Source organism: Camponotus vicinus, unplaced genomic scaffold (assembly GCF_025532165.1).
Source record: "Camponotus vicinus isolate PSW18456_S1 unplaced genomic scaffold, iyCamVici1.0 SCAF_5, whole genome shotgun sequence".
Classification (NCBI taxonomy): Eukaryota; Metazoa; Arthropoda; class Insecta; order Hymenoptera; family Formicidae; genus Camponotus; species Camponotus vicinus.
Genome location: NW_028141977.1, coordinates 2701651 through 2990008, shown reverse-complemented (window position 1 = coordinate 2990008; position 288358 = coordinate 2701651). Strand labels below are relative to the sequence as shown.

The following is a 288358-nucleotide window of genomic DNA, read 5'->3' as shown; positions in this document are numbered from 1 at the left end:
ATGTAGGGACACAGTTATGAGCTCTTACTGTTTCGAGAAACCTCCAAGGACTAACAACACTTGATACACGACATTATAATAAATACGTATGTCATATAAACACACAACTTCTGAGATCGTTAATAGACACCTTGATCGCGAGAAAACGTTATACATATAATCACACATATATACACAAAATTTGAAATATAAAATTTAAGAAACTTTTATTTCGGGCGGGCAAATGAAAATTGACTTCTTTTTTTAAGAAAGTTATCTCTTTGCTGATTGTGTGTGTTCGTGTGTGCATATAGATACATTTCTGTAATGCATATATGTATAGAGTATAAATAATATTCGACTTATAAATAATTGAACAGAATTATTAAAATTAAAATTAAAATTAAAATTAAAATTAAAATTTATACATATTGAAATGAATTCCATTAAAAATGGATTCTGAGAATATTTTTTTGAAAATTAAGATTATTATTATATTCCTTGTAAATACAAAATACACACTGAAGGAAAATTTAAAATCAAATTAAATTTTTTATATACAGGATGTTCGGAAATTCTATCGACAAATTTTCAGAGATTGTCGGGGGCACCATAAGAATCATTTTTTGCAAATGAACCTGGGATCGGAAAAGTGTCGTCAACATCGCTACGGCATACGGAGTGTTCGAAAGAGTCGGGACCTCGAAATATCACAAAAAATAGAAGTTTTACAAAAAATTGTTTCAAACAAAAGTTGTAAGGTGTAAAAAGGTCTATTTACTGGCGCCATGTGTTTGACCTTGAATGGCGTCGCCAAGGTCTCGAGAAGGGCTACAAGAATATGCAATAAAAAGTGGAGGATTCCATTTCAAAAATTCAAGTTGGCCTTGTGATCGGTGTATGCTTGCACTCGCATGTCCGCTCAGCTGTAGTTGCGTGTTGCTGGCGTATGCACTCTGGCAACAGCCTGCGAGAGCTAAGACGGTTTTAGTAAAAATCTTGTGTTCGCGTAGTAAATTAACAGTGAAAATGAAGTATACTCTGCATGAATATACGGATATGATTGTGGAATACGGGCTAGCGGGTGAAAATGCTTATCGTGCGGTCGCAATTTACGTGGAATGATTTTCCGGGCGTGCGAAAACCAAGTGGACATACAATTTTACGTGTTGTGCAATAATTATGTGAAACTGGGTGTCGTGCATAATATCGGGATAACCGGTCCAGCAGTGCGTCTTCGTGTACGAGATGAAGAAAGGATTCTTGAAGCATTTTATGAAAATCCTGGAACTAGCGTGCGTCGTGTGGCACATGAATTTGGTTTTTCGCGATACGCGGTACATCACGCTTTACGTGTAACGGATTACGCCCGTATCATTACTAACGTGTGCAACACATTTTATTGAGGGATTTTAAACCACGGATCAATTTTTGTGAAGGTACTGTCATCATTAATTTTTTACATTTACGATACATTCAGCGTACAGTAACGGCATTTTGAACAATTTTCACATTAAATTGAGAGTGGAATAGGCCTATGGGGGAAACCACTATAAAAAAAGCGCACCATGCTATCTACCGCAAGGTGGTGTGGAAATGATAGCGCATCATTTTCTCGCCACTAAAAGGACGGGTCATTTTTCGGCGCGGTATTGCGATATATCGCACATCACCATCATGTCTCGGAGAGCGATCCGCCCACCGCTTCGCCGCGCGTCTAGTATAAGATTACAGTGGGACAACTCTCGTCGCCGCGCGCTTCTACTCACGCAGATTGGCCGATATTCTTTATTTAATTTTTCGTTAATTATTGCGAATATCACAAAACAGTAGAGGTCCTTCCTTCTTAATTTGAGCCAATCTACCTTAATTTTTTAAAATGTCTGACACGGTGGGCCGTGCTATAGCTCGAGCGGTGGAGCGCTTCTTTCATTCGTCTGATTTCAATAATTAATATTTCTATTATTGTTGCAAAAATCGTTACATGGAATAGGACTTCTTTATTTAATTTACTGCGCTCTACCTCCTCACAAGTGCGTGAGGTAGTGCTCAGGGACACCCTGTATATCAATCTAATAAAAAGTAGCGATTTTTATATGATATCATATGAATTAAATTTGATAATTTTTATATTGTTATAAATATAGAAAAAATTGTTCATGATTATATAATTTATGTTTTATTCGAAAATATCGTTAATTGCTTATATAGTATATAGGCGCAAATTAATTTGTATGCGTGCGTATGTGAAAATAAATCGTGCACGCGCGCAAGTGTATATATGTTACATTTTAAATATATATAAATGTAAAAGAAGCATACAACAGAAATGTACATAGTATAAGAAAATTGTGAAATGTATTTATAATAAATCAATGATTATACAAAGTTTACAAAAATCATGAGTCAATCTCAAACAAATAATGATATTTAAAATATCATGAATAACATATTAAACATAATAACAATGTATTATATATATATATATATATATATATATATATATATATATGTTATATATATACAGAGTGAGTTTTAATGGTTGTGTCAATCTTTTTATCATGCTATAATTATAAACTTAATCAACTCTCCTTGCATTACTCCATGCTTATAAAAAAATGTAAACATCGGTGAATTGCAAGCTATAAATTATATCTCAATATACACGTAAAAGCACACAAATGCCTCGAATATTCTTAATGCAGCTAAGCATAAATAATAAATCAATAAGTATAAATCTTTAAAAAACTATTTGCAAGATAGATAGATATGTATCCGCGCGTTATAATTGTTACATTTATTAATCGGTTACTACAAAACTCTGAAAGTAGTTCATTTGACTTTCGATTTCGAAGGAGCGTATTCGTACCTTGCTCTGAATAATGAAAATATGTTTCTTCATATTGTTGAACTCTTCGCTAATTCTATACAATTCGCTCATCTAAAACAAATTATATCGATATTAATTATTAGTAAATAGTAAATAATCAATTATCAATAAATATTATTTGTCGTATTATAATTTGATATAATTTAATTTCAAATAGTACAACGAAAACAAAACACTATTTTATTGCGCACGAGATTTTTTATTGAGAAAGAAAGTTACCTATATTATATAATGAAATAATAATATAGTCGAAGTTGCTACTTTTATTACTATTATGTGTATACAGGGTGTACCTGAGTACCGCGCCGGCAGACAATGTCTGATACGGTGGGCCGTGCTACAGCTCGAGCGATCGACCGCTTCTCTCATTCGTCCGATTTTAATAATTAATATTTCTATTATTATTGCAAAAATCGTTACATGGAATAGGACTTCTATATTTAATTTATTGCACTCTACCTTCTCACAAGTGCGTGAGGTACACCCTGTATATGTATCTGTACATACACATATGTTTACATGTATGTATACATATATACATATATATACATATGTATACATACATATAAAATTGGTAATAACAACTTATTTATTTAGTGTAATAATAATCTTAAATATAATTGACATGAAAAGTAATTATAGATTATGATAATTACGGACTATTTTTTCAGTCTCAGAGTCAAAATTTAGTTGCCTCGAAAAAAAACAGGTTTATAAATTTGTAAACATTTAAAATCAATTATATAATGTCGATTTCTATACAAGTTTCGCATCTTCATTTGTCAGCTTCAAACTGACAAAATTTGTCAGCAATCGAATAAAGTGACATGAATTTTAAAAAATTGATATAGCTCTAATTGTGTGTGAAACATAAATTTAAATTTTTCGTAATTAGTGACAGAGCCAAATGCGGATAAAATAGTGTTTCAGTTTCAGAGGAAATTAATTTTCCCTTCAAATTAAGTCGTTGTACAGGGAATACATTTTTTCCTCGATGCCATACCAAATAACTAAGTAAATTTCAATTCAAGATTTTTAAAATAAATTATCCCTAGTCCGTTTAAGGAAGCATAGGCGAAAAAACTATCGAGGCGAAGTTGAATCGAGAATATCATTGTTCTACTCTATACTATGTGTTCTATTATATTATGTGCATAAACTTACACTATACCTTACTTCATAATTCTTTTATACCTTAATAATACTTTACTTAATAATTCTGCAGGGAATGTTTATAAATAATATTTTGTTAATAATCTGACAAATAAAAATTCACAGAAATTATAGTGATTTTAAAAGTAAAATTAGATATGTGTATGAGCTACGGTTACCATAGAAAAAATATCGCTGTATTATAATAATTGTTATATCTAGTATGCCAGTGCATTAATTCGTCTTAACTTATCCATCATCATTAAATTTTTAGTTTAATATATAGATATATAATATTAAAATATGCTAATCGCGTGATAACACCCACGATCATATTGAAAAATATTTAAATTTAGAATTAAAGAGCTATTTAAACATTTAAAACTTATAAATTCTATCTTTAAATCTTATAAATCGGTTTTTATTAAGATCACTGAAATTTCTAAGTAAAGAAGTTTTCTATCTCTTTTGCTTTTGCTTGCTCGGTCTCACTTTCCCATGCACTAAAAATTACAATATTCTAAAAACACTTTATTTTCGGAAATTAGTAATAAAAATATGTTTATTTTATAAAAACAGAATAATGTGACATTAATTTTTGTCTTTGAGATACTCTGAGACTGTAGCACTAATATACTCTATATAAAAACAATATAATAAAATCAATGATTAATAATTAAAAATGAGTATATATTGATATAATAACATATATAAAATATATATTTACTTTCACATCTCTTCCTGTCCTACGTGTAAATATCTTCTTATATTCATTTAATTCATCTTCTATTGCATTAGTAAGTTTATCTGTCAGGAAATTGCTTATCTAAAATAGATTAATTTGATATTCAACAACAATAATTAAATCATAAATTTATGTCACATCATAGTAATTTATTTTACATATATGGATATAAGTACATGCAATTTTTACCTTTTCAAGTTGTTCCGTAGAAGACACATGATTAATAATAATAGTAAATGCTACATACTCGCTAATTTGTCTAAAACAATAAAACAATAAATTTATTGATACACGCATAAACTGTTGAATAATAGGTATATACTTATGGAGAAAATTGTATTACTTGGGTTTTATATTCTCAAGATTTTGTAATATAAAGTCGAGTATTACAGGATTACTCGCATGCTTCGCGATAGTGAAAAGAAAATAATTAATATAATCTTGATCGGAAAAATCTTTTAAAAACATAATCGATGTTGTAGTATCATTTTTTATTAGATTTAAATAATCTTTGATAAATTGTGAATCCTCAGGGCAAGCCAGAAATTTCAAAAATTTAGTTTTAAATTTTTCTTTTCCCAGATAATATACTCCCCACCAAGGAGAATCTTCATTGCTAAGAGAATAAAACAATACTTTTAAACCTTGACAGTATGTCCATTCTTTCCACCATGGCAAGAGTCTACGAGATTCAACAAAAAATAAATTGTGTTATAAGTTAAAGTTTTGCACATATTAATCTTCTATTTTGATCACATAATTTATTAAACATTGCATATACAGTACCGGTCAAAAATATATCACCTTTTTTTGAGGATAACTTAATTCAAAGTGTATATATTTAATTAATTTTTCTTAAGTTGCCGTGTTTATTATTTAATAAAAAGCCTATTGTTAAGCAATCTATATACCTGCTATTAAAACATGTATGACTAGGCAGAAATATATACACTTTGAATTAAGTTATTCACTTTGAGTTGTTATTCTCAAAAAACATAAAGGTGATATATTTTTGGCTGGTACTGTATATATCTACAAAACAATTAAATTAAAGTAACCGAATATACAAGAAAAATTACTTGTTTTTCTTGGAATCTGCGAGATGTTGATTTAAATTATGACCGGCTCTTTCTATGCACGTGCGATCATCCAGAGAACATGCCCATTTTGCAGCCTCCAGTCTTAAACTAGACTGGTTCGAAGGAACTTCGTTGTATCCAAATTCTTCAAGCATTTTGTATAATAAGTTTTGTATTTTTATCTAAACATGTATATATATTTTTATTTTACATATAAATTTGAAAATTTTCGATTCACGGCTTTCATATTTTGCTACGTAGAAAGATATCTTGTGCAACAATATTTTACATAACATTATGTAATTTGTATTTTCTATCTTCGTAAATATCTCAATTTTTTTCTTACAATATCTATTATATGTATAACCACATTTATACATATTTACACACAGATTTGCACTTTTGTTACGTGCATATATACACATGCTCTCTAAAAGCGAATCAGTGTATTATCACTGATTTACAGTGCTGTACTTATAACTGCTTTTCAGTGTTAAACGGTAAATAGTCACTGATTACAAGCAGTTATAAGTACAGTATTGTAAATCAGTGATAATACACTGATTCACATTTAGACAGTGCTTAATACACACATATCCATATCACATATAAACATACAAAAGTGCATACATGTATATGTCATACATGTAGATACTATGTAACGTAATTTAATAACTTTTTAACTGCTTGTGTATTGTACATAGATTAATATATTCCTACTTTTTTTCTATATCAAAATTAATCATATTTAAACTGTGATTAATATATTGGGCTGTTCTTCCGAAAACGATCATGCTCCGATTTGTGTCAAATTTTGTAAATAGATTCCTTTTAGGTACAAAAGAAGTATACGAGAAAAATTTTTGGCGACTCGAAAAGGTTAAGGCACTTTTTAAGCCCTTTTTCGTAAAAGTGAATATTACCTTTAGACAGCTTGTTCGAAATGACTTTGCTATATATTGTCAGGGTTATATTCTTGATTATTTTGATTACTACATATATATTGTATTATATTGTGTACATTACGCGAAGCGAGGTCTACACCACATCACCTTCGGCCCCCCCTCCCGCAACCACCTCGCTGGTAGGCAAGGTGGACCTCGCTTTACAACTTACAGCATATATCCATTGTGATTGAACTCTTCGCAATGTGGCCCCTACCGGCGGGGTGGTTGCGGGAGGGGGGGTCAAAAGCCCCCCTTGCAGCCCCCGCGTGTGTGTGTGTGTGTGTGTATAAACATACATTTGTGAAATTATTAAAAATTTTTTTGTCTATAACTTTTTCATAAACAATGATCGACGACTAGAACTTTTGGAATGTTACCCAGGAGGATGACCTTGACAACATATGTCAAGGTCAAAGTCATACGAGCAGGGTCTCCTTTTATGCAGGTTTACCGGTTCTACATAGGTTTATAACTTTCCACGCGAAGCGAGGTCCACACCACATCACCGCTGAGTCAGCGCGAAACGAGATCTATTATTGTACGGTTTCATATAGGTTATTATTAAGTAATTATAATTAAGGTTATTATTAAGTAAGGTTTTACATAGGTTTGCACCACCAATTAAAACTTATTGAAGGTTACTCAGAGTCATGATTTTGACCACATATATCAAGGCCAAGGTAATTGGTGAGGTTGCCGTTTTTCTAGATATTTACCGTTTCGAACAAGCTGTCTTATCTAAAGGTAATATTCACTTTTACGAAAAAGGGCTTAAAAAGTGTCTTAATTATCGAGTCGCCAAAAATCCTTTTTGTATACTTCTTTTGTACCTAAAAGGAACCTATTTACAAAATTTGACTCAATTCGGAGCATGATCGTTTTCGGAATAATCGCCATATATTGTGCTGTGATTAAAAATGATAATATATATAATAAGAAATATGTTTAAAGAGTTTTAATATATTTAACATCATTGTTGACGTTATTATTTGTAATATTTACCTTGATATTAAAAAATCTTGTTTCCTGAAATAGAAAGACATTAGACAGATATTCCAAGGCTTTGAATGTAGGATGCCATGGTATGTAATCTGTTTCTCGTTTTAGATATTTCGCAATATTCCAGAATACAGTGGAATTAAGTTGGTATGTTATCATTAAGTGAAAAGCGTCATCGATAATTTGTGCACGATTAAGAACATGTATTTTCATGTAATTTTCAGAATCTAGATAACTCGCAATTCTTCGCCAGTTCTCAATATCGTAATTGACTCGATAATATCCTACCGAAAACAAATAAATTATATCGACCATAATTTTTTCAAACGGATCTATCAATATAAGTATCTGTTTATATTTTTATATTATACAGACACATACACATACACACACACATTAATACAGATAAAAATATATTAAAAATTATAAATGAATAAAAAATCAGATTGCAAAATATTATATATATGAAATTTTTTTGCATTAAAATTGAGTAAGTATAATAATTATACAAAAAATTTTATATAAATATCAATTTTTTAATTATGCAAATAATGATCAAATTGCATTATATAATAGAATCTTATATGGTATTATCTATATATTCATGAAAATATAATTTAAAACTATAATAAAAAAAGCCATTTTATAATCATTCATTATATTTTGTCTTATGATGGGTTATAAACAAAGTTTACCCAGTAAGCATTATTGAGAGGAAGAAGTCTTTAAGAGGACTTTTCGAAGACTTCATTAATTTTTTTTTAAAATGACATCAATAAGTCATCTTTTTGTAAGATGTCTTTCAAAAAAGCTCTTTATGATATCTACTTATAGATGTCTTTAGAGTTCGCTTACTAGAAACTCTAAAGACATCTATAAGTATACATAATAAAGAGTTTTTTAGAACATAATTTAGGTTATTATATATTAATTTGGCGGATTATCTTGAAAGAAAAATAAAGAGGAAATTATAAAAAATAAAAATAGAAAAGAAATAAAAATAAAAGGAAGGAAAAAAGAGCACACTAGGATAAGTATAAAATAATTTATTAAAAGTTGTTTTATACATTATAAAAATATATTATATATTATAAACGAATATCCGATCTCCCGCATGCTGTAGCATATGAGTAAAGGTTACTTCTTATTTATAATTTGAGTTAAGGTTACTTCTTGTTTATAATTTTTATAATATACAGGGTGTCCCATTTAACTTGAGACATCGAAATATCTCGTAAAGTCTAAAAGATACGAAAAAATGTTTCAAACAAAAGTTATAGGATTTCGAGAGTGACATCTGATGGTGACTTTGAATTTGACCTAGAAGTCGAATATAGTGGTCATTTGAAGGTCAACTTAATTTTTTTAAATGGAACTTCTTATTTTTTATTACATATTCTTGTAGCTTATCTCAAGAACTTTCCAAAACACTATAATTAAGTTAGTTTTCATTAAATACTTTCCGAGTTATGAGGTTTGAAATCATTTCTTAATTTTACATAAACCGTAAAATATCTTGTAAAATATTCATTTTTCGATTATTTTATCTTAATACTTTTATGTACAAAATAATGAGAAGAATCAATTGGTGTAAAGAAAACACATAGTTATTTTTAAGAAAAAATATGTAATTGTTAATTGCAAATTACGTATTTTTTCTTCGAAACAACTATGTGTTTTCTTTACACCAATTGATTCCTCTCATTATTTTGTACATAAAAGTATTAAGGTAAGATAATCGAAAAATGAATATTTTACAAGATATTTTACGGTTTATGTAAAATTAAGAAATGATTTCAAGCCTCATAACTCGGAAAGTACTTAATGGAAACTAATTTAATTATAGTGTTTTGGAAAGCTCTTGAGATGAGCTATAAGAATATGTAATAAAAAATAAGAAGTTCCATTAAAATAAATTAAGTTAACCTTTAAATGACCACTAAATTCGACCTCTAGGTCAAAATCAAAGTCATCATCAGATGTTCTCTTCGAAATCCTACAACTTTTGTTTGAAACATTGTATATAACCTGTATAAAACAACTTTTAATAAATTATTTTATACTAATTCTAATGTGAACTTTTCTCTTTTCTTCTATTTTTGCTTCCTTTTAATTTTTATTTTATTTTCGATTTATAAGAAATCAGATTATAATATTCTTTTAGATGTCATTTATGTGATGTCTTTTCTTCCTCTAAAATCAACGCATTAGAGAACTTATTGACATCATTATGTTATCTTCCAGATAGCATTGTCGCATGTTTATATATTAAATCTGAATACATTAAGAACTCTTTTTGGTAACTTCTTGCTCACTAGGTAAAATCATGTAGTTTGATATCATATATAATTTAGTAAAAAATATTCGTAACCATTGAAAAATTACACAATACGCACATGTGCACACAGACAATGCTATTTAATTTAATAATACAAAATATAATTTATTATAATAATAAAATGCATGTATGATTAAAATAACAAAATTTATCTGCAAAAATTAACATGGTAGATAAGTCGATTAAATTATCAAATAATAAATTTATTAATCAAATAAAATAAATTCTTATTCTTACATATATAAATATATATGAATATACATATATTGATTATTTCTAATTTTAAAGAATTTGATAAATGTTTACTTTATGTTACACAGCTCAAAAAATTTTTATTTTCACATATGTTGTACAGGATACATTCCTAAGTAACACACCGTTTGAATTTTGCGGTAGTCTCTCTTCGTTCCTGAGATATGCGATTTTGAAATTTTATACTTACTTGTATCATCTTTTCATTACGTTCTAAATATGTTTATATTTTTCTGTTTACATTTACCGAGGTCATCTTTCTGAATAACTTTCAAAAGGTTTTAGCCGTTTGTTATTTATTAAATAGTTATTTAAAAAAAGATTTCATGCATAAAAAGGGCTCAACAATTTAAATTTATATAAAATTTAATACAATTTAATGCAATTAAAAAATATCACATATGTATGTGTACACACACACACACATGCGGTGCAAGGGGCTTTCGGCCACCCCTCCCGCAACCACCCCGCCGATAGGGGACGCATTGCGAAAAGTTCAATCACAATGGATATATGCTGTAAGTTGTAAAGCGAGGTCCACCTTGCCAACCGGCGGAGTGGTTGCGGGAGGGGGGGCCGAAGGCTCTGCCTTGCACCCCCCGCGTGTGTGTGTGTGTGTGTGTGTGTGTGTGTGTGTGTGTACACATACATTTGTGATATTTTTTAATTGTATTAAATTGTATTAAATTCTATATAAATTTAAAATGTTTACCTTTTTTTTATTAGAATATTTATATTAGAATATTAATTAGAGATAGCAAACGTAAACAAAAAAATATAAACATACAAGTAAAATGTAATATGAAACCGTGATAAACTAATGTAAACAAAAATGTAAATATATAAATAGGATATAACGAAAAGATGACATAAAAGTATGAAACTTCAAAAGTGCATATCTCAGAAACGAAGAGACCGCCGCAAAATTCAAACGGTGTATTACTTAGGAATGTATCCTCTACACATATGTGAAAATAAAAATTTTTCGATCTGTGTAACCTAAAATAAATATTTACCAAGAATTTTATTGTGCATTTTAAAAAACTATTTAACAAAATGAAAAGAAAGTTTCAGTTAAATATTTAATAAAATAACCATGCCCAATAATAATGTATCAAAATAAAAAACACAATTTTATTGAATATTTCAAATGCATTGTAGACATATTATGAAATTGTAAAATTACATTACAATTAAATTTAACACGGAAGATATTAAATTTACTAGACATTTGTAAAAATTAATAACTTTGTTAATCAATATTGCATAAGAAGCTGTATTTATTTTAATTACACAGGCCTGCGAGATTCAGTTACAAAAAGCAGAGTAGGTGAATCTGATATATTTTGTGACGCTGAAAACGAATCTGGCCACAGAATTTCCTCAGCACGTTAGGTTTTTGAATAATTTGTGGTTGAATAATCCAAAAATCGCTATTTTGGCCAATTTCGTAAACTTATTGTGAGAAAACCAAATTTTTTGAAATATTTCTGTCAATGGCATCGTATAATACTCACTTTCATCTTTCAAATCCACTTTCGATTACCGCCGCACGATTTTTGGGCCATTCAACTACAAATAACTCAAAAACTTGACGTACTGGGGAAATTCTGCGGCCAGATTTGTTTTCAGCGTCACAAAATCCATCAGATTCACCTACTCTGCTTTTTGTAACTTACAGAAGCTCAAATTTCGCAGGCCTGTGTTATTAAAAATATCGCAAAATATTTATTATTTTTCAGTAAATTATTTTGAATATGTAACGAGTGAAAGATCTTTTAATAAATAATATAGAAGCTTACATAATCAATAAAATAATATAAAATTTCCAATATGTACGATAAATAGTGTAAAGTGTAATAAATTTGTTGTATATTTACCAGTTTGTTGTATGTTGAATAATATCCAACCATTCTCTTTAAAATTTAATTTCAATATAGAATACCGATTCAAGAATATAGTACTTTCATAAGTAAAATTGCGATATGTCTGTGTAGTATATGTTACGAGCAAGTAGTAATTCGGCGATGTATGTGCATCAAAATTTACTATCCGCATTTTTATCGAAAATATAGGATCATCATAATCTCGTATTACTTCCACTACAGGACAATATTTGTAATTTATCCAATAATTCATTAGCTGTTCCATAGTAGTTCCAAGTGCAATCATTTCAAACAAATCATTTGCTGTTTTATTCTTCATAAGGTTCTCCACAACTTCATGAAAATAATCTGGAGACGGATCGCTAAATTCAAAGTTAGTGGAAAATTTAATGTTATAAAGTACAAATGATAAGTATTATAAGGATTGTTAAAATAGAACGAACGAAATTTACTACATATATATATATATATATATATATATATATATATATATATGTGCGTATATATATAGGGAAGACCAGGGACAAAAGTAACAATTTTTGTATTATAGATCACTAATTAATTATCGTTATAGATATAAAAAAAATATTAGGTATATTTAAATTAATTAATTATATTATAAAAATAATAGAACATAATGTAGTTTTAATAAATATTTGAGATGTTTTAATTTATTTAAATTATAATTTAATTAGGAATATATGACAAAACTTAACAATTTTGAAAAAATATGTGTAAATGGCAGAACTAAATTATTTTTAAAAGTATGTGCGTAAATGGAAAGTATATCTTGAATATTTAATAACATTGGTAAAAAGGTAAAAAGAATTGTATATCGTTAGATAATAAAGTATGAAAGAGACAATGTACGTTTAAATAAAAATAACCGTAAGATTTGGAGCTTTTATGAAATCTATGATCTATAATCAATCATTCATCATGTTTAGTTTTCTATAGTAATTATAGTTGTAAATTATAGTTGTAAATTATAGTTGTACAGAATATTACTTACTTGCCCTGTACATATATACGGATACTTTCCCAAAATATCTCTTCAGTAATCGTGTTTTGTAACATACGCAATACACTGGATGCTACAATCACATAATTTATAACAGAATATAAATAAGATAACAGTTAACAATTATATTTATACATATAATTAAATATATTCAGAAAGATTATCATATAAATATAAATATATATATTCAGGGTGTCTGCAATCTCTTAGGAAAAAAAAAGATAAGTAGATCTCGTTAAATCGAACTAGAAAGTCATATACTATTTTAAAATGCACCACGTAAAATTCGAGATAATAATTAAAAAAGATCGGCCAATGCGCGTGGCTAGAAGCGCGCGTCGCCATCATGTTTCGGAGAATCCGTCTACCTGCTCACTGACCTCTTCGCCGCGCGCCAACACACTCATCGGGCCTCCCCTTCCCAATCTCCGCTTTGCCGCGCGCCGCCATTATGTTACAGTAAGACCGCCTTCGCCGTCGTGGACTTCTAGCCACGCGCATTGGCTGGTCTTTTTTAATTAATTTTTCGTTAATTATTGCAAATACCGTAAAACAGTAAAGGACCTTCTTTTTTAATTTATACCAATCTACCTTCTCACTTCGAGACTGTAAAAAGAATCAGACAGCCTGTATAATGCCCTGCATTATAAAATTAAATTTTTTGTCAGTTATTTTGTGTATCTTTTTAAGTATTTATATTCAAAAATTTTTATGCATTATCAATTCTTAATTATATTACCATACCTCTAATGTAAAGGGGACTTTCAAAAGAACTTAGCGATGTATCATAAAGTGATGTATTATATTTTGTATCGAAATGAAGTGATTCGTGTTGAATTTGCACCACAAATAAATTTATCATCTGGGTATCTGGGATTGCCTACAGAAAATAATTTTAATGTATTTAATTAGTTAATATAAGATTTCGTACACAATTATGCACTAGAATTGCTATTTTCTACGCTTATCTAAAAAAATTTGTTGCTCATCTCATGTTCTCTCTACCTTCCTCTCTTTCTACATTTCTCTCCCTCTACCTTCCTCTCTCTCTCTCTCTCTCTCTCTCTCTCTCTCTCTCTCTCTCTCTCTCGTCTCTCCCTCCCTTCCCTCCTCTTTTCTCTACCCTTCTCTCTCAATCTCTCTTTTCCCCCTTCTCTCACTCTCCCTCTCTCAGACTCTTTTAAAATATAGAATAAATAATTAAAAAATAATATTAATAATAACAAAACTGTATACACAATATAACATTTAAGTTGAAAATTTTTAAAAATAAAGCATTATTCATAATATATTATATAACGGAATTATCTTATTACACAATTTCTATATTTATATATATATATATATATATATGTAACTTTATAATAATTTCATATACAATATACATACAATCTGAACATGATTTATATAGAATATAATTTCCCTTTTATTTTATATGATAATTTGAAAATGTAATAATTGTAATTGACTTTTACAAATAGAAAAGATATAAAAATATTTTATATTGTGTGTGTATGTTGCAGATTTATTTGAAAAATTAGCATTTAAAAAAACTATATTCTTTGTAAATATAAAATCTTTATAATATTCTGAAAAAATTTGTAATATTCTAAAAAATTTATGCGTTCTGATAAAACTAAAATTATAAAGAGTTTTTGTAATATAGAATAGGTATAAAGATGTATGTACCACATTGTATATTATATTGTATATATGTATTATATATATATATATATATATATATTTTAATTATTATATTATTTGCGAGTGAAATGGTGTGAGTGAAATGGTGGCGAGTGAGCAGGTTTTGTCCTGAAGAATGTTTAAAATAACCTCATTGATGGTATAATATTCCAAAAATGTGACAATAGCCTTGTTGAACCAAGAGGATGACGACCAAAGCGGATTTTCATAATAAAAACATTCCTGTACTGCTTTATCTGCTACGAAGAGGGTTACTTGGACACTCTTTGCAATAGGATCTAAATTCTCATGGAAGATAATATCTGTTTCTCTAAAAAAAAAAAATGTTTTATAGAATGCTTATACTATATATGTTGAAAGTAGTGTTTTCAAATTTTTAACTAAATAATTCTGAATGAATTAACATATTAGATATATATTAATGTTTCATTTATAATATTTGCGCGTAGGAATATTCACTACGAAACAATACGATACTTGCTTCCAATATGTATAAAAAAAATTTATTAAATTTGGTCTATAAAAAATATGGAAACCTTAATATAACATCTTATTTAATTTATATTTTTTTTACAATTTATAATATATATGATAATTAATATGATATATTATTATTTTTCATATAAGTATACAGTAAAGATAAGTAAACCTTTAGATATGTTTGTTTGATTCTCTTATATAATTTTATATATTTTCTAAAATATATTTAAATAATTAAATAATAATATAAATATTCTAAAAATAATATTCTAGAAATGAACAAAGAATATGTAGATAATATTTTAAATAGAATTATTATCATTTCTTTAATTCAAAAAAATATATTAATTTCTTTATATTTTATTCTTTTTATTATACAGGTTGTCAGGCAATTTTTGACCTTCACGAAGTAAGAAGGTAGATTGGCTCAAATTAAGAAAGAAGGAGCTATACTATTTTGCGATATTCGCAATAATTAACGAAAAATTAATTAAAGAAGATCGGCCAATGCGCGTGGCTAGAAGCACACGACGGCGAAGGCGGTCTGACTGTAACATAATGGCGGCGCTCGGCGAAACGGTGACTGGGGAGGGGAGGAGCCTTCGCCACGCGCTTACACACTCATCGCTCCTCCCCTCCCCAATCACCGCTTCGCCACGCACCGCCATTATGTTACAGTCAGACCGCCTTCGCCGTCGTGTGCTTCTAGCCACGCGCGTTGGCCGATCTTCTTTAATTAATTTTATAGTATAGCAAAATAGTATAGTACCTTCCTTCTTAATTTGAGCCAATCTACCTTCTTACTTCGTGAAGGTCAAAAATTGCCTGACACCCTGTATAGTTACCTATAAATGATGAGATTCTCATTTATAATATCTTCGTCTTGAAAATCCATAAATGCAACATGATTTATTTCCCAAGTTTTATTCAGGCGTTTCAATTTATTAAACAAATACGGCGTGATATTTTTAGCAACTTTATGTACAAGTACGCAGTACGTTCTACACCCCGTATTAACCATGATATTTTCATTTATATCAGACTGGAAGTGTATATTATTCAGAAATAGAAGATATTTAGGCATATCAAGCGTAGTTTCATAATGTATGATCATGTATTCATCACTTATTTTCATCACTTTTTGTATCGGCAAATGTGATAAAACTGCATAGCGAAATAATGGACTGGCGATAGATATCTTAAAAGGGACTGTTGAAGTTCCGAGAAAATGTGGAAACAGGTTTGAAGTTCCAATTGCATCAAAATACATCGCCAACCTATTATATATCGAAGTAAATTAAAGGCTAATAAATTTTTGCCAATTATATAGAAATAAAAATTGAAACAAACAGAAGGTACGAATTGTAAGGAAAAATAAAATATATATATACAGTGAAAAAAAATAATGTTAAATCAATAACATCAGTGTAATTGGAATTTAGTTTATTATTTCAATAATATTATTAATTAAATGAATACGCCATGTATTGAATTAATAAAATAAATTCTAATTACACTGATGTTGATTCAATATTATTTTTTTCTCAGTATATATAATATTTGTTTATACAATACTTTTTACTTCTTTGCTACTTGTATAATATTATACAGTATATAAGATATTTTTGTAATATTTTGACATAACGTGAGTACAAAATGTTTATTGTAAAAGATACGAAATGAACAATTAATATTTTAATATCAAAAATATAATGTGCTTATATTCCATAAAACTGAAAAAATTTCAATGTTAAAAGAATACTATAATAGGAACTTAATTTTAATTCATTTAATAATCCAACTATTCAATGCATAATTTTATGTACGTTAAAGAAATTATATATTTTAGTGATGATTTATTAGATGAAGTACAAATATATATTTTTAATTATTAACGAATATTATAACAAAAATAGTGTGTTGCTTTTAAATTTCAAATTATAGGTTTCTTAAAATATTAGTAATGAATTTCCTAAAGTATAATATTATGAAAATAAACAGTATAAGAAGAGAGACGAAAAGAGATAGAAGAAAGAGTTGAATGTTAACATTTCAAATTTGAAATTAACAATTTTTATAAGAACGTAAACACAAAAAAATTCTTGTTATTGTTCTTGTGATACATAACTCCTTGTTAATCATATTATTCAGAGCTTGAAAATATTTCGAAATACGGTTAGAATATTTGAGTTTGCCGAATTGTTAACGACGAGATTGTAGGGCATATTATTGAAAAAAATTATTTTACTTATTTTAATTAAATTAATTTTTTTGCAATTTATTGCAATATTTGTAATAATAATGGTAATAATAAATAGCAAAATTTACAAAACTCGTTACTAATATCTTAAAAACGTATAATTTTAAACGAAAATTTTTCAAATAGGTATCTATACAAATGTCTTTTTAGAAAATTTTTTGATCAGCAGAATGCAACATACCAAGATTTGACTAGATTTTTAACAAACGCGTTGAAATTGCTATATATTTAATATTTTAACAGTTACTTACCATTGTTCATTTCTGTCGTAAAAGATTCTTAAGTTTGTAATATTAGTTATGATATTGACAAATGTTAATTTCAAGGTGTAATTTCCTGATGGTAACTCATCGTTGAAAAGATACTCAACAATATTTCCACATATAGATTTATCTATTGACTTATAACCTGCTTCGTCAACTATCTTAGGTGGATCGTTAAACACTATTACCTCAGTTATATTTGTTTCCTTCGAATACAAGTTAATGCGTCGCGTTGGTTTAGAAATCTCAATATTGATACTACATGTACCGAAAAAAGTATGATTTTCAATGTATGATGTAAGCATGATGTTATAATATTTTGATACTATGTGTGATTGAGGGAAGAAGTCAATCATATCATCATCGATAAGAATTCCTACGGCGATGATTGCTAAACCGCTACTTAATATTAGTTTCAGGAACATGATATTATACTTTTTATCTTAGATATCTGTAAAAATATTATTCTGTTAGAAAGAATAAACGGATAAATTAATCGTTGTCTTTATTATAGTTTAACGGAAAAAAGAAATTAAAATAAATATATAGAAGTACTGAATTTTTAATGACTTACTCTCTATATGAAGATATATCACAAATTATATAAATGTATGTTCCCTTATAATAATATTAACTTCAATAAATCGGTGTTTTATCCACTCTGTGTAACGTGGAGAAGTAATGTAGGGATACAGTTATGAGCTCTTACTGTTTCGAGAAACCTCCAAGGACTAACAACACTTGATACACGACCTTATAATAAATACGTATGTCATATAAACACACAATTTCTGAGATCGTTAATAGACATCTTAATCGTTATACATATAAAATCACACATATATATTCACATATATATATACAAAATTTGAAATATAAAATTTAAGAAATTTTTATTTCGGGCGAGCAAATCAAAGTTAATTTCTTTTTTTAAATAAGATTTTAAGAATTGTTTCTTTGCCGTTTGTGTGTGTTCCTGTGTGCATATAGATACATTTCTGTAATACATATCCCAGGTAGCACACATAGTCTTATTGACGTCAATTTAAGGTCATATTTCGTCCAATACGTCATGTCTTTTATATAACGTTTATTTGACGTTCTATTATGGACAAAATTATGACGTTATGAAAAAGACGTGAATTAGACGTCCTTTTAAAGCTAAATTTAGTATATTACAATTTTATTTTCATTTTTTAACAATTTTTTTTAACTACAATCGCTTGGACAACAACTAACAGCTCTGTTCTTTTTAGCTGAACTGATCGCACTAGTTAAGAATTTATCTTTTTTCACCACATTGGAAGGAAAAAGAAACTTTGAACTAATGCAGCCAGTTAAACTAAAAAGATCTTTAGACACGAACGCACGCACGCACGCGCGCACCACACACACATGCGAGTCAGGAGAAATATTATAAAAATACATATTACAGAAATAAAACAGAAATATCAATGACCGGTCTTTTAAAAATTGAAACTCGCGTAAATATTTTATTGTGAATTAAGAGAAAAAAAGATATAGAAAAAAATAGAATATTATTTTCGGACATGCTCAATTCGATTTGAATCTAGGGATTAGCCTATCTAATGACACAGTTCAATTTGTAATTTTTACATTGGGATAGTGGATTGTAGGCAATTTTTATACATGCATAATCTTTATTTTAAAAATTTATTGTAAAAGCGATGCATGTGAATGTTTGGAAATCGATTTTCATATTCATATTTGTTTGAACTTTGTTTAGGAGGAAACAATTAGAAGCAATAATTGGCAATGTATTAAAAGTCGAATATGGAGATATACGTATATTTTGATGTATTACATTTATAATTTTATACAGTGTTATATAAGGCATGTACTTCCTAAAAGCCCATACCTTCGAATTTTTTGAAATTACGTATACTTACGTATTTTGACGTGCTGATTACTAATATGATAGTGAAAATTGGCGCAACTTTCATTTTTATGGTAAAAACCATAAAAAATCGTCAAAAATTGACGTTTTTTGGGTTTATTTTATCAAATACTGGAAAATTCAAAAGTATTTTATATAAAATATCGAAAATGTATGTAACAGATAAGTAATATATATAATATGTCGTAAACATTATTTTTTCTTTTATTTTAAGCATAATTTACAATGACATCCAATGCAAAATGTTCTCTTGCGATCTATTTATAATCATTATTTAAATGATTGAGTTCGCTGCGCTTAGAATGAGAAAAGGCAACAATGGGCGGATTCATTTAATAAAAATAATTCACGCTTTGATGATAAATGTCTAAACAATGGAATATGCGGCTCTGAAAAAACTTTTATCTATTAAATCCCTCTCTCTCTCTCTTTCAGCGCAATGTTAGAGAATGTTTGTGACATTTTTTAAATAAACAATTTTTTTTCTTCAAAAAAAAATAAAATTTTTTCTTTGTTTATTGCACTGACATTATTGAAATATCAATTTCAAAAAGATTGATTTTAAACGAAAATTTAGTATCAAATTAATTATTTAAATATTTTGAATTGCGAATCAATTTTGTTGATTTACATGGTTTCGCAATTGTTCTATATTTTCTTACATAAATATAATCTTATTTGGACTTGAACTAAAATAACGTTATTCAACTATGTGATTCTCAAGATATGAAACTTCACTCTGACTGTCAACATGTTTTTGAATTAAAAAAATGACTAAATAAATATCGATAAATCTTAATACACTGTTAATCTGGGGAATTTATTTTACTAGCACATATTCTTGTGTACTATTTGAAAAGATTTGCGATTCATTTTTAAATTATAATAATAATAAGTTTATCAGATTTATATATATAGTTTTCTGTAGTTATTAATTATAGTAAATGAATATTTATCGCATTTTATTTTGTTTACGATTAATAACATATTTAGGATAAAGCAAATATCATTTATTTCGTGATCTATGAACCGAGAATTAAAGAAATGCTAAGCAGAGCAAGCTGAAGAAAATTGAGTTTAATCAAACGGTTCATCATATCAAGGATAATGTTCATTATTATATTGCTATTATCTATTCTTACTTAATTGCTGTATAATTATTATATGCATCATAGGAGAAGCGGGCGACTCATTAATCTGATGTCAGAACCACTGAGTTCCCTGATCTCTGGCAACATATTGGAATTCATTAAGATTAAGATAAAGAGAGAGAGAGAGAGAGAGAGAGAGAGAGAGAGAGAGAGAGAGAGAGGATAAAATAGAGAAAATATTGAAAATACATTATTAACCATGAATTAAACGTCGCACAGTGTACATCCATATAAACTATCAACAACTCACGAATATATATATATATATATATATATATATATATATATATATATACATATATATATATCAATCTAATAAAAAGTAGCGATTTTTATATGATATCAAATGAATTAAATTTGACAATTTCTATATTGTTATAAATTACAGAAAAAATTGTTCATGATTATATAATTTAGTTTTTATTCAGAAATATGGCTAATTGCTTATATAGTACTCGCAAATTAATTTGTATACGTGCGTATGTGTGTAAATAAATCGCGCATGCGGCAAGTGTATACAGGGTGGACCATTTAAGTAGATAATGCGAAATATCTCAAAAACGAAGCGTTGGAGAAAGAAATGTTTTAAATAAAAGTTAATTGACTTTAAGGGGGAAAGTAAATTGCATGACTTATGTTTTATTTGGAGGACGTTTTCAAGATCATTTGAAGGTCAATCTAAATTTTTTAAATGAAAACCTACATTTTTTATTTTGTATTCTTATTTCTCGTAAAAAAATAAACAACTTTTGTAGGAACCATTTTTTAATTTAGCACATACTGTAAGTTTCACAGATATTTAAAAATTGAAAATTGATGAAAAAAAGTTATACCTTACTGTACAGTACTATTTTATAATCATTTACTGTACATTTGTATTATCTGTCAAAACAAAAAAACATAATTCACATAATTCAATTAAATTGTAATTAATGTTCAAAGTGATGCCCTTCTACCTCAATGCATTTTCCAATTCTTTGTAGAAAAGATTGATGTGTACGTAAAAGTACGTCTCTTTTAATATTTGCACAAGCATTTTGTATGCGCTCCTACATGTTTTCTGGAGACGTTGTACATCGATATAAACTTTGTCTTTGAGATAACCTCATAAGAAAAAATCTGAAGATGTAAGGTCAGGAGATCGAGCTGGCCAATGTACTGGACCTTCGCGTCCTATCCAACGACCATTGTAATTGTAATTTAAAACATCTCTAGCAGTACGTAATTTTCACTTTTCAAATATCTGTGAAATTTACAGTATGTGCTAAATTGAAAAATGGTTCCTACAAAAGTTGTTTATTTTTTACGAGGAATAAGAGTACAAAATAAAAAATGTAGGTTTTTATTTAAAAAAATTAGATTGACCTTCAAATGATTTTGAAAACGTCCTCCAAATAAAACATAAGTCATGCAATTTACTTTCTCCCTTAAAGTCAATTAACTTTTATTTAAAACATTTCTTTCTTCAACGCTTCGATTTTGAGATATTTCGCATTATCAGCTTAAATGGTCCACCCTGTATATGTTACATTTTAAATATATATAAATATAAAAAGAAGTATATAACAGAAATATACATGTAGATAGTATAAGAAAATTGAGCCATGTATTTATTATGAATCAATGATTATACAAAGTTTACAAAAATCATGAGTCTCAAACAAGTGATATTAGTGATATTTAATATAACATATATGAATAACATATTAAATATAAAATAAATACATATTAAATATAAATACATATAAATACATATTAAATATAATAACGATTTATTATATATATATATATATATATATATATATATATATATATATATATATATATATATATATATATATATACATATGCTTTATATATATTAAAAATTTATAAAACATTTTGCAATTCTTTAATATATATATTTATATATTATATTATATTATTATATATTATAGTATATTATATTATAATATTATATATATATGTAAATATTAAAGAATTGCAAAATGTTTTATAAATTTTTAATATATATAAAGCATATGTATATATATATATATATATATATATATATATATATATATATATATAATAAATCGTTATTATATTTAATATGTATTTATATGTATTTATATGTATTTATATTTAATATGTATTTATTTTATATTTAATATGTTATTCATATATGTTATATTAAATATCACTAATATCACTTGTTTGAGACTCGTGATTTTTGTAAACTTTGTATAATCATTGATTCATAATAAATACATGGCACAATTTTCTTATACTATCTACATGTATATTTCTGTTATATACTTCTTTTTATATTTATATATATTTAAAATGTAACATATACAGGGTGGACCATTTAAGTTGATAATGCGAAATATCATATCTCAAAATCGAAGCGTTGAAGAAAGAAATGTTTTAAATAAAAGTTAATTGACTTTAAGGGAGAAAGTAAATTGCATGACTTATGTTTTATTTGGAGGACGTTTTCAAAATCATTTGAAGGTCAATCTAATTTTTTTAAATAAAAACCTACATTTTTTATTTTGTACTCTTATTCCTCGTAAAAAATAAACAACTTTTGTAGGAACCATTTTTCAATTTAGCACATACTGTAAATTTCACAGATATTTGAAAAGTGAAAATTACGTACTGCTAGAGATGTTTTAAATTACAATTACAATGGTCGTTGGATAGGACGCGAAGGTCCAGTACATTGGCCAGCTCGATCTCCTGACCTTACATCTTCAGATTTTTTCTTATGAGGTTATCTCAAAGACAAAGTTTATATCGATGTACAACGTCTCCAGAAAACATGTAGGAACGCATACAAAATGCTTGTGCAAATATTAAAAGAGACGTACTTTTACGTACACATCAATCTTTTCTACAAAGAATTGGAAAATGCATTGAGGTAGAAGGGCATCACTTTGAACATTAATTACAATTTAATTGAATTATGTGAATTATGTTTTTTTGTTTTGACAGATAATACAAATGTACAGTAAATGATTATAAAATAGTACTGTACAGTAAGGTATAACTTTTTTTCATCAATTTTCAATTTTTAAATATCTGTGAAACTTACAGTATGTGTTAAATTAAAAAATAATTCCTACAAAAGTTGTTTATTTTTTACGAGGAATAAGAGTACAAAATAAAAAATGTAGGTTTTTATTTAAAAAAATTAGATTGACCTTCAAATGATTTTGAAAACGTCCTCCAAATAAAACATAAGTCATGCAATTTACTTTCTCCCTTAAAGTCAATTAACTTTTATTTAAAACATTTCTTTCTTCAACGCTTCGATTTTGAGATATTTCGCATTATCAGCTTAAATGGTCCACCCTGTATATGTTACATTTTAAATATATATAAATATAAAAAGAAGTATATAACAGAAATATACATGTAGATAGTATAAGAAAATTGAGCCATGTATTTATTATGAATCAATGATTATACAAAGTTTACAAAAATCATGAGTCTCAAACAAGTGATATTAGTGATATTTAATATAACATATATGAATAACATATTAAATATAAAATAAATACATATTAAATATAAATACATATAAATACATATTAAATATAATAACGATTTATTATATATATATATATATATATATATATATATATATATATATATATATATATATATATATACATATGCTTTATATATATTAAAAATTTATAAAACATTTTGCAATTCTTTAATATATATATTTATATATTATATTATATTATTATATATTATAGTATATTATATTATAATATTATATATATATGTAAATATTAAAGAATTGCAAAATGTTTTATAAATTTTTAATTTAAATGTCATTTAAATATTAATATGTATTACTAATCTTTATATGTATATTAAAAATTTGATTCAAGATAATAAAATTAATAGATGTTAAGAGAAAAGTTACAAATATAAAGTTACAAATATAGAAAAAAATAAATAATAAATTAAAACACAATATAAAATAAATATTACATTTTTTAGTGCATAATAATATAATAATGCAAAAAGCAAATACATACTTTCTTATTTGATATATTTATAATTATTAATATATAATATAATTTAATTTAATTTATTCATATATTATAATTAAAAACTTAATCAACTCTCTTTGCATTACTTTGCATTACATGCTTATAAAGAAATGTAACATCGGTGAATTGCAAGCCATAAATTATATATATCTTAATATACACGTAAAAGCACACAAATGCATCGAATATTTTTAATGCAGCTAAGCATAAATAATAAATGAATAAATATAAATCTAAAAAACTATTTGTAAGATAGATATGTATCAACGTTATAATTGTTACATTTATTAATCGGTTACTACAAAACTCTGAAAGTAATTCATTTGACTTTCGATTTTAAAGAAGCGTATTTGTAATTTGCTCTGAATAATCAAAATATGTTCCTTCATATTGTTGAACTTTTCTCTAATTTTATACAATTCGTTCATCTAAAACAGATTATATCGATATTAACAATTAGTAAATAGCAAATAATCAATTATCAAGAAATATTATTTCTCGTATTATAATTTGATACGATTTAATTTTAAATTTTTAGTATAATTAAAAGAAAACACTTTTTTATCACACACACACGCACACACACATATAAACGAAATATATCGATAAGCAAAAATTATATCATCATATTTATCGAAAACATATGCATATGCGATCATTTGCGAAATTTTAGTAATTCTCTTTACACTGTTATCAGGACGTTTCTTTGAATAAATTCAAAAGTGTAAACAAGATGAGATTCTTTATTGAGAAAGACAGTTACCTATAATTATATAATAAAATAATAATATAATCGAAGTTGCTACTTTTATTACTGCTATATGTATATGTATATGTGTACATACACATATGTACATATATTGTATATACAATATATATATATATATATATATATATACATATATATATATATACAAGATGTTTTCGGACATTTACGACAAACTTAAAAAGGGGTGATAAATGTCGATAAATGGAACAATTTTTGTTAAGACAACCCGTGTCTGGCCGTGATACCTCCTTAAGGAGCCAGGCTGCGATGAATGCTGTTTGATTTCTATATGATTAGATTAAAATTTAAAAAATCATACGTTTTTCAAATTTTATTTTATTTTATTACAATAAATGTTCAAAATGGCGATCTGCAACCTCAATACAATCATTGCATCTACGGTTCATTGACTGACATACCCTCTGAAAAATTGTAAGATATTATTGCAAATTGTATCGCATGCGTTTATAATCCTGTCAATGAGTTCATTTCGGGTATTAGGGGTTAGGGACATTGTATCAGGGGCAAGAAATACGTAACCGTAAATGTTCATCAGCCTGGCGTCTTGAGGAGACATCGCCGGTTTGCTTAACAAAAATTGTTCCATTTATCGAAATCTATCACCCCTTTAAGTATGTCGCAAATATTCGGAAACATCCTGTATATATATGTGTGTGTGTGTATGTGTGTGTGTGTGTGACATACATATAAAATTGGGGTAATAACAACTTATTTACTTATTTAGAGTATTAATAATCTTAAATATAATTGGCATAAAAATAATTATATATTATGATAATTACGACTATTTTTTTCTCTCAGAGTCAAAATTTTAGATGCTTTGAAAAAACCGGTTTGTAAGTTTGTAAACATTTGAAATCAATTATATAATGTCGACTTCTATACAAGTATCGCATCTTCATACAAAATTTGTATCACAGCAATCAAATAAAGTGACATGAATTTTAAGAAATCAGTAAAGTTTTAATTGTGAAAAATAAATTTAAATTTTTTGAATTAATAAGGCAGCCAGATGCGGATAATAGTGCCTCAGTTTCAGAGAAAATTAATTTTTCCTCCAAATTAAGTCGTAGAGAATACATTTTTTTCTCGACGCTATATCAAATAACTAAATAAATTCAAGATTTTTAAAATAAATCATCCCTGATCCCTCTTTAGGCGAAAAAAATATCGAAGCGAAGTCGTTGAATCCAGAATAAAATCATTGTTCAATTATACTATATGTTTTGTTATATTATGTGCATAGTGTTTATTACTATACCTTTACTTAATAATTCTTTTGTCTGCAGGGAATGTTTATAATTAATATTTTGTAAATAATCTGACAAATAAAAATACACAGAAATTAGTGATTTTAAAAGTAAAGTTAGAAATATGCATGAGTTACAGTTACCACAAAAAAAATTCATTGTACTATAATAATTGTTATATCTATTAGGCTAGTGCATTAATTCGTGTTAATTTATCCATCGTCATTAAATTTTTAGTTTAATATATGTACAAATGGCTCGAATAATATTAAAATATGCTAATCGCATTACGTGATAACCCTCACGATCATATAGAAAAATATTTAAGTTTATTCAACTAAGAGTTATTTAAACATTTAAAAGCTTATAAATTCTATCTTTAAAACTTATATATCGGTTTTTATTGAGATCACTAAAATTTCTAAATAAAAATGTTGTCTTTCTCTTTTGCTTTTGCTTGCTCGCTCTCATTTTCTCATCCACTAAAAATTACAATATTCGAAAAAGACTTTATTTTCGGAAATTAGTAATAAAAATATGCTTATTTTATAAAAAGAATAATGTGACATTAATTTTTGCTTATCTCTGAGGTACTCTGAGACTGCACTACTAATATATTCTATATGAAAAATATAATAAAATCAATGATTAATAATTAAAAGTGAATATAAAATTATATTATATATATATATATATATATATATATATATATTAATACATATATATATATATATATATATATAATATTGATATAATAATATATATAAAATATGTATTTACTTTCATATTTCTTCCTGTCAAATGAATAAAAATTTTTTTATATTCATTTAATTCAACTTCCATTGCATTAGTAAGTTTATCTGTCAGGAAGTCGTTTATCTAAAATAGATTAATTTGATATTCAACAACAATAAATGAATTTATGTCGCATTATAATTATTTATTTTACATATATGTATACAAACGCATGCAATTTTTACCTTTTTGAGTTGTTCCTTGAAAGACACATGATTAATAATAACAGTAAATGCTACATACTCGCTAATTTGTCTAGAACAGTAAAACAATAAATTTATTAATACACGCATAAACTGTTAAATGATAGGTATATATTTATGGAGAAAACTGTATTACTTGGGTTTTATATTCTCAAGATTTTGTAATGTAAAGTCGAGTACTACAGGATTCCTCGCATGCTTCGCGATAGTAAGAAGAAAATAATTAATATAATCTTGATCGGAAAAATCTTTTAAAAACATAATCGATGTTGTACTATCATTTTTTATTAGATTTAAATAGTCTTTGATAAATTCTGAATTCTCAGGGCAAGCCAGAAATTTCAAAAATTTAGTTTTAAATTTTTCTTTTCCCAGATAATATACTCCCCACCAAGGAGAATCTTCATTGCTAAGAGAATGGAACAATACTTTTAAACCTTGACAATATGTCCATTCTTTCCACCATGGCAAGAGTCTACGAGATTCAACAAAAAATAAATTGTGTTATAAAAGTTTTGCACATATTAATCTTCTATTTTAATCAAATAATTTATTAAACATTGCATATAAAGTATCGGTCAAAAATATATCACCTTTTTTTGAGGATAACTTAATTCAAAGTGTACATATTTAATTAATTTTTCTTAAGTTGCTGTGTTTATTATTTAATAATAAGCCTATTGTTAAGCAATCTATATACCCTATTAAAACATGTGTGACTAGACAGAAATATATACACTTTGAATTAAGTTATTCACTTTGAGTTGTTATTCTCAAAAAGCATAAAGGTGATATATTTTTGCCTGGTACTGTATATATCTACAAAACAATTAAATTAAAGTAACCGAATATACAAGAAAAATTACTTGTTTTTCTTGGAATCTGCGAGATGTTGTTCTAAATTATGACCGACTCTTGCTATGCACGTGCGATCATCAAGAGAACATGCCCATTTTGCAGCCTCCAGTCTTAAACTAGACTGGTTCGAAGGAACTTCGTTGTATCCAAATTCTTCAAGCTTTTTGTATAATAAGCGTCGTATTTTAATCTAAACATGTATGTATATAATAAATATATATACATATATATATGTTTACATATAAATATAAATATATAAATATATATATATATATATATATATATATATATATACATACATATATATGTATATATATTTTTATTTTACATATAAATTTGAAAATTTTCGATTCATGGCTTTCATATTTTGCTACGTAGAAAGATATCTTGTACAACGATATTTTGCATAACATTATGTAATTTGTATTCTCTATCTCCGTAAATATCTCAATTTTTTTCTAACAATATCTATTATATGTATAACCACATTTATACATATTTACACACAGATTTGCATTCTTCTTACGTGCATATACACACATGCTCTATAAAAGTGAATCAGTGTATTATCACTGATTTACAGTGATGTACTTATAACTGCTTTTCAGTGTTAAACTGTAAATAGTCACTGATTACAAGCAGTTATAAGTGCAGCATTGTAAATCAGTGATAATACACTGATTCACTTTTAGAGAGTGCTTCATACACACATATCCATATCACATATAAACATACAAAAGTGCCTACATATATATGTCATACATGTAGATACTATGTAACGTAATTTAATAACTTTTTAACTGCTTGTGTATTGTACATAGATTAATATATTTTTACTAATTTTCTATATCAAAATTAATCATATTTAAACTGTGATTAATACATTGGGCTGTTCTTCCAAAAACGATCATGCTCCGATTTGTGTCAAATTTTGTAAATAGATTCTTTTGAGGTACAAAAGAAGTATACGAGAAGGATTTTTGGCGACTCGAAAATTAGGGCACTTCTTAAGTCCTTTTCGTAAAAGTGAATATTACCTTTAGACAGCTTGTTCGAAATGACTTTGCTATATATTGTCACGGTCATATTCTTGATTATTTTGGTTACTACATATATATTGTATTATATTGTTTACATTACGCGAAGCGAGGTCTACACCACATCACATTTGACCCCCCCTCCCAACCACACCACTGGTAGACAAGATGGACCTCGCTTTACAACTTACAGCATATATCCATTGTGATTGAACTCTTCGCAATGCGGCCCCTACCGGCAGAGTGGTTGCGGAAGGGGGAGTCGAAGGCCCCCCCTTGCACCCCTCGCGCGCGCGCGCGTGTGTGTGTGTAAACATACATTTGTAAAATAATTAAAAATTTTTTTGTATATAACTTTTTAATAAACAATGATCGACGGCCAAAACTTTTGGAATGTTACCCAGGTGGATGACCTTGACAACATAAGTCAAGGTCAAAGTCATACGAGCAGGGTACCCTTTTACCTTCCACGCGAAGCGAGATCCACATCACCGCTGAGTCAGCGCGAAACGAGGTCTATTATTGTACAGTTTCATATAGGTTATTATTAAGTAATTATAATTAAGATTATTATTAAGTAAGGTTTTACATAGGTTTGCACCACCAATTAAAACTTATTGAAGGTTATTCAAGGTCATGATCTTGATCACATATATCAAGGCCAAGGTCATTGGTGAGGTTGCCGTCTTTCTAGATATTTACCGTTTCGAACAAGCTGTCCAAAGGTAATATTCACTTTTACGAAAAAGGGCTTAAAAAGTGCCTTAATTATCGAGTCGCCAAAAATTTTTTTCGTATACTTCTTTTGTACCTAAAAGGAACCTATTTACAAAATTTGACTCAAATCGGAGCATGAACGTTTTCGGAAGAATCGCCATATATTGTGCTGTTATTAAAAATGATAATATATATAATAAGAAATATGTTTAAAGAGTTTTAATATATTTAACATCATTGTTGACGTTACTATTTGTAATATTTACCTTGATATTAAAAAATCTTGCTTCCCGAAATAGAAAGACATTAGACGGATATTCCAAGGCTTTGAATGTAGGATGCCATGGTATGTAGTCTGTTTCTCGTTTTAGATATTTCGTAATATTCCAGAATACAGTGGAATTAAGTTGGTATGTTATCATTAAGTGAAAAGCGTCATCGATAATTTGTGCACGATTAAGAACATGTATTTTCGTGTAATTTTCAGAATCTAGATAACTCGCAATTCTTCGCCAGTTCTCAATATCGTAATTGACTCGATAATTTCCTACCGAAAACAAATAAATTATATCGACCATAATTTTTTCAAACGGATTTATCAATATAAGTATCTGTTTATATTTTCATATTTTACAGACATATACACATACACACACATTAACACAGATAAAAATATATTAAAAATTATAAATAAATAAAAAATCATATTGCAAAATATTATAAATATGAAATTTTTTTGCACTAAAATTAAGTAAGTATAATAATTATACAAAAAATTTTATATAAATATCACTTTTTTAATTATTCAAATAATGATCAAATTGCATTATATAATAGAATCTTATATGGTATTATCTATATATTCATGAAAATATAATTTAGAACTATAATAAAAAAAGCCTTTTTATAATCATTCATTATATTTTGTCTTATGGTGGGTTATAAACATAGTTTACCCAGTAAACATTATAGAGAAGAAGAAGTCTTTAATAGGACTTTTCGAAGACTTCATTAATTTTTTTTGAAAATGACATCAATAAGTCATCTTTTTGTAAGATGTCTTTCAAAAAAGCTCTTTATGATATCTACTTATAGATGTCTTTAGAGTTCGCTTACTAGAAACTCTAAAGACATCTATAAGTATACATAATAAAGAGTTTCTTAGAACATAATTTAGGTTATTATATATTAATTTGGCGGATTATCTTGAAAGAAAAATAAAGAGGAAAATACAAAAAATAAAAATAGAAAAGAAGTAAAAATAAAAGGAAGGAAAGAAGAGCACATTAGGATAAGCATAAAATAATTTATTAAAAGTTGTTTTATACATTATAAAAATATATTATATATTATAAACGAATATCCGATCTCCCGCATGCTGTATGAGTTAAGGTTACTTCTTGTTTATAATTTTTATAATATACAGGGTGTTCCATTTAACTTGAGACATCGAAATATCTCGTAAAGTCTAAAAGATACGAAAAAATGTTTCAAACAAAAGTTATAGGATTTCGAGAGTGACATCTGATGGTGACTTTGAATTTGACCTAGAGGTCGAATATAGTGGTCATTTGAAGGTCAACTTAATTTTTTTAAATGGAACTGCCTATTTTTTATTACATATTCTTGTAGCTTATCTCAAGAACTTTCCAAAACACTATAATTAAGTCAGTTTTCATTAAGTAGTTTCCGAGTTATGAGGCTTGAAATCATTTCTTAATTTTACATAAACCGTAAAATATCTTGTAAAATATTCATTTTTCGATTATTTTATCTTAATACTTTTATGTACAAAATAATGAGAAGAATCAATTGGTGTAAAGAAAACACATAGTTATTTTTAAGAAAAAATATGTAATTGTTAATTGCAAATTACATATTTTTTCTTCGAAACAACTATGAGTTTTCTTTAGGCTAATTGATTCCTCTCATTATTTTGTACATAAAAGTATTAAGGTAAAATAATCGAAAAATGAATATTTTACAAGATATTTTACAGTTTATGTAAAATTAAGAAATGACTTCAAGCCTCATAACTCGGAAAGTACTTAATGGAAACTAATTTAATTATAGTGTTTTGGAAAGCTCTTGAGATGAGTTACAAGAATATGTAATAAAATATAGGAAGTTCCATTTAAAAAAATTAAGTTGAACTTTAAATGACCACTAAATTCGACATCTAGGTCAAAATCAAAGTCATCATCAGATGGCCTCCTCGAAATTCTACAACTTTTGTTTGAAACATTTTTTCGTATCTTTTAGACTTTACGAGATATTTCGATGTCTCATGTTAAATGGGACACGCTGTATAAAACAACTTTTAATAAATTATTTTATACTAATCTTAGTGTGCACTTTTCTCCTTTCTTCTATTTTTGCTTCCTTTTTATTTTTATTTTATTTTCGATTTATAAGAAATCAGATTATAATATTCTTTTAGATGTCATTTATGTGATGTCTTTTCTTCCTCTAAAATCAACGCATTAGAGAACTTATTGACATCATTATGTTATCTTCCAGATAGCATTGTCGGATGTTTATTTCTTAAACCTGAATACTTTAAGAACTCTTTTTGGTAACTTATTGCTCACTAGGTAAAATCATGTAGTTTGATATCATATATAATTTAGTAAAATATATTCGTAACCATTGAAAAATTACACAATACGCACATGTGCACACAGACAATGCTATTTAATTTAATAATACAAAATATAATTTATTATAATAATAAAATGCATGTATGATTAAAATAACAAAATTTATCTGCAAAAATTAACATGTTAGATAAGTCGATTAAATTATCAAATAATAAATTTATTAATCAAATAAAATAAATTCTTATTCTTACATATATGAATATATATGAATGTACATATATTAATTATTTCTAATTTTAAAGAATTTGGTAAATGTTTACTTTATGTTACACAGCTCGAAAAATTTTTATTTTCACATATGCAGGATACATTCCAAAGTAATACACCGTTTGAATTTTGCGGCGGTCTCTCTTCGTTTCTAAGATATGCGATTTTGAAATTTTATACTTACATGTATCATCTTTTCATTACATTCTAAATATGTTTATATTTTTCTGTTTACATTTACCGAGGTCATCTTTCTGAATAACTTTTAAAAAGTTTTAGCCGTTTGTTATTTAGTAAATAGTTATTAAAAAAAAATTTCATGAATAGAATATAATTTCATCACATCATGTATGTTTAAGGGGATGCCGGAGTCCTGTTTTACCGATAAAATGTCATATTTCATTTTTGTCCGAAATCATTTTATTAATTGTACAGAATAATAAATGCTCCTCCACGATTAAAGTACATACAGAAACAAAGCGGAAACCTCCTGGTTTTATATTAAAAATTAAGAAAAAATTAAAAAATTACAGTTTTTTATCGGCTTCTGGGGTCAAATCGTAACAATATTTGCTTTGTATGTACAAAATAAGATAGGTTCCCGCAAGAGATTGTATGAAGAAATATAAACTAACTTTTAGAAATGAATTCAGAAGCCTAATGATAAATTCGGTAAATAAACCGAAATCTTTTTCATTAGGCTTGTAAACTCATTTCTAAAAGTTCGTTTATATTCCTTCATACAATCTCTAGCGGGAACATATCTTATTTTATGCATACAAACTGCAAAACTTTTATATTAAGCAAATATTGTTATGACCTTTTTATGATTTTCAATTTTTTTTAATTTTTAATATAAAATCAGGAGGTACTTGCTTTGTTTCTGTATGTACTTTAATCGTGGAGGAGCATTTATTATTTTGTGCAACTAATAAAAAGATTTCGGACAAAAATGAAATATAACATTTTATCGGTAAAACAGAACTCCGGCATCCCCTTAAGAAGAAATATTGGTAATTATGCATAAAAAGGGCTCAAAAATTTAAATTTATATAGAATTTAATACAATTTAATACAATTAAAAAATATCACAAATGTATGTGTACACACACACACACACACACACACACACACAGATGCGGGGAGTGCAAGGGAGGCCTTCGGCCACCCCTTCCGCAACCACCCCACCGGTAGGGGACGCATTGCGAAAAGTTCAATCACAATGGATATATGCTGTAAGTTGTAAAGCGAGGTTCACCTTGCCTACCGGCGGGGTGGTTGCGGTTGGGGAGGCCGATGGCCCCCCTCGCACCCCCAGCGCGCGCGCGCGCGTGTGTGTGTGTGTGTATGTGTACACATACATTTGTGATATTTTTTAATTGTATTAAATTCTATATAAATTTAAATTGTTTACCTTTTTTTTATTAGAATATTTATATTAGAATATTAATTAGAGATAGCAAACGTAAACAAAACAATATAAACATACAAGTAAAATATAATATGAAACCGTGATAAACAAATGTAAACAAAAAATGTAAATATATAAATAGGATATAACGAAAAGATGACATAAAAGTATGAAACTTCAAAAGTGCATATCTCAGAAACGAAGAGACCGCCGCAAAATTCAAACGGTGTATTACTTAGGAATGTATCCTCTACAACATATGTAAAAATAAAAATTTTTCGAGCTGTGTAACCTAAAGTAAACATTTATCAAGAATTTTATTGTGCATTTTAAAAAAAAGCTATTTAGCAAAATGAAAAAAAAGTTTTAGTTAAATATTTAATAATATAACCATGCCCAATAATGTATCAAAATAAAAAACACAATTTTATTGAATATTTCAAATGCATTGTAGACATATTATGAAATTGTAAAATTACATTACAATTAAATTTAACACGGAAGATATTAAATTTACTAGACATTTGTAAAAATTAATAACTTTGTTAATCAATATTGCGTAAGAAGCTGTATTTATTTTAATTACACAGGTCTGCGAGATTCAGTTACAAAAAGCAGAGTAGGTGAATCTGATAGATTTTGTGACGCTGAAAACGAATCTGGCCACAGAATTTCCTCAGCACGTTAGGTTTTTGAATAATTTGTGGTTGAATAATCCAAAAATCGCTATTTTGGCCAATTTCGTAAACTTATTGTGAGTAAACCAAATTTTTTGAAATATTTCTGTCAATGGCATCGTATAATACTCACTTTCATCTTTCAAATCCACTTTCGATTACCGCCGCACGATTTTTGGGCCATTCAACTACAAATTACTCAAAAACGTGACGTGCTGGTGAAATTCTGCTGCCAGATTTGTTTTCAGCGTCACAAAATCTATCAGATTCATCTACTCTGCTTTTTGTAACTGACAGAAGATCAAATTTCGCAGGCCTGTGTTATCATTAAAAATATTGCAAAATATTTATTATTTTACAGTAAATTATTTTGAATATGTGACGAGTGAAAGATCTTTTAATAAATAATATAGAAGCTTACATAATCAATAAAATAATATAAAATTTCCAATATGTACGATAAATAGTGTAAAGTGTAATAAATTTGTTGTATATTTACCAGTTTGTTGTATGTTGAATAATATCCAACCTTTCTCTTTAAAATTAAATTTCGTTTCAAAATACCGATTCAAGAATATATTACTTGTATAAGTAAAATTGTGATATGTCTGTGTAGTATATGTTACAGGTACGAGTAAGTAGTCATTCAGCGATGTATGTGCATCAAAATTTACTATCCGCATTTTTATCGATAATATAGGATCATCATAAACTCGTATTACTTCCACTATAGGACAATATTTGTAATTTATCCAATAATTCATTAGCTGTTTCATAGTAAATGAAATAATTTCAAACAAATCATTTACTGTTTCAGAGGTCATATTTGTTTTAGAGAGCATAAGGTTCTTCACAACTTCATGAAAATAATCTGGAGACGGATCGCTAAATTCAAAGTTAGTGGAAAATTTAATGTTATAAAATACAAACGAAAAGTATTATAAGGATTGTTAAAACAGAACGAACGAAATTTACTATATATATATATATATATATATATATATATATGGTATATGTATATATAGGGGAGACCAGGGACAAAAGTAACATTTTTTGTATTATAGGTCACTAATTAATTAATTATATTATAAAAATAATAGAGCATAATGTATAGTTTTAATAAATATTTGAGATGTTTTAATTTATTTAAATTATAATTTAATTAGGAATATATGGCAAAACTTAACAATTTTGACAACACATGTGTAAATGGCAGAACTAAATTATTTTTAAAAGTATGTGCGTAAATGGAAAGTATATCTTGAATATTTAATAACATTGGTAAAAAGGTAAAAAGAATTGTATATCGTTAGATAATAAAGTATGAAAGAGACAATGTACGTTTAAATAAAAATAACCGTAAGATTTGGAGCTTCTATGAAATCTATGATCCATAATCAATCATTCATCTTGTTTAGTTTTCTATAGTAATTATAGTTGTAAATTATAGTTGGAAATTATAGTTGTACAGAATATTACTTACTTTCCCTGTACATATATACGGATACTTTCCCAAAATATCTCTTCAGTAATCATGTTTTGTAACATACGCAATACACTGGATGCTACAATCACATAATTTATAACAGAATATAAATAAGATAATAGTTAACAATAATATTTATACATATAATTAAATATATTCAGAAAGATTATCATATAAATATAAATATATATATTCAGGGTGTCTGCAATCTCTTAGGAAAAAAAAACATAAGTAGATCTCGTTAAATCGAACTAGAAAGTCATATACTATTTTAAAATGCACCACGTAAAATTCGAGATAATAATTAAAAAAGATCGGCCAATGCGCGTGGCTAGAAGCGCGTGCCATCATGTTTCGGAGAATCGTCTACTTGCCCACTGACCTCTTCGCCGCGCGCCAACACACTCATCGCTCCTCCCCTCCCCAATCACCGCTTTGCCGCGCGCCGCCATTATGTTACAGTGAGACCGCCTTCGCCGTCGCGCACTTCTAGCCACGCTCTTTTTTAATTAATTTTTTGTTAATTATTGCATATATCGTAAAACAGTAAAGGACCTTCCTTTTTAATTTATACCAATCTACCTCCACACTTCGGGACTGTAAAAAGAATCAGACACCCTGTATAATACCCTGTATAAAATTAAATTTTTTGTCAGTTATTTTGCGTATCTTTTTAAGTATTTATATTAAAAAATTTATGCATAATCAATTCTTAAATATATTTTCATACCTCTAATGTAACGGGGACTTTCAAAAGAACTTAGCGATGTATTATATTTTGTATCGAAATGAAGTGATTCGTGTTGAATTTGCACCACAAACAAATTTATCATCTGGGTATCTGGGATTGCCTACAGAAAATAATTTTAATGTATTTAATTAGTTAATATAAGATTTCGTACACAGTTATGCACTAGAATTGCTATTTTCTACGCTTATCTAATAAAATTTGTTCCTCATCTTATACTCTCTCACCCTCTCTCTCTCTCTCTCTCTCTCTCTCTCTCTCTCTCTCTCTCTCTCTCTCGTCTCTCCCCTTCCCTCCCCTCCTCCTTTCTCTATCCTTCTCTCTCAATCCCTCTTTTCCCTCTTCTCTCTCTCTCCCTCTCTCAGTCTCTTTTAAAATATAGAATAAATAATTAAAAAATAATATTAATAATAACAAAACTGTATACACAATATAACATTTAAGTTGAAAATTTTTAAAAATAAAGCATTATTCATAATATATTATATAACGGAATTATCTTATTACACAATTTCTATATTTATATATATATATATATATATATATATATATATATATATATATATACATATATATGTAACTTTATAATAATTTCATATACAATATACGTACAATCTGAACATGATTTATATAGAATATAATTTCCCTTTTATTTTATATGAAAATTTGAAAATGTAATAATTGTAATTGACTTTTACAAATAGAAAAGATATAAAAATATTTTATATTGTGTGTGTATGTTGCAGATTTATTTGAAAAATTAGCATTTAAAAAAACTATATTCTTTGTAAATATAAAATCTTTATAATATTCTGAAAAAATGTGTAATATTCTAAAAAATTTATGCGTTCTGATAAAATTATAAAGACTAAAATTATAAACTAAAATTATAAAGAGTTTTTGTAATATAGAATAGGTATAAAGATGTATGTACCACATTGTATATTATATTGTATATATGTATTGTATATATATATATATATATATATACATTTTTTTTTTTTTTTAATTATTATATTATTTGCGAGTGAAATGGTGTGAGTGAAATGGTGGCGAGTGAGCAGGTTTTGTCCTGAAGAATGTTTAAAATAACCTCATTGATAGTATAATATTTCAAAAATGTGACAATAGCCTCGTTGAACCAAGAGGATGACGACCAAAACGGATTTTCATAATAAAAACATTCCTGTACTGCTTTATCTGCTACGAAGAGGGTTACTTGGACACTCTTTGCAATAGGATCTAAATTCTCATGGAAGATAATATCTGTTTCTCTAAAAATAAAAAAAATGGTTTATAGAATGCTTATACTATATATGTTGAAAGTAGTGTTTTCAAATTTGTAACTAAATAATTCTGAATGAATTAACATGTTAGATATATATTAATGTTTTATTTATCATATTTGCGAGTAGGAATATTCACTATGAAACTATACGATACTTGCTTCCAATATGTATAAAAAAAAATTATTAAATTTGGTCTATAAAGAATATGGAAACCTTAATATAACGTCTTATTTAATTTATATTTTTTTTACAATTTATAATATATGATAATTAATATGACATATTATTATTATTTTTCATATAAGTATACAATAAAGATAAGTAAACCGTTAGATATGTTTCTTTCATTCTCTTATATATTATAATTTTATATATTTTTTAAAATGTATTTAAATAATTAAATAATATTCTAAATATTCTAAAAATAATATTCTAAAAATGAACAAAGAATATGTAGATAATATTTTAAATAGAATTATTATAATTTTTTTAATTTTAAAAAATATATTAATTTTTTTATATTTTATTCTTTTTATTATATAGTTACCTATAAACGACAAGATTCTCATTTATAATATCTTCGTCTTGAAAATCCATAATTACAACATGATTTATTGCCCAAGTTTTATTCAGGCGTTTCAATTTATTAAACAAATACGGCGTGATATTTTTAGCAACTTCATGTACAAGTTCGCAGTACGTTCTATACCCCGTATTAACCTTGACACTTTCATTTATATCAGACTGGAAGAATATATTATTCAGAAATAGAAGATATTTAGGCATATCAAGCGTAGTTTCATAATGTATGATCATCATGTTTTTATCATTTATTTCCACTTTTTGTATCGGCCTATTTGATAAAACTGCATGGCGCGATAATTTTCTGGCGATAGATATCTTAAAAGGGACTGTTGAAGTTTCGAGAAAATGTGGAAACAGGTTTGAGGTTCCAATTGCATCAAAATACGTTGCCAACCTATCATATATCGAAGTAAATTGAAGGCTAATAAATTTTTGCCAATTATATAGAAATAAAAATTGAAACAAACAGAAGGTACGAATTGTAAGGAAAAAGAAAATATATATATACAGTGAAAAAAAATAATGTTAAATCAATAACATCAGTGTAATTGGAATTTAGTTTATTATTTCAATAATATTATTAATTAAATGAATACGCCATGTATTGAATTAATAAAATAAATTCTAATTACACTGATGTTGATTCAATATTATTTTTTTCTCAGTATATATAATATTTGTTTATACAATACTTTTTACTTCTTTGCTACTTGTATAATATTATACAGTAAATAAGATATTTTTGTAATATTTTGACATAACGTGAGTACAAAATGTTTATTGTAGAAGATACGAACTGAACAATTAATATTTTAATATCAAAAATATAATGTGCTTATATTCCATAAAACTGAAAAAATTTCAATGTTAAAAGAATACTATAATAGGAACTTAATTTTAATTCATTTAATAATCCAACTATTCAATGCATAATTTTATGTACGTTAAAGAAATTATATATTTTAGTGATGATTTATTAGATGAAGTACAAATATATATTTTTAATTATTAACGAATATTATAACAAAAACAGTGTGTTGCTTTTAAATTTCGAATTATAGGTTTCTTAAAATATTAGTAATGAATTTCCTAAAGTATAATATTATGAAAATAAACAGTATAAGAAGAGAGACGAAAAGAGATAGAAGAAAGAGTTGAAAGTTAACATTTCAAATTTGAAATAAACAATTTTTATAAGAACGTAAACACAAAAAATTCTTGTTATAGTTCTTGTGATACATAACTCCTTGTTAATCATATTATTCAGAGCTTGAAAATATTTCGAAATACGGTTGGAATATTTGAGTTTGCCGAATTGTTAACGACGAGATTGTAGGGCATATTATTGAAAAAAATTATTTTACTTATTTTAATTAAATTAATTTTTTTGCAATTTATTGCAATAATTGTAATAATAATGGTAATAATAAATAGCAAAATTTACAAAACTCGTTACTAATATCTTAAAAACGTATAATTATAAACGAAAATTTTTCAAATAGGTATCTATACAAATGTCTTTTTAGAAAATTTTTTGATCAGCAGAATGCAACATACCAAGATTTGATTAGATCTTTAACAAACGCGTTGAAATTGCTATATATTTAATATTTTAACAGTTACTTACTATTTTTCATTTCTGTCGTAAAAGATTCTTACATAAGTCTTTAATACTAGTTATGATATTGACAAATGTTAATTTCAAAGTGTAATTTCCTGATGGTAGCTCATCCTTGAAAAGATACTCGATAATCATATGTTTATATGTAGATTTATTTGTTGGTTTATAAGCGATCCCTTCTTCGTAATAGATCTTAGGTGGATCGCTAAACAGCATTACCTCAGTTATATTTGTTACCTTCGAATACAGTTTAATGCGTCGCGTTGGTTTAAAAATCTCAATATTGATACTGCATGTACCGAAAAAAGCATAATTTCCAATGTATGATGTAAGCATGATGTTATAATGTTTTGGTACTACATAGCTTGATTGATTGGAGAGTTGAATTGTCTGATTATCGATAAAAGTTGCAACGGCGATGAATGCTAAACCGCTACATAATATTAGTTTTAGAAACATGATATTATACTTTTTATCTTAGATATCTACAAAAATATTATTCTGTTAGAAAGAATAAACGGATAAATTAACACACCGCGTTGTCTTTACCATAGATTAATGGAAAAGAAGAAATTAAGACAAATATATAGAAGTACTGAATTGTTAATGACTTACGCTTTATATGGAGATATATCACAAATTATATATAAATGTATGTTCCCTTATAATAATATTAACTTCAATAAATCGGTGTTTTATCCACTCTGTGTAACGTGGAGAAGTAATGTGGGGATACAGTTATGATCTCTTACTGTTTCGAGAAACCTCCAAGGACTAACCACACTTGATACACGACATTATAATAAATACGTATGTCATATAAACACACAACTTCTGAGATCGTTAATAGACACCTTGATCGCGAGAAAACGTTATACATATAATCACACATATATACACAAAATTTGAAATATAAAATTTAAGAAACTTTTATTTCGGGCGGGCAAATGAAAATTGACTTCTTTTTTTAAGAAAGTTATCTCTTTGCTGATTGTGTGTGTTCGTGTGTGCATATAGATACATTTCTGTAATGCATATATGTATAGAGTATAAATAATATTCGACTTATAAATAATTAAACAGAATTATTAATATTAAAATTAAAATTAAAATTAAAATTAAAATTTATACATATTGAAATGAATTCCATTGAAAATATAAAAATGGATTCTGAGAATATTTTTTTGAAAATTAAGATTATTATTATATTCCTAGTAAATACAAAATACACATTGAAAGAAAATTTAAAATCAAATTAAATTTTTTATATACAGGATGTTCGGAAATTCTATCGACAAATTTTCAGAGATTGTCGGGGGCACCATAAGAATCATTTTTTGCAAATGAACCTGGGGTCGGAAACGTGTCATTACATCGCTACGGCATACGGAGTGTTCGAAAGAGTCGGGACCTCGAAATATCACAAAAAATAGAAGTTTTACAAAAAATTGTTTCAAACAAAAGTTGTAAGGTGTAAAAAGGTCTATTTACTGGCGCCATGTGTTTGACCTTGAATGGCGTCGCCAAGGTCTCGAGAAGGGCTACAAGAATATGCAATAAAAAGTGGAGGGTTCCATTTCAAAAATTCAAGGTGGCCTTGTGATCGGTGTATGCTTGCACTCGCATGTCCGCTCAGCTGTAGTTGCGTGTTGCTGGCGTATGCACTCTGGCAAAAAGGTCTATTTACTGGCGCCATGTGTTTGACCTTGGATGGCGTCGCCAAAGTCACGACAAGGCCACCTTGAATTTTTGAAATGGAACCCTCCACTTTTTATTGCATATTCTTGTAGCCCTTCTCGAGACCTTGGCGACGCCAAGATACAGTGGGACGACTCTCGTCGCCGCGCGCTTCTACTCACGCAGATTGGCCGATATTCTTTATTTAATTTTTCGTTAATTATTGCGAATATCACAAAACAGTATAGGTCCTTCCTTCTTAATTTGAGCCAATCTACCTTAATTTTTTTAAATTATGATCACTTTCATGACACCCTATATATGCCGGCGCGCAACAAAATGTGAAAATGGCGATGATGATAACCACGGGTAGCGCGCTGTCCCTCCCCTTGCCGCGCGCCGGCAGGCAATGTCTGACACGGTGAGCCGTGCTATAGCTCGAGCGGTCGAGCGCTTCTCTCATTCGTCTGATTTCAATAATTAATATTTCTATTATTATTGCAAAAATCGTTACATGTAATAGGACTTTTTTATTTAATTTACTGCGCTCTACCTCCTCACAAGTGCGTGAGGTAGTGCTCAGGGACACCTTGTATATCAATCTAATAAAAAGTAGCGATTTTTATATGATATCAAATGAATTAAAATTAATAATTTTTATATTGTTATAAATATAGAAAAAATTGTTCATGATTATATAATTTATGTTTTATTCGAAAATATGGTTAATTGCTTATATAGTATATAGGCGCAAATTAATTTGTATGCGTGCGTATGTGAAAATAAATCGCGCACACGCGCAAGTATATATATGTTACATTTTAAATATATATAAATGTAAAAGAAGTATATAACAGAAATGTAGATAGTATAAGAAAATTGTGAAATGTATTTATAATAAATCAATGATTATACAAAGTTTACAAAAATCATGAGTCAATCTCAAACAAATAATGATATTTAAAATATCATAAATAACATATTAAACATAATAACAATGTATTATATATATATATATATATATATATATATATATATATATATGTTACATATATACAGGGTCAGTTTTAATGGTTCTGTCAATCTTTTTATCATGCTATAATTATAAACTTAATCAACTCTCTTTTTGCATTACTCCATGCTTATAAAAAAATGTAAACATCGGTGAATTGCAAGCTATAAATTATATCTCAATATACACGTAAAAGCACACAAATGCCTCGAATATTCTTAATGCAGCTAAGCATAAATAATAAATCAATAAGTATAAATCTTTAAAAAACTATTTGCAAGATAGATAGATATGTATCCGCGCGTTATAATTGTTACATTTATTAATCGGTTACTACAAAACTCTGAAAGTAGTTCATTTGGCTTTCGATTTCGAAGGAGCGTATTCGTACCTTGCTCTGAATAATGAAAATATGTTTCTTCATATTGTTGAACTCTTCGCTAATTCTATACAATTCGCTTATCTAAAACAGATTATATCGATATTAATTATTAGTAAATAGTAAATAATCAATTATCAATAAATATTATTTGTCGTATTATAATTTGATATAATTTAATTTCAAATAGTATAACGAAAACAAAACACTATTTTATTGCGCACGAGATTTTTTATTGAGAAAGAAAGTTACCTATATTATATAATGAAATAATAACATAGTCGAAGTTGCTACTTTTATTACTATTATATGTATACAGGGTGTACCTGAGTACCGCGCCGGCAGACAATGTCTGATACGGTGGGCCGTGCTATAGCTCGAGCGATCGAGCGCTTCTCTCATTCGTCCGATTTTAATAATTAATATTTCTATTATTATTGCAAAAATCGTTACATGGAATAGGACTTCTTTATTTAATTTATTGCACTCTACCTCCTCACAAGTGCGTGAGGTAGTGCTCAGGTACACCCTGTATATGTATCTGTACATACACATATGTTTACATGTATGTATACATATATATATATATACATATGTATACATACATATAAAATTGGTAATAACAACTTATTTATTTGGAATTTAGTGGAATAATAATCTTAAATATAATTGACATGAAAAGTAATTATAGATTATGATAATTACGACTATTTTTTCAGTCTGAGAGTCAAAATTTTAGTTGCCTCGAAAAAAAACCGATTTATAAATTTGTAAACATTTAAAATCAATTATATAATGTCGATTTCTATACAAATTTCGCATCTTCATACAAAATTTGTCAGCAATCGAATAAAGTGACATGAATTTTAAAAAATTGATATAGCTCTAATTGTGTGTGAAACATAAATTTAAATTTTTCGTAATTAGTGATAGAGCCAAATGCGAATAAAATAGTGTTTCAGTTTCAGAGGAAATTAATTTTCCCTTCAAATTAAGTCATTGTACAGGGAATACATTTTTTCCTCGATGTCATACCAAATAAATAAGTAAATTTCAATTCAAGATTTTTAAAATAAATTATCCTTAGTCCGTTTAAGGAAGCATAAGCGAAAAAACTATTGAGGCGAAGTTGAATCGAGAATATCATTGTTCTACTCTATACTATGTGTTCTATTATATTATGTGCATAAACTTACACTATATCTTACTTAATAATTCTTTTATACTTAATAATACTTTACTTAATAATTCTGCAAGGAATGTTTATAAATAATATTTTGTAAATAATCTGACAAATAAAAATTCACAGAAATTATAGTGATTTTAAAAGTAAAATTAGATATGTGTATGAGCTACGGTTACCATAGAAAGTATTATAATAATTGTTATATCTAGTATGCCAGTGCATTAATTCGTCTTAACTTATCCGTCATCATTAAATTTTTAGTTTAATATATAGATATATAATATTAAAATATGCTAATCGCGTGATAACCCCCACGATCATATTGAAAAATATTTAAATTTAGAATTAAAGAGCTATTTAAACATTTAAAACTTATAAATTCTATCTTTAAATCTTATAGATCGGTTTTTATTAAGATCACTGAAATTTCTAAGTAAAGAAATTTTTTGTCTCTTTTGCTTTTGCTTGCTCGCTCTCACTTTCTCATCCACTAAAAGTTACAATATTTGAAAAATATTTTATTTTCGGAAATTAGTAATAAAAATATGTTTATTTTATAAAAAGAATAATGTGACATTAATTTTTGCTTGTCTGTAAAATACTCTGAGACTGTAACATTAACATATTCTATATGAAAATCAATATGAAAATATGAAAATATAATAAAATCAATATAAAAATGTGAAAATATAATAAAATCAATGATTGATAATTAAAAGTATATATTGATATAATAATATATATAAAATATATATTTACTTTCATATCTCTTGCTGTCATACGTGTAAATATCTTCTTATATTTATTTAATTCAACTTCCATTGCATTAGTAAGTTTATCTGTCAGGAAATCGTTTATCTAAAATAGATTAATTTGATATTCAACAACAATAATTAAATAGTAAATTTATGTCGCATCATAGATATTTATTTTACATATATGTATACAAGCACATGTAATTTTTACCTTTTCGAGTTGTTCCAAAGAAGACACATGATTAATAATAACAATAAATGCTACATATTCGCTGATTTGTCTAGAACAGTAAAACAATAAATTTATTGAAAACATACATAAACTGTTGAATGATAGGTATATATTTATGGAGAAAACTGTACTTGGGTTTTATATTCTCAAGATTTTGTAATGTAAAGTCGAGTACTGAAGCATTTCTCGCGTGCTTCGCGATAGTAAAAAGAAAATAATTAATATAATCTTGATCGGAAAAATCTTTTAAAAACATAATCGATGTTGTACTATCATTTTTTATTAGATTTAAATAGTCTTTAATAAATTCTGAATTCTCAGGGCAAGCCAGAAATTTCAAAAATTTAGTTTTAAATTTTTCTTTTCCCAGATAATATACTCCCCACCAAGGAGAATCTTCATTGCTAAGAGAATGGAACAATGCTTTTAAACCTTGACAGTATGTCCATTCTTTCCACCATGGCAAGAGTCTACGAGATTCAACAAAAAATAAATTGTGTTATAAGTTAAAGTTTTGCACATATTAATCTTCTATTTTGATCAAATAATTTATTAAACATTGCATATACAGTACCGGTCAAAAATATATCACCTTTTTTTGAGGATAACTTAATTCAAAGTGTATATATTTAATTAATTTTTCTTAAGTTGCCGTGTTTATTATTTAATAAAAAGCCTATTGTTAAGCAATCTATATACCTGCTATTAAAACATGTGTGACTAGGCAAAAATATATACACTTTGAATTAAGTTATTCACTTTGAGTTGTTATTCTCAAAAAACATAAAGGTGATATATTTTTGGCTGGTATTGTATATATCTACAAAACAATTAAATTAAAGTAACCGAATATACAAGAAAAATTATATACTTGTTTTCCTTGGAATCTGCGAGATGTTGTTTTAAATTATGACCGGCTCTTTCTATGCACGTGCGATCATCAAGAGAACATGCCCATTTTGCAGCCTCCAGTCTTAAACTAGACTGGTTCGAAGGAACTTCGTTGTATCCAAATTCTTCAAGCATTTTGTATAATAAGTTTCGTATTTTTATCTAAACATGTATATATATTTTTGTTTTACATATAAATTTGAAAATTTTCGATTCATGGCTTTCATATTTTGCTACGTAGAAAGATATCTTGTGCAACAATATTTTACATAACTTTATGTAATTTGTATTTTCTATCTTCTTAAATATCTCAATTTTTTTCTTACAATATCTATTATATGTATAACCACATTTATACATATTTACACACAGATTTGCATTTTTGTTACGTGCATATATACACATGCTCTCTAAAAGTGAATCAGTGTATTATCACTGATTTACAGTGCTGTACTTATAACTGCTTTTCAGTGTTAAACAGTAAATAGTCACTGATTACAAGCAGTTATAAATGCAGCATTGTAAATCAGTGATAATACACTGATTCACTTTTAAACAGTGCTTAATACACACATATCCATATCACATATAAACATACAAAAGTGCATACATGTATATGTCATACATGTAGATACTATGTAACGTAATTTAATAACTTTTTAACTGCTTGTGTATTGTACATAGATTAATATATTCCTACTTTTTGTCTATATCAAAATTAATCATATTTAAACTGTCATTAATATATTGGGCTGTTCTTCCGAAAACGATCATGCTCCGATTTGTGTCAAATTTTGTAAATAGATTCCTTTTAGGTACAAAAGAAGTATACGAGAAGGATTTTTGGCGTCTCGAAAAGGTTAAGGCACTTTTTAAGCCCTTTTTCGTAAAAGTGAATATTACCTTTAGACAGCTTGTTCGAAATGACTTTGCTATATATTGTCATGGTCATATTCTTGATTATTTTGATTACTACATATATATTGTATTATATTGTGTACATTACGCGAAGCGAGGTCTACACCACATCACCTTCGGCCCCCCCTCCCGCAACCACCTCGCTGGTAGGCAAGGTGGACCTCGCTTTACAACTTACAGCATGTATCCATTGTGATTGAACTCTTCGCAATGTGGCCCCTATCGGCGGGGTGGTTGCGGGAGGGGGGGTCGAAGGCCCTTGCAGCCCCCGGGTGTGTGTGTGTGTAAACATACATTTGTGAAATAATTAAAAATTTTTTTGTCTATAACTTTTTAATAAACAATGATCGACGACTAGAACTTTTGGAATGTTACCCAGGAGGATGACCTTGACAACATATGTCAAGGTCAAAGTCATACGAGCAGGGTCTCCTTTTATGCAGGTTTACCGGTTCTACATAGGTTTATAACTTTCCACGCGAAGCGAGATCCATATCACATCACCGCTGAGTCAGCGCGAAACGAGGTCTATTATTAAGTAAGGTTTTACATAGGTTTGCAACTTTCCACGAAAAGCGAGGTCCACACCACATCACCACTGAGTCAGCGCGAAACGAGGTCTATTATTGTACGGTTTCATATAGGTTATTATTAAGTAATTATAATTAAGGTTATTATTAAGTAAGGTTTTACATAGGTTTGCACCACCAATTAAAACTTATTGAAGGTTACTCAGAGTCATGATTTTGATCACATATATCAAGGCCAAGGTAATTGGTGAGGTTGCCGTTTTTCTAGATATTTACCGTTTCGAACAAGCTGTCTTATCTAAAGTTAATATTCACTTTTACGAAAAAGGGCTTAAAAAGTGTCTTAATTATCGAGTCGCCAAAAATCCTTTTCGTATACTTCTTTTGTACCTAAAAGGAACCTATTTACAAAATTTGACTCAATTCGGAGCATGATCGTTTTCGGAAGAATCGCCATATATTGTGCTGTGATTAAGAATGATAATATACATATATAATAAGAAATATGTTTAAAGAGTTTTAATATATTTAACATCATTGTTGACGTTATTATTTGTAATATTTACCTTGATATTAAAAAATCTTGTTTCCCGAAATAGAAAGACATTAGACAGATATTCCAAGGCTTTGAATGTAGGATGCCATGGTATGTAATCTGTTTCTCGTTTTAGATATTTCGTAATATTCCAGAATACAGTGGAATTAAGGTGGTATGTTATCATTAAGTGAAAAGCGTCATCGATAATTTGTGCACGATTAAGAACATGTATTTTCATGTAATTTTCAGAATCTAGATAACTCGCAATTCTTCGCCAGTTCTCAATATCGTAATTGACTCGATAATATCCTACCGAAAACAAATAAATTATATCGACCATAATTTTTTCAAACGGATTTATCAATATAAGTATCTGTTTATATTTTTATATTTTACAGACACATACACATACACACACACATTAATACAGATAAAAATATATTAAAAATTATAAATGAATAAAAAATCAGATTGCAAAATATTATATATATGAAATTTTTTTGCACTAAAATTGAGTAAGTATAATAATTATACAAAAAATTTTATATAAATATCAATTTTTTAATTATTCAAATAATGATCAAATTGCATTATATAATAGAATCTTATATGGTATTATCTATATATTCATGAAAATATAATTTAAAACTAAAATAAAAAAAGCCTTTTTATAATCATTCATTATATTTTGTCTTATGATGGGTTATAAACATAATTTACCCTGTAAGCATTATTGAGAGGAAGAAGTCTTTAAGAGGACTTTTCGAAGACGTCATTAATTTTCTTTGAATTTAATTTTTTTTGAAAATGACATCAATAAGTCATCTTTTTGTAAGATGTCTTTCAAAAAAGCTCTTTATGATATCTACTTATAGATGTCTTTAGAGTTCGCTTATTAGAAACTCTAAAGACATCTATAAGTATACAAAATAAAGAGTTTTTTAGAACATAATTTAGGTTATTATATATTAATTTGGCGGATTATCTTGAAAGAAAAATAAAGAGGAAAATACAAAAAATAAAAATAGAAAAGAAGTAAAAATAAAAGGAAGGAAAAGAGAGCACACTAGGATAAGTATAAAATAATTTATTAAAAGTTGTTTTATATATTATAAAAATATATTATATATTATAAACGAATATCCGATCTCCCGCATGCTGTAGCATATGAGTTAAGGTTACTTCTTGTTTATAATTTTTATAATATACAGGGTGTCCCATTTAACTTGAGACATCGAAATATCTCGTAAAGTCTAAAAGATACGAAAAAATGTTTCAAACAAAAGTTGTAGGATTTCGAGGGTGACATCTGATGATGACTTTGAGTTTGACCTAGAGGTCGAATATAGTGGCCATTTGAAGGTCAACTAAATTTTTCTAAATGGAACTGCCTATTTTTTATTACATATTCTTGTAGCTCATCTCAAGAACTTTCCAAAACACTATAATTAAGTTAGTTTTCATTAAGTACTTTCCGAGTTATGAGGCTTGAAATCATTTCTTAATTTTACATAAACCGTAAAATATCTTGTAAAATATTCATTTTTCGATTATTTTATCTTAATACTTTTATGTACAAAATAATGAGAAGAATCAATTGGTGTAAAGAAAACACATAGTTATTTTTAAGAAAAAATATGTAATTGTTAATTGCAAATTACATATTTTTTCTTCGAAACAACTATGTGTTTTCTTTACACCAATTGATTCCTCTCATTATTTTGTACATAAAAGTATTAAGGTAAGATAATCGAAAAATGAATATTTTACAAGATATTTTACGGTTTATGTAAAATTAAGAAATGATTTCAAGCCTCATAACTCGGAAAGTACTTAATGGAAACTAATTTAATTATAGTGTTTTGGAAAGCTCTTGAGATGAGCTATAAGAATATGTAATAAAAAATAAGAAGTTCCATTAAAAAAAATTAAGTTAACCTTTAAATGACCACTAAATTCGACCTCTAGGTCAAAATCAAAGTCATCATCAGATGTTCTCTTCGAAATCCTACAACTTTTGTTTGAAACATTGTATATAACCTGTATAAAACAACTTTTAATAAATTATTTTATACTAATTCTAATGTGAACTTTTCTCTTTTCTTCTATTTTTGCTTCCTTTTTATTTTTATTTTATTTTCGATTTATAAGAAATCAGATTATAATATTCTTTTAGATGTCATTTATGTGATGTCTTTTCTTCCTCTAAAATCAACGCATTAGAGAACTTATTGACATCATTATGTTATCTTCCAGATAGCATTGTCGCATGTTTATATATTAAATCTGAATACATTAAGAACTCTTTTTGGTAACTTCTTGCTCACTAGGTAAAATCATGTAGTTTGATATCATATATAATTTAGTAAAAAATATTCGTAACCATTGAAAAATTACACAATACGCACATGTGCACACAGACAATGCTATTTAATTTAATAATACAAAATATAATTTATTATAATAATAAAATGCATGTATGATTAAAATAACAAAATTTATCTGCAAAAATTAACATGGTAGATAAGTCGATTAAATTATCAAATAATAAATTTATTAATCAAATAAAATAAATTCTTATTCTTACATATATAAATATATATGAATATACATATATTGATTATTTCTAATTTTAAAGAATTTGATAAATGTTTACTTTATGTTACACAGCTCAAAAAATTTTTATTTTCACATATGTTGTACAGGATACATTCCTAAGTAACACACCGTTTGAATTTTGCGGTAGTCTCTCTTCGTTCCTGAGATATGCGATTTTGAAATTTTATACTTAATTGTATCATCTTTTCATTACGTTCTAAATATGTTTATATTTTTCTGTTTACATTTACCGAGGTCATCTTTCTGAATAACTTTCAAAAGGTTTTAGCCGTTTGTTATTTATTAAATAGTTATTTAAAAAAAGATTTCATGCATAAAAAGGGCTCAACAATTTAAATTTATATAAAATTTAATACAATTTAATGCAATTAAAAAATATCACAAATGTATGTGTACACTCACACACACACATGCGGTGCAAGGGGCTTTCGGCCACCCCTCCCGCAACCACCCCGCCGATAGGGGACGCATTGCGAAAAGTTCAATCACAATGGATATATGCTGTAAGTTGTAAAGCGAGGTCCACCTTGCCAACCGGCGGAGTGGTTGCGGGAGGGGGGGCCGAAGGCTCCGCCTTGCACCCCCGGCGTGTGTGTGTGTGTGTGTGTGTGCGTGTGTGTGTGTGTGTGTGTGTACACATACATTTGTGATATTTTTTAATTGTATTAAATTGTATTAAATTCTATATAAATTTAAAATGTTTACCTTTTTTTTATTAGAATATTTATATTAGAATATTAATTAGAGATAGCAAACGTAAACAAAAAAATATAAACATACAAGTAAAATGTAATATGAAACCGTGATAAACTAATGTAAACAAAAATGTAAATATATAAATAGGATATAACGAAAAGATGACATAAAAGTATGAAACTTCAAAAGTGCATATCTCAGAAACGAAGAGACCGCCGCAAAATTCAAACGGTGTATTACTTAGGAATGTATCCTCTACACATATGTGAAAATAAAAATTTTTCGATCTGTGTAACCTAAAATAAATATTTACCAAGAAATTTATTGTGCATTTTAAAAAAGCTATTTAACAAAATGAAAAGAAAGTTTCAGTTAAATATTTAATAAAATAACCATGCCCAATAATAATGTATCAAAATAAAAAACACAATTTTATTGAATATTTCAAATGCATTGTAGACATATTATGAAATTGTAAAATTACATTACAATTATATTTAACCCGGAAGATATTAAATTTACTAGACATTTGTAAAAATTAATAACTTTGTTAATCAATATTGCATAAGAAGCTGTATTTATTTTAATTACACAGGCCTGCGAGATTCAGTTACAAAAAGCAGAGTAGGTGAATCTGATAGATTTTGTGACGCTGAAAACGAATCTGGCCACAGAATTTCCTCAGCACGTTAGGTTTTTGAATAATTTGTGGTTGAATAATCCAAAAATCGCTATTTTGGCCAATTTCGTAAACTTATTGTGAGGAAACCAAATTTTTTGAAATATTTCTGTCAATGGCATCGTATAATACTCACTTTCATCTTTCAAATCCACTTTCGATTACCGCCGCACGATTTTTGGGCCATTCAACTACAAATTACTCAAAAACGTGACGTGCTGGTGAAATTCTGCTGCCAGATTTGTTTTCAGCGTCACAAAATCTATCAGATTCATCTACTCTGCTTTTTGTAACTGACAGAAGATCAAATTTCGCAGGCCTGTGTTATCATTAAAAATATTGCAAAATATTTATTATTTTACAGTAAATTATTTTGAATATGTGACGAGTGAAAGATCTTTTAATAAATAATATAGAAGCTTACATAATCAATAAAATAATATAAAATTTCCAATATGTACGATAAATAGTGTAAAGTGTAATAAATTTGTTGTATATTTACCAGTTTGTTGTATGTTGAATAATATCCAACCTTTCTCTTGAAAATAAAATTTCGTTTCAAAATACCAATTCAAGACTATATTACTTGTATAAGTAAAATTGTGATATGTCTGTGTAGTATATGTTACAGGTACGAGTAAGTAGTCATTCAGCGATGTATGTGCATCAAAATTTACTATCCGCATTTTTATCGAAAATATAGGATCATCATAATCTCGTATTACTTCCACTACAGGACAATATTTGTAATTTATCCAATAATTCATTAGCTGTTTCATAGTAAATGCAATCATATCAAACACATCATTTGCTGTTTTAGGCTTCATAAGGTTCTTCACAACTTCATGAAAATAATCTGGAGACGGATCGCTAAATTCAAAGTTAGTGTAAAATTTAATGTTATAAAGTACAAATGATAAGTATTATAAGGATTGTTAAAATAGAACGAACGAAATTTACTACATATATATATATATATATATATATATATATATATATATGTGTATATATATAGGGAAGACCAGGGACAAAAGTAACAATTTTTGTATTATAGATCACTAATTAATTATCGTTATAGATATAAAAAAAATATTAGGTATATTTAAATTAATTAATTATATTATAAAAATAATAGAACATAATGTAGTTTTAATAAATATTTGAGATGTTTTAATTTATTTAAATTATAATTTAATTAGGAATATATGACAAAACTTAACAATTTTGAAAAAACATGTATAAATGGCAGAACTAAATTATTTTTAAAAGTATGTGCGTAAATGGAAAGTATATCTTGAATATTTAATAACATTGGTAAAAAGGTAAAAAGAATTGTATATCGTTAGATAATAAAGTATGAAAGAGACAATTTACGTTTAAATAAAAATAACCGTAAGATTTGGAGCTTTTATGAAATCTATGATCTATAATCAATCATTCATCATGTTTAGTTTTCTATAGTAATTATAGTTGTAAATTATAGTTGTAAATTATAGTTGTACAGAATATTACTTACTTGCCCTGTACATATATACGGATACTTTCCCAAAATATCTCTTCAGTAATCATGTTTTGTAACATACGCAATACACTGGATGCTACAATCACATAATTTATAACAGAATATAAATAAGATAACAGTTAACAATTATATTTATACATATAATTAAATATATTCAGAAAGGTTATCATATAAATATAAATATATATATTCAGGGTGTCTGCAATCTCTTAGGAAAAAAAACATAAGTAGATCTCGTTAAATCGAACTAGAAAGTCATATACTATTTTAAAATGCACCACGTAAAATTCGAGATAATAATTAAAAAAGATCGGCCAATGCGCGTGGCTAGAAGCGCGCGTCGCCATCATGTTTCGGAGAATCCGTCTACCTGCTCACTGACCTCTTCGCCGCGCGCCAACACACTCATCGCGCCTCCCCTTCCCAATCTCCGCTTTGCCGCGCGCCGCCATTATGTTACAGTGAGACCGCCTTCGCCGTCGTGGACTTCTAGCCACGCGCATTGGCTGGTCTTTTTTAATTAATTTTTCGTTAATTATTGCAAATACCGTAAAACAGTAAAGGACCTTCTTTTTTAATTTATACCAATCTACCTTCTCACTTCGAGACTGTAAAAAGAATCAGACAGCCTGTATAATGCCCTGCATTATAAAATTAAATTTTTTGTCAGTTATTTTGTGTATCTTTTTAAGTATTTATATTCATAAATTTATGCATAATCAATTCTTAATTATATTACCATACCTCTAATGTAAAGGGGACTTTCAAAAGAACTTAGCGATGTATCATAAAGTGATGTATTATATTTTGTATCGAAATGAAGTGATTCGTGTTGAATTTGCACCACAAATAAATTTATCATCTGGGTATCTGGGATTGCCTACAGAAAATAATTTTAATGTATTTAATTAGTTAATATAAGATTTCGTACACAATTATGCACTAGAATTGCTATTTTCTACGCTTATCTAAAAAAATTTGTTGCTCATCTCATGTTCTCTCTACCTTCCTCTCTTTCTACATTTCTCTCCCTCTACCTTCCTCTCTCTCTCTCTCTCTCTCTCTCTCTCTCTCTCGTCTCTCCCTCCCTTCCCTCCTCTTTTCTTTACCCTTCTCTCTCAATCCCTCTTTTCCCCCTTCTCTCTCTCTCCCTCTCTCAGACTCTTTTAAAATATAGAATAAATAATTAAAAAATAATATTAATAATAACAAAACTGTATACACAATATAACATTTAAGTTGAAAATGTTTAAAAATAAAGCATTATTCATAATATATTATATAACGGAATTATCTTATTACACAATTTCTATATTTATATATATATATATATATATATATATATATATATATATATATGTAACTTTATAACAATTTCATATACAATATACATACAATCTGAACATGATTTATATAGAATATAATTTCCCTTTTATTTTATATGATAATTTGAAAATGTAATAATTGTAATTGACTTTTATAAATAGAAAAGATATAAAAATATTTTATATTGTGTGTGTATGTTGCAGATTTATTTGAAAAATTAGCATTTTAAAAAACTATATTCTTTGTAAATATAAAATCTTTATAATATTCTGAAAAAATTTGTAATATTCTAAAAAATTTATGCGTTCTGATAAAACTAAAATTATAAAGAGTTTTTGTAATATAGAATAGGTATAAAGATGTATGTACCACATTGTATATTATATTGTATATATGTATTATATATATATATATATATATATATATATATATATATTTTAATTATTATATTATTTGCGAGTGAAATGGTGTGAGTGAAATGGTGGCGAGTGAGCAGGTTTTGTCCTGAAGAATGTTTAAAATAACCTCATTGATGGTATAATATTCCAAAAATGTGACAATAGCCTTGTTGAACCAAGAGGATGACGACCAAAGCGGATTTTCATAATAAAAACATTCCTGTACTGCTTTATCTGCTACGAAGAGGGTTACTTGGACACTCTTTGCAATAGGATCTAAATTCTCATGGAAGATAATATCTGTTTCTCTAAAAAAAAAAAAATGTTTTATAGAATGCTTATACTATATATGTTGAAAGTAGTGTTTTCAAATTTTTAACTAAATAATTCTGAATGAATTAACATATTAGATATATATTAATGTTTCATTTATAATATTTGCGCGTAGGAATATTCACTACGAAACAATACGATACTTGCTTCCAATATGTATAAAAAAAATTTATTAAATTTGGTCTATAAAAAATATGGAAACCTTAATATAACGTCTTATTTAATTTATATTTTTTTTACAATTTATAATATATATGATAATTAATATGATATATTATTATTTTTCATATAAGTATACAGTAAAGATAAGTAAACCTTTAGATATGTTTGTTTGATTCTCTTATATAATTTTATATATTTTCTAAAATATATTTAAATAATTAAATAATAATATAAATATTCTAAAAATAATATTCTAGAAATGAACAAAGAATATGTAGATAATATTTTAAATAGAATTATTATCATTTCTTTAATTCAAAAAAATATATTAATTTCTTTATATTTTATTCTTTTTATTATACAGGTTGTCAGGCAATTTTTGACCTTCACGAAGTAAGAAGGTAGATTGGCTCAAATTAAGAAAGAAGGTGCTATACTATTTTGCGATATTCGCAATAATTAACGAAAAATTAATTAAAAAAGACCAGCCAATGCGCGTGGCTAGAAGTCCACGACGGCGAAGGCGGTCTGACTGTAACATAATGGCGGCGCTCGGCGAAGCGGTGATTGGGGAGGGGAGGAGCCTTCGCCACGCGCTTACACACTCATCGCTCCTCCCCTCCCCAATCGCCGCTTCGCCGCGCGCCGCCATTATGTTACAGTCAGACCGCCTTCGCCGTCGTGTGCTTCTAGCCACGCGCGTTGGCCGATCTTCTTTAATTAATTTTATAGTATAGCAAAATAGTATAGTACCTTCCTTCTTAATTTGAGCCAATCTACCTTCTTACTTCGTGAAGGACAAAAATTGCCTGACACCCTGTATAGTTACCTATAAATGATGAGATTCTCATTTATAATATCTTCGTCTTGAAAATCCATAAATGCAACATGATTTATTTCCCAAGTTTTATTCAGGCGTTTCAATTTATTAAACAAATACGGCGTGATATTTTTAGCAACTTTATGTACAAGTACGCAGTACGTTCTACACCCCGTATTAACCTTGATATTTTCATTTATATCAGACTGGAAGTGTATATTATTCAGAAATAGAAGATATTTAGGCATATCAAGCGTAGTTTCATAATGTATGATGATGTATTCATCACTTATTTTCACTTTTTGTATCGGCAAATGTGATAAAACTGCATGGCGAAATAATGGACTGGCGATAGATATCTTAAAAGGGACTGTTGAAGTTCCGAGAAAATGTGGAAACAGGTTTGAAGTTCCAATTGCATCAAAATACATCGCCAACCTATTATATATCAAAGTAAATTAAAGGCTAATAAATTTTTGGCAATTATATAGAAATAAAAATTGAAACAAACAGAAGGTACGAATTGTAAGGAAAAAGAAAATATATATATACAGTGAAAAAAAATAATGTTAAATCAATAACATCAGTGTAATTGGAATTTAGTTTATTATTTCAATAATATTATTAATTAAATGAATACGCCATGTATTGAATTAATAAAATAAATTCTAATTATACTGATGTTTATTCAATATTATTTTTTTCTCAGTATATATAATATTTGTTTATACAATACTTTTTACTTCTTTGCTACTTGTATAATATTATACAGTATATAAGATATTTTTGTAATATTTTGACATAACGTGAGTCCAAAATGTTTATTGTAGAAGATACGAAATGAACAATTAATATTTTAATATCAAAAATATAATGTGCTTATATTCCATAAAACTGAAAAAATTTCAATGTTAAAAGAATACTATAATAGGAACTTAATTTTAATTCATTTAATAATCCAACTATTCAATGCATAATTTTATGTACGATAAAGAAATTATATATTTTAGTGATGATTTATTAGATGAAGTACAAATATATATTTTTAATTATTAACGAATATTATAACAAAAATAGTGTGTTGCTTTTAAATTTCGAATTATAGGTTTCTTAAAATATTAGTAATGAATTTCCTAAAGTATAATATTATGAAAATAAACAGTATAAGAAGAGAGACGAAAAGAGATAGAAGAAAGAGTTGAATGTTAACATTTCAAATTTGAAATTAACAATTTTTATAAGAACGCCTTGTTAATCATATTATTCAGAGCTTGAAAATATTTCGAAATACGGTTAGAATATTTGAGTTTGCCGAATTGTTAACGACGAGATTGTAGGACATATTATTGAAAAAAATTATTTTACTTATTTTAATTAAATTAATTTTTTTGCAATTTATTGCAATAATTGTAATAATAATGGTAATAATAAATAGAAAAATTTACAAAACTCGTTACTAATATCTTAAAAACGTATAATTTTAAACGAAAATTTTTCAAATAGGTATCTATACAAATGTCTTTTTAGAAAATTTTTTGATTAGCAGAATGCAACATACCAAGATTTGACTAGATCTTTAACAAACGCGTTGAAATTGCTATATATTTAATATTTTAACAGTTACTTACCATTGTTCATTTCTGTCGTAAAAGATTCTTAAGTTTGTAATATTAGTTATGATATTGACAAATGTTAATTTCAAGGTGTAATTTCCTGATGGTAACTCATCGTTGAAAAGATACTCAACAATATTTCCATATATAGATTTATCTATTGACTTATAACCTGCTTCGTCAACTATCTTAGGTGGATCGTTAAACACTATTACCTCAGTTATATTTGTTTCCTTCGAATACAAGTTAATGCGTCGCGTTGGTTTAGAAATCTCAATATTGATACTACATGTACCGAAAAAAGTATGATTTTCAATGTATGATGTAAGCATGATGTTATAATATTTTGATACTATGTGTGATTGAGGGAAGAAGTCAATCATATCATCATCGATAAAAATTCCTACGGCGATGATTGCTAAACCGCTACTTAATATTAGTTTCAGGAACATGATATTATACTTTTTATCTTAGATATCTGTAAAAATATTATTCTGTTAGAAAGAATAAACGGATAAATTAATCGTTGTCTTTATTATAGTTTAACGGAAAAAAGAAATTAAAATAAATATATAGAAGTACTGAATTTTTAATGACTTACTCTCTATATGAAGATATATCACAAATTATATAAATGTATGTTCCCTTATAATAATATTAACTTCAATAAATCGGTGTTTTATCCACTCTGTGTAACGTGGAGAAGTAATGTAGGGATACACTTATGAGCTCTTACTGTTTCGAGAAACCTCCAAGGACTAACAACACTTGATACACGACCTTATAATAAATACGTATGTCATATAAGCACACAATTTCTGAGATCGTTAATAGACATCTTAATCGTTATACATATAAAATCACACATATATATTCACATATATATATACAAAATTTGAAATATAAAATTTAAGAAATTTTTATTTCGGGCGAGCAAATCAAAGTTAATTTCTTTTTTTAAATAAGATTTTAAGAATTGTTTCTTTGCCGATTGTGTGTGTTCCTGTGTGCATATAGATACATTTCTGTAATACATATCCCAGGTAGCACACATAGTCTTATTGACGTCAATTTAAGGTCATATTTCGTCCAATACGTCATGTCTTTTATATAACATTTATTTGACGTTCTATTATGGACGAAATTATGACGTTATGAAAAAGACGTGAATTAGACGTCCTTTTAAAGCTAAATTTAGTATATTACAATTTTATTTTCATTTTTTAACAATTTTTTTTAACTACAATCGCTTGGACAACAACTAACAGCTCTGTTCTTTTTAGCTGAACTGATCGCACTAGTTAAGAATTTATCTTTTTTCACCACATTGGAAGGAAAAAGAAACTTTGAACTAATGCAGCCAGTTAAACTAAAAAGATCTTTAGACACGAACGCACGCACGCACGCGCGCACCACACACACATGCGAGTCAGGAGAAATATTATAAAAATACATATTACAGAAATAAAACAGAAATATCAATGACCGGTCTTTTAAAAATTGAAACTCGCGTAAATATTTTATTGTGAATTAAGAGAAAAAAAGATATAGAAAAAAATAGAATATTATTTTCGGACATGCTCAATTCGATTTGAATCTAGGGCTTAGCCTATCTAATGACACAGTTCAATTTGTAATTTTTACATTGGGATAGTGGATTGTAGGCAATTTTTATACATGCATAATCTTTATTTTAAAAATTTATTGTAAAAGCGATGCATGTGAATGTTTGGAAATCGATTTTCATATTCATATTTGTTTGAACTTTGTTTAGGAGGAAACAATTAGAAGCAATAATTGGCAATGTATTAAAAGTCGAATATGGAGATATACGTATATTTTGATGTATTACATTGATAATTTTATACAGTGTTATATAAGGCGTGTACTTCCGAAAAGCCCATACCTTCGAATTTTTTGAAATTACGTATACTTACGTATTTTGACGTGCTGATTACTAATATGATAGTGAAAATTGGCGCAACTTTCATTTTTATGGTAAAAACCATAAAAAATCGTCAAAAATTGACGTTTTTTGGGTTTATTTTATCAAATACTGGAAAATTCAAAAGTATTTTATATAAAATATCGAAAATGTATGTAACAGATAAGTAATATATATAATATGTCGTAAACATTATTTTTTCTTTTATTTTAAGCATAATTTACAATGACATCCAATGCAAAATGTTCTCTTGCGATCTATTTATAATCATTATTTAAATGATTGAGTTCGCTGCGCTTAGAATGAGAAAAGGCAACAATGGGCGGATTCATTTAATAAAAATAATTCACGCTTTGATGATAAATGTCTAAACAATGGAATATGCGGCTCTGAAAAAACTTTTATCTATTAAATCCCTCTCTCTCTCTCTTTCAGCGCAATGTTAGAGATTGTTTGTGACATTTTTTAAATAAACAATTTTTTTTCTTCAAAAAAAAATAAAATTTTTTCTTTGTTTATTGCACTGACATTATTGAAATATCAATTTCAAAAAGATTGATTTTAAACGAAAATTTAGTATCAAATTAATTATTTAAATATTTTAAATTGCGAATCAATTTTGTTGATTTATATGGTTTCGCAATTGTTCTATATTTTCTTACATAAATATAATCTTATTTGGACTTGAACTAAAATAACGTTATTCAACTGTGTGATTCTCAAGATATGAAACTTCACTCTGACTGTCAACATGTTTTTGAATTAAAAAAATGACTAAATAAATATCGATAAATCTTAATACACTGTTAATCTGGGGAATTTATTTTACTAACACATATTCTTGTGTACTATTTGAAAAGATTTGCGATTCATTTTTAAATTATAATAATAATAAGTTTATCAGATTTATATATATAGTTTTCTGTAGTTATTAATTATAGTAAATGAATATTTATCGCATTTTATTTTGTTTACGATTAATAACATATTTAGGATAAAGCAAATATCATTTACTTCGTGATCTATGAACCGAGAATTAAAGAAATGCTAAGCAGAGCAAGCTGAAGAAAATTGAGTTTAATCAAACGGTTCATCATATCAAGGATAATGTTCATTATTATATTGCTATTATCTATTTTTACTTAATTGCTGTATAATTATTATATGCATCATAGGAGAAGCGGGCGACTCATTAATCTGATGTCAGAACCACTGAGTTCCCTGATCTCTGGCAACATATTGGAATTCATTAAGATTAAGATAAAGAGAGAGAGAGAGAGAGAGAGAGAGAGAGAGAGAGAGAGAGAGAGAGAGAGAGAGAGGATAAAATAGAGAAAATATTGAAAATACATTATTAACCATGAATTAAACGTCGCACAGTGTACATCCATATAAACTATCAACAACTCACGAATATATATATATACAGGGTGAGCCATTTTAATTAACGCACGCAATTAATTCGGAAACGAAACATTTTAGAGAAAAATGTTTCAGACAAAAGTTTTATGGTTTCGAGGGGGCCATAAGATGGTATCATTGGTTTGATCTTGAAGAGTTATTTAAAGGTCACATGAAGGTCACTTTCAATTTCTTAAATGGAACCTACTATTTGTCATTGCATATTCTTGTAGCTTATCTCGAGAGCTTTCCAAAACACTATAATTAAGTACCTTTTCGTTAAGTACTTTTTGAGTTATGAGGCTTGAAATAATTTCTTAATTTTACATAAACCGTAAAATATCTTGTAAAATATTCATTTTTCGATTATCTTATCTTAATACTTTTATGTACAAAATAATGAGAGGAATCAATTGGTGTAAAGAAAACACATAGTTGTTTTTAAGAAAAGATATGGAATTGTTAATTGCAAATTATATTTTTTCTTCAAAACAACTATGTGTTTTCTTTACACCAGTTGATTTCTCTCATTATTTTGTACGTAAAAGTATTAAGGTAAGATTATCGAAAAATGAATATTTTACAAGATATTTTACGGTTTATGTAAAATTAAGAAATTATTTCAAGCCTCATAACTCAAAAAGTACTTAACGAAAAGGTACTTAATTATAGTGTTTTGGAAAGCTCTCGAGATAAGCTACAAGAATATGCAATGACAAATAGTAGGTTCCATTTAAGAAATTGAAGGTGACTTTCATGTGACCAAATAACTCTTCAAGGTCAAACCAATGATACCATCTTATGGCCCCCTCGAAACCATAAAACTTTTGTCTGAAACATTTTTCTCTAAAATGCTTTGTTTCCGAAATAATTGCGTGCGTTAATTAAAATGGCTCACCCTGTATATATATATATATATATATATATATATATATATATATATATATCAATCTAATAAAAAGTAGCGATTTTTATATGATATCAAATGAATTAAATTTGATAATTTCTATATTGTTATAAATTACAGAAAAAATTGTTCATAATTATATAATTTAGTTTTTATTCAGAAATATAGCTAATTGCTTATATAGTACTCGCAAATTAATTTGTATACGTGCGTATGTGTGTAAATAAATCGCGCATGCGGCAAGTGTATACAGGGTGGACCATTTAAGTAGATAATGCGAAATATCTCAAAAACGAAGCGTTGGAGAAAGAAATGTTTTAAATAAAAGTTAATTGACTTTAAGGGGGAAAGTAAATTGCATGACTTATGTTTTATTTGGAGGACGTTTTCAAGATCATTTGAAGGTCAATCTAAATTTTTTAAATGAAAACCTACATTTTTTATTTCGTATTCTTATTCCTCGTAAAAAAATGAACAACTTTTGTAGGAACCATTTTTTAATTTAGCACATACTGTAAGTTTCACAGATATTTAAAAATTGAAAATTGATGAAAAAAAGTTATACCTTACTGTACAGTACTATTTTATAATCATTTACTGTACATTTGTATTATCTGTCAAAACAAAAAAACATAATTCACATAATTCAATTAAATTATAATTAATGTTCAAAGTGATGCCCTTCTACCTCAATGCACTTTCCAATTCTTTGTAGAAAAGATTGATGTGTACGTAAAAGTACGTCTCTTTTAATATTTGCACAAGCATTTTGTATGCACTCCTACATGTTTTCTGGAGACGTTATACATCGATATAAACTTTGTCTTTGAGATAACCTCATAAGAAAAAATCTGAAGATGTAAGGTCAGGAGATCGAGCTGGCCAATGTACTGGACCTTCGCGTCCTATCCAACGACCATTGTAATTGTAATTTAAAACATCTCAAGCAGTACGTAATTTTCACTTTTCAAATATCTGTGAAATTTACAGTATGTGCTAAATTGAAAAATGGTTCCTACAAAAGTTGTTTATTTTTTACGAATAAGAGTACAAAATAAAAAATGTAGGTTTTTATTTAAAAAAATTAGATTGACCTTCAAATGATTTTGAAAACGTCCTCCAAATAAAACATAAGTCATGCAATTTACTTTCCCCCTTAAAGTCAATTAACTTTTATTTAAAACATTTCTTTCTTCAACGCTTCGTTTTTGAGATATTTCGCATTATCAACTTAAATGATCCACCCTGTATATGTTACATTTTAAATATATATAAATATAAAAAGAAGTATATAACAGAAATATACATGTAGATAGTATAAGAAAATTGTGCCATGTATTTATTATGAATCAATGATTATACAAAGTTTACAAAAATCACGAGTCTCAAACAAGTGATATTAGTGATATTTAATATAACATATATGAATAACATATTAAATATAAAATAAATACATATTAAATATAAATACATATAAATACATATAAATACATATTAAATATAATAACGATTTATTATATATATATATATATATATATATATATATATATATATATATACATATGCTTTATATATATTAAAAATTTATAAAACATTTTGCAATTCTTTAATATATATATTTATATATTATATTATGTTATTATATATTATAATATATTATATTATAATATTATATATATGTAAATATTAAAGAATTGCAAAATGTTTTATAAATTTTTAATTTAAATGTCATTTAAATATTAATATGTATTACTAATCTTTATATGTATATTAAAAATTTGATTCAAGATAATAAAATTAATAGATGTTAAGAGAAAAGTTACAAATATAAAGTTACAAATATAGAAAAAAATAAATAATTAATTAAAATACAATATAAAATAAATAATACATTTTTTAGTGCATAATAATATAATAATGCAAAAAGCAAATACATACTTTCTTATTTAATATATTTATAATTATTAATATATAATATAATTTAATTTAATTTATTCATATATTATAATTATAAACTTAATCAACTCTCTTTGCATTACTTTGCATTACATGCTTATAAAGAAATGTAACATCGGTGAATTGTAAGCCATAAATTATATATATCTTAATATACACGTAAAAGCACACAAATGCATCGAATATTTTTAATGCAGCTAAGCATAAATAATAAATGAATAAATATAAATCTAAAAAACTATTTGTAAGATAGATAGATATGTATCAACGTTATAATTGTTACATTTATTAATCGGTTACTACAAAACTCTGAAAGTAATTAATTTGACTTTCGATTTCAAAGAAGCGTATTTGTAATTTGCTCTGAATAATCAAAATATGTTCCTTCATATTGTTGAACTTTTCTCTAATTTTATACAATTCGTTCATCTAAAACAGATTATATCGATATTAACAATTAGTAAATAGCAAATAATCAATTATCAAGAAATATTATTTCTCGTATTATAATTTGATACGATTTAATTTTAAATTTTTAGTATAATTAAAAGAAAACACTATTTTATCACACACACACGCACACACACATATAAAAGAAATATATCGATAAGCAAAAATTATATCATCATATTTATCGAAAACATATGCATATGCGATCATTTGCGAAATTTTAGTAATTCTCTTTACACTGTTATCAGGACGTTTCTTTGAATAAATTCAAAAGTGTAAACAAGATGAGATTCTTTATTGAGAAAGACAGTTACCTATAATTATATAATAAAATAATAATATAATCGAAGTTGCTACTTTTATTACTGCTATATGTATATGTATATGTGTACATACACATATGTACATATATTGTATATACAATATATATATATATATATATATATATATATATACATATATATATATATATACAAGATGTTTTCGGACATTTACGACAAACTTAAAAAGGGGTGATAAATGTCGATAAATGGAACAATTTTTGTTAAGACAACCCGTGTCTGGCCGTGATACCTCCTTAAGGAGCCAGGCTGCGATGAATGCTGTTTGATTTCTATATGATTAGATTAAAATTTAAAAAATCATACGTTTTTTAAATTTTATTTTATTACAATAAATGTTCAAAATGGCGATCTGCAACCTCAATACAATCATTGCATCTACGGTTCATTGACTGACATACCCTCTGAAAAATTCTAAGATATTATTGTAAATTGTATCGCATGCGTTTATAATCCTGTCAATGAGTTCATTTCGGGTATTAGGGGTTAGGGACATTGTATCAGGGGCAAGAAATACGTAACCGTAAATGTTCATCAGCCTGGCGTCTTGAGGAGACATCGCCGGTTTGCTTAACAAAAATTGTTCCATTTATCGAAATCTATCACCCCTTTAAGTATATCGCAAATAATCGGAAACATCCTGTATATATGTGTGTGTGTGTGTGTGTGTGTGTGTGTGTGTGTGTGTGTGTGTGTGTGTGTGTGTGTGTGACATACATATAAAATTGGGGTAATAACAACTTATTTACTTATTTAGAGTATTAATAATCTTAAATATAATTGGCATAAAAAATAATTATATATTATGATAATTACGACTATTTTTTTCTCTCAGAGTCAAAATTTTAGATGCTTTGAAAAAACCGGTTTATAAGTTTGTAAACATTTGAAATCAATTATATAATGTCGACTTCTATACAAGTATCGCATCTTCATACAAAATTTGTATCACAGCAATCAAATAAAGTGACATGAATTTTAAGAAATCAGTAAAGTTTTAATTGTGAAAAATAAATTTAAATTTTTTGAATTAATAAGGCAGCCAGATGCGGATAAGAGTGCCTCAGTTTCAGAGAAAATTAATTTTTCCTCCAAATTAAGTCGTAGAGAATACATTTTTTTCTCGACGCCATATCAAATAACTAAATAAATTTTCAAGATTTTTAAAATAAATCATCCCTGATCCCTCTTTAGGCGAAAAAAATATCGAAGCGAAGTCGTTGAATCCAGAATAAAATCATTGTTCAATTATACTATATGTTTTGTTATATTATGTGCATAGTGTTTATTACTATACCTTTACTTAATAATTCTTTTGTCTGCAGGGAATGTTTATAATTAATATTTTGTAAATAATCTGACAAATAAAAATACACAGAAATTAGTGATTTTAAAAGTAAAGTTAGAAATATGCATGAGTTACAGTTACCACAAAAAAAAAATTCATTGTACTATAATAATTGTTATATCTATTAGGCTAGTGCATTAATTCGTGTTAACTTATCCATCGTCATTAAATTTTTAGTTTAATATATGTACAAATGGCTCGTATAATATTAAAATATGCTAATCGTATTACGTGATAACCCTCACGATCATATAGAAAAATATTTAAGTTTATTCAACTAAGAGTTATTTAAACATTTAAAAGCTTATAAATTCTATCTTTAAAACTTATATATCGGTTTTTATTGAGATCACTAAAATTTCTAAATAAAAAAGTTGCCTTTCTCTTTTGCTTTTGCTTGCTCGCTCTCATTTTCTCATCCACTAAAAATTACAATATTCGAAAAAGACTTTATTTTCGGAAATTAGTAATAAAAATATGCTTATTTTATAAGAAGAATAATGTGACATTAATTTTTGCTTATCTCTGAGGTACTCTGAGACTGCACTACTAATATATTCTATATGAAAAATATAATAAAATCAATGATTAATAATTAAAAGTGAATATATAATTATATTATATATATATATATATATATATATATATATATATATAATATTGATATAATAATATATATAAAATATGTATTTACTTTCATATTTCTTCCTGTCAAATGAATAAAAATTTTTTTATATTCATTTAATTCAACTTCCATTGCATTAGTAAGTTTATCTGTCAGAAAGTCGTTTATCTAAAATAGATTAATTTGATATTCAACAACAATAAATGAATTTATGTCGCATTATAATTATTTATTTTACATATATGTATACAAACGCATGCAATTTTTACCTTTTTGAGTTGTTCCTTGAAAGACACATGATTAATAATAACAGTAAATGCTACATACTCGCTAATTTGTCTAGAACAGTAAAACAATAAATTTATTAATACACGCATAAACTGTTCAATGATAGGTATATATTTATGGAGAAAACTGTATTACTTGGGTTTTATATTCTCAAGATTTTGTAATGTAAAGTCGAGTACTACAGGATTCCTCGCATGCTTCGCGATAGTAAGAAGAAAATAATTAATATAATCTTGATCGGAAAAATCTTTTAAAAACATAATCGATGTTGTACTATCATTTTTTATTAGATTTAAATAGTCTTTGATAAATTCTGAATTCTCAGGGCAAGCCAGAAATTTCAAAAATTTAGTTTTAAATTTTTCTTTTCCCAGATAATATACTCCCCACCAAGGAGAATCTTCATTGCTAAGAGAATGGAACAATACTTTTAAACCTTGACAGTATGTCCATTCTTTCCACCATGGCAAGAGTCTACGAGATTCAACAAAAAATAAATTGTGTTATAAAAGTTTTGCACATATTAATCTTCTATTTTAATCAAATAATTTATTAAACATTGAATATACAGTATCGGTCAAAAATATATCACCTTTTTTTGAGGATAACTTAATTCAAAGTGTACATATTTAATTAATTTTTCTTAAGTTGCTGTGTTTATTATTTAATAATAAGCCTATTGTTAAGCAATCTATATACCCTATTAAAACATGTGTGACTAGACAGAAATATATACACTTTGAATTAAGTTATTCACTTTGAGTTGTTATTGTCAAAAAACATAAAGGTGATATATTTTTGCCTGGTACTGTATATATCTACAAAACAATTAAATTAAAGTAACCGAATATACAAGAAAAATTACTTGTTTTTCTTGGAATCTGCGAGATGTTGTTCTAAATTATGACCGGCTCTTGCTATGCACGTGCGATCATCAAGAGAACATGCCCATTTTGCAGCCTCCAGTCTTAAACTAGACTGGTTCGAAGGAACTTCGTTGTATCCAAATTCTTCAAGCTTTTTGTGTAATAAGCGTCGTATTTTAGTCTAAACATGTATGTATATAATAAATATATATACATATATATATATTTACATATAAATATAAATATATAAATATATATATATATATATATATATGTATATATATACATACATATATATGTATATATATTTTTATTTTACATATAAATTTGAAAATTTTCGATTCATGGCTTTCATATTTTGCTACGTAGAAAGATATCTTGTGCAACGATATTTTGCATAACATTATGTAATTTGTATTCTCTATCTCCGTAAATATCTCAATTTTTTTCTAACAATATCTATTATATGTATAACCACATTTATACATATTTACACACAGATTTGCATTCTTCTTACGTGCATATACACACATGCTCTCTAAAAGTGAATCAGTGTATTATCACTGATTTACAGTGCTGTACTTATAACTGCTTTTCAGTGTTAAACTGTAAATAGTCACTGATTACAAGCAGTTATAAGTGCAGCATTGTAAATCAGTGATAATACACTGATTCACTTTTAGAGAGTGCTTCATACACACATATCCATATCACATATAAACATACAAAAGTGCCTACATATATATGTCATACATGTAGATACTATGTAACGTAATTTAATAACTTTTTAACTGCTTGTGTATTGTACATAGATTAATATATTTTTACTAATTTTCTATATCAAAATTAATCATATTTAAACTGTGATTAATACATTGGGCTGTTCTTCCAAAAACGATCATGCTCCGATTTGTGTCAAATTTTGTAAATAGATTCTTTTGAGGTACAAAAGAAGTATACGAGAATTATTTTTGGCGACTCGAAAATTAAGGCACTTCTTAAGTCCTTTTTCGTAAAAGTGAATATTACCTTTAGACAGCTTGTTCGAAATGACTTTGCTATATATTGTCACGGTCATATTCTTGATTATTTTGGTTACTACATATATATTGTATTATATTGTTTACATTACGCGAAGCGAGGTCTACACCACATCACCTTCGACCCTCCCTCCCGCAACCACACCGCTGGTAGACAAGATGGACCTCGCTTTACAACTTACAGCATATATCCATTGTGATTGAACTCTTCGCAATGCGGCCCCTACCGGCAGAGTGGTTGCGGAAGGGGGGGTCGAAGGCCCCCCCTTGCACCCCTCGCGCGCGCGCGCGCGTGTGTGTGTAAACATTTGTAAAATAATTGAAAATTTTTTTGTATATAACTTTTTAATAAACAATGATCGACGGCCAAAACTTTTGGAATGTTACCCAGGAGGATGACCTTGACAACATAAGTCAAGATCAAAGTCATACGAGCAGGGTCCCCTTTTACCTTCCACGCGAAGCGAGATCCACATCACCGCTGAGTCAGCGCGAAACGAGGTCTATTATTGTACAGTTTCATATAGGTTATTATTAAGTAATTATAATTAAGATTATTATTAAGTAAGGTTTTACATAGGTTTGCACCACCAATTAAAACTTATTGAAGGTTATTCAGGGTCATGATCTTGATCACATATATCAAGGCCAAGGTCATTGGTGAGGTTGCCGTCTTTCTAGATATTTACCGTTTCGAACAAGCTGTCCAAAGGTAATATTCACTTTTACGAAAAAGGGCTTAAAAAGTGCCTTAATTATCGGGTCGCCAAAAATCCTTTTCGTATACTTCTTTTGTACCTAAAAGGAACCTATTTACAAAATTTGACTCAAATCGGAGCATGAACGTTTTCGGAAGAATCGCCATATATTGTGCTGTTATTAAAAATGATAATATATATAATAAGAAATATGTTTAAAGAGTTTTAATATATTTAACATCATTGTTGACGTTATTATTTGTAATATTTACCTTGATATTAAAAAATCTTGCTTCCCGAAATAGAAAGACATTAGACAGATATTCCAAGGCTTTGAATGTAGGATGCCATGGTATGTAGTCTGTTTCTCGTTTTAGATATTTCGTAATATTCCAGAATACAGTGGAATTAAGTTGGTATGTTATCATTAAGTGAAAAGCGTCATCGATAATTTGTGCACGATTAAGAACATGTATTTTCGTGTAATTTTCAGAATCTAGATAACTCGCAATTCTTCGCCAGTTCTCAATATCGTAATTGACTCGATAATTTCCTACCGAAAACAAATAAATTATATCGACCATAATTTTTTCAAACGGATTTATCAATATAAGTATCTGTTTATATTTTTATATTTTACAGACACATACACATACACACACATTAACACAGATAAAAATATATTAAAAATTATAAATAAATAAAAAATCAGATTGCAAAATATTATAAATATGAAATTTTTTTGCACTAAAATTAAGTAAGTATAATAATTATACAAAAAATTTTATATAAATATCACTTTTTTAATTATGCAAATAATGATCAAATTGCATTATATAATAGAATCTTATATGGTATTATCTATATATTCATGAAAATATAATTTAGAACTATAATAAAAAAAGCCTTTTTATAATCATTCATTATATTTTGTCTTATGGTGGGTTATAAACATAGTTTACCCAGTAAACATTATTGAGAGGAAGAAGTCTTTAAGAGGACTTTTCGAAGACTTCATTAATTTTTTTTGAAAATGACATCAATAAGTCATCTTTTTGTAAGATGTCTTTCAAAAAAGCTCTTTATGATATCTACTTATGGATGTCTTTAGAGTTCGCTTACTAGAAACTCTAAAGACATCTATAAGTATACATAATAAAGAGTTTTTTAGAACATAATTTAGGTTATTATATATTAATTTGACGGATTATCTTGAAAGAAAAATAAAGAGGAAAATACAAAAAATAAAAATAGAAAAGAAGTAAAAATAAAAGGAAGGAAAGAAGAGCACATTAGGATAAGCATAAAATAATTTATTAAAAGTTGTTTTATACATTATAAAAATATATTATATATTATAAACGAATATCCGATCTCCCGCATGCTGTAGCATATGAGTTAAGGTTACTTCTTGTTTATAATTTTTATAATATACAGGGTGTCCCATTTAACTTGAGACATCGAAATATCTCGTAAAGTCTAAAAGATACGACAAAATGTTTCAAACAAAAGTTATAGGATTTCGAGAGTGACATCTGATGGTGACTTTGAATTTGACCTAGAGGTCGAATATAGTGGTCATTTGAAGGTCAACTTAATTTTTTTAAATGGAATTGCCTATTTTTTATTACATATTTTTGTAGCTTATCTCAAGAACTTTCCAAAACACTATAATTAAGTCAGTTTTCATTAAGTAGTTTCCGATTTTTGAGGCTTGAAATCATTTCTTAATTTTACATAAACCGTAAAATATCTTGTAAAATATTCATTTTTCGATTATTTTATCTTAATACTTTTATGTACAAAATAATGAGAAGAATCAATTGGTGTAAAGAAAACACATAGTTATTTTTAAGAAAAAATATGTAATTGTTAATTGCAAATTACATATTTTTTCTTCGAAACAACTATGTGTTTTCTTTAGGCTAATTGATTCCTCTCATTATTTTGTACATAAAAGTATTAAGGTAAGATAATCGAAAAATGAATATTTTACAAGATATTTTACAGTTTATGTAAAATTAAGAAATGACTTCAAGCCTCATAACTCGGAAAGTACTTAATGGAAACTAATTTAATTATAGTGTTTTGGAAAGCTCTTGAGATGAGCTACAAGAATATATAATAAAATATAGGAAGTTCCATTTAAAAAAATTAAGTTGAACTTTAAATGACCACTAAATTCGACATCTAGTTCAAAATCAAAGTCATCATCAGATGTCCTCCTCGAAATTCTACAACTTTTATTTGAAACATTTTTTCGTATCTTTTAGACTTTACGAGATATTTCGATGTCTCAAGTTAAATGGGACACGTTGTATAAAACAACTTTTAATAAATTATTTTATACTAATCTTAGTGTGCACTTTTCTCCTTTCTTCTATTTTTGCTTCCTTTTTATTTTTATTTTATTTTCGATTTATAAGAAATCAGATTATAATATTCTTTTAGATGTCATTTATGTGATGTCTTTTCTTCCTCTAAAATCAACGCATTAGAGAACTTATTGACATCATTATGTTATCTTCCAGATAGCATTGTCGGATGTTTATTTCTTAAACCTGAATACTTTAAGAACTCTTTTTGGTAACTTATTGCTCACTAGGTAAAATCATGTAGCTTGATATCATATATAATTTAGTAAAATATATTCGTAACCATTGAGAAATTACACAATACGCACATATGCACACAGACAATGCTATTTAATTTAATAATACAAAATATAATTTATTATAATAATAAAATGCATGTATGATTAAAATAACAAAATTTATCTGCAAAAATTAACATGTTAGATAAGTCGATTAAATTATCAAATAATAAATTTATTAATCAAATAAAATAAATTCTTATTCTTACATATATGAATATATATGAATGTACATATATTAATTATTTCTAATTTTAAAGAATTTGGTAAATGTTTACTTTATGTTACACAGCTCGAAAAATTTTTATTTTCACATATGCAGGATACATTCAAAAGTAATACACCGTTTGAATTTTGCGGCGGTCTCTCTTCGTTCCTAAGATATGCGATTTTGAAATTTTATACTTACTTGTATCATCTTTTCATTACATTCTAAATATGTTTATATTTTTCTGTTTACATTTACCGAGGTCATCTTTCTGAATAACTTTTAAAAAGTTTTAGCCGTTTGTTATTTATTAAATAATTATTAAAAAAAAAAATTTCATTAATAGAATATAATTTCATCACATCATGTATGTTTAAGGGGATGCCGGAGTCCTGTTTTACCGATAAAATGTCATATTTCATTTTTGTCCGAAATCATTTTATTAATTGTACAGAATAATAAATGCTCCTCCACGATTAAAGTACATACAGAAACAAATCGGAAACCTCCTGGTTTTATATTAAAAATTAAGAAAAAATTAAAAATTTACAGTTTTTTATCGGCTTCTGGGGTCAAATCGTAACAATATTTGCTTTGTATGTACAAAATAAGATAGGTTCCCGCAATAGATTGTATGAAGGAATATAAACTAACTTTTAGAAATGAATTCAGAAGCCTAATGGTAAATTCGGTAAATAAACCGAAATCTTTTTCATTAGGCTTGTAAACTCATTTCTAAAAGTTCGTTTATATTCCTTCATACAATCTCTAGCGGGAACCTATCTTATTTTATGCATACAAACTGCAAAACTTTCATATTAAGCAAATATTGTTATGACCTTTTTATGATTTTCAATTTTTTTTAATTTTTAATATAAAATCAGGAGGTACTTGCTTTGTTTCTGTATGTACTTTAATCGTGGAGGAGCATTTATTATTTTGTGCAACTAATAAAAAGATTTCGGACAAAAATGAAATATAACTTTTTATCGGTAAAACAGGACTCCGGCATCCCCTTAAGAAGAAATATAGGTAATTATGCATAAAAAGGGTTCAAAAATTTAAATTTATATAGAATTTAATACAATTTAATACAATTAAAAAATATCACAAATGTATGTGTACACACACACATACACACACACACACACACACATGCGGTGAGTGCATGGGTGGCCCCCCTTGCAACCCTTGCGCGCGCGCGCGCGCGTGTGTGTGTGTGTATGTGTACACATACATTTGTGATATTTTTTAATTGTATTAAATTCTATATAAATTTAAATTGTTTACCTTTTTTTTATTAGAATATTTATATTAGAATATTAATTAGAGATAGCAAACGTAAACAAAAAAATATAAACATACAAGTAAAATATAATATGAAACCGTGATAAACAAATGTAAACAAAAAATGTAAATATATAAATAGGATATAACGAAAAGATGACATAAAAGTATGAAACTTCAAAAGTGCATATCTCAGAAACGAAGAGACCGCCGCAAAATTCAAACGGTGTATTACTTAGGAATGTATCCTCTACAACATATGTAAAAATAAAAATTTTTCGATCTGTGTAAACTAAAGTAAACATTTATCAAGAATTTTATTGTGCATTTTAAAAAAAAGCTATTTAGCAAAATGAAAAGAAAGTTTTAGTTAAATATTTAATAATATAACCATGCCCAATAATGTATCAAAATAAAAAACACAATTTTATTGAATATTTCAAATGCATTGTAGACATATTATGAAATTGTAAAATTACATTACAATTAAATTTAACACGGAAGATATTAAATTTACTAGACATTTGTAAAAATTAATAACTTTGTTAATCAATATTGCGTAAGAAGCTGTATTTATTTTAATTACACAGGTCTGCGAGATTCAGTTACAAAAAGCAGAGTAGGTGAATCTGATAGATTTTGTGACGCTGAAAACGAATCTGGCCACAGAATTTCCTCAGCACGTTAGGTTTTTGAATAATTTGTGGTTGAATAATCCAAAAATCGCTATTTTGGCCAATTTCGTAAACTTATTGTGAGGAAACCAAATTTTTTGAAATATTTCTGTCAATGGCATCGTATAATACTCACTTTCATCTTTCAAATCCACTTTCGATTACCGCCGCACGATTTTTGGGCCATTCAACTACAAATTACTCAAAAACGTGACGTGCTGGTGAAATTCTGCTGCCAGATTTGTTTTCAGCGTCACAAAATCTATCAGATTCATCTACTCTGCTTTTTGTAACAGACAGAAGATCAAATTTCGCAGGTCTGTGTTATCATTAAAAATATTGCAAAATATTTATTATTTTACAGTAAATTATTTTGAATATGTGACGAGTGAAAGATCTTTTAATAAATAATATAGAAGCTTACATAATCAATAAAATAATATAAAATTTCCAATATGTACGATAAATAGTGTAAAGTGTAATAAATTTGTTGTATATTTACCAGTTTGTTGTATGTTGAATAATATCCAACCTTTCTCTTGAAAATAAAATTTCGTTTCAAAATACCAATTCAAGACTATATTACTTGTATAAGTAAAATTGTGATATGTCTGTGTAGTATATGTTACAGGTACGAGTAAGTAGTCATTCAGCGATGTATGTGCATCAAAATTTACTATCCGCATTTTTATCGATAATATAGGATCATCATAAACTCGTATTACTTCCACTATAGGACAATATTTGTAATTTATCCAATAATTCATTAGCTGTTTCATAGTAAATGAAATAATTTCAAACAAATCATTTGCTGTTTCACAGTTCATATTTGTTTTAGAGAGCATAAGGTTCTTCACAACTTCATGAAAATAATCTGGAGACGGATCGCTAAATTCAAAGTTAGTGGAAAATTTAATGTTATAAAATACAAACGAAAAGTATTATAAGGATTGTTAAAACAGAACGAACGAAATTTACTATATATATATATATATATATATATATATATATATATATATATATATGGTATATGTATATATAGGGGAGACCAGGGACAAAAGTAACATTTTTTGTATTATAGGTCACTAATTAATTAATTATATTACAAAAATAATAGAGCATAATGTATAGTTTTAATAAATATTTGAGATGTTTTAATCTATTTAAATTATAATTTAATTAGGAATATATGACAAAACTTAACAATTTTGAAAAAACATGTGTAAATGGCAGAACTAAATTATTTTTAAAAGTATGTGCGTAAATGGAAAGTATATCTTGAATATTTAATAACATTGGTAAAAAGGTAAAAAGGATTGTATATCGTTAGATAATAAAGTATGAAAGAGACAATGTACGTTTAAATAAAAATAACCGTAAGATTTGGAGCTTCTATGAAATCTATGATCCATAATCAATCATTCATCTTGTTTAGTGTTCTATAGTAATTATAGTTGTAAATTATAGTTGGAAATTATAGTTGTACAGAATATTACTTACTTTCCCTGTACATATATACGGATACTTTCCCAAAATATCTCTTCAGTAATCATGTTTTGTAACATACGCAATACACTGGATGCTACAATCACATAATTTATAACAGAATATAAATAAGATAATAGTTAACAATTATATTTATACATATAATTAAATATATTCAGAAAGATTATCATATAAATATAAATATATATATTCAGGGTGTCTGCAATCTCTTAGGAAAAAAAAACATAAGTAGATCTCGTTAAATCGAACTAGAAAGTCATATACTATTTTAAAATGCACCACGTAAAATTCGAGATAATAATTAAAAAAGATCGGCCAATGCGCGTGGCTAGAAGCGCGTGCCATCATGTTTCGGAGAATCGTCTACTTGCCCACTGACCTCTTCGCCGCGCGCCAACACACTCATCGCTCCTCCCCTCCCCAATCACCGCTTTGCCGCGCGCCGCCATTATGTTACAGTGAGACCGCCTTCGCCGTCGCGCACTTCTAGCCACGCTCTTTTTTAATTAATTTTTTGTTAATTATTGCATATATCGTAAAACAGTAAAGGACCTTCCTTTTTAATTTATACCAATCTACCTCCACACTTCGGGACTGTAAAAAGAATCAGACACCCTGTATAATGCCCTGTATAAAATTAAATTTTTTGTCAGTTATTTTGCGTATCTTTTTAAGTATTTATATTAAAAAATTTATGCATAATCAATTCTTAAATATATTTTCATACCTCTAATGTAACGGGGACTTTCAAAAGAACTTAGCGATGTATTATAAAGTGATGTATTATATTTTGTATCGAAATGAAGTGATTCGTGTTGAATTTGCACCACAAACAAATTTATCATCTGGGTATCTGGGATTGCCTACAGAAAATAATTTTAATGTATTTAATTAGTTAATATAAGATTTCGTACACAGTTATGCACTAGAATTGCTATTTTCTACGCTTATCTAATAAAATTTGTTCCTCATCTTATACTCTCTCACCCTCTCTCTCTCTCTCTCTCTCTCTCTCTCTCTCTCTCTCTCTCTCTCTCTCGTCTCTCCCCTTCCCTCCCCTCCTCCTTTCTCTATCCTTCTCTCTCAATCCCTCTTTTCCCTCTTCTCTCTCTCTCCCTCTCTCAGTCTCTTTTAAAATATAGAATAAATAATTAAAAAATTATATTAATAATAACAAAACTATATACACAATATAACATATAAGTTGAAAATTTTTAAAAATAAAGCATTATTCATAATATATTATATAACGGAATTATCTTATTACACAATTTCTATATTTATATATATGTAGCTTACTAGCTAATTATTTATAATAATTTCATATACAATATACATACAATCTGAACATGATTTATAAATAATATAATTTCCCTTTTACTCTATATAATAATTTAAAAATGTAATAATTGTAATTGACTTTTACAAATAGAAAAGAAATAAAAATATTTTATATTGTGTGTGTATGTTGCAGATTTATTTAAAAAATTAGCATTTAAAAAAACTATATTCTTTGTAAATATAAAATCTTTATAATATTCTAAAAAAAATTTGTAATATTCTAAAAAATTTATGCGTTTTGATAAAACTAAAATTATAAAGAGTTTTTGAAATATAGGATAGGTATAAAGATGTATGTACCACATTGTATATTATATTGTATATATTGTATATATACAGGGTGAGCCATTTTAATTAACGCACGCAATTATTTCGGAAACAAAGCATTTTAGAGAAAAATGTTTCAGACAAAAATTTTATAGTTTCGAGGGGGCCATAAGATGGTATCATTGGTTTGACCTTGAAGAGTTATTTGAAGGTCACATGAAGGTCACCTTCAATTTCTTAAATGGAACCTACTATTTGTCATTGCATATTCTTGTAGCTTATCTCGAGGGCTTTCCAAAACACTATAATTAAGTACCTTTTCGTTAAGTACTTTTTGAGTTATGAGGCTTGAAGTAATTTCTTAATTTTACATAAACCGTAAAATATCTTGTAAAATATTCATTTTTCGATTATCTTACCTTAATACTTTTACGTACAAAATGATGAGAGGAATCAACTGGTGTAAAGAAAACACATAGTTGTTTTGAAGAAAAAATATGTAATTTGCAATTAACATTTACATATTTTATCTTAAAAACAACTGTGTGTTTTCTTTACACCAATTGATTCCTCTCATTATTTTGTACCTAAAAGTATTAAGGTAAGATAATCGAAAAATGAATATTTTACTAGACATTTTATGGTTTATATAAAATTAAGAAATTATTTCAAGCCTCATATCTCGAATAGTACTAAATGAAGAAATACTTTATTATAGTGTTTTGGAAAACTCTCGAGAGAAGCTACAAGAATATGCAAAAGTATATAGGGTGTTTCATTTAAAAAGTTGGAGGTGACCTTCACGTGATCTTCAGGTGACTCTTCAAGGTCAAACTAATGGCACCCTCTTATGTCCCCCTTCAAGTCATAGAACTTTTGTCTGAAACATTATTTTATATCTCGCTTCGTTTTCAAAAAAATTGCTTGTGTCACTATAAATGCCCCACCATGTATATATAGATATATTTTTTTTAATTATTATATTATTTGCGAGTGAAATGGTGTGAGTGAAATGGTGACGAGTGAGCAGGTTTTGTCCTGAAGAATGTTTAAAATAACCTCATTGATGGTATAATATTCCAAAAATGTGACAATAGCCTTGTTGAACCAAAAGGATGACGACCAAAGCGGATTTTCATAATAAAAACATTCCTGTACTACTTTATCTGCTACGAAGAGGGCTACTTGGACATTCTTTGCAATAGGATCTAAATTCTCATGGAAGATAATATCTGTTTCTCTAAAAATAAAAAATAATGCTTTATAGAATGCTTATATATGTTGAAAGTAGTGTTTGCAAATTTATAACTAAATAATTCTGAATGAATTAACATATTAGATATATATTAATGTTTTATTTATAATATTTGCGCGTAGCAATATTCACTATGAAACAATATGATACTTGCTTCCAATATGTATAAAAAAAATTTATTAAATTTGGTCTATAAAAAATATAAAAACCTTAGTATAACGTCTTATTTAATTTATATTTTTTTTACAATTCATAATATATATGATAATTAATATGATATATTATTATTATTTTTCATATAAGTATACAATAAAGATAAGTAAACCGTTAGATATGTTTCTTTCATTCTCTTATATAATTTTGTATATTTTCTAAAATATATTTAAATAATTAAATAATATTCTAAATATTTTAAAAATAATATTCTAAAAATGAACAAAGAATATGTAGATAATATTTTAAATAGAATTATCATTTTCTTAATTTTAAAAAATATATTAATTTTTTTATATTTTATTCTTTTTATTATATAGTTACCTATAAATGACGAGATTCTCATTTATAATATCTTCGTCTTGAAAATCCATAATTACAACATGATTTATTTCCCAAGTTTTATTCAGGCGTTTCAATTTATTAAACAAATACGGCGTGATATTTTTAGCAACTTTATGTACAAGTACGCAGTACGTTCTACACCCCGTATTAACCTTGACACTTTCATTTATATCAGAATGGAATAATATATCATTCAGAAATAGAAGATATTTAGGCATATCAAGCGTAGTTTCAAAATGTATGGTCATCATGTTTTTATCAATTATTTCTATTTCTTGTATCGGCATATTTGATAAAATAGCATGGCGATAATGTTCTGGCGATAATGTTTTGGCGATAGATATCTTAAAAGGGACTGTTGAAGTTTCGAGAAAATGTGGAAACAGGTTTGAGGTTCCAATTGCATCAACATACGTTGCCAACCTATCATATATCGAAGTAAATTAAAGGCTAATAAATTTTTGCCAATTACATAGAAATAAAAATTGAAACAAACAGAAGGTACGAATTGTAAGGAAAAAGAAAATATATATACACAATGAAAAAGAATAATGTTAAATCAATAACATCATTGTAATTGGAATTTAGTTTATTATTTCAATAATATTTTATTAATTAAATGAATACGCCATGTATTGAAGTAATAAAATAAATTCTAATTACACTGATGTTGATTCAATATTATTTTTTTCTCAGTATATATAATATTTGTTTACAATACTTCTTTGCTACTTGTATATTATACAGTAAATAAGATATTTTTGTAATATTTTAACACAACGTGAGTACAAAATGTTTATTGTAGATGATACAAAATCAACAATTAATATTTTAATATCAAAAATTTAATGTGCTTATATTCCATAAAACTGAAAAAATTTCAATGTAAAAAGAATACTATAATAGGAACTTAATTTTAATTCATTTATTAATCCAACTATTCAATGCATAATTTTATGTACGTTAAAGAAATTATATATTTTAGTGATGATTTATTACATGAAGTACAAATATATGTTTTTAATTATTAACGAATATTATTGCATAAATAGTGTGTTGTTTTTACATTTTGAGTTATAGGTTTCTTAAAATATTAGTAATAAATTTCCTAAAGTATAATATTACGAAAATAAACGGTATAAGAAGAGAGACGAAAAAAGATGGAAGAAAGAATTGAATGTTAACATTTCAAATTTGAAATAAACAATTTTTATAAGAACGTAAACACAAAAAAATTCTTGTTATAGTTCATGTGATACCTAACTCCTTGTTAATCATATTATTCAGAGCTTGAAAATATTTCGAAATACTGTTGGAATATTTGAGTTTGCCGAATTATTAACGACGAGATTGTAGGGCATATTATTGAAAAAAATTATTTTACTTATTTTAATTAAATTAATTTTTTTGCAATTTATTGCAATAATTGTAATAATAATGGTAATAATAAATAAAGCAAAATTTACAAAACTCGTTACTAATATCTTAAAAACGTATAATTATAAACGAAAATTTTTCAAATAGGTATCTATACAAATGTCTTTTTAGAAAATTTTTTGATCAGCAGGATGCAACATACCAAGATTTGACTAGATCTTTAACAAACGCGTTGAAATTGCTATATATTTAATATCTTACCAGTTACTTACCATTGTTCATTTCTGTCGTAAAAGATTCTTAAGTCTTTAATACTAGTTATGATATTGACAAATGTTAATTTCAAGATGTAATTTCCTGATGGTAGCTCATCGTTGAAAAGATACTCGACAATCATATGTTTATATGTAGATTTATTTGTTGGTTTATAAGCGATCCCTTTTTCGTAATTGATCTTAGGTGGATCGTTAAACAGCATTACTTCAGTTATATTTGTTACCTTCGAATACAGTTTAATGCGTCGCGTTGGTTTAAAAATCTCAATATTGATACTGCATGTACCGAAAAAAGTATAATTTCCAATGTATGATGTAAGCATGATGTTATAATGTTTTGGTACTACATATCTTGATTGATTGGAGAGTTGAATTGTCTGATTATCGATAAAAGTTGCAACGGCGATGAATGCTAAACCGCTACATAATATTAGTTTTAGAAACATGATATTATACTTTTTATCTTAGATATCTGTAAAAATATTATTCTGTTAGAAAGAATAAACGGATAAATTAATCGTTGTCTTTATTATAGTTTAACGGAAAAAAGAAATTAAAATAAATATATAGAAGTGAATTGTTAATGACTTACGCTTTATTGGAGATATATCACAAATTATATAAATGTATGTTCCCTTATAATAATATTAACTTCAATAAATCGGTGTTTTATCCACTCTGTGTAACGTGGAGAAGTAATGTAGGGACACAGTTATGAGCTCTTACTGTTTCGAGAAACCTCCAAGGACTAACAACACTTGATACACGACATTATAATAAATACGTATGTCATATAAACACACAACTTCTGAGATCGTTAATAGACACCTTGATCGCGAGAAAACGTTATACATATAATCACACATATATACACAAAATTTGAAATATAAAATTTAAGAAACTTTTATTTCGGGCGGGCAAATGAAAATTGACTTCTTTTTTTAAGAAAGTTATCTCTTTGCTGATTGTGTGTGTTCGTGTGTGCATATAGATACATTTCTGTAATGCATATATGTATAGAGTATAAATAATATTCGACTTATAAATAATTGAACAGAATTATTAAAATTAAAATTAAAATTAAAATTAAAATTAAAATTTATACATATTGAAATGAATTCCATTGAAAATATAAAAATGGATTCTGAGAATATTTTTTTGAAAATTAAGATTATTATTATATTCCTTGTAAATACAAAATACACATTGAAGAAAAATTTAAAATCAAATTAAATTTTTTATGTACAGGATGTTCGGAAATTCTATCCACAAATTTTCAGAGATTGTCGGGGGCACCATAAGAATCATTTTTTGCAAATGAACCTGGGATCGGAAACGTGTCATTACATCGCTACGGCATACGGAGTGTTCGAAAGAGTCGGGACCTCGAAATATCACAAAAAATAGAAGTTTTACAAAAAATTGTTTCAAACAAAAGTTGTAAGGTGTAAATAGGTCTATTTACTGGCGCCATGTGTTTGACCTTGAATGGCGTCGCCAAGGTCTCGAGAAGGGCTACAAGAATATGCAATAAAAAGTGGAGGGTTCCATTTCAAAAATTCAAGTTGGCCTTGTGATCGGTGTATGCTTGCACTCGCATGTCCGCTCAGCTGTAGTTGCGTGTTGCTGGCGTATGCACTCTGGCAACAGCCTGCGAGAGCTAAGACGGTTTTAGTAAAAATCTTGTGTTCGCGTAGTAAATTAACAGTGAAAATGAAGTATACTCTGCATGAATATACGGATATGATTGTGGAATACGGGCTAGCGGGTGAAAATGCTTATCGTGCGGTCGCAATTTACGTGGAATGATTTTCCGGGCGTGCGAAAACTAAGTGGACATACAATTTTACGTGTTGTGCAATAATTATGTGAAACTGGGTGTCGTGCATAATATCGGAATAACCGGTCCAGCAGTGCGTCTTCGTGTACGAGATGAAGAAAGGATTCTTGAAGCATTTTATGAAAATCCTGGAACTAGCGTGCGTCGTGTGGCACATGAATTTGGTTTTTCGCGATACATCACGCTTTACGTGTAACGGATTACGCCCGTATCATTACCAACGTGTGCAACACATTTTATTGAGGGATTTTAAACCACGGATCAATTTTTGTGAAGGTACTGTCATCATTAATTTTTTACATTTACGATACATTCAGCGTACAGTAACGGCATTTTGAACAATTTTCACATTAAATTGAGAGTGGAATAGGCCTATGGGGGAAACCACTATAAAAAAAGCGCACCATGCTATCTACCGCAAGGTGGTGTGGAAATGATAGTGCATCATTTTCTCGCCACTAAAAGGACGGGTCATTTTTCGGCGCGGTATTGCGATATATCGCACATCACCATCATGTCTCGGAGAGCGATCCGCCCACCGCTTCGCCGCGCGTCTAGTATAAGATTACAGTGGGACAACTCTCGTCGCCGCGCGCTTCTACTCACGCAGATTGGCTGATATTCTTTATTTAATTTTTCGTTAATTATTGCGAATATCACAAAACAGTAGAGGTCCTTCCTTCTTAATTTGAGCCAATCTACCTTAATTTTTTAAAATGTCTGACACGGTGTGGCCGTGCTATAGCTCGAGCGGTTGAGCGCTTCTTTCATTCGTCTGATTTCAATAATTAATATTTCTATTATTGTTGCAAAAATCGTTACATGGAATAGGACTTCTTTATTTAATTTACTGCGCTCTACCTCCTCACAAGTGCGTGAGGTAGTGCTCAGGGACACCCTGTATATCAATCTAATAAAAAGTAGCGATTTTTATATGATATCAAATGAATTAAATTTGATAATTTTTATATTGTTATAAATATAGAAAAAATTGTTCATGATTATATAATTTATGTTTTATTCGAAAATATCGTTAATTGCTTATATAGTATATAGGCGCAAATTAATTTGTATGCGTGCGTATGTGAAAATAAATCGCGCATTCGCGCAAGTGTATATATGTTACATTTTAAATATATATAAATGTAAAAGAAGCATACAACAGAAATGTACATAGTATAAGAAAATTGTGAAATGTATTTATAATAAATCAATGATTATACAAAGTTTACAAAAATCATGAGTCAATCTCAAACAAATAATGATATTTAAAATATCATGAATAACATATTAAACATAATAACAATGTATTATATATATATATATATATATATATATATATATATATATATATGTTATATATATACAGAGTGAGTTTTAATGGTTGTGTCAATCTTTTTATCATGCTATAATTATAAACTTAATCAACTCTCCTTGCATTACTCCATGCTTATAAAAAAATGTAAACATCGGTGAATTGCAAGCTATAAATTATATCTCAATATACACGTAAAAGCACACAAATGCCTCGAATATTCTTAATGCAGCTAAGCATAAATAATAAATCAATAAGTATAAATCTTTAAAAAACTATTTGCAAGATAGATAGATATGTATCCGCGCGTTATAATTGTTACATTTATTAATCGGTTACTACAAAACTCTGAAAGTAGTTCATTTGACTTTCGATTTCGAAGGAGCGTATTCGTACCTTGCTCTGAATAATGAAAATATGTTTCTTCATATTGTTGAACTCTTCGCTAATTCTATACAATACGCTCATCTAAAACAAATTATATCGATATTAATTATTAGTAAATAGTAAATAATCAATTATCAATAAATATTATTTGTCGTATTATAATTTGATATAATTTAATTTCAAATAGTACAACGAAAACAAAACACTATTTTATTGCGCACGAGATTTTTTATTGAGAAAGAAAGTTACCTATACTATATAATGAAATAATAATATAGTCGAAGTTGCTACTTTTATTACTATTATGTGTATACAGGGTGTACCTGAGTACCGCGCCGGCAGACAATGTCTGATACGGTGGGCCGTGCTACAGCTCGAGCGATCGAGCGCTTCTCTCATTCGTCCGATTTTAATAATTAATATTTCTATTATTATTGCAAAAATCGTTACATGGAATAGGACTTCTATATTTAATTTATTGCACTCTACCTCCTCACAAGTGCGTGAGGTACACCCTGTATATGTATCTGTACATACACATATGTTTACATGTATGTATACATATATACATATATATACATATGTATACATACATATAAAATTGGTAATAACAACTTATTTATTTAGTGTAATAATAATCTTAAATATAATTGACATGAAAAGTAATTATAGATTATGATAATTACGACTATTTTTTCAGTCTCAGAGTCAAAATTTAGTTGCCTCGAAAAAAAACCGGTTTATAAATTTGTAAACATTTAAAATCAATTATATAATGTCGATTTCTATACAAGTTTCGCATCTTCATTTGTCAGCTTCAAACTGACAAAATTTGTCAGCAATCGAATAAAGTGACATGAATTTTAAAAAATTGATATAGCTCTAATTGTGTGTGAAACATAAATTTAAATTTTTCGTAATTAGTGACAGAGCCAAATGCGGATAAAATAGTGTTTCAGTTTCAGAGGAAATTAATTTTCCCTTCAAATTAAGTCGTTGTACAGGGAATACATTTTTTCCTCGATGCCATACCAAATAACTAAGTAAATTTCAATTCAAGATTTTTAAAATAAATTATCCCTAGTCCGTTTAAGGAAGCATAGGCGAAAAAACTATCGAGGCGAAGTTGAATCGAGAATATCATTGTTCTACTCTATACTATGTGTTCTATTATATTATGTGCATAAACTTACACTATACCTTACTTCATAATTCTTTTATACTTAATAATACTTTACTTAATAATTCTGCAGGGAATGTTTATAAATAATATTTTGTTAATAATCTGACAAATAAAAATTCACAGAAATTATAGTGATTTTAAAAGTAAAATTAGATATGTGTATGAGCTACGGTTACCATAGAAAAAATATCGCTGTATTATAATAATTGTTATATCTAGTATGCCAGTGCATTAATTCGTCTTAACTTATCCATCATCATTAAATTTTTAGTTTAATATATAGATATATAATATTAAAATATGCTAATCGCATGATAACCCCCACGATCATATTGAAAAATATTTAAATTTAGAATTAAAGAGCTATTTAAACATTTAAAACTTATAAATTCTATCTTTAAATCTTATAAATCGGTTTTTATTAAGATCACTGAAATTTCTAAGTAAAGAAGTTTTCTGTCTCTTTTGCTTTTGCTTGCTCGGTCTCACTTTCCCATGCACTAAAAATTACAATATTCTAAAAACACTTTATTTTCGGAAATTAGTAATAAAAATATGTTTATTTTATAAAAACAGAATAATGTGACATTAATTTTTGTCTTTGAGATACTCTGAGACTGTAGCACTAATATACTCTATATAAAAACAATATAATAAAATCAATGATTAATAATTAAAAATGAGTATATATTGATATAATAACATATATAAAATATATATTTACTTTCACATCTCTTCCTGTCCTACGTGTAAATATCTTCTTATATTCATTTAATTCATCTTCTATTGCATTAGTAAGTTTATCTGTCAGGAAATTGCTTATCTAAAATAGATTAATTTGATATTCAACAACAATAATTAAATCATAAATTTATGTCACATCATAGTAATTTATTTTACATATATGGATATAAGTACATGCAATTTTTACCTTTTCGAGTTGTTCCGTAGAAGACACATGATTAATAATAATAGTAAATGCTACATACTCGCTAATTTGTCTAAAATAATAAAACAATAAATTTATTGATACACGCATAAACTGTTGAATAATAGGTATATACTTATGGAGAAAACTGTATTACTTGGGATTTATATTCTCAAGATTTTGTAATATAAAGTCGAGTACTACAGGATTACTCGCATGCTTCGCGATAGTGAAAAGAAAATAATTAATATAATCTTGATCGGAAAAATCTTTTAAAAACATAATCGATGTTGTAGTATCATTTTTTATTAGATTTAAATAATCTTTGATAAATTGTGAATCCTCAGGGCAAGCCAGAAATTTCAAAAATTTAGTTTTAAATTTTTCTTTTCCCAGATAATATACTCCCCACCAAGGAGAATCTTCATTGCTAAGAGAATAGAACAATACTTTTAAACCTTGACAGTATGTCCATTCTTTCCACCATGGCAAGAGTCTACGAGATTCAACAAAAAATAAATTGTGTTATAAGTTAAAGTTTTGCACATATTAATCTTCTATTTTGATCACATAATTTATTAAACATTGCATATACAGTACCGGTCAAAAATATATCACCTTTTTTTGAGGATAACTTAATTCAAAGTGTATATATTTAATTAATTTTTCTTAAGTTGCCGTGTTTATTATTTAATAAAAAGCCTATTGTTAAGCAATCTATATACCTGCTATTAAAACATGTGTGACTAGGCAGAAATATATACACTTTGAATTAAGTTATTCACTTTGAGTTGTTATTCTCAAAAAACATAAAGGTGATATATTTTTGGCTGGTACTGTATATATCTACAAAACAATTAAATTAAAGTAACCGAATATACAAGAAAAATTACTTGTTTTTCTTGGAATCTGCGAGATGTTGATTTAAATTATGACCGGCTCTTTCTATGCACGTGCGATCATCCAGAGAACATGCCCATTTTGCAGCCTCCAGTCTTAAACTAGACTGGTTCGAAGGAACTTCGTTGTATCCAAATTCTTCAAGCATTTTGTATAATAAGTTTTGTATTTTTATCTAAACATGTATATATATTTTTATTTTACATATAAATTTGAAAATTTTCGATTCACGGCTTTCATATTTTGCTACGTAGAAAGATATCTTGTGCAACAATATTTTACATAACTTTATGTAATTTGTATTTTCTATCTTCGTAAATATCTCAATTTTTTTCTTACAATATCTATTATATGTATAACCACATTTATATATATTTAGACACAGATTTGCATTTTTGTTACGTGCACATATACACATGCTCTCTAAAAGTGAATCAGTGTATTATCACAGATTTACAGTGCTGTACTTATAACTGCTTTTCAATGTTAAACGGTAAATAGTCACTGATTACAAGCAGTTATAAGTACAGCATTGTAAATCAGTGATAATACACTGATTCACATTTAGACAGTGCTTAATACACACATATCCATATCACATATAAACATACAAAAGTGCATACATGTATATGTCATACATGTAGATACTATGTAACGTAATTTAATAACTTTTTAACTGCTTGTGTATTGTACATAGATTAATATATTCCTACTTTTTTTCTATATCAAAATTAATCATATTTAAACTGTGATTAATATATTGGGCTGTTCTTCTGAAAACGATCATGCTCCGATTTGTGTCAAATTTTGTAAATAGATTCCTTTTAGGTACAAAAGAAGTATACGAGAAGGATTTTTGGCGACTCGAAAAGGTTAAGGCACTTTTTAAGCCCTTTTTCGTAAAAGTGAATATTACCTTTAGACAGCTTGTTCGAAATGACTTTGCTATATATTGTCAGGGTCATATTCTTGATTATTTTGATTACTACATATATATTGTATTATATTGTGTACATTACGCGAAGCGAGGTCTACACCACATCACCTTCGGCCCCCCCTCCCGCAACCACCTCGCTGGTAGGCAAGGTGGACCTCGCTTTACAACTTACAGCATGTATCCATTGTGATTGAACTCTTCGCAATGTGGCCCCTACCGGCGCGGTGGATGGGGGAGGGGGGGTCAAAAGCCCCCCTTGCAGCCCCCGCTCGTGTGTGTGTGTGTGTGTGTAAACATACATTTGTGAAATTATTAAAAATTTTTTTGTCTATAACTTTTTAATAAACAATGATCGACGACTAGAACTTTTGGAATGTTACCCAGGAAGATGACCTTGACAACATATGTCAAGGTCAAAGTCATACGAGCAGGGTCTCCTTTTATGCAGGTTTACCGGTTCTACATAGGTTTATAACTTTCCACGCGAAGCGAGATCCATATCACATCACCGCTGAGTCAGCGCGAAACGAGATCTATTATTAAGTAAGGTTTTACATAGGTTTGCAACTTTCCACGAAAAGCGAGGTCCACACCACATCACCACTGAGTCAGCGCGAAACGAGGTCTATTATTGTACGGTTTCATATAGGTTATTATTAAGTAATTATAATTAAGGTTATTATTAAGTAAGGTTTTACATAGGCTTGCACCACCAATTAAAACTTATTGAAGGTTACTCAGAGTCATGATTTTGATCACATATATCAAGGCCAAGGTAATTGGTGAGGTTGCCGTTTTTCTAGATATTTACCGTTTCAAACAAGCTGTCTTATCTAAAGTTAATATTCACTTTTACGAAAAAGGGCTTAAAAAGTGTCTTAATTATCGAGTCGCCAAAAATCCTTTTCGTATACTTCTTTTGTACCTAAAAGGAACCTATTTACAAAATTTGACTCAATTTGGAGCATGATCGTTTTCGGAAGAATCGCCATATATTGTGCTGTGATTAAGAATGATAATATACATATATAATAAGAAATATGTTTAAAGAGTTTTAATATATTTAACATCATTGTTGATGTTATTATTTGTAATATTTACCTTGATATTAAAAAATCTTGTTTCCCGAAATAGAAAGACATTAGACAGATATTCCAAGGCTTTGAATGTAGGATGCCATGGTATGTAATCTGTTTCTCGTTTTAGATATTTCGCAATATTCCAGAATACAGTGGAATTAAGTTGGTATGTTATCATTAAGTGAAAAGCGTCATCGATAATTTGTGCACGATTAAGAACATGTATTTTCATGTAATTTTCAGAATCTAGATAACTCGCAATTCTTCGCCAGTTCTCAATATCGTAATTGACTCGATAATATCCTACCGAAAACAAATAAATTATATCGACCATAATTTTTTCAAACGGATTTATCAATATAAGTATCTGTTTATATTTTTATATTTTACAGACACATACACATACACACACACATTAATACAAATAAAAATATATTAAAAATTATAAATGAATAAAAAATCAGATTGCAAAATATTATATATATGAAATTTTTTTGCACTAAAATTGAGTAAGTATAATAATTATACAAAAAATTTTATATAAATATCAATTTTTTAATTATTCAAATAATGATCAAATTGCATTATATAATAGAATCTTATATGGTATTATCTATATATTCATGAAAATATAATTTAAAACTAAAATAAAAAAAGCCTTTTTATAATCATTCATTATATTTTGTCTTATGATGGGTTATAAACATAATTTACCCTGTAAGCATTATTGAGAGGAAGAAGTCTTTAAGAGGACTTTTCGAAGACGTCATTAATTTTCTTTGAATTTAATTTTTTTTTAAAATGACATCAATAAGTCATCTTTTTGTAAGATGTCTTTCAAAAAAGCTCTTTATGATATCTACTTATAGATGTCTTTAGAGTTCGCTTACTAGAAACTCTAAAGACATCTATAAGTATACATAATAAAGAGTTTTTTAGAACATAATTTAGGTTATTATATATTAATTTGGCGGATTATCTTGAAAGAAAAATAAAGAGGAAAATACAAAAAATAAAAATAGAAAAGAAGTAAAAATAAAAGGAAGGAAAGAAGAGCACATTAGGATAAGCATAAAATAATTTATTAAAAGTTGTTTTATACATTATAAAAATATATTATATATTATAAACGAATATCCGATCTCCCGCATGCTGTAGCATATGAGTTAAGGTTACTTCTTGTTTATAATTTTTATAATATACAGGGTGTCCCATTTAACTTGAGACATCGAAATATCTCGTAAAGTCTAAAAGATACGAAAAAATGTTTCAAACAAAATATGAAAAATTAAGAAAAAATATGTAATTGTTAATTGCAAATTACATATTTTTTCTTCGAAACAACTATGTGTTTTCTTTACACCAATTGATTCCTCTCATTATTTTGTACATAAAAGTATTAAGGTAAGATAATCGAAAAATGAATATTTTACAAGATATTTTACGGTTTATGTAAAATTAAGAAATGATTTCAAGCCTCATAACTCGGAAAGTACTTAATGGAAACTAATTTAATTATAGTGTTTTGGAAAGCTCTTGAGATGAGCTATAAGAATATGTAATAAAAAATAAGAAGTTCCATTTAAAAAAATTAAGTTAACCTTTAAATGACCACTAAATTCGACCTCTAGGTCAAAATCAAAGTCATCATCAGATGTTCTCTTCGAAATCCTACAACTTTTGTTTGAAACATTGTATATAACCTGTATAACACAACTTTTAATAAATTATTTTATACTAATTCTAATGTGAACTTTTCTCTTTTCTTCTATTTTTGCTTCCTTTTTATTTTTATTTTATTTTCGATTTATAAGAAATCAGATTATAATATTCTTTTAGATGTCATTTATGTGATGTCTTTTCTTCCTCTAAAATCAACGCATTAGAGAACTTATTGACATCATTATGTTATCTTCCAGATAGCATTGTCGCATGTTTATATATTAAATCTGAATACTTTAAGAACTCTTTTTGGTAACTTATTGCTCACTAGGTAAAATCATGTAGTTTGATATCATATATAATTTAGTAAAAAATATTCGTAACCATTGAAAAATTACACAATACGCACATGTGCACACAGACAATGCTATTTAATTTAATAATACAAAATATAATTTATTATAATAATAAGATGCATGTATGATTAAAATAACAAAATTTATCTGCAAAAATTAACATGGTAGATAAGTCGATTAAATTATCAAATAATAAATTTATTAATCAAATAAAATAAATTCTTATTCTTACATATATAAATATATATGAATATACATATATTAATTATTTCTATTAGGTGCGCAACTAAGTTCCCGCTGTTTGTCAATAGATTGCGCCATCAATAAGTGTTGGTCGATTTCGACATCTCCAAAACGTCATGAACCAAGCTTAGACATATGGTAAACAAACCGTTTTGACACAGTAGTGATTTTGTTTTGGCGTCATATACTTTTGGTTGTGTGAAAATGTCTGATTTTGTGTTAAATAATCGTCATTTGCGGGAAGTGTTGATTTTCTTCTTTCATTCAAAGAAAACGGCGGCTGAAGCGCATCGAGAGCTCCACAAAGTTTACAGAGATGCTGCTCTAAGTGAAACAACGTGCCGTGATTGGTTCCGTCGCTTCAAAGACGGTGATTTCGATGTTGACGACCGTCCGCGTGAAGGAAGGTTAAAAACCTTCGAAGATGCTGAATTGGAGGCATTGCTCGATGAGGATCCATGCCAAACGCAACAAGAGCTTTCATCAGCATTAGGAGTTACCCGCCAAGCCATTTCCAAGCGATTGCATGCGTTGGGAATGATTCGAAAGCAAGGAACTTGGGTTCCTTATGATTTGAAGCCAAGGGACGTTGAGCGTCGTTTTTTCGCCTGTGAACAACTGCTCCAGCGGCAAAAAAGGAAGGGTTTTCTTCATCGCATCGTGACGAGTGATGAAAAATGGATTCATTACAGCAACCCAAAGAAAAGAAAGTCATGGGGACTGCCCGGTCATGCTTCTACGTCGTCGGCTCGGCCGAATATTCACGCTGCGAAGGTTATGCTGTGTATTTGGTGGGACCAGGTCGGTGTTATTTATTATGAGCTGTTGAAACCGAACGAAACCATCACTGGGGAACGGTATCGACTTCAATTGATGCGATTGAGCCGAACACTGCGCGAAAAACGGCCACAATACGAGCAGAGGCACGAAAAAGTGATTCTACAGCATGACAACGCTCGGCCTCACGTTGCCAAACCCGTTAAAACCTACCTGGAAACGCTCAAATGGGAAGTCCTACCCCACCCGCCATATTCCCCAGATATTGCGCCGTCCGATTATTACTTGTTCCGTTCGATGGCACATGGTCTGGCTGATCAGCAGTTCCGCTCATATGAAGACATCAAAAAATGGCTTGATTCGTGGATAGCCTCAAAAGATGAACACTTTTACCGTAACGGTATTCGAGCTCTGCCAGAAAGATGGGAAAAAGTTGTAGCTAGCGATGGGCAATACTTTGAATGATTCATTTGTAACCATTTTTTCACAATAAAGTTGCATTTTCATAAAAAAAACAGCGAGAACTTAGTTGCGCACCTAATAATTTTAAAGAATTTGATAAATGTTTACTTTATGTTACACAGCTCAAAAAATTTTTATTTTCACATATGTTGTACAGGATACATTCCTAAGTAACACACCGTTTGAATTTTGCGGTAGTCTCTCTTCGTTCCTGAGATATGCGATTTCGAAATTTTATACTTACTTGTATCATCTTTTCATTACGTTTTAAATATATTTATATTTTTCTGTTTACATTTACCGAGGTCATCTTTCTGAATAACTTTCAAAAGGTTTTAGCCGTTTGTTATTTATTAAATAGTTATTTAAAAAAAGATTTCATGCATAAAAAGGGCTCAACAATTTAAATTTATATAAAATTTAATACAATTTAATGCAATTAAAAAATATCACAAATGTATGTGTACACACACACACACACATGCGGTGCAAGGGGCTTTCGGCCACCCCTCCCGCAACCACCCCGCCGGTAGGGGACGCATTGCGAAAAGTTCAATCACAATGGATATATGCTGTAAGTTGTAAAGCGAGGTCCACCTTGCCAACCGGTGGAGTGGTTGCGGGAGGGGGGGCCGAAGGCTCCGCCTTGCACCCCCCGCGTGTGTGTGTGTGTGTGTGTGTGTGTGTGTGTGTGTACACATACATTTGTGATATTTTTAATTGTATTAAATTGTATTAAATTCTATATAAATTTAAATTGTTTACCTTTTTTTTATTAGAATATTTATATTAGAATATTAATTAGAGATAGCAAACGTAAACAAAAAAATATAAACATACAAGTAAAATGTAATATGAAACCGTGATAAACTAATGTAAACAAAAATGTAAATATATAAATAGGATATAACGAAAAGATGACATAAAAGTATGAAACTTCAAAAGTGCATATCTCAGAAACGAAGAGACCGCCGCAAAATTCAAACGGTGTAAGTAGATATGGGCCACTATGGTGCGTCAAAACAAACCCCCACCACTCGGCCCCTGGCGCCGTGGGCGTGGCCAGGTGAAGTGGAGGGAGGCGTTCTGATTGGTGGAAACAATGCCCCACCTCCCGAAGTCTCGATTTTGATTGGCTTGCACCATAGTGGCCCAGAGTTTGATTGGCTTGCACCATAGTGGTCCAGAGTTTGATTGGCTCGCACCATAGTGGCCCAGAGCTGCGATTGGTCGACGCCGGCTGTGTCGCCGATTTATCAAATTTTTATTTCCCTACCTCCGCGGTACTAGACTCGAAGAAGCAATCCTCCTCCCACTCCAGCCCTGGCCCACCTGTATAGGGTTCCGAGTCAAATTCCCGTTACCTAGCCCTTAGTCGCTCTCGCTACGTCTTGGCAGAACGAACCCCCCCCACCTACCGACTTTCGGAGGGTAGCCGGCGGTATACCATATGTCTCGAGGAAACAATCCTTACCTCCCCACTCCGTCTCGGCGCCCGCTATGAATATCGAAACAAGCCCCCTCCGCTCGAACGGTTCATGACGCACTTTATCGGAAAAAGAGACAAAGCATCTCAGTAGGAGACAATAATTATTATAATTATTATAATTATTATAATTAGACTACATTGCACTACAGAGGTAAAAAGATGAACATGCGGATGATTGAACGCGAGGCGGGGGTGTTATAAAGGAAGAAGGGAAAAGTTAAAAGTATTAAACACGAATTAAGATAAAAAATTTTTACATTTATTAATATTTTTCAAAACCAGCCATTTTTTAATAAAATTTTTGCTTATTATTAATATACAGAAATATATACAAAGAAGAATTATATTTATATTGTTATAAATTTTACATTTTTCTTATGCTACTTACAATATTTATAATTCTATTTTTTAAAATAAAATCGGAAAATGCGCGACTTTTATTTAAAAAAGAAAAAGTCACCCAAGAAATAAGAATATTGTTATACCGACACATATCCGTATGGTAGCGAATATCTGCTATTGATAAATCTATGCTTTACTAATACCGGCGCACATATTTTTGTTTCACTTCGCGTAACAATTTCATGAAACGCAGTACGTCGAATCGCAAAGCGTAGATTTATCGAAGTTTCGTTATTTTCTTCTTCTTCGTTTTCCTGTGTGTCTTTTTCTCTCGCTAATAGTAGCTTTTTTATAGCATTAAAATTAATTCGTCGCGAGTTCTCGTAATTGAGAGTAATACCCTTAACTTTACAAGTTTCGTGAGTATTACCCTCCGGTGTTCGCACGATATAGGCGTAAAATTTCGGGCCCCCGGACACGAACGCCTCGATATAGCTACCGCGGCCGTAGCTTTCGAGTTCATCCGTCATGTCGCCTAGAAAATTTCCCGTAGGCGGCATGTATTCGTTCGAATCACCGGTGCTTATAAAAATACACGAATCCGTATCGTAATATAATACACGACGATCTAAACGTTCTAGGTACTCGTACAATTTTAAACGCGCTAGTGCAGTCGTATACGCTGCTATCATGACGTTTGTTATCGGCGAGGGAACGAGAGCCTCTTGTCGCAGTCGCCACGAAACATACATTACCTCGTCATTCACGAGTAATATGTCGGTTATCTCGTATTCGGCGCTCGTTAGTAATGTCGCGAAACGTTGTTGTGTTTTTACGATTTCGGTAGTCGGCAAATTGGATCGTTGGCCGAATTTTCCCCAGAATGAATTTAAGCATAGTTTCGCAACCGAGCGTAAACCAGGATTCCGCGCGATGTTTCGCTTATCAAGAACGATACCCTCAGTTTTTTCATATTCCCTCAAGTATCGCTCTTTTGCCTCATCGTCGTTTTCCCCGCATTCGCTCGGCCAACCACTAGCTTCCTGTTTAAGCTGTAAAAACGTATTAATATATTCGGCGAACAATCCACCTTGCCGCGACGCGCGATCGTATTGGCTAACTCTATATTGCCAAATTTCGCGCACCAACGTTACGAGATAACCTTTCTCGACGGCCTTGCGTAATTCGCAGGTTACCCAGGTACCCTCGAATTCACGCTCGCTATCATTATGAGTGCACGGTGTCTGAGAAAATGTTTCGCAGCAACTACGACATAACGCGAAGAGTAATTTTCCTCGTACGCGATGCGGAAGTACGGGGTGAAATAAATCACGAGGAGGGAGTACTCTACAGCGTATGAGGCCTTCGAGCGAGTCGAAATTATAATTCGGTGACCTTCCGACTAACGCGCTACATTCATCGCCGACGTAAATTTCCGGATGACCGATCGGAAAAGCGCCCGTCTTCAATACAAACGGGTATAATGAGCATACGTCGACGTAGCGTATTTTCTCCGTACCTGTGACTTCGTATTGAGTTGCGATATTTCCCGTACGCCCACCGAAAAACGCGTCGCGAGGATCGAGCGGTGGTGTTTCTACCATCGGATGGTTCGCGAGAAAATCATACATTACGCGATTGTCGCGCATTTCTTGGTCGAAGGCGCACTCCCACTTTTCCGACACTATGTATCGCCGCTGACGAAGGCGCCATGAAACTGCGAGAGTTCGTTCATATCGCGAATTTAATGTATCTCCGCGATCCTCCCCCGACGAAAGCGCTTTATCGCGATTTACAGGGAAACAAGTTGGACATCCGTGCCAAAAGCAACCGTGAAATTGCAACACGTGACGCTGCGTCTTTCCCGCAACAGACGTTTCGAAATAACCATCGACGAGCGTACCCTCGATCGTGCGATATTCCCGCGCACGCCCCGCGTGATTTATACGGCGGTCGAGTTCGCGCTCCATCCATATCAGCCATTGTAAGGCTTTACGCGAATGATTGCTCGCGCATCTGTATCCCCCTGTAGGAATAATGCCTATCGTATCGGCTTGCAAAAAGTTTTTCCGGAAAACCGTCATGCAGGTCGAAGCAATAGTTGTACATTCCTCGAACGGGCATACATTTCCGCGATCTAGGAAAATTTTTCTAAACGCTACGCACGCTCGTCGAAGAATATCAACATCGTTACGACAATAACGCACTATCTCACGTTGGAAGTCGAACACGGTATTTTTTTCCCTCATTTCGGTATGCCATGTGAGAAAGCGTTCGCGCTCTTGCGATTTCATGTTATCCGGAGAATAATATTGTACATCGGGTAACGGTCCGACGTACGTTTGATTTTCGATAGTATTAAATAAATGCGGAAAAATGCCCTTATCCTCAGTATCCTTTAGCCCGAAAGCCTTAGGTAATTCGGATAAGCGCATCGGCATATAATTAACGCTATCGATGAATTTTGTATGTCCCGCGGTTAAAAGAATAATTTTTGTGCCGTTTAAAATTACTTTCGGTTCAATATCCCTACAATTTTCCACGATATATTTCAAAATAAATTGCGCGTCGAACGCTTTCGCATTATGCGCTATACAAATTATGTGTTTAAAATATTTTACCGGACGCGTAACGAAATCTACAAACTGTTTAACCGGATCGCGTTGAAATACGAACTCTCGCACTCCGCACCAACGGCACCACACGGGCATGTTATTTTCCCCCACGCATGCTTCACAAATCTGTTGCGCGATGCATAACGTCGGAATATGTTTTTTTATATTTCCCGTTCCTTCGACCGTCTCGTCCTGCCGCGTTTCGAAATCGTAAAATACGAAAGCCACACGTCCCTTTCCGCGTTCATATGCACGTTCGTTCTTTTCCGCGTTATCACATATGTTCCGTGCTTCTTCTTCTCTCGTGGTAGATATATCTACCTCATCCGGTACCATCGCTGATGAAGATGGCCCGGCAGAGGAAATATCGACACGTTGTCGAAGAGGTTGCATATAACACATATGATTGCGCGGTTGTTGTGAACGGCATAATTTGCAATAAGAAACGCCGCATTCGTGTTTTAAATTCGATTTAACGTTACGCCCGCAACTATCGCAAAATCGCACGATGCTACAAACATTAGCGCGTGTTCTACCGTCGTACGATTTCTCGCTACGATGACGCTCGAAACACCTTGCACCGTAAAATAGCCGATTGCACGCGTCGCATTTTATTTCGGCGTAAGTAGAATCGCACGGTGGTGCGGATAAGCATCGCGGGCATTTATTTAAGCACCGGTGACTATTGGGTCTATCGTTTCGGAAGCCTACATTACACGCTACGCAATAATCGCGAGTACCAGCGGCGGCTTTTAAATTTAAAATAGGATTATAATGTCGCGAATCCTCGTAATACATGATATTTAATCGCCGCGAGGACTCGCGTCCGAGAGACGCGAGTATTTCGGCACCGTCATACATCGGTTTTTCGCCGCGACCGAAAATATTAAAATTATACACAATAATCGCGATATTGTCGGCGGCGAAATAACGCTGGAAACGTTCGATTTCACGAATTCCACAACCCTCTTCCGGTATTGCGACACCGGCATTTCTCGTTAATTGCAATGCACATTCGCGTTGTAACGAAGAATGCTGATATCTTATCGCGTTCCATTTCTCATGCAGCTCACCCGTACGGATATTACCGCGCTCGCTATAAGTTTGAGCTACTACGAGAGCTCGAGGGAAGCACAGGTTATCGGAATTATTAATTTCGACTATCGAACGTTTCGCGACATCCTCCCGTGTTAACGTGACGCGACCGCGACCCGAAGACATCGAGACATTATAAACCCGTATGTTAAATTGGTCGGCGATATCGAGACCACCGGCGCTCTGTGCTAACGAACTCACAAGTCTCCAAATGTCCTCGTAACTCAAATCACGCGCCGGACGTAAAGATATACCCGCAGGACCATGCGATAAATTCGGCGAATCAAACGATAATCCTACGTAATCGCCCGGTTCACATGAATTTAACGCATACGCGTGAATTTCGCGAAACGCGTTTTCTAACAAGTGATATATATCGTTGCCTTCAGTCAACGGACGTATCGCGAAACTCGCTTCTCTACCGATTACCCGGAATCTTCTAAATTGTCGCACATTTTCCGATATTAAATTTACAAAATTAAAATTATTATTTCCGACCTGTTGATGAAGTTGTTGCTGCTGCTGCTGATGTTGCTGTTGTTGTTGCTGTTGTTGTTGTTGCTGTTGCTGTTGGTACTCATGCTCCTCCTCCTCGTCCTCTTCACCCTCCTCGGTCTCGGATGAAATATTTTCCGAGCGGGGTAACTCGGCTACCTCCCCCTCAGTCTCATCCTCTTCCGCTTCTTCTTCCTCATTGGTGTGGGAGAGCGCAGAATTTTGTTGGCCGTCAACACCACCTCCGTATTGTACTGTTAAAAAACCATATAAATTATAAATACTATTTTTGTTATTTTTATTATTTTAATATTTTTATACTCGAATGTAATCCGTACTATAAATATTATAATACAACGAAATAATCTCACCTTTTTAGCAATATTTGTTGTTTTTTATTCCGCTACTAATATTCTGGGGAATAGCTAATCCCCCAGCGACGAGTTTCTAAAGAAAAATTAAGAATTTGGATTAAATTCGAGCATAAAAATATATCGAGAAATAAATTATTAAAGTTACCTTCTCTGGAGGGAGCGTATATATTTTCCTCTTCTTCCTCTCTCACAGTCTCTTCTTCTTCTTCTTCTTCTTCTTCCAGCACTATCACTTCTTCCTCTTCCTGCACTTCTTCTTCTTCCCCACTCTCTTCTGGCTCTTCTTCGTTAATCTCCACTCTCCCGCGCTCCTCCATCTCTCGCGGAAATTCTAATAATATTTCAAGATTCGAATATTTAATATTATAGAAACAAAATTTAAAACAGTTCTAAAATTATTTTTATATTTGAATTTTCGTTTTAGCCTATTTTTTACATAATCATCATCTTTACCCGGCGAGAACACTTCGCTATCAGGGCTACTGATTGCATATGTGATGTCGTCAGCATTCATGTTTTCCTCGTCGTCGTCGTCGTCGTCGTCGTCAAGAACGACAACGGGAATCGCCGGATTTTCCTCGAGTAATCGCGGTCTTCCTGAAATGTAGAATATTTTTTATTAGTATTGATTATTTTTATTACTACCGAACATTCTATCCGAGAAAAATTAGCACTCGTTTTCATTACGTGCAAAACTTACGCGAAGGACCTGCCTCGGGTTCTTCCTCTGCGCGGCGTCTACGTGAAGGTCGCACTATCGCTGTTCTCGCGAGATTATTGTTTCCTGTGATTAATTAGTAATTAAATATTTAACTTTATAATCGCGATTTTTCGTATTTTTTCTTTGAAAGCAAAAATAAATAAAATAAGTAAAATAATTACCCGTCGACTGGATCCTACTGTAGTTTTGAAGTAGGTAGGTTATATGTCCACCTACATCTTCCTCTTCTTCATATTTTTCATCTTCGCTCAAGGCTCTTCGTGCACTAATTATTTCGCCGGCAATATTTAGTAATTTCGCGTCGCCGCCGAAATGCCCGAAATTTATATAAAATTGCAAGCAATGTATCGGAGCAGGCACACGCGAAATTCGAAAATACGCTGTAATTATGTTCACTTGTTTCCGTTAATTTGGAAATGTAGCTCGCGGAATTTATCTTTGGAGATAAACTCGCAGCCAACTTTGCACAACTCGATATCAAATTTTTATTACACGCCATTTTTTTTTCTTAAAGGAATAACACGCGAGTGAAAATCGTACAAGTTTCCTCGGGCAAAGAAAATCTCGAAAATGCTTATATTCGGTTAAGCGTTGTCCATTTTATATATTTTCCTCCCCACTCAAAAAGGAAAATCAAACAAACCTTTATCAGCGCACGGAGAAGTCCATAAAAAATGTAGAAGTTTGAAATTTCTTGTAGACGTATATACCGTATTGTAATTATATTTTTCACCGTAGCGCGAATAATCTATTTCATTTCTTATTTTGTTTTTCGAGAAAGCAATTGACGCTAAACATTTTGCTAATTACCTTAATTAAGTAATGGTTTACGCATATGATTTCTTAAAAACTAGGCGTAATAAAAAAAAATTTGTAATTATTTTATTTGTCAAAGATTTTTATTTTGCGTCGACCATAGCTATTGCTCGAATATAATAAATTTTTAAAATTATTTGTTTCTTTATAAGAAAAAATACACGTTTAATGCTAATAATAATAATAATACACGACGTGTTGCTGCGTGTTCGCAGTAAAGGATAGAAGGAGATATCGGGAAATATGTTGAAAACGTAGTAAAAAGTACTCTGTGAATTTTTTTTTTAAGAAAAACTGTTATGTTATTTATTATAGTTTATCGATGTACATTTATTTATTGGTTTTCATAAAATTTTCGTTTTTGTAAAATCGCACGAGAAATTTCATTAAATTTAAGCGAAAGTATCTCTACAAATATAATGCTGAAATATACATCTAAAAATGTTAAATTATTAATTTGAGTTCGAACACTTTGTTCGATTTGTTCATAATTTCCTTTAATTGTGAGTTTTATAATTTCGCAATCTATGTACGATGAGGGAAGTTTTAATTCTATTTCGTTTATTATATAGTTAGCACATGTATTGACAGTATCAACGATATTAATTAATTGCGACAAATGCGTATCTATGCATTTTATAATATTTTCCAAGCCGAGGAAAGTAACTTTCTGCATCACGATAGCGGTGTTATAAGTTTTTCGTTTCTTCGACGGAGGTTGTTCTTCCTTCTCGACATTACTCGCGGAATATTCGTTGGTTTCCTTGTATGCCACTAGAATAGCCCTCGAGCCATAAGCGCTGGTAAAGTTGATGGTGATATTGTTAATAATAATCGGATTTATTCCTCCCGTTCTTTTTTGATCGTCGTTCAAATACTGTCTCATATGTTCCATGCAGGATTGAAATTGCTGCCACGTGTCGGAGTCGAGACAAATCCCATCGGCATTATTGCTCGTTAATTTAACAATTGGAACAAAACAGTCTTCCTTCGTCGATTGCAATCCCACTTGTATCTTCTTAGTGAAGGATGAATTAAGTCCGTATGTTGTTGATAGCAACAAATGTCGGTTTCTTCCACCGTTGCCGATTTTATTGTCTCCATTTCCCAGCTCCTTAATATCGCAAACATGCGAGGATTTCACAAAACTGGCTATTTCGGTCGTTCCAGCCATTACTATTAACCACTCGAAACAAACTCGAAAAATGTACTGTGCAAAAAATAATCACAACAATAACGTTAGCGTATTTGCGTAGAATTTTTCTTCTTCGCTCGAGACTTAACTTCTGTTAACGACGAAATTCGAATGAATACACGGTTTGTCCTCGCGCTTATATTACTGCTTCTCCCACCTAAAAAAAATCTAAGCAAAAAGAGTGGGGGGAAATAATATGGGCAGAAGTGAGCATAAATGCGTATTCAAACAAAATATTTTACAATAATCAAAGAAAAATACCGAGAAACTTCTATAAACGTTTCTAGAAACTTCTAAAAATTTTCTCTAAGCTATATCTCGAGTGATTCACCACGGGAAAAATATTTAGGGGATGTTTTATTAAGGAAGATTCGAATGATAAATTTATAGATATTACGGGCGGGGGTATATCTGAATGTTTAATTTAAAAAAAAATGTGAAATCTTATCAGATTTCTTAGTCAATACGGTATATATGCTGTTTCAGCATGAGAAAAAAATAGGTTGAGGATTTAGGATGAGGGTTTCGCTAGGGTAGATTCAAGGTGAGAAAGATTTTCCATATCTTCCTAAATTATTTGGAAACAGAATTGTTTTCTTAATCACTATTGCAAATATAGCGGGGCTATTTTAAAATGAAAACCATTGACGGTTATCTTAAGATGAGATTATTTTATTGAATGTCTCTAGTTTTTTAACGTGTGTTTAGGGTTTTAAGAATCTCTAGATATTATTATTATATCACGGGGGGATAGTGTTTGTCTGAGTCAGCTATCGGTTGATTCATAAAATACGAGTATGTACAGGTATTTTGTAATTTAGGCGATACATCGATTTAAAATATATTTTCCAGAATTTAAGCATTTTATTTTTACTATAAGCGTATATGGAGAATCAATTATAAGCTCATTAGCGTTGGTGCTCGCGAAAGTCGCCGATGCGAGCCTACCCTCGCGCGAATACGCTTACTCGCGGTCGCGCGTCGTGTATCATCTAATCAGCGGTGCTTTCCGCTCGCACGCGTAACAGAGAACGCTAGCGCGAGCACGTGGCCGGCGCGGATGGGGCCCCACGCGAATAAGCTTATTTTCTTCTTACATTCCTGTATAATATTCGAGGAGCATGCGCATTTTTTTCTTTCTTAGATTATTGTTGTTAAATATCGTCGTTTACTTTTTTATTTATGAGATTGTTCCTAAACGCGAAATCGATTATTTTGTGTAATGGACGTGCGCTGGAAACATCCTTGGACGTCGATCGTCTGCGGTCCTACGGGATGCGGGAAAACAATTTTCGTGAAAACATTTCTTCGACATTTATCCCGCATGTCCGATGTCCGATTCGAGAGAATTTTATTTTATTACGCCGAGTGGCAAGATGCGTATCAGTGCTTACATTGCGACACGGGAGAGAGAGAAGAAGAGAAAAGCGAGAGCAAATATAGCGATAATGTTTTAATAAAATCGAGGAAAAACATAATCGAATTTCGCGAAGGGTTACCGCGTCCGGAGGATTATTCTAACGATGCGCTTTCTCCGAAATTGGTGATAATCGACGATCTTATGAGGGAATCGTCTTCGTGCGACGCTATCGTGGATCTATTTACGAAAGGAAGTCATCATAAGAATCTCAGCGTTATACTCATTTCGCAAAATCTTTTCCATCAGGGACGTGGACAGCGCGACATATCTCTCAACGCGAATTATATAGTAGTTTTCAAAAATCCGCGCGATCGTGCGCAAATTCGTCATTTAGCGCGTCAGGTATATCCCGACGATCCAAAATTTATGGAAGAAGCGTACTACGACGCTACCTCGAAGCCGCATGGATATTTATTGCTCGATTTGAAACAATCGACTCCAGACGAATACCGATTTCGCACGTGTATCTTTCCGGAGGATACTCTACATTACGTCTACATACCACGTAGAGAAAAGAGGAGGGAAGGGAGGGAGAGACGAGAGAGAGAGAGAGAGAGAGAGAGAGAGAGAGAGAGGAAGGTAGAGGGAGAGAAATGTAGAAAGAGAGGAAGGTAGAGAGAACATGAGATGAGCAACAAATTTTTTTAGATGAACGTAGAAAATAGCAATCTTAGTGAATAATTGTGTGTGAAATCATATATTAACTAATTAGGTACATTACAATTATTTTCTATAGGTAATGCCAGATACTGAGATGATACATTTATTTGTGGTGCAAATTCAACACGAATCACTTCATTTCGATACAAAATATAATACATCACTTTATGATACATCGCTAAGTTCTTTTGAAAGTCCCCTTTACATTAGAGGTATGGTAATATAATTAAGAATTGATTATGCATAAATTTTTGAATATAAATACTTAAAAAGATACACAAAATAACTGACAAAAAATTTAATTTTATAATACAGGGCATTATACAGGCTGTCTGATTCTTTTTACAGTCTCGAAGTGAGAAGGTAGATTGGTATAAATTAAAAAAGAAGGTCCTTTACTGTTTTACGGTATTTGCAATAATTAACGAAAAATTAATTAAAAAAGACCAGCCAATGCGCGTGGCTAGAAGTCCGCGACGGCGAAGGCGGTCTCACTGTAACATAATGGCGGCGCGCGGCAAAGCGGAGATTGGGAAGGGGAGGCGCGATGAGTGTGTTGGCGCGCGGCGAAGAGGTCAGTGAGCAGGTAGACGGATTCTCCGAAACATGATGGCGACGCGCGCTTCTAGCCACGCGCATTGGCCGATCTTTTTTAATTATTATCTCGAATTTTACGTGGTGCATTTTAAAATAGTATATGACTTTCTAGTTCGATTTAACGAGATCTACTTATGTTTTTTTTTCCTAAGAGATTGCAGACACCCTGAATATATATATTTATATTTATATGATAATCTTTCTGAATATATTTAATTATATGTATAAATATAATTGTTAACTGTTATCTTATTTATATTCTGTTATAAATTATGTGATTGTAGCATCCAGTGTATTGCGTATGTTACAAAACATGATTACTGAAGAGATATTTTGGGAAAGTATCCGTATATATGTACAGGGCAAGTAAGTAATATTCTGTACAACTATAATTTACAAATATAATTTACAACTATAATTACTATAGAAAACTAAACATGATGAATGATTGATTATAGATCATAGATTTCATAAAAGCTCCAAATCTTACGGTTATTTTTATTTAAACGTACATTGTCTCTTTCATACTTTATTATCTAACGATATACAATTCTTTTTACCTTTTTACCAATGTTATTAAATATTCAAGATATACTTTCCATTTACGCACATACTTTTAAAAATAATTTAGTTCTGCCATTTACACATGTTTTTTCAAAATTGTTAAGTTTTGTCATATATTCCTAATTAAATTATAATTTAAATAAATTAAAACATCTCAAATATTTATTAAAACTATACATTATGCTCTATTATTTTTATAATATAATTAATTAATTAGTGACCTATAATACAAAAAATGTTACTTTTGTCCCTGGTCTCCCCTATATATACATATACCATATATATATATATATATATATATATATATATATATATATATATATATAGTAAATTTCGTTCGTTCTGTTTTAACAATCCTTATAATACTTTTCGTTTGTATTTTATAACATTAAATTTTCCACTAACTTTGAATTTAGCGATCCGTCTCCAGATTATTTTCATGAAGTTGTGAAGAACCTTATGCTCTCTAAAACAAATATGACCTCTGAAACAGCAAATGATTTGTTTGAAATTATTTCATTTACTATGAAACAGCTAATGAATTATTGGATAAATTACAAATATTGTCCTATAGTGGAAGTAATACGAGTTTATGATGATCCTATATTATCGATAAAAATGCGGATAGTAAATTTTGATGCACATACATCGCTGAATGACTACTTACTCGTACCTGTAACATATACTACACAGACATATCACAATTTTACTTATACAAGTAATATATTCTTGAATCGGTATTTTGAAACGAAATTTAATTTTAAAGAGAAAGGTTGGATATTATTCAACATACAACAAACTGGTAAATATACAACAAATTTATTACACTTTACACTATTTATCGTACATATTGGAAATTTTATATTATTTTATTGATTATGTAAGCTTCTATATTATTTATTAAAAGATCTTTCACTCGTCACATATTCAAAATAATTTACTGAAAAATAATAAATATTTTGCGATATTTTTAATAACACAGGCCTGCGAAATTTGAGCTTCTGTAAGTTACAAAAAGCAGAGTAGGTGAATCTGATGGATTTTGTGACGCTGAAAACAAATCTGGCCGCAGAATTTCCCCAGTACGTCAAGTTTTTGAGTAATTTGTAGTTGAATGGCCCAAAAATCGTGCGGCGGTAATCGAAAGTGGATTTGAAAGATGAAAGTGAGTATTATACGATGCCATTGACAGAAATACTTCAAAAAATTTGGTTTCCTCACAATAAATTTACGAAATAGCGATTTTTGGATTATTCAACCACAAATTATTCAAAAACCTAACGTGCTGAGGAAATTCTGTGGCCAGATTCGTTTTCAGCGTCACAAAATCTATTAGATTCACCTACTCTGCTTTTTGTAACTGAATCTCGCAGACCTGTGTAATTAAAATAAATACAGCTTCTTACGCAATATTGATTAACAAAGTTATTAATTTTTACAAATGTCTAGTAAATTTAATATCTTCCGTGTTAAATTTAATTGTAATGTAATTTTACAATTTCATAATATGTCTACAATGCATTTGAAATATTCAATAAAATTGTGTTTTTTATTTTGATACATTATTATTGGGCATGGTTATTTTATTAAATATTTAACTGAAACTTTCTTTTCATTTTGTTAAATAGCTTTTTTAAAATGCACAATAAAATTCTTGGTAAATATTTATTTTAGGTTACACAGATCGAAAAATTTTTATTTTCACATATGTGTAGAGGATACATTCCTAAGTAATACACCAGTAGATATGGGCCACTATGGTGCGTCAAAACAAACCCCCACCACTCGGCCCCTGGCGCCGTGGGCGTGGCCAGGTGAAGTGGAGGGAGGCGTTCTGATTGGTGGAAACAATGCCCCACCTCCCGAAGTCTCGATTTTGATTGGCTTGCACCATAGTGGCCCAGAGTTTGATTGGCTTGCACCATAGTGGTCCAGAGTTTGATTGGCTCGCACCATAGTGGCCCAGAGCTGCGATTGGTCGACGCCGGCTGTGTCGCCGATTTATCAAATTTTTATTTCCCTACCTCCGCGGTACTGGACTCGAAGAAGCAATCCACTCCAGCCCTGGCCCACCTGTATAGGGTTCCGAGTCAAATTCCCGTTACCTAGCCCTTAGTCGCTCTCGCTACGTCTTGGCAGAACGAACCTCCCCACCTACCGACTTTCGGAGGGTAGCCGGCGGTATATGTCTCGAGGAAACAATCCTTACCTCCCCACTCCGTCTCGGGGCCCGCTATGGAATATCGAAACAAGCCCCCTCCGCTCGAACGGTTCATGACGCACTTTATCGGAAAAAGAGACAAAGCATCTCAGTACGAAACAATAATTATTATAATTATTATAATTATTATAATTAGACTACATTGCACTACAGAGGTAAAAAGATGAACATGCGGATGATTGAACGCGAGGCGGGGATGTTATAAAGGAAGAAGGGAAAAGTTAAAAGCATTAAACACGAATTAAGATAAAAAATTTTCACATTTATTAATATACCCGCATACAATTCGTAGTACTTCGCAAAAATTTTTTTTATATCTTCTTACAATTAAACACGCTATTAATTAACATTATATTTTTCATGTTTTTTTTCGCGAAGAAAAATTTTATGAAATAATTCTACGATTAAATGATCGTTATATTTGCAATTTTCGGAAAAAAGACTAAGAAATCCATCGAGATCGTAACCGCTGCACATATAATATAAAAATACACAACTGTAGAGTCCGCAGGTTTGAGAGAAAAGCCCTTGTAGTTGTTCGGTATTCCATCGATAAATGTTGGAATTTCGCCGGAGACGTAGGAAAAAACCCGGATACAAGGGCGGTATTCCGTAGCTATCGAAGTATGTCCCTGTACCGTCTTCGTCGAGGAAGAAAGCGATCCAGTGTTCTCCAGGGCGATTATGATTGTCCGTATTAGCGACGATTTCCGTCGACCTCGTCCACGCCATCGGCAATCTGTCGGCAGGATAGACTCCCACATGTTTGACATCTAGCTGACGCAATGCTTGCAGAATTTCGCGAGAGTCCATTTGTTTGCAGCGAAGACGAGCGAACAAGCGGTATTATTTGAATAATTTCTTTTGGTGGCTTGTTTTCGGGTTGTACAGCTAACGGATTTTCTGTTTGCGCGGGGCGGTTAATAGCCGCACGTTCGATTTTTTGCAGATTTTTCTTCTCTATTTTATTATTTGATTGTGCTTTAATATTTTCATTTTCATCGTCGTCGTCGTCGTCGTCGCTTACTATCAAAATTTCGGGAGAACTGCAAGTCGTTCGAGTAATGCTGTCTCCGTCGCTGCTGAAATTATTTTGCGCAACAATCCAGCTTTTTAATTTGTAAGCGTTGCGTAATGCACAATGAAAGATTCCGAATTTTCGAAATCCGTGATGTCCGCACTCTTCTTCTACCGTCAGATTTTTGAATGCCGGTGAGATGCCTTCCAAATTATATATATTTCTAGAAAGTAGATTCCTCAAATAACTCGCTTTCTCGTTTCCTCTAACATAAATGTGACGCACGCATCTTGTAATTTGCCGCAGTTGCGATGTAAAATATTTCGGATTAGTTTCGCCATCGAACCATTCAATGCCGTGATGATTTCGCGTGAGCCAGTTGTTTTCTTGTCTTATTTTTTCAGGTAATTCGGCAAACGAATGCGTCGGTATCATAATCCAATGATCGACGATTGGAGCGTCAATCGCTACAATAGCAACCTCCTTAGGGATAAACTTTTTCTTCGCATCGCGGAAACCCTGAATATCGACGACTATATCCATCTTACGAAAAAAACTTATGTGATTCGACGCGAGGCTCTATGTAAAACAACGACGCCGAGCGTGTCTCCAACGAAACTGAATATTTTTCGAAACGTTGCTCACTGATGTCGGAGTTTTGAGCGAAGTAGAGGGGGAACAATTTTAAGCGTCTATAAAAAATTTACCCCGAAAAATCGACGATGACCTGACGAGACGAGTCGATTTCTATGACATTATCGAATTCGGCATAGATAATACAATTAATCGTCTCGGAAAGTGCTCTTACGAATCGCACTTCTAATCGTAAACTACCATGTTTGACGAGATTCCAATGTCCAGCGCAATCAGCGGATAGATCGGGAGTAAGATCAAAAGCGAATAAAGTATATCCTTTGAAATAGTCGTCTCTGCTTATAGAATTTCCCTCGTTCAAAAAATGAATACCTGTTCCCGAGAAAAGCGTTTGATAAGCTTCGATGTAAAGCGGTTCCTCCTCGGAGAAAGCTGGTTGCAAAGGCCTACTGGGGATTTGCGTGCCATCGACGTACAGCGAGAAGAAATTTATTCCGTAGTTCTTGAAATTAAACGGATTTAATTTTCTGTCACCGTTAAACGCTTTATTACTAACGAAACCGACTATTACTCGCTTCGGTAATTGACCGAGTATTACATTATCTAACGATTCACCCATAACGCCGCTATGAATCGTGAATGTTTTAACCTCGACTCTCGTGAGCGGATACTTGGCTGTAACTTTACTCATCATTCTAGCATGCGCGAGTAACAAACCCGAGCTTATTTTCGCCCTTCTAACGAGCAAGGTAGCGTCGAGAATGTGAATTTTCGATGTTCCGCTACTTTCCATGAGACAGAACGAATCTTTCGAACGAACGAATCTCAACCGTACTTCTACACCGTTAATTAAAAATTTGTCTTGATTGAAAACGTCGCAATGGAGATGTCCTACGAGATCTAACGCCTTTCCTCCGGAAATGTAACGAGCGCGTCTCGCGAGAGCGGGATTGCCGGGATTTGTTTCCAACAGATCGTCCATGTGTCCGGGTGCATCCATGTCCCATAGACAGGAAGTTAGATGGGAAGTTTTTGCGGGTGAAGAATAATTTAACAACGCCTCTATGTACGCTCGGTACGCGTAAGCGTTGTTTGGAGGCGACACGAGCTTTTGATTGAAATACACGTCGATTTGATTGAAGATAGAATGAAGCAAATGATTTACAGGGCCTACGGCTATTCTTTCGGCGCTTGTTCCTGAAGCCTGTCTCGCGGAATCGGCGCTTGTTTCTACACGTAGACGAAGACTCAGCATGGTGTGCGTGAGATCTAAATATTCTTCTCCGTGTCCGGGGATGACGAATTCTATCGGCGAGTCGTCCGAGAGAGAGGTCACGGGTTTGTAATGAATCCATTGCGAATTTTCGATGCTAGTTTGCGTAGGTGGTAGAGAGAAGAGATCTAGTTCGCTCTTTAAACACTCGCTCGAATGCGTGTGAAGAAAAGACATATTTCTTTATCGCAAATTGCTCGCTGTCGTCCGTCGCTCGCCACCGTCGTTAAATTAGAATGCTCCGAATATAACCGCTTAAGAAAATATATCGGATACGGTACGTTTTTTACCGATTTTACGTCGTTTCGCAGACGTCTTAAGTCTTTTTTTCACAAGCGTACGACTTTTCTTCTTCTTTTTATTTCTCTGCGCTTTTGTACTCGTTCTTTTTTTCCCAACCGCTTTGATTTTCTTACTCGTCCGTCGTCGCTTGCGAGCCGATGTTATTGCGGATCGTGCGATGTGATTATCAAGCCCGACAAAAGGGAACTGAGCTACATGCATTTTCGCATCAGACTTATATCCCGAACCCTTTATTAGACTACTTATTTTTTCTTTGGCTTTTCTCTTGAGTTTGTCTCGCGATTCTTCAAAACGGTGTTTGGCCGCTACCTTAAATGGCGTATTGTTTTCGACGTCTTCGATTACATTAACGCCAGCCCGTAAAGCTTCTTTTCCCACAGCTCGCGCGGCTTTACCTAAATATGGTAGTACGCGTCTGAATAATCCCCCGAGAAAACTGCCGATTCCGTGACCGCGCTGATAGGGCGATCCGACGAAAACTCGCGGGATTCCGCCGCCGCGACCGCCTCCGTTCTGTAATTCGTCGCGATATACCGAGTAATAGTCCATTAATAATAATAATAATAATGAACGGTCAAATGCGTTTTTCTCTTTCGCGGATTCCGTGTATTTTATAATATCTAATCGATACACCTAAAATGCAAAGTTACCGTCAACGTTCCGAATTCGAATGGTATGCTCTTCCCCAGCTGATCTCTTATATCTATTTCGATCGTACGGAAACTCGTTCGCCGCAGCGCGATGTATTGCGCGGGCGAAAAATGCTTTATCTGAGTGAATGCAAACGGATAATCGTTTCGTGCATCGTGCGCGACTATTCGAAGAAGAGGCGATTGTACATCGCCCGTAATATAAGGTTCGCAAATGTCGCAGTAGACGAAAAGTTGTCTGGAATACCTCGCAACAAACTAGCTGGTATGTCGGCTATTATATAGTCGTCACCCGTGAGTACAAAAGGAAATTTTGGAAAAGCAATGCTCGAAGAAGGAGGAATGTCAGGATTGTAGTAGATCGGTAGTAGATCGTTCGAACTTTCACAGCGTGAATCAAAACCGAGCATACGACAAAGCTTGTCGGAAAAATGCACATGATGTTCCATATCGCATTTCCTCTCTTTGCAGGAAAGTCTCATAACAACTTTACCACCAGCTTTTAATTCCCAAACGACATGGGCTTTTACGGGTTTGCACGCGTCATTCATTGTCTCTATAATATCGCGTACGCTCGAATAAACGCCTGGTGATACTTCGACATCCGCATGAGAAAACGCATCGATGCTCTTATTAATATCGATAAATTTTATTGTTCCTTCTCCAGGGCGTATATGTAAAAAGCTACACGGAAACTGGATCTCCGTGAGCGCTACTTCCCAACGACCGCTTAAGTCTATACGCTGAGGTAATTCGGTGGTGAAACACGTTGTTTTATTTTCCGGAAAGTAGCGCATGCTACTATTACTCGGGAGGATTATGTGAAATTCTTCCCCTCTCATTTTGATATTAAACTCGAGGCTGATATCCAAGAATCGAATTTAGAAGGATATCCCCGCCAACTAACTAGTAATTGTTTATTGTCGCCCCGTCCCTTGGTTTTTATCACGTGGTCTACGATAAATTCTCCCTCTCGTAAGTCTTTAATAACTTGCGTTAATTCCTGCTCGTAAAAAATCCCGTCTATAACCTCGCCCTGTAAATCGCTTAGTTCGTATACAGGAGGTCTTCTCCATTCGAGAACGCGATGAATTCGAAATATTTCTTCACTCCATCCCGCCTCGTATCCTTTCTCAAACGCTGCTTTTGCTCTACTAATGCGTACGAGCTCGCCCGCTCTGTATTTACACTTTTGTTTGCGCCCGCGATTTTTTCTTCCTTCAGCATCTTCGGCATTGATATTCCAACGTCGATTCATATTTTCTCGCGCGATACGCGCATTTTCCAACGTAACGATCGCTGGTTGCATTTTAATGCTAGAATGACGAGTATGATTGTAAGCGTGAACAATATCCTGCAAAATATCGATATAACGGCGAGTATTTTTATGTGTAAAATAGCGCCACATCCTCTCCTTAAGTGTTCTATTGAAACGTTCGACTATAGCTGCTTTGATATCGGGATTTCGCGCTACACGAAATCGGATGTTTTTTTCTTTTAAGAATTTTTGTACAGCGCTCGCGATAAATTCTTTACCTTTGTCGGTTTGTAGGTAAACGGGTAAACGTTTTTTGTTTCTCGAGAATATGTTTTGAAAGGCCTTTATCACGCACGCCGAAGTTTTATCGCGCAAAGGTTCTACCCAAGCAAATTTGCTAAGTACATCGATAACCACCAGTAGATAGGAATATCCGTCGTTATAACTCTTAAGATTACGAAGATCGATTAAATCAGCCTCCCATAAATCATCGATATTTGTCACGTTATAATGTAAACGCGGAAATTTTCGTCGTACTGGACGATGCAGCGTGTACGCGTCTTGCGATTTAAGCCAGTCGACAACCTCGTTACGCGAGAAATTCGGCTTAGCCGCTCGTGATAAATTGACTGTCGCTGAATAACCCGCGTAGTGCGAAGGATCGTAATATAATTTTTCGAGTTCCATCTTATTAGAATTTGCTCCAACCGAATAAACCTCTTGCTTTCTTCGTCGGGGAATTCTCGTCTTTACTTGCTAATGTTTTATCGGCCTCATCCTCATCCTCATCGGCAGATATAAATACCGTATCTCCTTCGGATACAACTGTCTCGTTTAACCTGCTGCGTGAACGACGAGTTTTCGGAGTGGAAGTAACAGCTGCTAATTCGCTGCTTTTAATACGACGAGCTATTTTGCCCGCGTGTAAAAAACTACGATTTCCTATGAGACTGGAGGGCGTGTTTATGTCCTGCAGTAATCGCGCAAACTGAACTCTTCCGATTGCTTTTACTGTTTTTCTCTCGCGTATCGCGTCATTTATGAGATCGCTAATATTCGAACCCGTTACAACCGCACCGTTTATAGTCACGAGTCCTTGTCTATCCCAACCGATCTTCGACGACGGGGCATCGAGTAAATATTTCAATAGCGTGTGAGCTTTGTAGCGATAAGTTTTCGGCACACTTTCGATTATATTTTTAATCATTTCCGCCGATTGATCGCGTTTTTTTCCGAAACTATTAGCGTCACCTCTTCCTCCATCTTCAACGCTACTAATTAAAGTACGCGTAAATTCTTCGGTATCGTCATCTTCCAAATACATGTCCTCGTCTTGCTCAGTTTTATCATCGGCGTCGCCGTTTAAAGCCCCACGCGAATCTTTGCGAAAACGCTTTTTTGCATCCCGAACAAAGTAAAGATAACGTTGAAGTACTTCTTTATACATTTTCCATCTTTCACCCTCGTCGGCGGGAGTCGAGAGATTGAGAATACGACACATCTCCGCATCGAGTCGCGATAAAGGGGTTCCCGGTGTCCGTACAGATTTATTATTATCATTTTCCGTATTATTAACATTTTCCGACTGTTGATTTTGCTGCTGCTGCTGCTGCATTCGTTGCATTTTTTCGAGATTTTCCGTAGAAATTAAAACCATTTTTTTAGCCTTTTCCATTTTTAATACTTTTCCAAATATTATTATTTTTCCTCACAAAGAATATAAAGAATTGTATTTCTTTTCACTCGCCGATAATCCGTGATAATAAAGCTCCGAGTATAGGACCGATAATATAGGGTAAAAATCCTCCGCGTTGTACCAATAGTTTTCTTTTAGTCTTCAAATTACCCCGCTTTGCCGCGATGCGCCGTAAAGTCGTTTTATGCTTGGACAAGCGCTTTTTTTCGCTAGATTCGAGCGGTACGTTACCTTCGAGCGTATTGAAAATACACTCCTGAATACACTTTACAAATTTATTGTCGGCATCGCGTAAGAACGCCGCTCTTTGATTTTTTTTCAAATAGCATAGAGTTTTTAAGAGACACAGGTTCCTCTCTCCGATGCAACGTTTTGCAGTCTTTATTGCGCTATTCGATAAATTTATCCTCGATGTCGCTGTCGATGATGTTTTGTTAGGGTCTGCTTTTTTCACCATTGCGTCGTAATCGCACAACTACAACTCGCGGCTGCGAATACCTTTCTTTTATACGCTTCCGGCTCTAATGACAGACTCCCCTTCTCTCTCAATCCCTCTTTTCCCCCTTCTCTCTCTCACCCTCTCTCAGACTCTTTTAAAATATAGAATAAATAATTAAAAAATAATATTAATAATAACAAAACTGTATACACAATATAACATTTAAGTTGAAAATTTTTAAAAATAAAGCATTATTCATAATATATTATATAACGGAATTATCTTATTACACAATTTCTATATTTATATATATATATATATATATATATATATGTAACTTTATAATAATTTCATATACAATATACATACAATCTGAACATGATTTATATAGAATATAATTTCCCTTTTATTTTATATGATAATTTGAAAATGTAATAATTGTAATTGACTTTTACAAATAGAAAAGATATAAAAATATTTTATATTGTGTGTGTATGTTGCAGATTTATTTGAAAAATTAGCATTTAAAAAAACTATATTCTTTGTAAATATAAAATCTTTATAATATTCTGAAAAAATTTGTAATATTCTAAAAAATTTATGCGTTCTGATAAAACTAAAATTATAAAGAGTTTTTGTAATATAGAATAGGTATAAAGATGTATATACCACATTGTATATTATATTGTATATATGTATTGTATATATATATATATATATATATATATTTTAATTATTATATTATTTGCGAGTGAAATGGTGTGAGTGAAATGGTGGCGAGTGAGCAGGTTTTGTCCTGAAGAATGTTTAAAATAACCTCATTGATGGTATAATATTCCAAAAATGTGACAATAGCCTTGTTGAACCAAGAGGATGACGACCAAAGCGGATTTTCATAATAAAAACATTCCTGTACTGCTTTATCTGCTACGAAGAGGGTTACTTGGACACTCTTTGCAATAGGATCTAAATTCTCATGGAAGATAATATCTGTTTCTCTAAAAATAAAAAAAATGTTTTATAGAATGCTTATACTATGTATATGTTGAAAGTAGTGTTTTCAAATTTATAACTAAATAATTCTGAATGAATTAACATATTAGATATATATTAATGTTTCATTTATAATATTTGCGCGTAGGAATATTCACTACGAAACAATACGATACTTGCTTCCAATATGTATAAAAAAAATTTATTAAATTTGGTCTATAAAAAATATGGAAACCTTAATATAACGTCTTATTTAATTTATATTTTTTTTACAATTTATAATATATATGATAATTAATATGATATATTATTATTTTTCATATAAGTATACAGTAAAGATAAGTAAACCTTTAGATATGTTTGTTTGATTCTCTTATATAATTTTATATATTTTCTAAAATATATTTAAATAATTAAATAATAATATAAATATTCTAAAAATAATATTCTAGAAATGAACAAAGAATATGTAGATAATATTTTAAATAGAATTATTATCATTTCTTTAATTCAAAAAAATATATTAATTTCTTTATATTTTATTCTTTTTATTATACAGGTTGTCAGGCAATTTTTGACCTTCACGAAGTAAGAAGGTAGATTGGCTCAAATTAAGAAAGAAGGTGCTATACTATTTTGCGATATTCGCAATAATTAACGAAAAATTAATTAAAGAAGATCGGCCAATGCGCGTGGCTAGAAGCACACGACGGCGAAGGCGGTCTGACTGTAACATAATGGCGGCGCTCGGCGAAGCGGTGATTGGGGAGGGGAGGAGCCTTCGCCACGCGCTGACACACTCATCGCTCCTCCCCTCCCCAATCACCGCTTCGCCGCGCGCCGCCATTATGTTACAGTCAGACCGCCTTCGCCGTCGTGTGCTTCTAGCCACGCGCGTTGGCCGATCTTCTTTAATTAATTTTATAGTATAGCAAAATAGTATAGTACCTTCCTTCTTAATTTGAGTCAATCTACCTTTTTACTTCGTGAAGGTCAAAAATTGCCTGACACCCTGTAAGTTACCTATAAATGATGAGATTCTCATTTATAATATCTTCGTCTTGAAAATCCATAAATGCAACATGATTTATTTCCCAAGTTTTATTCAGGCGTTTCAATTTATTAAACAAATACGGCGTGATATTTTTAGCAACTTTATGTACAAGTACGCAGTACGTTCTACACCCCGTATTAACCTTGATATTTTCATTTATATCAGACTGGAAGTGTATATTATTCAGAAATAGAAGATATTTAGGCATATCAAGCGTAGTTTCATAATGTATGATCATGTATTCATCACTTATTTTCACTTTTTGTATCGGCAAATGTGATAAAACTTCATGGCGAAATAATGGACTGGCGATAGATATCTTAAAAGGGACTGTTGAAGTTCCGAGAAAATGTGGAAACAGGTTTGAGGTTCCAATTGCATCAAAATACATCGCCAACCTATTATATATCGAAGTAAATTAAAGACTAATAAATTTTTGCCAATTATATAGAAATAAAAATTGAAACAAACAGAAGGTACGAATTGTAAGGAAAAAGAAAATATATATATACAGTGAAAAAAAATAATGTTAAATCAATAACATCAGTGTAATTGGAATTTAGTTTATTATTTCAATAATATTATTAATTAAATGAATACGCCATGTATTGAATTAATAAAATAAATTCTAATTACACTGATGTTGATTCAATATTATTTTTTTCTCAGTATATATAATATTTGTTTATACAATACTTTTTACTTCTTTGCTACTTGTATAATATTATACAGTAAATAAGATATTTTTGTAATATTTTGACATAACGTGAGTACAAAATGTTTATTGTAGAAGATACGAAATGAACAATTAATATTTTAATATCAAAAATATAATGTGCTTATATTCCATAAAACTGAAAAAATTTCAATGTTAAAAGAATACTATAATAGGAACTTAATTTTAATTCATTTAATAATCCAACTATTCAATGCATAATTTTATGTACGTTAAAGAAATTATATATTTTAGTGATGATTTATTAGATGAAGTACAAATATATATTTTTAATTATTAACGAATATTATAACAAAAATAGTGTGTTGCTTTTAAATTTCGAATTATAGGTTTCTTAAAATATTAGTAATGAATTTCCTAAAGTATAATATTATGAAAATAAACAGTATAAGAAGAGAGACGAAAAGAGATAGAAGAAAGAGTTGAATGTTAACATTTCAAATTTGAAATTAACAATTTTTATAAGAACGCCTTGTTAATCATATTATTCAGAGCTTGAAAATATTTCGAAATACGGTTAGAATATTTGAGTTTGCCGAATTGTTAACGACGAGATTGTAGGACATATTATTGAAAAAAATTATTTTACTTATTTTAATTAAATTAATTTTTTTGCAATTTATTGCAATAATTGTAATAATAATGGTAATAATAAATAGCAAAATTTACAAAACTCGTTACTAATATCTTAAAAACGTATAATTTTAAACGAAAATTTTTCAAATAGGTATCTATACAAATGTCTTTTTAGAAAATTTTTTGATCAGCAGAATGCAACATACCAAGATTTGACTAGATCTTTAACAAACGCGTTGAAATTGCTATATATTTAATATTTTAACAGTTACTTACCATTGTTCATTTCTGTCGTGAAAGATTCTTAAGTTTGTAATATTAGTTATGATATTGACAAATGTTAATTTCAAGGTGTAATTTCCTGATGGTAACTCATCGTTGAAAAGATACTCAACAATATTTCCATATATAGATTTATCTATTGACTTATAACCTGCTTCGTCAACTATCTTAGGTGGATCGTTAAACACTATTACCTCAGTTATATTTGTTTCCTTCGAAAACAAGTTAATGCGTCGCGTTGGTTTAGAAATCTCAATATTGATACTACATGTACCGAAAAAAGTATGATTTTCAATGTATGATGTAAGCATGATGTTATAATATTTTGATACTATGTGTGATTGAGGGAAGAAGTCAATCATATCATCATCGATAAAAATTCCTACGGCGATGATTGCTAAACCGCTACTTAATATTAGTTTCAGGAACATGATATTATACTTTTTATCTTAGATATCTGTAAAAATATTATTCTGTTAGAAAGAATAAACGGATAAATTAATCGTTGTCTTTATTATAGTTTAACGGAAAAAAGAAATTAAAATAAATATATAGAAGTACTGAATTTTTAATGACTTACTCTCTATATGAAGATATATCACAAATTATATAAATGTATGTTCCCTTATAATAATATTAACTTCAATAAATCGGTGTTTTATCCACTCTGTGTAACGTGGAGAAGTAATGTAGGGATACAGTTATGAGCTCTTACTGTTTCGAGAAACCTCCAAGGACTAACAACACTTGATACACGACCTTATAATAAATACGTATGTCATATAAACACACAATTTCTGAGATCGTTAATAGACATCTTAATCGTTATACATATAAAATCACACATATATATTCACATATATATATACAAAATTTGAAATATAAAATTTAAGAAATTTTTATTTCGGGCGAGCAAATCAAAGTTAATTTCTTTTTTTAAATAAGATTTTAAAAATTGTTTCTTTGCCGATTGTGTGTGTTCCTGTGTGCATATAGATACATTTCTGTAATACATATCCCAGGTAGCACACATAGTCTTATTGACGTCAATTTAAGGTCATATTTCGTCCAATACGTCATATGTCTTTTATATAACGTTTATTTGACGTTCTATTATGGACGAAATTATGACGTTATGAAAAAGACGTGAATTAGACGTCCTTTTAAAGCTAAATTTAGTATATTACAATTTTATTTTCATTTTTTAACAATTTTTTTTAACTACAATCGCTTGGACAACAACTAACAGCTCTGTTCTTTTTAGCTGAACTGATCGCACTAGTTAAGAATTTATCTTTTTTCACCACATTGGAAGGAAAAAGAAACTTTGAACTAATGCAGCCAGTTAAACTAAAAAGATCTTTAGACACGAACGCACGCACGCACGCGCGCACCACACACACATGCGAGTCAGGAGAAATATTATAAAAATACATATTACAGAAATAAAACAGAAATATCAATGACCGGTCTTTTAAAAATTGAAACTCGCGTAAATATTTTATTGTGAATTAAGAGAAAAAAAGATATAGAAAAAAATAGAATATTATTTTCGGACATGCTTAATTCGATTTGAATCTAGGGATTAGCCTATCTAATGACACAGTTCAATTTGTAATTTTTACATTGGGATAGTGGATTGTAGGCAATTTTTATACATGCATAATCTTTATTTTAAAAATTTATTGTAAAAGCGATGCATGTGAATGTTTGGAAATCGATTTTCATATTCATATTTGTTTGAACTTTGTTTAGGAGGAAACAATTAGAAGCAATAATTGGCAATGTATTAAAAATCGAATATGGAGATATACGTATATTTTGATGTATTACATTTATAATTTTATACAGTGTTATATAAGGCGTGTACTTCCGAAAAGCCCATACCTTCGAATTTTTTGAAATTACGTATACTTACGTATTTTGACGTGCTGATTACTAATATGATAGTGAAAATTGGCGCAACTTTCATTTTTATGGTAAAAACCATAAAAAATCGTCAAAAATTGACGTTTTTTGGGTTTATTTTATCAAATACTGGAAAATTCAAAAGTATTTTATATAAAATATCGAAAATGTATGTAACAGATAAGTAATATATATAATATGTCGTAAACATTATTTTTTCTTTTATTTTAAGCATAATTTACAATGACATCCAATGCAAAATGTTCTCTTGCGATCTATTTATAATCATTATTTAAATGATTGAGTTCGCTGCGCTTAGAATGAGAAAAGGCAACAATGGGCGGATTCATTTAATAAAAATAATTCACGCTTTGATGATAAATGTCTAAACAATGGAATATGCGGCTCTGAAAAAACTTTTATCTATTAAATCCCTCTCTCTCTCTCTTTCAGCGCAATGTTAGAGAATGTTTGTGACATTTTTTAAATAAACAATTTTTTTTCTTCAAAAAAAAATAAAATTTTTTCTTTGTTTATTGCACTGACATTATTGAAATATCAATTTCAAAAAGATTGATTTTAAACGAAAATTTAGTATCAAATTAATTATTTTAATATTTTGAATTGCGAATCAATTTTGTTGATTTACATGGTTTCGCAATTGTTCTATATTTTCTTACATAAATATAATCTTATTTGGACTTGAACTAAAATAACGTTATTCAACTGTGTGATTCTCAAGATATGAAACTTCACTCTGACTGTCAACATGTTTTTGAATTAAAAAAATGACTAAATAAATATCGATAAATCTTAATACACTGTTAATCTGGGGAATTTATTTTACTAGCACATATTCTTGTGTACTATTTGAAAAGATTTGCGATTCATTTTTAAATTATAATAATAATAAGTTTATCAGATTTATATATATAGTTTTCTGTAGTTATTAATTATAGTAAATGAATATTTATCGCATTTTATTTTGTTTACGATTAATAACATATTTAGGATAAAGCAAATATCATTTATTTCGTGATCTATGAACCGAGAATTAAAGAAATGCTAAGCAGAGCAAGCTGAAGAAAATTGAGTTTAATCAAACGATTCATCATATCAAGGATAATGTTCATTATTATATTGCTATTATCTATTCTTACTTAATTGCTGTATAATTATTATATGCATCATAGGAGAAGCGGGCGACTCATTAATCTGATGTCAGAACCACTGAGTTCCCTGATCTCTGGCAACATATTGGAATTCATTAAGATTAAGATAAAGAGAGAGAGAGAGAGAGAGAGAGAGAGAGAGAGAGAGAGAGAGAGGATAAAATAGAGAAAATATTGAAAATACATTATTAACCATGAATTAAACGTCGCACAGTGTACATCCATATAAACTATCAACAACTCACGAATATATATATATATACAGGGTGAGCCATTTTAATTAACGCACGCAATTATTTCGGAAACGAAACATTTTAGAGAAAAATGTTTCAGACAAAAGTTTTATGGTTTCGAGGGGGCCATAAGATGGTATCATTGGTTTGATCTTGAAGAGTTATTTAAAGGTCACATGAAGGTCACCTTCAATTTCTTAAATGGAACCTACTATTTGTCATTGCATATTCTTGTAGCTTATCTCGAGAGCTTTCCAAAACACTATAATTAAGTACCTTTTCGTTAAGTACTTTTTGAGTTATGAGGCTTGAAATAATTTCTTAATTTTACATAAACCGTAAAATATCTTGTAAAATATTCATTTTTCGATTATCTTATCTTAATACTTTTATGTACAAAATAATGAGAGGAATCAATTGGTGTAAAGAAAACACATAGTTGTTTTTAAGAAAAGATATGGAATTGTTAATTGCAAATTATATTTTTTCTTCAAAACAACTATGTGTTTTCTTTACACCAGTTGATTCCTCTCATTATTTTGTACGTAAAAGTATTAAGGTAAGATTATCGAAAAATGAATATTTTACAAGATATTTTACGGTTTATGTAAAATTAAGAAATTATTTCAAGCCTCATAACTCAAAAAGTACTTAACGAAAAGGTACTTAATTATAGTGTTTTGGAAAGCTCTCGAGATAAGCTACAAGAATATGCAATGACAAATAGTGGGTTCCATTTAAGAAATTGAAGGTGACTTTCATGTGACCAAATAACTCTTCAAGGTCAAACCAATGATACCATCTTATGGCCCCCTCGAAACCATAAAACTTTTGTCTGAAACATTTTTCTTTAAAATGCTTTGTTTCCGAAATAATTGCGTGCGTTAATTAAAATGGCTCACCCTGTATATATATATATATATATATATATATATATATATATATATATATATATATTTATATTTATATATATATATATCAATCTAATAAAAAGTAGCGATTTTTATATGATATCAAATGAATTAAATTTGATAATTTCTATATTGTTATAAATTACAGAAAAAATTGTTCATAATTATATAATTTAGTTTTTATTCAGAAATATAGCTAATTGCTTATATAGTACTCGCAAATTAATTTGTATACGTGCGTATGTGTGTAAATAAATCGCGCATGCGGCAAGTGTATACAGGGTGGACCATTTAAGTAGATAATGCGAAATATCTCAAAAACGAAGCGTTGGAGAAAGAAATGTTTTAAATAAAAGTTAATTGACTTTAAGGGGGAAAGTAAATTGCATGACTTATGTTTTATTTGGAGGACGTTTTCAAGATCATTTGAAGGTCAATCTAAATTTTTTAAATGAAAACCTACATTTTTTATTTCGTATTCTTATTCCTCGTAAAAAAATGAACAACTTTTGTAGGAACCATTTTTTAATTTAGCACATACTGTAAGTTTCACAGATATTTAAAAATTGAAAATTGATGAAAAAAAGTTATACCTTACTGTACAGTACTATTTTATAATCATTTACTGTACATTTGTATTATCTGTCAAAACAAAAAAACATAATTCACATAATTCAATTAAATTGTAATTAATGTTCAAAGTGATGCCCTTCTACCTCAATGCACTTTCCAATTCTTTGTAGAAAAGATTGATGTGTACGTAAAAGTACGTCTCTTTTAATATTTGCACAAGCATTTTGTATGCACTCCTACATGTTTTCTGGAGACGTTATACATCGATATAAACTTTGTCTTTGAGATAACCTCATAAGAAAAAATCTGAAGATGTAAGGTCAGGAGATCGAGCTGGCCAATGTACTGGACCTTCGCGTCCTATCCAACGACCATTGTAATTGTAATTTAAAACATCTCTAGCAGTACGTAATTTTCACTTTTCAAATATCTGTGAAATTTACAGTATGTGCTAAATTGAAAAATGGTTCCTACAAAAGTTGTTTATTTTTTACGAGGAATAAGAGTACAAAATAAAAAATGTAGGTTTTTATTTAAAAAAATTAGATTGACCTTCAAATGATTTTGAAAACGTCCTCCAAATAAAACATAAGTCATGCAATTTACTTTCCCCCTTAAAGTCAATTAACTTTTATTTAAAACATTTCTTTCTTCAACGCTTCGTTTTTGAGATATTTCGCATTATCAACTTAAATGGTCCACCCTGTATATGTTACATTTTAAATATATATAAATATAAAAAGAAGTATATAACAGAAATATACATGTAGATAGTATAAGAAAATTGTGCCATGTATTTATTATGAATCAATGATTATACAAAGTTTACAAAAATCACGAGTCTCAAACAAGTGATATTAGTGATATTTAATATAACATATATGAATAACATATTAAATATAAAATAAATACATATTAAATATAAATACATATAAATACATATAAATACATATTAAATATAATAACGATTTATTATATATATATATATATATATATATATATATATATATATATATACATATGCTTTATATATATTAAAAATTTATAAAACATTTTGCAATTCTTTAATATATATATTTATATATTATATTATGTTATTATATATTATAGTATATTATATTATAATATTATATATATATAATATTATATATATGTAAATATTAAAGAATTGCAAAATGTTTTATAAATTTTTAATTTAAATGTCATTTAAATATTAATATGTATTACTAATCTTTATATGTATATTAAAAATTTGATTCAAGATAATAAAATTAATAGATGTTAAGAGAAAAGTTACAAATATAAAGTTACAAATATAGAAAAAAATAAATAATTAATTAAAATACAATATAAAATAAATAATACATTTTTTAGTGCATAATAATATAATAATGCAAAAAGCAAATACATACTTTCTTATTTAATATATTTATAATTATTAATATATAATATAATTTAATTTAATTTATTCATATATTATAATTATAAACTTAATCAACTCTCTTTGCATTACTTTGCATTACATGCTTATAAAGAAATGTAACATCGGTGAATTGTAAGCCATAAATTATATATATCTTAATATACACGTAAAAGCACACAAATGCATCGAATATTTTTAATGCAGCTAAGCATAAATAATAAATGAATAAATATAAATCTAAAAAACTATTTGTAAGATAGATAGATATGTATCAACGTTATAATTGTTACATTTATTAATCGGTTACTACAAAACTCTGAAAGTAATTAATTTGACTTTCGATTTCAAAGAAGCGTATTTGTAATTTGCTCTGAATAATCAAAATATGTTCCTTCATATTGTTGAACTTTTCTCTAATTTTATACAATTCGTTCATCTAAAACAGATTATATCGATATTAACAATTAGTAAATAGCAAATAATCAATTATCAAGAAATATTATTTCTCGTATTATAATTTGATACGATTTAATTTTAAATTTTTAGTATAATTAAAAGAAAACACTATTTTATCACACACACACGCACACATACATATAAAAGAAATATATCGATAAGCAAAAATTATATCATCATATTTATCGAAAACATATGCATATGCGATCATTTGCGAAATTTTAGTAATTCTCTTTACACTTTTATCAGGACGTTTCTTTGAATAAATTCAAAAGTGTAAACAAGATGAGATTCTTTATTGAGAAAGACAGTTACCTATAATTATATAATAAAATAATAATATAATCGAAGTTGCTACTTTTATTACTGCTATATGTATATGTATATGTGTACATACACATATGTACATATATTGTATATACAATATATATATATATATATATATATATATATATATATATATACATATATATATATATACAAGATGTTTTCGGACATTTACGACAAACTTAAAAAGGGGTGATAAATGTCGATAAATGGAACAATTTTTGTTAAGACAACCCGTGTCTGGCCGTGATACCTCCTTAAGGAGCCAGGCTGCGATGAATGCTGTTTGATTTCTATATGATTAGATTAAAATTTAAAAAATCATACGTTTTTCAAATTTTATTTTATTTTATTACAATAAATGTTCAAAATGGCGATCTGCAACCTCAATACAATCATTGCATCTACGGTTCATTGACTGACATACCCTCTGAAAAATTCTAAGATATTATTGCAAATTGTATCGCATGCGTTTATAATCCTGTCAATGAGTTCATTTCGGGTATTAGGGGTTAGGGACATTGTATCAGGGGCAAGAAATACGTAACCGTAAATGTTCATCAGCCTGGCGTCTTGAGGAGACATCGCCGGTTTGCTTAACAAAAATTGTTCCATTTATCGAAATCTATCACCCCTTTAAGTATATCGCAAATAATCGGAAACATCCTGTATATATGTGTGTGTGTGTGTGTGTGTGTGTGTGTGTGTGTGTGTGTGTGTGTGTGTGTGTGTGTGTGTGTGTGTGACATACATATAAAATTGGGGTAATAACAACTTATTTACTTATTTAGAGTATTAATAATCTTAAATATAATTGGCATAAAAAATAATTATATATTATGATAATTACGACTATTTTTTTCTCTCAGAGTCAAAATTTTAGATGCTTTGAAAAAACCGGTTTATAAGTTTGTAAACATTTGAAATCAATTATATAATGTCGACTTCTATACAAGTATCGCATCTTCATACAAAATTTGTATCACAGCAATCAAATAAAGTGACATGAATTTTAAGAAATCAGTAAAGTTTTAATTGTGAAAAATAAATTTAAATTTTTTGAATTAATAAGGCAGCCAGATGCGGATAAGAGTGCCTCAGTTTCAGAGAAAATTAATTTTTCCTCCAAATTAAGTCGTAGAGAATACATTTTTTTCTCGACGCCATATCAAATAACTAAATAAATTTTCAAGATTTTTAAAATAAATCATCCCTGATCCCTCTTTAGGCGAAAAAAATATCGAAGCGAAGTCGTTGAATCCAGAATAAAATCATTGTTCAATTATACTATATGTTTTGTTATATTATGTGCATAGTGTTTATTACTATACCTTTACTTAATAATTCTTTTGTCTGCAGGGAATGTTTATAATTAATATTTTGTAAATAATCTGACAAATAAAAATACACAGAAATTAGTGATTTTAAAAGTAAAGTTAGAAATATGCATGAGTTACAGTTACCACAAAAAAAAATTCATTGTACTATAATAATTGTTATATCTATTAGGCTAGTGCATTAATTCGTGTTAACTTATCCATCGTCATTAAATTTTTAGTTTAATATATGTACAAATGGCTCGTATAATATTAAAATATGCTAATCGTATTACGTGATAACCCTCACGATCATATAGAAAAATATTTAAGTTTATTCAACTAAGAGTTATTTAAACATTTAAAAGCTTATAAATTCTATCTTTAAAACTTATATATCGGTTTTTATTGAGATCACTAAAATTTCTAAATAAAAAAGTTGTCTTTCTCTTTTGCTTTTGCTTGCTCGCTCTCATTTTCTCATCCACTAAAAATTACAATATTCGAAAAAGACTTTATTTTCGGAAATTAGTAATAAAAATATGCTTATTTTATAAGAAGAATAATGTGACATTAATTTTTGCTTATCTCTGAGGTACTCTGAGACTGCACTACTAATATATTCTATATGAAAAATATAATAAAATCAATGATTAATAATTAAAAGTGAATATATAATTATATTATATATATATATATATATATATATATATATATATATATATATATATAATATTGATATAATAATATATATAAAATATGTATTTACTTTCATATTTCTTCCTGTCAAATGAAAAAAAATTTTTTTATATTCATTTAATTCAACTTCCATTGCATTAGTAAGTTTATCTGTCAGGAAGTCGTTTATCTAAAATAGATTAATTTGATATTCAACAACAATAAATGAATTTATGTCGCATTATAATTATTTATTTTACATATATGTATACAAACGCATGCAATTTTTACCTTTTTGAGTTGTTCCTTGAAAGACACATGATTAATAATAACAGTAAATGCTACATACTCGCTAATTTGTCTAGAACAGTAAAACAATAAATTTATTAATACACGCATAAACTGTTCAATGATAGGTATATATTTATGGAGAAAACTGTATTACTTGGGTTTTATATTCTCAAGATTTTGTAATGTAAAGTCGAGTACTACAGGATTCCTCGCATGCTTCGCGATAGTAAGAAGAAAATAATTAATATAATCTTGATCGGAAAAATCTTTTAAAAACATAATCGATGTTGTACTATCATTTTTTATTAGATTTAAATAGTCTTTGATAAATTCTGAATTCTCAGGGCAAGCCAGAAATTTCAAAAATTTAGTTTTAAATTTTTCTTTTCCCAGATAATATACTCCCCACCAAGGAGAATCTTCATTGCTAAGAGAATGGAACAATACTTTTAAACCTTGACAGTATGTCCATTCTTTCCACCATGGCAAGAGTCTACGAGATTCAACAAAAAATAAATTGTGTTATAAAAGTTTTGCACATATTAATCTTCTATTTTAATCAAATAATTTATTAAACATTGAATATACAGTATCGGTCAAAATTATATCACCTTTTTTTGAGGATAACTTAATTCAAAGTGTACATATTTAATTAATTTTTCTTAAGTTGCTGTGTGTATTATTTAATAATAAGCCTATTGTTAAGCAATCTATATACCCTATTAAAACATGTGTGACTAGACAGAAATATATACACGAATTAAGTTATTCACTTTGAGTTGTTATTGTCAAAAAACATAAAGGTGATATATTTTTGCCTGGTACTGTATATATCTACAAAACAAATTAAAGTAACCGAATATACAAGAAAAATTACTTGTTTTTCTTGGAATCTGCGAGATGTTGTTCTAAATTATGACCGGCTCTTGCTATGCACGTGCGATCATCAAGAGAACATGCCCATTTTGCAGCCTCCAGTCTTAAACTAGACTGGTTCGAAGGAACTTCGTTGTATCCAAATTCTTCAAGCTTTTTGTGTAATAAGCGTCGTATTTTAGTCTAAACATGTATGTATATAATAAATATATATACATGTATATATATATTTACATATAAATATAAATATATAAATATATATATATATATATATATATATATATATATACATACATATATATGTATATATATTTTTATTTTACATATAAATTTGAAAATTTTCGATTCATGGCTTTCATATTTTGCTACGTAGAAAGATATCTTGTGCAACGATATTTTGCATAACATTATGTAATTTGTATTCTCTATCTCCGTAAATATCTCAATTTTTTTCTAACAATATCTATTATATGTATAACCACATTTATACATATTTACACACAGATTTGCATTCTTCTTACGTGCATATACACACATGCTCTCTAAAAGTGAATCAGTGTATTATCACTGATTTACAGTGATGTACTTATAACTGCTTTTCAGTGTTAAACTGTAAATAGTCACTGATTACAAGCAGTTATAAGTGCAGCATTCTAAATCAGTGATAATACACTGATTCACTTTTAGAGAGTGCTTCATACACACATATCCATATCACATATAAACATACAAAAGTGCCTACATATATATGTCATACATGTAGATACTATGTAACGTAATTTAATAACTTTTTAACTGCTTGTGTATTGTACATAGATTAATATATTTTTACTAATTTTCTATATCAAAATTAATCATATTTAAACTGTGATTAATACATTGGGCTGTTCTTCCAAAAACGATCATGCTCCGATTTGTGTCAAATTTTGTAAATAGATTCTTTTGAGGTACAAAAGAAGTATACGAGAAGGATTTTTGGCGACTCGAAAATTAGGGCACTTCTTAAGTCCTTTTTCGTAAAAGTGAATATTACCTTTAGACAGCTTGTTCGAAATGACTTTGCTATATATTGTCACGGTCATATTCTTGATTATTTTGGTTACTACATATATATTGTATTATATTGTTTACATTACGCGAAGCGAGGTCTACACCACATCACCTTCGACCCCCCCTCCCGCAACCACACCGCTGGTAGACAAGATGGACTTCGCTTTACAACTTACAGCATATATACATTGTGATTGAACTCTTCGCAATGCGGCCCCTACCGGCAGAGTGGTTGCGGAAGGGGGGGTCGAAGGCCCCCCCTTGCACCCCTCGCGCGCGCGCGCGCGTGTGTGTGTAAACATACATTTGTAAAATAATTAAAAATTTTTTTGTATATAACTTTTTAATAAACAATGATCGACGGCCAAAACTTTTGGAATGTTACCCAGGAGGATGACCTTGACAACATAAGTCAAGGTCAAAGTCATACGAGCAGGGTCCCCTTTTACCTTCCACGCGAAGCGAGATCCATATCACCGCTGAGTCAGCGCGAAACGAGGTCTATTATTGTACAGTTTCATATAGGTTATTATTAAGTAATTATAATTAAGATTATTATTAAGTAAGGTTTTACATAGGTTTGCACCACCAATTAAAACTTATTGAAGGTTATTCAGGGTCATGATCTTGATCACATATATCAAGGCCAAGGTCATTGGTGAGGTTGCCGTCTTTCTAGATATTTACCGTTTCGAACAAGCTGTCCAAAGGTAATATTCACTTTTACGAAAAAGGGCTTAAAAAGTGCCTTAATTATCGAGTCGCCAAAAATCCTTTTCGTATACTTCTTTTGTACCTAAAAGGAACCTATTTACAAAATTTGACTCAAATCGGAGCATGAACGTTTTCGGAAGAATCGCCATATATTGTGCTGTTATTAAAAATGATAATATATATAATAAGAAATATGTTTAAAGAGTTTTAATATATTTAACATCATTGTTGACGTTACTATTTGTAATATTTACCTTGATATTAAAAAATCTTGCTTCCCGAAATAGAAAGACATTAGACAGATATTCCAAGGCTTTGAATGTAGGATGCCATGGTATGTAGTCTGTTTCTCGTTTTAGATATTTCGTAATATTCCAGAATACAGTGGAATTAAGTTGGTATGTTATCATTAAGTGAAAAGCGTCATCGATAATTTGTGCACGATTAAGAACATGTATTTTCGTGTAATTTTCAGAATCTAGATAACTCACAATTCTTCGCCAGTTCTCAATATCGTAATTGACTCGATAATATCCTACCGAAAACAAATAAATTATATCGACCATAATTTTTTCAAACGGATTTATCAATATAAGTATCTGTTTATATTTTTATATTTTACAGACACATACACATACACACACATTAACACAGATAAAAATATATTAAAAATTATAAATAAATAAAAAATCAGATTGCAAAATATTATATATATGAAATTTTTTTGCACTAAAATTGAGTAAGTATAATAATTATACAAAAAATTTTATATAAATATCACTTTTTTAATTACGCAAATAATGATCAAATTGCATTATATAATAGAATCTTATATGGTATTATCTATATATACATGAAAATATAATTTAGAACTATAATAAAAAAAGCCTTTTTATAATCATTCATTATATTTTGTCTTATGGTGAGTTATAAACATAGTTTACCCAGTAAACATTATTGAGAGGAAGAAGTCTTTAAGAGGACTTTTCGAAGACTTCATTAATTTTTTTTGAAAATGACATCAATAAGTCATCTTTTTGTAAGATGTCTTTCAAAAAAGCTCTTTATGATATCTACTTATGGATGTCTTTAGAGTTCGCTTACTAGAAACTCTAAAGACATCCATAAGTATACATAATAAAGAGTTTTTTAGAACATAATTTAGGTTATTATATATTAATTTGGCGGATTATCTTGAAAGAAAAATAAAGAGGAAAATACAAAAAATAAAAATAGAAAAGAAGTAAAAATAAAAGGAAGGAAAGAAGAGCACATTAGGATAAGCATAAAATAATTTATTAAAAGTTGTTTTATACATTATAAAAATATATTATATATTATAAACGAATATCCGATCTCCCGCATGCTGTAGCATATGAGTTAAGGTTACTTCTTGTTTATAATTTTTATAATATACAGGGTGTCCCATTTAACTTGAGACATCGAAATATCTCGTAAAGTCTAAAAGATACGAAAAAATGTTTCAAACAAAAGTTATAGGATTTCGAGAGTGACATCTGATGGTGACTTTGAATTTGACCTAGGTCGAATATAGTGGTCATTTGAAGGTCAACTTAATTTTTTTAAATGGAACTGCCTATTTTTTATTACATATTCTTGTAGCTTATCTCAAGAACTTTCCAAAACACTATAATTAAGTCAGTTTTCATTAAGTAGTTTCCGAGTTATGAGGCTTGAAATCATTTCTTAATTTTACATAAACCGTAAAATATCTTGTAAAATATTCATTTTTCGATTATTTTATCTTAATACTTTTATGTACAAAATAATGAGAAGAATCAATTGGTGTAAAGAAAACACATAGTTATTTTTAAGAAAAAATATGTAATTGTTAATTGCAAATTACATATTTTTTCTTCGAAACAACTATGTGTTTTCTTTAGGCTTATTGATTCCTCTCATTATTTTGTACATAAAAGTATTAAGGTAAGATAATCGAAAAATGAATATTTTACAAGATATTTTACAGTTTATGTAAAATTAAGAAATGACTTCAAGCCTCATAACTCGGAAAGTACTTAATGGAAACTAATTTAATTATAGTGTTTTGGAAAGCTCTTGAGATGAGTTACAAGAATATGTAATAAAATATAGGAAGTTCCATTTAAAAAAATTAAGTTGAACTTTAAATGACCACTAAATTCGACATCTAGGTCAAAATCAAAGTCATCATCAGATGTCCTCCTCGAAATTCTACAACTTTTGTTTGAAACATTTTTTCGTATCTTTTAGACTTTACGAGATATTTCGATGTCTCAAGTTAAATGGGACACGCTGTATAAAACAACTTTTAATAAATTATTTTATACTAATCTTAGTGTGCACTTTTCTCCTTTCTTTTCTATTTTTGCTTCTTTTTTATTTTTATTTTATTTTCGATTTATAAGAAATCAGATTATAATATTCTTTTAGATGTCATTTATGTGATGTCTTTTCTTCCTCTAAAATCAACGCATTAGAGAACTTATTGACATCATTATGTTATCTTCCAGATAGCATTGTCGGATGTTTATTTCTTAAACCTGAATACTTTAAGAACTCTTTTTGGTAACTTATTGCTCACTAGGTAAAATCATGTAGTTTGATATCATATATAATTTAGTAAAATATATTCGTAACCATTGAAAAATTACACAATACGCACATGTGCACACAGACAATGCTATTTAATTTAATAATACAAAATATAATTTATTATAATAATAAAATGCATGTATGATTAAAATAACAAAATTTATCTGCAAAAATTAACATGTTAGATAAGTCGATTAAATTATCAAATAATAAATTTATTAATCAAATAAAATAAATTCTTATTCTTACATATATGAATATATATGAATGTACATATATTAATTATTTCTAATTTTAAAGAATTTGGTAAATGTTTACTTTATGTTACCCAGCTCGAAAAATTTTTATTTTCACATATGCAGGATACATTCCAAAGTAATACACCGTTTGAATTTTGCGGCGGTCTCTCTTCGTTCCTAAGATATGCGATTTTGAAATTTTATACTTACTTGTATCATCTTTTCATTACATTCTAAATATGTTTATATTTTTCTGTTTACATTTACCGAGGTCATCTTTCTGAATAACTTTTAAAAAGTTTTAGCCGTTTGTTATTTATTAAATAGTTATTAAAAAAAAATTTCATGAATAGAATATAATTTCATCACTTCATGTATGTTTAAGGGGATGCCGGAGTCCTGTTTTACCGATAAAATGTCATATTTCATTTTTGTCCGTAATCATTTTATTAATTGTACAGAATAATAAATGCTCCTCCACGATTAAAGTACATACAGAAACAAAGCGGAAACCTCCTGGTTTTATATTAAAAATTAAGAAAAAATTAAAAAATTACAGTTTTTTATCGGCTTCTGGGGTCAAATCGTAACAATATTTGCTTTGTATGTACAAAATAAAATAGGTTCCCGCAAGAGATTGTATGAAGGAATATAAACTAACTTTTAGAAATGAATTCAGAAGCCTAATGGTAAATTCGGTAAATAAACCGAAATCTTTTTCATTAGGCTTGTAAACTCATTTCTAAAAGTTCGTTTATATTCCTTCATACAATCTCTAGCGGGAACCTATCTTATTTTATGCATACAAACTGCAAAACTTTTATATTAAGCAAATATTGTTATGACCTTTTTATTTTCAATTTTTTTTAATTTTTAATATAAAATCAGGAGGTACTTGCTTTGTTTCTGTATGTACTTTAATCGTGGAGGAGCATTTATTATTTTGTGCAACTAATAAAAAGATTTCGGACAAAAATGAAATATAACATTTTATCGGTAAAACAGGACTCCGGCATCCCCTTAAGAAGAAATATAGGTAATTATGCATAAAAAGGGCTCAAAAATTTAAATTTATATAGAATTTAATACAATTTAATACAATTAAAAAATATCACAAATGTATGTGTACACACACACACACACACACACACATGCGGGGATTGCAAGGGAGGCCTTCGGCCCCCCCTTCCGCAACCACCCCTCCGGTAGGGGACGCATTGCGAAAAGTTCAATCACAATGGATATATGCTGTAAGTTGTAAAGCGAGGTTCACCTTGCCTACCAGCGGGGTGGTTGCGGGAGGGGAGGCCGATGGCCCCCCTTGCACCCCCTGCGCGCGGGCGCGCGCGTGTGTGTGTGTATGTGTACACATACATTTGTGATATTTTTTAATTGTATTAAATTCTATATAAATTTAAATTGTTTACCTTTTTTTTATTAGAATATTTATATTAGAATATTAATTAGAGATAGCAAACATAAACAAAACAATATAAACATATAAGTAAAATATAATATGAAACCGTGATAAACAAATGTAAACCAAAAATGTAAATATATAAATAGGATATAACGAAAAGATGACATAAAAGTATGAAACTTCAAAAGTGCATATCTCAGAAACGAAGAGACCGCCGCAAAATTCAAACGGTGTATTACTTAGGAATGTATCCTCTACAACATATGTAAAAATAAAAATTTTTCGAGCTGTGTAACCTAAAGTAAACATTTACCAAGAATTTTATTATTATTGTGCATTTTAAAAAAAAGCTATTTAGCAAAATGAAAAGAAAGTTTTAGTTAAATATTTAATAATATAACCATGCCCAATAATGTATCAAAATAAAAAACACAATTTTATTGAATATTTCAAATGCATTGTAGACATATTATGAAATTGTAAAATTACATTACAATTAAATTTAACACGGAAGATATTAAATTTACTAGACATTTGTAAAAATTAATAACTTTGTTAATCAATATTGCGTAAGAAGCTGTATTTATTTTAATTACACAGGTCTGCGAGATTCAGTTACAAAAAGCAGAGTAGGTGAATCTGATAGATTTTGTGACGCTGAAAACGAATCTGGCCACAGAATTTCCTCAGCATGTTAGGTTTTTGAATAATTTGTGGTTGAATAATCCAAAAATCGCTATTTTGGCCAATTTCGTAAACTTATTGTGAGGAAACCAAATTTTTTGAAATATTTCTTTCAATGGCATCGTATAATACTCACTTTCATCTTTCAAATCCACTTTCGATTACCGCCGCACGATTTTTGGGCCATTCAACTACAAATTACTCAAAAACGTGACGTGCTGGTGAAATTCTGCTGCCAGATTTGTTTTCAGCGTCACAAAATCTATCAGATTCATCTACTCTGCTTTTTGTAACTGACAGAAGCTCAAATTTCGCAGGCCTGTGTTATCATTAAAAATATTGCAAAATATTTATTATTTTACAGTAAATTATTTTGAATATGTGACGAGTGAAAGATCTTTTAATAAATAATATAGAAGCTTACATAATCAATAAAATAATATAAAATTTCCAATATGTACGATAAATAGTGTAAAGTGTAATAAATTTGTTGTATATTTACCAGTTTGTTGTATGTTGAATAATATCCAACCTTTCTCTTGAAAATAAAATTTCGTTTCAAAATACCGATACAAGAATATATTACTTGTATAAGTAAAATTGTGATATGTCTGTGTAGTATATGTTACAGGTACGAGTAAGTAGTCATTCAGCGATGTATGTGCATCAAAATTTACTATCCGCATTTTTATCGATAATATAGGATCATCATAATCTCGTATTACTTCCACTATAGGACAATATTTGTAATTTATCCAATAATTCATTAGCTGTTTCATAGTAAATGAAATAATTTCAAACAAATCATTTGCTGTTTCACAGTTCATATTTGTTTTAGAGAGCATAAGGTTCTTCACAACTTCATGAAAATAATCTGGAGACGGATCGCTAAATTCAAAGTTAGTGGAAAATTTAATGATATAAAATACAAACGAAAAGTATTATAAGGATTGTTAAAACAGAACGAACGAAATTTACTATATATATATATATATATATATATATATATATATGGTATATGTATATATAGGGGAGACCAGGGACAAAAGTAACATTTTTTGTATTATAGGTCACTAATTAATTAATTATATTATAAAAATAATAGAGCATAATGTATAGTTTTAATAAATATTTGAGATGTTTTAATTTATTTAAATTATAATTTAATTAGGAATATATGGCAAAACTTAACAATTTTGAAAAAACATGTGTAAATGGCAGAACTAAATTATTTTTAAAAGTATGTGCGTAAATGGAAAGAATATCTTGAATATTTAATAACATTGGTAAAAAGGTAAAAAGGATTGTATATCGTTAGATAATAAAGTATGAAAGAGACAATGTACGTTTAAATAAAAATAACCGTAAGATTTGGAGCTTCTATGAAATCTATGATCCATAATCAATCATTCATCTTGTTTAGTGTTCTATAGTAATTATAGTTGTAAATTATAGTTGGAAATTATAGTTGTACAGAATATTACTTACTTTCCCTGTACATATATACGGATACTTTCCCAAAATATCTCTTCAGTAATCATGTTTTGTAACATACGCAATACACTGGATGCTACAATCACATAATTTATAACAGAATATAAATAAGATAATAGTTAACAATTATATTTATACATATAATTAAATATATTCAGAAAGATTATCATATAAATATAAATATATATATTCAGGGTGTCTGCAATCTCTTAGGAAAAAAAAACATAAGTAGATCTCGTTAAATCGAACTAGAAAATCATATACTATTTTAAAATGCAGCACGTAAAATTCGAGATAATAATTAAAAAAGATCGGCCAATGCGCGTGGCTAGAAGCGCGTGCCATCATGTTTCGGAGAATCGTCTACTTGCCCACTGACCTCTTCGCCGCGCGCCAACACACTCATCGCTCCTCCCCTCCCCAATCACCGCTTTGCCGCGCGCCGCCATTATGTTACAGTGAGACCGCCTTCGCCGTCGCGCACTTCTAGCCACGCTCTTTTTTAATTAATTTTTTGTTAATTATTGCATATACCGTAAAACAGTAAAGGACCTTCCTTTTTAATTTATACCAATCTACCTCCACACTTCGGGACTGTAAAAAGAATCAGACACCCTGTATAATGCCCTGTATAAAATTAAATTTTTTGTCAGTTATTTTGCGTATCTTTTTAAGTATTTATATTAAAAAATTTATGCATAATCAATTCTTAAATATATTTTCATACCTCTAATGTAACGGGGACTTTCAAAAGAACTTAGCGATGTATTATAAAGTGATGTATTATATTTTGTATCGAAATGAAGTGATTCGTGTTGAATTTGCACCACAAACAAATTTATCATCTGGGTATCTGGGATTGCCTACAGAAAATAATTTTAATGTATTTAATTAGTTAATATAAGATTTCGTACACAGTTATGCACTAGAATTGCTATTTTCTACGCTTATCTAATAAAATTGTTCCTCATCTTATACTCTCTCACCCTCTCTCTCTCTCTCTCTCTCTCTCTCTTTCTCTCTCTCTCTCTCTCTCTCTCTCTCTCTCTCTCTCCCTCTCTCTCTCTCTCTCTCGTCTCTCCCCTTCCCTCCCCTCCTCCTTTCTCTATCCTTCTCTCTCAATCCCTCTTTTCCCTCTTCTCTCTCTCTCCCTCTCTCAGTCTCTTTTAAAATATAGAATAAATAATTAAAAAATAATATTAATAATAACAAAACTATATACACAATATAACATTTAAGTTGAAAATTTTTAAAAATAAAGCATTATTCATAATATATTATATAACGGAATTATCTTATTACACAATTTCTATATTTATATATATATATATATATATATATATATATATATGTAACTTTATAATAATTTCATATACAATATACGTACAATCTGAACATGATTTATATAGAATATAATTTCCCTTTTATTTTATATGATAATTTGAAAATGTAATAATTGTAATTGACTTTTACAAATAGAAAAGATATAAAAATATTTTATATTGTGTGTGTATGTTGCAGATTTATTTGAAAAATTAGCATTTAAAAAAACTATATTCTTTGTAAATATAAAATCTTTATAATATTCTGAAAAAATTTGTAATATTCTAAAAAATTTATGCGTTCTGATAAAACTAAAATTATAAAGAGTTTTTGTAATATAGGATAGGAATAAAGATGTATGTACCACATTGTATATTATATTGCATATATTGTATATATATATATATATATATTTTCTTTAATTATTATATTATCTGCGAGTTAAATGGTGTGAGTGAAATGGTGGTGAGCGAGCAGGTTTTGTCCTGAAGAATGTTTAAAATAACCTGATTGATGGTATAATATTCCAAAAATGTGACAATAGCCTTGTTTAACCAAGAGGATGACGACCAAAACGGATTTTCATAATAAAAACATTCCTGTACTACTTTATCTGCTACGAAGAGGGTTATTTGGACACTCTTCGCAATAGGATCTAAATTCTCATGAAAGATAATATCTGTATCTCTAAAAATAAAAAATGCTTTATAGAATGCTTATATATGTTGAAAGTAGTGTTTGCAAATTTATAACTAAATAATTCTGAATGAATTAACATGTTAGATATATATTAATGTTTTATTTATCATATTTGCGCGTAGGAATATTCACTATGAAACTATACGATACTTGCTTCCAATATGTATAAAAAAAAATTATTAAATTTGGTCTATAAAGAATATGGAAACCTTAATATAACGTCTTATTTAATTTATATTTTTTTTACAATTTATAATATATGATAATTAATATGATATATTATTATTATTTTTCATATAAGTATACAATAAAGATAAGTAAACCTTTAGATATGTTTCTTTCGTTCTCTTATATATTATAATTTTATATATTTTTTAAAATGTATTTAAATAATTAAATAATATTCTAAATATTCTAAAAATAATATTCTAATAATGAACAAAGAATATGTAGATAATATTTTAAATAGAATTATTATCATTTTTTTAATTTTAAAAAATATATTAATTTTTTTATATTTTATTCTTTTTATTATATAGTTACCTATAAACGACGAGATTCTCATTTATAATATCTTCGTCTTGAAAATCCATAATTACAACATGATTTATTGCCCAAGTTTTATTCAGGCGTTTCAATTTATTAAACAAATACGGCGTGATATTTTTAGCAACTTCATGTACAAGTTCGCAGTACGTTCTACACCCCGTATTAACCTTGACACTTTCATTTATATCAGACTGGAAGAATATATTATTCAGAAATAGAAGATATTTAGGCATATTAAGCGTAGTTTCAAAATGTATGATCATCATGTTTTTATCACTTATTTCCACTTTTTGTATCGGCCTATTTGATAAAACTGCATGGCGCGATAATTTTCTGGCGATAGATATCTTAAAAGGGACTGTTGAAGTTTCGAGAAAATGTGGAAACAGGTTTGAGGTTCCAATTGCATCAAAATACATCGCCAACCTATTATATATCGAAGTAAATTAAAGGCTAATAAATTTTTGCCAATTATATAGAAATAAAAATTGAAACAAACAGAAGGTACGAATTGTAAGGAAAAAGAAAATATATATATACAGTGAAAAAAAATAATGTTAAATCAATAACATCAGTGTAATTGGAATTTAGTTTATTATTTCAATAATATTATTAATTAAATGAATACGCCATGTATTGAATTAATAAAATAAATTCTAATTACACTGATGTTGATTCAATATTATTTTTTTCTCAGTATATATAATATTTGTTTATACAATACTTTTTACTTCTTTGCTACTTGTATAATATTATACAGTAAATAAGATATTTTTGTAATATTTTGACATAACGTGAGTACAAAATGTTTATTGTAGAAGATACGAAATGAACAATTAATATTTTAATATCAAAAATATAATGTGCTTATATTCCATAAAACTGAAAAAATTTCAATGTTAAAAGAATACTATAATAGGAACTTAATTTTAATTCATTTAATAATCCAACTATTCAACTATGCATAATTTTATGTACGTTAAAGAAATTATATATTTTAGTGATGATTTATTAGATGAAGTACAAATATATATTTTTAATTATTAACGAATATTATAACAAAAACAGTGTGTTGCTTTTAAATTTCGAATTATAGGTTTCTTAAAATATTAGTAATGAATTTCCTAAAGTATAATATTATGAAAATAAACAGTATAAGAAGAGAGACGAAAAGAGATAGAAGAAAGAGTTGAATGTTAACATTTCAAATTTGAAATAAACAATTTTTATAAGAACGTAAACACAAAAAAATTCTTGTTATTGTTCTTGTGATACATAACTCCTTCTTAATCATATTATTCAGAGCTTGAAAATATTTCGAAATACGGTTGGAATATTTGAGTTTGCCGAATTGTTAACGACGAGATTGTAGGGCATATTATTGAAAAAAATTATTTTACTTATTTTAATTAAATTAATTTTTTTGCAATTTATTGCAATAATTGTAATAATAATGGTAATAATAAATAGCAAAATTTACAAAACTCGTTACTAATATCTTAAAAACGTATAATTTTAAACGAAAATTTTTCAAATAGGTATCTATACAAATGTCTTTTTAGAAAATTTTTTGATCAGCAGAATGCAACATACCAAGATTTGACTAGATCTTTAACAAACGCGTTGAAATTGCTATATATTTAATATTTTAACAGTTACTTACCATTGTTCATTTCTGTCGTGAAAGATTCTTAAGTTTGTAATATTAGTTATGATATTGACAAATGTTAATTTCAAGGTGTAATTTCCTGATGGTAGCTCATCGTTAAAAAGATACTCAACAATCGTATTTTCATATATAGATTTATCTATTGATTTATAATCTGCTTCGTCAACTATCTTAGGTGGATCGTTCAACACTATTACCTCAGTTATATTTGTTACCTTCGAATACAAGTTAATGCGTCGCGTTGGTTTAGAAATCTCAATATTGATACTACATGTACCGAAAAAAGTATGATTTTCAATGTATGATGTAAGCATGATGTTATAATATTTTGGTACTATGTGTGATTGAGGGAAGAAGTCAATCATATCATCATCGATAAAAATTCCTACGGCGATGATTGCTAAACCGCTACTTAATATTAGTTTCAGGAACATGATATTATACTTTTTATCTTAGATATCTATAAAAATATTATTCTGTTAGAAAGAATAAACGGATAAATTAATCGTTGTCTTTATTATAGTTTAACGGAAAAAGAAATTAAAATAAATATATAGAAGTACTGAATTTTTAATGACTTACTCTCTATATGAAGATATATCACAAATTATATAAATGTATGTTCCCTTATAATAATATTAACTTCAATAAATCGGTGTTTTATCCACTCTGTGTAACGTGGAGAAGTAATGTAGGGACACAGTTATGAGCTCTTACTGTTTCGAGAAACCTCCTAGGACTAACAACACTTGATACACGACCTTATAATAAATACGTATGTCATATAAACACACAATTTCTGAGATCGTTAATAGACACCTTAATCGTTATACATATAAAATCACACATATATATTCACATATATATATACAAAATTTGAAATATAAAATTTAAGAAATTTTTATTTCGGGCGAGCAAATCAAAGTTAATTTCTTTTTTTAAATAAGATTTTAAGAATTGTTTCTTTGCCAATTGTGTGTGTTCCTGTGTGCATATAGATACATTTCTGTAATACATATCCCAGGTAGCACACATAGTCTTATTGACGTCAATTTAAGGTCATATTTCGTCCAATACGTCATGTCTTTTATATAACGTTTATTTGACGTTCTATTATGGACGAAATTATGACGTTATGAAAAAGACGTGAATTAGACGTCCTTTTAAAGCTAAATTTAGTATATTACAATTTTATTTTCATTTTTTAACAATTTTTTTTAACTACAATCGCTTGGACAACAACTAACAGCTCTGTTCTTTTTAGCTGAACTGATCGCACTAGTTAAGAATTTATCTTTTTTCACCACATTGGAAGGAAAAAGAAACTTTGAACTAATGCAGCCAGTTAAACTAAAAAGATCTTTAGACACGAACGCACGCACGCACGCGCGCACCACACACACATGCGAGTCAGGAGAAATATTATAAAAATACATATTACAGAAATAAAACAGAAATATCAATGACCAGTCTTTTAAAAATTGAAACTCGCGTAAATATTTTATTGTGAATTAAGAGAAAAAAAGATATAGAAAAAAATAGAATATTATTTTCGGACATGCTTAATTCGATTTGAATCTAGGGATTAGCCTATCTAATGACACAGTTCAATTTGTAATTTTTACATTGGGATAGTGGATTGTAGGCAATTTTTATACATGCATAATCTTTATTTTAAAAATTTATTGTAAAAGCGATGCATGTGAATGTTTGGAAATCGATTTTCATATTCATATTTGTTTGAACTTTGTTTAGGAGGAAACAATTAGAAGCAATAATTGGCAATGTATTAAAAATCGAATATGGAGATATACGTATATTTTGATGTATTACATTTATAATTTTATACAGTGTTATATAAGGCGTGTACTTCCGAAAAGCCCATACCTTCGAATTTTTTGAAATTACGTATACTTACGTATTTTGACGTGCTGATTACTAATATGATAGTGAAAATTGGCGCAACTTTCATTTTTATGGTAAAAACCATAAAAAATCGTCAAAAATTGACGTTTTTTGGGTTTATTTTATCAAATACTGGAAAATTCAAAAGTATTTTATATAAAATATCGAAAATGTATGTAACAGATAAGTAATATATATAATATGTCGTAAACATTATTTTTTCTTTTATTTTAAGCATAATTTACAATGACATCCAATGCAAAATGTTCTCTTGCGATCTATTTATAATCATTATTTAAATGATTGAGTTCGCTGCGCTTAGAATGAGAAAAGGCAACAATGGGCGGATTCATTTAATAAAAATAATTCACGCTTTGATGATAAATGTCTAAACAATGGAATATGCGGCTCTGAAAAAACTTTTATCTATTAAATCCCTCTCTCTCTCTCTTTCAGCGCAATGTTAGAGAATGTTTGTGACATTTTTTAAATAAACAATTTTTTTTCTTCAAAAAAAAATAAAATTTTTTCTTTGTTTATTGCACTGACATTATTGAAATATCAATTTCAAAAAGATTGATTTTAAACGAAAATTTAGTATCAAATTAATTATTTTAATATTTTGAATTGCGAATCAATTTTGTTGATTTACATGGTTTCGCAATTGTTCTATATTTTCTTACATAAATATAATCTTATTTGGACTTGAACTAAAATAACGTTATTCAACTGTGTGATTCTCAAGATATGAAACTTCACTCTGACTGTCAACATGTTTTTGAATTAAAAAAATGACTAAATAAATATCGATAAATCTTAATACACTGTTAATCTGGGGAATTTATTTTACTAGCACATATTCTTGTGTACTATTTGAAAAGATTTGCGATTCATTTTTAAATTATAATAATAATAAGTTTATCAGATTTATATATATAGTTTTCTGTAGTTATTAATTATAGTAAATGAATATTTATCGCATTTTATTTTGTTTACGATTAATAACATATTTAGGATAAAGCAAATATCATTTATTTCGTGATCTATGAACCGAGAATTAAAGAAATGCTAAGCAGAGCAAGCTGAAGAAAATTGAGTTTAATCAAACGATTCATCATATCAAGGATAATGTTCATTATTATATTGCTATTATCTATTCTTACTTAATTGCTGTATAATTATTATATGCATCATAGGAGAAGCGGGCGACTCATTAATCTGATGTCAGAACCACTGAGTTCCCTGATCTCTGGCAACATATTGGAATTCATTAAGATTAAGATAAAGAGAGAGAGAGAGAGAGAGAGAGAGAGAGAGAGAGAGAGAGAGAGAGAGGATAAAATAGAGAAAATATTGAAAATACATTATTAACCATGAATTAAACGTCGCACAGTGTACATCCATATAAACTATCAACAACTCACGAATATATATATATATACAGGGTGAGCCATTTTAATTAACGCACGCAATTATTTCGGAAACGAAACATTTTAGAGAAAAATGTTTCAGACAAAAGTTTTATGGTTTCGAGGGGGCCATAAGATGGTATCATTGGTTTGATCTTGAAGAGTTATTTAAAGGTCACATGAAGGTCACCTTCAATTTCTTAAATGGAACCTACTATTTGTCATTGCATATTCTTGTAGCTTATCTCGAGAGCTTTCCAAAACACTATAATTAAGTACCTTTTCGTTAAGTACTTTTTGAGTTATGAGGCTTGAAATAATTTCTTAATTTTACATAAACCGTAAAATATCTTGTAAAATATTCATTTTTCGATTATCTTATCTTAATACTTTTATGTACAAAATAATGAGAGGAATCAATTGGTGTAAAGAAAACACATAGTTGTTTTTAAGAAAAGATATGGAATTGTTAATTGCAAATTATATTTTTTCTTCAAAACAACTATGTGTTTTCTTTACACCAGTTGATTCCTCTCATTATTTTGTACGTAAAAGTATTAAGGTAAGATTATCGAAAAATGAATATTTTACAAGATATTTTACGGTTTATGTAAAATTAAGAAATTATTTCAAGCCTCATAACTCAAAAAGTACTTAAGTACGAAAAGGTACTTAATTATAGTGTTTTGGAAAGCTCTCGAGATAAGCTACAAGAATATGCAATGACAAATAGTGGGTTCCATTTAAGAAATTGAAGGTGACTTTCATGTGACCAAATAACTCTTCAAGGTCAAACCAATGATACCATCTTATGGCCCCCTCGAAACCATAAAACTTTTGTCTGAAACATTTTTCTTTAAAATGCTTTGTTTCCGAAATAATTGCGTGCGTTAATTAAAATGGCTCACCCTGTATATATATATATATATATATATATATATATATATATATATATATATTTATATATATATATATCAATCTAATAAAAAGTAGCGATTTTTATATGATATCAAATGAATTAAATTTGATAATTTCTATATTGTTATAAATTACAGAAAAAATTGTTCATAATTATATAATTTAGTTTTTATTCAGAAATATAGCTAATTGCTTATATAGTACTCGCAAATTAATTTGTATACGTGCGTATGTGTGTAAATAAATCGCGCATGCGGCAAGTGTATACAGGGTGGACCATTTAAGTAGATAATGCGAAATATCTCAAAAACGAAGCGTTGGAGAAAGAAATGTTTTAAATAAAAGTTAATTGACTTTAAGGGGGAAAGTAAATTGCATGACTTATGTTTTATTTGGAGGACGTTTTCAAGATCATTTGAAGGTCAATCTAAATTTTTTAAATGAAAACCTACATTTTTTATTTCGTATTCTTATTCCTCGTAAAAAAATGAACAACTTTTGTAGGAACCATTTTTTAATTTAGCACATACTGTAAGTTTCACAGATATTTAAAAATTGAAAATTGATGAAAAAAAGTTATACCTTACTGTACAGTACTATTTTATAATCATTTACTGTACATTTGTATTATCTGTCAAAACAAAAAAACATAATTCACATAATTCAATTAAATTGTAATTAATGTTCAAAGTGATGCCCTTCTACCTCAATGCACTTTCCAATTCTTTGTAGAAAAGATTGATGTGTACGTAAAAGTACGTCTCTTTTAATATTTGCACAAGCATTTTGTATGCACTCCTACATGTTTTCTGGAGACGTTATACATCGATATAAACTTTGTCTTTGAGATAACCTCATAAGAAAAAATCTGAAGATGTAAGGTCAGGAGATCGAGCTGGCCAATGTACTGGACCTTCGCGTCCTATCCAACGACCATTGTAATTGTAATTTAAAACATCTCTAGCAGTACGTAATTTTCACTTTTCAAATATCTGTGAAATTTACAGTATGTGCTAAATTGAAAAATGGTTCCTACAAAAGTTGTTTATTTTTTACGAGGAATAAGAGTACAAAATAAAAAATGTAGGTTTTTATTTAAAAAAATTAGATTGACCTTCAAATGATTTTGAAAACGTCCTCCAAATAAAACATAAGTCATGCAATTTACTTTCCCCCTTAAAGTCAATTAACTTTTATTTAAAACATTTCTTTCTTCAACGCTTCGTTTTTGAGATATTTCGCATTATCAACTTAAATGGTCCACCCTGTATATGTTACATTTTAAATATATATAAATATAAAAAGAAGTATATAACAGAAATATACATGTAGATAGTATAAGAAAATTATGCCATGTATTTATTATGAATCAATGATTATACAAAGTTTACAAAAATCACGAGTCTCAAACAAGTGATATTAGTGATATTTAATATAACATATATGAATAACATATTAAATATAAAATAAATACATATTAAATATAAATACATATAAATACATATAAATACATATTAAATATAATAACGATTTATTATATATATATATATATATATATATATATATATATATATATACATATGCTTTATATATATTAAAAATTTATAAAACATTTTGCAATTCTTTAATATATATATTTATATATTATATTATGTTATTATATATTATAGTATATTATATTATAATATTATATATATATAATATTATATATATGTAAATATTAAAGAATTGCAAAATGTTTTATAAATTTTTAATTTAAATGTCATTTAAATATTAATATGTATTACTAATCTTTATATGTATATTAAAAATTTGATTCAAGATAATAAAATTAATACATGTTAAGAGAAAAGTTACAAATATAAAGTTACAAATATAGAAAAAAATAAATAATTAATTAAAATACAATATAAAATAAATAATACATTTTTTAGTGCATAATAATATAATAATGCAAAAAGCAAATACATACTTTCTTATTTAATATATTTATAATTATTAATATATAATATAATTTAATTTAATTTATTCATATATTATAATTATAAACTTAATCAACTCTCTTTGCATTACTTTGCATTACATGCTTATAAAGAAATGTAACATCGGTGAATTGTAAGCCATAAATTATATATATCTTAATATACACGTAAAAGCACACAAATGCATCGAATATTTTTAATGCAGCTAAGCATAAATAATAAATGAATAAATATAAATCTAAAAAACTATTTGTAAGATAGATAGATATGTATCAACGTTATAATTGTTACATTTATTAATCGGTTACTACAAAACTCTGAAAGTAATTAATTTGACTTTCGATTTCAAAGAAGCGTATTTGTAATTTGCTCTGAATAATCAAAATATGTTCCTTCATATTGTTGAACTTTTCTCTAATTTTATACAATTCGTTCATCTAAAACAGATTATATCGATATTAACAACTAGTAAATAGCAAATAATCAATTATCAAGAAATATTATTTCTCGTATTATAATTTGATACGATTTAATTTTAAATTTTTAGTATAATTAAAAGAAAACACTTTTTTATCACACACACACGCACACACACATATAAACGAAATATATCGATAAGCAAAAATTATATCATCATATTTATCGAAAACATATGCATATGCGATCATTTGCGAAATTTTAGTAATTCTCTTTACACTGTTATCAAGACGTTTCTTTGAATAAATTCAAAAGTGTAAACAAGATGAGATTCTTTATTGAGAAAGACAGTTACCTATAATTATATAATAAAATAATAATATAATCGAAGTTGCTACTTTTATTACTGCTATATGTATATGTATATGTGTACATACACATATGTACATATATTGTATATACAATATATATATATATATATATATATATATATATATATACATATATATATATATACAAGATGTTTTCGGACATTTACGACAAACTTAAAAAGGGGTGATAAATGTCGATAAATGGAACAATTTTTGTTAAGACAACCCGTGTCTGGCCGTGATACCTCCTTAAGGAGCCAGGCTGCGATGAATGCTGTTTGATTTCTATATGATTAGATTAAAATTTAAAAAATCATACGTTTTTCAAATTTTATTTTATTTTATTACAATAAATGTTCAAAATGGCGATCTGCAACCTCAATACAATCATTGCATCTACGGTTCATTGACTGACATACCCTCTGAAAAATTCTAAGATATTATTGCAAATTGTATCGCATGCGTTTATAATCCTGTCAATGAGTTCATTTCGGGTATTAGGGGTTAGGGACATTGTATCAGGGGCAAGAAATACGTAACCGTAAATGTTCATCAGCCTGGCGTCTTGAGGAGACATCGCCGGTTTGCTTAACAAAAATTGTTCCATTTATCGAAATCTATCACCCCTTTAAGTATATCGCAAATAATCGGAAACATCCTGTATATATGTGTGTGTGTGTGTGTGTGTGTGTGTGTGTGTGTGTGTGCGTGTGTGTGTGTGTGTGTGTGTGTGTGTGTGTGTGTGTGTGTGTGTGTGTGTGTGTGTGTGTGTGTGTGTGTGTGTGTGTGTGTGTGTGTGTGTGTGTGTGACATACATATAAAATTGGGGTAATAACAACTTATTTACTTATTTAGAGTATTAATAATCTTAAATATAATTGGCATAAAAAATAATTATATATTATGATAATTACGACTATTTTTTTCTCTCAGAGTCAAAATTTTAGATGCTTTGAAAAAACCGGTTTATAAGTTTGTAAACTTTTGAAATCAATTATATAATGTCGACTTCTATACAAGTATCGCATCTTCATACAAAATTTGTATCACAGCAATCAAATAAAGTGACATGAATTTTAAGAAATCAGTAAAGTTTTAATTGTGAAAAATAAATTTAAATTTTTTGAATTAATAAGGCAGCCAGATGCGGATAAGAGTGCCTCAGTTTCAGAGAAAATTAATTTTTCCTCCAAATTAAGTCGTAGAGAATACATTTTTTTCTCGACGCCATATCAAATAACTAAATAAATTTTCAAGATTTTTAAAATAAATCATCCCTGATCCCTCTTTAGGCGAAAAAAATATCGAAGCGAAGTCGTTGAATCCAGAATAAAATCATTGTTCAATTATACTATATGTTTTGTTATATTATGTGCATAGTGTTTATTACTATACCTTTACTTAATAATTCTTTTGTCTGCAGGGAATGTTTATAATTAATATTTTGTAAATAATCTGACAAATAAAAATACACAGAAATTAGTGATTTTAAAAGTAAAGTTAGAAATATGCATGAGTTACAGTTACCACAAAAAAAAATTCATTGTACTATAATAATTGTTATATCTATTAGGCTAGTGCATTAATTCGTGTTAACTTATCCATCGTCATTAAATTTTTAGTTTAATATATGTACAAATGGCTCGTATAATATTAAAATATGCTAATCGTATTACGTGATAACCCTCACGATCATATAGAAAAATATTTAAGTTTATTCAACTAAGAGTTATTTAAACATTTAAAAGCTTATAAATTCTATCTTTAAAACTTATATATCGGTTTTTATTGAGATCACTAAAATTTCTAAATAAAAAAGTTGTCTTTCTCTTTTGCTTTTGCTTGCTCGCTCTCATTTTCTCATCCACTAAAAATTACAATATTCGAAAAAGACTTTATTTTCGGAAATTAGTAATAAAAATATGCTTATTTTATAAGAAGAATAATGTGACATTAATTTTTGCTTATCTCTGAGGTACTCTGAGACTGCACTACTAATATATTCTATATGAAAAATATAATAAAATCAATGATTAATAATTAAAAGTGAATATATAATTATATTATATATATATATATATATATATATATATATATATATAATATTGATGTAATAATATATATAAAATATGTATTTACTTTCATATTTCTTCCTGTCAAATGAAAAAAAATTTTTTTATATTCATTTAATTCAACTTCCATTGCATTAGTAAGTTTATCTGTCAGGAAGTCGTTTATCTAAAATAGATTAATTTGATATTCAACAACAATAAATGAATTTATGTCGCATTATAATTATTTATTTTACATATATGTATACAAACGCATGCAATTTTTACCTTTTTGAGTTGTTCCTTGAAAGACACATGATTAATAATAACAGTAAATGCTACATACTCGCTAATTTGTCTAGAACAGTAAAACAATAAATTTATTAATACACGCATAAACTGTTCAATGATAGGTATATATTTATGGAGAAAACTGTATTACTTGGGTTTTATATTCTCAAGATTTTGTAATGTAAAGTCGAGTACTACAGGATTCCTCGCATGCTTCGCGATAGTAAGAAGAAAATAATTAATATAATCTTGATCGGAAAAATCTTTTAAAAACATAATCGATGTTGTACTATCATTTTTTATTAGATTTAAATAGTCTTTGATAAATTCTGAATTCTCAGGGCAAGCCAGAAATTTCAAAAATTTAGTTTTAAATTTTTCTTTTCCCAGATAATATACTCCCCACCAAGGAGAATCTTCAATGCTAAGAGAATGGAACAATACTTTTAAACCTTGACAGTATGTCCATTCTTTCCACCATGGCAAGAGTCTACGAGATTCAACAAAAAATAAATTGTGTTATAAAAGTTTTGCACATATTAATCTTCTATTTTAATCAAATAATTTATTAAACATTGAATATACAGTATCGGTCAAAAATATATCACCTTTTTTTGAGGATAACTTAATTCAAAGTGTACATATTTAATTAATTTTTCTTAAGTTGCTGTGTTTATTATTTAATAATAAGCCTATTGTTAAGCAATTTATATACCCTATTAAAACATGTGTGACTAGACAGAAATATATACACTTTGAATTAAGTTATTCACTTTGAGTTGTTATTGTCAAAAAACATAAAGGTGATATATTTTTGCCTGGTACTGTATATATCTACAAAACAATTAAATTAAAGTAACCGAATATACAAGAAAAATTACTTGTTTTTCTTGGAATCTGCGAGATGTTGTTCTAAATTATGACCGGCTCTTGCTATGCACGTGCGATCATCAAGAGAACATGCCCATTTTGCAGCCTCCAGTCTTAAACTAGACTGGTTCGAAGGAACTTCGTTGTATCCAAATTCTTCAAGCTTTTTGTGTAATAAGCGTCGTATTTTAGTCTAAACATGTATGTATATAATAAATATATATACATATATATATATTTACATATAAATATAAATATATAAATATATATATATATATATATATATATATACATACATATATATGTATATATATTTTTATTTTACATATAAATTTGAAAATTTTCGATTCATGGCTTTCATATTTTGCTACGTAGAAAGATATCTTGTGCAACGATATTTTGCATAACATTATGTAATTTGTATTCTCTATCTCCGTAAATATCTCAATTTTTTTCTAACAATATCTATTATATGTATAACCACATTTATACATATTTACACACAGATTTGCATTCTTCTTACGTGCATATACACACATGCTCTCTAAAAGTGAATCAGTGTATTATCACTGATTTACAGTGATGTACTTATAACTGCTTTTCAGTGTTAAACTGTAAATAGTCACTGATTACAAGCAGTTATAAGTGCAGCATTCTAAATCAGTGATAATACACTGATTCACTTTTAGAGAGTGCTTCATACACACATATCCATATCACATATAAACATACAAAAGTGCCTACATATATATGTCATACATGTAGATACTATGTAACGTAATTTAATAACTTTTTAACTGCTTGTGTATTGTACATAGATTAATATATTTTTACTAATTTTCTATATCAAAATTAATCATATTTAAACTGTGATTAATACATTGGGCTGTTCTTCCAAAAACGATCATGCTCCGATTTGTGTCAAATTTTGTAAATAGATTCTTTTGAGGTACAAAAGAAGTATACGAGAAGGATTTTTGGCGACTCGAAAATTAGGGCACTTCTTAAGTCCTTTTTCGTAAAAGTGAATATTACCTTTAGACAGCTTGTTCGAAATGACTTTGCTATATATTGTCACGGTCATATTCTTGATTATTTTGGTTACTACATATATATTGTATTATATTGTTTACATTACGCGAAGCGAGGTCTACACCACATCACCTTCGACCCCCCCTCCCGCAACCACACCGCTGGTAGACAAGATGGACGCTTTACAACTTACAGCATATATACATTGTGATTGAACTCTTCGCAATGCGGCCCCTACCGGCAGAGTGGTTGCGGAAGGGGGGGTCGAAGGCCCCCCCTTGCACCCCTCGCGCGCGCGCGCGCGTGTGTGTGTAAACATACATTTGTAAAATAATTAAAAATTTTTTTGTATATAACTTTTTAATAAACAATGATCGACGGCCAAAACTTTTGGAATGTTACCCAGGAGGATGACCTTGACAACATAAGTCAAGGTCAAAGTCATACGAGCAGGGTCCCCTTTTACCTTCCACGCGAAGCGAGATCCATATCACCGCTGAGTCAGCGCGAAACGAGGTCTATTATTGTACAGTTTCATATAGGTTATTATTAAGTAATTATAATTAAGATTATTATTAAGTAAGGTTTTACATAGGTTTGCACCACCAATTAAAACTTATTGAAGGTTATTCAGGGTCATGATCTTGATCACATATATCAAGGCCAAGGTCATTGGTGAGGTTGCCGTCTTTCTAGATATTTACCGTTTCGAACAAGCTGTCCAAAGGTAATATTCACTTTTACGAAAAAGGGCTTAAAAAGTGCCTTAATTATCGAGTCGCCAAAAATCCTTTTCGTATACTTCTTTTGTACCTAAAAGGAACCTATTTACAAAATTTGACTCAAATCGGAGCATGAACGTTTTCGGAAGAATCGCCATATATTGTGCTGTTATTAAAAATGATAATATATATAATAAGAAATATGTTTAAAGAGTTTTAATATATTTAACATCATTGTTGACGTTACTATTTGTAATATTTACCTTGATATTAAAAAATCTTGCTTCCCGAAATAGAAAGACATTAGACAGATATTCCAAGGCTTTGAATGTAGGATGCCATGGTATGTAGTCTGTTTCTCGTTTTAGATATTTCGTAATATTCCAGAATACAGTGGAATTAAGTTGGTATGTTATCATTAAGTGAAAAGCGTCATCGATAATTTGTGCACGATTAAGAACATGTATTTTCGTGTAATTTTCAGAATCTAGATAACTCACAATTCTTCGCCAGTTCTCAATATCGTAATTGACTCGATAATATCCTACCGAAAACAAATAAATTATATCGACCATAATTTTATCGACCATAATTTTTTCAAACGGATTTATCAATATAAGTATCTGTTTATATTTTTATATTTTACAGACACATACACATACACACACATTAACACAGATAAAAATATATTAAAAATTATAAATAAATAAAAAATCAGATTGCAAAATATTATATATATGACATTTTTTTGCACTAAAATTGAGTAAGTATAATAATTATACAAAAAATTTTATATAAATATCACTTTTTTAATTACGCAAATAATGATCAAATTGCATTATATAATAGAATCTTATATGGTATTATCTATATATACATGAAAATATAATTTAGAACTATAATAAAAAAAGCCTTTTTATAATCATTCATTATATTTTGTCTTATGGTGAGTTATAAACATAGTTTACCCAGTAAACATTATTGAGAGGAAGAAGTCTTTAAGAGGACTTTTCGAAGACTTCATTAATTTTTTTTGAAAATGACATCAATAAGTCATCTTTTTGTAAGATGTCTTTCAAAAAAGCTCTTTATGATATCTACTTATGGATGTCTTTAGAGTTCGCTTACTAGAAACTCTAAAGACATCTATAAGTATACATAATAAAGAGTTTCTTAGAACATAATTTAGGTTATTATATATTAATTTGGCGGATTATCTTGAAAGAAAAATAAAGAGGAAAATACAAAAAATAAAAATAGAAAAGAAGTAAAAATAAAAGGAAGGAAAGAAGAGCACATTAGGATAAGCATAAAATAATTTATTAAAAGTTGTTTTATACATTATAAAAATATATTATATATTATAAACGAATATCCGATCTCCCGCATGCTGTAGCATATGAGTTAAGGTTACTTCTTGTTTATAATTTTTATAATATACAGGGTGTCCCATTTAACTTGAGACATCGAAATATCTCGTAAAGTCTAAAAGATACGAAAAAATGTTTCAAACAAAAGTTATAGGATTTCGAGAGTGACATCTGATGGTGACTTTGAATTTGACCTAGGTCGAATATAGTGGTCATTTGAAGGTCAACTTAATTTTTTTAAATGGAACTGCCTATTTTTTATTACATATTCTTGTAGCTTATCTCAAGAACTTTCCAAAACACTATAATTAAGTCAGTTTTCATTAAGTAGTTTCCGAGTTATGAGGCTTGAAATCATTTCTTAATTTTACATAAACCGTAAAATATCTTGTAAAATATTCATTTTTCTTAATACTTTTATGTACAAAATAATGAGAAGAATCAATTGGTGTAAAGAAAACACATAGTTATTTTTAAGAAAAAATATGTAATTGTTAATTGCAAATTACATATTTTTTCTTCGAAACAACTATGTGTTTTCTTTAGGCTTATTGATTCCTCTCATTATTTTGTACATAAAAGTATTAAGGTAAGATAATCGAAAAATGAATATTTTACAAGATATTTTACAATTTATGTAAAATTAAGAAATGACTTCAAGCCTCATAACTCGGAAAGTACTTAATGGAAACTAATTTAATTATAGTGTTTTGGAAAGCTCTTGAGATGAGTTACAAGAATATGTAATAAAATATAGGAAGTTCCATTTAAAAAAATTAAGTTGAACTTTAAATGACCACTAAATTCGACATCTAGGTCAAAATCAAAGTCATCATCAGATGTCCTCCTCGAAATTCTACAACTTTTGTTTGAAACATTTTTTCGTATCTTTTAGACTTTACGAGATATTTCGATGTCTCAAGTTAAATGGGACACGCTGTATAAAACAACTTTTAATAAATTATTTTATACTAATCTTAGTGTGCACTTTTCTCCTTTCTTTTCTATTTTTGCTTCCTTTTTATTTTTATTTTATTTTCGATTTATAAGAAATCAGATTATAATATTCTTTTAGATGTCATTTATGTGATGTCTTTTCTTCCTCTAAAATCAACGCATTAGAGAACTTATTGACATCATTATGTTATCTTCCAGATAGCATTGTCGGATGTTTATTTCTTAAACCTGAATACTTTAAGAACTCTTTTTGGTAACTTATTGCTCACTAGGTAAAATCATGTAGTTTGATATCATATATAATTTAGTAAAATATATTCGTAACCATTGAAAAATTACACAATACGCACATGTGCACACAGACAATGCTATTTAATTTAATAATACAAAATATAATTTATTATAATAATAAAATGCATGTATGATTAAAATAACAAAATTTATCTGCAAAAATTAACATGTTAGATAAGTCGATTAAATTATCAAATAATAAATTTATTAATCAAATAAAATAAATTCTTATTCTTACATATATGAATATATATGAATGTACATATATTAATTATTTCTAATTTTAAAGAATTTGGTAAATGTTTACTTTATCTTACCCAGCTCGAAAAATTTTTATTTTCACATATGCAGGATACATTCCAAAGTAATACACCGTTTGAATTTTGCGGCGGTCTCTCTTCGTTCCTAAGATATGCGATTTTGAAATTTTATACTTACTTGTATCATCTTTTCATTACATTCTAAATATGTTTATATTTTTCTGTTTACATTTACCGAGGTCATCTTTCTGAATAACTTTTAAAAAGTTTTAGCCGTTTGTTATTTATTAAATAGTTATTAAAAAAAAATTTCATGAATAGAATATAATTTCATCACATCATGTATGTTTAAGGAGATGCCGGAGTCCTGTTTTACCGATAAAATGTCATATTTAATTTTTGTCCGAAATCATTTTATTAATTGTACAGAATAATAAATGCTCCTCCACGATTAAAGTACATACAGAAACAAAGCGGAAACCTCCTGGTTTTATATTAAAAATTAAGAAAAAATTAAAAAATTACAGTTTTTTATCGGCTTCTGGGGTCAAATCGTAACAATATTTGCTTTGTATGTACAAAATAAAATAGGTTCCCGCAAGAGATTGTATGAAGGAATATAAACTAACTTTTAGAAATGAATTCAGAAGCCTAATGGTAAATTCGGTAAATAAACCGAAATCTTTTTCATTAGGCTTGTAAACTCATTTCTAAAAGTTCGTTTATATTCCTTCATACAATCTCTAGCGGGAACCTATCTTATTTTATGCATACAAACTGCAAAACTTTTATATTAAGCAAATATTGTTATGACCTTTTTATGATTTTCAATTTTTTTTAATTTTTAATATAAAATCAGGAGGTACTTGCTTTGTTTCTGTATGTACTTTAATCGTGGAGGAGCATTTATTATTTTGTGCAACTAATAAAAAGATTTCGGACAAAAATGAAATATAACATTTTATCGGTAAAACAGGACTCCGGCATCCCCTTAAGAAGAAATATAGGTAATTATGCATAAAAAGGGCTCAAAAATTTAAATTTATATAGAATTTAATACAATTTAATACAATTAAAAAATATCACAAATGTATGTGTACACACACACACACACACACACACATGCGGGGATTGCAAGGGAGGCCTTCGGCCCCCCCTTCCGCAACCACCCCACCGGTAGGGGACGCATTGCGAAAAGTTCAATCACAATGGATATATGCTGTAAGTTGTAAAGCGAGGTTCACCTTGCCTACCAGCGGGGTGGTTGCGGGAGGGGAGGCCGATGGCCCCCCTTGCACCCCCTGCGCGCGGGCGCGCGCGTGAGTGTGTGTATGTGTACACATACATTTGTGATATTTTTTAATTGTATTAAATTCTATATAAATTTAAATTGTTTACCTTTTTTTTATTAGAATATTTATATTAGAATATTAATTAGAGATAGCAAACGTAAACAAAACAATATAAACATATAAGTAAAATATAATATGAAACCGTGATAAACAAATGTAAACAAAAAATGTAAATATATAAATAGGATATAACGAAAAGATGACATAAAAGTATGAAACTTCAAAAGTGCATATCTCAGAAACGAAGAGACCGCCGCAAAATTCAAACGGTGTATTACTTAGGAATGTATCCTCTACAACATATGTAAAAATAAAAATTTTTCGAGCTGTGTAACCTAAAGTAAACATTTACCAAGAATTTTATTGTGCATTTTAAAAAAAAGCTATTTAGCAAAATGAAAAGAAAGTTTTAGTTAAATATTTAATAATATAACCATGCCCAATAATGTATCAAAATAAAAAACACAATTTTATTGAATATTTCAAATGCATTGTAGACATATTATGAAATTGTAAAATTACATTACAATTAAATTTAACACGGAAGATATTAAATTTACTAGACATTTGTAAAAATTAATAACTTTGTTAATCAATATTGCGTAAGAAGCTGTATTTATTTTAATTACACAGGTCTGCGAGATTCAGTTACAAAAAGCAGAGTAGGTGAATCTGATAGATTTTGTGACGCTGAAAACGAATCTGGCCACAGAATTTCCTCAGCATGTTAGGTTTTTGAATAATTTGTGGTTGAATAATCCAAAAATCGCTATTTTGGCCAATTTCGTAAACTTATTGTGAGGAAACCAAATTTTTTGAAATATTTCTTTCAATGGCATCGTATAATACTCACTTTCATCTTTCAAATCCACTTTCGATTACCGCCGCACGATTTTTGGGCCATTCAACTACAAATTACTCAAAAACGTGACGTGCTGGTGAAATTCTGCTGCCAGATTTGTTTTCAGCGTCACAAAATCTATCAGATTCATCTACTCTGCTTTTTGTAACTGACAGAAGCTCAAATTTCGCAGGCCTGTGTTATCATTAAAAATATTGCAAAATATTTATTATTTTACAGTAAATTATTTTGAATATGTGACGAGTGAAAGATCTTTTAATAAATAATATAGAAGCTTACATAATCAATAAAATAATATAAAATTTCCAATATGTACGATAAATAGTGTAAAGTGTAATAAATTTGTTGTATATTTACCAGTTTGTTGTATGTTGAATAATATCCAACCTTTCTCTTGAAAATAAAATTTCGTTTCAAAATACCGATACAAGAATATATTACTTGTATAAGTAAAATTGTGATATGTCTGTGTAGTATATGTTACAGGTACGAGTAAGTAGTCATTCAGCGATGTATGTGCATCAAAATTTACTATCCGCATTTTTATCGATAATATAGGATCATCATAATCTCGTATTACTTCCACTATAGGACAATATTTGTAATTTATCCAATAATTCATTAGCTGTTTCATAGTAAATGAAATAATTTCAAACAAATCATTTGCTGTTTCACAGTTCATATTTGTTTTAGAGAGCATAAGGTTCTTCACAACTTCATGAAAATAATCTGGAGACGGTTCGCTAAATTCAAAGTTAGTGGAAAATTTAATGATATAAAATACAAACGAAAAGTATTATAAGGATTGTTAAAACAGAACGAACGAAATTTACTATATATATATATATATATATATATATATATATATATATGGTATATGTATATATAGGGGAGACCAGGGACAAAAGTAACATTTTTTGTATTATAGGTCACTAATTAATTAATTATATTATAAAAATAATAGAGCATAATGTATAGTTTTAATAAATATTTGAGATGTTTTAATTTATTTAAATTATAATTTAATTAGGAATATATGGCAAAACTTAACAATTTTGAAAAAACATGTGTAAATGGCAGAACTAAATTATTTTTAAAAGTATGTGCGTAAATGGAAAGAATATCTTGAATATTTAATAACATTGGTAAAAAGGTAAAAAGGATTGTATATCGTTAGATAATAAAGTATGAAAGAGACAATGTACGTTTAAATAAAAATAACCGTAAGATTTGGAGCTTCTATGAAATCTATGATCCATAATCAATCATTCATCTTGTTTAGTGTTCTATAGTAATTATAGTTGTAAATTATAGTTGGAAATTATAGTTGTACAGAATATTACTTACTTTCCCTGTACATATATACGGATACTTTCCCAAAATATCTCTTCAGTAATCATGTTTTGTAACATACGCAATACATTGGATGCTACAATCACATAATTTATAACAGAATATAAATAAGATAATAGTTAACAATTATATTTATACATATAATTAAATATATTCAGAAAGATTATCATATAAATATAAATATATATATTCAGGGTGTCTGCAATCTCTTAGGAAAAAAAAACATAAGTAGATCTCGTTAAATCGAACTAGAAAGTCATATACTATTTTAAAATGCACCACGTAAAATTCGAGATAATAATTAAAAAAGATCGGCCAATGCGCGTGGCTAGAAGCGCGTGCCATCATGTTTCGGAGAATCGTCTACTTGCCCACTGACCTCTTCGCCGCGCGCCAACACACTCATCGCTCCTCCCCTCCCCAATCACCGCTTTGCCGCGCGCCGCCATTATGTTACAGTGAGACCGCCTTCGCCGTCGCGCACTTGTAGCCACGCTCTTTTTTAATTAATTTTTTGTTAATTATTGCATATACCGTAAAACAGTAAAGGACCTTCCTTTTTAATTTATACCAATCTACCTCCACACTTCGGGACTGTAAAAAGAATCAGACACCCTGTATAATGCCCTGTATAAAATTAAATTTTTTGTCAGTTATTTTGCGTATCTTTTTAAGTATTTATATTAAAAAATTTATGCATAATCAATTCTTAAATATATTTTCATACCTCTAATGTAACGGGGACTTTCAAAAGAACTTAGCGATGTATTATAAAGTGATGTATTATATTTTGTATCGAAATGAAGTGATTCGTGTTGAATTTGCACCACAAACAAATTTATCATCTGGGTATCTGGGATTGCCTACAGAAAATAATTTTAATGTATTTAATTAGTTAATATAAGATTTCGTACACAGTTATGCACTAGAATTGCTATTTTCTACGCTTATCTAATAAAATTTGTTCCTCATCTTATACTCTCTCACCCTCTCTCTCTCTCTCTCTCTCTCTCTCTCTCTCTCTCTCTCTCTCTCTCTCTCTCTCTCTCCCTCTCTCTCTCTCTCTCTCTCTCTCGTCTCTCCCCTTCCCTCCCCTCCTCCTTTCTCTATCCTTCTCTCTCAATCCCTCTTTTCCCTCTTCTCTCTCTCTCCCTCTCTCAGTCTCTTTTAAAATATAGAATAAATAATTAAAAAATAATATTAATAATAATAAAACTATATACACAATATAACATTTAAGTTGAAAATTTTTAAAAATAAAGCATTATTCATAATATATTATATAACGGAATTATCTTATTACACAATTTCTATATTTATATATATATATATATATATATATATATATATATGTAACTTTATAATAATTTCATATACAATATACGTACAATCTGAACATGATTTATATAGAATATAATTTCCCTTTTATTTTATATGATAATTTGAAAATGTAATAATTGTAATTGACTTTTACAAATAGAAAAGATATAAAAATATTTTATATTGTGTGTGTATGTTGCAGATTTATTTGAAAAATTATCATTTAAAAAAACTATATTCTTTGTAAATATAAAATCTTTATAATATTCTGAAAAAATTTGTAATATTCTAAAAAATTTATGCGTTCTGATAAAACTAAAATTATAAAGAGTTTTTGTAATATAGAATAGGTATAAAGATGTATGTACCACATTGTATATTATATTGTATATATGTATTATATATATATATATATATATATATATATATATATATTTTAATTATTATATTATTTGCGAGTGAAATGGTGTGAGTGAAATGGTGGCGAGTGAGCAGGTTTTGTCCTGAAGAATGTTTAAAATAACCTCATTGATGGTATAATATTCCAAAAATGTGACAATAGCCTTGTTGAACCAAGAGGATGACGACCAAAGCGGATTTTCATAATAAAAACATTCCTGTACTGCTTTATCTGCTACGAAGAGGGTTACTTGGACACTCTTTGCAATAGGATCTAAATTCTCATGGAAGATAATATCTGTTTCTCTAAAAATAAAAAAAATGTTTTATAGAATGTTTATACTATATATGTTGAAAGTAGTGTTTTCAAATTTGTAACTAAATAATTCTGAATGAATTAACATGTTAGATATATATTAATGTTTTATTTATCATATTTGCGAGTAGGAATATTCACTATGAAACTATACGATACTTGCTTCCATTATGTATAAAAAAAAATTATTAAATTTGGTCTATAAAGAATATGGAAACCTTAATATAACGTCTTATTTAATTTATATTTTTTTTACAATTTATAATATATGATAATTAATATGACATATTATTATTATTTTTCATATAAGTATACAATAAAGATAAGTAAACCGTTAGATATGTTTCTTTCATTCTCTTATATATTATAATTTTATATATTTTTTAAAATGTATTTAAATAATTAAATAATATTCTAAAAATTCTAAAAATAATATTCTAAAAATGAACAAAGAATATGTAGATAATATTTTAAATAGAATTATTATCATTTTTTTAATTTTAAAAAATATATTAATTTTTTTATATTTTATTCTTTTTATTATATAGTTACCTATAAACGACAAGATTCTCATTTATAATATCTTCGTCTTGAAAATCCATAATTACAACATGATTTATTGCCCAAGTTTTATTCAGGCGTTTCAATTTATTAAACAAATACGGCGTGATATTTTTAGCAACTTTATGTACAAGTACGCAGTACGTTCTACACCCCGTATTAACCTTGATATTTTCACTTCTATCAGACTGGAAGAATATATTATTCAGAAATAGAAGATATTTAGGCATATCAAGCGTAGTTTCATAATGTATGATCATGTATTCATCACTTATTTTCACTTTTTGTATCGGCGAATGTGATAAAACTGCATGGCGAAATAATGGACTGGCGATAGATATCTTAAAAGGGACTGTTGAAGTTCCGAGAAAATGTGGAAACAGGTTTGAGGTTCCAATTGCATCAAAATACATCGCCAACCTATTATATATCGAAGTAAATTAAAGGCTAATAAATTTTTGCCAATTATATAGAAATAAAAATTGAAACAAACAGAAGGTACGAATTGTAAGGAAAAAGAAAATATATATATACAGTGAAAAAAAATAATGTTAAATCAATAACATCAGTGTAATTGGAATTTAGTTTATTATTTCAATAATATTATTAATTAAATGAATACGCCATGTATTGAATTAATAAAATAAATTCTAATTACACTGATGTTGATTCAATATTATTTTTTTCTCAGTATATATAATATTTGTTTATACAATACTTTTTACTTCTTTGCTACTTGTATAATATTATACAGTAAATAAGATATTTTTGTAATATTTTGACATAACGTGAGTACAAAATGTTTATTGTAGAAGATACGAAATGAACAATTAATATTTTAATATCAAAAATATAATGTGCTTATATTCCATAAAACTGAAAAAATTTCAATGTTAAAAGAATACTATAATAGGAACTTAATTTTAATTCATTTAATAATCCAACTATTCAACTATGCATAATTTTATGTACGTTAAAGAAATTATATATTTTAGTGATGATTTATTAGATGAAGTACAAATATATATTTTTAATTATTAACGAATATTATAACAAAAACAGTGTGTTGCTTTTAAATTTCGAATTATAGGTTTCTTAAAATATTAGTAATGAATTTCCTAAAGTATAATATTATGAAAATAAACAGTATAAGAAGAGAGACGAAAAGAGATAGAAGAAAGAGTTGAATGTTAACATTTCAAATTTGAAATAAACAATTTTTATAAGAACGTAAACACAAAAAAATTCTTGTTATTGTTCTTGTGATACATAACTCCTTCTTAATCATATTATTCAGAGCTTGAAAATATTTCGAAATACGGTTGGAATATTTGAGTTTGCCGAATTGTTAACGACGAGATTGTAGGGCATATTATTGAAAAAAATTATTTTACTTATTTTAATTAAATTAATTTTTTTGCAATTTATTGCAATAATTGTAATAATAATGGTAATAATAAATAGCAAAATTTACAAAACTCGTTACTAATATCTTAAAAACGTATAATTTTAAACGAAAATTTTTCAAATAGGTATCTATACAAATGTCTTTTTAGAAAATTTTTTGATCAGCAGAATGCAACATACCAAGATTTGACTAGATCTTTAACAAACGCGTTGAAATTGCTATATATTTAATATTTTAACAGTTACTTACCATTGTTCATTTCTGTCGTGAAAGATTCTTAAGTTTGTAATATTAGTTATGATATTGACAAATGTTAATTTCAAGGTGTAATTTCCTGATGGTAGCTCATCGTTAAAAAGATACTCAACAATCGTATTTTCATATATAGATTTATCTATTGATTTATAATCTGCTTCGTCAACTATCTTAGGTGGATCGTTCAACACTATTACCTCAGTTATATTTGTTACCTTCGAATACAAGTTAATGCGTCGCGTTGGTTTAGAAATCTCAATATTGATACTACATGTACCGAAAAAAGTATGATTTTCAATGTATGATGTAAGCATGATGTTATAATATTTTGGTACTATGTGTGATTGAGGGAAGAAGTCAATCATATCATCATCGATAAAAATTCCTACGGCGATGATTGCTAAACCGCTACTTAATATTAGTTTCAGGAACATGATATTATACTTTTTATCTTAGATATCTATAAAAATATTATTCTGTTAGAAAGAATAAACGGATAAATTAATCGTTGTCTTTATTATAGTTTAACGGAAAAAGAAATTAAAATAAATATATAGAAGTACTGAATTTTTAATGACTTACTCTCTATATGAAGATATATCACAAATTATATAAATGTATGTTCCCTTATAATAATATTAACTTCAATAAATCGGTGTTTTATCCACTCTGTGTAACGTGGAGAAGTAATGTAGGGACACAGTTATGAGCTCTTACTGTTTCGAGAAACCTCCAAGGACTAACAACACTTGATACACGACCTTATAATAAATACGTATGTCATATAAACACACAATTTCTGAGATCGTTAATAGACACCTTAATCGTTATACATATAAAATCACACATATATATTCACATATATATATACAAAATTTGAAATATAAAATTTAAGAAATTTTTATTTCGTGCGAGCAAATCAAAGTTAATTTCTTTTTTTAAATAAGATTTTAAGAATTGTTTCTTTGCCAATTGTGTGTGTTCCTGTGTGCATATAGATACATTTCTGTAATACATATCCCAGGTAGCACACATAGTCTTATTGACGTCAATTTAAGGTCATATTTCGTCCAATACGTCATGTCTTTTATATAACGTTTATTTGACGTTCTATTATGGACGAAATTATGACGTTATGAAAAAGACGTGAATTAGACGTCCTTTTAAAGCTAAATTTAGTATATTACAATTTTATTTTCATTTTTTAACAATTTTTTTTAACTACAATCGCTTGGACAACAACTAACAGCTCTGTTCTTTTTAGCTGAACTGATCGCACTAGTTAAGAATTTATCTTTTTTCACCACATTGGAAGGAAAAAGAAACTTTGAACTATGTATAATGCAGCCAGTTAAACTAAAAAGATCTTTAGACACGAACGCACGCACGCACGCGCGCACCACACACACATGCGAGTCAGGAGAAATATTATAAAAATACATATTACAGAAATAAAACAGAAATATCAATGACCGGTCTTTTAAAAATTGAAACTCGCGTAAATATTTTATTGTGAATTAAGAGAAAAAAAGATATAGAAAAAAATAGAATATTATTTTCGGACATGCTCAATTCGATTTGAACCTAGAGATTAGTCTACCTAATGACACAGTTCAATTTATAATTCTTTCATTGGAATAGTGGATTGTAGGCAATGTTTATATAGTTTATACATGCATAATGTTTATTTTGAAAATTTGTTGTAAGCGATGCAGGTGAATGTTGGAAGTCAATTTTTATATTCATATTTATTTGAATTTTGTTTAGGAGGAAAAAATTAGCAACAATAATTGGCAATGTATTAAAAGTGGAAATATATGTATCTTGATGTATTATATTTATAATTTTACACAATGTTATACAAGTATCAGTATAAAAACATTCACATTGTCAAAGTCAGTAATACGGGAGTACAATATAAGAGTGTATAAAAGAATTTAATACGAGCGTTTGTTTATTTAATAGCTATTATTCATTACTAAATAAATAGATAATAAGAATTTTAACAAAATTTAATTATTCTTTTGCAATAAAAAAACAAAGTAAATAATATCAACGTACATATATACAATAAACGCTAGTTTTTGAAATACGAACTATTTTAAGTATAACAGAAAATTCAGATTTTTCTTAAGAGTATATGCTTGTTATTTAAATTTTAAAGGGGATTAAATTATGTATTTCAAATATGAAATCAATAAAATATATAGATGAAAGCAATAAAATAAAAAAAGATTTCATTTCTATGCTAATAATTAATACATCTTTAATACATATTTATAAATATAGTTGCGTACTGCACACATCTTATTTGCATTGACATAATCTTACATTTAATCATTATTTCAAATTCAATTACAACGCACAACAGTCTGTTCTCTCTGTGAAGCAGTGCATCGAGATGGTAGAAGATCGGTCCTCAGTCTGCGGAATAACAGAACATGTGGTTCTAAAAAAATAAAATTTTAATCTCAATATTTATAAAGTATTTTATAAACTGAGTATTTATAAACAATATTGTGTAATAATTCTTTATCATTCTTAATAATTAAAATTCATACATTTTTATTTGTTAAGTCATACCTGGTCCATGCATCATATAATGAACCCATCCAGGACTTTGCTGAACTCCTAAATTCCTCCATTCCGTTTCTGTCATGAGATGAGTCTTTGGAACATGTTTGGCAAGATCAAATGGCAATATTACATGCCTATAAATAATTTAAAATTTAAATTGGATGATTCCTAATTTAATTTTATTAAATTTAATGAAATTAAGATTTTTAATATTCCTAAATCTTTAAATTAAGAAATATATATATATATATATATATATATATACATATATATATATATATATATATATATATATATATATATATATATAATTAAGTATATATTGTATTTTTCTTAAATATTAAAAACAAAATTTGTATTCTAATTATATAATATATTAAAAATCTATTTTTCTAAATAATTATTTTGTTTAACTTTTTAAATCTTATTTTCTGTATACTATTCATTAGAGGTATTTAATAATTCAAGTTACCTATACTCGTACTTATCATCGCTATACTTTTCAGAATATTGAATCTGATCTACTGGCATCTTCTTACTTTAAAAAATAATTAAATCAATAATCTTTAATTTTAGATAATCTAAAAAAAAAAAAAGAAATTAAATCACATACAAATTATATACAAATAAATTATATAGAAATTGATCTAAAAAAAAAGTAATTAGTGATAATTATGTAGAATACAAGAAAATTTCTATGAAATTAAAATTTTATATAACAGCCTTTATATAATACTGATATATTAATGTTTTATTTTAGTAAAATAATGAGTCTATACTTACACAGCAAAAAATATTAATAGTAAAATAAATGAAACTAATAAAAATAGATAAAAATGAAATAAATAATTACAAATTAATATATATGTATAAAGGTGTGTTGTACATATTTACGATTTAATTTCAATATATAGACTTCTCATTTTAATAAAATAAAAATTCTTATAACTTCATGAAAAGATTACAACATGGTTATAAAACGTCTTCATACATTTGTAATGAATATAATTAATATTTGAATATATAGATTAAATATCGATTATATTGTAATTCCACATACACTCATATATTTGATCGATTATAAAAAATCTAATATCTAAAACATGTTATTTTCTTTCAACAGGTCAATCACCAAAAGCAAGATTTGGACAAACTGACAAAAAAGCACTATGTGTTATAAATACATTTTATATGTTGTTCACATCATATGTAGAAAACATATTAACATCAAATATATGAAAATGTAAAATAATAGCATGTAAAAAATAGCAAATAAAATGTAAAATAATAGCAATAAGAAACAAATTGTAGAGATACAAATATATATACTGAAATATATGTATTTTGTATAAAAATACAAAATTTACACGGTTAAAAGTTGAAGGACGATTTTGAAAACATATTTTTCAAAGTTCGGATTTATTCAAATATGTACTAACGTATAAGCCGGGAAATAAATCTTAAATCCAAGATGTTCCTTTGATTAAATTCTAGATCCAAAATGCGCTTTTTGATCCACACAAATCTAACTCATAACTACAGCTCCTGATCTGAGATCTGTGTTGACAGTTGACAGACGAGTCGGATTTTCCGCGCATGCGCGATAGTAATGACAATTAACCATAGATGTATCAATTTATAGACGTAGAACATTTGGCGGGCTCAAGCAAGAAAAATATATATATATTTTTTTCGTATAAAATATTTCTCAAAAAATGTTTTGTTTAATAAATTTGTATACCCTTCCCCCTCTTCCAGCTTAATTAAATCTCTTACAATTATATATACATGTAAATATATATTCATAGGCAAACAGATGTGCCTATGAATGGTTGGTCATTCGCGAAAAAATTTCTAAAAGAAAGTTTTTGGATACGTTATTGAAGCCGCGTTCGTTGCGCATGCGCGAAAATCCTGACCCATATGTCACTAGAAATTTCTAGATAAGAACTCTAAAAATTCTCTATTCGATAGCCAATCAGCGGCATTCAGCAGACTCAACCGCTAAGTAGCAATGAACGTGATTGGTTTCTACTTTCAGTTCCGACCAATCAGCGTCAAATTACGTCGGAAAATCTAGTAATGTTGCCCACCTATTGAGTCTGCTGAATGCAGCCAATCAGTACGTTCGACAAATACTTTGTCATATGAACCAATGCGAACATAACTCGTCACTCGTCGTGTCTCGTGTGCTATGGTCGAACAAAATTATTAAACTACGTACGTTTCTATAGGTTAGACATCTACATATTGATAATAATGTATTGTTACATTTTCATAACAGTGTTGTGATTGATTTAAAAAAAAAAAGAATTTATATAATTTTCTTGAGTAAGTTTCGAAAAAACGATGGGTGTGCCAGCATTTTTTCGTTGGTTGAGTCGAAAGTATCCCTCCGTGATTGTCGAGTGCATCGAGCAAAAGGTGGGTTAGGTTACTCAATACTTTCTTCTTATTCGCATTATGCGTATTTATATATCGAAATTATATTTATATTGTGCCTTTTTAATGAAATTTTTGATTAATATTTGAATAAACAAAACTATTACATTTGAGTCAAATTTTTCTTAATATGATATGTATATATTTTGGAATTTTCAACTTGTGCGCATACAAATCTAAACACATACATGTAACGTCTGGTTGCATGTGGCAAAATATAAAAGCTGCAAAAAATATATTAGGGAATATTAAGAATTTTTGAATGATCATTACACATATGTGTGAATAGATGCAATATTTTGATGAAAAGAATATAAGAATTTTTTTATTATTTATAAAATTCTAAATTTTGAAATATAAAGAATTACATATATCGGAACAAATTATTTTATTTTAAGGGATTTAAGTATATTTATAACTGTATACTTATAAATATGAGCACTGTAAATTTTGTAATTTTTTAGAGTTTTGTTTTATAAATACTTCTGTTTTTTTTTCTTTTTTTCTTTTTAAGATTTTGAATTATTATAAAGATGAGAGATATTTTCCTTATTATTAAATCAAATATTCATATAAATATGTTATATCTATATAACTATGTGTACTTTCACAAGCGCAAAGATTTTTATATTTTATAAAAGAGAAGAAAGAAGAAGAAGTTTTCATTTTTAATATAAAAAGATAATTCTACATACATTTTTTATTTTTTATTTTATATAATATAATATCTTCTTTTACAAATAATATTTTGTCTCATCTATCAGATAATATGTAACATATCATCTTAGATTCTAATAGTCAAAGAAATGATGTAGAATATTTCTTGCAAATTTTGATAATTTAAAAAGATTGTGTATCTGTAAAATATTTCTGAAGTCACTAAATATTGAGAACATGCATTTCTTTCTGAAAATGGAAAAATAGGTTATACGATCATAAAAACTTTCTCTTTTCAAATTGTAAATGCTGTTGTCTATAAATCGAATTCCTGATAAGATTGGAATTATTAAATATCTTTCTAAATTTCTAATTATCAATTACAATATCAGTAAAAATAATAACAGCATATGTTGCATTCTGATAAGTTAATACAGCTTTATTATATGTATAGTAATGAATCTGTATATTGGAATAAAACAAAATATTAAAAGTTTCAATTTATTTGAATTTAGACTTGATTTAAAGTGTGCATTATTATATAAATGTCATTATCAACTTATTTAAAATAAAAGGAAGAGTAATATCTATTTTATCAAATCTCTGTGAAATTCCAATACATTCTCATAAATCTTTAATCACAGACGAATGGCCTGTACAACTTGAAAGATATATAGATTTATATGATCTTTTTTTTATTTTTGTTACTAAAATATACTAATTAACAATCTATTTCAGAGACATCTTATACAGCTTAATCATTTTTTTTTTTTTTTTTTTTTAATGTAAATGTATTATAATTAAAATTTTGAACATTTCTAGACAATAACTGCAGATGGAGTATGTATTCCTGTGAATTCTGCTGACTCAAATCCAAATGGAGTGGAATTTGATAATTTGTATCTTGATATGAATGGCATAATACATCCCTGTACACATCCGGAAGATAAGTGAGTATAAGCGAGATGTTGCAAAGATTTACAAGTTATTTATATTTTATTTGTGTACAAAACAGGCCAGCACCTAAAGATGAGGACGAAATGATGGAGGCTATTTTTGAGTGCATTGACAGGTTGTTTCGTATTGTCAGACCAAGAAAGTTGCTTTATATGGCAATTGATGGAGTTGTAAGTATTTTTATGTGTAACATATAAAAAAAGGGGAAGCGAAAAATACAAAATTAACTACAATATGCAATGCATACTATCATGTAGGCACCAAGAGCTAAAATGAACCAACAAAGATCTCGACGATTTCGGGCCTCGAAAGAAACAACGGAGAAAATTAACGAAATACAAAGGATACGTTCCGAATTAGCCAATAAAGGAGCGCCCTTGCCTCCTGAAAAACCGAAGGAAGAACATTTCGACAGTAACTGTATCACGCCGGTTTGTAATAACAAAGAAAAAATATAAAGCGAAATATGTTTTTATTTAAAATATTTTTAAATCATTTATTTAACATAAATTATAATATTTAAGAGTCTTATAAGCTATATATCTATATTTTTTAATAATTAAAACTTTTTGGTTAAATTTTAGTTTTAAATTGAAATTTTACCGATAAAAGTATGTATATTATTTATATATCAAAAACTTCTCATATATTTTCAGGGCACACCATTTATGGCAAGATTATCAGCATGTTTGCATTATTATATTCATGAACGTTTGAATAATGATCCTGGTTGGAGAAACATTAAAGTGATATTAAGTGACGCTAATGTTCCTGGCGAAGGAGAACATAAAATAATGGATTTTATACGCCGACAAAGATGTACATTTTTATATTAATATTTATATTACATTTCTATAATTCATCGAAATACTATATAACTTTTGTTTATTTTACAGCACAACCTGATCACGACCCTAACACGCAACACGTTTTATGCGGAGCAGATGCCGATTTAATTATGTTGGGTCTTGCTACGCACGAACCTAATTTTACAATTATTCGTGAAGAGTTCAAACCGAATAAGCCGAAACCATGCGATATATGTGGTCAGTTAGGACATGAAATGCGAGAGTGTACAGGAGCAGAACCGAATCAGGGACAGGAGGAAAATGCATTTGGATCTGAATGCCAGTACATATTTGTGCGATTAAATGTTCTCAGAGAATATTTAGAAAGAGAGTTATATATGCCAAATCTACCATTCAAATATGATTTTGAACGAGCTGTCGATGATTGGGTGTTCATGTGTTTCTTCGTAGGGAATGATTTTCTGCCGCATCTACCTTCTTTAGAAATTAGAGAAGGCGCAATTGACAGACTTGTTGCTTTGTATAAAAAAGCAGTATACAAAACAGGAGTACGTAATATTTCTTATAAGAAAAAATAATGAAAAATTACTAATTCATGTGGCAGTCATGCTTTTAAAAGATACAGTCATTGTATAGAATATCCTCAAGTATTTAGACATTTTTCTTATTGGACATTATTATTTTTCATTTCTTGAATTTTAAAATTTAATATTTTCCTAATTTTTTCTATTTCTTAATTTCCACATGTAAATATTATTCCAAATAAGTTTCGACAGCTTAAATTCTTTCTTAAAGATTGTCTCCACATTAAATAAAAAAGCAATCAAATTTTATCTTTTACATTTTTTTGATATTGAAAATATTAATAAGTAAAAGATTGTTTATATTTAATTATTTGTAATTAAAGATAATATTTTTTAAAATTTAAATGAAATTAAAGGGCAATAATTATAAAAATTTTCAAATTTATCATTAAATATCATTTATTATTTGCTGAGATTATAGCTATTCAATACCATATCAGTTAAATAATTCATTATAATTAAAAAAATCTGAGAGAGAGATTTTAATTATATTTATTTACATTCATATACTGAATCATTAATTTGATTCGCATATATATGTGTCTTTAAAAATAGGAAAATAATGTCTTTAGTAAATAGGAAAAATATTTCTATCAAATATTTTAATCTTAAGCAAATTGAGGCAATATATTTTACAAAAGGTACATTTTTGAATTATTTGTCCAGGGTTTTTTAACGGACAGTGGCGATGTTAATTTAGATCGTGTACAATTAATAATGTCAGATCTTGGTGATGTAGAAGATGAGATCTTCAAGAAAAGACAACAAAATGAACTGGCCTTTAAACAACGTGAGAAGGATAAAAAGAGGAGACACGAAATCATCAGTAACTTTAAACCAAAATGGATTCCTGCAGGACAATTTGCGCCTACTGTAAGATTTCTTCTAAATTTAGTTTTCTTAAATTTAATACATTATGTGCAAGCTAATATTAAATTAAGTATTAATTATATAAATAATCAACAATATTGGAATAAGCAGCAAGAAGCATAAATTCGTTCAATTCATTTGTACTATTAATTTGATCAATTTGTTAATTTAATTGTAACTTTTGTAAACAAAATATCTAAAAAATAATAGTTAAAAAAATTGATATAAAATAAATGTTAAGATGCAAAAAGAAATTTTTCAGGGAATATCCTTTATATATTTGTATTATAATAATCCAAAAAAATCTATACAGGCCCTTGGACAGACAGTGAAACCTATAGAAAATGCACGTTACGAAGCTTATCAAATGCGCGTACAGGGTAGGAATTACAATACGAATGCTGCTGAAAATACAAACGCTAATCATGCTTTAGAAAGCATGTTAAGACCCGAGGTAAGAACTTTACTTTGTAGTAGAACTTTGATTTTTTTTCTGACAATTTTATTTTATTTTAAATGCCCGAGATTTTCGAAAAATTGCACTTTTTATACATATAATATTTTGCATACATTGCCCTTAATTTTTACATATTATGTAGAATCCAGGTAATAGAGGGCAGAAACGTAAAATTGAAGAAACATCAGTAGACAATGATGATGATGAGCAGTCGCACGATGAAGTGCGACTTTGGGAAGATGGTTTCAAAGATCGGTATTATGAATCTAAATTCGACGTCTCACCAGATAATCTCGCCTTCAGGTAAATAATGAGTGACAAATAGGTAGCACAACTTTTATATTTGCAAATGTTTGTTGATTTAATAATACATATGTTTGTTGATTTAATAAATAAAATTTATTTCGAGATTGACGTGCCATACCACACATAAACGTTTAACCTGCTCGTTTGTTTCTAGAAATAACGTCGCTTTGCAATACGTACGTGGTTTATGTTGGGTCTTGCGATATTATTATCAAGGTTGCGCGTCGTGGAGATGGTATTTCCCATACCATTATGCGCCGTTCGCAAGCGATTTTATTAATATCGGTGGTCTGTCTACGGAATTTGAGAAGGACACTGTACCGGTAAGAAAAAATTTGCAAAATGTAAATATATTTGCATGTACCTATCTGATTTAATGACGTTTTCTTTTTGCAGTTTCGTCCATTAGAGCAATTGATGGGAGTATTTCCTGCTGCTAGTAAAAAACATGTACCTGTACCATGGGCAAAATTAATGACCGATCCAGTATGTATCACAATCACAGAAATTGTTAAAAATGATATTAGACTAGTTTTACGAATTAACATGGCAAACTATTATATTACTACTTATCATTTATTTGAAAACAATTTTTATCTTTCTTCCTTTTAATATCTTTTATTCTCAAATGATGGGTAAAGGTAGAAAGATATAAATATTAGATAAATAACAAGATACATAATAAGTAATATAATATATAATAATATATTAAATATTAAAATTAAATTATGATACACAAAAAGTTGGATCTTAAATAGCTGTAACTGTCTTTAGTTGATTTATTTTTCAGACATATGAATTGAAATTTAATATAAAACATTATCTTGTGCCACGTCATCTTCATACAATTTCTACTTTTTTATATAAAAAAATATATGCAATATATATACATTTATCTGTATTCATTGTATTATTTATTTACAGAAATCTCAAATTATTGACTTTTATCCGGAAGATTTTAAAATCGACTTAAATGGAAAGAAATTTGCATGGCAAGGTGTAGCGCTGCTTCCGTTTGTCGATGAAAAAAGATTATTCAAAGCTTTGATGCCATATTACGACAGTTTAACAGAAGCAGAAAGTGAGTGATATATTTTTTAAACTGGCATATCTAATAATATATATATAAATCTTTCTAGATAATTATCGCCAAAAATTAACGATTCAAAAAATGTTACTTTGTTCTCTAAAAAGTCATCATATATAAAAGTACAGTTTCGATATGTGTTTAAGAATATATTTCTACAACTTTGTTCTGAAATTATTTTAAGATTGTCCTAACATGCCCGAAATTAATATTGATTCAATACATCTTTCTAAATCATTAGTTGAAATGTTAGTTATACAGAAAGATTTATATAAGGAAATCTTGTATAAATATATATTAAATTATTTATATTAATATTCCATTCTTATTTTTAGAAAAAAGAAACATTCGCGGTAATGACAGACTGTACATTGGTATTGGGAATAGCAATTATAATTTTATAAAAGGTTTATATACGAATCACATAGGATTTGATAAGGAGATTGAAATAAGTATAAATGGCATGCGAGGCACTGTACTCTTATCGGACGATTGCGTGATTGATGGGGGTACGTTACCTTCACCTGTGAGGGGTTTGCCAGTCAGGAATAATAAAGTGTACTGGTTCGTATACATTTACATACAAAATACAAATACAGTAGGACACGGATAGCTATGATGATAATAGCAGGTAACTTTTCTAAAAAATTTCCTGCTCTTTCAACGTCATACAAGTTATCAGGTTCTACTGTATATCTGAAAACGTAAACTAATTACACTTATTTAATAATTTATAATTATAATTTTTTGATATCTCATTTGAAGATCTCAATATATATCTTTCTCGATTTATAGTGTCAAATTCAAGGATCCTAAATACAGTAGCAATCATATGTTCCTCGCTCGTAAATTAAAAGGAGCTAAAGAACCGCCGCGTGTTTTAAAACCGCAAGATTTTGAGGCTATGAATCGCAATAATGGGAATCAATGGAAGCCGCAAATTGGTTTTACTCGGTCTACGCAATCCGTTTCGTTAGGTCAAGCAGGACATAGAATGCTCGAGTAAGTATTATTACTACAACTAAGCATTTATGTCGTATAAATATAATAAATGCCTGTAGATAAATTTTAAGTTGTTTAAAAATTTCTATATAAATTACTAAAATACTTATAAATTCCTACACACACACACACACACATACATATATATATATATATATATATATATATATATATATATATATATATATTTCTATATTTATATAAATTCTCTTTAATCATACTTCGAATTATATAATGAAAAAATTTTATTAAATTTCTTTCTATTTTGTTTCAAAATGAATTTAAAAATATTTTATTATATTATATAATGCTAAAGAAAGATTTATTTTATTATATAATGCTAAAGAAAGATTTCTTTCATAATAAAATTATATTTTCGAATTTTGTATAACCCATGAGAATTGTATAACATATAGAATGCAAAACATTTTCTCGAGAAGGATCTATTATGTATATACTGCTACTTTTTATTGTTATAACATATGAAACAATTATTGTTATCATTTATCAGAATGATACTACTTCTTGGAAAAACTTAGAAAATCTAGAATTTTGAGCGATTTCTTTTTCTTTTTTGAAAAATCAGAAAACTCATTTAGAATTTTATTAGGCTCAGGGAGATTTTTATTTTAAATTTAAATTAAATAATTTTTATTATAATAAATAATTATAATAGATAATTTTTATTGTTATTTTTAGCGATAAGAAAATGAACATATTGTACAAGTAATGAAAAATTATTATTTTATGAAAGCTATTCAATTCTTTTCAATATTTTTTAAGTTAATATTGAAATTTTTTTAAATTTAATTAAGTCTTCATTTTCTTCATTTATTCAAATATTTTTTTATTTCTTTTTCTTAATTATATGAGTAAAAAATTTTAGAAAGCACACAATGAAGAAATTAATTTTAAAAAGCTATATCCAAAAATTCTCTAATTTTATTTGAAATTTTAAATTAAAAAACTGAGAAGAACAGAGGATTTTCAGGGAATTTTTTTACAGGATTTGTAGATACACTCTGTGCATGTAAAACATGTTAGCTATGCATTTTTTAAATTTTACATACTTTACATTTATAACACAAACTTTGTACAGAGAAGAATAATTTAATTGTTAGAGAGGTCCATATAGTTGTCTTGATTATAATACAAATAAAAATAATGAAAGGATCAAATATTAAATAAGGCGTTTTTAAAAAATATTATTTTATATGAAGATATATATAAAAATAAAGAACAAAGTAATAATAAATAGCAAAAGCACAAAGGAATATCTTATATAAATGCTTAATAATATATGTTATACAAAATCTAAGCACATTACCAAGTACTCTCTTTCTCGTGGATATTTCTCTTAAATATTTATATAAACTATTATTTATACATATGTATACATATACATAAAAAATTCTTTTAATCGTTTAAAAATTAATTCGAGAAAGTATTATTTCTTTCTTTTCAATAAAATATCCTGATTAGGCTATTGCATTAATGTAATCGTTAAATAAGACAAAACATTAAGCAAACAAAATTTATATTTGCAGACATCATACAAACCATAATAGACCGCCGATGTATGCGAATATTCCTCCACCAGTGAATTTATATCAGCAATTTCATGGTGAGTCATTTTACTCTTATATGCATGCATATTGATTAATCAGAAGTCAATGATACATCTATCAAATGCGTAAAATTATAATGTTGAAGAGAAAAAATGTGGAGATGTGGTATACTCGATATGATGTATCCACATAAATGGTTTCTTATCATTGTAACCGATATCTTAATTTGCATTGATATTTAAAAATATTACTGCAAGTCGTGATACACTTTAAGATATCTCTATAAATATGATATGTCTAATCTAAAATATTTAGCACATAAATACCTATAAATCTAATAGAAAAAAAATACCTGGAAAAATAAATCACCTGGAATATAAATCTGATAAACATATAACCAGGTATGCCAGGTTGATATATAATTATGAAGACATATTGCGCTATTTTATTTGGCCAATTTTGCGGCTCGGAGATTGAAAGGGGGTGATGTATCGATCGATGACAGGTCGTCGGGACTTTTGGCGTAGGTAGGTAGGTACGTAGGTGATACGCAGGATGCTGAGAGGGAACCTCGCCATACGAGGACGGGAAGGGATTGAATTGGAGGGTCGAAGAGAGAAGGAAATAGAGGAAAGGAAGAGAGAGAGAGAGAGAGACAAGGCCCACGCGTGGCGCGACCCTAACGAAAGCGTTTTGCAATCAGTCAGTCAGTCAGTCAATCGTCTTCTAACTGGAACCAGTTTCTCCCACTACTTGTTTCGCCCCTTGTTCTCCTCGACAATACTGAGACTAGAAGAGTCGCGAAATTAAAGCGCGCGCACGCGACTCCTTTGGACCTTCTGTCTATTAGAACTTTCAGTCATCCTCTTCGCGATGCGTGAATTTTATTTAGTTAGACTTGAAGGACCATTTAATATGTTTGGTAATAATTCATTTCGAGCGATGACGAATGATTCATGTATTTGAAATATATTGCAGTCTGTAAATTAAAGATGGCTTGAACATGACAATTAATAACATATGAAATAAGGGTGAAGAGGAAGCATATACCACTATTTCAACCATCATTGTCAACCAAAGTCTCCCACATCAAAAAAAGCGCTGTAAAACACCATGACCGACGAAACACTTAAACAAAACTTATTGCACGACACCTGATTAGTCGTGGATGGTGCTGGAGCTGGCGCAGAGAGGGTGAGACGAGTGAGGGGGAGGGGGGACCGGATGGAGGAGGGGGCTGGACGCGAAGCCGAGGGGGGGCCCTTCGGTCCCTGGATTAGCTCCGAGGGTAGTTCGTCACGTAGAGCGTGACTCCGGCCGTTTTGTTGTTTGGCACGTTGTCGACGCACACTGACGGTTCCCCGGGTTGCGCCCAATTATAAAACAAACGCGGCGCACTCCATAATTATCCAATTAGCAGACGTGCCTACCTACCTACCCCGCATCTACCCCCCCCGTCCGTCCGTCCGTTCGTCCGTCCGCCCTCATCCCTCTCCCCCCTCGCCGTCCGCTTTCCTGGATTCGTCGCGTTCCCAGATCGCGTTCGCTCGTAGCTATTGTTAATCCCGGAATACGCGCAGGATTGATGGAAAATATAATTAAAAGAAACAACGATCAATACTTTATATTCCACAGGAATTTATTTATTACTTAAACTGCGCGAGCAATAATCACGCAATTCGTTTAGAAAATCGAAAAAGAATTTTTCTTTTGTTTTATAAAAATGAAAAAATAAATAAGTGAATTTTTAATAAATTATCAGACAAAACGTGCAATTCATATTCTATCAAATATTTGAGGAAATTTGCTCGGCAATTTCTCACTTTGCAGATTTAAATGTTTTGAAAATATAGCATCTCATCATTAGATATTAAATGTTTAAAGAAAATTTAAGATTTAGAGGGAAAAAAAAAATTGAGAAGAAAAAAAAAATAGAAGAAAAATAATCCATTTTACTCGTATGATTTATTGATTCCAATAATCATTACTATTTTATTTTATTTTTCGCTCAAGCTTATATTGATTATTTATCTCGACAATTTTTATTCGTGATATATTATACATTAATATATTATAATTTCTTATACGCGTTTATATAGCTCAGAGTCTTGTATTCCATTCGAATCTTATCGATCGATTGTCTTTATGCGCGAGCATAAAAACAAAACGTTATATGGGGTACGATGAATGTGTGTGATTGATTTACCGAGGGGAGTAAATGCCACGCACAGACAAGAGCCGAACCCTCGAGAGAGTAAGTGTCGCGGATACGAAATGGTCTTTCCATGAAAAACATAAGAAATTCGCATTTTTTTCCACGCAGACGCGATTTTATCTTAAAACGCGACTTTCTTCCAAAATTAAAAATCGTAAAATTTATTTATTAATTTGAAAGTTTAATCTCAGACGTTAATATTTATATCATATAAAAAAATTTGTAATTTTTAACTTAAATTTGGGAAAAAATTGATATTTTAATGAAATTTATTTATTTATATTTTTAATATGTACTATTTGCAACTTTATACCCCGAAAACTAATACATAAGAAATAATTTGAATTTTTAGATTATTTCGACAATAAAAACAAAACAGAAAATGATATATGCAATTATTTTTTACTATCTTAAAAAATTAAAAGGATCATCGATAAATTTTAATAATGAAAAAATGACTACTATTATTACGTCAGAGAAACTTGTTAAGTTTTACAATCTCTATTGAATAAGCATATCATCTATTCTATCATATCTATTTGAATAAAATTGATTGAAATTTATAGCACATAAGATATTTCAAATATTACAAGTCTATCCTAAAAAAACGTGCATCTACAAGATATGATTTTTTAAATTGTCACAAAATAAATAACTCAAGACAGTTGTAATTATCAAATGAAGAAATACTAGTTTGAGATGGAATTTAATTCTTACAGTTAGTAAAAAAGTTTAGAAAAATATAATTTGAAATAATGTGATATATTTTTAAAGATCGCGAATTTAAATTTCGCTTCTTTAATAAAGATATCATTTTTAAAATAATCAACTTATTATTATTATTATTGTATTTAAAATTTTAATGTTTATTCAACATTTTTGCGAAAATATTAAAATATCTTTTCTTATCTTGTTATTTAAAAATATATGATATATTAAATTACAAGATATACATATAGTAAAATCCTGTGGAGTTCATCTTATAAGTTCAACTCATGAAAAGTCAATGCAATAATCTTTCTCTTAAAGAGAACTTTTTTACTAATTTTAAGAATTGAATTTCGTATTTTCTTCATATTTGATAAATTTTTAAAAAGCTTTTTCACAGAATTTATCTTTGAAATTACTGCATCTTTACGGGCTAAACTCATGAGATTTACATGGAATTTTACTTTGCTTGATATACAACAATATAAATTAATAGAAAACACACAGAGAAAAATATTAAATTTAGTCTCTACTTTCTCTCTTCTGTTTCTCCCAATTAACTTTAATAGATGCAAAAAATAGAAGGAAAACATAATGTTAATGGACAAAAATTTGGTTTACCAACTTTTTCTTATTAATATCATTGTAATTAATAATGTCTCTTTTCCTTGATTCACATTTATTTCTATATCGCTTTTTATATTATCGTAATTTTTTATTTTGATAAAAGAGAGGGAGAATCTTGTTCCTGAATATATATTATATATAATCAAGTTTTCTCATAGACTTTTATTTAAGTAAAGTTTGAAAATATACGACCCTTTCATTAGCCGAAAGGTCTCAAGACAACCTAAGACCATACTTAAGATCTTAAATATAAGAGCAGACTATCGGTTGTAGAGGTAAACAATAAATGTGAATCAAGAAAACGAAATATTATATCATTAATTAATTTTATACATATATATAGCAAACACAAATTATTATGCTCTCCTCAAAGTGCCTTTGGGCGAAGGTTTCTCAAGCTGCGCCGCAAATCTAAGCACGCTCCTCGTGCATTATTAACCCGGTATGCGATGTAGGCGAGCGAGTAAACAAGTAAACGGTATCTGGAAGGGATGAGGAGAAAAAAGGGGGGAAGGGGGTGAAGGGAGACGATCATACTTTGTTCACTCGTCCATCTCGGCGTTCAGATGACAGGTGCAGGGAGCCCTCGTTAGACAAATTAAGCAACCTTTCTGGCCTCGGTGTTACATCTTCGTCTACTCTCATCTCTGTGTCCACCTCTCTCTCTCTCTCTCTTTCACTCTCTCTCTACGCACATTCACACGCACACATTTATACGCATACACGTGCGCTTGTTCGTCCGGGACTGGTTTCAAGTGGACTGCAAACACTCGTGTAGCAGCAGCAGCAGCAGCAGCAGCGGCAGCAGAGGCTCGAACCGTGTAGAAACCAAGCATAAGACGAGTCCCCGGATCTGTAGGGCTACCGGTGAAAAGATGCCGGTGACACGGTAGTTTCATCTTGAACCCCAGCAAAGTTCTCAAAATTATCTTCTAACTCTTTCAATATAAGCGTCTCGCTTCCCTGAGAGAAGGCGACTATCGGTGATTCTCGAGGGGAGCGATAGAAACGATTGTAGTAAATGTTATGTCATGAAGCGAGACTGATGAAAATTTTATCTACCGGTTAAAAAAATATCGGACTAATATAATTGAAGATTGAAGCAATATTATATCTCTCATCTTTCTTTAATTGAATTCTCGTTCAACTGTACGGTATTTTTTCAGGATATATATATTTGATAAAAAAAATTACTAATAAATACAAAAATTGCTTATTAATAAATACAAAAATTATTTATTAATAAATACAAAAATTACTTATTAATAAATACAAAAATTGCTTACTAATAAATACACAAATTAATTACTAAATATATTAATATTAATATTATAATATTAATATTATAATTTTTATATAAGTGTGATATATAAAAATCATTTCTTTTTTCCAAATTGGAATTTTTCCAAAAAGTATGTCATTTATCTAGCACGTTGATTAATTTCTCTCTCTTTCTCTCTTTGTTTTCTTATTATAATTTTCCCAAATCATCTCTACTTATTTTATAGTTTCTTATAAAATTATCTCATATATTATTCAGGTAGGAATAATTTTAAAATGTCAGAAAACCACTAAAAAAAGTTCTGCTTTAGAAAAAAATTTTCTTTATCTTTCTTATAATTCATATAATTCATATAATTCATATAATTCATATAATTCATATAATTCATATAATTCTTATAATTCATATAATTCATATAAAACCTTTGGATCTGTCATTAATTAATATTTTCTGGCAAATACTTTGAAGGTTGATTAAATAATTGAATCTGTAGAATCAAGAACAGTAATCAATGATGTTGCACGCGAAATAAAAAGACTGTCCTTTGTGCAGCAAAACTTTTTGCTGTTTCATTAGACATTCTTGCGTTTTTAATAGCATGTTTCGCCAAGTTGGGGGATGCAAGAACTAATTACAGAGCGACGTGCTTTTCAATGTTAACTTACTAGAAAACGGATATACGTGCGTATAAGTATTATACACGCGTGAAGAATTTTAAAAGAAAAGGAAGAGAGAAAGAGAGAGAGACGTGCAAAACGAAAGGAGACGGGACGAAAGGTGCGCGCCTTCTCTTCTTTACCGTTTCTTCTTTAACCGTTTATTCAACCGCGGCCTCTATTCACGGTACGTTTATCTACCTGCGCATCATGGGATCCCCATTAAAGACGGGCTCCATTCACCTACGCGTGCAATGACGAATTTATCCCTCGGATCTTGGCAGAGAGAGGCAGTCAATGTCTACGGTTCTCTTTTGACCCTCGCCTCGAGATGGCAATGAGAGGAACATTTGATAATCCTTGACGCCAAAGACAGGCAGAAATTTAATCGCCATTGACTTGGTTTTTCAAAGAGTTACGAGGATAGCGCGTCTCGAGCCACTTACGACATAATACAATACATGTGATCTCGTGTATTCCAATAAAATCTAAGTGATATTAATGGGATAGATCAATTATTATGTATTACTTTATGTAATAATCTCTTCAGTTTCATAGATGCATATATATAATTTGTCATTTTACGCTTTTTGATTCCGAATACTTTTCATTTTTCTTTTTCTATTTTTACTTTTAAATTTTCAGCATTCATATTTTCTCTCTCTCCCTCTCCCCCTCCCACCCTCTCTCTTTGAGTTTTGCATATTTTTTTAAATTTATATGAATATACTTTCAGAGATTTTTAGCAATTTTTTAGTTTCCATATTAATTTTTACAAATTACTTGGAAATTAATTTGTGTATTTAATAAAATTGCATGATTTTTTTACATAAATCGATTTTTCTAATTATTTTGCGTACATATATACAAAAGTATTAAATAATTAAATAATTTTCATGGATTTTATAATATTATTTAATACTTTTAATAGTATTAAAAGTATTAAATAATATTATGAAATCCTTGAAAAATGGAAATGAAGATATATTTTGTAACACATATACAATATTTGTACATAGTACGTACATATAAAATCGCATCGGCGAAAATCATCTGATATTCTTTTAATAGGGAATCCTTCGGTCAACTTGAAGTCGATTTTTCCTTAACGAAAATTTCGAGAAAAATTATTTTTGCAGAAAATTTATTTTTTACGGATGTCAACTTTTTTCCATCATATATGTTTATAACTAAACCTCAAATTTAAATAATATTATTAAGATATATTCTACCTGAAATTACAATAAAAAATGTAAAATATGACCCAGGAATTAAAATAAATATCTAATAACGATAAAAATAATAATAATAATAATAAAATGTAATTTAATTAATCTTCTAACTTCATCAAATTTAATTTATAAAAAACTTTTCTTCAATTGTTTAAATGATTTTTACTAAGAAATAATTGTGTTGTTTTATTGGTTACAAAATTTTCTATTAAGAGAACATGTGATCTTTTGTGGGCTTACGTATTATATATATATATATGTATAATAATCTGTAGCGCATAAATATATTACACATATCTTCTCAGATATTTTCACTGTTCGATTATTTAACTGTGTCTAATATTTCTTTATAAAACTTTATACATAATGAAAAAAAAATACTTTGGTAAAAATCTCTTTTTACCCAGATAGCTCCATTATTTTCATACGAAGTCCATATTTTCTTTAGTATATACATTTTTTTTATTTATCTACCCCTACAATCCAAGAAGTTATTGGAACGCTTTGTGTGTAAGCATAATTTAGATCGCGCAACAAGCTAGTTTAGATCGCGCCGGAACGAGACGTATCTCGATGATCGCCGATGGATGATATCGCAGGCGCGATATAAATTAGTCGATGGACGATAATACCGAAAGAATCGAGCGGGGACACGTAAGGCATGAGGCTTGCTTTCCATGGTATGGGGATGACGGGGCGTCACCGGCAGCGCCGCGGCTAATTTCCTCGGCATTGAGCCGCATTGTGCTCTAAATCGGCCTTTCCGCCCTCGCGGGCTCACCCACCAGCCGTAGCCACGCATCGGAAAGCGCGAACCCTCCGTGAATTCGTCAGAGTTCATTGAAAGAGAGAGATAGAGAAAGATAGAGGGGGTGAGGGTGGGCGTTCAGCTGTTTTGTCTGCGTGATGCACTGCTGTCTGTGTGAATAGCTTTAATAGAAACTAACTCTCGCCGATCTTTTCAGCTCCTCCGCCAAGAATTATTTGCCTTACTAAAGAGGAGAAAGAAAAATATCGATTCAAAAGATATATCTATCAAAAAATTCGAGGTCTAATCTATGTTTGCGCTCTTAGAAGGGATAATATATAATTAAATACATTACTGTGAAAAGTCTTACAATATTTAAGCAGGATAAATTTTCTTTAAAAATAATATAAACATAATTTAAAAATAATTTTCTATAAAAATGATATATGATTGATAACACATATATATTATTAATATTAATATTAATATTAATTTTATGCATATATAATATTAATTAATATTATTTATATTAATATTAATTTCTATATATATATATATATATATATATATATATATATATATATATAATATATTATTATTATATTATATATTATATATTATATGATATATATTATATGACATATATTATATATTATATATTATATGAATATAATATGTTTTAATATTAGATATTAATATTGAAATTAAAATTAATATAAATATTGAAATTAATATTAATATAATAAATATTAATATATATATATATATATATATATATATATATATATATTAATATTGATTTTGTATATTGATTGATGATGTATTTCTGTCGAGAAATAAATTTTTTTTATCGACATTATTTTTTAATATTTTTTAGCTGCACTGGCTCACAAAGTCAGAAACGAAAAATGTCGTGAATGTTTTTTACATGCTACTATTCGCATTTAACAAAACATATGTGGATCGATAAAATATGTTTTCTATGTAAAAAAATCTATTTTAGGTCCATAATCTCTGAAAATAATATAAAGTGTCAGCAATATATATCTTCCTTTTGTTTTATAGAAGAACGACAGTTGAGTTTTTTAGAAGTAATGCGTATTCTCTTATCTACCGACAAGAAATTGCGGTATGGCTCGAGGATGCGTGAAGAACGAAGGGTGAGTGAGCGACTCAGGGTGTCGAGAGGGATCCGCTCTCTCTCTTTCTCTCTCTCTTGTCGTGGGACTCCATCCGGTAGACAGTCTCACTAATTACGCCGCGCCTCATTAGCGTGGAAGCACCGCTGTCACTTAAGGATACATACGACTACTTGTGTTCGGCTTTGTCAAAGATGACATTTTTTTGCTTAAGAGCGTGAGTGCTGCGATGAGGGGAAGATAGATAATAGCATTCGTGATTTCGTCGCGAAACGGATGAAGATGTTATCTTGATATAACAAAGACACTATCTTTGTCCAAAAAGGGAGGGCAACTGAACAAATTTTTTATTTCGAGGAAATTCCGAAATCCAAACTTAGGCGATTTAAAAAAAATTAATTTAATCCTCTTTTTTCTCTTTTTTTTCCTCTGTAATTTTGTACATAAAAAACGTAGCTTGTATCATAACTTCCACAAAACTGTACATTATGTCTCTCTTTTTAGCTTCTGCGTTGGATAAAAATTTATTCAGAGTGAAATATATCGAACACAGTGAACTATGCGTTTATTTAATAAGATACAAATCACAGATGTTATCGTTTCCATTTTTGTCTCTCAATTTATTTCTCTATTTGAAATCACAAGAAGAGGATCTCTCTATTAAAGCACTCAATCTCTATTAAATCAACCAATATTCTCTACGTTGAAAAAATTGATAAATTATGTATCTTCTATTTTAAATACCTCGTTTGCTTGAAATACGTGATTTTCAAACATCACGGGATCGCTCGAGAGATCTTACTGGTGTAATGTTTGAATCTAATGGGCTACTTCAATCGATCCTCTTAACCGGGTTGCTTTGATTATCAATTCCTCGCCTGACCGAACTTGGCGTCCGACAGAAAAGACTATCTTTCCTCCCTTGACACGTCCAGCTCCCGATAAGCATGAAATTCTATTAGATCGTCGGTATACGCGATTTCGATTTGTGTGTCGTGAAGGGTCAGAGCAATTTCTAGTGACTGAACAGAATTAAGTTTCTTCCCTGTGGCTACGGGCTGTGGAATGAGAAGACACTTGGAGAACGAAACAAGCATTTTTAGTGCTTTAGTAAAATTTATTTAAAATTTTATTTAAAATTTATTAATTTTTTTAGTAAAATTTATTTAAAACGAGCATTTTTTAAATGTAAACTCTATAAAACTTGCATTTTTGAATCGATTGTCTTGAAATTTCGATGGAATCACGAGATGACAGATGTCACATGTCATATATAAAATCTCGTAGCTTTAATTCGAAGGGTGCAAAATTAGTACATTTCTGAATAAACTTTTAATTGTTTATAAATAAAAAAAAATTAACTTTTTATTATTTATTATGCTGAAAATATATGCAAAAAATAATCAGATTCGATTAAAAATTTGTTGAAAATTGCAATTTTATGTATCTCTCGAATTAAGATTTTATTTTAGTGTATCGATAAAATTTGCTTACAAATGACAAACTTTTATATTCAAGTCGAAACGATAACCATCACCGTAGCCCGAAAAATATTTCGGTCACTGCCCCGGTCGGGTCGGTCGCGTCACGTGGTCATTCCTCATCACTTCCGGTTTCGCTTACACTTCGCGTCGTCTCGAATTACATCCTCATGACCTGACTCGAAGAAGCGAATGTCTTCGGTAATTGGGGCTGGTCTGTTTACCATAGTTTACCTCGAGAAAAGGTCGAGGATCAAACTGGAAGAAGGAAGAAAAATAGAGGGGGAGGTCTGAAAATCGTGCGTTTCGTTCAGTCTCGTTCACGTGAATGAACCTCCCTCTCGCTTCTTCTTCTTCTCGTGTAATACCCGCATAAAGGTAAATGGCTCGTATTTCCGAGAGATTATGAAAGGACAAGCCTATTCGGGATCAAACGTACACCTGTTCCGCGCCCTCTCTTTCTCCCTTTAATTTCCTTTTCTTTATCTTCTCACGCGATCCTCGCGATATCCCGAGGCTCCGAAACTGAACAAATGTTACGACATTATAAATTGACGGATTGAATTTAATCGTTTAATCTATTATACATTTTAACATCGATCTTGACTCTGGCGGTATAAATCATACTTGTCTTTTTTAAACGACAGAAGAAATTTGGAAAATATCATATGCAGCCATTTCTTAAAATTCGATCTCAAGACATACATTATTCTTACATTTGATTATTTTTATTTATATCTTTGAAGCCAGAAAATGTTGAACAATTTAGATAAAATTGGAAAAATAATATAGTAAATTTAATTTATAATAATTTATATTAATTTATAATAATATAGTAAATTTAATTTATAATAATTTATATTAATTTATATTTTTTTAATAATATAATTTGCCAAATTTTTAAATTCTTATCGATTGTTCTCGGTGATTTCAATTTTCCAGACGAGTTCTTGAGACAATCTTATTGCATCTCGGGTACGAAAATCTCGCAAGATTTATGTACCATACACCATAAGTGGTTCGGCGAGCTGTAAGAAAAACTCGTCATCTTTTCGACCCGCTCCTATTCTCAGCATCCCGCTTTTTCCTTCGGCCCTTCGTACTCTTTCCTCTTTCGCTTTTATTCCAATTAACCTTGAAGCCACGAAGCGGTTCGCCACGGGATATATGAGGGAGAGCCCATCGTACATAAAGGGAGCAGTCGAATGAGATTAATTCAAAAATGTCGACGAGCTCTCGCGCCCCTCGTTTTCACGATAAAAAAAAGCTCTATAAAACGTAATCAAACGCGAGGACACTATGGCCTTGGAATAAAAAATTTTTCATTTTGAGTAAAAGCAAAAGCTTCGATAAACGTACGCTTGAAAATACTTCCGTTTTCAAAGGTTATTATGAAAAGAATAACGAAATTTTGTATACTAAACTCTTTTTAACTTTTGTTCCATCTTTTGTGAAAATTTATAATTATTTGTCGAAAACATCTTCTCTCCTTTATTCTTCACAATTCTTTTATTTTTCCCAGGTGCATTTTGTGCTAGTCGAAATTTTCCTCCTGCTTTCAATTTTAATTTTTAATCCAACTAATCTACTTTGATTCCGATTCTATTTAATCTATAATTTTGTCGAAAGCTTCTCTTTAGAACCTTTAAATGGAAAACTGTTCGTTTATTGTCTATTTAAAGTGAAAGCTTCTCGATTTCTGTAAAGAAATAAAATCTCCTGAATTTCTTTAAATAAAATAAACAAGAGAAAATTAATTAAAAGAAGCAAAATGTTCGATTCGGGGAAAGAACGTTATCTTGAGCTTCTAAGATGGCGGCTGGGCAATATTCCATTTTTCTCAATTTTATGTTTATTTTTTCTTGCGGAATTTTGGTGATAAAAAATGAAGTGTGATAAACGAGGCGTCTTTTTCTTTTCTTCTTCTTCTTTTTTTTATTCGCGGTTTGACGTTGAACTCTCTCGCGCTCGGTTGCCTCGGGAATCCGCTTCGTGATTCGGACACGTTTGAAATATCGGAAAACCGCAGCGCGGTGCTCGAAATCCGACGTTAGTATCCTCGTAGAAAGTAAAGAAAAGGTGAGTCGATCCCCGGAGGATGCGGTTTTCCACCTCATTTCCGCGCGAAGTGAGGGAGAGAAAGAGAGAGAAGGAGAGGGAAGAAGAAAGAGAGAGACGGAGAGGGAGAGAGGTTGCGGAGTAAGAATTCGGGGTTTCCTTTTTCTCCCGCCCCCTCTTCAGTTTTCACCACTCTCTCAATCTCCTCTATTGTGCCCTCCCATAGCAAACGGTGAGGATCATCCGGCGAATCGGATTTTTGTAGGCGCCGCCGCGGTGAGCGATTTTTTTCACGTAGACTAGCTGAACAATAACGTTCCTCTCGACAGCTTTCAAAATCCACTTCTCGCAATAGAAAAGTATATATATATATATTCGATGCATCAAATGTCGCTCACTATAAAAAAGTAAAATAAACTTATCTTTTAATAATTAATCTTATTAAAATAGAATATAATTATGTTTCAGCTTTACTTTTCAACGCTATCAATTTTTTGCGTTATAATGAACTAATATGCTTCATATTTTCCATAATTGTTTGATGTTTTGAATTGTTTGATATTGTTTTTTTTTTTAAACTACTCTTGAAATGTTTCATCTATTTTGACCTAAATTTTTAATCTAACTCTTATTTTTTCAATATTTTAAACAATTGGATCACTCTTTTTTGAAATATTACACTATTATTTACTTTTTTCAAGTATTTATTTATTAAGAGAAAGAAAAATCTCTTTTAATACACAGAGAAAGAGGATTGAGATACATTAGCAGAAAACTTACAAGAGATAATAATTAAAAATATAAAATTTAAAATATAAAATATAAAATTTAAAATATAAAGTATAGAAAATAACAAATATAAAATTAACACAAGGGTTAATACAAAATATGACAAGTAAGTCAGAAAATCGGCACAAATTAAATTTAAAAAAATATACCATTTAATCTATAATCTGATCAAAACCTTGTATTATAATTCTTTAAGTGGGAAATATTATTTGAGGTACACACAAAAAAAAGTAAGAATTGAATTCTTATATAAATTCAATTTCTCTATAAAAATTGCTCCATAAACATGAGAAGATTAAGGTTGAAAATAGGAGAAACGAGTCGGGGTACATCATCGATGCTTGTCAGTCTTTGTCGTCGGAAGTGTGAAACACCATATAAATGTGCTTGAAATTTGGTATCCGAGATACGTTCGGAATCTCGCAAATCGTATCGGGTTTCTTTAAGTCGTCACGGCTAGGTAGAGATCTCTTCTCGGTCCAGGCCCCTTCGGGTGCCTCGAAGTGATCTCTGGTCGCCTCGACTTGTTGACCTATCGTTCCATTCTTGAAGGATCCAGTTTCTTCGTATCTTGGAGAACTTGGCTAACGATCGTATACGATGGGGAGCCCGTGTTTTATTGGCCTAGCACGCGGAATCTTTCCGGAGAAAGCCGATTCCCCTTGGCATTTCTGCGGTGCAGATCGGCTCGCGCTTCGTTCTCATAGAGAGACCGAGCCGCACGAGTAGAATAAGATCCTTCCTTTATAATCATTCCACTTGCTGGATTTATTTCTGAAGAGTATCTACTAAAATAACAAGAAATATATGATAATAATAAAATCAATAATAGTAGAGAGGATAAAATTCTATTTAGGATTTTACTTTGATCACACTGTGTGTGATGTAAATTCCTATTTCTACAGTCCGTGGACTTTTTAGGACTGCAATATATAAGTGAAAGACGTCGCGTCGGTGAATATCATTAGCATTCGCTTAATAAAGTCCAATCATAAAGGGAAGAATAGATGATTATTTCGATATAGAGCGTTTCGTGTAGAGGAGGCAAAAATCCCTATACGCTCAACTACTTTAGGCTCCTCGAAGAGCCCTTGATTTCGCAATCCGAGAGTACCAAGGTCTTGCGGCGCATAAAACGAGGGTGAGGGAGAAAGGGAGAAGAAACGCGCCGCGTCTAAATCCGTTAGAAAAAAGGGAGAAGGAAGAGAGAGAGGGACCCCCTCAGCGGTACCCCTTTTCGCGTTTGTAAGAGACGATGATTCCCTTTGCGAGGAATAAATCCACTGAGCGGGACAGAGTGGAGCATATTTACAACAGAAAAAAGAAAGAGAGAGGAAAGAGAGGAACGAATCGCGGAAGGGGCACGAAAAAGAGGGCTATGGGAGTGAAGCATCCTCGACGATTCTAGGATACTCCTTGCCGGTATCCCGGGGTCCTTGCTGTACAAGGACCACTCTCTTCCTCTTCCTCTTCTTCTTCCTCTTCGTCAACGTACTCGTCCCCATATGAACGTCTTACCCTTCCATTTCCCTCTCTCTTTCTCTCCTTGTCTCTTTTTTCCATTATACAGCCATCATTTTGTTTCTTTTTCGTTTACGTCCATGTATTCTTCCTCGTTCTTTCCTCTTCTCCATCGGTCTTCTCTTTCCTCGACAGCTCAAGTTTGCGACACTCGCCTTGCTACGACTCTTCAGTCTCATTTCGTCCACAGTGTCCTTTCTATTCGCTCCTCGAAATAATCATACATAGGATCAAACCGGCCAATCGCGATCGGAAAGTAGTATTTTTTGCAATCTTTAAAGATTCGGAAAAATTTTTATATTTTTTAAAAGTAAAAATTTTTGCTCTTCGCGATTGAGAAAAATAACAATTTCGGCGCATGTATAAAATAAATTTAGCCAATTACGAAGATCATAATGGCCGGATTTGCTGAAAAATTGATTGACGATACTGCGAATTTTAATATCAGAGATATTTTGGAGATTCGAAATAAAAAAATAGAGTTAGAAGCAAATAAAAAAAAAAATAGAAGAAATTAGCCAAAATTCACAATTCCAATCAGAATTTTGTACATTCTGCCTGCGGTGCTATATCAATGGTGACGAGTGGATTCAGCACTGAATGTTTCAAGTGGTATCGCGCGGAGTGTCGCTCCAATCGGGAAGATCCATATTTTCGATGCATTTAATGCATAAAATGATGCAATTAAAATCCGATGTCCGTTTTTGCATCCGGAGCATACGAATATTATACCGCTTCTTTTATTTTCCTCACTTTACGAATCCTACAACCAATCAATCTAAATTAGCCGCTTAAAAAAAAAACCTTAATTTAATTTTAAAAAATTATATAATAGTTACATGAGAGAGATGTAAATACACAACACTTTTCTGCGCTGCATATGAAATTAAAAACGTACTTTCTACGAAACATGTCGGGGTAGATCGGTTTTCTTCTAAGAAAAAATTCACAAATGATTCCTGACGTTATAATTCTCTCAAAATAATTTTATAAAATGAAGAAATAAGAGAGCCTTGATTCGAAAAGATTGTCGCATTCTCGTATTTTGTGTTACACGATAAATTCTAGTATCTAGCATTTTTCCCCGAGTGCTATTACATATTAAAAACGCCGATACGATGGCAGCGAGATTCGAATCGGCGCAATCGGCTCAATCTAGAGAGCTGCCGCTGTAACTATGGAAAATATATTTCTCCCTTCTGTTCTCTTCTTCCGTCCAATTTCCGATATTCGCCTTTTTCTGTCTCATAAACGATGAAAATATCAGTTGCGGGGCACAAATTGGGAAAACGTCTCTATTCTGCCTATAAAAATATTAAGATAAATATAAGACGAAAATATTAAGATAAGATAATCGAAAAATAAATTTTGGCATTTCAGTTATTTTATGGAATATGTGTCGAAATACAAAATTATCTCGCAATGTTTATATCTCTTTTTTTTTTAAATATCGAGCAATTAATCTCATCGATATTCTGCAAATCAACATTCTAAGTATTCAATATAAGTATTCTTTCAATATTATCAATTAAATGCTTTCAATCAATTCCAGATCTTTCATGTAAAATTTTGCTTTTAATTTTATCTCATTTTATAATTTAATTACCGCGATTTTTCTGAAATTTCTTCCTTTTAAGAAATATTCTTCTCGAGTCCCAAGTTTTTCTTCAACTGTTTCTTCGATCTCAATTTTCAATCTAACTTTGATATTTTGGCAGTTTACATAATTCTCTTTTAAATTTATTTAATCTATAGTTTTACCGACAATTTTTCTTTTAAATTTCTAAGTGGGAAATTATTGATCGTTTATTTGAAATATAAAAAGAGGTAGGAGTTAAATTAAATCTATCGTTTTTTTTAGAATTCATAATGAAAATTAACATTGAAAATATAAGAGCAAAATTTATCTTATAAAATAATCTCTCTCTCTCTCTCTCTCTCTCTCTCTTTTTTCTGTGCTTCAGTTTTATCTTGAATCAAACCATTAAGATTATTATTATCTGAAATTTTTTTGCTACCTCAATGTTTTTAAAATTAATTTAAAATATTAATTTAATTACTTTTTGATATTTTTGCAATCAAATCATTATATTTTAAAACTACTTAATCTATTATTTTGCTGAAGATTCCTCTTTTAAATCTCCAAGTGAAAAATGAATTTACTGTCTATTTAAGATACAAAGTAAGAGAGTTTAATACAACATTTTATAAACGAAACCTATCAAAATCCTCTAAAATCAATAAACGTATGATTGAAAGTAGGAACAAAATTTCGCTTCGAATAAGCTCTGAAATTCGTGTTAAAGTTTAAAAGAGCATTTACAAGTGTCATCTTATATTAATTTTCCAATTCAATATACAATTAGATAAAATGTTTTATGTCAAATAAAACCGTTTAATCTCAACTGGCAAGAATTATTGGTCCGTTGATTGTACAGACGTGAGATTGAAAATTATTCACCAAAGATGAACGTATCATCTCCAATGGCAGCTAAGTTAAAGCGCCCGTAAAGGCGTCAGATAAGGCGCCATCGTTGATTGGATCACCGCGAGGAATCGATATCCTACCTCTTCTTCCTCCTCCTCTCACTTCCGCTTCTCTCTCCTTCTCTCTCACACACACACATCCACTTCCGCGCACCTACGTACAGTTTACCTTCGAGCACGTCTCTTCTCTCCCCACCCCGTCTCTTCCTTCTCGTAGGCCATGGGTGCCGGTGGCTGCCTCCAATTTCTCCGTGATGGTCTCATGGAGGATTCTCAAGAGCCCTCTCATCACCCTCCGGACCATCCGACCGAGCTCTGTCCGGCAGTCTCCATGCCAACACCCGCTCGATAAATTTATTGGTCGCCTCTGACACGGCTGCCACCGAGTTGTGTCTCTTTCGCGTTTGCCAGCAAGCCAGAAATTCGGTGTCAAAGATAAGCGTCATCGAGTCGAGTCATTCATTGCGCCTCGATCTTTTCAACTTCTTTCTGAATGGAAGCCAAAGTAGACGGTCATTTATTTTTTTCAACGTGTGAGGTAATGAAAAAGGCAAAATAATCGTTAGTGATTGTCATTTCTTTTTCAAACCCAGAGAGAAAAATAAAATTATTTTTCAATCTTTATTATTGATTAATGTAAATAAAATAATTCAACATTACATATATCTATCATAGAATATCCAAATAAAAATATAAATTCAAATTAGAAGATTTTTTTAAAGATTATTCGTAAAATTTGTAATCTTTAAAATAATCTTCAAAAATATTTTTTAAATTAAGAACATATCTTTATCATATAATGCTCCTCCGAAGTGTGGTAAACCTTCTTATGTTTTAATCGTTTTTCGTGATATTTTAATCATTCATTGAATTATTTTAAAACATACTAAAAATAAAACTTGAAAGTTATTGTAAAAGAATAGAAATAAAAATCCAGCAGTATTTAAATAAGCGAATTAATTGTTTTCTGACAGACATATGACAATTGTTTACTGATAAATTTTAAATTACTTATAACGTACTGTTCATTTTCAGTATTTCATCAGAGAGATCTATAAATCTGAAAATCGCAAAAATCTAAGAGTCGATTTTTCCTTCCGTCACGTTTAATCATGATATTCAATCTCGAATGAATAAAAATATTCGATGAAAGTTAAACGTCTCTAATGTCAGAAAGAATCGATCTCATGAATGATATCGAGGATGAAAAATCCGGCTCCCCTTGTAAAATAGCAAATAAATTAGGAACGGCGCACGATCGCGAGAGTCAACACGTTACTCTCGTGTCGGCCACCCTTTCTTCCGAATCGCTCCCCTATAATCGTGCCTGTATGGTGTATCCTTCGATCACACACAAAGATATATATGATGTATATGATGCGAAACGAAATAAAGAGAGGAGAGTAAATGCGGGATACGAGAATCGCGGAATTAAGAGAACGTCTGGTGGAGACTCTGCCTTATGTGTTTATAACATATTCTTTGTTTTAATAAATTTAATAAATTTTATTAATAAATCAGCCATCTTTTAGTTAGTGTTATCAAAAAGTTGAAAAAAGAAAATTATAGAAAATGAAGATAATTATAAGATAATTATAGAAAATAAAAACAATTGCAACATATATAAATGATTAAATGAAGCGTTTTCTTTGTGAGAAAAAATTAGCATGTTTTTTGAAGAAAAAAACGAAGGAAGTTTTTATGTATCTTTAATAATAATTCCAAGATTATTTATGATTGATAAACAATATATATATATATATATATATATATATATATATATATATATACAGGTGTCCCAGACCACCCGTACACTCCTTTTAAAATGAAAATAAATGGCTTTTATCAAAAATCGCGAACAATTTTTAAGTAAATCGGGTACGCTCCATCAAATGGTGATATTTTCAACTTTTGATTCCGATCGCAAATACGCCATCCGGATCGGAAGTTGAATTTTTTTAGAGGAACATGGTACTTTTTATTACAGATTCGAATTGTACATGAAAAAATAAGAAACTTTTGTATCAAACGTTTTTTCTGAAAGTGCCTCTGTCAATCTTAAAATTGAAGTTCATTATTTCATCACAGTTACTTTCAAGGTCAATTTTAAGATTGACAGAGGCACTTTTAGAAAAAACGTTTGATACAAAAGTTTCTTATTTTTTCACGTACAATTTGAATCTGTAATAAAAAGTACCATGTTCCCCTAAAAAAATTCAACTTCCGATCCGGATGGCGTATTTCCGGTCGGAACCAAAAGTTGAAAGTATCACCATTTGATAGAGCGTACCCGATTTATTTAAAAATTGTTCGCGATTTTTGATAAAAGCCATTTATTTTCATTTCAAAAGGGGTGTACGGATGGTCTGGGACACCCTGTATATATATTCTAACTTAAAAAAAGAAATAGATGAAGACAAAAACAGCAATAATTTGAATTTTGCAGAAACGATAATCCTCGAGCTACAATTGTCAAAAATAAAGCAGGAAACTATTTTTATTCTACACAAGAGCAAAAAAACTTACACACTCCGAATCTTTTCGACTTTAATTTTCTCACGTTTATAGACTCTAGAAGATTTCCAGAGTAGATTCAAAATACAAATATATGGGACGATTTAGATAGCGGATGAGATGCGAAGGGAATTAAGTTGGAGGGGTTTGAGAGTCGTGTCAAGCAACAAAGCGACGATGCGAAACTTGGGGCAGAAATGCAAGAGTAGGAATGCTCGAAGAAACGGAAAACAAAACGAAAATGACGAATAGAAGGATTAGTTGGTGAGATGTAAAATGCTATAGAGAGGAGCGGATTGAGGAGAAAAAGAGAGAGAAAGAGGGGGAGAGGGATGAAGGGGTGGGAAGGGGCGAGATCGCACGGACGACCAAGTTACCAACACACTCTCCCATGCGTTTATTAACGTACGGTGTGTGGGGATTTGCTGGCGCAGCATCGAGATCAGCTGTGTGCGGCAGCCAGCCAAGCAGAGGGTCAAGTGTTTCTCCTTCTCCGAGCCTCCCTCTTTTTGTCTCGCTCTCCTCCACCCTGTCCTCACCCTCCTCCTCCTCCTCTCCCCTCGTAGCGTACATTGCTTACTGCTCGAATACTTGGCATCGCGACGTCAAGGCAAAATGCTGGAAATATGTACTCGCGTTCGCGAAACCACGTCGCTAAAATGCCGAATTGCTCACGCTTAAAATTCTGCAGCCTCTGAAAATTTCGCAGACACGCATGTATATAAAAACGTAAAAATATGTAGATATGTATATAAAAATTTCGTAGACACACATATTCCGGAAAATAATTCGAATTTTATGTGTGTGACTTTACGATTAAAAAGTGAATTATAAAAGATTATAAAAGAAAAAAAAAGGTTTAAATAAAGATCATTCGAATCGATCGCAGGAATCGTTAAAATTAACAACAATTAAAATGACGAAATATAAAATAAGAACAAAGTTTTCAGCCTTTTTTAACAGCTTTATTTATTTTTTTTTTTTTAATTGTAGATTTACAAATTTTCTCAGAAACAAATCTTATTTCGACAGCAAATAAATTAAAATGTCTTGAATAAACTTGACAATATATGACACGCATAGAAATCATTCAACTGTAAATATATTACTAATATTTAGTGTTAATTTTTCAAAAATTTTAAAGTTAATTTTCGAAAACAAAGCAAAGAAATTTTATATAAATGTTTTTAGGCTTATTTTTACGAGAAATCGCTTTTTTCTTATATGATTTTACTTATCGGATATATTTTAATATATTATATATATGTTTATCGACTACATTTATAAAATCAATTATTTGCTTAATATTATCTGTACTTATTCTACATAGATTCAAGTCTATTCTTCGTCGACAAATAAACTCGCTAATGTTCAAATTTGGGATGGATGCAATGGTTGGATCGAAATTTTGCTCCTATTTTCTCATGTTTACAAATTCTAGATTTCAATTGATTTTGAATTTATATAGGAATTGAGCTTCTATCAAACAAACACAGTAAATGAACAGTTAATTTTCCACTTATTGTTAGAGGTTTAAAAGACAAGCTTTCAGCAAAATTATAGATTAAATAGGTATCAAAGTAAATATCAGACTAAAAATTGGGATGGAAAGTAATAGAATGATTTCGATGTGAACACAGAGTAAAATTACGTTTTTGTTTCAATGAACAATGTTATATAAACAGAATCGCTTACTAGGGTGTCTATTCCTTGAAAAAACATAGAAAACTTGAAAGATTTTATATTAGAGATTATTTTTGTATTTTTTTGGAAAAATCAGGGAATTCTCATGGAATTTTATTTCTGACACTCGCGGAATTTTTCAAAAAATTCTCTCTTTGATAATTGCTCTCATATTGTAAACAGTTGGCACAAGCCAAATAAATTACATATTTAAAATATATTATAAATATATGTCTATCTTTGTTTACATATTCAATGTCTCAATTCAATGTCTTTGTAGTACATATTCAATGTCTCAATTCAATGTCTTTGTAGTACATATTCTTTATTGTAATTTCTCTTTAATTATATTTCAATTTTTTTATTTAATTTATTTTTATTTAATTTATTTTTATTTAATTTTGTCATAAAAAATGAAAATTTGATGCGAGTAAAAATACTTTCTTATGAAAGTTTTCTTCAGTACATTTACAAGTCTAGCACTTGAAGCTTAAGAAGCTCTATGGTTTTCCTTTGTATGAGTGGAAAACATTAAAAAACGCATGCAATAGAGAAATTTACTTTATAAAAAATTGCCAAAAAAATTTTAAATTTCCTTCACCCGGAACAAGAGTACCTTCAAGAAGATCAGAGAATTTTTTTCACAAGATTTGAATAGACACCTTGATTATGTACATAGAACGAGAGGCGGTTTCTTTTTCGTGTCACACCACGACTCGTCCAGCCATCGATATTGAAACGCGCGATTGGAAAGCTCGGCTGAATACTCACGAGCCGGTTGGAAATCGGAGCTTTTCCGCACTCGAGTTTCGGTTTCGCTGATTCCCAAAAGCTCATCGAGCCGTAGATTGAATTGTTTCGACAAACGGCATCGAACATTTTAGCAGATACAGGTTTTGAAATCGTTTCGCCATCAAATTGCGCTCGTCGCTCGACCAGTGAAATAAACATACGCTATATGTATGCTTTAGTTTCGATGTATATCGCTTGCTTTTCACGTAGATTTTGCACGCATGAATTTCGAGGGAATCGGTTTTCGCAGCTAGAGAATCAAGAATTTTATCGTTATACGTTATTTCTCGATTCGTTCAATTTTCGCAAAGTAGGTAATAGATTCTATTTCTTGTCAGTCTTTAGAAGATGATAGCATTTAATAATATTGTTTGCATTACAACAATATCAAATTTAAATAGATTTTTATATGAGATAATTTTATCGGAGATATATAAAAGGAATAATTATTATTGTCATGCTTTTTCTATTTTCGTATAACTTTTACAAAATTTCTCTCCAATATAAATTCACATTCAATAATTATATTTATAATTCTTTTATAATTAATTATAATTATTTTATATTCTCAACAAATATTCCTTTTTAAGTTGTAGAAGTATAAAATAGAGAAAAAGAAGGACTCTGATTTAGAAGTTTATTTATTAATTCTTATATGTATAAATTCATGTGACATTCAATTATATTTATAATTATTTTATAATTAATGATAATTCTTTTCTCGGAAAATATCCTTTTTTAAATTGTAAGAGAGAGATAAAATAGAGAGAAAAAAAGATTTATAATTTATATAGAAGTTTATTATAGCTTCTATTATATATTTTTTATTTATAGTTGAGCTACTATAATATTTATAATAAATATGAAAATATCTTTCTTCCTGTTTTTTCCATTTTCTTCACGGTTTTTTATGACATAGAGATGTGATATTCAAATTGAAAAATATCACAAGTGTCACAAAATAGCATAAATAACGTAATCTCAGCTAATTAGGAGGAATTATATACATGATATATAAATAATAATGAATTTTTCCACGAAATGTTGATTATATTTCCCTCAATGCTACTATACAAAATATTCTTATTAAGACTAATTAATGATTGCAATAAGAATTGTTCCATATCTCGCATAATATTTTAACGGCAGATTTTCTAATTTAATATTTGAAACTTAATTCGCAAAGAAAGCGCCTCGTTTTTTCTAATCGCTTGTAATTAAAAAATTTTGCCGATCTTTTCGAAAAAAAATTAATTTTAGAGATTTATTAATAAATGAAAAGGAAACCTTTAAACGTAAGCTTTTAATAAACTATTTTTATATAAATATAAAAATAGTGACGTACACGCCGAGTCTTTTTTCTCTAGAATTAAAGGATGAAAGATACAAAAGAGAGAAAGAGGAGAGAAAGAAGAGAAGAGAAGAAATATGGAAGAAACGCGAAAAAGGGGAGGGAAGCTTATAATTAAAAAATTTTACTGATCTTTTCGAAGAAAAATGATTTTATTAATAAATTTTATTAATAAGTGAAAAGAAAATCTTTAATATGTAAGTTTTTAAAATGTAAACGGCTATTTTCCTATAAATAGCGACGCCGAGGCTTTTTTCTCTAGAATTATAGGGCGAAAGATACAAAAGAGAGAGACAGAGAGAGAAAGAAGAGAAGAGAAGAAATACGGAAGAAACGAAAAGGGGAAGGAAAGCTCGTAAGAGCCGTTGGGAGTAAACGCCTGCTCTCGTCTCGTCTCATTTCGTTTCGTTTCGCCGACTGGCTCGTCGAGGCGCCTACGAGAGTCGCCTTTGAGGGCCTCCATTACCGTTGCCAACTGGAAGCAGGGAGCGAAAGATGGGAGAGAAGAGAATATATATTAAGAAAGAATCTCCCTCGCGACACCGTTCGTTTCTTCCTCGAAGGAACAAGAGGAAAAAAAAGAAAGAAGTAAAAAGCGAAGTAAAAAAAAATTACGTTAATGACAGAAAGAGGGAGGGGAGGGGGAGAAACGAAAAGTTACCCGACTAACTGGCTTCATAGAGGGATAAATATCTTTATATACATATTTCGCACACGCATCGCGTAAGCGTCAAAGGCGCACCTCGAGTTTTGCATCGATCCCTCCCTCCCCCCTTCACCTTCCTCCCTCGTCTCCTCTCGTTCTTCTCCTGCCCGGCGAACGGTGGGCGGAACAAAGCCACCGGAAATCGCCCGAGTGGTACTTTGGCCCGTCGGTGGCGCCATCTTGTACCGGGTGCGGGGTTTTATCCGGGGGAGAAACGTGTACGCGCATTGTTCTCGCGGCCAGGTAAGTTCCTCGGGATGCGGGTCCTCTCTTTCTTTCGCCTCCCCTTTCCCCTTTCACCCCTTCGCGCCGGCCTCGTCGATCGAGTCCCGAGCAGGCGGATTTACAGAGAAATTGGCGGGTCGACGATCGTTAAATTACTTGCAAGAGACGCAATTGTAGATCGAATGAAATTTTTTTACCCTTCCCCCTCCCTTCTCTCGTCGATTACACGTGTGATTTCTCCCATTTTTCACCGAGCACGAGATCGACGCGAGGCAGAAATTTGCGTATCTCGCCGATAAAAGACGCTAATCTGTCTGTAAAAGGCGAAGAGAAAGGGGAGGACTTTTATGTAGCTTACCTTTTACTCACACACGTGTCGTACAATGTTTGCCTACACCCACCGTATAAGCATATAAGACCGGGAGAATTGTTCGATGGGAATAATGTTTGCGCAAGAGGAAGCGATTTCTAAGGAGAAAAGACGGAGCTCAAGGTTACAGCTGTCCATCTTTCCGGAAATTGTTGTTTATAATACCGAGATGCAAGTCGATGTTTTTTCTAAAAATGATTTGTGCACTAAAATTGCAATCTTTTCACTTTGCTCATGTAATAAGATTGTTTTTTATAAAAAAATATGAAGGGAATATGATAAAAAAATATTTATATTTTTTTTACTTACTTAATTAATAGACATTTTTAATATATTTTTTACTTAATTAAAAAAAATAGGAAGGGAATATATAATATATATATTTTTCACTTAATTAATTTAATTAATCGATTCTATTTTAAATTCGTGCGCTGAAATGGAAAAGTTTCGTGCACGCAAATAATAAATATTATTTAATCATTATTTGCATCGAAGATAAATTAAGATTCTTAACTTTATTTATCTATTTTATCTTGAATGTAAAATGAAAAAAAAATTCATCATGAATATTTCTGAAAAATCCGTGTGACCTTATAATGCATGCAAATTATCTGGAATTTTTTATTTCATATCATTTTATGATTCGTTTTATTTTTCGGGATCGCGAGATAAATATGAATTTTCGAAAAATGCAGAAATTCTTAAATCTTAAATATTAAATAAGGGAGACAGTTATTTCATTACGTTATGACTAGACACATAAAGGAAGAGAATGAGAAACAATAAGGGGTGCACGCTGCTTTTAGTCCGCGAATACTATTTATAAGCGCGATATCTCTCTTTCTCTCTCGACGGAAGATGCAGCCGCGAGAGAGAAAATGAAACTACGCGACGTGACAGGTCGAACGTAGACGGGAAAGTGTAATTTCAGTTTGAAACAGGAACAGGGAGAGGCCGACCCACATCGAGGTTTTGAGTGTTTGTTCTGCTGACGCGGCAATCCAATCCAATCCAATACCCGTAGCATCGAATACACATACGAACGAATCGCCTCTCTCTCTTTCTCTCCCTCTCCTTCCTCTCATCGTTACTTTTTTTTCTACGGACCTGGTTTCCAATACAATTTCGCTTCTTCGGCCAAAGTTTCATCCAACTGGACGCGCGTCATTTTCCCAACTTCCAATGATTCTCGTTCAATGCTGTGTATGCATATCAATGATTTATTTCGAAGTTGTTATCCCTATTAGTTTATAAGTGGCAGAAACTATTTAATAAATCCTTGTCACTCTTGATTAAGTATTTTGCGATATAAAAGTTCTAAAAGTGATACAATTGATTTTATATATTATAATTTTATTTTTAATTCGAGAGATTGAGAACAGGAGAAGAGATTTGTAAAGAAAATTCGAGTCGAAATTTTATTTCTATTTTCAATTTTAATTTTTTCATATTTATGGATTCTAGAGCTTTTTGATAGATTTAATAAATATTTAACTCCTGTTTTATGTATCTTAAATAGGCAGTACATAGTTTTCTCATCTTATCTTTATTCACTTTTATTAGAGGTTTAAAGGAAAAATTTTCGACAAAATTATAGAATAATTATAAGTTTTAAATAAAATTTAAAAAGAGAATGATTCAACTATATATGTATGAAAATAGATGTTAGATTGAAAAATTTTTTTTTTAATGTAGGAAGAGAGTTTCAACTCGGGAATTTTTTAATTTGAAATTTTTCATAGAAGAGAAGAATACAATTTTTGATTTTAAAAAAGCACTATAATTCAAAGTGAATAGACTATAGTTAGACTTTTATTTACTACAGATCCCCATGATATATTGATAAATAAAGAATTTATATTATAATGTTATAGAACAAAATTTTTTGTTTATTGATTTCGTAAATTTATAGAAATTTTGCGCTTTCCAAAAATTTCTAATGAAATGTTGCTTTCCAACAATTAAATCTTTTGACATTGTCTTTTTTCTGTAGTGAGTGTAAAATGATCTAACATAAATGATTCGAAAATTTGTATTTTATTTATTGTCTTATCAATATAATAATAATTAAATATAATAATATAATATAATATAATTTAATTCTATTTACAAAATCGCATTTTGCTGCCACGATTCGAAGAAATTTCCTAGATACTTGTTGTAAATTCATGCATCGCGATGTAATCGATTCCGATCGAAAATACAGCGAAATGCCGGAGATCTAATTAACCACGGAACTACCTGAGCACGATCACGTGCTACGAATTTGATTCGCGATGGGGTTAAAACGCGCGCGAGCGGGCCGTTATTATGATAAACGCAACAATAACGAGGGATGATCCGACGTGTAAACTGTTAAACCCTCCTTCCTTTCCTCTATCGAGGGCTGTGGGTGAGGATTATCATGGGGGTCGGACGGTACCGGGCCGTCTGGAATCTACGGGGGATGTTATTGTTGCCGCGAAAGAATGGGAGGGAGAGGCGGGGTGGAAGAAAAAGGGAAACGCATACACAACACACGCACACGTACGCACCTTCTGCCATAGACACGATAGTCTATAATATATGGCATTCAAACGTGCGCGAGACGTCACCCCCTTCGATGATATCGACGGTGTTTGCCGCCTCCCATTACGAGCTCGATTGAGCCAAACTATACGATTATCGTGCGTCAGTGATAGCCTTTATACGCTAAAAATCTCGGGGGTTAAAGAGTTATGCCACTTTGTGCGTAATTCTTGGATGCTGCTGGTCCATCCAACTCTCTTGAACTGATTCAGTGAAAGTGTTACTGATTAAACTTTAAGGGAGATCAGAAAGTGCTTTACTGATCTACAGATGTCGTATAATTGATATTCAAATCCAGAATTATATGAATATTAAAAATCAGTAATAATCATATACAGGGTGTTCCAGACCACCCGTACACCCCTTTTAAAATGAAAATAAATAGCTTTATCAAAAATCGCGAACAATTTTTTAAGTAAATCGGGTACGCTCCATCAAATGGTGATATTTTCAACTTTTGATTCCGACCGGAAATACGCCATCCGGATCGGAAGTTGAATTTTTTTAGGGGAACATGATACTTTTTATTACAGATTCGAATTGTACGTGAAAAAATAAGAAACTTTTGTATCAAACGTTTTTTCTAAAAATGCCTCTGTCAATCTTAAAATTGACCTTGAAAGTAACTGTGATGAAATAATGAACTTCAATTTTAAGATTGACAGAGGCACTTTAAAAAAAAACGTTTGATACAAAAGTTTCTTATTTTTTCACATACAATTCGAATCTGTAATAAAAAGTACCATGTTCCCTTAAAAAAATTGAACTTTCCGAATAGCGTATTTCCGGTCGGAATTAAAAGTTGAAAATATCACCATTTGATAGAGCGTACCCGATTTACTTAAAAATTGTTCGCGATTTTTGATAAAAGCCATTTATTTTCATTTTAAAAGGTGTGTACGGGTGGTCTGGGACACCCTGTATATTAATATGTTATATGTATATTATTATATAACTATTCAAATTTCACACATTAAACTTTTTTATTTTTAAGATGTGATAAACTTAGAAAAAATGAACAAGATTCTTGTAATCAGATATTTAAAAAAGAATCTATATATTATAATATTAAAATATTCTTGTTGTTTGTCGCCACTTTCTGATTTCGATGTTATATTAATTATCTACCTTTATAATTAAGAGTCTAAAATTAAAATTCTATCGAGGTAAGACCTACTCGAGATCGATTGTACGGAATGTGTACGCATCGCGTGCGCAATCAATTCAATTAAAATTGATTTCCATCCGCGGGTGACACATCAAATAAACCGCCCCTCTCCCCCTTCCAGCCTCCTTCTCTCATTCCGGATTCCCCTTGCGAGCTCTCATAAAGCATCGACTCGCAATTCGAAAGCGAGATTATAAATATTCAAACGGGAGAGACTACGGTTTTGTCCTTTTGTCAGCGCGATCATTATATCTCTCGCTTCTCCAATTTTTCTGTCGACTTGCGAGAGGATTTGACTGGTTCGAGAGGCGAGCGACGACGTTAAGATAGGGCACAATATTGCGCGCATAACGTTATACAATGAAATTTATCAGACGCAGAACAAAAATAATATTCCCCTTTTTACGTGCAAATATAATGTAAGTACTTTATATAGGATAATCCGATAGTATCACGCGTGATATAGGAAGCTTACGCTATAATTGTATGCGAAAAAATAAGTTGAAGATGTAGAGAAATATTTCCACGATTTTTGCTTCTCAAAAATCCTTGAAAGTCTGTAAGCGATCAAATAATTAAAATAAATTATTTATTTTATATATACATTAAAATAAATATATAATAAATAAATATATAATAAATATATTTATTTATAAAATAAAGGATTTATTTTAATTATTTAATCTTTCATTAAAGATTTTCAAGATTTTTCGAAAAAAGAATAAAGATAAAAATTTCATGTAAAAATATATACATACAATAGAGGAGAGTCACACACACGATATCAACTAAATTAAATCAAAAATAGAAATACAAAAATAAAAAATAAAAATTTTTTCGAATTTTTTTTTTAAACAACAGTCGCGATTTAAATGCAAGTTGTTCCATCTCAAAAATAGCTAAACCGAAAATGGAAGGCATTAATGACGCCGACTGTACCTACCTACCTACCTATCCACCTACGTGTATACCTCGTTCCCAAAGTGTGCTTTCGAAAATCCGTTATTAACGACGGGCTATTATGACATTTCACGGTGCACGTGAGGTAGACGCTTATCCAGTGACGTATTACCGAGGTCCTGACGCACACGCACTGCATATTATTCCAGGAACTCTGGAGACACGCGCCGGCACGTTCCTATTCATCTGGAGGCGGCCTATATTATTGCCTGTCCGTCTCCCTTTCCCGCCTGTCTCGTCCATGTTAATTATTCGCAATAACCGAATAATAATATGCTGTAATATTATTATTTAATTAAGGGATTGAGCCTCGCGAGTAAATAATAAATTCTCGAGTCGTTATTGTTGCACTTTATTCCAAATATTTTGCGGAACCGGGATAAGCTACAGCTTTAATATTGTTGAAAGGAAAATGTGTGATATAATATATAAATATTTAAAAGAAAAAATATATATTTCTTTAAGTATATTTATAGGTAATATATATAAATGTTTTAAGAAAATAAACAAAATCTCTGAATATTTTACAAATCATTTATTAATTTCAAAATGTTTGTAATTAATTAATTAATAAGTATTAATTATTTAGTAATTATTAACTTAATATATTAATTAATTTATAAATATTTAATTAACATATTAAATTTTTATTTATATTTATTTTTACAATTGTTGATGATTTATATTATAGGATAATTCAACATTATTCATAAACTTAGCGATAATTATCGATTTTCAAGATTGATTTTTCTTGAAATGAAACCTCGAAAAAATTTCATCTTACACATTTTTGACTTATATATTTTCAGTAGTATAATTATCCTCTTCAACTATATCGTCAATCGTATCATTATGTCAGGAGTTTTTAAAATACAAACGCATACGTATACATAATATATAGAGCTACTTCCTGTATTCAATGTGCCACGATCAACGTTTGTTTCCAGGCTATCGAAGCGGCGACTACCAATCGAGATACGGTTACAATAGCGCCAGTTCGAGTCAGAATGGACCGAATCGTGGACCATGGGTAAGCGGTTTTGGTCCACCTCCACCTTTCGAGTATCAGCATCGTAATCATTATAATAATCCTCATCATCAGCAATCTTCGTGGAATAATTACCAGAGCACGCAGCAAGGATATCAGAGTCAAGGGGTATGTATGTCTCTCGTTTTTATCGCATCCCGAAATATGTATGCAGTGGAATCGAGAAAAGCTAGATTCGATCCGCGATTTTCCATATTTTTATTTTATATTTTTTAGTTATATGTAACTTTAATATCAAAGGAGATTCAAAAATAAAATTTATTTCTTCGAAATTTTAACTTTAAATGGATCGTGAACAAGAGAAATAGTGGCATATTATCAAAATAGTACATCTTGAAGATGATGAAAGAAGAGAACTTTAATCGAGACATTGCTTGTGTCATCTCATGTTATAGAATTACTCTTCGACTCGAGGAAGCGATGGAGGAGGCCACCGAGACAGATGGCGACGATCGATGTAGACATGAATATAAAAAGATGAAAACTACCTTTATCGTACATCGTGTAAGCATCATAGTTAAGATTGAATTTTCGCGAAGAATTTTTCGCTACGCATAATAATAATCATAATAATTAGGGTTTATAGGGATTATTGTAAGGACTATTATTAGGATCATTGTCAAAGTACGCGTTCTAAATGAGCTCATTACAGAGCAAACGGTGAAGCACATTCGAGTTTTCAAAAAATATTCGCACTACAAGTGCAAGTGTTCATATTCAACTTTTTTTTCCAACATCGTAATATTATCGATCGGATAATATAATATTTTGTCTTTTCTTTTATCTCGGATTCTCTCTGAGAAGTGTATAAAAATATATTTGTGTAAAATAGGATACCTTTTAGGAGTTACGCATTTTTATAGATTTTTACAAATTGATTTTCCCCCCTTTAACGCAAAATTCCGTTCCATTCTTATCCTGGAATTCGCAATCGAAAGAAAACGCGTAATCGATAAATGTATACACATATATAATAAATGTATACACATATTTATTATGTATAATAAGAACAATTCCGTGTTGAAATTTTTCTCCTATTTTCAACCCCAATTTTATTCTTGTTTATGGATTCTAGAGGATTTTGATAGATTTAATTTATTTAAGAATCGAGATCCCTTTTTTTTCGCGCTTTGTATCTCTAACACGGAAATCTCACAAACCGAAATTCTGATTTTGATGAAACTTCGCACATATGTTGGGGGAGGGGGAGGGGGTTAATGAACGAATTTAGAAATTTTTAGTTGCTGCCCAAAAACGATCGAAAATTATTCGACATATCGAAAAATTTATACAGAAGTTTCATGGTTAAAACACCTCTATTTAATTTAATATTAATAAAATTTAATTAAATTTAATAAAATTTTATTAAATTTAACATATTAATAAAATTTTGGGAAAATAATTTTTTTCACAGATTTTTCAAAAATTATTTTTTTTTTTTTTTAATTTTATTAATATAGTTATTTGGAATAATTTTCGAAATATATCGAAAAAGAGCAAAAAATCATTTTACGTATGAGGAGTAGCTTCATCCCTTAGAATCATTTTTGGACAGCAACTGAAAGTTACTAAATTCATCTATCCACCCTCTCCCTCCACATATATCTATATAAATTTTCATCAAAATCAGAATTTCCGCATTTCGCGAAGTTCCCTTATATAAGCAGCGACAGTTTCCCATTCAAAGGAACTTTCGATGAAACTATAGATTAAAAATAATTTCAAAAGAAGATGATCCGATTATGATTAGTGTCAAAATAGATGTTAGATTCAACATTAAAATGAAAAGTAGGCGAAAAATTTCGACTCGGGATGCGTGTCTCGAATGCGGATATTTGCACTAATTGATATGTAAAGGAGACAGCAAGCAATCGACTAACGTATATTTCAAGAGAATTTTAAGAGAACGTTATATTTTGCTCACTCGTTCCACTTCTCTGTGCGCTTTTATTGTCTTTTGTATTAAATCATGTATGTGTGGCGTAACAATTAAATCCTGCATTCACATTGAATGTAACGATCGCTTCGTTTACGTGTTTATAAAAATAGTATAAGCACAGAAGCACATATTTCATTCGAAATGAGCAGACGAGACATCTTTTATTGAATCAAGTGTAATTTTTATGATGATCAATCGTGATTATAGTTGTAACGAAATTCTCACATGTTTATGTCCAACGATTAGAACGAGTACATTGACGAGAATATCGTGAATTGAATATTAATTATAGGATCGATACATTAAAAATGTATCGAATCAAGTGTACAAGCACCGGGCTTTGCAAGTGCAAAGAAACTCGCGCGTGTTAAATATAAGGTATAATAATCGATGTGACCGAGTAACATTCTGAATTTCTCACTCTGTATTGAAATACACGATATTTCCTTAATGAAGGCTATCTGATAATCACTGTAGATTCCCATACTTTCTCATTATTTTCCACTTAATATTAAGCAAGCGATATTGGAATTTTGTAGACGTTGCTTTAATCAATGATAAAATTTATAAAACAAACAAAAAATTATATACATGTAAACTAGAATAATTAGAGATTCGAGAGCTTTTATATTTCCTAAAAATTTTTAAGATTATTTCACGACAAGCTGGATCGAAAGGGCAATATTTTTTTAATAATAAAATAAAAATTTTAAATATAACTTATAATGTATAATTATGTAGAATCGATCAGATCTTTCAAATCATGAAATACACACAGTATATTTTTAAATACAATGACAAAAGCAATATACGGTCTGGATGATAACAAAACGCAATAAAAAAGAAAGGCTAAAAAACCGTGGTGCAAGATGTTAGAGCGTAAAAAATAATAAAAGACTCTAAGTAAGAGACATAATATATATTTTTAATATTAATATTTTTAATATTATTTTTTTCTCTAAAGAAAAAATATACATTTGTCGTGAAATATTTTTCACACAAATTAAAGAGTGCTCTCGCTCTGTTTTGTTAAATCTCTCTTTTGTTTATCCTTAACGACATCTTTCCGCATTCATTCGCGCTGTGCGATTACATAATGGATCATTGAGCGTCACGAATAAGAGAATAGAGAAGCTGCTCTCCGCGAATCACATACGAGGCGCTTTATCGCGCGGTTTCGTTATTGTCCCTCTGATGAAATAAAGCTCTATCTGCGCCGAGAGATCTACCCCTGCTGCTCTCGTAGGTTGCGGTCGCTTATCAGACACACATACCGCACTCTCGATTTCTCCCCATTGTCCAGCGGGGCACAATGCCGTCCTTTTACGTCCTCGTCGAATATAAGTAAGTCATCGCCCGTGCTTATTCGCACGATGGCTACGTGGAATCTGATTCGACGGACGGTTGAAATCTAATGTCAATGGCGATAGGCATTAAGAGAGAGAAAGAGAGAGAAAGGGAGGAAAAAAGGGGGGATATCAAGAATATTACGCTGAATCGAAAATGTCATAAAAGTTCACATCGATAATCAATTTCATTGATTTTGAGTTTAAAACACCGATTTTATTTTTTATTTTTAAAGTGTGATAAATCTCTCAAAAATGAACAAAACTCATTGTCAAATATCTAATAAAATACACTGTTATAAATTTATATCTATTAATATATAATATTGTAAAATGTATTTATATAAAATTATTGATTTTTTCAGTGAAATTTTATAGATTTGCAAAGCTATACTCTTATATAATTGAAACTGTCAATGATTATACATGATTATTTTCAAATACATTGATTCCATTTAAGAAAATAGAGGAAGGTATTTTTGGAAGCGATTTTTACAGAAAAATTTTAAGTAAAATTTAAGTTTAATTAAAATTCCAGATTAATCAAAATTAAATTTAAGTTTAGTTTTATTTTATATTTTATTTTATTATTTATAAACCTAAAATTAGAACAAAAATTCGTACATCTCACGCGAATTTCGATTGCACCGCGCAACGAAAAGAAAGGAGAAAGAGACAAGCGATATGTAGGAAGGAGAAAAATTGGGTGTACGAAGGTGTGGGGGTCTGTTGGCTGATTGAATCGCGGAGTAGAAGGCAGTGAGGGCCCTCGTGGAGGAAGCACATGGAAGGAAAGGTCCAGGTGCGCCCTCACCTCGCACGATCGCATACGGATCGCAGCAACATCGAAGCAACTCTCTACCTTTTGCCTCTCTCTCTCTCTCTCTCTTTTCCTTCCCTTCCGTCTCGTTTCGTACTCACGCTCACGTGCAATACGCGTCTACCTACCTACGGCTTTGCCGGCTGACGTAAAAACGCGCGTGTACACTCTTGTGCTAAAGCTCGAAAATAATAGAGAGACTGGAGGACCGCGTCGTGCGCGAAATGGATGACGGATGTAAATGCCAAGTAGCCAAGTGTACGCTCTGCCTCTCTTCCTTCCACTTTCCTCTACCCTCTACCCCTACTGTCGACGAGTACGTCGTTTAATAAGCAGGCATCCATGCTCTGAAAATCGTTTTTAAGATCGCGAGACCACGCGGAAAGATCAAGCAGCTGCCGATAATTTTTTTTTCTTTAGTGCCATCGAGAGATTTCTTATTTAGCTTCCTTCGAAATTCGACTACGCTCAATTTCCTAAAGTCACAATCACGTGCATCGATAACTAATTGAGATTTCACATGTGAAGAATAACTGAAAATAGAATAGTTGAAGCTTTTTCTCCTAAAAACTTCAATTTAATTTTTAAAAAAATTTATAATTGTTATACTATTAAATTTATTATTTATTATTATTATTAATATAATGCCTACTTTGATAAGTCTGAACAGTCTTCTTTTGAGACTATTCAATCTTGGAATTTTGCCTCTTTTTTTTTTAAATCTCTAAAAAATCGTTCCTTTACTGTTTATTTGAGGTACAAAAAACAGCGTAAAATACACGTGAAAAAATTGAAACTGATAATAAGAAAACAATTTGAATTCGGGATACGAATTTTCTTGGAGTTGTGTAAGAAGCTTCCGATTTTTATTTTTGATTATTATTGTTCGAGAAAAATTCAAATTAATTACTTTTTTACTAGTTTTTCTTTTTTAAATTATAATATATATATTTTATTTATCGATCATAAATTATCTCGAAATTATTTAATTATATCAGTGCTAAAATTTCTTCATTTGTTTCAGTTAAAGTCTATAAATTTTTTTCACACACACGAATAAACTTTATTTAATTATTTATGCTTAACTTTATTTTCTATAATTCTATTTTTTTGCAAATGTTTTGATAACATTTACAAAAAACGGCCAATTTAAGAAGAAAAAAACACATAGATCTTTAAAAAAGATGCGACATTCGTCTTTTTTAAATTGTTTTAATTAATAATCAAAATTAGATGGAGAATATCCCAATGGACAAGAATAAAAGATGTGAGAAGACATCTCGATTCAATTCTTTAAGTTTATTCTAGTTTTACATTAAAGTGTGTAATCTAACGTTGTGATTGAGATGAGGACTAGAAGAGGATTGCCTTTTCGATTCACCAAAATCACGAGCACTTCTCTTGGAATCCTATCTTTAACTTGTCTAATTATTAGTAATACTTATATCGTTTCGTATCTTTGAACATTGAATAAAGAGGTAGACAATTTTCTGCTTTTTTATTTATTTTATACAGCAAGATGAAAGAAATATTGTTGTAAATAGCAACAAGAAAAATGGCAATCGCAGAAAAAAAATTCAATATTCAATATCGACATTAATATCAGGTTTGCATACTAACAATAAGATTAATTTTAATATTTGAGACAAGATCAATATCAGCTTCTTAATTAATTATCTTGACAATACCAAGACCAAGATTGTCAACATTATTGATTTTGTCTGTTTAAGATTATTGATTTAAAAAGAAAATTGAAAATATATTTTAAATTTTTGTAAATTAAATAAGAAAAAATAAGAAATTCAAGTTATTGTAATTAAATAAGAAAAGTTTACAAGTTTTTTTTCTCATAAACAAAAAATTTTATTTAATCACTTGTGTGTATGCTTTCATTTCCTATATTTTTTTTGCTAATATTCTGACAATGTTCTATATTATATACGAATTTATAAATATTTATTTATTTAATAAATTTAAAAACAAATAAAATAAATAAAATATAATAAAATAAATAAAATAACTAATATAAGATTTTACACAATTATTTAGTTATATGAAACTAATGAATACATATACATATAATATTTTAAGAAGTAAACAAATGACATATACATAGTAATAATTATCTTAAATTATATTATAAAGATTATGTTAAATATATTATCTTAAACAATTATTCAGTATTAGATAAAAATTGTCAATAAAATCGAGACAAAACGAGACTTTTGCTACAAAGATTTTAAATTTTCAAAAATTTTTTTGCAATATAATAGTTTTACGAATATTGTCTTATCTCTCGAGTCTCGTGCAATCCTAGTTAATACGGCCGTCAGATTCGCGCTAAGAAAGAAGACAAGCGCGGGGATCTGCGGAAGATCGGTTGGTGGGTGGTCGATTTTCAACTACGCGGGTCAAAAGAGACGGAGGAAGGTGAGCAAGAGACGAGCGCATCTCGTTACGTTCGTCGGGGACGACCCGGGGCTCCTACCAGGGCGACTACGATGACGCAGCACCAGCTCCTGGTTACCTCTCTGTCCATTGTTCTCCCCGCATTTCTTCTCCGGCTCGTGTTCAAGTGCTCGAGAGAGCTCAATCGCTCCAACCCACCCTCGAGGCCCGGATCCCTCGGCGTCGTCGTACTTTTTAAATGCGTTCCCCGCACATTTTTTCTCTCTTCGTACATATCTCTCTTGTACATATAATATATAAATGTCGACTCTCTTGTACATATAATATATAAATGTCGACTTCTGTTCGATTTTGCCGCGTGTACAAAGCGGCTAAGTTTTAATAAAGTTCGAAGCCGCGACGAAGATTCGTCAGATTCTACCTTTGATGCTTTAAAGTCAGATTATTCTTTTTGGGAAAGTATTTAATCCGTAGCCATAGCTATTTTTCCAAAAACTCCTTTTTTAAATAGAATTCTAATGGAAAGTTTAATGGGAATTATTTGTTTATTGTTTATTTTAGCAAAAATAGAAGCTTAATATTTCTATATAAATTAAATCTCAAAATATCATCTAGAAGGTATAAATGTGAGAAACTCGAAATTGAAAATGGGAGTAAAGTTAGAATTTCTACGAGAATAAAAAATCAATACCTTAAATATTATGTTATTATATTATATCCGCAAAATCCAAATAAATCTTAATTTGCTGAATGCATATTATACGTGTGTTCTGAATTAAAATTTTATCCAATAGAACGATGCCTATCCAGTATTTTTACTTTTAAGTATCATTTTTTTATTTAATCTTTTCCAATTATATTAGTATTTAAAGTAACAAGTGCTCCAAAATCTCGTCAATTTTACTCGCGGGAAAAAACGATATCATTGTGTCATCAAAAAAGAATTTTCATGCAATCGAAAAATGTTGTATCTTAAGAGAAATATATTTATAATAGAAACTTATGTAAATAATATTTTTAATAATTTAATCTCTTCGCTCCATCACAATTTGGATCAATAATAATATGTATTAAAATATTGATATTAAATAAATATTAAAATGATAATATTAAATAAAATAATAACATTAAACAATAGCTGTATAATAATAATAATAACATTAAATTAATCATTAATAATAATAATAATATAATAACATTAAATTCTAAACGAAATGATAAATTGTCTCGGTCCTCAATATAATAATAATAGTATTTAATCAATAAAAGAAACATAGATTTCAGTTTTCTAGAGGAGAAGTATTAAGATGATGCTGCCTATCATCGCGAGATACAAGAGAAAAAGATGATTAAAACGATGTATCGATAGAAATAATATCGCGCTAGCGTCCCATCTAAATAATCAATCAGTTCGATCAACAGGGAAGAGGCCTCTCCCTCCTTCCCTCTGAAAATTCGCATCGTCGCCGCGACGCAGGGCGTCGAGGACCGACTTCCACGACGGGGCCCCCCGCGACGTTCCCGCGCGGGGCACCCGCCTGTCGATAATGCGTCCCGCACCGGAGTCACAGACAGAGCGGGGCCTCACCTGCGGCCGGGAGCCCGCGATGCCGACCCCCCGTGCGAAGGGCCCCCCCTCCCGCCATTATCCCCTCGTCGGACTCCTTGACTCCGAGTCGCGCGCGGTCCAGTCTCGCGGAAATAACGACACGCTCGCCCTTGTCTCCTTCACGGAAAACGCCTCCGAATGCCTTCGCTACTCGTCTTCGTTGTGGGGCCCCGCGGCGCCCCCGGTGGGCCCCAGGGCGCTCCGTGTGTGGGAACCGCGCGATACAATTCCCTCCGCGGGCGCATTTGTCAAGTGGCTCTCGTCACCCTCCCCCCCCCTCTCTTTCTCCTCTCTCTCTCTTATTCTTTCCGGATGGGTCCGGCAACGCTGATAGGCAAGTATGCGCGCTCGAACGGAAAGAAAAGGAGCGTGAGGGAGAGAGGTGGGGCGGGGGAGAGGAGGGGGGAAGCGTTGGCATAATTTGACAAAAGCCGCGAGTGCGCAGCGCGCATTCTACGCGCCAGCCGCTCGATAAACAATGTACCATCGTGTACGCGCCAACGGAGCCACGAGTGCCAACGAGCCGGGCGCACAATGCCATCTTATGACATTTTTCGTGCCAACCGTCGCCGTCATCGTCGCCGTTGTCGTCGTCGTCGTCGTCGACGGGCTTAATCGCTCGTTAGACAGACGACGGGCTTTTGTGCTCTCTCGCAACTGTTTTTCCGACTGCTGCCTGCTGGCATGTTGCACACGTACCTCGGCTAAATCGACGAGAGAGAGAAGGAGGCCCTCGATCCTGCGTACATGTGTAGGAATTTAGATCCATTTATTTATTTGGTTTGTATAAACAATTAATTTTCCCAATTGTTTTTCATTTATTTATATTTATTTATTTATTTATCACAATAAACACAATTTAGGTAATGACGCGGATAGAATTACAAAAGTACTCATCGAACGCGAGCGATAAAAATGCCGACAGAAATATCTTGGTGACGTGAAAGTCACGCTTTATTGCCAGAATAATTTCGATAATTTCTCGAGGTATTGTTTCTAAACCTATTAAACTCATTATAAATTAGCAAATAATATCAATGAAAGAGCTAATTTGGTTTTTTGTTTGCATATTTAAATCTTTCATATTGATATTATTCGACAATTTCGATTAAGTTCCTAACTCAACGCGATCTTTTTAAGGAGGAACATACACTCAATACTGGATCAAAAAAATCGATTTTTCAATTTTTGCATTTTCTTATAGTATGATATCTTAAGAATATTTTCCTAGTTTCAAGTCGAAATTTAAAGAAATAAAAAAGAGTGTTTTAAAGAGGTAGACGCTCGGCTTCACGGTTGGCGGGCGAACGTGACAAGTCCCGTACTATTGTACCCATTTTCTTTCTGCTAAATGTTAAGAAACGCTGGTAATGTGTTAGGTACCAGGAGAAATAAATATTGGATACAGGATATTGAATTTTATTTCACGGTAATATCTGAGTGTGTGAAATGTAAACATTGTGATGATGACATTCAAAGTATAACATTCAAAGCAAAAAGTACACGTGGATTTGGATTTAAAATTTAAAATCACTATTGTAAATCAATTCATGCAAGCAATGAACATCACTGCAGGACCAAATGTGCATCAATATGCTTTTCCAGAAGATTCGCGCCGAATAATAAGAGCAGAACACACCGCTCAAGATATAACGAAGGAGGCAAGATTACGTCCTAGACAAATCAAACTTGAATTGATAGAGGCTGTCGTGTCTGCAGAGGACTCACTATATGGATCTGAAGTAAATGATTCCATGTAAATAAAAAAGAATCACTGATATATTGTTTAAAAATATACTTAAAATTTTAAACGCGTTTTTCTCGAAACTGTATTTTGAAAATCGGTAACCAAAATATCTCGAGAACCACTGGATCGCATTCTGGTTTTTTTCTACTTATTCAGCATGAAATTATGCGGTCTTTGTTGTAGCCGTGTTTTTGTATATCTTTTATTTTTTTTACAGCCAAAAACGATTGATTTTTTAGACGAAAATTCGCACTTTCAGATTCAGATGAACGCCATTTTTTAAATATTGTGAATTTTTAAAATCGACTACGACAAAAGACTAGATTTATCCATTTATTTTAAGAATCAATTGATTTCTTTTATTTCAAATGAACCTTGTAGATGGCACAATTAACGCAAAGCGTAACACATGCGAACACGTCTGACATCAACGATGATATTTCCTATATTTTTTAATAAAAATTTAATGCTGTATTAGAAAAATATATATAATATATTGATACAACTCATGCTTTGATAATCCTAATACTTTCTGGGAAAAAAATTCGTGAAAATAGTGTTATTTTATACGTCTGGATGTTCTCCTCCCCCCCTCCTAATGATTTTATACGTTTTCGCATTCGGATGGTTTCTTCTGTTACTAAAAGTTTTTTAACTTTTATTTTGGATAAAGAAAGAAACTTGCCACAACAAAATATTATTCTTATTCAATATAAAACTGACCAAGTGATCTTGCTGCTACGATTGATTATTCGATATTGCAGAAAATGTATCGAAATTTGTTTGTATTGGTAAATTGGAGGAATCTGAGTAAATTTGTTTGCAGAAACAGGAATTTACCGTTAAAATGAATTTAATTCATTGATACAAAATTTATTTATTCCCGACCTATTTTTCTATTGCTCCATATCTTTTGATGACAAAACAAGGATAAATTTGTTTTTATTACAAATATATATATATTTTATAAGTTTTTGACAATTCTTTCTTCTTCAATTCTCTCTTCGCTTCTCTTATAGATTTCTGTCAGTTGTAAGATACGTTGTAATAAATTATTAATTATTAAAATAATTAAAAATTATAAATTGCTTATGTCTATATTTTCCATCCTGGCTAATATCTTTACAGAATTAATTCTAACTTGATTGTATTTTCAACAGAAAGATATTTAAAAAAGCATTAGGTTTTAGATTTTCCATAAATAATCCCAAACAAGAAATAATGGTCTATTATTCTATGAGTATGTCATTTTTGGAAATATCTTCTTGTGCACAAGTAGAATAGTTAGAGCAAAATTCTGCTTAATTTTCTCAACGACTAACCTCTTAGTCGCTTGTAGAGAAGCTCCGGATGGTTTAACTGAAACCTCTTTAAATGAAAATTTCAGTGTTTCTAACAAAGTTCAAAATACATTCGGAAATATTGAGCTCTCCATTAAAATTTCCTGATAAAAAAATCAACAGAGAATATAATTGGATATAATTTAAATTCAAATAGAGAAAGCGAATCGCGTATAAGCATCTCCCCGTTCATCTGTCACAAAGATGCTCGTGACTTTAAATCTCGACACGGACATTTCTCCTTGAAATGTTTACCGAAATACAAATTTGTATCGTAAAAGAGTGACGCGAGTCTTTTGATTGTACCGCTTCATCGCGGGACAATAACTGGCAAAACCTCTTTCCGCGAAAAGACGAGCCAGCAAAATGTCAGGACAAACCGTACTCGGGTCGCGTGCGCTTCTAGGGTCTTAATCAAAGTATAGATAGTGCGCTTTCGTTGCTATTTCGGGCAACGAGTACCGAATCACTCTCGTCTTTCGGGCAACCGAGAAGAGTCTCGGTCAGTAGGTGGAATTCTCTCTGGTCTCGACGATTTATCTCGCCGAATAGCACCTAGCATCGCCGCCACCCACGCGTCCCGGGCTCGTGGAGGCGTAACCCGATGGCGGTAGAGGGGGCAAAAGGGCGTGCACGACGGAGGTGGGCGGGGCTCTTCCCACCAACGCTGTCCCTTCCTCGGCGATCCGAGTACATTCGATTCGCGCGAGATTTTGCGGACATTGACGCTTTTCTCCCGAGAGAGAGGGGGGAGGAAGGGAAGAGAGAGAGAATCTTATGCGAATTGTCGTTCTCGTTTTTCCTCGCGATAGCACGATCACGCAGTTTGTTGGTATCGTCGGAAGAAGATGTGATAATCGACACAGTCTTGTCGTTCCTTGGGTCAGCAGCCGATCTCTCTCCTTACGATAACATTTCGCATTGTGTTAAGATGATATCGGAAATGATATTAAATCCATATGAAATATACACTACATGGCATATCGACGCAAGCGACATTTTCCGATTTCCGTGATTTAGAGCAGCGATAAATGTGTTACAAGTCAATATGAAGAGAAATATCTCTAATATAGAATATATTAATTTAGAGGATGGTTGTACATTACATCGATTTATTATTGCCTATCAAAAAACCTTTCTGAGTTTAAGAATATTTTTAAATACTTTTATCGACATTTTCTTTCGACGCCCAATACAAAATATTATTTGAATATTTCATTTGTGAAGATTAATATGCTAAAGAAAAATACAATACATATAAAAGAGATACATAAAATATTAGTTATGATTAAAAATTAAGGGAAAAGGAAATTGTTTTTCATTTATCGATTTCTTTTTCATTGAAAAAAAACATAGTGGCAGAGAATTACAAACGTATTTTATTTTTTGATTAAACGTCGCATGCAAATCAATACATACGTATATTGAAATATAAATGAAAATTATACTCGAGGGAGAAAAAAGGTATTATCAATTATTATATCAATGTAATTATAATATCGATTGTGTATGATTAATTAGTTATACATTCGTTTTATGTAGATACTTAATAACAAGTTTTCTTTTATTCATAGATTGTAATTCAATTTTCGAATGATTGTCTTTATTTCTAATTTGTTTTATATGCAATATGCATATAAGACATACTAAAATAGATTGATATAACTTTAGTCAAATCTTAGATTCTTATATGTTAGAACAATTCTTAAAACAATTCAAAGTTGACATAAAAGAATTTTTAAAATGCATGTGTATTAACACTATGTTCAAATTTTTGACATAGTTTTTTTGTTAATGATAGATTATTATTCTGGTATAAGTTGCCTATTTCTAAATTTAAAGATAGATTATAAAAGCGTAGCGTTTTAAAATAATATAAATGATTTAAATGGTTTAAATAATAGTAAATAATTTTGTATAATAATATGGTAAATATATAAATGAAAATGATATCGAAACACAGTATAATTATTTTCAATAGATTTAAAGATGACTCACAATGTTATATAAAAAATAATTATATTACCGGAATTAAAATTTAGGAAACCATGCTGTAAAGTATCAGAACTTTAATTTTTAGGATTAAAGGGCGAAGAAAATTCTAATTAAAAAATTGAGATTTTTCTTTGCTACCTTTTTTTAGAACCTTTTTTACTAATCTTTCAAACGAAACGGATTTGAATCGCCCCAAGAGCGAATTAATAACGTCATATTTTGGTTTTAGCTTCTAATTCGTATCCAAACATTTCCAATTGAATACGAGTTCGTGAAAATTGAATTTAATCATTTTCAGAGTAGATCCATTTCAATAAAAATACTATTAATTATATCGCTAATTTCAAATAGATAAGCGTCATTTAATTGTTTATAAGGAATATGAACCAACACTTAAAAATGAGATGGATTCGAAAAATTATAACATTCTTGTATATTTGTTGACTTTAGGGACTTAAATTAATTCGCGAATGAAGAGGATGAATTTCTGTCACGAGACACACATTTCCCTTTAATCAATTCGATTTTTATATCAGTTCAACCCTTAGAGACCCGGGGTCAGCTACAATTTCCTCGAAATAATGCAAAATTTATGGTACACATAATATGTATTTCGCAGACGTTCGTTTGTACAGATAGATGTGCAGCCTGTCGGCGACACAAAGCATTCCAATCGGGATAACCGAACTGAATAACGGGTCCAGATATTGCTACTCGACTCCCTTGTGCCGTAGCTAGGTAATTGCTATGGTAGGATGCCTTTGCTATGGAGGACGAGGGAATTCGCGATATTCGCTCTTACGCCAGGTATCCGGCATCGTATCGTGGTATAGCATTACCGGCGGAGACAAGATTGAAATTGGCTTTGGTCCTGCTTCTCGCGAAAGACATAACGAATTTTTACGGGGTTAGGTGTTAGATTCGCGCATTTCGAACGACTTTCTTATTTCTTCGATTTGTTTTTCTTTTTGTCCAATTTAAGAAAGATCACTTTGATCACTCGCAAGTTTCTTGATCCAATTAAGATCTGAAAAAAACGATCGCATTACTTTGGTGTGGATCTCTCGACTGTATCTGTGTATTTTCTTTGTACGATTTATCCGAGAAACTAGGAACAAGTCATTTGATGGCTGCAATAATATTAATTAATTAAATAATATTAAAGCTATACGTTGGAAATTAGAGCGAAGCTGTAGATATTTTAATATCAATCATAATAAAGTGCTGTGTAATTGGTATTAAAAAATATCATTGTATATCTGATATGATAAAGGATTTAATATTCTGTATTTATTTTCATAAAGAGATTGCAAAGAGTATAATATATCCTAAATACAAATTTCTCTTTCTTTTTCTCTCTTTCTTTTCCTGCTCCTCTCCCACCCATACACACATAAAGTGTTAGAAGATGAAACTTGATATTATACAAAAAAGTGTTTCAGAGAAAATTTATAGAATTTTGAGAGAGAAATGAAGTTGAATTTTAACTACAATCATTTTTCAAAATCACGTGAAGATCAACCTTTTTTACAAAATCACTCTAATTTTTTTATACAAATCGATTTGTCGTATTATTTGTTGTAACAAGTTATAAGAACAGGATGAAAATTGAATAGTTTATTATGAGATATTTTATACTTTAATTTGACATAATTTTATGTAAAATACATGTTGTAGAATATACATTTCAATTATTTTACCTCAATATTTTCATGTGTAAAATAATAGAAAGGAATCAATTAATATACAGGGTGTCCCAGACCACCCGTACACCCCTTCTAAAATGAAAATAAATGCTTTTATCAAAAATCGCGAACAACTTTTAAGTGAATCGGGTACGCTCTATGAAATGGTAATATTTTCAACTTTTGATTCCGACCGGAAATATACCATCCGGATCAGAAGTTGAATTTTTTTAGGGGAACATGGTACTTTTTATTACAGATTTGAATTGTACGTGAAAAAATAAGAAACTTTTGTATCAAACGTTTTTTCTGAAAGTGTCTCTGTCAATCTTAAAATGACCTTGAAAGTAACTGTGACGAAATAATAAGTCAATTTTAAGATTGACAGAGGCACTTTTAGAAAAAACGTTTGATACAAAACTTTCTTATTTTTTCACGTACAATTCGAATCTGTAATAAAAAGTACCATGTTCCCCTAAAAAAATTCAACTTCCGATCCGGATGGCATATTTCTAGTCGGAATTAAAAGTTGAAAATATCACCATTTGATAGAGAGTACCCGATTTACTTAAAAATTGTTCGCGATTTTTGATAAAAGCCATTTATTTTCATTTTAAAAGGGGTGTACGGGTGATCTGGGGCACCCTGTATAAAGAAAGTGGAATTGTTATTTTTCAGGAAAATATGTAGATATGCTCTTTACAAAATCATACTTATTTCTGAATTTTGGAAAATTGGATTTTTTTCACAAGTTTCTGAGAAAAGATCTCGTAACACTATACGCATGAAACACCCTATATATATATCACCTATTTACCAGAAGAGACATGGGATACAAGTTTTTGATCGCGAGCTACGATACAAATAACACGAGAGACTGTCATCGAAACTGCGCGGAAAGGAAAGATACTTTTGCGGTAATTAATCGGCACTTTATTCGCCATCTCTTCCCTATCTGATCCTATAATAACAGTTTGACAGGGATCTAATTGAGTCCCGCGCGCGCGCGCACACTACCAGAGGGTGGGTGGATAGGTTCCGCGATATAATCTAGGGTCCCATGAATCACGAGTAGGAGCGGAGGCTCTCGTACGCAAACAAAGAGGCAACCCTTTGCGCGGAAGAGACGAGGGAAGCGACGAGGGGAGCATTAGCATCCTCGGCGAGGACGTACAAGTCGCTGCTGCTGCTGTTGCTGCTCCTACGCGGCATCTTAGACCGAGACAACCCTATGATTTTGTCTCTTCGGTATTCATGAACGTAGGGTGCGGTCTCTTCCTTCTCCTCTTCATGAATTTACAATCGACTGAAGGAATCGCGCGAACGAGTATCCGTCTGCGCGATTGAAAAACTGTGCCATGCGAGGCTGCGGAATCCACGAGAGATGCTGGCTGCGTCAATAGAGAGATATAAAGAGCATCGTGCGTGTTTCGAAATGCTGGGAAAATTATCCAACCTTCTCTTTCTTTCATCAGCCAGTCTTATTGTTAGTTTCGAATCGAAATATTTCGGTTTCGTAATTTTCCTGCGGTTTAGCAAATTTCTCCGACAAGCTTAAATATTACGTTTGTTGAATATGTATGTTGTAACATATTTGCTGTATAAAATAAAATGATGCGTAGATATATATGAAGTTAATAATATTCGCGTTGGCTCCTTATTGCCTCTTATTATTCATTTTAATTTGTTAATTTTGGGGAGCGTTTAACTTTGTGTAATTTTATGTTAATAATATTCGATTATTCAATTTTATAGAAAATATATAACATTTAAAGATTATTGAAAAATTGTTCTCTTTATAATAGACTCTTTAAATTAGCTTTCTCTTTAACATTTAAAGATTATTGAAAAATTGTTGTTTCTATAATAGTCTCTTTAAATTAGGTTCCTTTTTTTAGGAGAAATTTGTGATACCTTGCTGCACGATTAGAGCAACTTAGATAAACTTTTTTAACATATTAAGAAAATTTCAATAAAATGAGATAATAAATACATGATATATTAAGAATTATTGTATCGAGGAGAAAAGTATATTAATAATTGAATTTATAATTTTGTGACTCTTTATTTTTTCGATTTTAACATGTCAACGTTCTTGAAAATTTGCACATTAAATATTTCCGTAATTCTCGCAGATATTGGCCTTTTTTAAACATTAATGTACACTATAAAAAAATATATAAAATTATATGACCAATAGGTGTAAAGTTAATTAATAGAATTTAAATGTTATAAATTTAATAGAGGTACTTGTTGTGTATTTATATGTAATAATTTTTTTACAACATAAATATTCAAAATTCTTGCACATTTTACAATTAACTCCATTTGCTTGCTATTTTGTTATCATGTTGCACACTAGCATCTCGTGCGTTATCTCGCAGGGAAATGGAGCTCGCTGCGGCAGACAAGCCGTGTGTTCAGGAGCGATTGATTTCACCATGAGCGATTTAAAATCACCATGGAGATCATAGCGCGAGAGCACACGCTACTTGCGTGGAATTCATCATCGGAAATAGTTAACGAAGCGGACAAAGCTGCTTTGTAGCATCGCAATTGATGGCTCGCGCGATGGATCACGGTTAATCCGACAATGAAATATATACCGCACATTAACGATATTCTTTTCCTCTCTAAGGGATCTCTCGTTTGTAGAGATTGGATGTGAAGGGAAAAATATTAAGAAAATTACAATATTTTTATTAAGTAATATTTTAATTAATATTTAGATAATATTTTATAATATTATTTAATATTAAAATACCTTAAATAATATTTTAACATTATTTAATATTAAAATATTTTAAATAATATTTTAACATTATTTAATGTTAAAATATTTTAAATAATATTTTAACATTATTTAATATTAAAATATTTTAAATAATATTTTAACATTATTTAATATTAAAATATTTCCAATAATATTTTAATTAAGATATTTGCATTAAATAATAGATATTTCAATTACATTATAATTATTCAATTTCAATGCACAAAACAAATCGATGATCGTTAAATTTACAACTTTTATAATAATAAATGCTCTAAAATATCGTCTTACTCTAACCTTACGTAAAATGTAAAAGAAACAATGTATTTTTTATATAATGTGTACTCTGCGAAAAATTTTATCCACATGTAACAATTAGATGAGAGACTATCTAAACTCGTCTTTTTGTAAAAAAATTCGATAAAGTTTTGCGCTCTCGAAACTTGAAGAACTCTCGTTTGCGTTGTCAAGCTCTCTTATCTCCATTACCGGTGATCACTTGAAATTGCACGCGAGCGCGCACTTTTCCTTCGCATTTGCCACCGGAGATTGTCCGGTTGGAGAGTGAAAAACTTCGGTATCCCCGGGTATATAATCGCATCAAACGACAACAAATCTGCAGCGCCGCGGAATATAAGGGGGTGCGAACCGAGGGATCCGGGGGATCAACCGGTCCGCAGCGCGCGGGAGAGGAAGAGAGGGCGGGGGGGAGGGGGCAGGAAGGCGATCGTAGGCAGTGTCACGTGCTGCTGTCACCAGCACGGATTATATTATATAGGAATGGCAGCGAATAGGTGTAGATATAAGTACCGAGCGGCAGTTAATAAATATGATAATGGCGGGCGGAATGAGAGAAAGAGAGAGAGATAGGGGGAACGGGGGGGTTATCGTGGGGCGCGATATGGGATACCACTGTATAAGAGTGACCACCGGGAAGCGGGAGGCCTGTCATTGTCAGGACCTCTCGTCGTATGTCACGCGACACGTAGCGCGTGCACACACACACACACACACACACACACACACACACACACACACAAACACACAAACACACATACACACACATATATATATATGTGCGTGGCGTAACAGCGCGTTGTTTCACTGATTCCTTTCTTCCCTTCTGATCGGAAGCAGGATTGGTGTGGGATATTTTTCGGATAATATAAACTATTCCGAGTTTCCTTTCAAACTTGAAATAATTTGGGTCCTTCGAGAAGTTGAAATTGGTTGAGATATCAAACGATTCGAACATGAATTCTGGGCGAAACCTCCTGGATGAATCGTGAAAAGGATCAACGAGAAGTGAATTATTCTTGTTCGTGATGAAATATAGGGAGAAAGTCCTTTGCAGTAAAAATTACATGAAAAATGCATTTTCTTTTTTAACATTTTATTGTTAAAGACAGGGTATAACGAGATTATATATTTATTATTTATTATAAAAATTGTAAATTTGACAGTTAATCGAAAATATAATACATTAGTAAGAATTATAATATACATTGTAAAGAGTCGCTGACGTTTAAAATAATTTCTTAAATATATTATCATTAAATATTACTAAAATCTATAACTTTTTGTTGTGACTATAAATATATGTATAAGTTATAAATCTATAAATTTCTTGTAATGACTTCTTTTTTTATAATTTTTATAATGATATATGTAAAAATAGAACGAGAGAAGATTCATATGAACGAGTCACACATTAATACATCATTCTCTTTAGTAATAATAATTGCACAATGTGTACATTATATTATATATACATATATTTATTTAATTTACACGTGATTTTTTTATGTATGTGTGCAATTGAGAAAGCCATAAATTACTTGAATAATATATGTGTACTCGTATTAGAAGATTCAACATGTATATCAAAATAGCATATTGATATTTTGTAATTTCTACTAATAACGTAGCAAAAATGAAATTTATATATTAAAAGCAATTACATGTAAATTTTCTTCTTATTTTATAGAATAGTTAATAGAATTTTGTTCCTTTACAAATACAAAATATTCGAATACTTACAATTTTTCAAGATTAGAAAAGAAATTTATAATTTTCATTATATTATTTTCCCCACGATATTTTTATTCGATTTTTTCTTGATATTTAAATTATTGGAACAATCTATTATATTCATGAACATAGAAGAACTCTCAACATTATCACGCGATTGTTTAAGATTTATCTTTTAAGAAATATTTTAAATCCTTTGCGAATTAACATATTTCCCTATTATTAATAAATTTTATATAGCAAAAAGTTTTTAATTCTCTCGAATAAAAAAGAAATATTCTCTATTTATGAATTATACAAAACTTTACATCTCTCATTTTCTCCCTCTAATTATTTATAAATTTATCCACCTCTACGAATTAATAATAATTATCGCAAAATAATAATTGCCAATTCCTTTCCATCCCCTGACCTAGTAACTTGCGCTCTGAACCACGTTCTCCGGCGAGCTACGTTTGACGTCGCGCCACCCCGGAGTAATTAGTCACGGTGCATTTAATAAATCGCCGGCTTCTCTCTCCCGGGGATGGTTAAGCCGTGCCTCTCTTCCCCTTGGAAAATATCCAATAACGACCGGCTGACTCCGCTCGTCACCGGCAGCTCCGGGATACCTGGCATTAACCTTCGTCTATCCGTCCAAGAGATCGGCTTACCTTAATAATTGTAGGTACACGTCGCGGGAATTGTGCCCCCTTTCTCGTCAGGGGGGCCTCACCCCTTACGCAGGGGTGTTACCATGGCGTCTCATCCGGCGCGTCGTCAAGGCGAAGTGATCGAAAATCGCGAGAGATGTAATGAAACATTCTTAGCGCGACGAGGGCTCGTATTTTGATTGGTGAATGGCACTCCTTGTCCAGAGCGAGATCCTCGTGAGAAGATCGAATGAATTTACTCGTGTAAGAATCAGTGTAATCTAGTACTCCTCAACGCATATGAACATGTTGATATGTTCGTAGGAATTATTCATTCATTCGTTCTGTCTGTTAGTGGACTCGCGATGCTGAAATTTATTGTAATTTATCGATTTACTCAAGTCAATGAATTAAAGAAGATGGGGAATAATTTTCGTTCGATCGCTCTATTTTTCATCAGAATTTAAAAGAATTTTCTTTATGGATTAATCGAATAAATGTTTCAAATTTTTTTAAGTGGAGATAAATAAGAATCATTTTTAATTAAACATTATATTAAAATGATATTTAAATTTTGTTAAAATATTAAATTTAATATTGAAATTTCTATGTAAATAATTATAAATAAATCTTTATATAAATAAATTTCTATATCAATAAATATATTTGACATTGAGAGAGAAACCACTATCTCGATTATCGTTCTCGGATGAACAGGAGGAACAAAGAAGCGAGAAAGTATAGAGAAAATGTAAACGAGATTCAGTTTGGCGTTTGAATAAGTATCGTGTTTTATTAATATCTCTCTTATTATTTACAAAATTTTATAATAATCTCTAGCTGTGATTTTTTCATCGTGACTCGCTACTCACTATCGTCGATTCTATACTTTTTTTTTATCCTGCGTTAACCGTTATAATGTAATGCTCCATAATGCTCGTCCTCGCTAAATCGTTTATGTGGAAGTTGAACATCGCTCGATTTAGAAATTCGTTGATTCGACATACACACACACACACTCGCACACACACATTCACACATACACACAACGCACTTCTCATGGTGCGCGCAGGTCATTTATGACAAACGTGTATTTACAATGTGTCATTTTACAATGGAGTATGCGAAATTGTAAACTTTACATTTGTCCTAAGGTTCCTCCACTTGCTATGCGGAAACGTTCATCGAATTCCAGAAACGCTTCGTTTCTGTCGTCCTTTTCTTCCATCAATTTCTCGGTCTGTCTCATTTTCTTTCTACAGAAAGGAAACTCGAACTTTTTCTCTCTACTTCTTTTCTCTTTTCCATTTCAAGCACTGCTCACAAATAAAATCGCGTTACAGATCTATAAATTTTTTTCGTCTCGATAAATCACACATCTTTCTCTAATTTTCAACAAATTCATTAAGATTATTATTTATTGTTTTTTGTTCAATTTATAATATGCATTACGCGCGCAGGAATGTAACAGAATTTCAATGGAATATAATATTTTATTAATTCCAGCAATTATTTGAGTAAGAATTTATATTATATTATCGAGATAAAAAATATATATTATGTATATTCTATAAAGATGAGAATATTCTCTTTACAAAAAATGATATTCGATAAAATTAATAAAAAGATCGTTTTACATTCGTTTTCTAGCTTTGACATTTCTCCTGCTATAACCAGATTTATGATATTTGTAAAAGTAACTGATATTTGTAAAGTACACTTTCTCATTTTGAAAAAATAAACGCAGTTTTCGTGCAGAATGAATGAAAATTTCTAAAAATCGTCGAAACATCTCGCGCGAATTTTCATTGTGAAATCGGTATTTTTGTCGATCGGTCGCGTGTCGTATCAAAATGTCACGTCGCGGACGAAATAATATATGCGTCGACGTAACAGTATATTTGCATACGCGGACAATGCAACGAAATATCTCGCCGGAATCCCGCGCAACGCATTGTTCGTAAAACGACTTTCCGCGAGCGACACAATGTCGCGGCTCGCGAATGGACGCCGCGTCGGATGTCGCGTCGCGTTCGGCTTGAAATCGCAGTCACAATCACCGCGGGGTGTACTATTTCGTAATTCGAATCGACGGGTTTTAATCCGTCGAGTGGACACCGGGGCAACTGGTAATTCGTGCGAGGCGAACAATCCGTTTCTCTCTTGCAATGTGTGTTTTGTTACCGCCGCACGCACTTTACAATGTCGTTTATTGTCGCGGCGAGATCCTGCAAACGAATTTCAACATACGAACGCGATCTGCGGAAATTGCATTTTTTTTGCGCAGATGAAACGCTCTCCCGAAAAATAGACGCGTATTTCGACCAAGGGATCGATGCCAAAAATCAATTACTTTCCATACAGCACAGAACCCAACAAACACAGAATATTGCAGCAATATTGCGGCTATGTTACAACATTGCAGCAATGTTGCTGCAATATTTTGTGTTGGGTGGGAACATTGCAGCAATGTTGCTGCAATATTTTGTGTTGGGTGGGAATATTGCAGCAATGTTGCTACAATATTTTGTGTTGGGTGGGAACATTGCAGCAATGTTGCTACAATATTTTATGTTGGGTGGGAATATTGCAGCAATGTTGCTACAATATTTTGTGTTGGGTGGGAACATTGCAGCAATGTTGCTGCAATATTTTGTGTTGGATGGGAACATTGCAGCAATATTGCGGGAATATTGCAATGTTGTTGTAATGTTGCAACGACATTGCAATATTGCCGCAATATTGCTGCAATGTTCTATATTCTATGGATTACAAAATACATATGAATATTCTATAAGTGTACATAGAAATTTCTGTTCTTCATTCTGGCTTCAAATACTGAAACTTGACATTGTAAAGTGACAATGCATCGTGTTGCATTGCATTGGAATTGAATTTGGGTTGATCCTTTAGCGATGCACATTGCTTTGAGGAATCTATAATTTCTCTAATTAAAATGTACGATACTGAATATTGAAATGTTCGACGTCTTAAGCAAAAGTCTTATTCCAACAAATCTTTGCCACGTGAAAAAGGAATTGACGTCAAATCATTCGGAACAAACGAAATATATTATATTATACATTTTGCATATTTATTTAATATTTTTTTCTCCAATAAAAATGTAAATTTTGAAAATATCCTTGATTTTATCATATTGTATGATTTTGTTTTCATCGAATCATTTCAAGATTCTTTAACTAGTAATTTTAATTAAACTTTTTATGCGGTTTCCATGTTTTTTCTTCCTCCAACGTGTATATTTTTTATTACCAGAATGCAGAAAGTACATCGGCTAATAAAATAGATCCGCAGCACACGATGATTGTGATCATTGCGTTTCTCCCCGAACGCGACCATCACCTCTCCCATATGATGCTAACTAGTCATACCGTTGCTATCATGTTTTACAACCTTTTGTCGTCTCATACGTTTGTTTATTGATTTATCGAACGATCTGGGAACTGCCATTTTCAAATAAATAAAGTGCGCTGTTTGGGAAATACGTGTCATTACATAAAATACGTGTAGTCTTTGCGTAACAAGAAAATACGTCACCAAAGATATCCGTGCCTCTTCTTCGCGAGACTCTCTTCCATCGATCTCTCCGCGGAAAGACTTAAAGTGTCTGCTTCCCTTGCGAGACGCAAGCGGCTGTTGATCCTTCGCAACGAACGCTCGCGATGACAGATACAAAATCACGTGGCTCGATTGGCCGTATCATACCAATGTACGATAGTCCCGATTTGGAGTGTTCTCATCGTAATACCACCGATTTTCGACTATGATACTTCACTGACCATCCGATAATTGCAAATTATCACACTCTAATAGTCCCTCCTACAATCACTGAGCGTGTCCTCATCGATTGTCGATTGCTGCGTTAGCGTAAAAGGTACACGCGCCCGAATGACGGATCATCCTCCCGGATAATCGTGGAGCGCAGCTTACGGGCAAGTCTTTCGAGCGGAAATGGCTTTAGCCGATCGTTAATCGCCGTAGCACTTGGGACGATCCGCGATTCCGCCGGACACGAGGCCTCGGGTTCATCCCGAGGGCGTCGTCCGTTCCCGGGCCGGACGATTCGACGATCAGTCGCAACGTCGGTCACCCTCTCGGCCCTAAGGACTGTCATCGGGTATGGCGTACCAAGCAGCCGGATCCGCGGCGAGGGCCCAGGGGCCTGCGACGGAGGGGTTGGCGTAGGCCGCGGCCCCCGCCGCGGATGGCGCGCACTACCAGGCGCGGCCCTGCAACGGCAGGTACGCGCCGCACTGCGGCTGCTGTTGCTGCTGCATGCCCTGCTGGGCGCCGGCCCGCGTGTACGAGCAATGCTGCAGGCTCTGGCTCGAGCTCATCACGTGGCTGACGCCGGCAGCCACGACCGAGTGATGGGACGAGGCGGCCGCGTGGTGGGTCCCGTGCGGGCTCGACGCCGCAGCCATGTGCGGCGCCGGGCTCGCCAGGGCCGCGCTGGGCCCGCCGCGGCTGCCCTCGTTCCCGCCGCCCCCGCCGCTCCCGCACGGCTTCCCGTCCTTCACCAGCACCGGCACCGCGACCCGTCGCGGCGAACTCGCGCTCTGAAACAGTCAGATGGTCCCACATCAGTAATGTCGTTCTTTCCTGAAAATATTTATATATAGAGGGTGTCCCAGACCACCCGTACACCCCTTTTAAAATGAAAATAAATGGCTTTTATTAAAAATCGCGAACAATTTTTAAGTAAATCGGGTACGCTTTATCAAATGGTGATAGTTTCAACTTTTGATTCCGACCGGAAATACGCCATCCGGATCGGAAGTTGAATTTTTTTAGGGGAACATGGTACTTTTTATTACAGATTCGAATTGTACGTAAAAAAATAAGAAACTTTTGTATCAAACGTTTTTTCTGAAAGTGCCTCTGTCAATCTTAAAATTGAAGTTCATTATTTCATCACAGTTACTTTCAAGGTCAATTTTAAGATTGACAGAGGCATTTTAAAAAAAAACGTTTGATACAAAAGTTTCTTATTTTTTCACGTACAATTCGAATCTGTAATAAAAAGTACCATGTTCCCTTAAAAAAATTCAACTTCCGATCCGAATAGCGTATTTCCGGTCGGAATTAAAAGTTGAAAATATCACCATTTGATAGAGCGTACCCGATTTACTTAAAAATTGTTCGCGATTTTTGATAAAAGCCATTTATTTTCATTTTAAAAGGAGTGTATTGGTGGTCTGGGACACCCCGTATATCTTGCGATTTGAGATGAAGATTTATAAGTGCCATTTTCTCTGAGAATTTTTATTTTAATTAATATTCGTGTATATGTATTTGTAACTATTTTAGAAAAGTAAGAGAAAGAGATTTTTAAAATATATTTTATTCGCATGTATTCTTTTGGGACTTTATGAAAATCGAATATGTTTCTTTTTCTTGATATTCTTATATTTAATTCTTCTAGTAGTCGTAAATTAATTTAATCCTTTCTTGAAAATATTTATAAACATTTATGATTAATATAAAAAACAAAATCTTTCTAATAAATATTATTTTAAATAAACATTTCTGTGGAGATTTCTCCTTTTTAAATTATTAATTCACTAAATAAATATTTCCTGTGAATTTGCACCTATGATATCCTTATAAAAAATAAGCGGGCGAGGTTTCAAATATAATATTTTATTTAAAATACGAAACTATTTCCATCATTATTTTCGACAATCTGCATTTGAAATACGTCCACCACTGGTGGACAGACAGCAGCGCGCGAGCCGCTTCATGTGTCGTCGCATTACCCCTCGAAATACAATCACGACGAGTACCACGAGATGCCAAATGCGATCATTCCCTATGAACAATTACTGATTATCGGCCCCGGTTGATTAATTAACTCTCGCGATTAAAATTACTTGTAAGCGTGGGCGCGATATGAGGGTTATTTATCAACGCAGCTGTTTCGCGCAATTTATTTATTTGAAGTAGAAATCGGAGCGCACACAATATGGGGTGGAAATTATAAATTATTATCCAATCTCGCAATATTTATCTATAAACATAAATATTCATAGTTATTTCTTTAACGAATGCCTTCGCATTCGAATGTATCGCCCGTCGTGCTTTGAATTTCTCGTCGATTTCAACGTAATCTATGTAGAATCATTTTTAGATTGAAAGCACGTATACGAATCGAGTGATTAAGATATAACAGAAAACGGTCGTGATCGATCATTTATTAATAAGTATTAATATTTCGCGGAATTTATGCTTCCAAAATGCATCGAATTTTAATTCATTCACATGTATTGTGAAATTATATAAGTGATTGGCCTACAATGTTATATTATTATACTTATACATTATTCATAATTTTTATACATATTGTTACATCATATTATACATATATTATATTATCTTTTATTTCAAATACGCGTAAGCAAGTAAAGTTTCTCACGCGATATTTGAATTTCCTTTATTGTTCGATTTATTTGCTTATGATAAATTGCTATTTTTCATATAATATAACCAGTGTCACTCTATATCAGTACTTTGATTCTTTTAAAAAGATTAAGAAACCGATATGAAATGAAAGGAAGGAAATTATTATGTGTATATGAAATATATTCAATATTAAAATATTAAAAATAATTCTTACCTAATTAAAAATTAAAAATTAATATTAAAAATAATTCTTAACTTTTGTATGATATTAAAAATAATTCTGATAATATATTTTGTATCATATTAAAAATAATTTTGATGATATATTTCCGCGATATGATAAGGAGATATTTATATCGATATAGAAATTCATAAACATAAATATAAAATATGAGAAAATTATATTGATACTGCTACTATGCAACAACTTATTATTTGTTTCGGAGATTTTATGGCAGACTGAACTTTAGACGTTACATTATCATTAACTGACATCACTGACCGCAGTTTCCTTCTGCGGGTTCGATGTATGTGTGTGTGTGTCTATTCATTAATATTGATTATAATTCTACGCTATTGTTATATCATCCGTTACCAGTCGATTTGTCTTTTATGCTAAACGATGCCACATCATTCGACCATAAATCAATATTTGCTGCAAATAAATATACTTAGTACTGATTCTATTCTTCTATTCTAATTTAAATGGGGAATTCAAAAATTCTCATGACATAAAATATATTCAATTTTAATTTAAAAAAGATATTCGTTCGAAATAGAATATACAATATTTAACAGATTATACTTGTAATTTTTATTTATTTATTATTATTATTTTATTTTCTATGTATATTATTATTTTATTTTCTAAATACAATTTCTCATAAGTATAAGTATATCAAATAAAAAAATTTATATTTAATGTTTAATATATTAATTATCTAATATAAGAGAAACGGATGTGATAAAATTGATTCTTAACTTATTTTATATATCTTTTTATATTTGTAATAAAAATGTTTAACATTATTTTCTTGTCGAGTAAAAATGATACAAGCACAGATTATATTTGTGATTAATTATACAAGAAATTAATTATAGATTAATTACTGCATTTTATTATGGATTAAATTTTTGTTTGTCAGTGCATACTTCGGAAAAAAAGATCATTAAGAAAATGTTCTGACGTAAATAGTTGTTTTTTTTACAATATTTACCGTCTATAATGGCAAAGTTCAATAATTGAAGAAGTGAGAAATAATTACGTAACACATTCTTACAAGTATATTTTAAAAGATATAAGGGGAGGCAGGATGGGAGAAGAATAAAAAAATCTTGGTTCCTGTACAATATAACTTGTGATAGCCTTGGCAGTTGACATCTTGAATCATTCTATGAAAAAAAAATCTTGTATCTTGAATATAGAAAAATGTCGTTAAAGGATATATTTGAATATAAATATCGATGTCACATAGTATGAACAAAGCTGTGACAATGGAATTCATTGCAATCAATGTGTAAATAATACACAACACATAAGTATTTATATTTATTATAATATCTGCAGAGATATAGATATTAATATAATAATTAATACATATAAATAAACATATAAAAATTATACATGGAATATAATATACAAAAACTAAAATGTATGCACATGAAAAAGATATATTTCTAGCCATAAATTTTATATAATTGACTGCGCTGATGTTTGATTCATTTCTGAATCCTTTTTCTTGGGAAATCCTCAGAGACGTTTACAATTTTACAAAAAAAAAAAGAAAATATTGACAACACATGACTCATACTCATGACGCATAGAAGTAAATTCTCTTCTCGAAAAAAGAGATCTTACAAAATATTTATAAGTATTTTATATTAAAAAATTAATTTATATATTTAATCATAGTCATTTTCTAGGTTTTTTATGGTGAAAAAATAAGTGACTATCAATCGCTTCTCATGGATTATATCGAAACGCCATCGTTTGCCGAAGGTTTCTTACGGCACACAAGTGCACACATGCATTTAAACGCGCACTCCGATGCACACACATGTTACCGTGCAATTTCCTTGACTCGGCTGGACGGACGCTGCGTGAACAAACGCGGGATACGTGGGCCGGCAAGGACCCACTGGGCTAAGCGCTTCTGATGTGTTCCGAGCAAACATGCGCAGCGCGGTAGGCCCGGTAAAGACACTTAACCCGCACGATATCCCGTGATCAGCATTCACGACTAGACGTGGAGCGCACGAGATGGACTCTAGTTACGTATAAACAGTACCGGCTACCGTGGACAGACCCGGCGTGAAATTTGCCTGGTCTAGGAAGACATCGGCGCTTCTACATAAATAATGAATATTAAATATTCAAAGAATTTTCCCTCGTCTTTCTCCTCTTTTTTTCAGATTACCTCGTTCAAACAGAGAGCCATAAAAATTTGCGGAATTTTTCAAATGATGTTAGTCATTCGAAAAATGATGACAAAATAGAAAGCAAAATAAATTATCTTCCATAGTACGAGAAAAATGTAGTTTCACGATTTTATGGAGATTATTTAGTTTGTGATTTATATTAGCTCTTCAATATTAAAAGAATTAAATAAAAGTAACAGTAAATCGTATTTTTATTTAAAAAATAAGAATAAATAATAAAATAGGATTTTATCTTGAAACAGATACTTTCCAAAGGTTCGGCAAAAAACATGCGATTGGAATGATTTCTGAATTTCAAATTTTTGCATAGAAATAAAAATTACTAAATAAATATATAAATAAATTCCACAAAGTATTAAAAAATTTTTACATAAAATCTAATAAAATAAAAATAAAAGATATTTATGAAAATTAAAAAATATGAAAAAGATGGCTTTCACTATTAAAGAGCTGCAAGGTTTGAATTTTATGCAGCAATTATGATAATTTAATGGAGATGCTTTATTAAATATATTAAATAATCGTAGTTGTTGTGTAAAATTCTAAGCTCTCAATTTTTTAATTATGAGAAAGAGGGTGCCACTGTTTTCACATTTTTAAAATTTTCATTTATCTGATAATGAAATCCTTTAATATAATCTTTCTTCCATTCGTTCTTGTCTACTCTAAATAAAATATGAGAATTTTGCAATCATTCAAGTATGCAAAGAGAGGACGTGAATCTTTTCTATATGGATTCGATTAAAAATTCAGGATACGAGCGTTAATATGGGAGAGAAATCGCGTTTTCTATCCGCACAGGATCCGTAGGCGTAGAGACAGCCCTGTCCTGTACGTCAACCCCACGAGGCTCTACCACGGCATACCAAACAGAAGCCGGAGCAAGCAGACCGAATACCTGCCAGAACGACCACTCAGCTGTATCAACATTCGGTACACGACATTCCTCTTCGATCTCTTCTGCCAGTGAGACTTTAATAATACGATCGCGCTGAAAAATAACGTCCTCCGCTCGCTCCGACGACCGTGATTTCTCGCTGGTAATCAGCGTCGTCTTCGATCCTCGACCATCTCTCGTTGCGTCATCCCTTCTTATCGCGGTCATGGACCGAATGCGATCTTGTAAAAAATTGTACCCATGATTTTCAAATATATATAACCTCGATCTTTTGTCGTCAGAAATGTCTATCTGGATTATCGAGAGGAGTAAAGAGCGCAACTGTAAAGAAAATGATGAAAGGGCCTCGGGAATTTATTTCCGGCACTTTTTTACATTTGTTGTGCACGCGATTTAAAAAATAAAAAGATTGCCACGATGAATAGAAATGAAAAAAAAAAAAAAATCTGGAGACAAAATATACAAACCAATGGGAGTAGTAGCTTTATGCGGGCAATGAATTTTTTTGTCGCACTAGAGTAGACACTTTTATGCAAATCCGTCCAGTGTGTCGAGTGTCCGGGAGGTATACGACCGATTTGATTCGAGTGGGCCCCCGGTATACGCGAACTTACGTTCGTTCGCGAGTGGCGAATAAGTGCAGGCATGAAGCCTGTGCACTTGAAGCTGACAAAGTGACGATTACGCTAAACGCATGACGGTCCGCGCGCGCGTCACGCGTCACGCCACTTTAGCCACTTTAGTCCACGCGCGTTAAACGATTTCCGGCGAAAATGCCTAGGCCGTTGGGAGTCGAGTAGTGTACCTTTAGGGAGGCCAGGCCAGGTCGCGTTACGGATCTTTATTACGGGGATGTCGATATCACGCGCAATCGCGACGCGAAACAACGTTCCTGAAGCATCGTCGCTGAATGATCTGTTTTTTCTTTTTTTTCGCAATAACTTTGAGGATCCACTCTAGCAGATTATGAAAAATGGACGATTTTTGGAAAATTTTTTGAAGAGTATTCGAAATTGATTTTTTGGCGTTTTACTGGTGTTTTTATTAATGTTGAAATAATTTTAAATCAATATTTTTAAATCTTGGATGTTTAGCTTCTTTTGTTCAATACAGTCTCTATCGATTTTTTTTATTATTAAAGTAGACTTTTAAAATAACAGACGCTGAGAAATAGGACAGAAACGTATAGTTCAATCATGTTAATCCTGATGTAATTGTCTGAGATAAAAAACTCGGTCTATTCTTATTTCGTAGAACATTTTTGGGATAGTGAATCTAATGAAAATTCAAAGAGATGATAATTAATATTTTTTTTATTAATATTATTTTTCATTAATATTTTTCTGACCAAAATATGAAGAAAATTTATCAGAATTGAAATAATTTTAAAATATACAATAAAATACACAAGACACATAATAAAATATATAACAAATATACTACAAAAATATTTCTTTTCAATTTTTTCCTAATGAAATTAGATTTAGTAATAAAATATCCTGTGGAAGAGAAAACTAAATCGAGTTTTTTCATTTCAGACAATTACGAGGAGCAACATGTCATACTATCGAATCTCATTTTTGAACACACTATGTAGAAATATTGAATAAAAAAAAGCTAAATATCCAAGATTTAAAAATAGATTTAAAAATACTAAATATATGTAAAACATCAGAAAGTTTATTTTCTAATATTCTTCAAAAATATTTCTAAAAAATCAATTTTAGATAGAGTAGGCCCTTAAAATAACAGAAATAAAACAGAAACGCGTTACGTTCTGTGTAAAAATAGTAAATAGCAGTATTTATATAATAATAATAATAATAATGATAATAATAATAATGATAATAATAATAATGATAATAATAATAATGATAATGATAATAATAATAACAATAATAATAATAATAATAATAATAATAATAATAATAATAATAATAATAATAGTTTTAATATGTTTTAATGTGTGGTAGATTATTGTTCGATAATCGTGCGAATGAATTTTGTCTAGATCTCTAGTTAGAACGAGATCAGGCTTCGTGTAATGTAATTACGCGCGTGCGACGACGAAGTTAGATTTAAAAAAACAGGCAGCGCATTTATAAGACCCATTGAATTCCATTCGTTGCGAAAACGAGAGGTCCCGGCGGAAATCTCTTGATATCCTTCTTTGTTCGGCAAGAATTCGCCGGGAAAGAAAGAAAGAAAGACGCCGTTATAAAATATCGGCAGGCGGCTTTTTAGTTAATTACATCGACCTTTCCTCGCTCTCTCTCTTCTCTTGCCCGCGATAAATTCGTCCGAGCCGATTATAAACGTTTTATAAATCCTCAAATCTAATATTTTACCAAAAAAAAAAAAAAAGAAAGAAATGGGTACACGCGAGAAACGCGTGCTAAACTTTCTCCCCGGTGAAAGCGCGAGTTATTGGAAAAATAGCGCGGCCTTACTACAAGAGTTTCGTTCGAGAGAATGGAAATTTTTCTAAACGACAGACGGCGAATGATTGCGATAAAATGAGAAGCCAAGTAGCGTACTCTACGTCAGCGTTGTGCACAACACGATTAATCATAATTATCATAATCGCGTATCGTCGATTATTTATTCTTTCGAAGCCAGGATCAGACGGCTCTTCTATTTCGCGATTCCCCTCGTTCCTCATTTCTATCGATGTGAGCGAGATGAAAACGCTATTGCGTACTCTATCCTTTGTTCTTTGCTTCGATATAAAGACGTAAGTTACGTGGAAAACGTGTAAGCGAGCAGCGAACGCTAATTTAAGGGAGAATAACCGATTCGTGATCAAGATTAAGAATAGGGGAATCGTACTCTCGATTTGTGCCCAGGTGTTGTGCGTGACTGTACTCACGGCAAGATGGCGACTGGCCCTCGAGAGCCTGTTTCGGCTCCCCTGCACAGGATTTCTCTCTCTCTTTCTCCTTTTCTCCTTGTTTTCATCTCGCTCGTTCTTTTCTCTTTCGTCTTTCTCTCTCCTCCCCCCCTTCTATATTCCCTTCTCTTTCTCCCTCTTTCTCGCACCGATACTTGAAATTTTTTTACCTCCGCGAGAGAAGGGTGGAAATGGAATAAAATGAGAAGGGGGAAGAAAATCTGTATGTGTCGGAGAAGCCGTCGCGGCGCCGTCGTCTGTCTTCTTCCATCGACATCGTCTTCACGAGCCGTGTGTTTTTTGCGAGCTCCGCATGAACAGATTCATGTTTACTAGACATTCTCGACGTATCATACATCTATCGTACATATTGCTTAAAAAAATTCATACCGGTCGATTTAACAGTGTATAATCTACTATTTATTTTCCTTAACCACAGCCTTTCATCTCTTACACGTATTAAAAGTCTGTGCTTTGCACTTTTACGCGATAAGATTGTTGCTGTAAATTGAAGACTAACGGATTCCTGATGATAAATCTTTTTCCCGACAGCGGTATTATTTCTTGATTAATTATACATAGATTTATCACGCATCGCATTTCAATATCGAGAAGGATATTTGAATTATGTTGTCTGCCACACATTGATAAAGATTTATAAATTAATGCTAGATTCAAGTTTAACGTTCAAACTTATTTTCCGCATCAGGAATTTATTTTGTGGAAAATGCAAGCATATTTAAATATTTTATCGAGTTAATTTATCAAAAATATATCAAGATAAAGATGAATCTTATTCATATCACATTAATAGATGATCAAATAGTAAACTCTCTTTTCAGGATAAATGAAAATATTGGAAAATATAAATAGATTCCACTCTATGAAATATGTAATAAATAAATAAATAAATAAATAAATAAATAAATAAATTACAAATAAAAATTTAGAAAAAAGGTATATATAATATTTTATTATTATTTTATTTATAATATTTTATTTTTATGACATTTCTGGCTACTTTTATACGTCTTGTATATATTTATACTTTTTGTATTAATAAAGAAATTTCCTGCCTCAAATAAAGGTCGACAATTTTGCGAATAAGCTGCGTCTGCCTCCCATAAAGTAACTGACGTAACCGAGCAAAGTAGCTAATCGCATAATATCGAAGATAACAACGCGAGTGGAAGAAATCGCGATCCGACAGAAGAGAGGGTGATGAAAACGTGTCTACGGAAGCACGACAAACTAACGAGTAAATTATAGGGCGGTCGCGGCTGCCGGGCGGAAGAATCGCTCGCCCTCGCAGATCGGTCCGTCAGATAACTTTCATTAATGTTATACGGGCTGTTTACGAGGCACCGCGAAAGCGATATTGAGTCCATTGTATTGTAGGACAGTCGATCTTTCGGTATCTTCGCCATCGGGAAAACTTTGAAAAAAACTTTATACGTCAAGAATTTTTACACATGAGAAAATGATTTTTCGTTAATGCAGTATATTTTTATTCTATTTTTTTTTCTCTTATAATATTTTATTTTTATGACATTTCTGGCTACTTTTATACGTCTTGTATATATTTATACTTTTTGTATTAATAAAGAAATTTCCTGCCTCAAATAAATAAATAAATATATAAATAAATATAATAAAAATAAATATATAAATAAATATAAATATTTTGTGTTTTATTATATTGTTGGAAATATTTTCTTTTATTAATTGAAATTTTTCGCTAACAAAATTCTATTTTTTTGTCACTTATTATAAAACTCGATCATATATATTTACATCGAAGTAGACAGTAATAGCGACGACGGTTTTGCTGCGACAGTAAAATCCCTTCTCTCCGCACATCTCCGAATAATCGATAAACGCGTGAAGCCTATTGGTTCCCGGATCTAATACGCGAAACGAGCGAAAAAATACGTATCATTTAGAAGTGCATTTCTCACGTATAAACTATATATTCTCATCGAATTTCAATGAGCGCGTCCCTCGACGCGCAAAAGAGCGCGCGACAAAAATCCGCTTATATCGCGTCGCGCCCACGTCTGCACCAAAGCGACACTCATATTTCGCGAAAATATCATCCGACCTAAAGCGATGACAATAACGAAGTAGCAAGTTTCACTTTCGCGCGAATCGTACATTCGAGCGAAATTTTAAGTGCGCTCGTTCTTGTCTGTTGCAAATTACATTCGTTTGATTTTTCGTAGTTTATAAAAATGAAAAAATAAAAAAGAAGTGAACATGGTTGAAATATATTTGAAATTTTTAAGACTTCTTGTTATATTCGCTTTTAAGAAAAAAGAAATAGAGAAAAAATTATTTAAAGGGAAGAGAGATTCTTTTTTAAGAATTCTTTTTTAAGAATTTTCAGATGCAACGGAAATAGAAAAATGTAAAAAGAATTGAATTCTTTCTTGGTTTTTCCTCTCGATTATTTAATCGTTACGTACATCGAGAGAAAAATTCTTTTAAATCAAATAAATTTGTTTTCTTGAAACTTTTGTTTTGAATGGAAAAGAATTAATTATATCTTATTTAAGCAAAGGCACTTAATTTTAATTAAATATGCATGTTATATTGAGTACATTATTTTCTATTTATACATTTTTTTATGTTTAAATACTATTTTCATAAAATACATACTATAATTTATTAAATTAAGTATATTGTTTTTTAAAAATAAAAAATTCAACATTTTTCTAAGTAAAAAATGCATTTTAATAAGTATTTTGTAAAATTAAAAATTATATTTTAGTTGGTTAAAAATTATATTTTCTTAAACATATAAATTTTTTTAATATCTGTAAATAAATACTTATCTTTATCAAACAGACGTTTTGAATACAAGTAAATACGTGATTAGTACTCACCGAATAAATAGCTTTCTTGAATTAAATAAAATTTTTTTATTTCAAGATACTTTTTCTCTCAGTGTATTTATTTTGTGCGAATTCAAGTCGTGTGAATTTGAAAGATTTAGCGAGAATCGCACGTTTTACCGTCGCTAAATCGAGCGATTCGTTTTTTGATTGCTCGCGGTTTTCGTGACAACGCATATAATGCGCGACATTATAATATATTCAAAAAGAATCCGCGAGTGTATCGCGATGTGTGATCACGGTTTCTTTTGAATAATACCCTTCGAGAGAGAGGAACGGAACAATTCGATTATGCGTCGAAAGATCCGGGAGACACGGCACGTTTCAAAGTTGCAGCTCCGATATCTCGACGATCGCGACGATCTCCGTTCGGAAATGCTCCCGTCCGGAAATGCTCCCGATATATTTTAATTCTATTCAAATAAACAACGGAAAATATTCACCAAGAGTATAATATCGATTATTTTAACACGATAATGCCGAGTAATTTCTTTTATCGTGTACATGCATCCCGTTTATTTTGATAAATGAAAATTCCGGATATGATACAACTTTCGAAAGATGAAATAACACATAAATAATTAATAGTTTATTAATAATTTAAATTATTAGTTTAATAGTTTATTTATGGGTTATATTATTAATTATTTAAATTATTAATTTAATAGTTTATTCATTAGTTAAACTATTTATTGCATTTTTTCACCTGCATCTATTTTCAAAAGAAGCAAGCTGCTAATATTGTAATATTTCGTCATGATTAAGTATCCATTATACAGTGTATTTCCAAGATTATCGTCGTGTATTATTTAATGTATTATTATTTAATTGATTTTCTTTTAAACAGATAAATCGAGATATCTCGATGGTTTTTAAAAAAATCCAAAAAAGGGGCGACTATCTCGCTCAATCAAGCTTCAGAGAAAATATAGTGCAATCTTTTATATTTTGCTTAAAGTTTCGGATAAATTTTAATCTCTGACGGAATTTTTCTATACATTTAAATTTTTTCTATATTTTTAAATACATATATTTATTTATCAAAGTATTGCGTTTGCAAAACAGGTGTTCTGTGGAATTTTTGCTGAAGGAATAATAGTCGATAAATTCCAAAATTGTCGAAAGACACACACTTAAATTCTTGTGAAAATACTCATTTAAAGGCACATTTTGCCCACGTGTATAATGTTTACTGTTATAGACACGCACTTCCTTTGAAATAACGTAAACCAGAATATTTCAGACAAACGACAAACGAAGATAAAAGTGATTTCGAAATATTCTAGTGTACATTATTCCCATAAAAGGGAAGTGCACTTATAACGCGCATTACGCGTGTACACGTACGCAGAATGCCTTCAAAGCCGAGATTCAGATCGCTATCTCGCGCGTATTTTTAACTTGGATTATAGTAAATATTGAATTTCACCGGCGGGTGGAATACAAACTCGCTATTTTACTCGGGCTCTGTAATCCGCGTTAAATTTTTGAGCCACGTGAAACGCGACGTGGACGCGTGATTACGTGCTCAACGCGAGCAATTTTATCGTTCTCGTCGACGACGACGCGCGATCTCCCTCGGAAATCCCAAATGACATAACAAAATAAATGCAAAATCGCTTCGAGTGGCCACTCTCGAAGGGAAATATGATGCGGACGCGAGGATTTATGCGGCTTCCGCGATATTTCTCATTTAAAGCCATTTTATTTCGGATCGATCGACGCGACATTTTCGTCGAATATGTCATTGTTTTCAAATCGCCGGGACGGTAGCACAAAGACAGGACAGCAAGACCTCGATGCACCGAATGCACCGAAGGAATCGTGTATTTGACAGCTGATTGTACTAGGATCGTCAAAATTTTGGTATATGATTTTTTTCTTCGGTCGAAAAACGTCCCAGACTCTACGACTCTTTAGCAGATGTAAATTTTATTATTTGCTATCATATAAAGGATCTATATGTTATATCTATACCGTGCATTATTTTTTGACAACTAAAGCTTTTCTTTCAACTCCTTCAAAATTTAGAGAATTTTTATTCCATAATAATTTTGTTAAATACATGTTAAATACAGATAATAATTTTGTTAAATACATGTTAAATACAGATTCAAACGTGAATCGTATAAACTATGCAACTTACGCATTTATTAAATAATAATATACACAATAAGCATTTAATTAATTAATTTTATTGTTAATTAATTTATTAGATATAATTTATTTTCATATATATTGCATAACTCGCGAAGCTCATATTATAATTCAACGAGCGTTTTATCCTCGATATACGATACGAAACTTTGGTATATGAAATTTGTGCAATTACCTGGTTTTGGGCGTTTTGCTCGGCCATAGCTTTCTCCTTTGCTTGCCTCTTGCACTTGTACCGGTGATTTTGGAACCATATTTTCACCTGCGAAACAAACAAAAACAATTAAATCTTCACCGAACGGAGTGATATTAATAGTAATTATATTAAATAAATTATTATCGCATCTTTTGGGATTCTGCGACAAATAAAAAAGATAGAGAATTTTTGAATTATTTTAAATTATCTTTTTAATTAGATAATTAATTAGATCTACACAATTTCGACAAGATGGTAAATTAACAATATGCATCTACATGATTTCTTTAGCTTCACGATTACTGACGGATAACGAAATCTCATTCTTCAGTTATTTTCAAATAAATTTTACAATTTTAGAAATTTTTAATTTAAAAAAAAACTTAATATGTATCTAAAATGACCCTTTCGTTGGATTTTTGAGAAAAAATTGATATCGTAGATAAATCAAAGAATATTGATACGAAAGATTTTTTGACTTGTATGATGTCAGTTTTTTTCTGAAAATAAATATGGACGATTATTTGAGACATTTTTAATTAAATATATATCAGATAATTAAACTTTTCCAATTACAAGTCTAATAATGAAGAAGCAAATGCGCGAAGAAACGTGCCTGAAGAAAATACATCCTAGAAAATACACCAGTTCCACAAAGATCAGCGGCTTCGAGTCGCTCTTATGTTGAAATAAAACGAAGGACATGTCTCGTACGCGAACTATATCGCCAGGTAGGGTCCCTGAAATGTTTTCTCAAAGGCAGGCCTTTGTCAGACGCGTACTTTGAACCGGCCTCTAGCTATATTCCAATCCTCTAAGTCCGTAATCCATGGTTAGAAATCCGTCTTATTTTTCTTCTAGAGGGGAATTTAACGCCTCGTTCACTTTATGCGGATACTCTCAATATGCCGTAAAAGAGGGAAGAAAAAAAAGAGATTACAAAGTCTCACAAAAGATTTCTCTATCGAGACTTTCTCGCGCTTTATTACGTATTTTGCAAAACAATCTCGTTGAATTATACTTGCGCTCTTTCCGAGAAAAAAATATTCGCCCTTAATCTTGTCAAATTACAAAAATATCGTATTTTTCATCCATTGCATATATTTAAAAAATATCCTAAAATCAGTAAATGTTCTACCTTATTTTATTCTTTTATGACGAATTTAACATTGATTTTTCTTTAAAATTCTAGTAATTTTTATACGAATTATTTGCTTACTTTTTGGTCATTTAAAATAAAATATAAATAATCTACATATTTACATAAATTTATTCTCTTAAAATAGGGGAAATTTTTGGTCTTGCGAACCGACATATGTGTGCGTTCAACGAAATCTATTAAAAATTGAATCATAGCTATAAGATATATATGGCTCGTTGTTTTCGTGGCCGGACGACAATGCGAATGCGATTAGACCGCCTCTGTGAACCGTGTATAATGCATATAGCGCGGATTATAACGCGCCTCTGTCATAAGCAGATGTCGATCCCGATTTCGTTCAGGCGGCTGCGCTCGCTTAGCTCAATTGCCGTAAAAGCAGCCCTGAGCGACCCTAATCGCACGCGACTGCTCCTAGCTTTTCGCTGATCTGCCTTCCCTTTTCTCTCGTGTGTTCTAAATTGACTAAACTAAATAGGGATTCCTCGATTAATTTTTGCCAATTGATTGGAATTGAGAAAAAAAGTTAAACAGCATTTCTTAGGAAATAATTTCTTAGAAAATTATTTTTTAATTATACACCATTTCTTATATTTTATATATATTGTTTATATTTTATTTATATTTACAGCATTTCTTAGGAAATAATTTCTTAGAAAATTATTTTTTAATTATACACCATTTTTTATATTTTATATATATTTTCTATGGTAAAAATACATGCATTAAAAACCCATACAAGCAGTGGATGTCGCATATAAATTCAAAATATATTAAATATGATAAATCAAAAGCTTATATATGCTTTGAGAATCTCGAATCTCTCTCTTATTGATTGATTATTTTGTATCGTGAGATATTTAAGGCTCGTTTTCACATTTTAAAATTCGTTAGATGCCAGGATTCGTGATCGATGCGATAGAAAACTCGGCTACGCGCGTGTCGTTTTGATTTTTATCGGTGCCGGTCCGTAAAGCGCATATGTTACCGCGTGTAACCTTGTCGAGTGGCTGTTGTTATGCTGGCGAATTTCGTTCCGTGAAGCCGCGCAACCCCCATTATATCCGAGTTGCGTGTGTCGAGAATGCAATGAAAGCACTTTAAGGGGTCCGTCCGGGCGATCGCGTCTCGAGAACCCGCCGCCGTCTGTCTAATTCTTTGAATATTAGCGGGATCGACTCCACCCTCGAAAATTCCTTTTTACCCCTCTCGGGTTTGTCGGTTCCCGAGCGTGGTTGGAATACCAGCGGTCGTGCTGGTCGTGAATGACCCGGGAACAATTGTCTTTCTCTACTATTCTATTATTTCATCCGCGTCTTTAAATTCGCACTGCATTTTGCGTGTCATTAGATCTAACTTTATAACACACAATTATAACTTGTAGAGATGTTCATAATTAATACTCATATTTAGTTAGTAAAGTAACTAATTCTATAGAAAAATGTATGGAGACTATAAAAAATTTTTTCTAATGATACACGAGAAAATTAATACTTTAATTTCGATTGTTAAATTTTCTTCATGTATACAATATTATACCTGCGAGAAACCCTCAATGTATTACACTTTGTGTTGTTTCCATCATTAATTTCTGACCATTACATATCGATCCCAACAATTTGCACTGCAGAAATTCAAAGAATTCCAAAACGTTTGTATGTGTAACTTATAATAAAAAATATTTTATTTTTTAATAATTTACAATAAAAAATATTTTTTATGCACAAATTATCGCGCGTGACTTTCATAGCCTATTATTGGAGTTTTTAGTTTGACATTTCAGAGTCTTTATATTAGATTAATAAATATTGAACAAGTAATGATTTATCAAAGTCTAGCCTCTATTTTAATTTATATGACTTTCGACAGAGTCTTAGAAACAAAATAATATCAATTCGATAATGATATTAATAAAGAATATAAATAAAGATACAGTATCTATTTAAGAAAAATTAATTTAACATATTTTATAAATAATTCCAATCATTTCTTGGCAAATTGTCATTATTTTATATTATTTTTTAAATAAAAGGTATATCTTATGTATTTTATAATTATGCAAATAATTTCTTCTGTGGGGTTACTATTTTTATGTATATTAAAAGCTTAGTGTAGCTCATACTCCACGTACGTGTTTTATTTACTGAAAATAATTGAGAATAGCTTCTCTGGAATTATCGACAAAAATTATGCAAATTCATCTTGAGCAACATTAACGCGAAAGAAACCGGTGTTTTCATGGCTCTTCCCGCCATTCGTGCGTGAGTTTTTATGAGCGCTTTGTATGGGACGACCGGTTTCGCGTAGGGGTGAGAGGTCTTATCTAAAAGCCGCGAAAGAGGTACTAGACGAGGAAAGTACTCTTTCGCTGCTCCCGTTCGTTAATTCCTTTTCTACCGATAATCCACTCGAGGCCCGTCGAGTTTTCGGCTACGCCGAGTTACGCCGCGCCTAGACTTGGAGAGATCTACAAACAGTCATTTACTTCTGCTTCGCGAGCTCACATGCGGGATGTATGACGCAGGAATTGTGTGACGTAGATCTTCTAGATCCGCGCTTACGCGGGATTTTAATCCCTTCTCGTATAAATTGATCTCCTCTCGCGATTCTTTTTTCCGCTCAAATGTTCGAAGTTTCAGCGCGAGAAGCTCGAAAGAGACGCGTCGAATGGAACAGCTGATCCAGCATTTCTAGCATGTCGGGTCTTCAGGTGTGTAAGCAAACATTGTTATGACTGTTTCGTAACGTGAAGAGGGTTTTATTTATTTCGTCTATAATATTAGATGAATAATATAAGATGTATTTTTTAAATATTGATGAGATTATGAAACATCCACTATATCGTTGATTGATTCTTCCGATAAGGTTTGGTATAACTGTGATCATTTATAATCATGACTTATTCACTGGTTTTCAATAATACACTAATTCTATTTAAGAGAATATACTAAGTATAATAAGAGGAATTTTTCCGGATCTGTACATTTTCTATGGAATAAATATAATATGTGTTGATGTGTTTGAATTTTTTATGTATGTATCAAACTTATCATTTTCTTAAAACATTTTTATATCATACCAACCGGCTATATTCTTGAGATATTTTCTATAATTTTCTCTCTATTTTTTCTAAAATAATATTTTAAAAATTTTATTTCTGTTTTTATATTTATTTTATAATTAGTTTATATTTTATAATTAATGATAATTGGCTTGATCAGTGATTTAGTCACTGATTTTCAATAATAACACTGATTCTTGCTTTAAGAGAGAAGAATAAGTAAAAGGTTTCCTATTATATATTTATACATTTTTTATGTAATAAATGTAATATATTTTGATATGTATCATACAAAATTTTTGTGTGTGTCAAAATGATCATTTTTAAAATATTTATTATAGTTTCATATATTATATCAGCAAATTACATTCTTGAAATACTTTTTGAAATTCTCTCTCCTTCTTTCTATTTCTCCTAAAAACAATATTTCTAAAAATTTTTATCTCTATTTTTATATTTTATAATTAGTGACAGTTAACAATGTGTGGCTGATTATTCAAGATGAAATCTTACTGTCGTAATCAGTGAAACGTAGGAAAGCACAAGTGTGAGTGATCACTAATCTTCAGTGAAATCTTTCTTTGATCAGTGACAGGTTCACTGATTTAATTTGAGGGAGTCAGTTCTTGATGCGAACACGTCGCACATTTTCAGCAATAATCAGCAATAATTTAATCGCGTAAGATACATTACACGTACATACTTTGTTATACGTATAAACTTGCGTTAGGTAGATCCAACCAGGCTCTACGTGCGCTCGTGAAAGATTCGAAACGATCGAAAGCGGCGAGCGAATTGTTATTTCAAGGGAACTGCCGTCCGTCAGTCCGTTTGTCCATCGCTCCCGCCGCGATGCGGTGTGTAAACAGGGAAAGTTAAACAAGATAGGGATATATAACTGCTGTGTACGTAAGAACGCGACGAGCAGGCATGAAATTCAAGGCTAACAATGTCGACCTCGAACGACAAGCGCTTTGATGTGTGAATTTTGTCCATTGAGTTCTAGCATCTCTCTCGTCGCTGATATTGGAAAGAGAAAAAGAGAGAGGGAGAGAGAGAGAGAGAGCGGCGTTTTCGAGTGATTTCAAATAAAATCAAATTTTATTTTATGGTACAGCATTTTGCAGAATTTTTGACAGCGCTATGAAATAAGATCCTCTTTATGGCCGCACAGTTATTTTAATTTCGCAAATCTGTTTGCACGCGATAAACACGCGAGGGAGTGCTGGATGAAACGAGATGACTCATTTATGTGTAATATATCGAATAATTCGTGAGTGAGTCTCTTTAAATTGCAGTATTATGATATAAAAAGAGATATTAATATTTAATTAAATGAGAAAAATGATAAAGAAATATCTCTACACTTATAATAATATTTACACATAAAAAAATAATTTTTACATTGATATTTCTTGATATAATTGCACAAAAATAAATTTCTTAAATTCCGCATTGAAATTAACGGCTTCAAAAATTGAAATCTTTTATAAAAATATAGCAAGAACAATAAAATAATGTTATAAACATATTGTTCACATTTTGTCTTTAAAACTATACGAGATTTTCAATTAATTATATGCGTTAATACATTAATTTATAGACAATTTATTAATCTATAATATAGATAATATAATAATAAATATAAAAATGTATAAAGATACAAGTTTTTTTTTGTAAAAATTGCCTTAAAAAAATTTAGCAAAGTATCTCAAGAATGTATTTTTGTTAGTATAATATAAAATTATTAGAATAATTTTAAAAATGATAATTTTAACACACATGAAAAATTCAAACACACATCAAAACATTACATTTATTACATAGGAAATGTATAGATCAAAAAGCTCCTTAATTATACTTATTATACTCTCTTAAAATGGAATTAGTATATTATTACTAAAAAGCAATGAATAGTCATTAATGTTCTTAGTTATATAATTGCAAATTAGTAAAATTTCACTTTAATTTTCATTTCAAACAATCAGTAATATAATGGCTATTTCAATCAAAGTAACAAGTAAAGTTTTAAAATACGCCTAATATTTTATAACATTATATCAAATATAAACTTTTAGCAATATATTTTCTTAATAAAATATTTTTGAATTTGGTCAAGATTTTTATTCAATTTTTGGGTTTGATTTTAAGAGTAAAAAAAGTGTGTATGTGATTCTTTGAATAGCTATATAGTTTTATTTCATATATGTGTATTTGGGAGCTTTTTCAAACCAATAACACAATCCAACATAAATAGAAAAAAACTTTACGAGCTATAGTTTGCAAATATGTGCGATATGACTGATTTTTCAGCAAAGTTTCACTATCAGTGGGAGAGCAATAATTACGTTTTCTCTGATATACGCATTAATTTTCAAAAATCTTAAAACTCTTGAAAAATTGTCATTATTTGTAATCAATGATTTTTTCGTTGATTCAGTTTAAGAGAGTTAAATGAGCGACAATCGTATTAAAAAGCCAAATCAGAACTCTGTCCGCGGTGAGAATCAAGTGAATCATGAAACAACACAAAGTGACCGCTATCCACAGGTAATTTGGGTCGGCAGTCTATATTTATCTTTGAGGAACACGCCGGTCGCACCCAGTTGTAAAAAAGGGGGATCCGACTAAAATTTACTTAACACGAGGCTTTAACTTCCGATTAACTCTCATTGAGACAAGTAAATAACACGCTTAAAGCCATATGAAAGGCGAACGAAGATTGTTCTTTCTCCTTGACAAGTTACAAGTCTTTGTGATCACTTGCAATCACGTCCTTCGGGCTAATTGATGGAACAAATCTGCTTTCAGGTGTCACGAATTCAAACAATTTCGAGTATCTTCGAGATCACGTCGGTTTATTTTCTAGGATTTGAGATGGGAACAAAATTAAACCATTGTTTTTTTTTAATTCTATCACCTATTGATGAAATCATTCACGTAAATCATTATCACAAATATGTATAAAATTTGTGTATGATACACCATTTTTTATAAGAGAAGTATAGAGAGAAATTATGAAATAATTTATTTACATTTCGATAACACTGAGAAAAAAAAATTCTTTTTTCCAAGACCATCTTATAATTGTCTTTCATTTAAACTTCACCTAATCAAGTATCTTTATCCCCAATTAAGAATACAGAATACGAATATAAACGCGCCATTTGTGAGATGGAATATGAATTTTCATTAACGCGAAAAATTCCAACGTGTTATTTCAAACTGTTAGATTAAGTAGACTGTAGTACCTATATGAAGAGCAAATGTACAAGCGGATCAAATGTAACTCGAGCTTTACATCCTACAGCACTGTTCCTCTCATTCCTCATCGTAAGGATCTCTCTTATCCAGGTAACGCGTGTCGCCGTTTGACATTAGTTGGCTCATTGAACGCCGATAAATCTGGTGGGTGGCGCACCACCAAGTCAAGGGGCGCGATTATATCGCACGCGTGTGGTACGAACGCGTCGACACGCGTTCGGGAAGCATCGAGTATCTGTTAGCCTCTGCTCGACAGAGTCGAGCCCTAGGTAGATATGTAGGTAGGTGGGCGACGAGAGGACGGAGGGGTGGGGCGCTTAGAGTGGACGATTGATCAAGTTAGCGTAACGTCATTACGTCGCGAGTACATCGGGGGTTGACGGCGGGCCTGGACGTCCCTCGCCCCCTATCCTCTCTGCATCTCCCTCTTCCCTCTCGCTCCAGGGTACAACAGCCTCCTCGGGCAATTTCACTCGACACCAACCTTCGGATTATCCGGCTGGTGCCCTATACAGCCTCGAGTCGGTGGGTGGTTCTCTCGGTTGGGGTTCGTTACTCAAACGAGCCGTGTGACACCATCGCGTTGAGACGTCACCGTGTTCAGTCTTAAAGTCGGGGAAAATAAATTTGTAAACAATGGCTGCGTTCAGTAGAAAAAGCTGCTTTACAACTGTTGTAAAATTCGTGAGCCTGATTGGTGTATGCTCTTAAATTTTGGCTGAATCTAAGAGTATACACCAATCAGATTCACGAATTTTACAACAGTTGCAAAGTAGCTTTTTCTGCTGAACGCAGCCAATGTCTTATTTGTGGGAGCGTTCCGTTTGGCCACGTTGCGATTGACACCACAGCCAATTATATTGACCTGTGCCTAAGGTAATTAGCACCGATTAACCAATCAGAGAGTCCTATTTTGAATTGGCCAATTGGCGACGTGGTCAATCGGATCCCACCCCTTATTTGCATATCGAGATAAAATTTAATTTAATTTTTCGAGCAATTACTACTTGGGTATCGAGACTTTTTCGCTTCTCTCGAGAAGCCCTGGAAGAGGACGGCACATGCGAATGTCTGTAAAGTGCTCGATGAGCTCCCCACGCGACGATGAACCTGCGCGAATACCGGGATCAACTAACGTCAAATTATGATTAGGGCTGTTAATTGTCCCGTGTTGACCCTGCTGAGTGGTAGCCCGAGGACAAACACGCTTCCGCCTCCCTTTTGTTGTTTTAACTCAATGCCGAGTCGGTCGGAGATGACTTACCGATTACCCAGCGTGATGCCTGAAAACCAGGGGTCTTTCAGCCCCCAAATAGAAATGACTTTCTGGTTACCATGAAGCGATGCGTAAAGTAATTATGTGTGTCTAAAGAAGTGCAGCATATATGTATATGTATATATCGCGCGGCAACAGTGATTTTACCCTAATTTATCTTACTTGATATCCTATTTTATCTAGATGTGTATAAAAGAAATCTATCAATTTTATATATGATATAATTAACATAGGTTTTAAATATAATATTCTTTATTTGCGATTTTTTTTCTTTAATTAGAATCAATCTTATTTGCAAAAAAATTATTATTTGTCACGATTTTTCAACCTTCAACAAATATTTTTCCGCAACTTGTTCTTATCAATCCATTCGAATAAAGTCAATTAAAAAATTCAAGAATAAATTCTTATTCGAAAAGTTATTATTAATAAAGGCTCGACTCTAAATTGCTCAAAGATTTCATAGATGAAAGATTACTCCATATTATTTGATAAAAGAAAACGTTAAATCTCTATCGACACGTAGATCGCGCTTTTTTTCTCAATTCGGCTTTTTAATTTTAATGTCTTTTCAAACGCAAAAGGAAGATGATGCGATAAAGGGAAAATGTCGTTATATAAGAGATGCTGATGTTTGCGACTCGAATATATGCACCCTCACGGCATAGGTGCCCAGAATGCGTTCAAAGTTACAAAGAACTCGCTACAGGACGAAGCACAAGAGACTATTTTTTTCTGATATACTTCAAGGATTATTATTGACAAATGGACATATAAAAATTTATTATAGAAAGTAATATAAACATATGTTAAAACACATAACACATGCATAGAAATAAAATTTTTATCATTTCTTATGTTAAGATACTTTAATCTCTGATTGATTTTAAAGTAAAATTCTTTTAGTCTAACAATAAGTTACATAACTTATCCTCATAAAAAGAAAGATTTGATTTTATAATTTATTTCATTATACAAAGTTTAACATACAAAATCTCTACAATTTTTAGTCTCATAAGAGTATGATTATCGGTAGATTTTTTTTCTCATTAAATACAGCAACAATCTTGTAAAGAGAAAAAAGAATTTGAAGATATTAAAACATAAATAAAATTAATCAATTAATTAATATATTTTTAATAACAATTTTTGTGCGAAGTGCATTATGTGTTTTATTTTAGCGATATAGGGAGAAACAAAAGGGAGATTTCGGCAAAACCATCGAAGACTCGACAACTTTTGCATTAATCTGTAGGCATGATGCCAGGTCAATCTATGCGCATCACTAGACAGGTAAAGAAGCGGAGAAAGAAGCGTAATTATGTCGGCCACATTCTGCCCGTGCGGATAACGCAGCGAAACGCAGACTGCAAAAGCCAACGACATATTCATGTGTGCGTTATTATGCGAGGGTGCCGGGAGTACACTTGAGAGATGTGCGCACGCGTTGCAGGACGTTCAATTAACCGCATGCATTTGACAACCAAGAAATTGCCGCTCGTGTATGGCTCGCTTAAGAAAATACTTGAAAATACCTGAACTCTCAGTTATTTATTTTAATGACTGAAAACTTTATACTTTAAAGCAGAAAAATAGCACCAAAAGATTTCTTAGAGTCTCATATAGAGTTCTTATGTGGAGTTCTCATAAAAATATTCCGTCAATCATGACAGGATTGTAATATCTGAAATTGTGAAATATAAATTATCTTGTAATTGAACTTAACTTCTATAATAAATATCAGTTGAATCAAAAATTTTAATTAGAATATTAGATATTAAATGATTGGTTAAATTTATTCTTTAATATCTTCAATTAGTTAGTTTTGTTTTCTTTTTGTAAAAACAACACATCCACATATGCTGTGATTTTACGACAAGAAACAAACTGTATACATCTATTAAAGATGGTTCCAAACAATGATCCCAGCGAACACCAAGTAGCAGTTATATAATTGTTAGTTATAATTTCCCACTCAACAATGTCATTGTTACTTAACACATAACAGTTATATAACATGTAATAGTTATATTGAGTAGGAAATTATAACTAACAGTTATACAACTGTTACTTGGTGTTTGCTGAGATATTGCGCAGATTGATAATTAAAATACCGAGTGTGACAGAAAGTGATATACTCCACTTTTTAAGGAGAATTAACCTAAATTTCTATTCTCAAGTCTACAAAAAAGGGGAGTGCCTCGTTTGATCACCAATTATATCGACCTGTGCCTAGGGTAACCAGCAACGATTGACCAATCAGAGAGTCCTATTTTGAATTGGCCAATTGGCGACGTGGTCAATCGGGTGTCACCTCAAAAAAAGTAACTATTGCACTTTATTCTTCCATTCTTGCGCTCTCCATGTAAAATAGATTTAATATCTTAACGAAATTCAAAATGAGAATAAAATACATACATAACATCCACATATTTACGAAACTTTTTAGGTTAAGTTAGGTTACGATAAGAGACGCATCTCGATAATGGAACTTTCGTTGAGGGAAAGTTGACGCATGCGAAGTTTTAGACAAGATGAAGTGTATCTTGGACACACATTGAGACACCGAGAATGTATAATTGACGGATTCTGAACAGAGAGGGAGGGAGAGGAGGAGAGGGGGGGAGAGGGAATAGGAACGGACGTTCCCCGGGCCAGAGATCGCGCTGTCGATCGCGTTTTGTCTCTCGTCTCTCTTGTCGATAGATCTCGACAAGGGCGGTAGCGGACGTGTTTACACGGCATTGAGCTCGCCCTCTGCTCCACGGGAGCAGATCCCTCTTCCGATGCGCGCGCCATGGGGTTGTCGACCGCAGCGTCAGAGGGATGAGACCCCCGGGGAGCTCGATGTGGTACGCAAACCCATTATTATGATTATTATTCGCGTAGCTAAGTCCTAAGATCTCCTCCCTCCCTCCTCTCGTTCTCTCATCCGACTTTACTCCAGCATGACTGATGCGACGTATCCTCCTTCGGTAGCGAGCTTGAACATTTCCGGATCGTGCCGCGTCAACATAAGCGCGGTTTTATACAAATATTTCAGGAACGAGGTCTTTTTTCGATTTAACACGATAAAACGAAATAATAAAATAATAAAAAATGAGACTATATCTGCGAAAAGTGGCGCTCATTTCCAAAACAGATGCGACTGTTGCTACCTTTTTTCGCGAACGTTTCGACGGAACTTTTCGGAAAAGAGGTAGGGATGAAGGCTACGATAGGCGGATTCTAGGAGCACGGAGGGATGGGGGGGAGAGGGTGAGTGTAATTTGCCTCTAATGCGGCACTCAACATAGCAGCTGGCTCCACCGGCCCTCTGCTTTTCCATTCGCCACTCGGCCGCAACAGTAGCGATAATAATAACAATACCGGTAACAATGCCAGGAGTGGCTAGGCATTGTAACACCGCGCCGCGCGAAGGACAGGGGGGGGGAAGGTGCGGGGGGGCCCCGAGGTACTTGGAGTAACAATGCGAGCGCAAAATGGAGGGACACATACCCATCTGCGTGTGCCCCGTGTCGAGGGAAGGGACGAGGCGAGAAAGAGAGAGAGAGAGGAGGGGGGAGGGAGAAAGAGAGAGACGAGATAAATGCGACGCATCGTCACGCGCTCCGATATATATCGTCGCCATTTATTGCGAAGTTGCATTCGCAAAAAAGAGAGAGAGAGAGAGAGATTTCCTTTTCGAAATGGCGGGCAATCATTCTCGTCTGCAATTTCGCGAGCGATCAATACCGCGTAAAGCTATAATTATATAGAAGAATAAGATGTAGCGGAAAAAATTACCGGATATAAATAACCAGGTGGAAAATATATATCATTTTTATCGTACAACGTTAAATATTTTTTTTTCCATTTTTCTTCCCATTTAAAATTAGATGTATTTGTTTTTATTTTTAAATCTGTTCGCGATCTCTCGTAAACGCGTCTTTATTAGATTTATTAGAAATATATCGATAATGCGAGAAAATATATTATATGCAAATCAAAGTAGAGATGTAGCTCTAAAAGAATCGATTAATGAATGATTTAACGAACCTTGTAAAATTAGGGAGAATTGAAACTTTAATTGTATTCTTCATACACTTAACAATTATAAATAATTATAATATTGTTTTATATATAAATAATATAAATAATATAAATAATATAAATAATATAATTATTTATAATTATATTATAAATAATAAATTCTATAGATCTCTCATATGCATAAAAAGCGCGATTATATATCATGCAGAGCGAGATGTAAAACCTGAATCGTTCTCTGCGATTCCTCCCCTTTCTGTCATCTCCGACTTTGGTATTTTTCGCGACCGCCAAAACTCGTTACCGAAACTCACGTACCGTTTTTCTGCATTCGTGTCGAGCATGCCTGAAAATCCCGGCTGATTGCAATCAGACCTCTTTGCCGACTTCCGTGCTTGACTCGGAATCGACTCGTCATCGTCGCTAGTGCCAAGGGCCTCGCGCGGACGCTCGACTTCCGGTTTAAGGAAGCCCGTTTCTGTTTTAAAGTACGCTCTCGGGTATGCAGTTTTCTTCTCAGACTCTGCTCGATTCGAATTTCGTGTTTCCCGTCAAATGGTAAATATGTATTTATCTCTAATCAACATTAGTAACAACGAGATTTTTGCGATATTTAGCCCCTTTAAAGATTGATTACTTAAACTTTAACTTAAACTTTATTTCTCGGAAATATGTGAGTTATAAATATATTAAATCTAAACTTTAAGTATCTAAATTATATACGTATCCGTAACTTTTTAGGTATCCCTCTAAGATATCCCTAAGATATATAAAATCTAAATAAAATATTATAAAATTTAAATAAAATAATATACATATGCATAAAATTATATATATAAATAATATACATAAAAGGTGAAAATTCGATTTATGAGATAAAACTATCTTTATCTCGATACAGAGCAATTTATCGGATTCATTCGAATTTATTTTAATCCTTTACCTAATCTTTTATATTTGAATTACAAGATCTGTCAAATATTATCCTACTATTGAAAGCTGCTTAATTTCTTAAGTAGATCTTGACATAAATATTTTTAAATATGACATCTTTTTAAAACCGCTTCTATTAAACAGCCGCGTCCCGTGTTCAACTCAACAGACAGTTAAGATGCCTTTGATGTAAGTTGATTTGTATCGGTAGTATTATTGTCCATGGAGCGCCACACACATTACACGCGATGACAAACGGACGATTCGACATTCGCGCTTATTGTTTTCAAAGGGCTGATAAGTGAATTGAACCGCAGACGGAGAGACGAACGGTAGACGGAACGATAGACCGAACGAAGGGGAGACCCACGAACGAACGCAGGATGCGGCCAATGAGCCACGTAACAATTATTTATTGTTGCCAGATTGGATGCGGTGCCGCATCCAACCGGCCGGACCTATCTGCCTCTGATGAAAATGAACGCATTGGTTAAAATCTGCCATCCTATTTGTCCGCTAAACGATAATTGCATAATGCAGAGCTTCGTCAAGTAATAAGATAATTATACGTCACATATCTCCTCGACGAATTGTTGCGCTCTCCGACTGATTTACGTGCTAAATATAGAATATATGAATCGGCCATGAAATTATTCCTTTTTGCACACTTGGAATATATTTCTTTAATAAAGATACGAAAATGGGTCACTTCATTTATCTCAATTTTTCACCTGATCAAGCTCTAAAATTTATTAAAATAAACCTGATTAAAATTGATCGTAAAATATACAGCTTTGTTATCTATATTTATGTCCTTTAAGTTTGTTCGCGAAAAGTTTTTTTATTTTTAAATTGCTATTTATGTAAGAATTATTGGGCATAATTATAATATAAATATAAATATAAATAAATAAATATATATATATATATATATATATAATTGTTATATTATTGTTATATTAATATATTAATGTTATATAAATGTTATATAATATTAATATTACATATTAATATTATATAACATTAATATAACATTAAAATATTAATATAACAATAATATATATATATATATATATATATATATAAATAATTAAATTAATCACGTACCTGCGTAGGCGTTAGATGAATTAAAGACGCCAGATGCTCCCGTTCGGGCGCGCTGAGGTACTTTTGCTGCTTGAATCGCCTTTCGAGCTCGTAGACCTGGGCCTGGGTGAAGAGCACGCGTCTCTTCCGTCTCTGGGCGAGGGGGAACTGCATCGCGCCGACGCCCATGCCCACGCCGACCCCGACGCCGACGCCCACCCCCATCCCCGAGGACTTGGTCACGTCGCCCATCGACTGGCCCACCGAGCAGCCGGCCATGTTGGTCCCGGCGCCCGCCGCCGCGGCGCCCATCAGTCGCGAGACTGCAAAACATATCGAAGAAATCGGGAATCGTACTTTGCGAGTGTTCCTCTTCTTCTCATAAATCGCGTTTTTGCAACGAAAGATTCTTAAAGATATATCAAATTCTTTATGAGATTCCATCAGCTTTAGTTTTCTCTCTTTCTTTCTTTAAGTGAATAAATTCACTTAAATTTGGTGTTATTAATATATTGATATATTTAGTATTTTTATAGCTTTTCTACTGTTTGGACAGCAAAAATTAAATCGAATTAATAAAACTACTTAAAAAGTAACGAATCGTTACAATTTTTGTTACTTTTTTTTAATGTTATTAAAGAATCAAGTTTGTTAAACATTTAGTTTACATTTAAATATATAATGACAAATTGATATATCTAAATGTAAACCAAATGTTTAACAAACTTGGTTCTATGATAACATTAAAGTATAATAATTTTGATAATGAAATTTCAAAATTTAATTTTTATCATAAAAAACTTATTTCAAAAACATTGCAAAAAATCTCTTTTTTAAGATCTTCAAATTCTGTTAATAAAAAAAGGATTTTTCTTAATTTTTTTTATTATTTATAATTTTGTATAATTTTAAAATCCTGATGCAATACGCTAATTTATAAATCAAATTCGTTTTTGAAAAGCAAAAGTTTATAAGAACCATATAATTAAATAAAAGCTATTAAAATTGTATCAAGATTATTTATTAATTTAAAAAAAATTAAAGCCCTTTATGTGTACTTATTTGCATGGAAAGCATGTCATTATATAAATTCCAAAAGTAACAGTTGAATTTCTTATTCATTATCGAAAAATGTAACGAAATTATTTTTTTCGTTTACAGGTAAGCTTCTCAATCCTATAATTGATCATGATACGCAATGATAAAGAGATCACATTCTTGTTAACGAAGAGCAATAAATAATATTGCGTGAAATGTACGTAAGATATAAAAATAAAAATTCGTAAAAAAAAATTCAAAGTTATTACGCGATGACTTTATCATAAGGATTATGTATCTGGATTATAACACATTCACATTTTGTCGCGAGAATATCGCCTAAGCGATTTTATTCGAGCTACCGAAAGCTATCCAATGGCTCCTTGCGAGCGAGAGCGGTCGTCTATCCCTTGTCAGTTGGCGAGGAGCTGTCAAAGATGAACCTCGCGCGGACAAAGGGAACGATTTAGGCGCTTCGAAGTGCTACGTCACCACGGTGCACGGGAGGTCCCGGGATGAAGTCCCGAATTATTATGCCCACGAGAACGAACCGTATTCTCCGAGCCGTCAGTTGAGCCGAGGGCGAGAAAGAAATACCACTTGAGCGCAGGAACAAACACCGTCAAATTTGTTTACCTCCGCTTTTGGCTGGCGCGCCCGTCCAGGAGAAATCGTGGAGCCCCGAAGAGCGTATAAACGAAAGCAATACTATATTATTGCTCGCGAAAAAAAACGGTGGATTCTTCCTTTTTTTTTCGCGTCGGGATACCCCTCCCCTCTCATTACGCGGATATCCGGAGCGAGTTGTACACGATAGCCTATATTCGATAGCCGATTCGAGCACTCGACCATCACCTCGTCTCTTTCAGCGTTTAGTCGACTTCTCATCCTGCATTTGAATTCATCAAAAGTGACTTGCTTATCGCACCAGGTTATCGGGGTGTCTGGTCAAATCTTATAAAAAAATTTCTTAAACTCTTCCAGGTACTTTTGTTAATAATTCCAGGTGACAGGAATATTTTAAAGAATTTTTAGAGAGAGTGTAACTTTTCTAAATAAAATAAAGAATCATTTTGTTTCAAGTGCTAGATTTTTGCAAATATACTGAGAAAAATTGAATAGCGTTTTAGATAAATATTTTTCATTTATATAAAGTTTTCATTTTTTATCACTAAAAAATTGCAATAAAGAATATATATTCAATATTTTGTTAATATACTAAATATAAACAGAGATATATAGATATATATTTATAATATACTTCAACATATACATAATTCACAATTTGGCTTATCGACGAACTGCTGATTGTTTACAATATCAGAACAAAATGATCAAAGGAAGAAATTTTCAAAAAAATTTCTCCAATATAAATAAAATTCCATGAGATTCTCTAATTTTTCCAAATACAGAAATCCCTGAGAATTTCAGATTTTCTATGTTTTTCGAAAGAATAGACACCCTGATTATCCTATCTGAAATTTTCCAACAAATTAACGATCTTTCTAAAGATCCTTATCTCTCCTAAACAATCTTTCCCTATTTATTTGTAAATCTCATTATTATAAATTTACATACGATTCCAGAAGTGCGCGAGAAGCCTTTTCTATTGGAATGCAATTATTACTTGGCATTAATGATTAGTGCCTGGAAATTTCTCGTAAATCACACCGACGACGTAAATTATCACGTTCTCGCTCTCTGATGCGCGAGAGATCCCTTTTAGGGATCCGCTTGTCAGCGATCACGGAGAACAATGGATACGAGATGTTTCGATTCGTAACTTCTGCCAATACACCAAGGCAGAGATCCCGAGATGTGAGAGATGGGCGAACAACGCGCGTGCAGGCAACTCGTTAAATAAATTGACGTTTCTCCAACGTCTACCTGGCCACCGGCGTCGCGACTCTACCCTCGAGAAGTCGAACAGCCGCATCGTTTCGAAACGTAATTATGTGGCATGGCAAGTGAGGGTGAAATCGCCGCGCCTCGGCCCTTCAGCTTCCAATTAGGTGACAAAAGCCGAAGATTTCTCGCTCCGAATCATGGACCGGAATTCATGCGTACCGCCCACAGCGTGAAACGTGTCCAATCCGAGGCTATCTCGTTTAATTGCGCACAATTAATTTCATTCCATGTATTAATTTGATAATTATTACATAACTCCGATATTAGTTGAGTTTAACTCCACTTGCGTTGTGCCTTGCAAAGTCCTTGTAAAGTCGTCTAGCAGGTTACATAACCTATAATTTGCGACAGAATTTTATTCGCGTGATTTTATATCGTGCACAATACACTACAAATGAATTTTTTCTCTATTTACGCGTAGTAAATTAATTAAATTAGAATCAAAAGTAAATTAGTTAAATTAGAATCGAAAGAGATTTTAAAACTCGGAATCAAGTAGAATTCAAATAGCATGTGTCTAGATCGGTTTTCTAAAATCCTCATATAATTATATTGTATATTTCTCTTCATAATATTATCTTTAATGGAGAACCCGTTTCTATAATTGTCAATTGCTAATCGTGATAAACAAGCTCAATAATAAAGGAATCATACTGTTGTTAAGCGCAGATGTTAGATAAAATATGTGCGTGTAATGCGGTTTATAAAAAATGTAAAAGAGAGACTTTAATGATGCGTACATGAGATCAGAAGCTTTTAATAGAATGTTGTTGAAATGCAAATCACGTACGCGTAACAGTACGTTTGATCGGTACAATGTATCATTGAAAGACATCAAACTAGTAACAATAATACGCTGGATTTGTCAAGGAGATTAAATAAGGAGGAAAAATATTGTGATAAAATGCAATACAACTTTTATAATTGTCGAATATACTAACATAATAATATATAAGAGAAATCCCGATATTTTTATTCTACTTTTATTTTATATATTTTAATTTAATATTTAATATTTAATATTTAATATTATATTTTAGGAAGGAGTATTGTAATTATTGTTATTCAAATATTTTGATGTACAAAATAAGTCAATAATCATTAAATTTACTTTAATTTTTATATAATAAATATTCTATAATATATATAATAATTTTGATATAATTAATATTCTAAAATGTATAACAAATATTTTAAAATGTCGTGTTTTGTTTACAAGCTTAATTTATTTATATAGTTTTACAGTTTAATAAATGTTGTAAAAAACAAAATATTATTCATGTGATTGATATTGTAAAATTTTATCCGTGATTGATTCATGATAAATACATTGATGACTTTTGACATACGGATAATATATAAAGATTAATTAAATTCTATAAATAAATCGCGCAAACATGCTTAAAAAAATCTAGATTTATTCATTATTGATATGTTAAAAAATTATATAATAAGGATTTAATATATATATATATATATATATATATATATATATATTTGTTTATTTATTTATCAATAATTAATCAATTTTCTAGGATTCTTTTAATCATGTCTACATGATTGATTTATGGACTTGTTGATTTTTATATTATCCATGTATCGAAAGTCATCAAAGTGTATTTATCAAGAAGCAATCACGGATAATTTTACACTACAAATTACACACGAAAAATACATTATCTTTTACAACATTTATTTTAAAGCTGTAAATTAAGCTTGTAAATATATAACACGAGATAAGTAAGTATTTATTATATATATCACTAAATTATTTTCTAATAAATCTCCATATTACACTTTCTATTCACAGCCACGTAGGCTTTGTCATTTTATAATTGCACCATCGAATTGGAACTAAGAACCGATTCGAGCGAGAGGATCGCGGAGACATCGATTCATTTGAGAAGGATTTTTTTCGTGTGTTTATCTTGCGAGGGGGAGGAAGAGGGGAAGGGGAACAAGAGATAAGTCTCGCGAAATCGAATTCGAACGGCGTATCCGCGTATCCCTGGACCTTTAAACTCGAGAGAGGAAGAAGATCGGGGTGACGGGGGGGGGGGGGGGGAGTTTCTCTCCGCTTATATTTGTTTAACTAAAATCCTCGGCGCGACCGTCCAGCGGGCTTTCTCGAATTCTGGATCGATATATATACGTATGTACGATGTGCGGGCGAGATCGCCTCCATCCAGAGTGGCGCGTGCGACGGACGAAATTCCACTCGGGACAAACGCCTGTTGACACAGGTCCCACGAGAGATGCGGCGCATTGTTGGCCGACGATGGTATGCGCGTCCCATTCTGTGGACACTGAAACGCGAAACTCTGGCGCGACGTCCTTCTGGACATCCAAATGGATGTCTTCCCCGAGAGTGTCAAAGCTTCCACGTTTTCCCGCGAAGACATTCTCTCTTTCTGTCTCTCTTACGAGAAGATCCTTTTGTCAAACTGACTCTCGCTTAAAGAGTATCGTTGTGACTGTAAATTGGGCTGCTCCATCTCTGTTTCTCTTTACTTTACGGGTAATTGAACTTGAAAGGATACTCGTATATACGGGGCACGCACAGGAATCGATTTAAAATATCTCTTCTCTATCAAAATACGTATCGGGAACACCGTTGAAGAAAATATTGACATGCGTACGCTTCTGACAGAAGAATGAAACTCGCGCTTATCTTAGAATCACGTTATTCCGTTTTCCCACTTGAGAGAGATGTATAATATTTCAAACTAGTAACGATATATATCATAATCTTACAAATGTAATTGTCGAAAATTAATTATGCAATTTTATTTTTATTTTTGCCGAGGATATATAATATTCTTTTTCCAAATTTTGAAGTCAAATATTTTTTATACATCCAATTATCCTTTTCTATTTAAAGAAACAGATTAAAAAGTGATTGATACACTCGATAAATGAAGATGAATATCAGATGATCGAACCGATTTTTTTTAGATCTAATCATTTTTAGAACGCGTTTTCGCTAGATTGAATTTGTAATCGCTCTTAAAATCAAGAGGTTTCAATTCTACGAATATACTCTACACGTAAATAATACCTATTTATTTTTCAAAAAAAAACTAAAATATAAATCAAAATACATGATTGAAATAATTATATATATTAATTATAATATATAAATATTATATAAATAGTAGTAAATATTATATAAATAATATATAAATAATATATAAATATTATATAAATAATATATAAATAATATATAAATATTATATAAATAATATATAAATAATATATAAATAATATATAAATATAATATAAATAATATATAAATATTATATATATTTTCTTCGAAAAGAGCGATAATATTACAATCTTTGCAGTGGAATAAACTCCTATATTTCCCTAAATGCGTTATAATTTGTTCATGAGAAATTTGCACACATATGATATTATCGCACATTGACGCTCTTTTAAGGGATAGAAATAAAATGTAGTCTCCTTCCGTAGAGCACTTTTAGAGACGGTCGTGAACTGAGAGATGCATCTCTCCTTACCAATTAACGACGGCGCTTTTTTGTCAGCTTTGTAACGCGAGACCGACTCTCATCGATCCCTAAATGGAGCTAAGATATCCATGATCCTGTTGCTTACAAGCGCCGATAAAAGCGTGACGGACGTGACTCTTAAGAGGCGGAAGGAATAGCCGGTTGTGCGAGGTAGATTTTTTACCCAAGAGTACAATGTATATATACATATATATATGTGAACAATGCGCACTCTCTCTTTCTCTTTCTCTCCGGAAGAAGCGTCTCTTCCGGCATTTACTTCGCGGAGAACGCAAGATATACGATCAATTCGATGAATATATATAACCGATAACGATTGACTCGCGCGCGCGCGTGATTCTTAGAGATTTCACTCGTCAATTTTTCCATCGACGATTAAATAACAGGTGTAGATCGTTCGTGGTAGACGCTGGTTTTCATGCTAACGATCGTCAGACAGAAATGCGCGTCTTTGAAGGTACAGCACACCGTTCATATTCTATGAAACTACGCCGTGTGCCTCTCCGATAAATACAGACCCCTCGAAACTCATTTAACAGGCTGACAGAATGACTGTTTGCATTCGATAACTCGGTAACGTTTAGCGGACAGACTAACTGTCCGTAATCCGTCGAAGCAGCCACTGAATTAATCAATATGTAGACGAGGTACGCGAAGGCTTTTTGTGCTCGTCCGACGAGCATGTAAATGTGCGCGTATGTGTGTGTGTGTAAATGTACCTGATAAAATATTCCCTCCATTAAAAATCGTAAAGCCATTTAAGCGAACAGACGAAGATAACAGAGTCGCATCGACATTGAATTCTTAACTGCGAGAGCTTTTCATGAAAATTTAGCGGACGGCTCGAAGCTAAAGAGCATTGTATACGTGAAAGATAAGATAAATAAATTGCTCCTTTACACATACAAAGTGTCAACGTATGTATTGTACAAATAAAGCTAATAAGGTACATTTGAGAAAAATATACCTCTTACTCGTATTGATAATATAATCACTTCAAGACATATTGTCTTCGGGTAAGAAAAATAATTAGAACTGCATTCAGTCTCTCTAAAGTAATTTTTAAAAAAATTTTTGAATCCTATTCGTTCAGCCATCGATAAAGCCATTAAATAAAATGTGATTAACTTTCTAAAAAATAACGTATCATGTTTAGCGATTTATCGTACAAGTTAATTTCTAATTTGCTTAATCTTCACGCATTGATTCTATTTTTTTGACCATTTAATATTTCTTTAATAAATATAAATATAATTATCTATTCTTTATACACAAAAATGATTTAAATTTTTGAAGTTATTATACAAATTGTTAAAAAGTGCTGATGTGATCATGTATCAGATTTGACTTTAATAAAATGAAAAATGTAAAAAATATAATTAAATTATTACTATTATTTTGCTACAAATACGAAATATTTATTTTTTAATATTTTAAAAAATGATTGTGTTTCGATTATTTAGAAAGAATATATGGTGTTCTCTTTCGATCAGTTTGAATAATAGAAAAATTTTATATTCAATACGTAATTGTCATCAAAAAGACATTTTGCAAATATAATTTCTCTGCAAGTATACTTCTATAAATTAATCATAATACATTGTGTATAAAAGTTGTCAAAACGTATTGATATAATACTTTCCGTTTTATATACCTATAACGTATTGAATATTTCAATGTAATCATTATTTTCCAATTAATAAAAATTAAACATATTCACTTTGAATGACTCGGTGACTAATTCTGAAGAGGTTCTCTTTGAATCTCAAATGAAAATGATCCCTTACGTTTATTCGTTACACAATTGGTATACTTTTTTATATTTACAATATCAAACAGTGTATTTATGAAAAAAACTTGTAAACTACATTTTAATAAGAGATTTTAATAATTTCATAAAGTTTATCGAATAAGATATATTGAGTGAGATAATTGTTTTTTTTTTGTTAATCGACAATTCAATCGTATTAATATCTTGTTTCTGATTTTACATCAATATATAACATGTTTTTCTATCTTTCGCTTTCATAAATTATTTTCTTTAATTTCTTTTTTATGAATCTTTTATCTGTAATTATGTTTGTAATATCTGCAATTATATTTCGTCTGAAATTATATTAATTCTCTTAGCTATTTTTTCGGATACATCCATCAATTTATAAAAGTACTTTTAAAAATCTAAATCCATCGAAAAATGTTTCTTATATATGTGTAAATCATAATAATTCTTGCAAATTGTTCCAAATAAGCAAAAAATTTTCTAAACTTTTATAGAAAATATTATCTTCTTTTTAATCATATAAATTATTTTAACACTCTTTGATGACGGATTCTAATATTTTATGGCTATAAAATAGAGATTTTTAAATTAGAGATTGTGAAAAAAAGAAAAAAGAAGAGAAAATTAAATAATGTTTTGATTCTATTTTTATAAATTTTATATACTCGTTTCTCGTTTTTGATAAATATAAGCATATAATTTTATACCGTAATTTTTGGAAAATATTAAATTATTAACTTTTGAGACACATTTTCCGATGCGCGTATCATATATTTGACAATTACTGTCACTTCAATGAAAATTTCAAAGATTACATATATGTATATGTTCAATTTTTCCTCGAGTTTCCCATTCATATCAAAGACACAACGTGACATTTAGTTACTTCTTCTTCCGCAAGTAACGAGGCAAAAGTATACAAAATTTCTTATCTATGAGAATCTTTTTCATTATATCATTTATGATTATTTCATTATTATATATATTATTATAAATCTCACTATATCATTTTATACATGTATATGCGTCTGTGAAAATGACCTTAATTCTCTGAGGGGGTACATATATATTTTCTATTCCTTTCAAGGCACTTTTCAACGTACAAAAATCCAAATCTTAAAAATCTAAAAATCTCGAAAAATGTTTCTCACTTATATATAAGTCCTAATAATTCTTGCGAATTAAATCAAGGAAAATGTACTCACTGGCAAACCGCGGGTCATTGGTGGTCGGTGGCGCCGGCGCGTACCAAGGATGATGGTGCGACGAGACCGCGTGGGACCGCATGGGGTCCGCGGCCGTGGCCGTGGCACCGACGCCGGGTCCGGCGTGATGGTACGGCGACAATTCCGCGGTACAGTACTGGTATTGCGACGTGAGCTGCATGGTGGCGTAAGGATTGCCCATGGCGCTCATGCCACCGCCGGCGGTACCTCCGCCGCCGCCGCCGCCGGGGACGACCCCGTTGGCGACCGAGGAAACCGGTCCGGGGGTGCTGCCGCCGGGCGTCGAGCCCCCGTGCAACGGCGGGCTGCCGCTGCTCGCGCTCGAGCTGCCGGTGTTGCCGCCCACCCGGGCACCGCAAGCGTTCCCGTAGGGCGAGGCCTGGGAGTGTGTGACGACGCCGACACCGACGGCGGCGGCGGCAGCGGCGAGTTCGAGCTTCCGGTAAGATTCCTCGATCGGCGAGAGGATGTCGGTGACGCTGAACGGCGTCGTGTGAGCACCGCCGGCTGCCTGCACGTGGGACGAGTGCTGTTTGGGCGACAGGCTCATCGCCAGATCGATGCCATTGAGGTCCGACAGCAGGCCAGCCTGCTCCAGTTGCGACTGCTGTTGCTGCTGCTGTTGCTGCTGCTGCTGCTGCTGTTGCTGCTGCTGCTGTTGCTGCTGGTGCTGGTGATAGGTCGTGGCATTACCGTTGCCGCCTTGATTGCCGCCACCGCCGCCGCCACCGCCGCCGCTGCCGCCGCTCATGTCGGCGAGCCCGACGCCGTCGAAGTACTTGAAGCTCGCGCTTCGCGGAATGATGAGGCCGGCGCTAGACGTGACAACTGCGCGACATTACGACGCTACTGGGGTCTTTCTCCTCGCTCGCTGATCGCTGGCCAACGTAGCTTCCTCGATTGACCTTGCGCGATCGTTTAATTCTCTCTTCTCGTGGATTTTCTTCGGGTAGTCCGTTCGCGTGAACAACCGAGATCACTCAGGATCCGAGATCGACTTTAAGTTAATCGCACAATGACACAACAGTCGTTCGCTTCTCGCGCACAATAAGATCTTGTTTTTCGCTTTTTTTCACCAACACTGGAACCTTTTATCCCTCGAAACTGATACGAAGCCCACAATTATCCGCGGCGATCGAGCGATCCTCGTCCTGTTCTTCCTTTTTATGATCCTGATCGCGTTTAAACGCGCGCATAGTTTGCGAAAGCAAAAATTTGTACGCACAAGCACGAATGTTTCACTGAAAGTACTCGATCTGTTAGATATCACGGATGTTTCTTCTCAGTAACTATTGAACTTAACATGTTCTCTCACTGCGCTTTTTTCACATTAACTGATGCATATGACACAGTTTTATTCACGTATTTATCGTTATTCGTCGTCTCGTTCTCTTTCGGTACTCTCTTTTCCTAAAAACGGCCCTCGCAAGCCGTAAAGTTGACGTCAAGGATGAAGAATCGCTTCAACCGCATGGCGTACGAGCCGCGACCGTCACCGAGTAGAAAAATCGATGGCGCGGTCGGCCGGCGGCCGACTCGGATGGCTCCCGAGATAGATGGCTAAATCTCTCGATACCGTTGGAACGAGAAGAGCGTGATCGACGTGTATCGCTGTTGCCTTTCGAAAATCCTGGTGGCACGCGCGAACGTGATCGAAAGAGCTGTCGACCTTACACACACGTGGTCGAGGATAGTGGCCGGCCAGAGCCGGCCGGCGGCCGACTGAAATCACACGGGGGTCTTCGAGTCCTTGGATTCCGCCGATAGAGAGACGATGGTAGATGTACCACTCTACGCTTCGCCTCCACCTTCGTCGAGGATACACTCTCTCTCCGTAGGAGAAGAGCCTGCTCTATGGATGGATGGATGGATGGATGGCTGGCTGGCTGGCTGGCTGGCTTGCTGGGTGGCTGCCTTGCCTGGCTTGGCTGGCTTGGCTGGCTTGGCTGGATGGATGGATGAATGAATGGAGAGGACTTCTGTCGGGTACTCCTGGAGAGGTCCTCACAGCCGCTTAGACCCACTCGACCAGCGCTCGCCCGCTCGCGCTCGCTCGCTCGCTTCGCTCACTCGCTCGCCCGCCCGGGCACACAGGCCCCGCAGCCTCTCGCGGAGAACCCGTACGACGACACGATGAGTGGAGTGCCCACTACGGAGAAGTGCCTGCTACCAAGAGTCGTGATGAGATGTCCCCTTTTGCGTGTGAGAGAAGGGTTTCCATACGCCGTGGAGAGGCGCGGAGAGGTCGCGATTCGGGGGAAGTGGATGCTGGGAGATCCAGCGTACGGCCATTGGGCGAGCGCGGCCAATCGGGTGGCGCGTACGCGCCGCGACCTCGCTCATTGGACCGCGCGGCTGCCGCTATGATCCGTGACGAAACATGCCCACCGCGTCAGCGATGACGTCGTTGGTGCCGACGCGGAAAGCGTCGGCGCGTATCTACCTATCGGAAGGATCGCGTGGCCGCGTTCCCCGAAATCGTTGCTGCCGCGAGGAACCACCCCCTGGGCGGGGCTGGAGACGAAAGGGCGGGGAAAAACTAATGACGGAAAAATGTTCCTCGCCGGCACCGGCGCCGAAATCCTCGTCGTGGCTCAGCGGCCGACGGTACTTTTCGTATCTCTGCGTCACGGCTGTCACGCATCCGCCACCAAGCGTACAAATCCGAATCCCACGAGTTTGCAAGCATCAAGCTAAGATTCTCGCAAGCTTTTCCAACGAGAGAGGCACGCGCGAGGAGAGCTTTCTGTCATTCCGTTCTCTTGTGGCTATTATCGGCGAGCGTGGGAATTAGACGTTCAGTGGTGTTGATCTTTCACGTGGGTGATATCTCGGCGAGGTTCGCTCCTGTGTATCCGATAACGATATCGATGCGCTGGTGCATACATCTAGTGCGATTATCAGAGGCTGTTGTACACAAATCTACTTAACTGCAAAAGCATGCCATTCTAAGCGCCTTAATTTTCATGAAATGTTTGACAAACATTCTGCCAATTATGTGATAACTCGTGCTCATTATCTCTATATGTATGCTTTTGTGTTAATTTGTGTACGCCAGTGTATCCAATTTCTTGTAAATCATTAGTTTGATTTCTAAATACGACAGACGTACGTTACATGTAAGGGGAAGAGAAATATATATTTGAACAGTATATTTAAATAATATAAATATATCGTGTACTAGAAAATATAAAAAGCGTTTAGTGCTCTTTGCATTTTTTAAAAATACAAAAATACCACTTTTTGATACATGGTATTTAAATTATTCAGCTCTGCTCCAGCGTTCAAGTGTGCCTCTCTTTTTCCCTAATTGTTTCAGTCGTAAAAATATATATAAATATAGATGTTTCGACGGACAAAATAATTTTAATTTCAGGTTAAACATTAAAATATATCGGTTTTAACTATTATTTTGATCGTTTAATTTTTATTCTCTTCAGTTGTGTTTGTGTGTGTGTGTGTGTGTGTACGCGCGCGTGCGCAAAGCACACACACACACACACACACATTACAAATCTCAAATTAATATTATTTAAAAATTATAAAATATTATTTATAAAAATTAAAAAAAACAATAAATTTTCACATTATAACGTTATTGTACTGTCTTTATAATATTGTTATAGCTTTTATTTGTTACAAGTTTATACAAAAGTATGCAAATGAATATTGTTTTTACACATTATCATAAATTTTTTTAGAATTTATCCGTATTTATTTCTAATTGCGAAATTTATTTCTTATATTATTTTAATTTTATAAATTTATGTATTTCTTGTGATGTTTTTATAACACCTCTTTCTTAACATTATTCGCATAAAACAGAATCTTTTTACTACATTGCAGCAAAATTAAAATAAGTTTTATAGAGATGTTGAAATATAAAATTCCAGTAAGCTATAGCAATACAATACAATACTATAGTAACATATCAAAAGCCCTGGAAAAATATTATATTGCGATAATTGAGAAATATGGTTTAATTGTTCTACTGTTATGTAAAATTTTACGTATTAGTAAAATAATATATATATATCAACACAATAAAAAAATAAGAACATGTATTTAATTAATTGCATATCTATCTCTAATTTTTAAATTAAAATTGAGCTTTTCCTATATTAAAAAGATTCATAATCTTGAAATATGAGAAATAGCAAGCAATTTTATCACCTAATTTTTCATGTTTAAAAACAAGAGAGAGAGAGACAAAGAAAACTATTTTAGTTAGTTTAGTTAAGTTTTAATTAAAAGATATATACAATTGTATACATATAAAACGATAAAATAAAAGTTATCATTCTTATATGCAACTATATATATTTTTATTAAACTTATATATACTTTAATATAAATGAAATGGAGCATCACAAAAAAGAATAAATTTTTAATTACTTTTTAAAATACTGTTATGTATGAAAATATTATTAAAAATAAAATTACAAAGTTTTTGAAGGAAAAACTATAAGAAAAAGATTTTGTTGATTATTCAAAGTAATTATTTTTTCCCGATTTTAAAATTGTCAACATTTTATTAAATAATCAATGTATATTTATTTTCTACATGTAAAATGTATTAAATGAAGCATTATGCGTATTGCCTGTTGACTATATATTTTTCTTTAACACTTATGTAATTGCACAGAATTTTTTTATAATTTTGTATTTTATATTAATAAATGTTTTAGTACATAAACTTAAAATGAAGACTTTGTTGTAACAAATATATTTAATATTTATCTTTTAAATATAGCATATAAAAGTTTTTTTCATTATTATCAACAAATTGCTTATCATTTACAAACAAAAAAGTATCGTGATTAAAAAATTGTCAAAATTTATTTCATATATTTATTAATACGACTATTATTAACACGACTATTTTATGAATATTTTTTATTAAAATTATTAATCTTTAACGGCTATACAATAAATTTCATTAATAAGTTTTTCATATCATGAATTTTTTACTTGTGCTCCAGAAATCTATAGACAAATAAAAGTTTACAAACGAAATTATTTTGATCATATCATTTATCTTCTTCTTCATTCTTTTCCAGATAAAATATTTCATTTTTAATTATAATTTTTATTATTTTAACATTTATTATTAATATATTTTATTTTATTATTTATTTACAGTAATGCGCCCTCTCTCTCTCTCTCTCTCTCTCTCTCTCTCTCTCTCTCTCTTTCTGTCTCTCTAAGATTATTAATTTAATTAAAATGAAAATTAACGAGAAAGAGATAAGAAAAGTTAATCAGAAATAGATAAATATAAGAAACTTTTTAAAATTATTTGAGATTAGAAATTTTTTCATCTTTTTCTCAATGTTTATATATATAATGATAATTTTTATATTCTCTTTATTTTATTTATTTTAACTCCTATATATTCATTTTATATCATAAGTTACAAAATATATATCATTTTTATATGAAAATCATGAAAGATTCGAGCAATTACGTATCTAATGTCAACATAATAATGTGGCATCCCTTGAAGCCCACATATATTACATATATATGTGATTTCTCTGTGTATAAGTATTACATTATCAGGCAAGCTTCGCTGGTAGGTTTTATGACTTTCACACATATGTCTGTAAATAATGTAAATTAATGTTAATAAAGTATTTAATTAAATACGTAATAAATAAAATAAATTTAATTTCATAAAAAGTACTTTTACACAATAATATATATTATCCATGATACATTTCTATTTAATAATTATAGTTTTACATTTAAAACTTTACATTTAAAATAAAAATATAATATTATCTTTCCTAAAATATTGATTTATTTTAAAATATTAAACGTAGATGCTTAAAACACTTACAATATTTACACTTTTTAGATATTTATTATTAATTGCAATGTCATATATAATTTAATATAATTGTAATTTAAATTTTTCTCTCCACACATCTTATTACAATTAAGCAAAATACTTACAAAAGACTATATAACATTACTACAATTTTTGTATATCTACACTTGTTTAAATATTTATACTTGTAAATATTAAAAACTGATTTAAATATTGTTTAAATTGTAATGTGAAAAATCTCGATAAAGAAGAGAAAAATCGATAAAGATTTTTGGGAAAACATTGAAGAGAGCAAATGGAGTTTGTCTAGATTTTTCACTTAGAATCTATTTTTCAAAATATTACACTTCTCATCTGGATCTTTATAAATTTTCACAAGATTTATAATTTTGTTGGAAAATCAAAAGAAATTTCAATTAAATCTCAGAAAATTTTCTATACGGACAAAAACTTATCGAGTGTAGCAACGCCAAGTACATAAAAATTTCCTTCTGATCTGTCAATAGTTTTATATTCTGTATGCATGGGTTACAGCGCTACTAAATAGCTATTCCGGAATTTTACATAAAGTAAACTTTCGATTAAGATATTTCAGGAATTAAAACCCTAATAAAAAATCTGCCTGCATTTTTATGATATTTATTAATATGATACGATTGCGATCAGTTCGAATAAGATTAGTGTAGTCAATTCTGAGAAATGGTAACCCACTAAAAAATCTTACAAAGGTAAAAAAAATATATAAAAATGTTTAAAACTAGAGAGATCGATATAATTACGATAAATCATTCCCTATTAATTTGTAATTGATACTAAATGAGTTAAGATTTTTTAAATTCCTAAGACACTTTTTATATAATGTTTACTTTACGAATGTAGAGTGATTACCAGTTGAGAGAAAGGTCTTAGGATCGAGTTCCGGTAGGACCCCGGGTATTTTCTTTCCTTTCTGGCCAGAAAAAAAATAAAAATATACTTTTGATAGAATCTTTCCCTTCTATTGTCCCATGCAATAGTTGAAATTTCTTACACGTGGACTTAAAGTTCGTGATAAGTATCCTTGATTGATTGATGCTCATGCAGAATTAGCGATTGTAAGCAAGCAAATGAATGCTTCGACTCGATTTCGAATCAAATTTTTATTTTGGTGCGGAATCGACTACTTGTTTGCTTCTTTGATTTACGTTGACTCTATTTAATTAAGATCTTAAATTGCCATCAATTAGTAAATAGATATTTAATTATACTTAATAATATTTATTATTACAATAATTAATATGTATATATTTTATGTAATAAATTAATTATTGTTATATATATATTCTTAAAAATATTACATCGATATTCTCAAAAATCTCAATGTGTATTATTATCTCTTTTCCGCGATGATGATTAGTTATCTTACTGTGCTTACTTTGTGAATAGCTATCATCGTGGAGATCGCGTATTAGCTTTTCAATTCAACAATAGTAAATATTTCGTGCATATAGCATAGAATACAACCAGAAATTGTGCACATTATGTGTTACCTAGTGAAAACATTCATTGGGCTTTGCTTTGTAGTTCATGTCCACGTTTTTATTCATAGAGGACGTTTTCAGGGATCTAAAGGGGGTTATAATATCTCTCATTGGCTGCGTTCAGCCAGAGAGAAGAATGTGAAATGTCATGGCTCGTTTTTAGGTGATCCCTGAAAGCGATACGTCCTCTGTGGACATTAAAAACGTGGACATGAACTGCGAAGCCAATGTCCATGAATGTTCTCAAAGGGTAACATATAATATGCACAATTTCTGATTTTGCTCCGTGCTATGTGCATGAAATGCCGGTAGCACCAGTGCTGTATAGCAAGACGCTTAATACATTTTTAATATATTTAATGCTTGATGCTTTTATATGTATATATAATGCAATGTGTTAAATTATAAAATGTAACATAATTATATAGTATTACTATTATAAGTCGATTTAATTGCAAGCTATTCTTAATTACTATGCATTTTTACCCAATGCATCTTCTTCTTCAAATCTTTGCAGTGTTATGATCTGTCGCATTCTCAAGCTCACAGGGACTTGTCGTGCTTCTTATGATTTTATTATTCTTTTCATCTCATTCAAAAAATATAATAATTATTAATTAATTATTATAAAATATAATATTATAATATAATTATTATATTAATAATTAATAATTATTAATATAATAATTATAATTACGATATGTCTTTTAATTTGATTCTTTCCCTTTGACATGGGTGACCCTACCAGTAATTTAAGGCCGGTTCATATAGTCTTATATTTAAGATCGTATTAAGTAAAATTTAGAAAATATTTGTTATTTCATTGAGACCAAACATAATTTTAAGATGCAATCTAAGACCATATTTAAGATGATTAAATATAAAAATAAATTGTATGAATACCGGCCTATGTTACCGTTGGCATAGCTCTCCGGATCATTAGAATACTCATCAAACCTCCTCACCCGGCAAATGCCTTCGTTAAGGTGGAGATATCGAGGATATACAATTTTTACTATAATTATTGCCAAGTTATTTTATATCATAAAATAAAGAAAGTATGCAATATATAATAATAATATAGAATTATATAATATGATATGTATTAATAATTTATATAAAATATAATTACATATAATAATATTTTTGTAAATTAATACAATTTATTACATGATTATAATATTTATAGAATAATAAAATTTATTATGATTTTTATGAATAATATATAACATATAATAACAACCCTAAAAAAACCTTATAAAGGTAAAAAAATACGCCAAGTATATAAGAAAATCTTTAATAAAATCAAAAAATCTAAAAGAGTGATAAAAATAAAATATTTAAAAACCGATATGAGATCAATACTATTAGACAAGTACTATAAATTATGTGATATTAATTCGTAATCGATACTAAATGAATTAAGATTAAATTAAGATTTAATTCCTAAAGCATTTTTTATATGATGTATATAATTTAAAAAAGTTTTACACAAATTCTAAATCGCATAAACGACCTTCAGGTCGAAGTAAGATATGATATGATATGATTTAGAATTTGTGTAAAACTTTTTTAAATTATATACATCATATAAAAAATGCTTCAGGAATTAAAGTAATCTTAACTCATTTAGTATCGATTACGAATTAATATCACATAATTTATTGTACTTGGCTAATAGTATTGATCTCATATCGGTTTTTAAATATTTTATTTTTATCACTCTTTTAGATTTTTTGATTTTATTAAAGATTTTTTTATGTACTTGGCATATTTTTTTACTTTTATAAGGTTTTTTTAGGGGATATCACTGCTTTTTGTAAAAATTTATATTATTTCTGCAGAAAATATATATGCATTTTTAAAAATCTTAACTAAGGGCGTAAGTCGCGTATTTTTACGAGGCTTCATTTTCTAGGTATTAGAGTTCACTTCCAAGGGGTGGTTTTTGAATATTGTTATAATACGATAAATTAGTCTCCTTATAAGTCTTATCTAACGATACAGTTTTTATATTTTTGTGATACCTTGTTTTCGAGATATTAGATTTTACCCCCAAGAGGTTTTTGAAAATTATTATGCGATAAATTAATCTCTCACACGTATACACATACATATACATATATCACACGTATGCACACACATGTACATAAACGGTTCTGTTTCTTAAAGCATTTTTGCACACCAAAGCGAATAATCATATATACGCAGTGTGGATGCAGCTTGAGGGACAAAATCGCTTTGAATGTGTGCGTGCGAAGATACGTTCATGAGTTTGAATTTTATGATGGAGAAAAATGAAAAATGTCACAATTCTGACATGCGATTATCATTTCTCGGGATTGACTGCACCAATTTTATTCAAACTGGTCGCTTATATTAATCGAAAGCTTATATTCACATATTATATAATAAAAATGCTGTTAAACTTTTAATTACGGCTTTAGTTTCTGAAATATTTTAATCGAAAGTTTATTTGACGTAAAATTCCGGATAAGCTACTTGGTAGCGCCGCGTCGAGAACAGTGACTCTCAATGCTCGGATCCAGTTTTTATCAGTTTTTTATGTACTTGGCGTCGCGACGCTACCATGTCGCTTGATATAAAATTATATAACATGTATAATTTACATTTGATATAAATATAACATAATTACACATAATATAATATTTATAAATCAATACAAATACAATACAAAATATCATATTATATACAGAATTACACGAAAATGTCTAAAAAACGTACAACACAAAATTCATTCAAAGTTTTCAAATCAAACGATTAATTAAGCAATATTTATCAATTCTCGATTTTCAATTACAAAATTTATAAAAATTTGTTGGTAAGTCAATTCGACTAATGTGGCGACATCTATTATCTACGTTCTTGTTAGTTGATTCTGTTCTGTTTTATGTATAGTCTATGGTTTGAGTATTTTTTCTTTGTGTCGTCTTGCCTTGAACACGTGTCACTAATAAACGAGACATTAATTCACTAATTGTGTGTGATTCTTTAAATCCTAGAAAAGTTCCTACAGGTTATGGGCCCAGGAAGTTGAAAGACTAAAGTGAATTTCCTCGAGAACGATCGAAAAGATCGTGCAAAAGTGAGTGAAATTTGCCAAGGTTATTTTTGTTATTCACGTGTACATTAAAGACTACAATAAAAATGAGCCAACTAAATATAAGAATCCAACCTTTGAACAGAGACAATTACGATACATGGAAAGTGCAAGTAAAGGCTCTTTTAACAATAGGTGATACTTGGGGTTACGTCTCGGGCGAAATAGCAAAACCGACAGGGGATGACGCAGCCATCTTGCAGTGGATTAACAACGACGCAAAGGCCATGTCGGACTTGATCCTCTCCATCTCCCCAGCCGAATTGAAACACGTAAAAACGTGTGAGACTTCTAAAGAAATATGGAAGAAATTACAGTCAATCCATGAATCGCAAAGACCAGCGCGAAAAGCGATGTTACTCAAGAGCCTAATCCATATAAAAATGAAGGACGGAGACGACATGCACACACATCTCGCAAATTTCTCGGACATCGTAGACAAGTTAGAAGACTTGGAAGTAAAAATAAATCCAGAGCTTGTTACGATTATTATGCTATATAGTGTACCGGAAAACTACGAACCGTTTAGAGTGGCAATAGAAACGCGTGAAAAACTCCCCACACCCGAAGAATTAAAAATCAAACTATTGGAAGAATTTCAGTCGCGAAAGCGATAAGTGCTGAAGAAGTATCGACGACGGCTATGTTTGCCTCAAAGAACAAACTTAAAGAACAGAATGTACGAAATTCCGCCGAAAAGACGAATGATGAGCGAAAAGAAATAAAGTGCTTTAAGTGCAAAAGGTTCGGACATTTCGCAAGATATTGTAAGAAGCAATCAAATGCTCAGAAAAAGAATAGTGAAGAATCAAAATGCGCGGAAGTAGCCATGAATGCATGCGCGTCTGTCGGAAGTGTACAGCGCCCAGGGGCAGCCATGGTGAAGCCGCGAAACTCCTAGTGCCTTGATTCTGGCGCCTTCTCGCATATGTGTTGCGACCAATCCGTGTTCGAAGAGATCCGCGAAGATAATAAACTAACCTTAATTCACTAATCGTGTGTGATTCTTCAAATCCCAGCAAAGTTCCCACAGAATTACATGATACAAATAAATATGTAATATGAAAAAAAAATCAATAATTTATCAATTATTTTTGTTGTAAAAAATACTTAAACTATTAATTTATTTTGATTTTCTAAGAAAATTCGCATTGAGAAGATAAGTTGAAATGATGTTTTGAGATGTAAGTTAATGATAAAATAAAAAAATAATAATTGTGATTAAATATAAAAAAAATATCAATTTATAAATAATTTGAAGATAATTTGACAAGAAATAAAAAAATCATAAGGTCGGATAGCATGCGGGTTAACATCCGATAAATAGAAAAACGATATATTAAACACAATATAAAACAAAGTTTTGCAACATATTTTGCTTTACATAGGATCCTATAGGGATTGATCTGCGAAGAAAAGTTAAACGACTCGTCAAATGCCAAAGATCCTGCTACAGGATGGAACGAATCCCGGATCTTCCGAACTGTTCCCAATAGCAATGATTTCAATATTTTAATGTCATCAACGACAAATATCATTATCATTTCCATAAGATCAAAATTTACGTGAAAAAAACATTCTTCCATTATTCAAAAATATTTTTCTTCATTGAAAAATAAATGGATATAATTATTTTTATGAAAATATGATTACGAACGTGTATATTTAAAGATAATAAAATATATGCGCATTTATTGTTTGTTAAATGTACAAGTACAATAATTCTCGGGTACCCACTGTTCGAGACGAATCGAACCTAATATCAGCAAGATTTAAAAAAATTTATATTTACATATTTCGTGATGTAAAATAAATAATTATCTAGTTTGGATTTTCTATAACATTTGAATATTTTACTGTGTCTCAATATTTTACTGATATCAGGATATCCATTCGATTTGCCTCGAATTTTTTAGTATTTGTACATTTCATGTTACACATTTGTGTATTAATAATATAATATTAATAACTAGTAATGTAATATATTAAAAAAGTTTCATCAAATAAAATGCCACATGTCACACACATGTTGTGCATATATTTTATTATTATTTTATTATACACAGAATATCTAACGAATTATATTTAAAAATTAATATTGATGGCTTGGAATAGCGGGATGTCCAACACCTAGAAATAATTTCTCAAAAGAAACCAAAAATGAAATTGATTAAAAATTAATTAATAAAAACATATTCGTCCGTAACCATATGTTATGTGAAAAAAAGTTGCCAGAGACGAGTAAATAGATTATAAATTTACCTTTGATAAATTAATATTTATCTATATATAATGGCTATAATTTTCATGTTGAATTTCATCTTACTATTAAGTGTTTTTCAAAGTATTAAGATAATATTAATATTAACAATAATAATAATAATAGAACATTGATAAAAAAAAGAAGAAACTCTTCCTTCAAAATATATTATTTAATTTCGTGATTCGATTTTAAAAAGTCGTTAACTCATTTTTAAAATCATTGTTCCCAGGAACTGTCAAGAAAATCCTGATTTAATTTCAGTTATGTAACGAAAACTCCTATTTTTCAACGAGGCATCGAACTAGACATCATAGATAAATCTCATAAGAATCGACGAGAAATGATTTTTTTCGCAATAAAGACCATTTTGACACTTTTTCTTTTGATTCTTATGATACAAACCATGTACGTTTCATTAATGTTTACCCGATACAAGGCACAACGATAAAATTTCTTTTTGTTGAGATAGCGATCGTGCAAGCAAAAGAATAAAAAATGTGAAAAAATGCGATATGTATTTGTAATACAATTTATTAACTTAGCAAATATTTAACTTCAACACGGAATTTGTGAATATATTTAATTTATATCAAATCCCAAACTTCTCAATAATTTTGTCAGCTCACGATTTTATAATATCGAAAGAAGACAGAGACATTAAATTTCCCGAGTGAAAAATTAACATTGAATCGTATATCTGACAATTTATATATGAAATATTTAAATAATTATATTATTTTAAAAATAGTTTCTAAAATATTAAGATATCTTTATATAAAAGTATTAATTAATAACAAAAATATTATAGATGTTTTATTATAGATACTTTAAATGTGTTAAAATAAAACCTGGAATATTTTATACACGATATATAATTTATACATTTAATTTACACATAATATAATATTTTATACATTATATTATGTGATTTTTTTAAAGTGAATTATATGTATATACTATCGAGAAAATGAAAAAAATAATAAGCAATATATCTATTTTAAAAATAGTATATATAAATAATAAATAATTCTTATAAATTACTCACCGCATATCTTTTTGGCTGCTTCAGGCTCTCTGGCTGTCCCACACTTTTCCGGATGTCTTTTTCCTTTCTTCTTCGTCCTTTGCTGTTTCCTCGTAGCACTCATATTCACTCGCAAACAAACAATTAATTATATTTAGTCATATACAGAAACGATCGCGAGACACTTTGCACGACACTTCCGATCGCAAAATAATCATACGAGATACGTATTTTATTATATTTTATTTTATTAAATTTTATTATACGTATTTTATTATATGTATAGTAAGAGAGGAACACGGAAAAATATTACAATTCGCTCGATATTTAAAACGAAGCAAAATCATGCACCACTCGATTCCTATATTAACTATTTCCAATTGTTGATGTATGTATAATAACGCGAATCATAAGATTGAAATATTAAAGTAATGTAAAGTGATGATATAGCAATCGTTTAATTAATATAACATATATACTTGTATTTTAGGAAAGTTTAACACATCGGGCGAAATCGAATTTAATTCTATGCAATGTTAGAGAAATAATTATTATCCGTAAAGTTCGATAATCGAAGAATGTTGTAATAAAATTTATAATTTTTGCCTCTTTCGCTTCAATTTTTATTTACAATAATGAAGGATCGCGTTTCGATGAATTTATCGTCGCCATATAGTCTCATGTCATTTATTAAGAGTTAATTAATTGTTAATTGTAATAGTCGTAGCGAATTATATTTCGATATTAATCGCGATCGCGTTTAGGAAAAGAATTCAATTCAATAATACGAAGCGTTCCGTATCACTACTTTATCGCTGGAATGTCGCCGTGCGAATGATACAAGGTTGTCGCCTATGTAAACAATAGCGCGATACGTCAAGGCCGAACGTCGTGTTATTGATAATTCGCTGTCGAAATATTTTACGCGTACTACGGCTGTTGGATACCTCTAACTCGGTATCACGTCTTGTAATGCTTTCTCTCTCGCTCTTGTGCTGTGCGCGAAGGACGCAACATCGGAATGTCCCCCACTACTCTAGCCCCACTTTCTCTCTCGCTGTCCGGTCCGTGTACATGCGTGCTTCGCTTGTGTGCGTATGACGTCAGTGAGCGTCACACAAGCATACCGGGACACCATTCCTGCCGGTGCGTGTATACAGGGTGTATCAGACCACCCGTGCCAGCCAAATATCTCGAAAACCAAGAACGACAGACAAAAATATTTCAGACAAAAGTTGTAGGGTTTCAAGTAACGTATTATATAGTAATATTGGTACGATCTTGAATAGTGTTGTCAAGGTCACGTGAAGGTCATCTTAAATTTCTTATATGGAATCCCCTATTTTTCATTACATATTCTTGTAGCTTATCTCGAGGGCTTTTCAAAACACTATAATTAAGTTAGTTTTCGTTAAGTACTTTCCGAGTTATGAGGCTTGAAATCATTTCTTAATTTTACATAAACCGTAAAATATTTTGTAAAATATTCATTTTTCGATTATCTTACCTTAATACTTTTATGTACAAAATAATGAGAGGAATCAATTCGTGTAAAGAAAATACATAATTATTTTTAAGAAAAAATATGTAATTGTTAATTGCAAATTACATATTTTTTCTTCGAAACAACTATGTTTTTTCTTTACACCAATTGATTCCTCTCATTATTTTGTACATAAAAGTATTAAGATAAAATAATCGAATATTTTACTAGATATTTTATTGTTTATGTAAAAGAAATGATTTCAAGCCTCATAATTCGGACTAAGTACTTAATGAAAACTAACTTAATTATAGTGTTTTGGAAAGCTCTTGAGATGTGCTACAAGAATATGCAAAAGTATATAGGGTGTCCCATTTAAAAAGTTGGAGGTGACCTTCACGTAACCTTCAGGTGACTCTTTAAGGTCAAACTAATGACACCATCTTATGTCCCCCTCCGAACCATACAACTTTTGTTTGAAACATTTTTTTATTTAATGCACCGTTTCGGAGATATTTGAGCGTATTATTTAAAATGGGACACCCTGTATATAATAGTATTATTAATAATATATCGTACATATTTTTCATTTTCTTAGGAAATTCTAAAAGATGTTCTATTCAAAATAATAGACACCCAGACAGCACAAAAAAACCAAAAGATGTCTTAAAGACGTCTAGAGGACTTTAAGACGTCTTTAAGTTTTTTGGATGTCTTTTGGACATGTATACTGTCGTTTTAAAAGGAGATGAAATTAAGAATCCATTTGTAGAAAAAGGAAATTATAGAAATTTAGGAGATGCAATTTTTGGGACATATTTGAATTTAACCCGCATTTCATTGGCCAGGTATAATATGATTTAAAAATCAAAGTTATTTTACTTTACGAACACACTGGCAGGAAGATATCTATAATAAAATATAAAAAGATATCAAGTAACAATCCAACATGCAAAATTATATAAATCTAGACAAAAGCAAATATATTATTTGATAAGACAATATATACAGGGTGTCCCATTTTAAATAATACGCTCAAATATCTCCGAAACGGTGCGTTAAATAAAAAAATGTTTCAAACAAAAGTTGTATGGCTTAAAGAGAGCCATCAGATGATGACAATGATTTGATCTTG

At 30.4% G+C, this 288358-nt stretch overlaps 13 protein-coding genes and 2 long non-coding RNA genes across 20 annotated transcripts in view; 2 read left to right on the top strand and 13 right to left on the bottom strand.

Annotated features, from left to right (window-relative positions):
* The window catches only part of LOC145971847 (glutamyl aminopeptidase-like), a 15165-nt gene extending 15088 nt beyond the window's left edge, over positions 1–77 (bottom strand). Inside the window, exon 1 of the mRNA XM_083099907.1 lies at positions 1–77. This exon is cut by the window's left edge and continues 106 nt beyond it. The gene's annotated coding sequence lies outside the window, so the exon portion shown is untranslated.
* Positions 78–2515: 2438 nt separating this feature from the next.
* On the bottom strand, positions 2516–18654 carry LOC145971813 (aminopeptidase N-like). 2 transcript variants are annotated; one of them, XM_083099871.1, is made up of 13 exons: positions 18570–18654; positions 17984–18446; positions 16318–16749; positions 15122–15302; positions 14033–14168; positions 13280–13361; positions 12262–12629; positions 7795–8075; positions 5846–6027; positions 5110–5448; positions 4956–5025; positions 4749–4847; positions 2516–2920 (listed from the first exon to the last, which is right to left on the bottom strand). In XM_083099871.1, the coding sequence occupies exons 2-13, from the start codon at positions 18418–18420 to the stop codon at positions 2780–2782; spliced, it is 2748 nt and encodes a 915-aa protein (XP_082955997.1). In that variant the 5' UTR covers positions 18421–18446; positions 18570–18654; the 3' UTR covers positions 2516–2779. The 2 variants fall into 2 exon arrangements, with proteins under 2 accessions (XP_082955997.1, XP_082955998.1); XM_083099872.1 differs by having other exon boundaries at positions 17984–18462; positions 18570–18593.
* Positions 18655–36534: 17880 nt separating this feature from the next.
* On the bottom strand, positions 36535–37976 carry LOC145971668 (uncharacterized). The gene is made up of 3 exons (XR_014438922.1): positions 37941–37976; positions 37208–37289; positions 36535–36609 (listed from the first exon to the last, which is right to left on the bottom strand). It is a non-coding gene; the product is annotated as an uncharacterized LOC145971668 (long non-coding RNA).
* A 6218-nt stretch (positions 37977–44194) lies between these two features.
* On the bottom strand, positions 44195–60439 carry LOC145971849 (aminopeptidase N-like). Of its 2 annotated transcripts, none has more exons than XM_083099910.1 (13): positions 60341–60439; positions 59755–60217; positions 58136–58564; positions 56939–57119; positions 55832–55967; positions 55082–55163; positions 54068–54435; positions 49600–49880; positions 47566–47747; positions 46826–47164; positions 46674–46743; positions 46467–46565; positions 44195–44605 (listed from the first exon to the last, which is right to left on the bottom strand). In XM_083099910.1, the coding sequence occupies exons 2-13, from the start codon at positions 60189–60191 to the stop codon at positions 44465–44467; spliced, it is 2745 nt and encodes a 914-aa protein (XP_082956036.1). In that variant the 5' UTR covers positions 60192–60217; positions 60341–60439; the 3' UTR covers positions 44195–44464. The 2 variants fall into 2 exon arrangements, with proteins under 2 accessions (XP_082956036.1, XP_082956037.1); XM_083099911.1 differs by having other exon boundaries at positions 59755–60233; positions 60341–60364.
* Positions 60440–68828: 8389 nt separating this feature from the next.
* Positions 68829–83780, bottom strand: LOC145971843 (aminopeptidase N-like). Its single transcript, XM_083099902.1, has 12 exons — positions 83598–83780; positions 83003–83477; positions 81333–81776; positions 80600–80780; positions 78660–78795; positions 77927–78008; positions 76929–77314; positions 71877–72157; positions 69866–70047; positions 69136–69474; positions 68982–69051; positions 68829–68861 (listed from the first exon to the last, which is right to left on the bottom strand). Exons 2-12 carry the CDS (start codon positions 83449–83451, stop codon positions 68829–68831), a joined length of 2583 nt encoding a protein of 860 aa, XP_082956028.1. The 5' UTR covers positions 83452–83477; positions 83598–83780.
* Positions 83781–86487: 2707 nt separating this feature from the next.
* Positions 86488–91866, bottom strand: LOC145971842 (aminopeptidase N-like). Its single transcript, XM_083099901.1, has 6 exons — positions 91597–91866; positions 89552–89733; positions 88816–89154; positions 88662–88731; positions 88455–88553; positions 86488–86628 (listed from the first exon to the last, which is right to left on the bottom strand). The coding sequence occupies exons 1-6, from the start codon at positions 91804–91806 to the stop codon at positions 86488–86490; spliced, it is 1041 nt and encodes a 346-aa protein (XP_082956027.1). The 5' UTR covers positions 91807–91866.
* A 14591-nt stretch (positions 91867–106457) lies between these two features.
* On the top strand, positions 106458–107918 carry LOC145972010 (uncharacterized). Its single transcript, XR_014439019.1, has 3 exons — positions 106458–106508; positions 107178–107259; positions 107874–107918. It is a non-coding gene; the product is annotated as an uncharacterized LOC145972010 (long non-coding RNA).
* A 3481-nt stretch (positions 107919–111399) lies between these two features.
* LOC145971840 (uncharacterized protein F54H12.2-like) lies at positions 111400–112740 on the bottom strand. Its single transcript, XM_083099899.1, has 2 exons — positions 111843–112740; positions 111400–111662 (listed from the first exon to the last, which is right to left on the bottom strand). Exons 1-2 carry the CDS (start codon positions 112738–112740, stop codon positions 111400–111402), a joined length of 1161 nt encoding a protein of 386 aa, XP_082956025.1.
* Positions 112741–114354: 1614 nt separating this feature from the next.
* Positions 114355–115461, bottom strand: LOC145971838 (uncharacterized). Its single transcript, XM_083099897.1, has 2 exons — positions 115053–115461; positions 114355–114986 (listed from the first exon to the last, which is right to left on the bottom strand). Exons 1-2 carry the CDS (start codon positions 115459–115461, stop codon positions 114355–114357), a joined length of 1041 nt encoding a protein of 346 aa, XP_082956023.1.
* Positions 115462–117645: 2184 nt separating this feature from the next.
* On the bottom strand, positions 117646–120782 carry LOC145971837 (uncharacterized). Its single transcript, XM_083099896.1, has 3 exons — positions 120545–120782; positions 118926–119354; positions 117646–117907 (listed from the first exon to the last, which is right to left on the bottom strand). The coding sequence occupies exons 2-3, from the start codon at positions 119345–119347 to the stop codon at positions 117646–117648; spliced, it is 684 nt and encodes a 227-aa protein (XP_082956022.1). The 5' UTR covers positions 119348–119354; positions 120545–120782.
* A 2849-nt stretch (positions 120783–123631) lies between these two features.
* LOC145971917 (aminopeptidase N-like) lies at positions 123632–143867 on the bottom strand. Its single transcript, XM_083100013.1, has 13 exons — positions 143733–143867; positions 143145–143610; positions 141476–141907; positions 140740–140920; positions 139638–139773; positions 138905–138986; positions 137919–138304; positions 132733–133013; positions 130716–130897; positions 129993–130331; positions 129839–129908; positions 129639–129737; positions 123632–123704 (listed from the first exon to the last, which is right to left on the bottom strand). Exons 2-13 carry the CDS (start codon positions 143582–143584, stop codon positions 123669–123671), a joined length of 2664 nt encoding a protein of 887 aa, XP_082956139.1. The 5' UTR covers positions 143585–143610; positions 143733–143867; the 3' UTR covers positions 123632–123668.
* A 2364-nt stretch (positions 143868–146231) lies between these two features.
* LOC145971901 (aminopeptidase N-like) lies at positions 146232–166539 on the bottom strand. 2 transcript variants are annotated; one of them, XM_083099995.1, is made up of 14 exons: positions 166405–166539; positions 165817–166282; positions 164441–164579; positions 164151–164347; positions 163408–163588; positions 162291–162426; positions 161558–161639; positions 160568–160953; positions 155382–155662; positions 153376–153557; positions 152646–152984; positions 152492–152561; positions 152292–152390; positions 146232–146304 (listed from the first exon to the last, which is right to left on the bottom strand). In XM_083099995.1, exons 2-14 carry the CDS (start codon positions 166254–166256, stop codon positions 146269–146271), a joined length of 2568 nt encoding a protein of 855 aa, XP_082956121.1. In that variant the 5' UTR covers positions 166257–166282; positions 166405–166539; the 3' UTR covers positions 146232–146268. The 2 variants fall into 2 exon arrangements, with proteins under 2 accessions (XP_082956121.1, XP_082956120.1); XM_083099994.1 differs by having other exon boundaries at positions 164151–164579.
* A 1503-nt stretch (positions 166540–168042) lies between these two features.
* LOC145971606 (cyclin-dependent kinases regulatory subunit) lies at positions 168043–169997 on the bottom strand. Of its 3 annotated transcripts, none has more exons than XM_083099474.1 (4): positions 169839–169997; positions 168872–168980; positions 168406–168533; positions 168043–168271 (listed from the first exon to the last, which is right to left on the bottom strand). In XM_083099474.1, the coding sequence occupies exons 2-4, from the start codon at positions 168928–168930 to the stop codon at positions 168174–168176; spliced, it is 285 nt and encodes a 94-aa protein (XP_082955600.1). In that variant the 5' UTR covers positions 168931–168980; positions 169839–169997; the 3' UTR covers positions 168043–168173. The 3 variants fall into 3 exon arrangements, with proteins under 3 accessions (XP_082955600.1, XP_082955601.1, XP_082955602.1); XM_083099475.1 differs by having other exon boundaries at positions 168872–168937; XM_083099476.1 differs by lacking the exon at positions 169839–169997 and adding an exon at positions 169460–169478 and having other exon boundaries at positions 168872–168937.
* Positions 169998–170585: 588 nt separating this feature from the next.
* Rat1 (5'-3' exoribonuclease 2 Rat1) lies at positions 170586–211856 on the top strand. The gene is made up of 17 exons (XM_083099473.1): positions 170586–170823; positions 172321–172448; positions 172514–172625; positions 172713–172886; positions 173112–173274; positions 173352–173812; positions 174515–174721; positions 175032–175172; positions 175318–175478; positions 175636–175804; positions 175878–175967; positions 176406–176562; positions 176904–177132; positions 177364–177570; positions 179118–179194; positions 209366–209574; positions 209862–211856. Exons 1-17 carry the CDS (start codon positions 170749–170751, stop codon positions 209925–209927), a joined length of 2826 nt encoding a protein of 941 aa, XP_082955599.1. The 5' UTR covers positions 170586–170748; the 3' UTR covers positions 209928–211856.
* Positions 211857–231510: 19654 nt separating this feature from the next.
* LOC145971767 (homeobox protein Nkx-2.4) lies at positions 231511–274166 on the bottom strand. The gene is made up of 4 exons (XM_083099782.1): positions 271959–274166; positions 262519–262820; positions 247669–247755; positions 231511–234372 (listed from the first exon to the last, which is right to left on the bottom strand). Exons 1-4 carry the CDS (start codon positions 272728–272730, stop codon positions 234028–234030), a joined length of 1506 nt encoding a protein of 501 aa, XP_082955908.1. The 5' UTR covers positions 272731–274166; the 3' UTR covers positions 231511–234027.
* Positions 274167–288358: the final 14192 nt, after the last annotated feature.

Excerpts from the sequence above, each read along its gene's own strand:
- LOC145971813 (XM_083099871.1), bottom strand. The coding sequence starts at position 18,420 with ATGTTCCTGAAACTAATATTAAGTAGCGGTTTAGCAATCATCGCCGTA. Across the intron at positions 5,026-5,109 it reads CTTGAGAATATAAAACCCAA|ACAAATTAGCGAGTATGTAG; the intron begins GTAATACAATTT and ends TTATTGTTTTAG. Across the intron at positions 2,921-4,748 it reads GGACAGGAAGAGATGTGAAA|ATGAGCGAATTGTATAGAAT; the intron begins GTAAATATATAT and ends AATTTGTTTTAG.
- LOC145971849 (XM_083099910.1), bottom strand. The coding sequence starts at position 60,191 with ATGTTCCTGAAACTAATATTAAGTAGCGGTTTAGCAATCATCGCCGTA. Across the intron at positions 55,164-55,831 it reads AAGTCCCCTTTACATTAGAG|CATCCAGTGTATTGCGTATG; the intron begins GTATGGTAATAT and ends ATGTGATTGTAG. Across the intron at positions 49,881-54,067 it reads ATTCAACATACAACAAACTG|GATATTATCGAGTCAATTAC; the intron begins GTAAATATACAA and ends TGTTTTCGGTAG.
- LOC145971843 (XM_083099902.1), bottom strand. The coding sequence starts at position 83,451 with ATGTTTCTAAAACTAATATTATGTAGCGGTTTAGCATTCATCGCCGTT. Across the intron at positions 81,777-83,002 it reads TACGACAGAAATGAACAATG|GTTGGCAACGTATGTTGATG; the intron begins GTAAGTAACTGG and ends GATATATGATAG. Across the intron at positions 72,158-76,928 it reads ATTCAACATACAACAAACTG|GAAATTATCGAGTCAATTAC; the intron begins GTAAATATACAA and ends TGTTTTCGGTAG.
- LOC145971842 (XM_083099901.1), bottom strand. The coding sequence starts at position 91,806 with ATGAAAATACATGTTCTTAATCGTGCACAAATTATCGATGACGCTTTT. Across the intron at positions 88,732-88,815 it reads CTTGAGAATATAAATCCCAA|ACAAATTAGCGAGTATGTAG; the intron begins GTAATACAGTTT and ends TTATTATTTTAG. Across the intron at positions 86,629-88,454 it reads GGACAGGAAGAGATGTGAAA|ATGAGCGTATTGTATAGAAT; the intron begins GTAAATATATAT and ends AATTTGTTTTAG.
- LOC145971840 (XM_083099899.1), bottom strand. The coding sequence starts at position 112,740 with ATGTCTTTTCTTCACACGCATTCGAGCGAGTGTTTAAAGAGCGAACTA. Across the intron at positions 111,663-111,842 it reads AGTAATAGTCGGTTTCGTTA|GTATTCATTTTTTGAACGAG; the intron begins GTAATAAAGCGT and ends TCTCGGGAACAG.
- LOC145971838 (XM_083099897.1), bottom strand. The coding sequence starts at position 115,461 with ATGGAACTCGAAAAATTATATTACGATCCTTCGCACTACGCGGGTTAT. Across the intron at positions 114,987-115,052 it reads TTACCTACAAACCGACAAAG|CGCGAAATCCCGATATCAAA; the intron begins GTAAAGAATTTA and ends GATTTCGTGTAG.
- LOC145971837 (XM_083099896.1), bottom strand. The coding sequence starts at position 119,347 with ATGTATTTTGATGCAATTGGAACCTCAAACCTGTTTCCACATTTTCTC. Across the intron at positions 117,908-118,925 it reads GAGAATCTCATCATTTATAG|AGAAACAGATATTATCTTCC; the intron begins GTAACTTACAGG and ends TTTTATTTTTAG.
- LOC145971917 (XM_083100013.1), bottom strand. The coding sequence starts at position 143,584 with ATGTTCCTGAAACTAATATTAAGTAGCGGTTTAGCAATCATCGCCGTA. Across the intron at positions 140,921-141,475 it reads GAGAATCTCGTCGTTTATAG|AGATACAGATATTATCTTTC; the intron begins GTAACTATATAA and ends TTTTATTTTTAG. Across the intron at positions 129,738-129,838 it reads TCAAGGAACAACTCAAAAAG|ATAAACGACTTCCTGACAGA; the intron begins GTAAAAATTGCA and ends AATCTATTTTAG.
- LOC145971901 (XM_083099994.1), bottom strand. The coding sequence starts at position 166,256 with ATGTTCCTGAAACTAATATTAAGTAGCGGTTTAGCAATCATCGCCGTA. Across the intron at positions 164,580-165,816 it reads CACGACAGAAATGAACAATG|GTTGGCGATGTATTTTGATG; the intron begins GTAAGTAACTGT and ends GATATATAATAG. Across the intron at positions 153,558-155,381 it reads CAAGATTTTTTAATATCAAG|ACTAAAATACGACGCTTATT; the intron begins GTAAATATTACA and ends ATACATGTTTAG.
- LOC145971606 (XM_083099474.1), bottom strand. The coding sequence starts at position 168,930 with ATGCCAGTAGATCAGATTCAATATTCTGAAAAGTATAGCGATGATAAG. Across the intron at positions 168,534-168,871 it reads GATGATAAGTACGAGTATAG|GCATGTAATATTGCCATTTG; the intron begins GTAACTTGAATT and ends AATTATTTATAG. Across the intron at positions 168,272-168,405 it reads TTATATGATGCATGGACCAG|AACCACATGTTCTGTTATTC; the intron begins GTATGACTTAAC and ends TTATTTTTTTAG.
- Rat1 (XM_083099473.1), top strand. The coding sequence starts at position 170,749 with ATGGGTGTGCCAGCATTTTTTCGTTGGTTGAGTCGAAAGTATCCCTCC. Across the intron at positions 170,824-172,320 it reads TCGAGTGCATCGAGCAAAAG|ACAATAACTGCAGATGGAGT; the intron begins GTGGGTTAGGTT and ends GAACATTTCTAG. Across the intron at positions 175,173-175,317 it reads AAAGCATGTTAAGACCCGAG|AATCCAGGTAATAGAGGGCA; the intron begins GTAAGAACTTTA and ends CATATTATGTAG.
- LOC145971767 (XM_083099782.1), bottom strand. The coding sequence starts at position 272,730 with ATGAGCGGCGGCAGCGGCGGCGGTGGCGGCGGCGGTGGCGGCAATCAA. Across the intron at positions 247,756-262,518 it reads TTCATCTAACGCCTACGCAG|GTGAAAATATGGTTCCAAAA; the intron begins GTACGTGATTAA and ends TTTGTTTCGCAG. Across the intron at positions 234,373-247,668 it reads AGCAAAACGCCCAAAACCAG|AGCGCGAGTTCGCCGCGACG; the intron begins GTAATTGCACAA and ends TGACTGTTTCAG.